This window comes from Bos taurus, chromosome 14 (assembly GCF_002263795.3).
Source record: "Bos taurus isolate L1 Dominette 01449 registration number 42190680 breed Hereford chromosome 14, ARS-UCD2.0, whole genome shotgun sequence".
NCBI classification, from domain to species: domain Eukaryota; kingdom Metazoa; phylum Chordata; class Mammalia; order Artiodactyla; family Bovidae; genus Bos; species Bos taurus.
In genome coordinates this window covers 23,415,112-23,703,469 of record NC_037341.1, presented here as the reverse complement: position 1 = coordinate 23,703,469, position 288,358 = coordinate 23,415,112, and the positions used below count along the sequence as shown (strand labels likewise).

At 42.5% G+C, this 288,358-nt stretch overlaps 3 protein-coding genes, 1 long non-coding RNA gene and 1 other non-coding gene across 6 annotated transcripts; 4 read left to right on the top strand and 1 right to left on the bottom strand.

The window, feature by feature from the left end:
• Positions 1-156,708: 156,708 nt before the first annotated feature.
• On the top strand, positions 156,709-161,115 carry PENK (proenkephalin). The gene is given in 3 exon segments (NM_174141.2): positions 156,709-156,877; positions 157,310-157,450; positions 160,140-161,115. Coding segments are annotated over 2 exon segments (792 nt in total). The 5' UTR covers positions 156,709-156,877; positions 157,310-157,312; the 3' UTR covers positions 160,794-161,115.
• Positions 161,116-166,899: 5,784 nt separating this feature from the next.
• LOC132342194 (uncharacterized) lies at positions 166,900-255,779 on the bottom strand. The gene is made up of 4 exons (XR_009490476.1): positions 255,508-255,779; positions 239,042-239,254; positions 238,774-238,889; positions 166,900-166,961 (listed from the first exon to the last, which is right to left on the bottom strand). It is a non-coding gene; the product is annotated as an uncharacterized lncRNA (long non-coding RNA).
• On the top strand, positions 201,465-227,530 carry SDR16C6 (short chain dehydrogenase/reductase family 16C, member 6). The gene is given in 7 exon segments (NM_001099707.1): positions 201,465-201,490; positions 205,279-205,625; positions 217,683-217,814; positions 219,774-219,873; positions 220,794-220,938; positions 225,364-225,489; positions 226,867-227,530. Coding segments are annotated over 6 exon segments (951 nt in total). The 5' UTR covers positions 201,465-201,490; positions 205,279-205,304; the 3' UTR covers positions 226,994-227,530.
• On the top strand, positions 234,044-234,115 carry TRNAC-ACA (transfer RNA cysteine (anticodon ACA)). Its single transcript has one exon. It is a non-coding gene; the product is annotated as a tRNA-Cys (tRNA).
• Positions 255,780-255,802: 23 nt separating the features above from the next.
• SDR16C5 (short chain dehydrogenase/reductase family 16C member 5) lies at positions 255,803-274,980 on the top strand. Of its 2 annotated transcripts, XM_025001600.2 has the most exons (8): positions 255,803-255,987; positions 257,325-258,021; positions 262,457-262,803; positions 266,572-266,703; positions 268,775-268,874; positions 271,983-272,127; positions 273,162-273,287; positions 274,681-274,980. In XM_025001600.2, the coding sequence occupies exons 3-8, from the start codon at positions 262,459-262,461 to the stop codon at positions 274,772-274,774; spliced, it is 942 nt and encodes a 313-aa protein (XP_024857368.1). In that variant the 5' UTR covers positions 255,803-255,987; positions 257,325-258,021; positions 262,457-262,458; the 3' UTR covers positions 274,775-274,980. The 2 variants fall into 2 exon arrangements, with proteins under 2 accessions (XP_024857368.1, NP_001192862.2); NM_001205933.2 differs by lacking the exons at positions 255,803-255,987; positions 257,325-258,021 and having other exon boundaries at positions 262,471-262,803.
• Positions 274,981-288,358: the final 13,378 nt, after the last annotated feature.

The window sequence follows — 288,358 nt, the reverse complement described above, 5'->3', positions numbered from 1 at the left end:
TAGAAATACAGGCAATGCAGTATTTCGCTCTCTCCTAAAATTTAGCTAAAAGGTATAAGCCTGTCCTTAAATATTAAGAAGGCTGTTGCATCATTATGCAAATACTAGATCACAAAAAATGATGGCCTTCTTGTCCCCAGTGATTCCTCTAAGAATTGAACTCAGAATATAATACAAGATAAAAGGACTGACTCCTTATTTAGCAGCACAGTCAGTCAGATTGAAATTTACTTTCTCAAAAGAAGATGTCCTCAGCTTCAGCATTCATGCTGGCAATTCAATGTTAATTCTTTTGTTCCAAGACTTTCTACCTGTCAGAAGATGCAATTTTAAATTTCCCTTTTTAATAAGAACAATCTGTTACACATATAAAAGTGGGATTTTTCCAAAGCTTAAGTCAAATAGGTAATGCTAGAAATAAAAATTGGATCCTGTGAAAATATTGCAAGTGAATCAAAGCATTGCTAAGCCAAAGCCTCCTAGCTAGTAAAAAGTATTAAGAGTAACGAGTATCTTTCATTAAGACTCAAGCCCAAGGTTGGTTCAGGTTTCTTTCTCCTGCACAATGATACAAGTCAAATCTGCTCTTATTTTTAGACATATTGCCTGACTCTATATTAAAAGAAGATGGAGGTTGGAATTTTTCCATTAAAACACTCCTTTCTCCTTTATGTTTCCCAGAAATAAAATAAGAGCCTTTTTCAAACTAGTTTTTTTTTCTAAATGAAGGAAATCAAACCCCCAATATATTAATTACCTTCTCCAAATTCCTAACCCAAAACAAACAAACAAGAAACAATTTTTTTAAATAACTTTAAATAACTTTTTTAAATAACTTAAAAAAAATAGCCAAGTATTTTCCCCTCTGTTAAATGATTAAATTTATGTCAATTCTGGCTTACAATGATCACACTTTAAGTTCAGATTGAAATGCTAAATATATAAAAATGAAATCAACCCAGCAGCTCAGATATTAGAATCTTCCTGCTTTGAAAGGGAATTTACCCAATCTATGCTTGGATCATGAAGAAATTATATCATTTAACCAAAGCATATATAAGAGTTGAAAGAGAATGTCTGCATTTTCCTCAAGGTTACTTCTAGACACACAAAATTAATTTTAGAAATTAACTATCTGGAGACTTCCCTGGCAGCCCAATAGTTAAGACTTCACCTTCCAATGCAGGGGGTGAGGGTTTGATCTCTGGTATGGACGTGAGTCTGGGTGAACTCTGGGAGTTGGTGATGGACAGGGAGGCCTGGCGTGCTGCGATTCATGGGGTCGCAAAGAATCGGACACGACTGAGCAACTGATCTCATCTGATCTGAGGGGAGCTAAATGGCAACCCACTCCAGTGTTCTTGCTGGAGAATCCCAGGGATGGGGGAGCCTGGTGGGCTGCCATCTATGGGGTCGCACAGAGTCAGATACCACTGAAGCGACTTAGCAGCAGCAGCAGCAGCAGGGGAGCTAAGATCCCACATGCCTTGTGGCCAAAAAACAAACAAACAAAAGAGAAGCAATATTGTGACAAATTCAATAAATACTTAAGAAAAAAAATGGTCTATGGTAAAAAAAATCTTTAAAGAAATTAATTACCTGAATCCAGAAAGTAATCATCTGGGTTAGTAAAACTAAAAGTAAGTGTTTGACCCATTTACCAGTGTCTGTCAGTGGAAATATTTGAATCATGCGTATGCTTGTGCCAACTTGCAATGTTGTCAGGATAGGTTGATATGAAAAACCAGCCAGAGCTAAAAAGTGACAATTGTGTTTTTTCATTCATTTCCACAAACACAGTCATTTGAAAATAAAGTGAGAGACCCTGCAGGAATCAAATGCTGAGAAATACAAAGTGGAACTACTCCTCATTTGATTATTATTATAGATACAAAGTAAGAGGCAAAAAGTACAGGCATTTAGGTTACAAAATAATTAAGTCCTGGGAATATAATATATATCATGGTGACTGTAGTTAATAAGACTGTATCGCGTATTTGAAAGTTGCTAAGGGAGGAGACCTTAAAAGCTCTTAACTCAAAAAAAAGATTTTAACTATGCCTGTATGGTGACAAGTGCCTAGTCTTATTGTGGTGATCATTTAGTAGTAAAAATATACACACACTGAAGCATTAAGTTGTATACATGAAATTAATATACTGTTATATGTCAGTTATACCCACATTTAAAAAATCTTTTTAGAAATTATAAATATATAAATATTTTTAGATTAAAAAAATACAGATAGCCCCCAAGATCTATGGAAGATAAAGACAAATTTATCCTAGACAGATTTCAGCAGACAATTACAAGACTCCAAGTATAAGACAAGCTCTGCTTAATAAAGAGATTGATATTTAAGCTTTGCTCTTTTTTGAAGCAGATTTTATATTTACTTTCATGTTGCTTACAGTTTATAGTATGACTCTTCATTACGAAACCTGAAGGACAACTTAGATCAAACCAGGAATTTAAATATGCTGGAGGTGTAGGAATAAAATTTGTGTCCATCTTGGAAATGTTGTCAACACTCTTTTCATTTATTTTCAGCGGTTTCTAAAGCTATTCAGAGTATTTTATCAAAACTCAAAGTATTCAGTTGAGCTTTACACTCACGTAAATGTAGGGATAAGTCCCAGCATCATCTATGTACTAACATATATAGAAAGCAAGCAATATGCACTTCTAGCCTAGCTGTGCACTGAATTTTACCTCCTAACTGTTTAGGAAAGTATTGAGAATGTTATTGTAGTTTTAACTCAAGGCTTTAGCATTAGGAATTGCAGACCTGATGAATTAGTCTTTTCAGTGAGATAACGGCTGTGCTTTATTCAGAGATGAAGAGTTTATCTTGGAGGAATTTTTCCTTTAATATCCTGCAGAGCGGGTCAGGAAGTCTTATGAGAATATGCTTTCTTGTGAGATGACAGTCTTCACAAGCAATCTGAAATGAATCACCCAAGATTTGCTTTTTTTGCTAACCATAATTCATCTTTCCTCTCCAACTCCCACCTATCCACCTCCATCCCCACCCCCTCTGAGGGCTGCTTTGGGAGCAAGAGAGAAAAGTCATCACACAACCATCTAACGGAGTCTCCCAATTATTGAGCTATTTCCAGGGATCACGTCAGTCACCTTTGGGTTACATCACTCGACTGATGTCCATGGACCAGAGCTGTAGTTTCCAAAGATGAATGGCACATTTATATTTCCCACTGGGAAGAGCAGGAAAGAAATATACTACTGTTTTGGAGGTCATTTCCTTCTCCAGATAATGAGAACAGGGACAATTAAATTAAAATTAGTAAAATTCTTTTTCCATAAACTTGACAATAAAAATCAAATGGCTTCACTGTAGAATAATGTTTCACACATAAGGTCACTCACCAAAAAAAAAAATTTCTTTGGATCTCTGTGACTTTAGGCAAGTTATTTGTCTTTTCTGTTTGCTTTTGATATAAAGTAAATAATCATTGCATGTACCAATAACCTCTAAGAATCAAATTAAATAATAAGTCTGAAGGCATGTAGGTAACTGCAAGCACCATCTAAACATGACAAAGTGTTAGGAAATCTCATTAAAATATATGAATCAGTGCAATGTGGATCTTGTCTGTAATGAAATGTTTTCAAGGACTTTATCTACACTGATCATTGGTACAGTGACCTCCTCAACTTGGGTTCCCCAAAGATCATACCCTCATCAAAGGACTTGGAGACAGGTAATTAGGAGGTGACCCTAGGGAGCACAAGGAAGGAAATAGAGAAGGCATGAAAGAGAAATTTCAATGAAGTGTGTGTGCACAAGCTGGTTACCACTGTGGACAACTCGTGTTCTATCTACTGGGGACCATCCAGAGACCTTATGGAAAATCCCTCAGATTCAGCCCCTTAAGGATGGAAGGGGTCTCCCAGTGGGTGTTACTCCCTCCCTTGATCATTATCACTACCATTCAGGTTGGTTGTTTGAGATGGTGCTGGAGTGAGGCTGTGTTCTAAGAAAACACCCTCCCGGCTTGACATGGAAAGTGGTCAACAGGCTAGAACCAGCCTTGAAGCTTCAGGGAGCCTCAGGGGGCACAGGTGTGCAGCAAGGTGTCAAGAATTTTCTTTCTTTCTGTTTTCCACACTCCTTTTTGAAAAAATCTAACTTTCTTATTCTGTAAACCAGTGGCCCAGTTTCTACCGAACAGGAAGGTAACATGCAAGCACCTGGTTGACAGCCCTACCCTTCCCTTTTATGCAATTATTCCATATTACTGCCTTCTGGAAAGAAAAGCATAGAAAGCACCCAATAGCTTTTATATGTGCTCCAAAATAAACAGCAAATTCGGGAAAGAAATAATTTTGAAATGAAGCTACCCTCTTATTTGCCTTCAGCACTGCTATTACTATGACATAATTATTTTGTTATAATTTGCCTTTTTGTCATGTTAATGGTGCCAACAGGTAATAAGTGAATTGAGTTCCTAATTATGTCTAACTACTAAAGACGAAGTGCCATGGAAAGAAAAGCAAGGTATGAGGAAGAATCTTGGGATGTCCCTAGAGGAGACTGCAGATCTAGCCATGATCACGAACACTATTACTAAGCAGACGTGTCAGTAGACTGCATGAATATTAAAAAGGATGGATGGGGACTCACCTAGTTGTCCAGTGGCTAAGACTCTGTGCTCCCAATGTAGGAGGCCCAGGGAACTAGATCTCACATGCCACAACTGAGACCCAGGGCAGCCAAATAAATAAATATTAAAATTAATCAACAAATAAATAAAAGCAAATCTTAAAAAGAATGGATTGACAAGGGGAAGCAAAATTATGTGAATTAGTCACATTTTAGATTATTTTTATGTTTTTGCTATTGGTCCTCTTAAAAACAAAAATCGCATAAACCGGAGCTGTGGAACATATTTTGCTAACGGGTGTCAGCAATGCCTTAATCGCTTATTGCTCACTAAGTGGAACAACCAGATGTTCAGATCTTAAGGACATTCCACCCACTTCTAAAACTCCCAGTACAGTTCTAATTACCCACTTACAGCTACTTGTTTCTTTCCTTGTGGCTGAAAACATTGTAAAACTGGCACCAAAGTGCTATGTGAATAAAGCATGTTAGCAAGTCTTGCACATAATCATTAGCTCTCCTGAAGAAGCAACGTGGAAATTCTGCAGCCCATACTGGACACAAAAACTTCCTCTATGATATCCAAAAAGATGCCTTCTTAAAAATGAGGTTCACAGGTGGACCTTATCATACTGAATGAAGGAAGTCAGAGAAGGAGAATTATATGACATCCCTTATATACAATCTAAAAAGAAATGATACAAACAAACTCGTTTACAAAACAGAAAGAGACTCCCAATCTTAGGGAATGAACTTATGGTTCCTGGGGGGAACGAGATAGTTAGGGAATTTGGATGGTCATGTTCACACGGCTATACTTAAAATGGATAACCAACAATGACCTACTGTATAGCACACGGAATAACACATGGAACTCTGCTTAATGTTATGTGGCAGCCTGGATGGGAGGGAAGTTTGGGGGAGAATGGATACATGTATATGTATGGCTGAGTCTGTTTGCTGTTCAACTGAAACTATCACAACATTGTTAATCGGTTCTACCCCATTACAAAACAAAAAGCTTTTTTTTTTTTTTTTTAATAGGAAAAGATGTATTCTAGGGACTTCCCTGGTGATCCAGTGGCTAAAGACTCCACATTCCCAATGCAGGGCCCCAGGTATGATCCCTGGTCAGGAAACTACATCTCACATGCCTCAACTAAGAGTTCATATGCCTCTACCAAAGATTCTTCATGCTGCAAAGGAGAAGACTGAAGGTCCCACATGCCACAATTAAGACCCAATGCAGCCAAAATAATATATTCTTTTAAAAAGATCTTTTTCTTTTAAAAGTGAGATGCAATTTAATAGGAAGACGACTGTTCTTGTAATTAGAACAGCTATTCAAGCCCCAGTTCAGCCACTTATTCATGAGAAACCCTGAGTCACCCACAGATTTCTCTGCAGAGAAGGAATGATGATATTTCCCCCAAAGCACTTAAGCTCTGACTCGGGAGGCAGAAATGAATCGATACATACAGCAATGCTCACTAAACTGTCAACACCCACAGTATCATATAAATTGTATGTAAGAGCTATGAAAGCATTGTATGTTTTTAATACAAAACAGAAGAATGTATTTGAATGATGCTTCAGATACAGATGATAAAGAAAATGACAGCGTGAGCTCAACAAACAACACATGAAAACAACCTGTGTCTGACTACACAATTTATAAGCCTGGAGCAAAATGAAAATGTGAGGCCCCTTATTCTAGAAGCAGGAAAGAAGGGAAAAGAGGCTTCTAGGGTGAGATGTCTTCACTTGTCATGATGTTTTCTGTTTGCTGTTTAAAGTCACGCTGATTGGGCAGGAGGTGCTCACAGGTGTGTGGAACAGAGGGTACGACTCTGTCCTCTGAGTGTCCAGTCCCCAGTCTGGTGGGAAGAGCAACAGTGTTCAGTAGGCAGTGACAGTGAGTACCCATCCCAAGGAGGCAAAGAGGTTCCAAGTCCCCAGAGAACGCTCTGTTATCCATCATTTTGCACTTACAAAACACAAACCCAAAGATAAAATGATTAAGAATTCTGAGATAGAGATTGTTGAGCCATAAATCTCAAACACAGGCTCCGTTCAAAGCATGTGGTCCTCAATGACTGTACTGATCGTATGACCATGAATGCCTCCCTGGCGTCTCCTGTGATTGTGTGCGTGCTCAGTCGTGTCTGGCTGTGACAACATGAACTATAGCCCACCAGGCGGCTCCTCTGTGCATGGGATTCTCCAAGCAAGAATACTGGAGTGAGTTGCTATTTCCTACTCTAGGGGCTCTTCCTGACCCAGGGATTGAACCCTATGTCTTTTTCGTCTCCTGCATTGGCAGGTGGGTTCTTTACCAGTAGCATCACCTGGGAAACCCATTCTACTTATATGTTACACTGAAAAGTTTAATTAAAAAAAAAAAAGTTGAGGCCGGATGAGTTGCTAGAACTTTGATCTCTTTAAAAGATAGTTACAAGCAAGCATGGCAAGTATTTTCAGTGTTTCTACGTTGTCTTTTAAATAGATATGAATTCTTAGTCTAAGAGTTATCTTTCTCTGTCATGTATTCCCACATCTCCTACCTGATCTGTTTTTCTCTACATATCCACGAGGCAGAGTCCTTATTCCATCAAGTTTGGTAGAAAGTTACCTCCTCCTATCACTTTTTTCTTGTTTTGCCTTTTTCCCTTTTTTTAATGCTGTTTTGTCCCTTCATTCAATCATAATCAACATTTCCTCCAAGGTTTCTCTTTTTCAAGAGAAACTTTTCTAATGTATTGGCTTACTCAGCTTTTGCTATCATATTTAAAATTTTTCATTTGTTGATAAATTGTAGATGATGAATTGCAGACCTGTTAATGTTTATGCAAAATGGCTTCAGTAATCCAAATAAAAGACAGAGATCTTTGGATGAATATTTTTAAAGCATAAGTATTTTGCTTTCAGGAAACACATTTAAAATGAAGTTTACAGATCAGGTAAAAATTTTAAAGATGAAAAATATATGCAGAGGAAAACACTAGCCAAAAGAAAGATTATGTAGCTATTTAAATATTAAACAAAAAGGAAATGGCAACCCACTCCAGTATTCCTGCCTGGAAAATCCCATGGACAGAGGAGGCTGGTGGGCTACAGTCCATGGGGTCACAAAGAGTTGGACACGACTGAGTGACTGAGCACTCATGCACACACACAGCCTTTACCTTTCTGAGAGTGAAAATAAGGGTACAGAATGGGTGCATGGGGAAATCATTTGCAATTTATATAATTAGCAAGGCTAATATCCAAAATATAACTATCAGAAATGACAAATTAATTAGAAAAAGACCAGAAACCTAATAAACAAAGTGAGCTAGACACTTGAACAGGCACTTTATAAAAACAGATATTCAAATGCCAATAAACATATGAAAAGATACTCAACCTCGTTAGTCATCGTGGAAATTCCCATGAAAACCGCAGTGAGACACTTCTACATACTCATCAGAAAACTTTAGATTAAAAGTCTGACAATTCCAAGGGTTAGCTAGGAGAAATATGGTACATGCTCTCATTCTCAGCTCGTGGAATTATAAGTTGGTACACTACCTTTGGAAATGCTTGGTACCATTTTCAAAATTTGAACACAAACATAACCTACAGTCCAGCAATTCTGGTCACCTGCTTATGCACCCAACAAAAATTTCCTCATGTGTACACCAAGACACCTATATATAAAAGTTCATGGCATTGTAATTCATAACAGCTAACAACCAAAATGCCTATCAGCAGCATGATGTATATGTAAATGTTTGAAAAAGACCGTGATGCTGGGAAGGATTGAAGGCAGGAGGAGAAGGGAATGACAGAAGATGAGGTGGTTGGATGGCATCATTGACTCAACGAACATGAATTTTGAGCAAACTCCAGGAGACAGTGAAGGACAGGGAAGCCTGGCATGCTGCAGGTCCATGGGATCCCAAAGACTTGGACACAACTTGGCAACGGGGCAACAGTGACAAAATGTTTGTATGAAATGGATGAATCTTATAAATGTAACACTGAGTGACAAAAACTAGACACAAATGACTGCATATAATATAATTTCAGCTATTTACAGTTCAAAACAGGCAAAACTGCTGTCATTTGCAGCTTGTGTTTGACTCTTTGCAACGCAATGGACTGCAGCACACCAGGTTTGCCTGTCCCTCAGTGTCTCCCAGAACTGGCTCAAATTCATATCCATTGAGCTGGTGATGCCATCCAACTGTCTCATCCTCTGTCGTCCCCTTCTCCTTCTGCTTTTCAATCCAAGATAGTGTTTTCTTTCTTTCTTTTTTTTTTTTTTTTGAAGAAAATAAACTGTATTAGGTATTGGGGAACCAACGATGTACAAGATCTGATCTCTTTCTCAAGAATCTCACAATCTAACGAGATCATGTAGGTAAAAAAGCATTATGAGCCAAAAACATAAACCATTATAATGTTATTATTTAGAATAGCAATATCTGGATAAACTTATACTTACATAACTACAGATAAATAAGCTAATATCTAAAGTACTTTTTTCCCTGATGTTTTATCAATCAGTTGACAAATAACATCTCATTAGCTGAAACTCACTAAGCAGGATAAGGGCTGTGTTTCTATGCAGAATCTTTGGCAGGTGAAATGAAATGAATCTTTATTGCATCTCATATCTCCTCAGCCCATATGAATGCTGCCTAAACAAGGCTCCCATCAGCAGGCGAGGATTATACAGTCACTCAGATGATGTACCCTAGATGTGCTAAGTTAATCATTGTTCATGCTCTTTGGGAAAGAATTCAAGCAGAATGCAGCCATCATTTTCTCCTTGGTTTTCTCCCAGGAAAACTCATGATTTCTCTTAAAAATAATAATAATAATAAAAACTGCAGCAGCAAGAGCTTCAACAATAATAATGCCCTTAACAACAAGCTTGCCAGCTCATGTCCCATTAGTAAAATAAATATTCATACAAAATTATACTGCCACTAATAAGAAATTATGCTTACCTACCACAAGTGAGAAAAGCAAAATTAGAAATTTGAAAATTGCAGCTTTAGCAAATACTCCATTTGTAGCACAAAAGTGATAAATTACTCATAAATGCAACACGATTTTACTTTGTTTTAATCTTTAAAGTTATCTGATTTTTTAAATATACATCACTACATCTCTTTGTTTTTAAGAGTGTGCTGTCTGATTATTTCTGCTACATTTATTCCAGGACCAGAAGGAGAAGGGGATGACAGAGGATGAGATGGTTGGATGCCACCACTGACTCAATGGACATGAGTCTGAGCAAGCTCCAGGAGTTGGTGATGAACAGGGAAACCTGGCATGCTGCACCCCATGGGATCGCAGAGTCGGACACGACTGAGTGACTGAACTGATACCAGGATCAGAAAAGAATGTATTCTCTTTCACATATAGTTGACCTAAAATTTTACTAAATTGGGTAACTGGGCTCAGGGGGTGAAGATGGGTGAAAAAATACTGTTTCATGTTTCTCTGTTCTTAAAGATAAATGTTGTTTGCCTAGAAACAAAAAGGGGAATCAATTAGTCTGGAATACAGAGTAATCAACATCAAGGAAGAAATCCATTTAGTTTTCAGTTGTTTGGTATCTTCTGTATTTCATACTCTTTAAAAAAAAATCAACTAGCTGATCAACAGTGCTGTGATACCTTCAGGTGAACAGTGAAGGGACTTAGCCATACATATACAGGTATCAGTTCTTCCCCAAACTCTCCTCTCATCCAAGCTGTCACATAATGTTGAGCAGAGTTCCCTGTGTGGTACAGTAGGTCTTCATTGGTTTTCCATTTTAAACACAGCTGTGTGCACATGCGCATTCCAAACTTCCAAACTATCCCTTCCCCATATCCTACACCTTGGCAACCATAAGCTTGTTCTAAGTCTGCAAGTTCCTTTCTGTTTCGTAAGTAAGTTTATTTGTGTACTTCATATTCTTTTTAATCTTCAAGCACTTGAACTTCCAACTCTTTTGTTTAAATGTTCTTTTCATGATTTCATTTTCTTCGTCATTGCAAAGACCTAAGGATTCATCAGTTCAGTTCAGTTGCTCAGTCATGTCTGACTCTTTGCCACACCATGGACTGCAGCATGCCAGGCTTGCCTGTCCATCATCAACTCCTGGAGATTGCTCAAACTCATGTCCATCAAGTCAGTGATACCATCCAACCATCACATCCTCTGTCGTCCCCTTCTCCTCCTGCCTTCAATCTTTCCCAGCATCAGGGTCTCTTCCAATGAAACACTTCTTTGCATCAGGTGGCCAAAGTATTAGTTTCAGCTTCAACATCAATTCTTTCAATGAATATTCAGGACTGATTTCCTTTAGGATGGACTGGTTGGATCTCCTTGCAGTCTAAGGGACTCTCAAGAGTCTTCTCCAACACCACAGTTCAAAAGCATCAGTTCTTTGGTCCTCAGCCTTTTTTGTAGTCCAACTCTCACATCCATACATGACTACTGGAAAAACCATAGCTTTGACCAGATGGACCTTTGTTGGCAAAGTAATATCTCTGCTTTTTAACATGCTGTCTAGTTTGGTCAGAACTTTTCTTCCAAGGAGCAAGAATCTTTTAATTTCATGGCCTCAATAATGATCTGCAGTGATTTTAGAGCCCCCCAAAATAAAGTCTCTCCCTGTTTCCATTGTTCCCCATCTATTTGCCATAAACTGATGGGACCAGATACCATGATCTTAGTTTCCTGAATGTTGAGTTTTAAGCCAACTTTTTCACTCTCCGGTTTCACTTTCATCAAGAAGCTCTTTAGTTCTTCTTCACTTTCTGCCATAAGGGTGGTGTCATCTGCATATCTGAGGTTATTGATATTTCTCTGGCAGTCTTCATTCCAGTTTGTTCTTCATCCAGCCTGGCATTTTGTATGACGTACTCTGCATATAAGTTAAATAAGCAGGGTGACAATATACAGCCTTGATGTACTCCTTTCCCAATTTGGAAACATTCTGTTGTTCCATGTCTGGTTCTAACTGTTGCTTCTTGACCTGCATACAGGTTTCTCAGGAGGCAGGTCCGGTGGTCTGGTATTCCCATCTCTTTAAGAATTTTTCACAGTTTGTTGTGAACCACAAAGTCAAAGACTTTGGCATAGTCAATAAAGCAAAAGTAGATGTTTTTCTGGAATCTCTTGATTTTTCTATGATGTTGACAATTTGATCTCTGGTTCCTCTGCCTTTTCTAAATCCACCTTGAACATCTGGAAGTTCATGGTTGATGCCTGGCTTGGAGAATTTTGAGCATTACTTGGCTAGGGTGTGAGATGAGTGCAATTGTGTGGTAGTTTGAACATTCTTTGGCATTGCCTTTCTTTGGTATTGGAATGAAAACTGACCTTTTCCAGTCCTGTGGCCACTGCTGAGTTTTCCAAACTTGCTGGCATATTGAGTGCAGCACTTTCACAGCATCATCTTTCAGGATTTGAAATAGCTCCACTGGAATTCCATCACCTTCACTAGCTTTGTTCATAGTGATGCTTCCTAAGGCCCACTTGACTTCTCATTCTAGGATGTCTGGCTCCAGGTGAGTGATCACATCGTCATCATTATCTGGGTCATGAAGATCTTTTTTGTATAGTTCTTCTCTGTATTCTTGCCACCTCTTCTTAATATCTTCTGCTTCTGTTAGGTCCATACCATTTCTGTCCTTTATTGTGTCCATCTTTGCATGAAATATTCCCTTGGTATCTCTAATTTTCTTGACGAGATCTCTAGTCTTTCCCATTCTATAGTTTTCCTCTATTTCTTTGCATTGACCACTGAGGAAGATTTTCTTATGTCTCCTTGCTACTCTTTGGAACTCTGCATTCCAATGGGTGTATCTTTCCTTTTCTCCTTTGCTTTTCACTTTTCTACTTTTCACAGCTATTTGTAAGGCCTCCTCAGACAACCATTTTGCCATTTTCCATTTCTTGTTCTTGGGGATGGTCTTGATCCCTGCCTCCTGTACAATGTCACAAATCTCTATCCGTAGTTCTTCAGGCACTCTGTCTATCAGATCTAATCCCTTGAATCTATTTGTCACTTCCACTGTATAATTGTAAGGGATTTGCTTTAGATCATACCTGAATGGTCTAGTGGTTTTCCCTACTTTCTTCAATTTAAGTCTGAATTTGGCAATAAGGAATTCATGATTTGAGCAACAGTCAGTTCTCAGTCTTGTTTTTGCTGATTGTATAGACTCCATCTTTGGCTGCAAAGAATATAATCAACCTGATTTCAGTATTGACCATCTGGCAGTGTCCATGTTTAGAGTCTTCTCTTGTGTTGTTGGAAGAGGGTGTTTGCTATGACCAGTGCATTCTCTTGGCAAAACTCTATTAGCCTTTGCCCTGCTTCATTCTGTACTCCAAGGCCAAATTTGCCTATTACTCCAGGCATCTCTTGACTTCCTAATTTGCATTCCAGTCCCCTATGATGAAAAGGACATCTTTTGGGGGTGTTAGTTCTAGAAGGTCTTGTAGATCTTCATAGAACCATTCAACTTTAGCTTCTTCAGCATTGCTGATTGGGGCACAGACTTGGATTACTATGATATTAAATGGCTTGCCTTGGAAATCAACAGAGATCATTCTGTCATTTTTGAGATTGCACCCAAGTACTGCATTTTGATCTCTTTTTTTGACTATGATGGCTACTCTATTTCTTCTAAAGGATTCTTACCCACAGTAGTAAATATAATGGTCATCTGAGTTAAACTCACCCATTTCAGTCCATTTTAGTTCACTGATTCCTAAAATGTCAGTGTTCACTCTTGCCTTCTCCTGTTTGACCACTTCTAATTTACCTTGATTCAAACACATAACATTCCAGGTTTCTATGCACTACTGTTCTTTACAGCATCAGATTTTACCTCCATCACCAGTCATATCCACAACTAGGTGTTATTTTTTTCTTTGGCTCCGTCTCTTCATTCTTTCTGGAGTTATTTCTCCACTCTTCTCCAGTAGCATATTGGGCCCCTACCGACCTGGAGAGTTCATCTTTAAATGTCATATCTTTTTGCCTTTTCATATTGTTCATGAGGTACTCAAGGCAAGAATACTGAAGTGGTTTGCCATTCCTTTTTCCAGTGGACCCTGGTATAACCAAGGGGGGGGGAAACACTTCTTTTGGAAGTTGCAAGTCTATTGTAAACAGTAATGCTAAGCATGTTCTTTTGTACATTTTAATGGGGTATTTGCATAAGAGTAGAATTCCAGGTTTAAATACTCGGATGTTTTGTGAACTGTTGAGCTCTTTCAAATCCTGAAAGATGATGCTGTGCAAGTGCTGCACTCAATATGCCAGCAAATTTGGAAAACTCAGCAGTGGCCCCAGGACTGGAAAAGGTCAGTTTTCATTCCAATCCCAAAGAAAGGCAAAGCCAAAGAATGCTCAAACTATCACACAATTGCACTCATCTCACACGCTAGTAAAGCAATGCTCAAAATTCTCCAAGTCAGGCTTCAGCAATATGTGAACCATGAACTTCCTGATGTTCAAGCTGGTTTTAGAAAAGGCAGAGGAACCAGAAATCAAATTGCCAACATCCGCTGGATCATGGAAAAAACAAGAAAAACATCTATTTCTGCTTTATTGATTATGCCAAAGCCTTTGACTGTGTGGATCACAATAAACTGTGGAAAATTCTGAAGGAGATGGGAATACCAGACCACCTGATCTGCCTCTTGAGAAATCTGTATGCAGGTCAGGAAGCAACAGTTAGAACTGGACATGGAACAACAGACTTGTTCCAAATAGGAAAAGGAGTACGTCAAGGCTGTATATTGTCACCCTGTTTATTTAACTTATAAGCAGAGTACATCATGAGAAACGCTGGACTGGAAGAAACACAAGCTGGGATCAAGATTGCTGAGAGAAATATCAATAACCTCAGATATGCAGATGACACCACCCTTATGGCAGAAATTGAAGAGGAACTAAAAAGCCACTAGATGAAAGTGAAAGTGGAGAGTGAAAAAGTTGGCTTAAAGCTCAACATTCAGAAAACGAAGATCATGGCATCTGGTCCCACCACTTCATGGGAAATAGATGGGGAAACAGTGGAAACAGTGGCAGACTTTATTTTTTGGGCTCCAAAATCACTGCAGATGGTGACTGCAGCCATGAAATTAAAAGACGCTTACTCCTTGGAAGGAAAGTTATGACCAACCTAGATAGCATATTCAAAAGCAGAGACATTACTTTGCCAACAAAGGTTCATGTAGTGAAGGCTATGGTTTTTCCTGTGGTCATGTATGGATGTGAGAGTTGGACTGTGAAGAAAGCTGAGCACCGAATAATTGATGCTTTTGAACTTTAGTGTTGGAGAAGACTCTTGAGAGTTCCTTGGACTGCAAGGAGGTCCAGCCAGTCCATTCTGAAGGAGATCAGCCCTGGGATTTCTTTGGAAGGAATGATGCTAAAGCTGAAACTCCAGTACTTTGGCCACCTCATGTGAAGAGTTGACTCATTGGAAAAGACTCTGATGCTGGGAGGGATTGGAGGCAAGAGGAGAAGGGGACGACAGAGGATGAGATGGCTGGATGGCATCACTGACTGGATGGAGGTGAGTCTGAGTGAACTCCGGGAGTTGGTGATGTACAGGGAGGCCTGGAGTGCTGCGATTCATGGGGTTGCAAAGAGTTGGACACGACTGAGCGACTGAACTGAACTGAACTGAGAATTCCAGGTTTAAATACTTGGATGTTTTGTGAACTAGCAGGCAGCACCAAACTAATTCAGAGTGCCCAAACCAATTTAGTCTCAACAGATCTATTTCAATTATTTTTATTTGGATATTTTTATAAATGGTATACATCAATAAGATTTTATTTTATGTGTTGCTAGTATACAGAAGAAGATATAACAATTATAAAAACATATGTACCCAACATAGGAGCACCTCAATATGTAAGGGAAATGCTAACAAGTGTGAAAGAGGAAATTAACAGTAACACAATAATAGTGGGAGACTTTAATATCCACTCACATCTATGGATAGATCAACCAAACACAAAATTAGCAAGGAAACTTTAAATGATACAATCAACCAGTTAGACCTAATTAATATCTATAGCACATTTCACCCCAAAACAATAAATTTCAGCTTTTTCTCAAGTGCACACAGAACATCCTCCAGCATAGATCACATCCTGGGCCATCTTGCCTTGGTAAATTCAAAAAAATTAAAATCATTTCAAGTGTCTTTTCTGATCACAGTGTGGTAAGATTAGATGTCAATCACAGGGAAAAAAAACTTAAAAATTCAAACATATGGAGGCTAAACAACACACTTCTGAATAACCAACAAACCATGGAAGAAATCAAAAAGGAAATCAAAATATGCATAGAATCAAATGAAAGTGAAAACACAACAACCCAAAACCTATGGGATTCAGTAAAAGCAGTGCTAAGAGGAAGGGTCATAGCAATACAAGCTTACCTCAAGAAACAAGAGAAAAATCTAATAAATAACCTAACTTTACTTCTAAAGCAACTAGAAAAACAAGAAATTAAGAACCCCAGGGTTAGTAGTGGGAAAGAAATAATAAAAATTACGGCAGAAATAAATGAAAAAGAAATGAAGAAGACTAAAGCAAAAATCAACAAAACTAAAAGCTAGCTTTTTGAGAAGATAAATAAGATAAAAAAACCATTAGCCAGACTCATCAAGAAAAAAAGGGAGAATAATCAAATCAACAAAATCAGAAATGAAAATGGAGAAATCACAACAGGCAACACAGAAATACAAATGGTCATAAGAGACTACTATCAGCAACTATATCCCAATGAAATGGACAACGTGGAAGAAATGGATGAATTCTTAGGAAACTATAACCTTCCAAAACTGAACCGGGAAGAAATAGAAAATTTTAACATACCCATCACAAGCACAGAAATTGAAACTGTAGTCCAAAATGTCAAAAATCGTCCAACAAACAAAAGCCCAGGACCAAATGGCTTCACAGGTGAATTCTTCCAGAAATTTAGAGAAGCACTAACACCTAACCTACTCAAACTCTTCCAGAAAATTGCAGAGGAAGGTAAACTGCCAAACTCATTCTATGAGGCCACCATCACCCTAATACCAAAACCAGACAAAGATGCCACAAAAGAAGAAAACTACAGGACAATATCACTGATGAACATAGATGCAAAAGTCCTCAACAAAATTGTAGCAAACAGAATCCAACAACATATTTAAAAGATCATACATCAGGAACAAGTGGGCTTTATCCCAGGGATGCAAGGATTCTTCAGTATTTGCAAATCAATCAATGTGTCACACCATATTAACAAATTGAAAGATAAAAACCATGTGATTATCTCAATAGATGCAGAGAAAGCCTTTGACAAAATTCAACACCCACTTATGACAAAAACTCTCCAGAAAACAGGCATAGAAAGAATATACCTCAATATAATAAAAGCCATATATAATAAACCCACAGCAAACATTATCCTCAATGGCAAAAAAATTGAAAGCATTTCCCCTAAAGTCAGGAACAAGGATGCCCACTCTCACCACTACTATTGAACATAGTTTTAGAAGTTTTAGCCACAGCAATCAGAGAAGAAAAATAAATAAAAAGAATCCAAACTGGAAAAGAAGTAAAACTCACTGTTTGCAGGTGACATGATCCTCTACACAGAAAACCCTAAAGACTCCACCAGAAAATTACTAGAGCTACCTGATGAATATAGTGAAGTGGCAGGATATAAAATTAACACACAGAAATCCCTTTCATTCCTATACACTAACAATGAGAAAGCAGAAAGAGAAATTAAGGAAACAATCCCATTCACCATTGTGACAAAAAGAATAAAATATTAGGAATAAACCTACCTAAAGAAACAAAAGACCTGTATATAATAGAAAACTATAAAACTCTGATGAAAGAAATCAAAGATGACACAAATAGATGAAGAAATATACCATGTTCATGGATCAGAAGAATCAATATAGTGAAAATGAGTATACTGCCCAAAGCAGTCTATAGATTCAGTGCAATCCCTATCAAGCTACCAATGGCATTTTTCACAGAACTAGAACAAATAATTTCACAATTTGTATGGAAATACAAAAAAACCTTGAATAGCCAAAGCTATCTTGAGGAAGAAGAATGAAACTGGAGGAATCAACCTGCCTGACTTCAGACTATGCTATAAGGCTGCAGTCATCAAGACAATATGGTCCTGGCATAAAGACAGAAATATAGATCAATGGAACAAAATAGAAAGCCCAGAGATAAATCCACACACCTATGGATTCATTACTTTGACAAAAGAGACAAAAATATACAATGGAGAAAAGACAATCTCTTTAACAAGTGGTGCTAGGAAAACTGATCAGCCACCTGTAAAAGAATGAAACTAGAACACTTTCTAAAACCATACACAAAAATAAAGTCCAAATGGATTAAAGAGCTAAATGTAAGATCAGAAACTATAAAACTCCTAGAGGAAAACACTCTCTGACATAAATCACAGCAAGATCCTCTATGACCCACCTCCCAGAGTAATGGAAATAAAAGCAAAAATAAACAAATGGGACCTAATTAAACTTAAAAGCTTTTGCACAAAGAAGGAAAAGTATAAGCAAGGTGAAAAGACAGCCTTCAGAATGGGAGAAAATAATAGCAAATGAAGAAACTGACAAAGAGTTAATCTCAAATATATACAAACAGCTCATGCAGCTCAATACCAGAAAAATAAATGACCCAATCAAAAAATGGGCCAAAGAAGTAAACTGACATTTCTCCAAAGAAGACATACAGATGGCTAACAAACACATGAAAAGATGCTCAACATCACTCATTATCAGAGAAATGCAAATCAAAACCACAATGAGGTACCATCTCATACCAGTCAGAATGGCTGCTATCAAAAAGTCTACAAACAATAAACGCTGGAGAGGGTGTGGAGAAAAGAAAACCCTCTTACACTGTTGGTGCGAATGCAAACTAGTACAACCACTATGGAGAACACTGTGGAGATTCCTTAAAACACTGGAAATAGAACTGCCATACAACCCAGCAATCCCATTACTGGGCATACACACTGAGGAAACCAGAACTGAAAGAGACACATGTACCCCAATGTTCATCGCAGCACTGTTTACAATAGCTAGGACATGGAAGCAACTTAGATGCCCATCAACAGATAAATGGATAAGAAAGCTGTTGTACATATACACAATGGAATATTCAGTTCAGTTCAGTCGCTCAGTCATGTCCGACGCTTTGTGACCCCATGAATTGCAGCACGCCAGGCCTCCCTGTCCATCACCAACTCCTGGAGTTCACTCAAACTCACGTCCAGAGTCCATGATGCCATTCAGCCATCTCATCCTCTGTTGTCCCCTTCTCCTCCTGCCCACAATCCCTCCCAACATCAGAGTCTTTTCCAATGAGTCAACTCTCTGCATGAGGTGGCCAAAGTGCTGGAGTTTCAGCTTTAGCATCATTCCTTCCAAAGAAATCCCAGGGCTGATCTCCTTCAGAATGGACTGGTTGGATCTCCTTGCAGTTCAAGGGACTCTCAAGAGTCTTCTCCAACACCACAGTTCAAAAACATCAATTCTTCGGCACTCAGCTTTTTTCACAGTCCAATTCTCACATTCATACATGACCACTGGAAAAACCATAGCCTTGACTACATGGACCTTTGTTGGCAAAGTAATGTCTCTGCTTTTGAATATGCTATCTAGATTGGTCATAACTTTTCTTCCAAGGAGTAAGCATCTTTTAATTTCATGGCTGCAATCACCATCTGCAGTGATTTTGGAGCCCCCAAAAATTACTCAGCTATTAAAAATAACTCATTTGAATCAGTTCTAATGAGGTGTATGAAACTGGAGCCTATTATACAGAGTGAAGTAAGTCAGAAAGAAAAACACCAATGCAGTATATTAACACATATATATGCAATTTAGAAAGATGATGATGGTGACCCTATACGTGAGACAGCAAAAGAGACACAGATATAAAAAAAAAACAGGCTTTTGGACTCTGAGGGAGGTGAGGGTGGGATGATTTGAGGGCATAGCATTGAAACATGTACATTACCATATGTGAAATAGATGACCAGTCCAAGTTTGATGCATGAAACAGGGCAATCAAAGCTGGTGCACTGGGACAATCCAGAGGAATGGGATGGGGAGAGAGGTGGGAGGGGTTTTGGGATTAGGGGCACATGTACACCCATGGCTGATTCATATCAATGTATGGCAAAAAACCACCACAATATTGTAAAGCAATCGCCTCCAATTAAAATAAATTAATTTAAAAAAATAAATACTGTTGATTTGTGTGTATTCACCTTATACTTCTTGCTAAATTTGCTGATTAAGTCTATTGTTATGTGTAAATTTTCAATGTATTTTCATATATATAATCATGTTGCTGTTACTCTTCAGTTGCAAAGTCATGTCCGACCCTTGGTGACCCCATGGACTGTAGCCTGTCAGGCTCCTCTGTCCTCCACTGTCTCCCAGAGTTTGCTCAAATTCATGTCCATTGAGTTGATGATACAATCCAACAACCTTATCCTCTGCCACCCTCTTCTCCTTTTGCCTTCAGTCTTCCCAGCATCACTGGCTTCCCTGGTGGCTCAGTGGTAAAGAATATGCCTGTAGTACAGGAGACATAGGAGATGTGAGTTAAGTCCTTGGGTTGGGAAGATTCCCCTGGAGAAGAAACAGCAATCCATTCCAGTATTCTTGCTGAGAAAATCCCATGGACAGAGGAGCCTGGTGGGCTACAGTCAATGAGGTCACAAAGAATCAGACACGACTGAACATGCATGCCTTTCCCAGTCTCAGGGTCTTTTCCAGTGAGCTGGTTCTTCACATCTGGTGGCCAAAGTATTGGAGCTTCAGCTTCAGCATCAGTCCTCCCAATGAATATTCAGGGCTGATTTCCTTTAGGATTGACAATACATGCTGCTTAGGAGTCAGTAATTTTCTCAAAAGGAAAAGTGAAGCAAAGTATCTTCTCAATGCACTTCTCTGACTTAGTCCAAAAGGTCTGACTTTCTTGGTTGACACAAATGCCTTCAGACAACTGTGAAGTTTTCTTAACTTATATTTTATGTAACATTTATGGTTGTTCTTGATGACACAGCTGGTAGGGTAGTTTGACAGGTTGATAGATAACAAGCTACTCTATTAAAGTTGGCAGTAGAAGTTCTGGTCATTCTCTTATAAAACATACTTCAAAAAGTGACCTTCAGAGGTGAATGATAGAGAAATGATAGCTAGCAGTCTGGTTATTTTTCTCTGTTAAGTAAAAACTTAACTAGAGTGATTCATAGCAGAAACCAAATGAAAAAGAAGAAAAACTCTGTATGTGTATCTGTGTTCTACAGGGGAGGAATGGATCTTGTAAACTGAATTCCTGATGTCTCCCGGAATTAGATTTAGTGGGGCCACTGAGGCTGAAATAAATATTTAGGCCACATCAATAAGGTTGCCTTGACATGGGGGATTTCTGTATAAAGTTATTTTACATTCATGCTTCTCTTTCACTCAGATACGTTGAGCTGTTATTTGCATTTAAACTGCATAGACCTCTGAAATGGAAGTTTTTCAATAGCACAAAATGGTTCCTTAAGCTATAGGGGGTTTTTTTTGCATTGAGAATGGGTGGAGGTAAATTAGTTGGATAAGGTTTATTCTTTTTACATTTTTAGGAAATGGAAGTCCAGGTTACACTGACAATTTTAGAGAAAGTAATCAGCAGAATGTGACATCTTTTCCTGAACATTGATATTCTCATTTGAAATGAAAATAATTTCTCAAGAATTAGCTTTTAGTACACAATATCTCAACTGCCCCTTGGGCCATCTGTGGTTAAAATCTTTCCCTCCATCCACTTTATGTCCTTCATTGATCCCAGAGCCAGGCAATTTTCTCAGTCAGTCACTGTGGATAACATCCACCCACAAGGTTCCTCTTGGATGTTCCCTCAGTTCTTTGACTCCTTTGGTCACCATCTAAAAGAGGTAATCAACAACATACACCCCAAATTCTCAGGGAAATGGAACAGACATGGGAGTATATAAGCCTTTCTTATAAAAGCCAAAGTCAAAACCCTCTGACATTTGAGTGAAAAAGAAGAAAGACAAATCAGAAAAAGTACTCCAGAGTGAATAAACAGGTTTGAAGTAATTGCAGTGCTATGTATTCATTAAACCCTTAAAGTAGAATGATACTAAAGATACTTTTGCAGCTAGTATACAAAGCAGAGTGCTAAGTAGAAATAAAGAAGCTTTCTTTAAGAGTCTACTGATTACAAATTCAAAGCACTGGAACACTGCCACTGTGATCTGTAGCAGCTTTGGAGAATGCTAAAAAAACAAGCACACAGTAAAGAGCCACTGGCCTGGCCAAAATTTGAAATCCCCTAAATTTTAGCTAATGTGTTGTGATTTAAGCAGCTGGATTTTTCTTGGACATAATTACTGAACCACATGATCAACTCAGTTCAGTTCAGTCACTCAGTTTTGTCCAACTCTTTGTGACCCCATGAACTTCAGCACGCCTGGCTTCCCTGTCCATCACCAACTCCTGGAACTTACTCAAACTCATGTCCATCAAGTCGGCGATGCCATCCAACCATCTCATCCTCTGTCGTCCCCTTCTCCTCCTGCCTTCAATCTTTCCCAGCATCAGGGTATTTTCCAATGAGTCAGTTCTTTGCATCAGGTGATCAAATTATTGGAGCTTCCGCTTCAGCATCAGTCCTTCCAAAGAATATTCAAGGGACTGTCCAAGGGACTCTCAAGAGTCTTCCCCAACACCAAGTTCAAAAGCATCAATTCTTTGATGCTCAGCTTTCTTTATGGTCCAACTCTCGCATCCATACATGACTACTGAAAAAAACATAGCTTTGATTAGGTGGACCTTTGTTGGCAAAGTAATGTCTCTGCTTTTTAACAAGCTGTCTAGGTTGGTCAAAGCTTTTCCTCCAAGAAGCAAATGTCTTTTAATTTCATGGCTGCAGTCACCATCTGTAGTGATTTTGGAGCCCCAAAATATAAAGTCTGTCACTGTTTCCATTGTGTCCCCATCTATTTGCCATGAAGGGATGGGACTGGATGCCATGATCTTAGTTTTCTGAATGTTGAAAACTTTCGGCAGAGGCATGGATTGACTGTGGCCTGGTGCAGGATCTGGGGCACTGAGTGTGGCAGTGAGTGCATGGGACCTTTTGAAGGAGGTCACCATTATCTTCATTACCTCCACCATACTTTGGCCTCAGATCAAACAACAGGGAGGGAACCCAGACCCGCCCATCAACAGAAAATTGGATTAAAGATTTACTGAGCATGGCTCTGCCCATCAGAACAAGACCCAGTTTCCCCCTCAGTCAGTCTCTCCCATTAGGAAGCTTCCATAAGCCTCTTATCCTTATGTCAGAAAGCAGACAAAATGAAAACCACAATCACAGGAGACTAATCAAACTGATCACATAGACCACAGCCTTGTCTAATTCAGTGAAACCATGAGCCAAGCCATGAAGGGCCACCCAAGACAGACAGGTCATGGTGGAGAGTTCTGACAAAATGTGGTCCACTGGAGAAGGGAATGGCAAACCACTTCAGTATTCTTGCCTTGAGAACCTCATGAACAGCATGAAAAGGCAAAAAGATAAGACATTGAAAGATGAACTCCCTAAGTCGGCAGGTGCCCAATATTATGCTACTGGAGAAGAGTGGAGAAATAACTCCAGGAAGAATGAAGAGACGGAGCCAAAGAAAAAACAATACCTAGCTGTGGATGTGACTGGTGGTGGAGGTAAAATCCAATGCTAGAAAGAACAATAGTGCAAAGGAACCTGAAATGTTAGGTCCATGAATCAAGGCAAATTGGAAGTGGCCAAACAGGAATGGCAAGAGTGAACATTGACATTTTAGGAATCAGTGAACTAAAATGGACTGGAATGGGTGAATTTAACTCAGATGACCATCATATCTACTACTGAAGGCAAGAATCCCTTAGAAGAAATGGAGTAGCCCTCATAGTCAAAAAAAGAGTCTGAAATGCAGTACTTGGGGGAAATTTCAAAAATAACAGAATGATCTCTGTTCATTTCCGAGGCAAACCATTCAATATCACAATAATCCAAGTTTGTGCCCCAACCAGCAATGCTGAAGAAGCTGAAGTTGAACAGTTCTATGAATATCTACAAGACCTTCTAGAACTAACACCCAAAAAAGATGTCCTTCTCACTATAGGGGACTAGAATGCAAAAGTAGGAACCACATAATAAGAAACATGAATTGAATATGATTCCCTCTTCTGTGAAAGAATGTGGAGGAAATTTAGCCTGAGTTTCTGATTTTGCAGTTCACTTAAGATCTTGTTGATAGAAACTCAAATATCTAACCCCTCACTTCATCCCCATCTACTGAATCAAGTCTTTGAGGGAGGAACACCAGCATTTGAGGTTCAACAAATACCACAGGTAATTTTTATTCATGATACCATTTGAGAAGCACTGATATAGAGTAACCCTTAATTAAACTTTTAGTCCAACTGCCTTGGGAAGTCCAATTTTTCTAAGAAAATCAACTTAGGAAACAGCTTTAAAAATACTACATGATATTCAGTTACATATTGACTTTTTGAGTGTGTTTTCACTCAGACTCTTGCTCTTTAGTCAGAGTGAGTATGGAGTAGTTTAAAACTGCTGTTGTTGTTCAATTGCTAAGTCATGTCTGACTCTTTGTGACCCCATAAACTGCAGCACGCCAGGCTTCCCTGTCCTTCACCATCTCCTGGAGTTTGCTCAAACTCATGTCCATTGAATAAGTGATGCCATCCAACCATCTCATCCTCTGTTCCCACTTCTCTTTCTTCTCTCAATCTTGCCCAGTATCAAGGTCTTTCCAATGAACTGGCTCTTCGAATTAGGTGGTCAAAGCATGGGAGCTTCAGCTTCAGCATCAATCATTTAAATGAATGTTCAGAGTTGATTTCTTTTATGATTGACTGGTTTGATCTCCTTGCTGTCCAAGGGACTCTGAAGAGTATTCTCCAGCACTACCAATTTCATTCCTAGCAGGATTAAATTTCTATTTCTGTTTGCTGACCAACTCAGGTGTTTGTGGAGAAGTTGTCATCAGATTGATGATGCTTTTTAAAAACTTCTTTAACATATAAAGAGAAATATATGGGAAGTTAAGCTTAGTCAAATTTAACAGCACACTACTGGAGACTGCTGTATTCCCTACTTTAACATACCAAGGACACAGGCAGGACATAGGGAGTAGGCAGCCATCTGTAAGCCAGAAAGAGTTCATCTCTGCTATTCAAGCCATCCAATCTAAGGTATTTTGTCATGGCAGCCTGGTCACCCTAAGTTCCCCAATTCTCTAAGCCTCAGCCAGAAAGATGATCCATAATTGTACAGAAACTCTTTTGACCAAAAACAGGAAGTGAGAAGGTTTCCATCATGATGAGGCAAAAACTTCCTGGGCAGAGCTGGCTGGAAGTTTAAGCACATCTGAGAGAGAATGTGTCTGGGAAGACACACCTAGCCAGATGGGACTAGGGAAGACTCATAAACCACAATGCATCATGAAGAACCAGCAGAAATGTTCCCTCACCCGTGTTTCATTTTGGGTTTTTTTTTTCCAGCCTACAAAAATATTTCCAACTCCCAGCTCTATTAGTCATTCTCTGATTCTGCTTTATCAATAGCTTTTCACATTTTTTTCTCTTTATCTCTATCAACTCTGTATTAGGAATAGCCAGTACTCTGATACGTCAGTTGCAAGCATTTTCTCTCCATTTTCTCTTAATATTGTATATGATATTTATGGCTCTGCACTTTTTTAAAGGATGCATTAGGAGGCTGACAGTTGTTCCTCTATAGCTTTGAACTTTCTCAATGAATAGGGTTATGTCTGTGCTAAAGCTCTACAAATATTTCCTTAAATTCAAGTCTAATGCTTTATAGTCTTGTCTTTTATGTTGAGATCCTACTGGGATTTATTTACCTGGTAAGAAGTAAGATTCTACCTTTATTTTCTTCCAAATGAAAAGCCAGTTTTCTGAACATGAGTTATTGAAGAATTTTCTTTCTCCATTGATTTGCGACATAACCTTTAGCAACTATTGTTTCCATATACATTTGGATCTGTCTCTGGAGTGACCTATTAATTCATTATTCTGTCGGTACCATACATTTTTTTGTGCCCTAGAGCCTTGCTCAGCAACAAGAGAAGCCACTGCATTGAGAAGCCTGAGTACAACTAAAAAGTGGCCCCCACTCACAGCAACTAGGAAAGCTTGAATGCAACAATAAAGACCCAGCATTGCCAAAAATACATAAATAAAATTATTTAAAAATTTTTTCTGTTTATCTATTTTACTTTCAATGATGCTGAAATTTTATTAAAGGCTATTCCGATAAAATGTTTTAATAATTTCATATTTTCCAATAGTTTGCTAATATGAGGATGATACTGATAAAACAGTAACAGTTGACTATTTGAAATATTAGCTTTATGGTCCATTTTTAATATTCTGTTTGAGTTTGTTTGCAAATATTTATTTAGAAATTTCCCACATTTGTAAGTAAAATAGGCCTACAATTTCCATTTTTTTAATATAATATTTTTGTTAGATTTTGCTATAGGAACTCTTTGTGCCTTGAGAAGTAAATAAAAAGGAAAAAGGAAAGTGAAGTTGCTCAGTCGTGTCCAACTCTTTGCAACCCCATGGACTGTAGCCTACCAGGCTCCTCTGTCCATGGGATTTTCCAGGCAATAGTACTGAAGTGGATTGCCATTTCCTTCTCCAGGTGATCTTCCCGACCCAGGGATTGAACCCAGGTCTCCCACATTGTAGACAGACACTTTACCGTCTGAGCCACTAGGGGAAAGCTGGCTTAAAACCATGTTTTAAAATCTTTTTTTTTTTTTAATTTATTTATTGGTCTGCTCCAAGATCAGATCTTAAGAGCCCATGGTGGCCATGTTCAAACTGTTTATAGTCTAGGATTAGCAGAGGAATTAGATACCTGGAGTTTCTTTTCTTCATCTCCTTTATACAGCACCATTCTAATGCAAGGCCTGCTTTGCCACTAATTCCTGATTCCACTACCAACTCTACAAACTACCAACTCATATTATTATTCTACTTTTTCCAGTACTACATTGCTAGATTGTACTACATTATTTTTCACATATGTGTATCATCTTCCCAAAGAGATTACTGTCAGTATAATTGTATTCGTGAGGCACGATTGCTTGCAAAATATTGTCACCATATGTTCTGTAAACGCTTTGCTGAATTGAAAAAAAAAGTAATTATACATAAAAATGTTGTGCTTGCTATTCTATTAATATCAAACCATCTTTCTGAGCAGTATTTCATTTTAGTTCTTCCAATATCATTTTTCAAATGTATCTAGTGACATTTATTACATTATTTTGTAATTGAAAGTACGTGTGTCTCTTTCTCAAATTCAAGTATGAAGCCCAAGATTTGTTTATCTTTCTGTTCTACACACTCAGCACAGCATCTGATACATAATGGGTGCACAATCAATGATAATTATGTGAATTAATAAATTATGTCTACATCTCGCTGTAATCAGTTCATTCATCAAGCTATAATCAATTCATTAATCAGTTGAAAGAGCCGGTGTGTTTGAATACAGTGGAAATCATTTACTTGAAATAATGACTCTGCAGCTAATGGTATGAGCCCTGCACTCAAGACTCATCTAGAAACTGTTCAAGTTTAGCACCAAATCCCTCTCTCAGTAAAGCAAACATTATCCAACTCAAAATAGCATTCATGGAAACATTCTAAATAAGATTAAGTTTGTTGGCTTCTCATAAAATGCATTTGAATATAAAAGAATTAGGAATGTTTGATGTTATCTTAGAATCTCCTTGAAGAGTATTACTGCGTTTATCAATAGATACGCCAACTACCCAGGGCTTCCCTGGTGGCTCTGACGGTAAGAATCTGCCTGCAATACAGGAGATCTAAGTTGGATCCATAGGTAAGGAAGAGCCCCTGGAAAAGAGAATGCTACCCACTCCAGTATTCTTGTCTGGGAAATCCCATGTACACAGAAGCCTGAAGAGCTACAGTCCATGGGGTCACAGAGAGTTGGACACGACTGAAGCGACTTAACATCCACGCACTTGTGCAGACTATCACTTGAAGTGAGCTTTATTGGCAAAATGAAACAAGTTTAAAAGACACATAGTAATGCAGACACACTGTTTACAACTGGAGAATTTATCAAATAATTAGTTTTCAAATATTAAGTGATAGAGTCTGCTATGATAGTTTTGTCATAACAAACGTTAATTCTAATGACAAATCTGGGGCCTCTTTTTTCAAAAGTGTAATTATTAAAAATAAAATTGTAGCTCATTTGTAAGGGAGATCCCAAATCTGAGGTTCCGTATAGAGTCCCTCACAAGATGTGAGTAAAGCATTAGCAGGAGCTAAAGAAAAAAATTTAAAAACACAGAAGCATAGTTTTTATCTTTCTTCTAAACTAGAGTTAAGCAAGCAGGGTAAAATTTGCAGATTTTTAAAAAATGACTGTTTTTCTGTCATTAACATACAAACAAGGACAAGTGACAAGCGGACACCCAATAAGGGGAATATTTTTTGAGAAAACACAAGGAGAGGGACTGAAACAAGTATGCAGGGGTTGCTTTGCCCACTGGATACCTGAACATCACAGAGGGGCCTGGAAGAGTTAACCTTTGAGCACATGGTCTGGAGCTTTTAGCAGCATCACTAAGAAAGCTGTGCTCTACCCCACCTACTACGTGACCAGGGACCAGGACACGCTGGAAATACAGAGTGGTAGAACCTTGGCTCCAGACCTGTCCTGCAGGCTCAGCATTTAAATCTGAAGGAGTGACCACCCCACTTCGGTCTTGGCATGAATAGGGGCTCAGTCCAAGTCTTTGGAGCATGGCTGTGTGACACACAAGAATCAGTGCAACAGTGCTCACAGTTTGGGGAACAACTGGAATGCTGTTGTTCCATTGCTGAGTCATGTCTGACTCTTTGTGACCCCATGAACTGCAGCACGCCAGCCTTCCCTGTCCTTCACTGTCTCCCAGAGTTTGCTCAAACTCATGTCCATTGGGAGAAGTCAATGGCACCCCACTCCAGTACTCTTGCCTGGAAAACCCCATGGATGGAGGAGCCTGGTAGGCTACAGTCCATGGGGTTGCTGAGGGTCGGACACGACTGAGCGACTTCACTTTCACTTTTCACTTTCATGCATTGGAGAAGGAAATAGCAACCCACTCCAGTGTTCTTGCCTGGAGAATCCCAGGGACGGGGGAGCCTGGTGGGCTGCCGTCTATGGGGTCACACAGAGTCGGACATGACTGAAGTGACTCAGCAGCAGCAGCATGTCCATCGAGTTGGTAATGCTCATCCTCTGTCACCCTCTTCTCCTTTTGCCTTCAGTCTTTCCCATCATCAGGGGTCTTTTCCAATGAGTCAGCACTTTGCATCAAGTGGCCAAAGTATTGGAGCTTCAACTTCACCTTGAGGACAGAGGTCCAAACTTGAGATTGTCCAGGATTGATCACCTAGGCACATAGCCAGCTTCAGTGATACTTGCAGAAAACCTCCTCTGAAATGTTAGACTATAGACAAGCAGACTCAGAGAATTCAACCCTGACTCTCAACTTTAAATGTGATATCTGTAGTTCAAAATTATTGCTTGCAATTTTTTTTTCTTCTCTTTGTAATTTACTTAGATTCCTTTGGGGCCTGTGTGTGTTTGCCTTGTTAAAATTAAATGGCATTTGAAAAAGAAATTAATCCTCCAGTTTCAGCATATAAACTGGATGGATGTATTGTGTGTGGTTATCCTTAATAATTATGCTATTATAATTCATAACCTTATTTATTTTTTGACTGCTTAATCTTTATAAGGTGAAAAATTAAATACTCTAACTACTACATTTTCTTGGGGAAGTCCTTTGTATACCTTCTACTTTTAAATGCTTTGTCATTTAATAAGAAGTGAACAGTAGCTCTTCATTTGGGTTTGTTTCCAAATATTATTTTAACCATTCTTGTTTCAAATTAGTAATTTGTATCTTTAAAAGCCATTCTAAGATTCTATTTTCAAGATGCTTTATTTACATTTTTAGTATAATAGTTTGACTTTAACTCTGTAAATTTATTTTAGGGTATAAATTCTTGATTGTATTACTTCTATGTTCCTTTTACAGTTGCAGTATCTTCACTGTGCTCTTTTGTTTTGTTTTGTTTTGTCTATTTCTGTGTGTGGTTTTTCATTATGATAATTGGAAAAGCTTATAATTACTTTTGCTCCTATTTGTATGTTTTTTAAATAGTGGCTGCTGCTGCTACTGCTAAGTCACTTCAGTCGTGTCCGACTCTGTGTGACCCCATAGACGGCAGCCCACCAGGCTCCCTCGTCCCTGGGATTCTCCAGGCAAGAACACTGGAGTGGGTTGCCATTTCCTTCTCCAATGCATGAAAGTGAAAAGTGAAAGTGAAGTCGCTCAGTCGTGTCCGACCCTCAGCAACCCCATGGACTGTAGCCTACCAGGCTCCTCCATCCATGGGGTTTTCCAGGCAAGAGTACTGGAGTAAATAGTGGCACTGCATGAATTTTTTCTTTTCAGTAACTAAAAAGTAACTTTAAATAATTTACTTAAATCTCTCTGTGATGATTTATTAAACTTAGAAAGCATTCATGTCCTCCCAACTACAAAAATGAGGGTGCGAAAACACTTCTGGGGGCTTCCTATGTGGCTCAGTGGTAAAGAATCCACCGGCCAAAGCAGGAGATGCAGGACATGTGGGTTTGAATGGCAACCCACTCCAATATTCTTGCCTGGAAAATCCCATGGACAGAGGAGCCTGGTGAACTACAGTCCCTGGGATCGAAAAGAGTTGGACGTGACTGAGTGACTGAGCACGCATGCAGGAGGGCAGTTTTATTCTCTATCCTAAGCAAAAATACTGATTCTCCTAGAAGTTTTCTTCATATAACGTGGGATATAATATCATATTATATCATGTAATCATAAGCTCCACACTTCCTTGGCCTTTTTCTATTAGTGCTCCATTCTCCTCTGGAAATCACCACTACCGTGGAAAAGCCAGTAATCTGCGAGGTTTAGTCCACTGAGATGGCTTTTTTCCAATCACAACATCCACAGCAACCTGTGTTATGTTGATGCTGAAGTTCACTAATGTTCCGAGAATATATTTTATTCGCTGCAGTTTTTCCAGGAATAGGTTTCAATGAATGGATTTAGTTCTATATTTTAGAAACTTCTTCCTCAATTATATTGCTCAGTGTTTTTTAGTTATATTCTCCTTTCTCATTTTCAGGAATACTATTCTTTTTATGGGAGCCTCTGTTTTCTGTGTTTCATCTTTTCTCTGAACACTTTTTTCTTTTGCTCTTTTCCATCTTCTTTTATGTATCATTCTAAGTCTCTCTTCTGTATTTCTCACTCTGCTTTCAGCAATGCCCTAGGTTTTCCTTTCCCTCTTTGATCATAGCTTTTGTTTCTGTGATAGTTTTACTGCTAAATTCCAATTCTTCCTTAAAGTCTGCCAGCTTACTTTTCAACTCTTGACATGGGCTTTTCTTACTTTACCTTTAGTTTATACCTTACCTTTAATGGAGTGTTTTTACTATTGCTCTTTCTTTTAAAAAATTTTGTAATATAGAGAAAGTATTTTTCCTGAATGTATTTCTGTGTCCTGGAGTAATTCTTCTAATGTACATTCTTTATCTATTTTTCATTCTTTTATACTCCTTCCTAATTATTTTTTCCAGATTATATCTATGCAGAGCTTTCATATGGCTGTTTTGTACTTCTCATTTAAAAAAAATTATTTTTAGATTTTTTTTTAATGTGGACCATTTTTAAGTCTTTATTGAATTTATTACAACATTGCTTCTGTTTTATGTTTTGAGTCTTGGCCCCAAAGACTATGAGATCCCCAACCAGGTATCGAACGTGCACTCCCTGCAGTGGAAGTCAAAGCCTTAACCACTGGACCGCCAGGGAAGTCATCTTACTTCTCATTTTTAAACTAAGACCACCCCTTCTGGCCTTGTTATTTATTCAAGCCTGGAGTAGGGGATTTGAATGGAAGGGAGATTTAAGCTAAAATCTCAGAGAAGAGAATCTGAAATTTTTAAACTTTTTTTGTGCCTGAAGACACCTCATATGCCACATCCTCTGGCTGCCTGCGTCTCTCTTCAAGGGCATCACATGTCCCATTCTGGGGTAAGCGTGTCACTCAGGGAAGTCTAAGCGGCCCCAGTGGTGTAGAGATCCATACCTGCAGCAAACATCAGCAGTTCTTTCTCCATCCCACGTCGTCTCCGTGCTGCTTGTTACAAGGAGGTTAGTCTGCAGAAAATTGAGAATATATGCCCTTTCTCCCATTCCTCCTTCAGAACAGTCCCCTCTGCTTCTCTGCCCTCTGGAACTTTGCCTCCTCCACCCCCACCCACCAAGGATGCACCTAGCTTTTCCTGCAGCCTGTCTGCCTTCTCCAAATGGTAGTTTAAAACCTGAACTGTATATACTGGCTCTCGGTGTTTCCTCTCCATTTGTCCAAGTTTCCCCACATTTGGCTCTATTCTTCTAAAGCTGTACTTTAGAGTTTCAGCCAATTCCTGATCTCATTGATTATGAGTTTTGCAGTTCTTGTTCTCTTGTTGATAACTCTGAATTTCAGAAAAAGAATAGAGGGGAAAACATGCTATTTCTTACCAGAAGCATTACAGTTTTGTTTTGCTTTTTAGGTAATACATCACTGTCATTATGATGGACTTCACTCCTAATCTCTGGGAGGGTATTTGAGAACTTGGTTGCTTAGCAACAAGAGCTTCTTTCTTCTTTCAACATCTTGCCCCAACCTGATCCCTATGTGCCTGGTTCACCCTGTGTGGTACTTGACTGAGTCACTTGGAAGTTACTCTAACTACCCAAGGCTTCCAAAGGGCACAGATAGTCAAGAAGAAACCTAAGGGGGACTTACTGAATAGAAGGAGGAAAATACATTGACATCAATGGTAGAAATAAAATGAATTATTAATAAGTTAAGGAAATGTATACAGGTCAACAAGACCTTAGGACAAAGAAAAAATAAGATGGAAACAGAAGAATATACATAATTTTTTCTGCCACAAAGATAAGGTGATCCACTTGAAAATATGTACTTATTTTCAAATATCTTTTGATATTGATTCCTAACATAATTCCACAGTGTTAAGAGAACAGGCTCTGTATGACTTCAATACCTTTAGGCCATGAAATTTTTGCACCTTGCTTTATGCCCTGGTGGCTCAGACAGTAAAGCATCTGCCTATAATGCGGGTAGACCCAGGTTCAATCCATGGGTTGGGAAGATCCTCTGGAGAAGGAAATGGCAACCCATTCCAGTACTCTTGCCTGGAAAATCCCATGGATGGAGGAGCCTGGCAGGCCACAGTCCATAGGGTCGTAAAGAGTCAGACACAACTGAATGACTTCACTTTCTTTATGCTTCTGGATATGTTCCAGTGTCTCCGAGTTTATAGTGTATGGGAACTTGAATACAATTCGTACCCGGCTATTGTGTGAAAATTGTATAAATCTTAATTATGTTTAATTGGTTCATGGTGGTTTTCAGGTCTACTATAGCATTCCACTTTTCTGTCTAATCATCCCATTAATTTTTGAGAGTTTGATATTGAAACTCCAACTAAAAATCTTAATTTATCTAATTTAAAATTGTAATATATAGTGGAACTATATGTAACTTTGTTCTGTATTTTCCAAGTCTCCCATAATTGTGTTATCATACTTTCATAATTTAAAAAGAAAGTAAGGTGACCCATGGAGAATACAATGGCACCCCACTCCAGTACTGTTACCTGGAAAATCCCATGGACGGAGGAGCCTGGTAGGCTGCAGTCCGTGGGATCACTAGGAGTCGGACACGACTGAGCGACTTCCCTTTCACTTTCCACTTTTCACTTTTCACTTTCATGCATTGGAGAAGGAAATGGCAACCCACTCCAGTGTTCTTGCCTGGAGAATCCCAGGGACGGGGGAGTCTGGTGGGCTGCCGTCTATGGGGTCACACAGAGTCGGACATGACTGAAGCAACTTAGCAAGGTGACCCAAGGACAAATCTGGAGGTCTCACCAGATAAAGCAACATGTCCAGGTAAGAATGAATTATGTGCTCCCAAACAGACTTGGTTGCCTTAACAGCATGACTTCTTAAATGCTAAATATTACAAAGAGAAATTTAACATGTACACTGGGTAGATAGTAAATGGAAGGTGAGACATCCACAGTCTAGCCAAGTCAAGGATGATGCCCTGGGAAGGATGAGCCGTGTTTAAATGGATGGAGTTGAGTCTGTACACACAGGCACGTCAGGACACAAAGACTGTGCAGCTGCCTTGGGTTAGAGCAAAGATGAAAGCTTGTGGTCCAGAGGGTTCTCTGTCTTTTCTGAAAATATCAGCCTGCTCCAGGGAGAAAGAAGGAGTAGAACAGGACATCACAGAAAATGTTTATCCCCCCTACGTGGCTAATACTAGCCCAGAATGGCAATGAGTGCATTTGGAAGAGAAAATTATACTTTAGAAATGCAAAATCATTTCATATTTTATTGAATACAGTACATGACATGTTTTACAAATAAAAATGCTTGATTATCAAATATCAGATAATTTCTACACAAGACATGCCAAAACTAAGAGATATCATTTTTTCCAAGTTAGTAAACTTTTTTGAGATCTAAAATCTGTAAAATAAAACTCAACTAATAAGGCATATGGGAGGTAAGAGAACAATAAATAGTGATATTCAAATGAAAATATTTACTGAAAATAGGCAAATAAATACATCCTTAACCCAATTATATGAAAAACTACTTTCCACGTGTGGGATTTTAATATTAGCAATTTTCTAAACAGCAATAATCCTGATGAATCATTAGGCATGAAGTATACATTAAATCCTCAATATCTGGTAGTGTAGGCATTATAAATCAAATTTCAATTGTTTATTGTTAATTTTTACAGAAATATAGGGTCTTCCTGGAGCTTCCCTGGTGGTTCAGTGATAATCTGCCTGCCAATGCAGGAGACACAGCAGGAGATACCAGAGGTGCAGGTTCAAAGGCTTGGTCAGGAAGATCCCCTGAATAAGGAAGTGGCAACCTACTCCAGTATTCTCGCCAGGGAAATCCCATGAACAGAGGAGGCTGGCAGGCTACAGTCCATGGGGATGTGAAGAATCAGACACAACTGAGCACACACACATACACAGGCTCCACTCATGAAAAGCTAGATTTTAGAACCAGAAAATTTAACATTTTGAAGGTTGTTTTCAAGATACACTTTTAAAAAAGTATTTGTTTTTATTTATTTGGATGTGCCAGGTCTTAGTTGCAGCATACAGGATCTAGTTCCCTGACCAGGGATCCAACCTTGGCCCTTCTGCATTGGGAGCTTGAAGTCTCAGCTACTGGACCACCAGAGAAGTCCCAAGATACACTTTTAAAACAAACTAGAACACCAAATGCAGAATAGTTAAGTGGGAAAATATGTTGTTGGTGTTCAATCCTTAAGTTGTGTCCAACTCTTTGGGACGCCATGGACTGTAGCACGCCAGGCTCTCCTGTCTTTCAATATCTCCCAGAGTTCGCTCAAATTCATGTCTATTGAATCAGTGATGCTATCTAACCATCTCATCCTCTGTCACCCACTTTCCTCCTGCCCTCAGCCTTTCCCAGTATCAGGGTCTTTTCCAATGAGTCGGCTCTTCACATCAGGTGGTCAAAGTATTGGAGCTTCAGCATCAATCCTTCCAGTGAATATTCAGGGTTGATTTCTTTTAGGATTGACTGGGAAGATATAGTGGTTCATAAACTGTGTCCATATGTGTATAAAACCACCACCACCAATGCAGACAAAGCCACAAGGGCTGAAAGATGAAGCAGAATAGACTACATTCTCCAACTAAGGCATCTGCAATGGCAGTTAAGCCCCACTCATATTCGAGAGAGATTTACATGCTATTTTTGCTCTGCCAAAAAAAATCTTAACAGGTCTTCTGTGCTAGATGGAAATGAACGTACTGGACCTCCGCCACATGCAAGGGTAAATTACTTTGAAGCTGTACTCAGAGATGTTATCTGAAAGCTAATGTCCTGATTAATGGAACTAGAAAATGATAACACCATCAAACATGTGTGTGCATGCTAAGTTGCTTCAGTCATGTCCTACTCTTTGTGACCCCATGGACTGTAGCCAGCCAGGCTTCTCTGTCCATGGGAGTCTTCAGGCAAGAATACTGGAGTGGGTTGCCATGCCCTCCTCCAGGGGATCTTCCAAACCTAGAGATCGAACTTGTGTCTCTTATGTCTCTTGCATTGGCCAGAGAGTTCTTTACCACTAGCGCCACCTGGGAAGCCCAAATAATTACACCGTCAAACACAGTTGCTCACATTTTATGACATAATTGCCCCTATATTGTCTCAGATTACTATACTTTACAATTTCTGTAGAAAAGGACGTTAAAAAAAACGTGGAAAAAATTTCAAATCACGTTGTATTCGATGCTAAGTTCTTTGAGATTTCTCTAGGAAACCTCTGAAACAATGATCTGTATTATCTTCAGAATCTGTACTGGGTCCAATACTAAGAGTCAAAACTGTAAACATGAAAAATAAATCCACAATTGTTCATGTCTTTAACAATTCTGAAATTATGCTGCTTTCTCTGGGAGTTCGGATATGGGATTTCTACATGATTATTTTGTGTAGAAATAATCAAAATAATGATACTAGGCCCTATGTTAGAAGGTGAATGAAGCATCTTCCTTATAAACTAAAACCATCCAAATGGTCTATTTCTGTTATTCTAAGCAATTTTCTTCATCTGGGGCACATTAGAGAAAAGTGAACTTATTTAGGGCATCATTGTCTCAGTTTTTTTTTTTTTTTTCCAGGAAAAATACCCAACTTACTGTAAAAATCTATTTCCACATATAAGTCTGGAATCCTATAATACTTACAGAAGTCTGATTCCCAAACACTTTGAAAAAATAAGACAGTAGGAAACAATCTCCTTTTTAAATTTTTTTTCAGGAATAATTCCATTCAAAAGGCACAGATGAATAATTGAATCTCAACTTTTTGGTCTTTGTAAAGAAAAAAGATTTCTTCCTCATCCACTTTTAAAGGTAATCAACTGGAGTTATACAGAATAAACAAATGGGAAGAAATACAGCCATTGTCCAATTTTAGAAAACAGCTGCAATTAATTTTATCTGTGACAAATGATAAAGTGGGAGTATTTCATTAAGGGAAAAAAAATGGAATTGAGCTCACAATCAGAGAAAATTTATCAGTCAGAGGCCTGCAAATATCTCCTAAGACAAAGAATGAAACGTCTTAGTGAAAGGTCAAGCATGAAGTCAAGGTTTCTTTAAGAGCTGTTTTAACTTCCATGTAGGCAGAGTTCTCAGATCCTGTGGACACGAGGCAAGAAGACACACATACCCTGTGACCCGACCCGAGACACTGGACGTGTTCTTCATACAACAAGTGGGGTTCTAGCTCCACCCGCTGTGCCTGGTGGAGTTTTCGACAGTGTATTTATGCCCTGGGTACCTTTAGCTCAGCCTACAAAGGGAGGATGAGGAGCACACAGAACCCCATACGTGTCGAGCACACTCCTGGGCTATCCCCAGCTTTCTAGACTGGACCAAAAGTTTTAAAAAGAACGGATGGAAATGTGTGTTTATTGAGTGGATATCCAACATGGAGCCAAGCACTCTTCTGGTCATAGCTGACTTAATCTCAAAAATCCAATGTCCTGGAATCATCCTCAATCTTCTACTTCTGAGGCATAAACATTTCCCAAAGATCATACAATTGTGGGTAAATAAAATCAAGCTCCAAAAGCTTGTTGTCTTTATCCAGAGGATGAAGTCAGAGAAAATGGCAAACAGACATGTGGAATCAATTTTATGTGTCCCAGCATCGAATGAAAAAATAACAAAGCTTTCTATAAATCTGAGATCTTAGGAAGGAAATCCTGGGACAGAGGGACCAATATTCCATCCATTTGTCGTTCATACAATTTTTTTAAAACTTTTATTTATTTGATTGCTGGGTCTTGGTTACAGCACACAGAATCTTTAGTTTTGACATGTGAGATCTAGTTCCCTGACCAGAGATTGAACCCAGGTCCCCTGCATTGGGGGCCCAGAGTCTTAGCCACTGGACTGCCAGGGAAGTCCTTGGACATTTTACAGAATTTAAAGCCTAGAAAAGCCATTTCTGTCTCTTCCCCTCCTTCACTCACCCTCACCATCTCTCTGTCTCTCTGTCTCTCTCTCTCTCACACACACACACAAACACATACACACACACACACACACACACACACACACACTCATGCCCATAGTTCTCCACTCTTGCACCTTATGACCATCATCCTGAGTAAGGGACTTTTATCTCAGTGGGGCTGGAAACATTTTCCATTTAACAGATGGGTGTAATGAAATGTCCCAAGTTCCATTTTTATAGAAAGACCGGGAAGCTTGCTCAATCAGGTATCTCTTCTGACTTCATTTTCTTTTCAATCAGTGTGTTATAGAAGCAGAATCAATTTAAACTTCAGGTAAAAGCTCATTTATCTGCCAGAGACCTATTGGGAGTGTTGGCACTAAATAATATAAAAATCACTTAAATCTTCAAGCGGCTGTTTGTGTAATCTGCTTACTAGGCTGCTAACCATTCAAACCACTGAAATTCGCTTTCTGGTAGGGAAAAGCAAAATCAGATCCCAGGACTTTCTTAAAAATCATTAATTTCTTTTCACCTTCTTTCCAGATTAGTTTCAGGCTGGAGTTTTCACGACTTAAACAATATTGCACCAGCCACTGTGCAATTTCTCTGAAAAAGAGAGTCTTACTGGGTTTGCAAGTGAAAGAAAGAATCCCACGTCTCTCACTTTAAATCAAAAATTAAAAATGATTAAACTTAGTGAAGAAGGCATATTCAAACTGAGACAGACTGAACCTGGACTCTTGTGCCAAACAGTTAGCTAAAATATGAAGGCAAAGATAAAGTTCCTGAAGGATATTTAAAGTACTCTGCCAATAAACACAGGAATGATAAGAAAGTGAACCTGCCTTATTGTTGATATAAAGAAAATTTTAGTGGTCTGGATAGAAAATCAAACCAGACACAACATTCCCTTAAGCCAAAGCCTGGTCCAGAGCAAGGCTCTGCTGCTGCTGCTGCTAAGTCGATTCAGTCGTATCCGACTCTGTGTGACCCCATGGACGACACCCCACCAGGCTCCCCCATCCCTGGGATTCTCCAGGCAAGAACACTGGAGTGGGTTGCCATTTCCTTCTCCAATGCATGAAAGTGAAAAGTGAAAGTGAAGTCGCTCAATTGTGTCCAACCCTCAGCGACCCCATGGACTGCAGCCTTCCAGGCTCCTCAATCCATGGGATTTTCCAGGCAAGAGTACTGGAGTGGGGAGCAAGGCTCTAGCTCTAATCAAGTCTATAAAGGCCAAGAGAGGAGAGGAAGTTGCAGAAAAAATTAAAAAATTGAAGATAGCAGAGGTTGCCTTATGATGTTTAAAGAAAGAAATCATCTCCATAGCATAAAAGTGCCATGTGAAGCAGCAAGTTCTGATGTAGAAACTTCAGCAAGTGATCCAGAAGATCTAGCTCAGATAACCACGAGCATGGTTACACTAAACAGCAGATTTTCTGTGTAGAAGAAACAGTCTTATATTGAAAGATGCCATCTTGGACTTTTCTAGCTGGAGGGGAAAAGTCACTGTCTGGCTTCAAGGTTGATTCTCTTGTTAGAGGCTAATGTGACTTTAAGTTGAAGCCAATAGTCATTTACTATTTTGAAAATCTTAAAGTCCTTATGAATTATGCTAAATCTCCTCTGCCTGTTCTCTACAAACAGAACAACAAAGCCTGGATGACGGCACATGTGTTGACAACATGGCCACTGAATATCTTAAGCCCACTGTTAAGACCTACTGCTCAGAAAAAAAAAAAAAAAAAAAGATCTCTTTCAAAGTATTACTGTTTATTGATCATGATCACAGTTTCTTATTTTAAGAAATTGCCATAGCCACCCCAGCCTCAGCAACCACCACCCTGTTCCATCAGCAGCCGTCTACATCAAAGTAAACCCTCCGCTAGCAAAATATGATTCACAAAAGGCTCAGATAATAGTTACCATTTTTCAGCATTATTTTTAATTAAGCTAAGTACATTGGTTTTTTAGACATAATTCTATGGCACACTTTATAGGCTACAGTATAGTGTAAACTTTTATATGTGTTATGAAACCAAACATTTGTATGACTTGATTTATCATGATATTTGCTTCAAATTGTGTTGGTCTGGATGGAACCCATGCTGTCTCCAAAATGTGCTTGCATCAACTTGTGATCTTGTTGGTTCTCACTGCTTAATGTTTAGTTCTTCCTTCTACTTTATTTGAGTTTATTAGATTGTTTTCTCTTCCTTCCTTTTCTTCTTATATAAAATTCAGGCCTAGGGAATTCTCTAGTGTCCACTGGTTGGGACTCAGCACTACAAGGGGCTCAGGTTTGATCCTTGGTTGGGGAACCAAGAACTGCAAGCTGCAAGACACAGACAAAAAATAAAATAAATTTCCCTTTAAATATAAATTCTCTTCATTTTGCACCTTTATGAAGCATCATCTTTATGGTTCAGTTTACAGTTTTTAACTTCATTTTTGGTTTCTTCTTTCAATTATAATTGTATAGATTTATGTCTTTGAATTTCAAAAGGACCTTTCGGTCCTTGATTAATAATTTAAATTTCTCCATAGTAAAACACCACAAGGTATGGCACTGATTTAAAACCAAATCCATTGTGATTTGCTTCACAAACTCATTATATTGTCACTTTTATTAAATGCTTTTGTGCTTCTGACAGGGTGCATAGTCTCATATTGTCAGGCTCATGGTACCATATGTGCAAAAAACTATGTATTGTATCCTTCCAACAATCCACACCTCTAGCACATCGATAGCCATCAGTGAGCATTCTGGCCTATTATTTCCTGGAATAGCTATCTCAAAAATGAAATTCATTCCCCTACACAGCGAAAAATGCAGTGAGGTGGGTAGAAAACACAAAATACTTAAACTTCAATCTTTTCCGTAGCACTAAAGACACAAGATCTGGGGAAAACGATGTCTATCACTATCATCATTATTAAATTATGTTTATAAATCCAAAGGCTAAAACAAACTGGAATAGAGCTAGAGGAGGAGGTGTGGGGGCAAAGAAAGGGTTCAGAACATTCAGGATGACTAGTGTTAATGATAAATGATGAGAAATGAAAAGAAAGGGTTCTCTGCTTCTTTGGGCCAAAGAATTCCTGAGATGTGAGCAGTAGCTGCTGGTATAGATACAAAACTATTAATTCAAGGTGTACTGTAACTTCTGTAAAAAGGAAACAATTTATTTTCCCTCTTCACCAGTAGGTAAACAATAGCTTACTTGTGCATGCTCAGTTGTGTCCTACTCTGCAACCCCATGGACTGTAGCTCACCAGCTTCCTCTGTCCATGGGATTTCCCAGGCAAGAATACTGGAGTGGGTTGCCCAAACAATAGCTGATACTGACATATAAATGTCCCAGAAAGGGACGTTATGCCATTTAGGGCAAGGTAATTTTATAGGCATGTCATTAAAAAAAAAAATCTGACCTAGAATCTTTGTCTTTCATTAAGTAAGTGAAATTTACTCAGTTGTGTCCAGCTCTTTGAGACCCCATGGACTACACAGTCCTTGGAATTCTCCAGACCAGAATACTGGAGTAGGTAGCTGTTCCCTTCTCCAGGATCATTAAATAAAGCTCTGAATAAAAGTAAATCTCAGAGTTCATAGGCTACTTGGCTAACTCTAGGTTATATGATTTCCCTTCTTTTGGATGTTTGTATATATTATCCCTTTTATGTGCTACAATCCACAGGGTCTCAAAGAGTCGGACATGAGTAAGAGATTGAGCACACACACATAAATAACTGTAATTTTACTTAGAGTCTTAGCATCTAACCATAACTCAGACATGGATTAAATTTCAAGTTATACATTTCAAGAAAAACATATTACCATCATAATTGTCTTCTAACACTTAAAATATTTTCCTTATTTGCTTTTTGTGTTTAAATAGATCAGTTGCAGGAGAAGTGTGCCTGAGAATTAAATTATTAGACTGGGAAACTTGGTCATTGTAATTAAAATGCCTAAAAGATAAACTGGGTGCTCTTACAAAGACTGTAGAAGAGAAATGGGAGCCTTTAAACTGAGTTTCTGTTTTCTGCCCTTATCACTCAGCCACAAGTTTCCTGAGATGCCCACAATTCATCACTAATGCAGGTAAGTAAAGAATGACATGTACAGAGCAGGAAGGTTAGTGTGAATGCAGCAGGTAATTAGAAATTTGGATCCAATTTAAGTAAGTGAACTACAGCTACGAAAATAAAAAAACAACACTAACAAAAGCAGCAGTGTTCTATTATGACACATCCAGTGCACGTCATCAAGTTCACCATATGACTGCCTGATAAATGTTCCATGTTGTATTGGAAACACATAGAAAACAATATGTTAGTTTGAACTTAGGGGGAAAAAAGAATGCTGATGAAACAAAACCACTTTCCACCAAGGTGGAGAGTGACACCTTGTTTATGTTTTAAGTTTTTTGTTGACCATCTATTCAGAAGCAAAAATCTCATCCAGCTTCTTCAAACTACAAAATGATAAGCTCATAGCATTTGTAAAAATTTTATAAAAATATGCTTAGGTTTCTTTCACTATGGTATGCCATGGAGAAAATTTTGTGTTTTTCCCTTTTCTCCCTTTTCTAGGAATAAAATTTCATTTTCTTTTAATAACCAAACCATCTCCACCCTCCAAACATGCAATCCTGTGAAAATTGACACCATATCCTAGGTCCACATATGGTTGAAGATTTAGGCTTGGCTAATAGGAATTGAATCAGATAATATATGCAGTAATTAGGCCTTCAGTAATTGAATCAGGGCTGGTCACATGACTTAAACTGGATTTATCAGAATCACCAGAATCTTGACTAGAGCCATCAGGAAACAGATGCAAACATTTATCTGGGGTTTCAGTTCAGTTCAGTTCAGTTGCTCAGTCATGTCTGACTCTTTGTGACCCCGTGAATCACAGCAGGACAGGCCTCCCTGTCCATCACCAAACTCTTGTCCATCAAGTCGGTGATGCCATCCAGCCATCTCATCCTCTGTCGTCCCCTTCTCCTCCTGCCCCCAATCCCTCCCAGCATCAGGGTCTTTTCCAATGAGTCAACTCTTCACATGAGGTGACCAAAGTATTGGAGTTTCAGCTTCAACATCAGTCCTTCCAAAGAAATCCCAGGGCTAATCTCCTTAAGAATGGACAGGTTGGATCTCCTTTCAGTCCAAGGGACTCTCAAGAGTCTTCTCCAACACCACAGTTCAAAAGCATCAATTCTTTGGCGCTCAGCTTTCTTCACAGTCCAACTCTCACATCCATACATGACCACTGGGAAAACCATAGCCTTAACTAGACAGACCTTTGTTGGCAAAGCAATGTCTCTGCTTTTGAATATGCTATCTAGGTTAGTTATAACTTTCCTTCCAAGGAGTAAGCGTCTTTTAATTTCATGGCTGCAATCACCATCTGCGGTGATTTTGGAGCCCCCCAAAATAAAGTCTGATACTGTTTCCACTGTTTCCCCATCTATTTCCCATGAAGGGTATCTGGGGTTTAACAAGCGACAAACACTAATACCTTAGCTCCTGAGGGTCCTCTCCCCCACTACATAGAAAGCTGACCTCATAGTACACCCAACACTATGGATGTAGGAACAAGGTCGAAAAATGGTCATCTTGACAAGACGCCATTTGAACCCTAATTCAAACCATGCTTGAAGACATCAGATCCACCTCTCTATTTCCAGTTATCTGAATCAGAAAAAAATTTTCAGGCAAAAATAGAGACACAGACACAAAGAACAGATATGTGGACAGAGTTGGGGGAAAGGAAGAGGGGAACAAATTGGGAGAGTAGCATTGTTGTGTTCTGAAATTATCCTGAAACCTGGTTTTATAACCATGCATAATTTAACACTTATTAAATTATAATAAAATGTCTTCTAATTATTATTCAGACATTCACATCAGGAAAATAATCTTTTTCTTGAAAGATTAATGAATATAATTTGATAAACACAGTGTTCCACAGACTTATTTAGAAAACATTTATAGTAATAGATTAAATCAAGGTTTCCTGAAGCAACTGATACACACCTACCTGACATTTATTAATTTAATAATGCACTGGGACAGTTTATATAAAGATTATGTACAAATGATAATCAAATGTTTAAAATTCACTCCATGTAGACATATAGTTTACACAGATTGTTCAAAACCTGAAGTTCACTTTTGAAATCAATCACAACTTTCATTCCATTTAATAATTGCACAGTATCCAGTGTTTTATTTTTAAATGTCTGTAATTCAGTTTGAATTAAATAAGATTCAATATTTAGGTACACGTGTTCTATTTAAAAACCATCAGGAAACTAAGTATAAAAACTAACATACTTAGATTATTGAGGTTTTCATAAATAAGTATGCTAAACATATATAGCATCATACATTATTATAGATATGAGAGCTATATCTGCTCAAGGCATTGAATGAACAGAGTATCCATCCATGATCTTTAGTCTACCTTGGACTTTCCGATCCTCAGGAGATAATGTCCTGTACTTGAAGCAACAAAATTTCAATTAGCTAGTAGGCTCAGGTTTTTCTAGTTAAGTGAATAGTCTGTTTTAACTCAGTTTAACAAGAAAACATTTATGTTTCAAATGTAGTCTCAAAATACTTTTACAATGTGTAAATTGATCTTGACTCTTGCACCTAATAGTAGCGCCTTGTTACCTTATGGAGTAACTAACATGGTGATACATAGCTACAGGTATACTTATATGTAGACAGAGAGGGAGGTGGAAGTGGGGATGGAGGTAGAGGTGGAGGTGGAGATGGAGACAGAACTGGAGAGTTCGCCTGAGTCCTAGTCTGATGATCGGCACATTGTCTTTGTCCTCCATCCCTTGCTACTGTTCATCTTTGCCTCCCATTTAATCTGACCTAGAAGAAAGAAAAGGACTCAGCCATACAAAGAGTCTAGGAAGGGATTCTATGGAAAGGAAAAAACATATGCAGAGCATCCAGGGTGAGAAAGGCCTTTTGTTTGAGAAGGTGATCGCAGGCCTGTGTAAACAAGGGATGAAGGATGTGAGAGACAATGGACAGGTAAGAGCCAAGCATTGTAGTCCAGGAAAATGTTTTTATTTTTTCCAAGAGCAATAGAAATCTATTAAAAGATTTTAGGAGGAGGAGCAACATGACCTAATTCATTTTGTTAAAGTGGTTCTGTGTGATGGTGGTTTGGGGGGAGCGAGAGGGAAGCAAAAAGAGTAAAGAGTAGCATCCAGGTGAATAGCCACCAACCTGAAGGAGGAGGCGGCCATGCCACCACAAGAAGTGGACAGCGTGACATATTTGCTGCTACTTGGCTGCGATGGAGGAACAGTAAGAAGGAAAGGCTGACTTGGAGATTTCTGGCTGGAAAAACCTGATAGATCGTGTTGTTTGCTGATATGCAGCAGCCAGCCTAAGAGGCACAGACAGGGTGATGGAGAACTAAAATTACATTTAGTTTAATCCTCCTGTGAGGCACTGAAGTATTATCATCTGTCTCTTGAGCACCTGGTCATGCATACATGCATATTCAGCTGTGTCTGACTCTTTGCAACCCTGTGGACTATAGCCTGCCCGTCTCCTCTGTTCATGGGATTTCCCAGGCAAGAATACTGGAGTGGACTGTTTCCTTCTCCAGGAGATCTTCCCAGCCCAGGGATCGAACTCAGGTCTCCTGCACTGCAGGTGGATTCTTTACCACTGAGCCACCTGGGAAGCCCTAAAGTATTATATTAAATGTCAAATAGTCAATTGGATGTGAGTATCTAAAACTGCTGTATTGGGAAAGATATTAATGAAATTTAAAAACCTGTTTTAGTCTTAGAATATATATATGTGTGTGTGTGTGTTCGTGTACTTTACTTACAGTTAAGTGATGTGTTAGCTTTCTTTTAAAGAAATTTGAGTCCTCTGATAAATTGTCATGTGTATTTTATATAAAAAATAAAGGGTTCAAAGTCACAAACCTTAATATAAGATTTCAAATTAATTTTTTGAAGTAAAATCCTTCATTTAATTTTAACCACATAGAGGAATCACTAACATAATCTAAGGTAATAGGAGCTTTTTAGATGGAGATTAAAAAGAAAGTATAGTTCATTGTAATTAACCAGCTAGAATAGGTTAGGATTTTAACTGTAGTCTTCATCATTTTGTCTGTTAAATATCATTCCTGATATCTTGGAATAACTCAGGGAAGAAATGAGACAACATTCTTTGGTACTGTTATAAATAATATTGTTTTGCAAGAAGCATTCATTCTTGACAGCTGCTAATTTTTCAGGAAGATTCTTGACTTCAAAAAAATCTACACAGTATGTACTTTTGTTTTTGGGAGAATTAAATATGACAATAAACATAAAAATTTTTGATGACTGGAATTTTGATTTGAACAATTAAATGAAAAATTCATTCTGAAAATTGATAAGTCAGGAACCAAAGACAGAATTAGACGCAATCATTTTTGTTCAGTGACAACTTGAAGATTGTCAATGTTCTTTGATTTCTTGACAGTTTAATTTTATGCTAACGTCAAATTATCAGAAAGTACAATGGTGAAAAAGTGTTCTACTGTGCTTGAAGAAGGTGGGGACAATGCATAAAAATTTTCAATCTCATTCAAATAAGCATAGAGGTAAACATTACAGAAAAACGGAAGTTAATTATTTTTCTCTTGAAAAATAATGCTATAAGAATAATTAGCTTTGATAATAAAACTCACACCTTTTCTAAAAGAAAAGCATGTATTGCATAAAAATAAAGCAGTTGCACAAAACAGCTACACAAAACAGATAGTAGAATACAAATTACATATTTATTATGTAATATGTGTATGTGTGTATGCTCAGTCATGTCTGACTCTTTGTAACCCTATGAACTGTAGCCCACCAGGCTCCTCTGTCCATGGGATTCTTCAGGCAAGAATACTGGAGTGAGTTGCCATTTCTTTCTCCAGGGGATCTTCTCAACCCAGGGTTCGACACACATCTCTTGCATTTCCTGCACTGGCAGGCCGATTCTTTACCACTGTGTCACCCAGGAAGCCGCAAATATATACATATGTGTGTATATATACATACGTATTTACACATAATTTGTTTTATATATGTCTATTCATTCAAGAAATGTATTCAAGAAAGGTATTGAGGGTTCCTATGTGCCAGGGCACATGTAGACAATGCATATAGTGATTTACTTATTTATCTTTCATATTTTAATTTAATAACTATTTTTTAAATGGTACAGATTGGTTCCAAATAGGAAAAGGAGTACCTCAGGGCTGTATATTTTCACCCTGCTTATTTAACTTCTATGCAGAGTATATCATGAGAAACGCTGGGCTGGAAGAAGCACAAGCTGGAATCAAGATTGCCGGGAGAAATATCAATAACCTCAGATATGCAAATGACACCATTCTTATGGTAGAAAGTGAAGAGGAACTAGAAAGCCTCTTGATGAAAGTAAAAGAGGAGAGTGAAAAAGTTGGCTTAAAGCTCAACATTCAGAAAACTAAGATCATGGCGTCTGGTCCCATCACTTCATGGCAAATAGATGGGGAAACAGTGAAAACAGTGTCAAACTTTATTTTTGGGGACTCCAAAATCACTGCAGATGGTGACTGCAGCCATGAAATTAAAAGACGCTTACTCCTTGGAAGGAAAGTTATGACCAACCTAGATAGCATATTCAAAAGCAGAGACATTACTTTGCCAACAAAGGTTCGTCTAGTCAAGGCTATGGTTTTTTCAGTAGTCATGTACGGATGCGAGAGTTGGACTGTGAAGAAAGCTGAGCGCCGAAGAATTGATGCTTTTGAACTGTGGTGTTGGAAAAGACTCTTGAGAGTCCCTTGGACTGCAAGGAGATTCAACCAGTCCATCCTAAAGGAGATCAGTCCTGGGTGTTCATTGGAAGGACTGATGTTGAAGCTGAAACTCCAATACTTTGGCCACCTCATGCGAAGAGTTGACTCATTGGAAAAGACCCTGATGCTGGAGGGATTGGGGGCAGGAGGAGAAGAGGACAACAGGGGATGAGATGGCTGGATGGCGTCACCGACTCAATGGACATGAGTTTGGATAAACTCCGGGAGTTAGTGATGGACAGGGAGGCCTGGCGTGCTGTGATTCATGGGACCTCAAAGAGTCGGACATGACTGAGCGACTGAACTGAACTGAACGGAGTTATCTATTTTATGCACTGCTGCTGCTGCTGCTAAGTCACTTCAGTCATGTCCAACTCTGTGCGACCCCATAGACGGCAGCCCACCAGGCTCCCTCGTCCCTGGGATTCTCCAGGCAAGGACACTGGACAGTAGTGTATAAATGTCAATCCCAACCTCCCAATTCATCCCACTCCTCTTTCCCCCTTGGTATTCATACATTTCTTCTCTACATCTGTGTCTCTATTCCTGTTTTGCAAATAAGTTCATCTGTACCATTTTTCTAGATTCTACATATATGCGTTAATACTCAATATTTATCTCTGACTTACTTCACTCTGTATGAATTTTTTTTAAAAAGAAAGAAAAACCCAATCCCTGCCCTCAAGGAGATTAAACTCAAGTGGGTGAAGGCAGCCACAGAACAAGCAAGCATCATTCAATGTGATAAGGGAGTGAGTAGAGAAGAGGGAAGGGACCAGGAATGGCAGAGCTTGCTTGTTTCAGTACCAAGACTGATCTGTAAACAGCTCTAGGATAGAAACCTAGAGAAAGTCTGATCTATGTCTTGGAATCACATCAGGTGGTCTCCTCTGGCCAGTCTTCCCCTGTAAGTCACCCCTCTGCAATGCCTTTCATCCAACTACACTGGCCTTGGGCGAGACCGGGGAGGAGGCTTGGTACCCACACTGATTGTTACAATCTCTTCGCCCTTTATCACTCTTCTCTTCTCTATCATTAGATAGAAGATGGAGTTTAGTCATTTCTGCTTCACTGCAAATGAGAGACTTGGGCACTTAACCAGTGCTTTATCTCTCTCTGTCTCTGACTGTATTTTTACAAATCGCCTCCCTCTCTCTGCAGAGAATGGGCAGATTTTCCCAGGCTATGCACACCCACTTGTTAGACCTTCTCTGCCACATGAAAACTATCCTCCCACATGCCTGCTGAAACTGACAATAAACACACACACACACACACACACACACACCAGATTCTGACCTTACCAGATGCACACATAAGAAATATGGAAGAAAAACAAATTCCACAGGATGAAAACCTTCAACTAAATGTGACAGTTTGGAGCCCGCTTCAGACTGAGATGAACAGAGAGACAATGCAGTATGCTCAGTACTTTATTTTTTCCTCTGGGGCACAGGAAAGCTATGTCTACAAGGTACCAAATTTCAGTTGCACATGGGGACTTCCCTGATGGTCCAGTGGTTAAGACTCTGCACTTCTGCAGAGGGGCACAGTTTCCATCCCTGGTCAGGGAACTAAGATTCCTCCATGCCATGGTACGGCCAGAAAAATAAAGCTTACCAGGTACACAATGAATCCAAAATGGTAACAAAGAGCAGAGTTCTTTTAGAAATCTATAGGATTTTAGTACACATGTGTGAATGGGTCCTTTTTTACTAATCCTTTTCTTAAAAAATCAACTTTGCATGCATGTGTGCTAAGTCACTTCAATTCAGTTCAGTTCAGTCACTCAGTGGTGTCTGACTCTTTGCAACCCCATGAAATGCAGCACGCCAGGCCTCCCTGTCCATCACCAACTCCCGGACTCCAACTCATGTCCATTGAGTTGGTGATGCCATCCAACCATCTCATCCTCTGTCGTCCCCTTCTACTCCTGCCCTTAATCTTTCCCAGCATCAGGATCTTTTCAAATGAGTCAGCTCTTCACATCAGGTAGCCAAAGTATTGGAGTTTCAGCTTCAACATCAGTCCTTCCAATGAACACCCAGGACTGATCTCTTTTACGATGGACTGGTTGGATCTTCTTGCAGTCCAAGGGACTCTCAAGAGTCTTCTCCAACACCACAGTTCAAAAGCATCAGTTCTTCCATGTTCAGCTTTCTTCATAGGCCAACTCTCACATCCATACATGACTACTGGAAAAACCATAGCCTTGATGAGATGGACCTTTGTTGACAAAGTAATGTCTCTGCTTTTTAATATGCTATCTAGGTTGGTCATAACTTTCCTTCCAAAGAGTAAGTGTCTTTTAATTTTATGGCTGCAATCACCATCTGCAGTGATTTTGGAGCCCAAAAAAATAAAGTCTGTCACTGTTTCCACTGTTTCCCCATCTATTTGCCATGAAGTGATGGGACCAGATGCCATGATCTTCGTTTTCTGAATGTTGAGCTTTAAGCCAACTTTTTCACACTCCTCTTTCACTTTCAGTCAAGTCCAACTCTTTGTTACCCCATGGACTGCAGCCCACCAGGCTCCTCTGTCCATGGATTCTCCAGGCAAGAACCCTGGAGTGGGTCACCATGCCCTCTTCCAGGGGATCTTCCCAACCTAGGGATTGAATCTACATCTCTTATGTCTCCTGCATTGGCAGGCATGTCCTTTACCACTAGCATCACCTGGGAAGCCCCAAATCAACTTTACTGAGGTATAACTTATATACAGTAAACACATGAATTTTGAAAATGAGTGGATCCTGAAACCAGTGACAAAATCAGACACAGAACATTCTCATCACCCCAAACCTTACATCTGTGTCTTTATTTCTGTTTTGAAAATGAGATCATCTAGATTCTACATATATCAGGCCAATGGACTTTGATATTGGATCATCTGAACTTGTCACTTGTTGATAAATGTCAATAGGTTAAGTAATATATTTAGCTGTAGAACTGCAAATCCTGAGACATGGACCCACTGTTATGCCTGATCTTCTATCCTTCATGCCTAAATGAATTTCATGTTCCTGATTCTAAGGAGCACACCACATACAGATGCAAATCTGCACAAAGGAGTGTGTCTGGCCATACCACCTTCTCTTGGGTGTATAGACACTTTGTGGACCCATTGCTAACCAGTTGCCTCCACCCCATATAACTCAGACCACAGTGAAGAAACATTAATGGAGCTTTTAGCACAACCAGTTAAAAACAAACTGGCATATTATTGATTGTGGACTTGGCAGGTCTTCTGCGGTGAGCAGCATGCTTCATGATGCTTGTACTTCTCACTAACCTTCTTCTGTGGTGATGGGAATAAAACACCAGCTGGAGTTAGAGGGAACAGGTCTGAACAAGTTTATTACCCAGATGCTGAGAAACAGGATGCAGAGTCATCAGATAGTGTCAAGTCTTTTTATTAAATCATCTTAGATATATTTCTTTTGTACCACAGGGATGGTTTCAATGGGCTATACTTTAAAAAACTGCATTAGGACTTCCCTAATGGTCTAGTGGTTAAGAATCCACCTGCCAAAGCTGGGGTCACAGGTTTGATCCCTGATCTGGGAAGATCCCACATGCCGTAAGGCAACTAAGCCTGTGCCACAACAGCTGAAGCCTGCATTCCCTAGAACCTGTGCTCCCCAATAAGAGAAGTCACAGCAATGAGAAACCTGTGCACCACAGCTGGAGAGCAGCCCCTGCTCGCCACAACTAGAGAAAGCCCTGCTCAGCATGAAGACCCAGCTCAGCCAAAACTAAATTTTCTAAAAGAGAACTGCATTGACTGATGCTGCTGTTATATAATGCATATTAAATAAACTATATAGACTGCTTCAAATTAGGGGGCATTAAGTTACCAAAAAAATAATCTTCATCTTCTTGTTCAGTCTCTCAGTCATATCTGGCCCTCTGACCCCTTGGACTGCAGCATTCCAGGCTTCCCTGTCCTTCAACATTTCTCAGAGCCTGCTCAAACTCCTGTTCATTGAGTCAGTGATGCCATGCAAGCATCTCGTCCTCTGTCATCCCCTTCTCCTCCTACCCTCAATCTTTATCGACATCAGGGAAAGATTTTTTCTAGAAAAGATTTTTTTCTTTTCTGATGAGTCAGCTCTTTGCATCAGGTGGCCAGAGTATAGAAGCTTCAGCTTCAGCATCAGTTCTTCCAGTGAAAAATAATCTCAGTGTTGTTATTTAATTGTATAATCATATTGCTGCTAGTTATCTCTTTAAAGGTCATGAGTATGGGGTGATGTATATACAAGTTGTTGGAAGAGGGTGTTTGTTATGACCAGTGCATTTTCTTGGCAAAACTCTATCAGTCTTTGCCCTGCTTCATTCCGTATTTCAAGGCCAAATTTGCCTGTTACTCCAGGTGTTTCTTGACTTCCTACTTTTGCATTCCAGTCCCCTATAATGAAAAGGACATCTTTTTTGGGTATTAGTTCTAAAAGGTCTTGTAGGTCTTCATAGAATTGTTCAACTTCAGCTTCTTCAGCGTTACTGGTTGGGGCATAGACTTGGATTACTGTGATATTGAATGGTTTGCCTTGGAAACGAACAGAGATCATTCTGTTGTTTTTGAGATTGCATCCAAGTACTGCATTTCGGACTCTTTTGTTGACCATGATGGCCACTCCATTTCTTCTGAGGGATTCCTGCCCGCAGTAGTAGATATAATGGGCATCTGAGTTAAATTCACCCATTCCAGTCCATTTCAGTTCGCTGATTCCTAGACTGTCGACATTCACTCTTGCCATCTCTTGTTTGACCACTTCCAATGTGCCTTGATTCATGGACCTGAAATTCCAGGTTCCTTTGCAATATTGCTCTTTACAGCATCGGACCTTGCTTCTATCACCAGTCACATCCACAGCTGGGTATTGTTTTTGCTTTGGCTCCATCCCTTCATTCTTTCTGGAGTTATTGCTCCACTGATCTCCAGTAGCATATTGGGCACCTACTGACCTGGGGAGTTTCTCTTTCAGTATCCTATCATTTTGCCTTTTCATACTGTTCATGGGGTTCTCAAGGCAAGAATACTGAAGTGGTTTGCCATTCCCTTCTCCAGTGGACCACATTCTGTCAGATCTCTCCACCATGACCCACCCATCTTGGGTTGCCCCACGGGCATGGCTTAGTTTCATTGAGTTAGACAAGGCTGTGGTCCAATTGTGATTAGATTGACTAGTTTTCTGTGAGTATGGTTTCAGTGTGTTTGCCCTCTGATGCCCTCTTGCAACACCTACCATCTTACTTGGGTTTCTCTTACCTTGGGCGTGGGGTATCTCTTCACGGCTGCTCCAGCAAATCACAGCCATTGCTCCTTACCTTGGACGAAGGGTATCTCCTCACTGCCGCCCTTCCTGACCTTCAATGTGAGATAGCTCCTCTAGGCCCTCCTGCGCCCGCACAGCCACGGCTCGGGGTAACTCCTCTCATCGCCGCCCCTGGCCTCAGGCATGGGTTGCTCCTCCCGGCAGCCACCCCTGGCTTCGGGCATGGGGGCGTGGGGTAGCTCCTCCCGGCCCCCGCCCCTGACCTCGGATGCAGGGTAGCTCCTCTCGGCCATTCCTGCCCCATCACAGTCTGGTACTCTCAGCCGCTGCCCCTGACCTCAGATGTGGGGTAACTCCTCTTGGCCGCCATTTTGCTTTTTTGCATTTCTTTTCTATGGGAATGGTCTTGATCCCTGTCTCCTGTACAATGTCACGAACCTCATTCCATAGTTCATCAGGCACTCTAGCTATCAGATCTAGGCCCTTAAATCTATTTCTCACTTCCACTGTATAATCATAAGGGATTTGATTTAGGTCATACCTGAATGGTCTAGTGGTTTTCCCTACTTTCTTCAATTTAAGTCTGAATTTGGCAATAAGGAGTTCATGGTCTGAGCCACAGTCAGCTCCTGGTCTTGTTTTTGCTGACTGTATAGAGCTTCTCCATCTTTGGCTGCAAAGAATATAATCAATCTGATTTCGGTGTTGACCATCTAGTGATGTCCATCATTCCCAGAGAAAAGAAATGCAAAAAAGCAAAATGGCTGTCTGGGGAGGCCTTACAAATAGCTGTGAAAAGAAGAGAAGTGAAAAGCAAAGGAGAAAAGGAAAGATACAAAACATCTGAATGCAGAGTTCCAAAGAATAGCAAGAAGAGATAAGAAAGCCTTCTTCAGCCATCAATGCAAAGAAATAGAGGAAAACAACAGAATGGGAAAGACTAGGGATCTCTTCAAGAAAATCAGAGACACCAAAGGAAGATTTCATGCAAAGATGAGCTTGATAAAGGACAGAAATGGTATGGACGTAACAGAAGCAGAAGATATTAAGAAGAGATGGCAAGAATACATAGAAGAACTGTACAAAAAAGATCTTCACGACCCAGATAATCACGATGGTGTGATCACTGACTTAGAGCCAGACATCCTGGAATGTGAAGTCAAGTGGGCCTTAGAAAGCATCACTACGAACAAAGTTAGTGGAGGTGATGGAATTCCAGCTGAGCTATTCCAAATCCTGAAAGATGATGCTGTGAAAGTGCTGCACTCAATATGCCAGCAAATTTGGAAAACTCAGCAGTGGCCACAGGACTGGAAAAGGTCAGTTTTCATTCCAATCCCAAAGAAAGGCAATTCCAAAAAATGCTCAAACTACCACACAATTGCACTCATCTCACACGCTAGTAAAATAATGCTCAAAATTCTCCAAGCCAGGCTTCAGCAATATGTGAACCATGAACTTCCTGATGTTCAAGCTGGTTTTAGAAAAGGCAGAGGAACCAGAGATCAAATTGTCAACATCTGCTGGATCATGGAAAAAGCAAGAGAGTTCCAGAAAAACTTCTATTTCTGCTTTATTGACTATGCCAAAGCCTTTGACTGTGTGGATCACAATAAACTGTGGGAAATTCTGAAAGAGATGGGAATACCACACCACCTGATCTGCCTCTTGAGAAATCTGTACGCAGGTCAGGAAGCAACAGTTAGAACTGGACATGGAACAACAGACTGGTTCAAAATAGGAAAAGGAGTTCATCAAGGCTGTATATTGTCACCCTGCTTATTTAACTTATAAGCAGAGTACATCATGAGAAACCCTGGACTGGAAGAAACACAAACTGGAATCAAGATTGCCGGGAGAAATATCAATAACCTCAGATATGCAGATGACACCACCCTTATGGCAGAAAGTGAAGAGGAACTCAAAAGCCTCTTGATGAAAGTGAAAGTGGAGAGTGAAAAAGTTGGCTTAAAGCTCAACATTCAGAAAACGAAGATCATGGCATCCGGTCCCACCATTTAATGGGAAATAGATGGGGAAACAGTGGAAACAGTGTCAGACTTTATTTTTCTGGGCTCCAAAATCACTGCAGATGGTGACTGCAGCCATGAAATTAAAAGACGCTTACTCCTTGGAAGGAAAGTTATGACCAACCTAGATAGCATATTCAAAAGCAGAGACATTACTTTGCCAACAAAGGTTCGTCTAGTCAAGGCTATGGTTTTTCCTGTGGTCATGTATGGATGTGAGAGTTGGACTGTGAAGAAGGCTGAGCCCTGAAGAATTGATGCTTTTGAACTGTGGTGTTGGAGAAGACTCTTGAGAGTCCCTTGGACTGAAAGGAGATCCAACCAGTCCATTCTGAAGGAGATCAGCCCTGGGATTTCTTTGGAAGGAATGATGCTAAAGCTGAAACTCCAGTACTTTGGCCACCTCATGGGAAGAGTTGACTCATTGGAAAAGACTCTGATGCTGGGAGGGATTGTGGGCAGGAGGAGAAGGGGACGACAGAGGATGAGATGGCTGGATGGCATCACTGACTTGATGGACGTGAGTCAGAGTGAACTCCAGGAGTTGGTGATGGACAGGGAGGCCTGGTGTGCTGCGATTCATGGGGTCGCAAAGAGTTGGACATGACTGAGCGACTGATCTGATCTGATATACAAGTTGTCAGTTTGAAAAAGTATAAGTTCTGAGCATCTAATGTACAGCATAGGGACTATGATTAATAATAGGGTACTGAATACTTGAAAGTTGATGAGAGGAAGACTTAAATATTTTCATCAACAACAAGAAAAAAAGAGTTGACTACATGAGGTGATGGATGTGTTAATTATTTTGATCTCGGTAATTATTCCACAGTGTATGTGTACATCAGATCATTATGTTACTGAATATATTCTCCAAAGGAAAAGTAACAATTGGAGATCACTATGTGAATAAAAAAAAGGACATGAGCATATGCAATATATTACCCTCATAAATTGCTCTATATGTCTTTATGCAGATGAGTCAAGTTCAAGTGGTCCTGATACACCTGCTATGGATGTGTCTTCAGAGCCAGGAGTGTCCTCAATTCTACCACCTCCATTCCATAGAAACTCCATCTGGCAAGGAGATTTTGAATCTCTCCATTCTTAGCTTTTTACTATCTATCACAGCTTACTTCTCAGAGTAATTAAACCTTGAACTCCATGATGCAGAGTTACATGATTCACTTTCCTCTCTCTGCAACTTCTTCATTTCATCTTGTGTTAAGTGCTCCCTGGCTCATCTCTCATTCCCCACCCAGGGGTCCAGGACTCACTTTGCTCAGACACTTCTTTTGAGAATAGACGCTATCTACCTCCATAGGTCAACTACCATTGGCTCTCAAATAACACACTTTGTCATTCTTCCCCTAAATGTTTTTTCCATGGACTCATTTAACATCAGTCAGTTCAGTCTCTCCGTCGTGCCCAGCTCTTTGCAACCCCATGGGCTACAGCACTCCAGGTTTCCCTGTCTTCATTATCTTCCGGAGCTTGCTCAAACTCATGTCTATTGAGTCGGTGATGCCATCCAACCATCTCATCCTCTGTCGTCCCCTTCTCCTCCTGCCCTCAGTCTTTCCCAGCAACAGGGTCTTCTCCAATGAGTCAGTTATTCGCATCAGGTGGCAAAAGTATTGGAGTATCAGCTTCAACATCAGTCCTTCCAATGAATATTCAGAATGGATTTCCTTTAGGATTGACTGGTTGAATCTCCTTGCAGTCCAAGGGACTCTCAAGAGTCTTCTCCAACACCACAGTTCAAAAGCATCAATTCTTCGGCGCTCAGCCTTCTTCACAGTCCAACTCTCACATCCATATGTGACTACTGGAAAGACCATAGCTTTGGCCAGACAGACCTTTGTTGGCAAAATAATGTCTCTGCTTTTTAATATTCTGTCTAGGTTTTTCACAGCTTTTCTTCCAAGGAGCAAGTGTCTTTTAACTTCATGGCTGCAGTCACCATCTGCAGTGATTTTGGAGCCCAAGGAAATAAAGTCTGTCACTGTTTCTATTGTTTCCCCATCTATTTGTCCAGGGACTGGGTGTGTGATGGGACCAGATGCCATGAGCTTCTAACATACTACTCTGTTATTCGAAGAAAATATCAGCACCATCCAGATGCTTTCCTAAAATTTATTATTACATTTTTATTTTATGTTTTATTTGGCCATGCCCAACCAGGGATTGAACCTGTGCTCTCTGCATTGGAAGCTCAGAGTTGTAACTACTGGACCACTTGGAAAGCCCTCAAATGCTGTTTGGATGACCTAGTATGAACAGTTTCTAGTTGCCTTCACATTTGAAATATGTACAGTGTATCAAAGGTTTATATATGTTCTCATGAAATAACATCCAAACTAACAAAAATCTAGTTTTAGATCTGTCCTCTAAAAAGAATCATCTTATCCTTTTTTTTTAATTTTTTATTTTATTTTATTTTATTTTTTAACTTTACAATATTGTATTGGTTTTGCCATATATCAAAACGAATCCTATCCTGCCATTATGTAGATCTCTTTTCTTCTTGGCCAACTCCTTCTATGCTTCTCACTTCATCCAAACCAAAACCAACTCATAATTCACAAATTATTTTTGCTCTTTAGAGGATTTTAGATCCTAAGTTCTCTGAGTACTTATTTTATATTTTTGTTTAACTTGCATTTATCCACCCCCTTCCCTGAGCAGAGGGTAAAGCATCTGCCTGCAATGCAGGATACCCAGGTTCAATCCCTGGGTCAGGAAGATCCTCTGGAGAAAGAAATGGCAACCCACTTCAGTATTCTTACCTGGAGAATCCCGTGGACAGAGTAGCCTGGTAGGCTACAGTCCATGGGGTCTCAAAGAGTCGGACTAAGTGACTTCACTTTCACTTTACCCACCCCCAAAATAATGCCAGCTACAATATAAAGTTATGGGGTTAGAAGTCAAGACAGTGTATATGTTGTGTGGGTTAGTGGCTAGAAAGGGGCTGAGGGGGGGGTTCTGGGACACGGTTATGTTCAGTTTCCAATACGGACACTAATTGGATGTGTATTTTCTATTTGGCTTCTCCTGGTGGCTCAGATGGTAAGGAATCCACTTGCAATTTGGGAAACCCAGGTTCAATCCCTGAGTCAGGAAGATCCCCTGGAGAAGGAAGTGGCAACCCACTCCAATATTCTTGCCTGGGAAATCCCATAAACAGAGGAGTCTGGCAGGCTACAGGCTGTGGGGTTGCAAAGAGTTGGACGTGACTGAGTGAGTAAAACTTTCACTTTTCATTTTCTATTTGTGAAATTTGTCAAGATGTTTGACTATATTGATTAATGTTAAAACAGTTAAAATAGAAAATCAGTCCATTTAAATTATCCCCAAATCTGGGTTTACTCTGCTTCTCCTCTCAGCCTGTTTCTCCATTCTACTCACAAATGTACCACCACAGTGAGTTTCCCTGTTATTCTACAAATAACAAGCATAGTGAGTTCATTATGAAACATCTAAGGCAATGATAACTTTTGACATCATTGATTTATTCTATCTCTACCATCACAGTTATGTTTCTATCCAGATAGACAATATTAATATTTTTTAGACAAAAGTAATTTATTCTCAAACTCTTCTCATTGATCAACTTGCTGACATACTACCCACGGCACAGGGTCTAATTAGGTGGCGGAAATCATCTGATGGGGCTACGCTTGAATTTGTGCTGTGGATGACAGAGAGCAGAGCCCCAGAGCACCGTGCTAAAGCATGGTAATGACTCTGTAATTAATACAATTCAAAGAACTCGCATGGGAAGACTCATGTCTCCCTGTCTATCATGATTAATAGACCTCAGCCTCTGGAACCTGTTCATCCTGGTATTTCTTCATATCAGATAGAAATGGAAACATAAGTAAAGATTTAATAAACCCTATATGTGTTTACAATGCCTCAATGTATCTACAAACACACACACCACGTGTACACACTTGCACAGTGTCTTCTTTGGGAAAAGACAGTATTTCAAGTACCTGGAGTAATCCATGTAAAAAGCAGAGGAAAATGGATAAAAGAATCAAAATGAGTTAAGTGTTATTAAGTCCTAAATAACTAATTTTGGTATGGCATATTTTCCTTCCACTTTAAGTATATTCAGATTAAGAGGAAATATCCGGGACTTCCTTGGTAGTCCAGTGGCTAAGACTCTGCACTCCTAATGCAGAGGGCCTGGGTTCGATCCTTGGTCAGAGAACTAGATCCCACATGCTGCAACTGAGAGTTCACATACCACAAGTAAAGAACCCACATACAACAAAGATCCAGTACAGCTAAATACATAAACATTAAAAAAAAAAAAGAGGGAATATCCAGGCCACATCTTGCATCACCCAAAGGTAGTTCCACTGGTAAAGAATCTGCCTGCAATGTGGGAGACCCCGTTTAGATCCCTGGGTCTGGAAGATCCCCTGGAGAAGGGATAGGCTACCCACTCCAGTATTCTTGGGCTTCCCTGTTGGCTCAGACTGTGAAGAATCTGTCTGCAACGCAGGAGACCTGGGTTCAGTCCCTGGGTTGGGAAGATCCCCTGGAGAAGGGAAAGGCCGCCCACTCCAGTATTCTGGCCTGGATAATTCCATGGACTGTGTAGTTCATGGGGTTGCAAAGAGCCATACACGACTGAACAATTTTTACTTTCAAAGAATCATTCAAAGTAGAATATATAAGCAATAAAAAAGGACCCATCATATTTTTCTCCCACAGTACAGATGGACTCGGTTCACCAAAAATTAGCATTCATTGAGTACTTACTGCAGGCCAGGCCCTGTGCTAGACCTACCCAAGTGAAACCAACAGGAGTAAGATGCATTTCATCTGCAGGAGATGTGATTAAGACAAGGGTGTTGAGAGGAGATTGTCCTGACTGTCCAGCTTGGCCCCAAATACATCATGTGTATTTTAGAAAACAGACAGATGGAAGAGAAGACAGACAGAGAAGGCAATCTCTCTCCCTTTTGAAGACAGAAGAGAGAGATGCAGCCATAAGCCGGGCACCCTGCCAGCCACCAGGAGCCGGAAGAGGCAAAAAAGGAACTATTCTCAGAGCCTTCAAGGCACATCCAGTCCTGCTGACACCTTCATTTCCGCTCAAGGAAACTGACTTCAGACTCAGGCTTCCAGAACTGTCAGAGGAGAGATTTCTGCTTTTTAAGTCCACCAGTTGTGTCACTTGTTACAGTGACAGGGAACAATACTCTGGATTAGGTTAAAATGGGAAAAGTAAATGTCTAGTTCCTTAGTTGAAATCCACTTCATTTAAAGTTCCTCCACGTGTGCAACAGCAAAAAATAAAGAAATATAACTTTACATTACTATTGTGAAATGTGAAGCAAAGTTGCAACTAAGGACCATCACTGGTAGAACTGATTTTTCTTTCCTCTTGGATAACTACATATTATTAACATAAAGTAATAATACAAATGTGTATTATTATATGCAACACATTCTAATGAATGAAAACCAGGTTTCTCTGAGGAAGGCTTTATATTGATGTCAATTCATATTTAATATCATTTTATCTGAAAATAATTAGGTATCACACTATTTTTTAAAATAATGCCACAGTATTTTGTTAACATGCATCACTCGAAGATGTTTTAAATGCTATAAATGATGGAGAATAAGCAATTAAGATATATCCTCCATTTCTTTAACTAGTAGCTTATTGTTGAAGAGGATTTTGTCAAGCAGTAAAACTCTGTCATTCACTAAATCATTCAATCCAATATATTAATTGAGCTTATACTATAGGACCCTAACCCCAGAACTTTGGAGAACTCTTAGAATATGGTCTTCTGTCTCTTCTTTTTAATCTAAAATGTCTGTCTCGGGAGACAGTTTATTTCTGCCAAGTTAATGTGGGTTCCATGACATATTCACTTTTTTCCCCCAGGTCAACTATTAATAATAGTCACAATCATGATAACAGCAGCAGTTTTGATCACAATTTACTCAGCATATATTAAGGACATAAATGCCACCAAGGCAACCAAGAATTTATCAGACATTCTGCTACTTGTAGAGGGTCTGTAACTCTTGGTACTGGCTCATTTTATCTCTGTCAGCTATGTAACTAAAATTAAGATAGCACGTCCACCCTGCTTGGGAGATGGGAGAATCTCTAAGTTGAAATTTCTACCTGACTGGGGTTTTTGATATAACCCTTCTCAATAAAACTTGTCTCTTCTTTCCTCCAAGGGCTACTCAAACAGACAGTATGATTCCATCTTGGGAAGTATGGCCTTCTATCAGGGCTGTGCCTCCTGGATTTTTAGAGGAACAGATCAGGGTTATTACAGACTCATCAGCTGTGTGACCTTTGAAATCCTCCTCTTCTCATCTTCACTTTCCTCATCTTTAAAATGCAAATTATAATGCTTCCTGATTTCCTCTGAGAACTATCAAAGATGAAATGTGATGATAATGTATGTAAAAGATGTTTGAATATAAAAAGCTCTCCAACATAATCTACTGCTGTTTTCTTCCCTTATTAAGCATTCCCACACAAGCATCATCTCTAAGTTTCAATGACTTTAGTTATTATATTCAATTCTCTGTGTTTATTACCTACACTTTGTATATTGGTCTGCATCCTTATGTGCTAAGTTGCTTCAGTTGTGTCCAGTTCTGTGTGACCCTATGGAATGTAGCCCGGCAGGCTTCCCTGTCCATGGGATTCTCCAGGCAAGAATACTGGAGTGAGTTGCCATGCCCTCCTCCAGGGGATCTTCCCGACCCAAGGATGGAACCCGCATCTCCTGCATTGCAGGCAGAGTCTTTACCACTAGCACCACCTGGGAAGCCTGTGTGTGTGTGTGTGTGTGTGTGTGTGTGTGTGTGTGTGTGCATGCGCGTGCGCACGCACGTGCATATGTGTGTGTATGATAGTCACTCAGTCCTAGTATATTGGTCTATAGATACAGTTCAATGAAGTCTGTTAACTGTCTTTCTTGTTATTTTCACTTTAAATTTACTAGAATGTCCTCTGCTATCATTATTTTGTCTGTATCATTTAATTCAAAGGATACAGATTTTCCAAGATAACAGCTATCTTGTACCAATACTAGTTCCTGCCAAACAATTCTGTTGAGATGCATAAGTCCAATATGCATATACTCTAAGTGTAAGGCATGGTCTGTCCCTTTAAGAAACATTAAGCCAAATAAAAAGACAATAATCACTCTTTGAAAAAGAATAATTTTTTAACACTTATTCCCAGCATTCTAACAGACATCCTATGCCTTGCCATTCCCAAAATGGTGGTCCAGCAATTCTACAATGGGTGTTAAGAGGAAGAACCCCAAGTGCTACACACCTGTTGACATTCTACAAAAATTCACATCAGGGTCAGGACCCAGGGCCTTTGTCTCATTTTTTAAAACTAGATTTTATTTTTAGAGATGTTTTAGGTTTACAGCAAAATTAAGTGGAATGTAGAGAGATTTCCCATTTAAACTCTGCCCCCACACATCCACAACTTACACTATTACCAACATGCCCACCAGGTAGTACATTCCTTACAGTTGAGGAACCTACATCGTTATCATCAAGAGTCCATGGTTTACATTAGAGTTCACTCTTTTTTGTTTTTTTGTATGCACCACACAGCATGTGGGATCCTAGTTCCCCGACCAAGGATCAAACCCATGCCGTCTGCAGTGAGGGTGCAGTTTCAACCACTGGACCACCCGGGAAGTCCCCTAGAGTTCACTCTTGATGTTGTGCATTCTATTGGTTTGGACAAAGATATTTTTAAAAAGAGCAGAGAAGGGAGAGATTCATGTATCAAGTCTCAACCTTTCTTCTTCCCTACTTTAGAGTGCTCAGTCGCTCAGTTATGTCTGATTCTTTTCGACTCTGGCCTGTAGCCCACAGGCTCCCGTGTTCATGGGATTTCCCTGTCAAGAAGACTGGAATGTGTTGCCATTTCCTTCAGGGGATCTTTCCTTCCCAGGGATCCAACTCACATCTCCTGCATTGCAGGCAAATCCTTTACCACTGAGCCACTGGAGAAGCCCTTCAAATTCTACCTTCTCATTCAGAGCATTAGAAAACTTTGAAAATGAAAACAAATGCACTGTTCCCATTTATTTCTCAGTTACATAAAACTGTTCGATTGATAGCACATAAAATTCTGAAAAAAAGTTATGTTCAATCTCGTATAAGTAGCTCATATAAAACTCTACAATTTCACTTTAAATTAAAGGAATGATTCTTGCACCAAAGGGAAGATTTCCATGACAGACTAAAATAAATATGATAGTCATTTCACTATGTGGAAGTGTAACTTTCATTTTGTTACTTTGCAAAAGTTTGAAGATAAGAATTAAATAATACAAATTGAAAGTCTGTCATTTATAATTTATTCAGATGCAATTCACCTATGAAGTTATTTATCTATGTTATAGTAACTTCTAACTTGAGAAAAATATAGCAATTTCAGTCAATTGATTTCAGGTAATTACTACTTCAAAAAATAGACTTTTCACTAATTTATATCAAATCATGTTTGCTGTTCAAATTTTACTGGTTTCTTGGGAGGATGTATCTCATGAAGTATATTACTAGAGTGTCATTAACATAATTGTCACTACTGATAATTATTGTTCTAGAATGAATTAATTTTGAAGATGAATGCATGAACGATGTGTATATGCCAAATTTCCAAATTTCCTATATTGGTAAATATATACTAAGCAATTTACCAAGTTATAATTTTAACCAGTAAAGAAACTATGCTTGTTTTTCTAATGGAATAAGAGAGCCTGGGCACTTGTGCTGAGAATTCAGATACTTCTGAAGAATGAATGATAACGAATTTCTATTTCTTTTGCAAACAAAGCAGCACATGTGTTCTCTTCATGTTGTCTTAGCACATTGCTTCTTGATAGAGAAAATACCCATAAACTAATTTAAAATTATTGAAATTCTTATGACCCTCAAAATCTTCTAATTGATGTTAGGTTAGACATGAGGAGAAATTATCCTAAGAATGAGGACAGTCAGTGGAGCTGAGATAATGTATTTAATTAATATTTATAGTCTCTCTACTCTCTTGTATCCTGTAAAATTATCTAATCTGTACCTGGGTTATTTCTGGATTCTGCATTAAACAAAATATTTATGGTTTATGCCATCGTGAGGTGTTCAAACTTGATTCACTGGAACAGTGGAAGGTTTATGCAGGTCAATGGTATAACCAGATACATATTTTGAAAGAATAGCTAGAAATACATTGGAGAATAAGTTTAAGTAGAAATACATAGGCAAGCCGCTTCATATTCCTTCCAAAAGAAAACTTTTAAAAGAATAACAGATTCATTCATTAACTCAAAAAAACATTTGCTAAGTAGCTATTCTAATATATCACCAAATAGTTTTCCTTGAAGAGAGTCCTGATATTTAATGATGGTCGTCTTTTTAGAAAGAAGAAAGATAAACTTGTTATTTTAGGTAACAAATCAGTACAAACTTTACTGTGCTCTTGGCATGGAGCCACATAATATAAAGGACTAAACTACAATAGATGATGAGAGTTTAAAGTGAGAGCGGAGGCAATGAAATGGAGAAAAAAGGAAGTGTGCATAAGTACTTCTCTTCCACATCCAGGGAGGACCCATGGCAGGAAGAGTAGGGGACTTCTGCTTCCTGAGATTTGAGTCTACTGGTCTACCTGGGGTATCCCCAGATGTGCCACCAACTTCAAATGTATGTTCTTCAAAAAGAGAGGACTGGGCCTCCCCGGTGGACTAATGATTAAGAATCCACCTGCCAACGCAGAGGACACGGGTTCAATCCCTGGTCTGGAAAGATCCCACATAACCGGGGGCAACTAAGCCTGTGGGCCACAACTACTGAGCCCATGTACCTAGGGCCTGTGCCCCTCAACAAGAGAAGTCACCGCAATGAGAAGCCTGAGCACCAGAGCAAAGAGTAGCCCCTGCTGCCCGCAACTAGAGAAAGCCCAAACGCAGCAACAGACTCGCTCAGCCTAAAATAAGTAAATAAGGAGAAGACAGGACTAGACTCTAATTTTCCTATTATCTCTAAAGACTCAACTTTATCTTAGTTAAGAAAACACTGTATCATATTTTTAAAAAGTCAAAGAATCAGAGAACTAATCTCAATTCACATGGGAGGAAAATCTGTCATTTTTATAGCCATCAGCTCCAGTGTTCAGATACCCTTGTGACCTTGTTTATAACAAGGAACTAAAGTAAGCTCGTGGTACTGCATGCAGAATTTATGCAAAACTTCACTCACATTTTAAATAAATCAGAGGTAATTTTCCAACATAATTTGAAGTCTTAATGAGAAGACTCAATTTTATTCATGAAATTTCCTTTAATTTTGGTTATAACCTACACAAACAACTAAGGATAGACGCATAGCATTTGTTATGGTACTTTTTTTAGATTGGCCTCTCACTGAAGGTCCTGTTCTTTTCTCAAATCCAGATGGACAGTTCCTAAGAGGAGTTATTGTTCTTTGATGATTACTCAGTGGCTCTCTGTATAGTATAGCTTCTGTGTCATGTGGTTTAGCAGTTTTTAAAAAGGAATTCTTTAAATAGGAATACCAAATAAGCCTAGGTGGGGAATTTCTATGTATAAAATCTGCCAATTTGTAACTCAGAAGTGCAATTTATACAACACATTAATATTTCCATTGAACACGGATAAAAAATTAACACTAGTGATCTAAAGCATTCTTTTTTTTTTTTTGGAAGGTTTTATTATTTTTTTTTTTATTGAAATGAATCCACCACAGGTATACATGTGTTCCCCATCCTGAACCCTCCTCCCTCCTCCCTCCCCATACCATCCCTCTGGGTCGTCACAGAGTGAAGTAAGCCAGAAAGAAAAACACCAATACAGTATACTAACGCATATATATGGAATTTAGAAAGATGGTAACAATAACCCTGTATACGAGACAGAAAAGGATACACTGATGTAAAGCATTATTTTTTGAAAGAAAACAGCAAATCATTCTTCTCCTTAAGAGCCAGGAGACCACCACCTCTCTGTAGCAACAATAAGTAATGCAGTAGTTAATGTTTCCCTATCTTGGGACTAGGTGACAAACCCAATAATTCAATACCCAAGAGGGAGGATTAAAAAGTGAAGAGAAAATTTCCTGGCAATCCAGTGGTTAGTACTCTGTGCTTCCGTTGAAAGGGGCATGGGTTCAGTTGTAGTCCAGAACTGAGATTCCCAGAAGCCACAAAGCCAAAACAAACAAATGATGAGAAGGAAGTCAGGCAGTGCAGTAGGGACAAGAGGGGCTGAAATCAGAGTGAAAAGAGGAAAAGTATCCCTTAATAATTTGTACGGGGCAGAAATCATGGTGTTAGTCTTTTACCCTATAAAACTAACTTATGTTCCTTTTATGATGATCTGTAAGCTCATTTGGGCTTCCCTTGTGACTCGGATAGTAAAGAATCTGCCTGCAATGCAGGAGATGTGGGTTCGATCCCAGGGTTAGGAAGATCCCCTGGAGAAGGAAATGGCAACCCACTCCAGTATTCTTGTTTGGAAAATCCCTCGGACAGAGGAGCCTGGCAGGTTACTGTCCAAGGAGTTGGGCATGACTGAGCGACTAACACTTTGATGTTCAAGCTCTTTTGCCCAGGAACTTTGTTTCAGATGGGAAGAATGAAGAATGGCCTTTGTTTTCAATCACTTATAAATTTACAGAATAGGATGAGCTGTGGGGGCGAGGGGATGTGGGTGGTGGAGAGGGCAGGGGGATTACCAGCACTTCCAATTTGGGCTCATAATCATTTAAACCCTGAGTAAATATGATGATGTGCAGTGAAGAAAACTCTACCCTCTAAGTGCTCTCTGCCTATGAAAGTAACCAGATTCACAATGACTACAGGCTAAATTGCAGTTTTTCATGTTCTCTTTTTCTGAGATATGATTTTGAAAGAGTTCAGGATGGAATGGTCAGCTCTGGATCTTTAAGTTCAAATCCTTTGTGAAAAAACAAAGATAACATGAAAGCACCAGTCATTGCTCAGGCTCTGTGTGGCTGCAGGAGCCGACCCCACAGAAATTCATAAACCATGGAAACAAGAGAGAAGCTTAGCAGTCAAACAAAATTAATGCCCAAGGAGACTCACTGAAGCACTACGAAAAGGTCAGAAGTCTCTATCAAATACCACAGAGGAGAGAACTGTATTTGGTTTTTTTCCATTTCACTCCACAAGAATAAAAGGATGGTCCTAATCATCGGTAGGTGCCAGTTAGTACTCACAGCCATGGAAAGACAAGCCCCCTGTCAGGACTGAAGCAAACGTGACCCCAGGCAAATTACCTGTGTGGAGCACAGATGTGGACCCAGACATCGCCGAGAGAATGGACGGGAGTCGGTATGTCCCATCGACTTATGCAGCTTTGTCTGAGAGTCAGGAGAGGTAGTGGGTCTTCCCATGGAGACTCTTAATCATGTAAAAAAGATCCAGCAAAGCTTCATAGAGCCTAGACTTGAAGTAAAGAGTTAGAAAGCAAACCACACACAGAGAGAAGCACAGGCAATCCGGGCGGTTCCGCTGCCCTTACTGGCTTCCAGCCTCCCCTCATTTTCACTTTCTGTGCTGGACTTTGGTGCCAAATGGATCTTGGTTTCAATCCAATATTTATGAGGCATGGAGTTCAAGATAAGTCAACCCCAGATCTTCATCTGTTATACTCGTGTCATCTAGAACTCTATTAGCTTTTTTATTTTTAATTATCAAAGAGTATAATTGTACACTATTGAGAAGTATAGAACAAATTACAATTATTGGAGGGCACCTGCTCTACAGTATCGTGTTGGCCTCTGCCACACATCAGCGTGAATCAGACACAGGTATATGTATGTCCCCTCCCCCCGACGCCCCTCCCCACTGCACCCCTCTAGGCTGTCACAGAACACTGGGTTGAGTTCCCTTTTTTACACAGCCAATTCTCACTTGCTATCTGTTTTACATATGGTAATGTGTATGTTTCAATGTTACTCTCTCAGTTCGTCCCATTCTGTCCTTCCCCTACTGTGTCCACAAGTTTGTTTTCTGTCTGTGTCTCTATTGCTGCCCGGCAAATAGATTCATCAGTACCTTCTTTCTAGATTCCATATGCATGTGTTAAATATACAGTTTTTGTCTCTCTCTTTCTGACTTACTTTAGTTGGTATAATAGGCTCTAGGTTCATTCACCTCATTAGGACTGACTCTATTCATTTAATTTATTAAATAACCTACCACAGAGCCCAGCCTACAGAAGCAGGAACCATGGTGTTTGGTACCTACTTCAGACTCTGAAATCCCTATCTTAACTATTTGTCACTGGTCTCAGGGTTTTGTTGTTTAGATATGCTTCTCCTGTATTTAAAACTCAGCTTTCTTGATGAAGTTTGATTTCATACAAATCTCTTCTGTACTTCACATTTGGTTTTTCCCCAGTGAACTTTAGGTCACCATGACTTGTTTGTTTTTGTTTATTTGGTAAGTAATCTTTGCTATCGTCTGAAGGAACCAAACCCTGACCTAACCACCTGGCTAATAAAAAGTAACTTTGATCAAAATTACAGAGCTCAAACAAGAATTAACATTTTAAGTAATGCAGAAATCCACCCAAGGTAGCTCAGCTTTCACTAAAATTTCAATTGCATTTACTTACTTTCTCCTGTGGCTTCATTTTCATTTTATGGGATTAACTTTACACTTCACAGCCCTCACAGGGTTCTTCCCTCTTAAACACTCACCCAGGTTCCATATCCTGCTCACAGCGGGAGATGAGTATCTTAGTTAAGGTTCCTGTGCAAGAGTTCTCTGAGACTCAGATGAGTTGGTGTTCATTAAAATAATTAAGTGCATTATAAACCCTACTATTAATATGATTCAGAAAAGATAATACCTAGTTTAAAACCTGGCATCCTTTTCACTAATACTTAATACTTGCTCTAATTTTTATTCCAATCCTGTATTTATGTAAAGAAGTTACTAGGCCTTTAAATAAATATATATATATATATATATATATATATATATATATATATATAATTACACGTGAGATGGAAAAGAGAAATAAAAACACAGAAAATAAAAATAAGAGCAGTAAGTGTGGTGTCTCTCATCAAGCTAGCTTGTCTGGTGCTTCCTAGTATATCAGTCTAGCAAGGAAGTAGCCAAAATCAGTCTAGCAAGGAAGTAGCCAAGGTGCAAGAGAAGAGGATCCATTTCTGCAAACATTGTATGATATCGCCTACATGTGGAATCTAAAACTATGGTGCAAGTGGACCTATTTACAAAACAGAAAATGAGTTACAGACGTAGAAAATAAGCTCAGGGCTGCCAAGGGGGAAAGAGGGGAGAGATAAATTGGGAGATTGGGATTGACGTACATAGCCCTGACCTACATACACTACTATATATAAAATAGATAACTAACAAGGACCCGCTGTAGGGCTCAGAAGGTAAAGAACTGGCCTGCAATGCAGGAGACCTGGGTTTAACCCCTGGGTTGGGAAGATCCCCAGGAGGAGAGAATGGCAAAGCCACTCCCTCCCTAGGCTGAGTTCCTGCAGCTTTGAGGAGAAGAGTGAGGAGATGCTGGGCACCCAGAGGTGCCCCGAACCCAGAGCATCTGCTTCAGCCAGGCCACATCTCAGTTGCCTGGATCCAGGTTCCTGCAGCAACGACACCCCTCAGCACCCTTCCCTGACGCCTGCTCACCCTCTCTCTCAGGCCCCTCCCTCTGCTATAGTATTCACCTCCTAGACACTGTGTTATGGGATTTTTTTTGTTGTTTGATGTCAGTTCTCCCAACTCAAAGGGTCCAGCTTCTCCAGCATGTTCCTGCCACCTCCCCGGGGAACTCCTGGCAGCGCCCAACCCACAGAAGGCGCTCTATCCGTGTCGGTCAAGGGATTCATCTCAAGGTATATCATGTAATCATAACACCCTTGATTTCTATTTCTGCTTCTAGGGGAAGATGTGATGCTTTCACAAGAAATATCAGAACCCTTTGAACTAAAAGGGTAAATGATTCTTCTCTTTTAAAAAAAACTATTATTATATTTCATGGATATATAAGTATTATATAGATATACAGATTATGTTATGCTGTTGTTTAGTCGCTCAGTCATGTCTGATTCTTTGTGACCCCATGAACTGTAGTCCACCAGGAAGTCCATGCCACTTCCCAGGCAAGAATATCTGAGTGGGTTGCTATTTCCTTCTCCAGATTACATTACATGGATCCATAAATCTGTCTCTTCAGCAAAGCATACTGTTAGTGGTTAAGGACTAGAGGACAGAGCGGGAGTGTGCATGCGTGCTCAGTCACTTCAGTCGTGTTTCTGCGATCCCATGGGCTATAGCTGGCCAGGCTCCTCTGTCCATGGGATTCTCTAGGAAAGAATACTGGAGTGGATTGCCATGCCTTCTCCAGGGGATCTTCTCAACTCACAGATTGAACCCGTGTCTCATTTGTCTCCTGCGTTGACAGACGAGTTCTTTACCACTGGTGCTACCTGAGAAGTCCAGAGTGCGAGACCCCAACAAGAAAAATGTCCCTGCAGGAGCTGTGCAACGGCTCACTGCTGTCCTACTACACAGCTTACTGGAGAAAAGGCAAGTTTTTCATGTTAATCGATTGATAAAGAACCAGCCTGTGGAAAAGCCTAAAACAAAAGGAGTTTTCTGGAACCCACAGCCCTGAAAGATCAGAGTTTAGGAGCTCATTCAATGGAGCAGAGGATGTGGGGACTCAAAGAAGAATCCAGACTGCCTGGAGCCAACAGAAATCCAATTGGAGCTCTTATATTTCTCTCAAGAGCAAAAATTAAAAAAATCTCATTTTAAACAACTGAAGCAGAAAAATCCATCAATCAATACCTGAAAAGTGACTGGGGAGACCAGACCGGAGCAGGTAAGTAAGAAAGGAATTAAGTCCCTAACACGACACCCTGTAATTACGGCTCATCTCCTCTTCTTACCTCTGAGCCCCTCTGCCCACTGTGGTATTCATCCCACGTACCACAAAAATAGGTTCCTTTCCTATTTTTGGCTTCCTATTTTCCAGAAAAAAAAAAAAAACTTTTAAAAAAATTTGGGGGAAATTTAGCAAGAGAAGTGAAGAGAAAACATTTTTAAATGTAAAATTAAATGAGAAGGAATCCAGGCATTAGGGAAAATATGCTAATTACCTGAGGTCCTGTAACTAATATTGCTCTGGATGACTACCCTGGTGGCTCAGATGGTAAAGAATCTGCCTGCAATGCAGAAGACATGAGTTCGATCCCTGGGTTGGGAAGATCCCCTGTAGAAGAAAATGGCAACCCACTCCAATATTCTTGCCTGGAGAATCCTATGGACAGAGGAACCTGAGGGGTTCCAGACCATGGGGTTGTAAAGAGTTGGATACAACTGACTGACTAACGCTTCACTTTTGGATGGCCTAACCCTTTGAGAAACTCCATATATTAGATATTGTCCCCTAAAGATGAGCTATTCTCAGTGTCTTCTGAACATGTTATTATTGAAAGCTGAAAGACTGCACACAACACCCCAGTTGTTATTACCCATTTGAGCTGCACATTTGAGTGGACAGAAAGTCATCTTACTCACCCACTGTGAAATAATTTCCTTGCTTATTGTCCTTACATGGCTTCATTTCCAGAAGATGTACCAACAACATTGCACCTCTGAGAATATTAATCATAAAATCCTCAGTAGAGATTTTTTAGAACAAAGCAATATCTTGTGTCTTAAAGAAAATGAGAAGTGGTAACCATCTTTTCCCCCACAGTGAGTGCTAAATAAATGGGGAGATAGAAGGACTAAATCTTCAAAGATTTAGAATATATTCATGCAGCCAGCATTTGTGAAACAGAGTTGGGAACTGAGGATTGGAAGATGAATAAAAATATAGTCTCTGTTCCTTAAGAAAAAAAGACTTTAAAAAAAATTTTCTACCTGTTTTCTCTCTGTCAGACTAAGAACATAAGTCTGTCCTACAGATAAATGAAAACCGACTGGTGGAAAGTGAAGACCCAGCCCTGACTCCCACTGTGCCTCATGGTAATTGGAGAAAGTACAGTATTTCAGAGATGTCTCAGTGTATCCAGGCATCAACTGACCACTGGAAAAACCCCTTTATTTGGTCATATCACTTTTGATATTTCTCAACATTTCCCCTGAAGAACAAGACTTGAATCCCAGATCTTTTGGAAGATAAGTAACATCACAGTGGCCCCTTCTATTCTGTGGGGAGAAACTATTACAATGGCCAGAGAAGAGTTCTGAGCTCCAAGTACCTCTATGTTATGACTAGTGACCATCATCAATGACTCCCTGAGGACTGGATACATATGGATAGCAAGGTCCCGGGTGCTGAGTCATAATGGGAGGAGTTAGACACAGATAGGTAGCACTTATAGAAACTTCTCTAAGATCCACGTGTCATCAACCCAGGGGGAAACAGCAGACAATTGAATGTGAATCCAGAAGGCTGAGGAGTCCTTTCTGGAACTGGAATATAAAGTGGAGACACCAGTCAGAGGTCAGGGGACCAGAAAAAATGTGAGAAGAGATTTCTTTGATACAATGGTAGCAGCTAAGAAAAATGATTGGTGTAAAGTGTGCCCACCCTCCCCAAAATGGTGCTGTAGATTCACGTCCTGACGTAATCCCAGGGCATCCTAGGTTGGAAGCAGGTGTGCTTTTTCAAGCCCATAGGGTTCATCCTTAAACCACATCAAAGGCATTCCCACACAAGAGGGTGTCATACCTCTTGTGACAGTGCTTAAATGTCTGTCTAGACCTGGTAATATTGAGGCATTAACTGAACATGATGACCAGATTCTCCTAAAGAGAGAAAAGGAGCTTCCCTGAGCAGAACTTCGAGCCCAAGAAGCAATCTTCAGTGGCTCATGCATGTTTTGGAAGCTGAAATCTCATAGATTTGAGCTTTAATCTCACTATGCTGGGTACTTGTTGAATGAACTCAAGTAAAGGAATTGAACTCTCTGAGCCTTGATCCTCTCACCTTTAGCGTGTCAGTAGTAGTAGTATTTGTCTCAAATAGTTTGGAGACAATTAAGACAGTGTCTGTGTAATAGGGAAGAATAAATCTAATGCCATATTGGATCTGTCTCTCTAACTTTAATTTTTGTGTTCTATTGCTTTTGCTACAAGTTAATTACAAAAAGGATGTTGCCTGTAAGCTTAAATTATCCATATTGGTAATCTTGTCTCCCATGTAATGAACGTTAAGTGAAAAATACCTTTGTTTAGCTCACAGGGAACATCCAGACCAGGCCCACCTGTGAAAGTAAAAGTGTAGTTGCTCAGTCCTGTCTGACTCTTTGCAACTCCATGGACGGCAGCTTGCCAGGTTTCTCTGTCCATGGATTTCTCTAGGCAAGAATACTGGAGTGGATTGCCATTTGCTTCTACAAGGGATCTTCCCAACCCAGGGATCGAACCTGGGTCTCCCACATTTCAGGCAGATTCTTTACTGTCTGAGCCACAAGGGAAGCCTGTGAAAGGCTGTAGGAAAGAAAAAAATGAACACATCCCCTCTGGACTCTGACTAGAACCAAGACTTTACTCCCTCCGTCTTTAGTATAAAAGAAGCTTAAATTCTAACTCAGAGAAGACAACTCTTTGGGACACCAGTCCACCATCTTCTCCATCTGTTAGCTTTCCAAATAAAGTTGCTACTTTTTGCCTCAACAACTCATTTCTCAATTTATTGGCCTATCTTGTGGCGAACAGTATAAGTTTGTACTCAGTAACACTTGTAAAGCTCTTATTTCAATGTCAGGCCAGAAGTACACTCATAAACATTTTATAACCAGAGTCTAGATTGATTTTTAAAAAACTCTGCTTATGGGAGTTTGGGATTAGCAGATGTAAACTTTGTCTGTGGGGAGACAAACTTTGTTTGTCCATTAGCAGAATGGACAAACAACACGGTCCTACTGTGGAACACAAGGAACTGTATTCAGTATCCTGTGATAAACCGTAACGGAAAAGAATATTTTAAAAGAATGTATGCATATGTATAACTGAATCACTTTGCTGTACAGCAGAAATTAACACAACATTGTAAAACAACTATGAAAGAGAAAGTGTTAGTCACTCAGTCATGTCCGACTCTTTGTGATCCCATAGACTGTAGCCCGCTATGCTCCTCTGTCCGTGGAATTTCCCAGACGAGAATACTGGAGTGGGTAGCCATTCCTTTCTCCAGGGGATCTTCCCAACTCAGAGATCAAACCTGGGTCTCCTGCATTGTGGGCAGATTCTTTATTGTCTGAGCCACCAGGGAAGCCCCACTATATTTCAGTTTAAAAAAAAAAAAAAAACCTGCTCAATATTTAACCAATTTTTTCATCCTGCAAAGATATTTTGTTCTCTTTTTTTCTTAACCCTTGATACTACAGAAGAAAACATACAAAATATTGGCTGGAGTAACCTGGTTTTGATTACAAATTGAATATAGAAGTTTAACTTTCAAAGGGACTTTTTTTCCAGTACAACAAAATATGTTCTTTTTTTAAGTGTATAGGCAACATCCTTTTTGTAATTAACTTGTAGCAAAAGCAGTAGAACACAAAAGTTAAAGTTAGAGAGACAGATCCAATATGGCATCTGATTTATTCTTCCCTATTACACAGACCCTGTCTTAATTGTCTCCAAACTATTTGAGACAAATACTATGACTGCTTTGTTCTGGTGTTCCATCAGTCACCTTTTTTATTACTTTCTTCTCTTTTCCACCCCACTCTGGAAAGTCAGGCTCTCACTAAATCATTTACTGTCCATGGGGCTCTCATTCTTACTGGAGCTATTTGTAATTGCCCTCCTCTCTTCCTCAGTAGCATATTGGACACCTTCCTAGCTGGGGTGTTCATATTTTGGCCACCTGATGTAAAGAGCTGACTGACAGGCTTCCCTGGTGGCTCAGACAGTAAAGAATCTGCCTGCAATATGGGAAACCCGGGTTCAAATCCTGGGTGGGGAAGATCCCCTGGAGAAGGGGAATGGCTACCCATTCCAGTATTCTTGCCTAGAGAATTTCATAGACAGAGAGCCGGGCGGGCTACAGTCCATGGGGTTGCAAAGAATTAGACACAACTGAGCAACTAACACACACATTGGAAAAGACTCAATGGAAAATGCTGGGAGAGTGAAGGCAAAAGAGTAGGGCAGCAGAAGGATGAAGTGGTTAGATATCATCACCCACTCAATGAACCTGAATTTGAGCAAACTCTGAGATAGTGGAGAACAGAGGAGCCTGGGGTGCTGCAGTCCATGGAGTCACTGAGTCGGATAAGACTTAGCAACTGAACAACAACAGCAAAGTCAAGTCCATCAGGGCACTGCTGCTGCTAAGTCGTGTCAGTCGTGTCCGACTCTGTGCGACCCCATAGACGGCAGCCCACCAGGCTCCCCCATCCCTGGGATTCTCCAGGCAAGAACATTGGAGTGGGTTGCCATTTCCTTCTCCAATGCATGAAAGTGAAAAGTGAAAGTGAAATCGTTCAGTGATGTCCGACTCCTAGCGACCCCATGGACTGCAGCCTACCAGGCTCCTCCGTCCATGGGATTTTCCAGGCAAGAGTACTAGAGTGGGTTCTCTAGTACCAATGCCTTCTCCAATCAGGGCACTAGGGCACAGAAAGAGATGTTAATGTGCACATTAGCCTCTCAATTCTAATACAAAATTTCATTATTTTATTTTAATACATTGTAATATAATTCTTGAATACAAGAATGAAATCTACACACTCTGTGACAATCCCCTTTGTTCTCTCAATTTTAGTTAGAGACACAAACAGCATTTTCTCCTTCATTCCTGCTACAGTAACCTCCTTTTAAGTATTCTCTCTTCAAAGTGCTTAGTTTGTTTACGTGCCTGGAGCAGCAGCTCTTGTGATTGTGTGGCATCTAAATTGCTTCCATGAGGAGAACATCAATTTTGTTGTTATTATTCAGTCGCTAATGCTATATAACCATTTCATCCTCTGCCGCCCCCTTCTTCTTTTGCCTTCAATCTCTCCCTAGCATCAGGGCCTTTTCCAATCAGTCAGCTCTTTGCATCAAATGGCCAAAGTATTGGAGCTTCAGCTTCAGCATCAGTCCTCCCAATGAATATTCAGGACTGATTTCCTTTAAGGTTGACCGGTTTGATCTCCTTGCAGTCCAAGGGACTCTCAAGAGTCTTCTCAAGCACCACAACTCTAAAGTATCAATTCTTCTTTTGATGTTCAGCCTTCTCTATTGTCCAATTCTCACATCCATACATGATTACTGGAAAAACTATAGCTTTAACTATACATAACTTTGTCAGCAAAATAATGTTTCTTTTTTTTAATATGCTGTCTAGGTTTGTCATCTCTTCTCCAGAGGATCTTCCCAACCCGGGGATTGAACCCTGGTCTCCTGCATTGCAGGCAGATAGTTTACCATCTGAGCCACCAAGGAAGTCCAAAAATACTATAGTGGGTAGCCTATCCCTTCTCCAGGGGATCTTCCAAACCTAGGGATCAAACTGGGGTCTCCTGCATTGCAAGCAGATTCTTTACCAGCTGAGCTTACCAAAGAAGCCCCAGGTTTGTCATAACTTTCCTTCCAAGGAGTCTTTTAATTTCACAGAACATCAATGAGGGGCTTAAATAGTTGAGAGATGCTTAGTTTGTAACCAATTCAGGACCAATCCTCTACTCAAATAAGGATCGGGAACAGCCAGAACGAGATTATTTTTCCCTAAGGAAAAGATAATCTACATTAAACAACTTAACGACACATTTGAAAATAAACTGGGAAACAAGCAAACAAGTAAATTTAAACATGTATAATGTGCAAACAAAAAGGTCTTTCTACGGCATAAAGAAGGCCGAGGGTCAAAAACATAATTGATGCTTTAGAGTTGTGCTGGAGAAGACTCTTAAGAGTCCCTTGGACTGCAAGGAGATCAAACCGGTCAATCCTAAAGGAAATTAACCCTGAATATTCATTGGAAGTACTGATGCTGAAGCTTCCCTGGTGGCTCAGATGGCAAAGAATCCTCCTGCATTGTGGGAGACCTGGGTTCAACCCCTGGATAGGGAAGATCCCCTGGGGAAGGGAACGGCTACCCACTCTAGTATTTTAGCCTGGAGAATTCCATGGACAGAGGAACCTGCTGGGCTACAGTCCATGTGATTGCAAAGAGTTGGACAGGACTGAGCGACTTTCACTTCACAGCATTAAAATTAAGAGTTGTACTTCTAAGAAGCTGTTTGCATACTAAGTGTGGGTTTGCATTATAAATTTTGGTGTAGGAAATACAGTACTGTAGACCTGACCCTCCAGGGAAGCTGCTGTCTCGGCCACAGTCAGACTCGGGGGATCAGGTGCTCTTGGTGCATCCCAGGAAGCTGCCCACGGGTAGGTAGCTGAAGAACTCCAGGACGGTACTGATAGAACAGAACAAGAAGAAACCGGAGGGTCCATATCAGTCTCACATCATCTATGGAGCTGTACCTGACCCTGGGGATGCCCGGTCACATGGAAGTTACCAATACCTCCAAGACCTACTTGGAGCAAATACACAGTCGGGCTTTATTCCAGCCTCCCAACATTGAACGAGGGCGTGTGATTATTGAATACCTGGAGCCTTAGCTGCAGGAGAATCTGAAAGAATTGGGTATAGTACAGGAAGACAGACAAAGACAGGCACAGTAGACTGATGCGGGCCAGTCCCCCGTATCCTCCACACTTAGCAATCTATCCCCTGTAGGGCTAAACAGTACCTCTCCTCTCATGTAAATAGTATCCAGATTGTTGGTGGAATAAACACAGGATGACTGAAGGAGGTCTTCCCAGGGTCCTTCCAAAGGAATCAAGACTGGAACTTGTTGGAACATAACACCATTTGAAATACTTTGATTATCCACTTTTTGTCCTTAAAATTACTGAGGATCAAGTTAGTTCTTTCACTGAACAGAACCAATACATAGGGAATTCTCTGGTGGTCCAGTGGTTAAGAATCCTCCTGCCAGTACAGGCGAGACAGGTTTGACCCCTGATCCGGGAAGATCCCACTGCCAGGGGCAACTAAGCCCATGTGCCACAACTCATGAGCCTGCAGTCTAGAGCCTGGGAGCTGCAGCGACTGAGCCCATGTGGGCCATTATTGAAGTCTATGTGTCCTAGAACCTGAGCTCTGCAGCAAGAGAAGCCACTGCAAAGAGAAACAAAGAGGAGCCTGGGCTTGCCACAACTAGAGAAAGCCCGTGTACAGCAATGAAGATGCAGTGCAGCCAAAAATAAAATAAATAAATATTTTTAAAAACCAATTACTAAATACAGTGCTTATTGCTCTGTTTATATAACAAGGGGACAGATGTCAGTGGCCCAGATAGAATCCATGGTGACCCCAAGATGACAGAGAAGGGGGTGCATGAAACAACCCGACCCAATGCAGGAAACAGCAGCGTTCTGATCAGCGTGATGCTCTCGGCTTGTACTCTGCTTCCCTTTGATTGGGGGCAGCCAGTACTAATAGCCTATAGGCCTTCCCCAGGGACAGACTGTGCAAGGATCCCACATCAGTCAGGGCTGCCCTCGGGTAAGAAACCAGATTGCTCTTTTGTTGGGAAGCTCAGCGGTGAAGGAGTCAATCAATCACCACGAGACACATGGCACCTCCTCTGGCTCATGGAGGTCTTCTGGGAAAGCAATTTCACACCCTCCACTGATAACCTGTTCTATTCTTAACCTCCTGCTGTGGGAGTGGGGCCCTGGTTACAGTGGGGCTGGTTACAGCCAGCTAAATAGATTTATCGTCCGGTGGTAAAATGGAAAATTTCCTGTTAATCCTAAACATGCTAAGTGCACTGGCTTTAAAAATCCTAAATTTGAGAAGAAAAGCTCACAAAATAATTTTTCTCTAGGTAAAGTACTTAGACTAGATTTGCATAATTAATGGCTTGATTCCTAAAAATTTGAGATAGAAACAGGCCAAAACAACCCACAAAGTTCCACTAGTAGCCTTTATTTATTTTTATGAGATAATTGACATACTTCTTAAAGTTATATTTCTTGTTGTATGTTTTTTTTTACTTTTTTATTTTGTATTGGAATATAGCCCATTAACAATGCTGTGATAGTTTCAGGTGGAAAGCAAAGGGACTCAGTCATACATATACATGTATCCATTCTCCCCTAAATTCCCCTCCCATCCAGGCTATATGGTTTTTAACAACCATTTTATTTTTTTCAACTTTTTTTGAAGTATAGGTGATTTACAATGTTGTAAATGTTGTGTTAGTTTCTGCTGTACAGCAGTGAATTAGCTATACATATACATACATCCAGTCTTTTTCAGATTCTTTTCCCATATAGGCTATTATAGAGTACTGAGTAGAGTTCCCTGTGCTCTACAGTGGGCCCTTATTAGTGATGTTTCATATATAGTAGTGTGTATGACAATCCCAGTCTCCCGGTTTATCCCTCCCCCACCTCTTATCCCTGGTAACCATAGTTTGTATTCTACATCTGTAACTCTATTTCTGTTAACAAACATTTTAAAGCCTGTTGTGAGGTTTAATGAAAAGGTGTTAAAAGCCAATGAACAAAAAATGTATCTAGCAGTGGTCTGGAATAGGAACCAACACAGAGACCCAATGCCTACCTTAACTTCAAGGTCCTGGATCCCCTTGTGCCAGTCATGACCCTCACTGGATCTGGGGAGATGGAGGTGGGTCCCAGGTAAGGGACAGGAGACCAGACAGTGAGGGGTCACTTGGGGGATTGAGACTGAGGTCGATTTCCAGCAGATAGACTAGTATCTGGGTATCTTAACAGCCTGCGTGTCTGTACCAGCTGAGTATCAGCACCAAGCAGCTCAGCATTCTTCCTATACTTGCAAAGAGAGGTATTAATTACAAAGACAGTCTCAAACAGGCCCAACTTAACCTTCCCTAAAGGGTTAACCCACCACAGAATTCAACCAGGTATTTCCCCATTGCCCTGTGGGTCAACTTGTTCTTTTTCTGCATAGGTACATCATTATAAGAATTTATTAGATCTAGAAAATGGACCTATAGACAGAGGGCTTCCCAGGCAGTGCTAATGGTAAAGAACCTGTCTACCAAAGCAGGACAGATTTGATCTGTCCTGCAGATCAAATAAGTGATGCAGATTTGATCCCTGGGTCAGGAAGATTCCCCTGGAGGAGGGCATGGCAACCCACTCCAGTGTTCTTGCCTGGAGAATCCCATGGACAGCAGAGCCTGGTGGGCTACAGTCCATATTGTCTCAAAGAGTCAGACACGATTGAAGCAACTTACACACACACACACACGCACACACACACACACACACACAGAAAATGGGCCAGGGCTCTACCTCAGGGGTTTCCTAATTCCGTATGCAAGCTTAAGGGAATATATTTAAAGACTCTTTGGTAGGAGATATTGCAGGGCCATGAGTTGTCCTAAATGGATACTGTCACTTTCCCTGAAGCCAGTGGCATCTCTCAGCCATCTGACACCTTGGAAAGGATGGCTATTTCCACAGAGGTGACCACATGAGGGGCAGTTGGTGGCTTACACACAGTTGACACTAATTCAGAGACTGGAGGGGAGAACTAAAAAGAATTTGTGCTGTGCCTGTATGGGATAGCTGAGGATTTCCAGAAAACGAGATGACCTGAGGACTTATAAATCAGAGGGACCAGCTAGCAAAATTTAGATGGTGAATACTATTGTGACTTTACTGGCACCTGTGGGCTGGTGGGGCCTAGGGAAGTTCTGATGTATACACAGGCTGTCCAACAGGCACACGTCCTGCTCTTTCCCTCAGTGCTGGAGGTGCCTTCTCTCGTTCTCTCCACCTAAATAAATACTGCACAGCTGCTCAGATCCAGTCCAGATTTCACCTCCTCAACAAAGCCTTCCCTGATGCCCTGAAACAGCGTAGAAGGCTCCTATGACTCATCTCCCATAGCAATGATCCTGTGGTCAACACAGTTTAGCCCTTGATTCTATACTGAGCTGTTGTTCATTGTCATATGTGGCGCCTGGCAGGAGCTGAGGGAGGGCAGAGACCATGCCACATGCCTTCACCATCCTGTCTGCCTGAGACTGAGCACACAGGAGATGTTTAAAAACATCTAGGGCTTCCCTTGGTGGCTCAGTGGTAAAGAATCCGCCTGCAAATGTAGGGGACACAGGCTCAATCCCTGGTCCTGGAAGATCCCACTTGCCTCAGAACAACTAAGCCCATGCACTACAACTATTGAGCCTGTGCTTTAGAGCTTGGGAACCACAACTACTGAGCCCACAAGCTGCAGCTACTGAATCCCGGGTGCCCTAGAGCCTGTGCTCTGTGACAAGAGAAGCTACCACAATGAGAAGGGCATGCGCACCACAGCTACAGCGCAGCCCCCCATCGCCGCAACCGGCAAAAAGCCCATGCAGTATAGAAGACCCAGCACAGCCAAAATTAATAAATAAAATTATTTTTTTAAATACCATATAGTCTGGAACGATATGTAACAGCCTCAAAGTGTCAGCATCATCACTGTCTTGAAAAATAACAGTATCATTATAGACCCAAAATGGAACTAATTTTCTGAAGAATGACTATCGAATACTATTACAAAAGCCCCTTGCGAGATATTCAGTTTCTTGCCTTCAGAGAGCAGCAAAGGCAAGTCACCAAATTATGGCAAATAACAGGCATATCATATCGATAGCTATAAAACACCCTCCATCATATGATCAGAAAATCTCTAAAAGATCTATATGGTGAAAGAAACTCTACGGAGAATTTTTACAAACTAATTCTTCTTGTTGTGTCTAGAATTTACCCAAGGAAATGACTTTAAATTCAACTGTTTAAAAATTCTTTGAGTATTGTGTAAACAAATTCACAGTAATGTTTTAATAATTTCTAATAATTAAATGCTAAATGCACTAAACAACAAGTCCTTTAGTTAGCATTCACATACATCCTTGTGTATGCTAAATTAAAAAAGCCATAGATAGTATACCTTAGAATAATCAATGAACATTAATAATGATACACAGTCATAGTCCAAACTCTGTTCGCCTCATGACAGGCTAATGAATCCAAGAGACAAAGTTTTGAGGCAAAGAAAACAACTATTCGTAAAGCCAGCTGTCCAAGATGATGGCAGGTTAGCAACTCAAAATAACCCCCTTATGGGGTCTGGTCTCCAGGCTCTTTCATATATCAGAGATGAGGGGCAGTGAGGAAGAAAAGCAAAAGGGCCATTTATCTTGCAAACACCTCCCAGAATGGCTAGCCTCAGGCAGGGGACGTGTTAATTTCCTCCTTCCTGCTATCCACAGGTGGACAGGGTTCTGAATAAAGGCACTTTAGCTTAAACAGTCAGGCAGAGGGGCAGGATTCTCTGAGGCAGGCCATTCTATATGATTATAAGAACAAAAGCAATGAAAAGCAAGTCAAAGAAACAGTCTCAACATGGAGTCAGAATTGGCTTATTCTCTGCAACAATAGCATACTCTCCAGCAGTCATCACAGACTACTTAATTTTATCCCTTGCTTCCAAGGTGACAGATTTTTCTTTGTGCTGTCTGATAAACCCATCTTCAATCTGGGGGTAGATTATTCCTAGGGATTGAAATAAATGCAAGTGATCAAGGTCAAATCAGGACACAGAGATCTGCCCTAGGGTTTTACACATCTGTGAACCAGGGTCCTTGATTCCAAATGAAATGAGAATTGCTACAATTTTTATTTCTATAAATTTTATTTACTGACTTCTTTCACAAAGCCATAACAACACCCTGGCCCTAACTAGCAGTTTGGGGATGATTCTGAGGTATCTATTTAGATGAACAGAGTCTTCCAACATTTTGAAATGAGTAAGATTCTCCCATGTAAAGAACATCAAGCATCTAGCATCTAATGGTTACAACCCACGAAGGAGCCTGAAATAGGCATTCTTTGTGAACATTAGGATGGCAGATTGTTTTCTCCACAGTATACATTTTATCACTGACTTCATGCTGGAAGATTTTTTGTTACTGAGAGTCTCAAATATATACAAAAGTAAACAGAAGAATATAATAACCCCCCTCTGTGTAACTATCACCAACTGCAACAATTATCAATTCGTAGCCAATCTTGATTCAACTTCATCCCCATCCACTTCCTCCCTCCCATATTATTTTGAAGCAAATTCCATCCATTCTATAATTCTATCTGTAATTTTTTCAGTATGCATTTTGTCTGTTAAATATTCAGCTATATTTTTCTTAAAATAAGACAACTCATTTAAAATGACCACAATATCACGAGCATAATGAAAAATCAAAGTGGCTATTATTCTTTAATATCATCAAATATCCATTGTTCAAATTTCTAATTGTCTCAAAAAATAACCTATTTGGGGGTTTATTTAGAGTTAGAATCTAAATAATATCTTCAATTTACAATTGGTTATGCTCCTCAAATCTCTTACCTAAAATTCCTCCCTTCATTTCTCTTTGTCCCTTGCTATTTGTCCGTTGGAGAAACCAGACTGTTGGTCTTTTGAATCGCCCACTGTCCAAATTTTGCTGATTGTACCTCAAAATATTATTTAACATGCTTCTTTCTCCACTCTACTTTCTATAAATTGGAAGCTGGACCGACAGCCTTTACTGAAATTAAATCATTGGTTTGTTGTTTCCTAAGAACGCACCTTAGGTAGTGGAGTTTTCTCACAACAGGAAGGACATAATGTCTGATTGTTTCTCTTTTTATGAACTTAGCAGCGGGGTTGATGGTCAGTGTCTAGATCTATTAGTACATTCAGTTCAGTTCAGTTCAGTCTCTCAGTCATGTCCGACTCTTTGTGACCCCATGAATCGCAGCACGCCAGGCCTCCCTGTCCATCACCAACACCCAGAGTTCACCCAAACTCATGTCCATCGAGTCGGTAATGCCATCCAGCCATCTCATCCTCTGTCATCCCCTTCTCCTCCTGCCCACAATTCCTCCCAGCATCAGGGTCTTTTCCAATGAGTCAACTCTTTGCATGAGGTGGCCAAAGTATTGGAGTTTCAACTTCAACATCAGTCCTTCCAATGAACACCCAGGACTGATCTCCTTTAGAATGGACTGTTTGGATCTCCTTGCAGTCCAAGGGATTCTCAAGAGTCTTCTCCAACACCACAGTTCAAAAGCATCAATTCTTCGGTGCTCAGCTTTCTTCACAGTCCAACTCTCACATCCATATGTGACCACTGGAAAAACCATAGCCTTGACTAGATGTACCTTTTGTTGACTAGATGTACCTTTGTTGGCAAAGTAATGTCTCTGCTTTTTAATAAGCTATCTAGATTGGTCATAACTTTCCTTCCAAGGAGTAAGCGTCTTTTAATTTCATGGCTGCAATTACCATCTGCAGTGATTTTGGAGCCCAAAAAAATAAAGTCAGCCACTGTTTCCACTATTTCCCCATCTATTTGCCATGAAGTGATGGGGCCGGATGCCATGATCTTCGTTTTCTGAATGTTGAGCTTTAAGCCAACTTTTTCACTCTCCTTTCACACTTTCAAAACAAGAGGCTTTTGAGTTCCTCTTCACTTTCTGCCATAAGGGTGGTGTCTGCATATCTGAGGTTATTGATATTTCTCCCAGCAATCTTGATTCCAGCTTGTACTTCTTCCAGCCCAGCGTTTCTCATGATGTGCTCTGCATATAAATTAAATAAGCAGGGTGACAATATACAGCCTTGACATACTCCTTTTCCTATTTGGAACCAGTCTGTTCCGTGTCTAGTTCTAACTGTTGCTTCCTGACCTGCATATAGGTTTCTCAAGAGGCAGGTAGGCATGTAAAACCATGCTATCCTGATCCTAGCATTTCTTAATTTCTCAGATGGAGTACTTTTATGACTCTTCATTATAACGCAGCTTTGGGAGTTCTGAAAAATGAAAATCTTTTCATTTACTTAAATGAACACTATTATCTCATGATGGAATTTTTAAAGTCTAATTTGAAATTAAAGAGCTGAAATTAAAATGCAGAACTCGTCACCTGCCCTTCCTTTCCCTTTAAACCCAAGGTCTAGCCTTACAGACAGGACAAGCTTCTAGTAGAAAACAGAATAACAGGTGACTGCAGGAGGGGAAAATATATTGCATGAAATTCTAAAACTTTATCCCACACATTTATATTCAGTTGAGGAGACTGGAACATTTCTTTGGGCCTTATAAGTGACTTAGCATCCTGGATAGGCAGCTTCCCTGGTGGCTCAGTGGTAAAGAATGTGCCTGCCAATGCAGAAGATGTGGGTTCGATCCCTGAGTCGGGAAGATCCCCTGGGCAAACCACACCAGTATTCTCACCTGGAAAATCCCATGGACAGAGAACCTGGTGGCTACAGTCCTCGGGGCTGCAGAGAGTTGGACACGACTTAGCGACTAAAGAGCAAACAATCCTGGATAAGAGATGCATGCTGTGGGTCTGGGAAGCTCAGTATCCACAGCAGAGCTGGCTCTGCTACAGGAGAAAGTCATGACTCATTTATCATTTATTAGGATGAGACACAGGTACTCGGTACAGCAAAGCGTCTTTTTATTTTCCAAAATAAAAAAAGGGCGTTTATTTTGTCCCCATCTCTCCCTCTAGCTGGGGTCTGACTGGAAACACATGATTTGGCGTCAGTTTCAAGGGGAAGCGTGTTTCAGTGGGCTGAGCTGTGAGCAGCCCTGATGTGGTGTGGGTGTCTGTTGAGCTCACCCGTCAGCCCTCCAGAACATCCACCCACCCTCCCTGGGCTGGGGTCTCACCTTCCAGTGCCCTGTATTCAGCATACTGAGTCAGCAGGAGGTTCCTAAGGGAGGGCTGGGAGTTAATTGCTGGCAGCTGGATGGCCCCACCAGCCCTGGGAAAAATGAGGAGCTTTTCAGAAAGGAAACGTAACATGTTTAGGAAGAAAGCTAAGGGCTACCCATGCACTTGGCTTAAATACCTTAGATTCAACTCCATCCCCTCAGGTCTTGGCCAGAGTCCCAGGGAACTGCACTGAGATGACCAAGAAGGGCTCATAGCCACCCTGCTCCCTGGGCAGATGACCACATGGCACTGAGGTCCCCTCATTTTATGTACTTTGGAATACAAGGTCTGATAAAGAGCATTTTTTCCAACATGTGAAAAAGAACACAAGTATTTTATCTACTCCTTTAAGCATCTTGATTGATAAAAGCAGAATTAATGAAGGCAGAACCATGACAGAAATGCTGGAGGCAGGCACACCTGAACAGCACTGAAGTCTCGCCAGGACCTCTGATATCACTGCTCCGTGAGCATCAGCTCTGGGTCAGGAAGACCCACCTGCCACCATCAGATCTCACCCCTCACTTATTCACAGACCCCCATGGAGAATAAGTCAAGCAGCAAGCAGCTTGCCCACAGGCATGGTCTTATCTGTAGTCGTTCTTTCTGCCACTCCCTCTGGTCGCCAACACCCTCCCTGGACTCTGCCAGTCCTGGAGCAGACAAGAGTGCTCCAGGACTGGCAGAGCCTCCCCTGAGCACCACCATCACAGTCCCTGGTGTCACCAGGTCACGGACCAGTCACTAGCGGCCAGCAGAGCTTTCGCATCCTTCATCTGCACTCATTTCAAAAGACTTAAGAATTCTGTCCTCTTCAAAGACTAGATTTGGAGAGCCAAAGACGTGCTGAGAGGTATAGAATGCCCTGCCCAGACGCACAAAAGCACGGGCAAGATTGTTACATTAACTGGAAGAGTAGAGCTCACCTGGTCGACATCCCTCATTTTAGGGGGAGGACTCTGTGGTGTGGTATAATTACCATTTACCTGGACAGTGAAAGCTACAGGCTTACAACTCTACACTTCAATAAATTTTAAGAAAACTAAAGTATGTGGCAGGCTTCCTTGGTGGCTCAGATGATAAAGAATCCGCCTGCCAATGCAGGACACATGGGATCAATTCCTGGGTTGGGAAGATCACCTGGAGAAGGAAATGGCAAGGACAGTCCCTTTCTCTCCCCCTCTTTCATTTTGCCTTCCACTCCCATTCCTCTGTGCCCCCCCAAAAGCAGTTATAGAAGCATATGCCTTCTATGAAAAAGAACACCCAGGAATCACATAATAAATACATACTATGGAGGGGCTTGGAGAAGGCGATGGCACCCCACTCCAGTACTCTTGCCTGGAAAATCCTATGGATGGAGGAGCCTGGTGGGCTGCAGTCCACGGGGTCGCGAAGAGTCGGACACGACTGAGCGACTTCCCTTTCACTTTTCACTTTTCACTTTCATGCCTTGGAGAAGGAAATGGCAACCCTCTCCAGTGTTCTTGCCTGGAGAATCCCAGAGACGGGGGAGCCTGATGGGCTGCCATCTATGGGGTCACACAGAGTCGGACACGACTGAAGCGACTTAGCAGCAGCAGCAGCAGCAGCATGGAGGGGCTTGCCAGGTAGCTCAGTGGTAAAGAATCTGCCTGCCAATGTAGGAGACTTGAGTTCAATCCCTGGGTCGAGAAGATCCCCTGAAGAAGGAAACGGAAACCCACTCCAGTATTCTTGCCTGGGAAATCCCATGGACAGAAGAGCCTATAGGGCTGGAGTCTATAGAGTCACAAAAAAAATTAGACGCAACTGAGTTACTGAGCACTCACACACTGTGGAGCTAAATTGTATGTAAACAATCAGAACTCACAATTGGCCATCATTTCTTATTACATCCTAAGTATGTGTGACCTATTCAGTTATTCAAAATGACCAGATTTTCACTATTTCAAAACCATGGAAAGAGTTTTGCAATTTGCTACATCCTGGATGGATTCCAAATGAAAACTGTACCTTCTTTGTAAAGGGTCCAAATGACATCAAGATATTTCTTTCTTTTCCTTTTTTATGCTCATCGTTATATCTGGGGCGCATATCTATAAAGCTACTGCCTTTCACAGTGGACTTATTTGAAAGAAAAAAAATGCCACTTGCTTTTAAGTGGAGCAAATAATGTAGTCATTTCATTCATCCTTAGACTTGGCGTTTGGGAGAACTACTTGATTTTGAGTAACAGACTAGGGCTAAATCCTGGAACATCTTGAATACTAAGCTAAGGAGCTCTTCAGGCTGAATTAACATACACAAATTTGTGGAGCTTATAAATCACTTAAGAAACACTTCTGAGTGTGCCAGGCACAGTCCTCTGTGTTAGGAATATAGCCACAAACACAAAGATAACAGCCCCTGCCTTTGTGGGGCTTCTGGTCTAGTGGTCATGCCTTTGAAAGCTGTAAATGTATGGGATGGACTGAAGGTTTAAAATGAGGAAACAAATAAGAGGGACTTCACAAACTACAGGCTGTATGGATGCACAATAATGAACAAAGATGTGGCCAGCATGACAGAGGTTGAGTCTGAAGAACCAGATAACTTGTACTATTATTAACAGAAAGATGGAGTCTGGGAATTTGACTCCATCTTTGAAAGATGACTCCATTTGAAAGATTACTGGGATTTTGGATCTGCTCAACTCAAAGAAATATGTAAAAATCCATTTGGAGATGTCCAACCAGCAATGAAATTCCTAGACCTGAAGACTGGGAAAGAATCATGGGAGAATCCACCGAACAAAGATGCAACAGGAACTGTAGAAGCATCTGGGGTGACCAGAAGGATGGACGAAAGGAGACTGTGGCATTAACCTTGTCTCTGTGTTCCAACAGGGAACAAAGCTATTCTGTATGACTTAGGCGTTCCTGTCACGTGTGTTTACACCCACAGCTGTGATGCCCGTGAAATGTCATGATGAGGGCAGAACGGAAATCTATAACTCAGTGTGCCCTGTCCTCCTCATATGAAAGAATATCAGATGCATGCACATCCTAGAAGGGAAAGCACTGTTGAGCATTTATTCTTGGGTCAGCTATTCTCCAGAGCTCTTGCTGGTCTGGAATCTTCCAGAATGGCAGGTCCCAAGCTCCCTGCGCCTTTCATTAACAAGAGAGAGCACAATGTTCCAGCCTAGGTAGTCTGTGAGAGAGATGAGATTAGACAGCCACTGAGTGTATCCCAGGGAAGGAATTCATGAGACCAGATGACCTATCCAGACATTCAATTACCACTGCAAATCTCATGGAAGGGGGAGCTTTGCTGAAGTGGAGAGCGGTATTTATCAGGACCATGGAAACAGTAAACGGCAGCTGTCCTCTAGAACACTGTCCAACACAGGAATGGATCAGAAACAACAGATCAACAAACATTTAGAATCCAAATTAGATCATCGGGGAGCCCCAGGAGAACATACTATGCAAAGATCAGCTTCTAACCAGGCGGAGTGCTGTGTTATGGTTAGGGTGAGGCAGGGAAGACTTCAATCACCTGCTTTAAGATTGTTGGATGAAGACTGCTGCTGCTGCTAAGTCACTTCAGTCGTGTCCGACTCTGTGCGACCCCATAGACGGCAGCCCACCAGGCTCCCCCGTCCCTGAGATTGTCCAGGCAAGAACACTGGAGAGGGTTGCCATTTCCTTCTCCAATGCATGAAAGTGAGAAGTGAAAGTGAAGTCACTCAGTCATGTCTGACACTTAGCGACCCCATGGACTGCAGCCCACCAGGCTCTGTAATGTGCTAATGTTTAGTTGTGCTCCTTGGCCATCACACATCATAGGCTTTTGATTGAAAAAAATATAGGAAGGAGGACATTTATTCGAACCAATATCATGAGTGGGGAAATGGAGAATTGAGTGAATTTGAATAAGTCACACACTCTGACAGTGTCAATTGCCGACAGATTTAGTAAACACTGGGAAATATGAAACTAAAGAGACAAAGACATTTGAATGCATCATGTGAATCAATATTAGGCAATGTTGTTACCAATTATTGATGGTGGGTTCAGTCTCCATGACAAACTGTGACAGTTCTATCCCAACCCTAACCTGGTCAGGCTGCCGGACCCCCAAGCAGTTTTGAGTGCCCCACTGGAACATTTTCAGAAGAAAACAAACACAATAACAAACAAATCAAAAGTTATGCAATGGCAGAACATATCAAGGAGGTTTAGATGTTTACCCTCGGGCAAAAAATAAGATTTAAGGGGAGAATGGCATTTTATTTCAATTTTTGTTTTTATTGAAGTATTATTGATTTATAGTGCTGTGCTTTCTTGCTTTCTGCTGTACAGTAAAGTGAACCAGCCATATGAATACATGCATCCCCCATTTTTTGGATTTCTTTCCGATTTAGGTCACCACAGAGCACTGAGTAGAGTTCGCTGTGCTATACAGTAGGTTCTCATTAGTTATCTAGAGAATGGTACCTTAAAGGGTTGCACTTATTCTATAGGGCTTCCAGGTGGCAGTGGTAAAGAATTCACCTGCAATGCAGGAGACATAAGAGACGCAAGTTCAATCCCTGAATTGGAAGGATCCCCTGGAGTAGGAAATGGCAACCCACTCCAGTATTCTTGCCTGGGAAATCCCGGGCTATGGTCCATGGGGTTGCAGTGTTGGATACGACTTAGGACACATGCACATGGTAATTGCAGCAGAGATTTTATGGCCTCTTAAGCCTAAGATATTTGCTATCTGGTAAAAACAGAAAACAATAAAACTATAGATTCTGAGATTGTATCAAAAGCACCCACTGGCCATAAATAAGTTGATATGAGAATTGTAAGGATAGTAATTACAATGAATTAAAATTTACTAAATATAATTTAAGTAAATCTATAGGTTCATACTTATACTTGAAAATGCACTGGTTGTCTTTGGAAGATTAAAAGGAACCACTCGTTATTTTGAAAACTGGTTAAGGAAAAGTTTCTCTTTATAGAAGATTTGTGGCTCATAAATGAGGAGTGAATTAAAAAATCAGAATTTTTTGTTGTTTTTGCTTGAAAACTTACAACTTTACCATTCTGCAATTCTAAGTAATAGATCAAGACAATACTCATCAACAGCTGGTAACCTGACAAGAAGACAGACAGCTCTGACTTCACATACCTCCTAGTGAGGGTAGACACGACCACCTGGGAGGAAATCTTGTTTAAAAAAAAAAAAAAATCAAATCTGAGTCTGATCAAGCACCTAGAAACAATTACCAATGTACAGAACATGCCAGAAGCTAAAGAATATATGTACCACCACCATAGGTACATAATCCACAAACATGCAGGCCTTGGAGAAACTCCACAACACAAATAACCTCAGTACTTCCAGTTTTAAAAGTTGCAAGTAAACAGATGAGGGGAGAACCTACAGATTATTGAAAAAAATTAAGAACTATCTCACCATATCAGTATATGATCTTATTTCAATCCTATCCAAACATATCTGTAAAAACTAAGTTAATTAGAGACATATGAATATTAAGTAGATGATTGACTATATTAATAAATTATTACTAAAGTTCTAGATGTAATAATGGTTCAGTTCAGTTCAGTCGCTCAGTCGTGTCCGACTCTTTGCGACCCCATGCATCACAGCATGCCAGGCCTCCCTGTCCATCACTATAAATAATGGTATCAAAGCTTTTTTTAGATGTAATAGTGGTATCAAAGCTTTTTTTAAAGGTCCTCATCTTTTAGGAATATATAATGAAATGTGTAGAAATGAAACATTATGATGTATGGGTTTTATTTCAAAGCAAACCTTGTCAAGGAGTTGTAGGCAGAGGTACAGATGAAAAAGAAGACATACGTGGACGACCATGGAAAGTGAACACTGGCCTACCCGATTCATTGTACCACTGTCTTTATTTTTGTATATGATGGAAATTTTTCAAAAAGTTATCTTTTTCCTTTTCATCTAGATCGTATAGAAGTGTAGTGATTAGAATTACAATTAGAAGTGAATTTCAGAATTTTACCAATGGAAATGCATTTGGAAGTCAGTTCTCTAGCTTGGGAAGAAGCAATGAAGCGTCTATTCTATAGAATACAAAGTGCATGATAAAAGCAAACCGAGGCTTTGTTCTTTGTGCAGGACCCAGAGGGGCTCATGCAACTCCATCTTGAGTTCTTTTCTCCACAATTATTTTACGTGGGGCTGAGGAGGTAGGAAGAGGAGGGCTGACATTATTAACATCAAAGAGGCTTGTTCCTCCTGGTTGTTGCTCAGGAGACTTCTGTGTATCCCCAGCCAGTTTAAAGAGAAAGGAACCAAAAGGGAAGGGAATAAATAGTGTTGCTGTTTTGTTTCTTTTAGAGAGAAAGTTGTTTCAATTTCTAGAAGTTCATAATTCTCATGCCACTGATATTTTAAAGAACAGGAGACTTTTTGTTTTGTTTTGTTTTACTCTATATCACTCAGTGAAGTGTCTGGTATTATAGGAACCTGGTACTTATTCATCCAGCCAGCATCTATCAATCACCCAATAAGTGTCAGAACCCATGCTGGGAGCAGGAAGCGTTTACTGAACGCAAACAAGGAATGGGTGTGTGTGAACCTGTCTCTCCGAATGCCAGCAGTTTCCAATTATTCATGCCCAGGCAGAGGAGTGAGTGGCCCAGGGACAGGCGTTCTAAGATTTTATTCACCAAGTGTCTGTTCCCATCATGCTCCTTGGAGGCAAATGGTGAAGACTTCCTTTCAACAGAATCCACGGGACCAGAGCACTACTCTTGTCATCCATGTGAAGGACAGGTTACCTGTCCTTCACTATCTCCCGGAGTTTGCTCAAATTCATGTCCATTGAGTCGGTGATGCTATTTAACCATCTCATTCTCTGCCACCCCCTTCTCCTCCTGCCTTCCATCTTTCCCAGAATCAGGGTCTTTTCCAATGAGTCGTCTCTTTGCATCAAGTGGTCGAAGTCTAATTGGAGCTTCAGCTTGAGCATCAGTCCTTTCAATGAATATTCAGGGCTGATTTCCTTTAAGATTGACTGATTTGATCTCCTTGCTGTCCAGGGGACTCAGAAGTCTTCTCTAGCACCACAGTTCAAAGCATCAAATGTCTCTGGGTGTGTTCCAGTCTCCCCTAGTTTATAGCTTATGGGAACTTGGATAGAACCTATATTCTGCTGTTGTGTGAAAATTGTATGCATCTGAGTTATGTTGAAATGGTTCATAGTGTTTTTCAGGTCTACTATATCCTTCTACTTTTCTGTTTATTCATCCTATTAATGTCTGAGAGTTTGATATGGAAACACCAACTAAAGATCTTAATTTATTTAGTAAAAAAATGACTGCAATATATAGTGGAACTATAGGTAACTTTGTGCTGTATTTTCCAAGTCTCCTATAAATGTGTTATCATACCTTCATAATTTAAAAATAATTTTTAAAAAGCAAAAGAAAGAAAACTGATTCCAAAAATCAATTATTTCTGTTATTTTTTTGAATAACAAAGTAAAAATAATTTTCAAAGAATTAAAATTCCTACAAAAAAAGAATTATGTACATTATTTCAAAATTTATCAAGATGGACATTATTTTTAAAGAATTTGGTTTGGAAAATTCTAGGTCTCAGCTTGCTTTCATTCTCAATGTTCAAAAGAAGCTAAATGCATGATTTCTATAACACAGGAACCAAATATGCTTTATTTAACCATCATCCCATGTGCCTTCCCCTTGTTAGAAATAGATCATTTTTATAGGGTCCTGTTTTAAGTCAACTTCATTCTATTCATCAAGTTGACAATCTTAAATAAAAGTCAGTATTCTATTTGATTTCCCGCCATCACAATATGCCTTCAGCCACAACCTTCAAATTGCTTTTTCCTAGGGAGATGGCAATATGATAAGCTCACAGCTGAAAAGCCATAATAAATCACTAGCATGGAGAATAAAAGTGAAAAATGCACTCAAAGAGAATGTTGGATCTCATTTATTTTTAATTCTACCCTATTCAGTCCACATATATCTTTTTAATGTTTTAGACATTATCTCCAAATCATCCATCTAAAAGGGGACTTTCAAATTAATTTAATTTCCATAGCACGTGCAAGCCAACACAGTACACAAATCATCAAAACAAGCTCTCAGTAGCGAAATGGTGTTTTTCTCTCTCAATGGAACCCCTGGCGGCTGCTTTAACTTCTGGCAGGAGCTGATACAGTTTTTCATAACTTGCAGATTTTTCATCTTGTATCAGAATAGCTGGAAGACCTTATTTAGGGACATCACGTCATCAGTTAGGATCCGCTGAACCAGAAGCGATGGTGAGAGCAGGCAACAGCAGCATTGTTGACTGCGTACCAGCTGGGAAGCAGGCAGCCACCAGGGGTGGCGGGGCTCTCCAATGATGCCATCAGGCACTCAGGGCTCCTCACCCTTGACCCTGTGATCCTCAGGATGTGAGCTTGTGTCCTTGAGTTTGTTGCCTTATAGACACCACATGTTCATACAACTGTGCCCAGTGGGAGGAAGTGAAGAAGCCAATGGGCTTATCTCCCTGCCCCTGTCCCTGCCCCTATTAAAGACAGAGATCTTTCCCAGATGTCCCAGCAAAATTCCCACGTGAGCTCACTGGCCAGAACTGGGTCTCATCCACCTTCCTGGATCAACTCTTGGCAAAAGAAATGCAGTTCCTCTAATTAGCCTGGACCAATTACAAGTCAATCCCTGAAGCCTCAGCTACCTAAACAAAAGGAGATTTTAGCATTTACTAAATAAATGAAGATGTGAAGAGCTGACTCACTGGAAAAGACCCTGATGCTGGGAAAGACTGAAGGCAAAAAGATAAAGGGGCAGCAGAGGATAAGATGGCTGGATGGCATCATCGACTCAATGGACATGAATCTGAGCAAATTCCAAGAGACAGCAGAGGACAGAGGAGCCTGGTGTGCTGCTGTCCATGGGGTAGCAAAAAGTCAGACACAACTTAGCAACTAAACAACAACAAAATAAATGAAGTACCACAACAAACAAAAAAGGATGTGTTTATCCCTCAAAGCCACCCATAATTTCATTTTTAGCAACTTATTTCATTAAACAGGGGTGAGAAGTGAAAGAAGATGAGAGCAAAGTAGAAAAGATACATAAAAGACTAGCCCTGAAGAGCTGAAGCTTTAACAAAAGGATGAGTTTCATTCTTACTTTTAAGATAATCCTAAGTGCCATAATTACAATAAAGCCTTCATAACCGAAGATGAGAGATTCAGCATTTTCCTTTCATGTAGTGAACTGTAACATTTACAAAGTGACATTTGTTAAATTAAGACAAGTCCTCCAGAAAGAAACGTGGAACTGAGAAGTGTCACGTGTTAATGTTGAAATCCTACCAATAATGTGCATGTCATCTCAGCAGAGCCATCCCATAATTAAATATGACCTGCTCATCACCGCTGAGCTGGGACATCCCATATCACATTCTTGCAATGCTGTCAGCAACCATTATTCAGCATTCCATATGAACGTTTCTCAGCCACCTTCTTACCAGTCTATCATCAGCATCATCTATACCTAGATTTATCATCTTGTCCGCAAAGATATCGAAAGGGACTTATCAAGTCTTCACCTAAACACAGGTAGAATATTTCCCTGGATTTGTTGCTGTTTTTGTTTAGTTGGCAAGTTGTGATTGACTCCATGGACCGTGACCTACCAGGTTCCTCTGACCACGGGATTTCACAAGCAAGAATACTAGAGTGGGTTGCCATTTCCTCCTCCAGGGGACCTTTCCAACCCAGGGATCAAACCCATGTCTCCTACATTGGCAGGCAAATTCTTTACCCCTGAGCTGCCTGGGAAGCCCACATTTCCCCAGAGTATTTCCCTGGAGCACCATTTCACAATTAGGACCCAAAGTTTGTTCTGGGAAGATTCTTACTGAGCAAACTTTGCTGACTCCTAGGAATCAACCATTCCTCTCTTAGGTTTCCGCTAACCATTTGGTTTGACAATTAACCCACAGTATTGTGATGGGGCTTGGGGAAGGCGGCCCCTAAATATGCCAAGGTGGCATATTGATATTTTGAATTAAAGTTACTTGAGAAACAGCCACTCTAAGAAGAACACTCTGACTTCCTTCATCGCCCTAAACGCAGGAACGCAAGCTCTCATGAAAGGTAGCCACCCTCTGCTGGGAAGACGGAGAGCACCCTTGTCCCCAGAGACTAGGAATTTGAGACCGAGAAAGATGTAAAAGCAAACTTTCATTACTTCTTCATTAATTTGCTACCCCGAACAAAAGCCCCTTTAATTTGTCAAATCTTCACAAAGAATTGATTCTTTTTCCAAAAAAAGGCATAACAACCATCTGCTTTAGTCACTTCTTAGGTCCTTATACCTAAGGGGCTTCCATACACATGAAATTAAGTTTGTTTTTGTCCTACTAATCTGCCTTGGGTCAATTTCATCACCCGACCAGCCAACAGAGCTTGGAGGGAAGAGGACAGTGTTTCCTCCACTACGATCACCTGAGCTCTCTCGTCATCAGTTCACGGGTGGTTCCCCCCAGAACCACGTCCATCTGCTTCTCTGGAGAGTCAGCCTCTCAGTGTTCCTCAAGTACCACAGGCACAGAGATATCCTGAGGGCATCCCAGTCTGTTCCTGTCCCCAGACAAAACCTCGTGTGATCTCCTGCACTCTCAGCAATGATGACCAGTCACAAATCCAACCAACTCCTGCTCTGCGGCTCCAGCTCTGACACTCTGCAACCCTCTGCTTCCTGCTCCAGCTCCAGACTCTTCCTCATTTTCCAGACTCAGAACTCTCTCATCTCCTCTGTGCTACAAACCAAACCAAAGAAGAAACATCCTTTCAAATGAGTCGTCTTCCCATCTTTCCTGTGATTGCTGTGGACAGTGACATCACAAGTGTTTCTTGAACATTTTTCCAGAATTCTTAAATTCTTCAATCTCCATCTGATTAAGCCTAGAACTCCCTTCTTTGGCAGTATCAGACTCCGAGATGATGCAATGAGGGCTGTTAAAAGCCCAGAGGCTAGAGCCAGATTCCTTGGCTGGGAATCCTGCTTTTTCCAATGACTAAATGTGGAATTTGGGGGCAGCCTCTGGCCTCTCTCTAACCAGGTTTCTGTTTCATATAAAATTGGATAAAATGTAGATTCCACTCATAGAGATGTTATCATGAGTTAGTACTTATTAAATACTCAGGGAAGTCTCTGACGCTTCGGAAGTACTCCTTAGTGCTTGTCAAATATGTTTCTAAAAGAAAAATAAGTTTAAATTATTACAGAACCTAAAGAATCTGAGTTAGTAATACCAGATTTGGGGGTTGTTAGGATGTTGTTGTTGTTTAGTCCCTAAATCATGTCCAACACTTTCACAACCCCATGGTCTGTAGCCCATCACTCTCCTCTGTCCATGGGATTCTCCAGCAAGAACACTGGTTCAGTTCAGTTCAGTCATTCAGTCGTGTCCAACTCTTTGCAACCCCATGGACTGCAGCACACCAGGCCTCCCTGTCTATTACCAGCTCCCAGAGCTTACTCAAACTCAAGTCCGTAGAGTCAGTGATGCCATCCAACCATCTCATCCTCTGTCATCCCCTTCTCCTCCCGCCTTCAATCTTTCCCAGCATCAGGGTCTTTTCCAATGAGTCAGTTCTTCACATCAAGTGGTCAAAGTATTGGAGTTTTAGCTTCAGCATCAGTCCTTCCAATGAATTGAATATTCAGGACTGATTTCCTTTAGGATTGACTGGTCTGATCTCCTGCAGTCCAAGAGACTCTCAAGAGTCTTCTCCAACACCACAGTTCAAAAGCATCAATTCTTCATCGCTCAGCTTTCTTTATAGTCCAACTCTCATATCCATTCATGACTACTGGAAAAATCATAGCTTTGACTGGACGGACCTTTGTTGGCAAAGTAATGTCTCTGCTTTTTAATATGCTAAACACTGGAAAACACTGGAGTGGGTTGCCATTTCCTTCTCCATGGGATTCCTCACCCAGGGATGGTCTCCTGGATTGGCAGGCGGATTCTTCACCACTGAGCCACCAGGGAAGCCTGGTTAGGATGTTCCTTTCTGTTATGTGTGGAAGGGAGAATTTGATGTATTTAAAATAAGGTCAGGCCCTGTGGAGAAGTGAAGGTAGTTACAGGTGGGCAAAGTGAAGACAAGATTCAGGAACAAAGCCCCAGATAGCTTCAAGGCAGCCACATAAGAAAGAACGGATACAGAGCAGCCAGAAATCAAAACAGAATAAAAGTAAGAAGGGACAGATGGGTTCCTCTGACGATAGTACAGTTAGGAAGCATATCTTCCCAAAGGGTTTATATAACCATTCTTGTGCAGTTTCAACTCTTGTAAGATCAAGCTCTACTTTTTATAGAGACTGGGTACACATGCAGCTTAATGAGAGGTCATGTTAGCACTTCAGTGGGCAGGGTGAATTCTTGATCTCATTAGACATGCCAACACACCAAGAGAGGTGCTGAGGTCTGTGTTCTGCAAGGAAGCAACAAGTCTGTGTTCCAACCAGCTCAGCTCTGGCTCTTGCTTTGCTGTAAGTCACTCGAATTGTATTTTAATCAGAGCAAGAAAATACAGAGACCAAGGGCTTCCCTGGTGGTCCAGAGGCTAAGACTCCACACTCCCAATGCGAGCGGCCCGAGGTTCCGTCCCTGGTCAGGGAACTAAGATCTCACATGCCACAACCAAGAGTTCGCATGCCATAATTAAAAATCCCAAAGGCTGTCATGAACATCAAAGATACTGAGTGCCACAACTAATAAATATATTACAAAGAATAAAGTCTATGGGGGTGATACCATAGTCTCCCAAGATTTAGGAGTATATGTATTTAAACATTTTTTTTAATTTAGACATTAAAAAAAAAGTAAAATACAAAGGCCAGGCCTGTCGTAATACATTTATACACACACACACACACACACACACACACACACACATATATGAAAACTCTGGTAAAAATGAGCAAAAGAATTTTAACTTATGGTTTTCATATTTTATTTACTATCTTGCCTTATCTTAACTTATTTTGGCTAAGTAAAAAATGAGTTTTACCTGGGGACCAGAGAATTTTCGTTTCAAGGGAATAAGGAATCCAAGCAATCGAACTAAGAGAGCACCTTATAGTGCAAAAATAAACTCCCATTTCCTGTGGACCCCACTGAGCATTGCTCAGAACCAATGAGAATGAAAATTGAACAAGAACATACACAAACAGTCCGGGGGGGTTGCCACCGGTACGGGGCGGGGCGTCCGCTAGGGGGCGACACAGGCCGCCTCCGCCCATCTTCGAGAGCTGCCAGGAGCGCTCGCTCCCGGCCGACAGCCCCCTCCAGGGACTGGAGAGGATGGACAGTCTGAAGCGTTTGGACCTTGAAAGAGGAGGACAGGGGAGGGCGAGTAATATTGGACACGGAATCTGTTCAGATAGAAGGAAAGAGCGCAAGCCCCGCTTCTCCCATCCGGCTTTGATAAGCCAGAAAGGTGAAATTTTGACCTCTCCTTTTCTGGCTCCTATGTCTTTTATTCGGGTCTGACTCCTGGCTGTTAGGGCTTCCCTAGTGGCTCAGATGGTAAACAGTCGGCCTGCAAAGCAGGAGACATGGTTCAATCCCTGGGTGGGGAAGATCCCCTGGAGGAGGAATGGCAACCCCCTCCAGTATTCTTGCCTGGAGAATTCCATGGACAGAGGAGCCCGGTGGGCTACAGTCCATGCGGTCGCAAAGAGTGGGACACGGCTGAGTGACTGACCCTTTGCTGGCTGTTAAGGATGGCAGCAGCAACCACTGACAAGTAATGTATGTTAAATCGTGCCCTTGGATTCGGCCTTTTAAAATATGCAAATGGATTTAGGCATATGTTAGCAAAATGCATCGTATTGCCCGTTAGAAGTACAAAAGGACCTATGAAATGTGTCACTTTCTGACTCTGAATAATTCTAAGGAACATTCTGGAACTGCACAAAACGTACCCTAACTCCCAAGTTTGTCCACAGTAACAGTCATCTCACCACTCAGTACTGATGAGGGTCTAGCTCTCCGTGCTGACTTCTATTTCTGTGAATTTTAGAAGTCACTGTGCCTTTTCTTTTCTCCAATAATGCTGTGGTAGTCTACTGTTATCTAATTATCTTTTCAGCCTTCTTGGAGAGGAGCAATGCTGCTTTAGCTTTTCTAACAGACCATTTGAATGATAATCTCTTTTAGAATCAATTGACTTTTTTTTAATTAATCTCTTCAGTACAAATACCTGAATATACATTCAGAAAGCATCACCTCAGACTTCGAGGGGTTTTGTGCCCTCTGGTCTTGATCATAAATGCCAGAGTAAGATCACCCAGTAACCTTAGCACCACTTTGGGAATGGTTGTGATCATGAAATATTCTGGGGGATTTCATTCTGCCTAAGTAGGAATTTATTTGACAGACACTGGTTCCAACCGCTGTCAGTCTCACCCATGAAACACAAACTCATTGAATAGGGAAACGTTATCCAGACTCAGGGAGTAAGGGGATGCAGTCATGAGTCACTGAAAGGCACCTAAAAATGATTTCTCTTTTTTTAATATTGGGCTGCATCATGTGTCTTGTGGGATTTTTAGTTCCTTTACCAGGGATGGAACTCGAGCCCCCTGAAGTGGAAGCATGGAATCTTAATCACTAGACCACCAAGAAGGTTCTAGAAAAAGATTTCTTGGCTTCTGTTGTGAGTTTGCTTCTTTTTTAAAAGGGAATTAATTTGCTTAATAACTAATAAAGTGAAAGTCGCTCAGTCGTGTCCAACTCTTTTCGACCCCATGGACTATACAGTCCATAGAATTCTCCAGACCAGAATACTGGAGTGGGTAGCCTTTCCCTTCTCCAGGGAATCTTCCCAACCCAGGGATTGAACAATTATCAATAATCAATAGAACAGGAAGCACAAATGTTGCTGGCAAATGAGACAAACCCTGCAACCCTAAATTATTTATGGCAGTAAAGGAGTAAGAAGCTACTGAAGCATACATTTTTGTTAATTGTTCTATGAGCTTCTTTGATAGGCATAACATTCTGCCGCACTGAACTCTATTGTTAGCATTCCCTGCTATCTATACCGCTCAGTGGTAAAGAATCTACCTGCCAATGCAGGAGACACGGGTTCAATCTCTGGGTCAGAACAAATCCCTGGAGAAGGGCATGGCAGCCCCCTCCAGAATTCTTGCCTGGAGAATTCCATTGACAGAGGAGCCTGGCAGGCTACAGTCTGTGGGGTCACAAAGAGACAGACATGACTGACTGAGCACACACGTGTATACATATGGCTGATTCCTTTAGCTGTACAGCAGAAACCAGTACAACAGTGCGAAGCAATCATCAGTTTAGTTCAGTTCAGTCTCGCAGTCGTGTCCAACTCTTTGCGACCCCATGAAAAGCAATTACACTCCAACAATAATTTTTTTAAAATACTAAAACCCAGTCTCACTGATACCCCATAAAGTGCACCAGAGTTAACCAAAGGCTAGTGCTCACCTGTTATTTTGTTGTTGTTGTTACTCTCACTTTTGGTTTTTTTAACACCAAGATAATTTAAGATTTTGGGATATTTCAATTACATATCTCAAATATCAGTTACAAATAACTATTAGATTCAGTAATGTAAAGAAAGTTTTAAAACTTAGGGATGTTTGGTTTTGGAGGTGAGGGGACACTTTTCCTCTGGCAGCACCAAGGTTGGTGTCAGGGTTTACTCCTCAGGAGCTGGTGTGGTTGTACGATGACCATCCCTGATGGCTGTGAGCCCGATGTGTGTCAGAAACCAAGGTATGGGTGTCATAGACATTGAGTGTGTGCTGTGCTTGGTAACTTTAGTCATGTCCGACTCTTTGCCACCCTATGGGCCATAGTCTGCCAGGCTCCTCTGTCCGTGGGATTCTCCAGGCAAGAATACTGGAATGGGTTTCCATGTCTTCCTCCAGGGAATCTTCCCGACCCAGGGATCAAACCCACGTCTCTTACATCTCTTGCCTTGGCAGGCAGGTTCTTTAACACTAGTGCCGCCTGGAAAGCCCATCACAAATATTAATACTTAATTTGATTCTCCAAAAATCTTCAGAAACATATTATTTGTTCCCAGTTCTTAGATGAGATAACTGAGTCTCTAAATAAGTAACTGCTCAAATTTATATAATTCACAAATAGCAGCGCCCACATTGAAAGCCAGGTTTTCTGAGACTCCAAAGCAGTTTTCTCTTCTCTTAAACCCACAGGACTGCAGCTGTGGTCCCCATTCCAATCCACTTCCTTTGTCTGCTTTCCTCATTGTATAAATTTCATCTGCTTCCCTGGATTTGTGTGCAAAATAATAGAAATCAAGTGTGAGATGATCTTGGATGACTCATCTCTTTTTTGTTGGGTAAGTGGTAACTTTTCTAATTAGAAGTTATTCTCCTTTACGTTTTTCTTTCTCAAATACACATCTCTATACCAGCGGATACCTCATTATTCATTCCAAGTTTATACTCCAAAAAAAGATTTGATAATCTATTCATACCTCCCTGTGATAATAGGTAATCTCCTTTGATTACTTATAAATAAAACAGCCCTATAAAAAATAAGAGGCGAGAAATAGAGCCTCCTGGGTTGCTGAAGCATTTCATGTGCTTTATCATCTCTTACCAGGAGATGAGTATTGAAATGGAAAATAGCTATGACTTGAATTTCACATAACAAATTCTATCTTGTTGAGTTTGAATCTTAGTTCTTGATCACTGTTAAACACTTACTAACTTACATAATAGCACTGTCACTTAAAACTCAATACAAAACACAAAATTACAACAAAATGCCAATTTAGAATGGAGAAAATGTTTAGGGTACCTATTATCTATGAACTTTCTCTCTCCTAACAAAGACAACAATCCCAAAAAAGAATGATTCAAAGACTATAAAAATCTTTACCCAAAGGGGAGAAAAGAAACAAACAAAAACCTGTTTACCAAGCCAACCTCATAAAAATAATCGAAGATGTTTAAAAGTATAAATCCATTCAAATAACATCTTCCCAAAGACTCAGGCAGCTGTGAGGAGGCAGAAACCTGCTGACTTAATCCGCCCTCCTCCACGGCACCCTGTCAATATCACAGAATCTTCATCATTTTGGACTTGGAAGTCACACTGTTCTTATGGGTGATGACTGCACTTTCTGACATGCAGGCTTCAAAATACCAGGCTAATGGCTTGGCCAACTGAACTGGTAACTGAAATTAAGCCCAACTTCCACTTGCAACTCAACCACTAACATGCAACCATCACTTCATGGGAAATAGATGGGGAAACAGTGGAAACAGTGTCAGACTTTATTTTTCTGGGCTCCAAAATCACTGCAGATGGTGATTGCAGCCAAGAAATTAAAAGACGCTTACTCCTTGGAAGGAAAGTTATGACCGACCTAGATAGCATATTCAAAAGCAGAGACATTACTTTGCCAACAAAGGTCAGTCTAGTCAAGGCTATGGTTTTTCCAGCGGTCACATAAGGATGTGAGAGTTGGACTGTGAAGGAAGCTGAGCACCGAAGAATTGATGCTTTTGAACTGTGGTGTTGGTGAAGACTCTTGAGAGTCCCTTGGACTGCAAGGAGATCCAACCAGTCCATTCTGAAGGAGATCAGTCCTGGGTGTTCATTGGAAGGACTAATGCTAAAGCTGAAATTCCATAACTTTGGCCACCTGATGCGAAGAGTTGACTCATTGGAAAAGACTCTGATGCTGGGAGGGATTGTGGGCAGGAGGAGAAGGGGATGACAGAGGATGAGATGGCTGGATGGCATCACCGACTACATGGACATGAGTGTGAGTGAACTCCGGGAGTTGGTGATGGACAGGGAGGCCTGGCATGCTGTGATTCATGGCGTTGTTAAGAGTCCGACACGACTGAGCGACTGAACTGAACTGAACTGAACCAGATGAAACCAAAATAAGGGCAAAAATAGTCCCTTTTTAACAAGTGATTTATCTCTTGCGCTCACCTGCTTCTTAATGACTGTGAGCCATGCCATCTGAACTGCAAACTTAGCAATGGCTTATTTTTAAGGCAGAAAATCCCTTATGCTCTTGAATAACAATGGTAATAATTAGTCATTTGGAATCAACCAAGTATTCTAATCATTTAGGGAGAATTTTATTTACAGTGACAGCTTACATAGAGTTAGAGACTCAACTACAATGATGAAGAAGTAGAAAATAGTTTAATTCAAGCCTCTTATTAGGCTTTTAAAACATCGTGTCCAAAATCTGTTCAGAGAATTGCAATCAGTTATCTGATCACTCAAAGTGCCTTACAGTTTTTGATTAAAAGTATCTGTCTCCACAAAATGGATTCTATGTTCTTGGTGACCTACATGAAAAAAAGGAAATGTTTTTACAGAGAATGTTAGGATGAAACCAATTTCCAAGGATAATTGAATGATATGTGAGAGCAGATTCCAATGTTTAGTACTTTAATCTGGTCCTTTGCTTCTCAGACTTTATTCTGAGAGCCTAGGGGTAGAGTCTGAAGTAATCTCAAAATTGTTAATTCTGCATGTTTTATATTTAACACTCATAAAAATGTTCATGTCACGACTTACAAACAACAAAGAAAAGCTAGACTTTGTGGAGTTCACTCCAGGGGAAGGTTAGCTCTTGGCTTCCTCTAACTGAGAAGGTCTAATGGAGGACTTTGAACAGCAGAGCAGATCTGTGGTCCTCACTCCATGGAGCTCTGAAGCAACAGAAGTCAGAGAAACAATATGAAACTTGCTCAGAAAACAACTGGCTGTGATTCAGTCCTTGGAGTTATCTCTAGGTGTCTGGGCTCAGAGAACAGGAGTCTGAGATGGGTAAGGGTTTGTGAATCTTTGCCTTGGCCTCAGTTGATAAGAAGATTTTTGATGGGAATTCAGACAATCCCGAAGAAGGCGATGGCACCCCAGTCCAGTACTCTTGCCTGGAAAATCCCATGGACGGAGGAGCCTGGTAGGCTGCAGTCCATGGGGTCGCGAAGTCGGACACGACTGAGCGACTTCACTTTCACTTTTCACTTTCATGCATTGGAGAAGGAAATGGCAACCCACTCCAGTGTTCTTGCCTGGAGAATCCCAGGGATGGAGGAGCCTAGTGGGCTGCCATCTATGGGGTAGCACAGAGCCGGACACGACTGAAAAAACTTAGCAGCAGCAGCAGCAGGCAATCCATCTGTTTTCACTACTGTTTATTTAAAAAAAAAAAAAAAAACTCCGGGGGTAGAGCCCTTTCATATGCAGAAACCAGACAGCTTATCTGCAGCCACCACTGGGAGATGCTACAGTGATTTCCATTCTTCTCATAAATATTTGATACAAAACTGCAATTTGAAGTCAGCCCACAGCCATCCCCACCACCCTCCTGCCTTTCAGAAAACATGGGCCATCTTTTCTGGCTTCTCTTTGACTGCCAGTGTGCCACACTAGGAAGATTACTTACCTTCTCTGATCCCAGCCACTTTGCTCATTTCAAAAGTATCTGTATTATGGTTGCCGGGAAGAAGGGATAGTTGGGAGTTTGGGATGGACATGTACACACCGCTGTATTTAGAATGGATAACCAACAAGGACCTACTGTAAGCTCAGGGAACTCTGCTCAGTGTTACGTGGCAGCCTGGATGAGAAGGGACTTTGGGGAGGATGGAGACACGTATAGGTATGGCTGAGTCCCTTCACTGTCCACCTGAAACTGTCACAACATTTTCTCTTCATTGGATATACAATAATTTAATTTACCCCAGTACAAAATAAAATTAAAAAAAAAAAATCCACACAACTGCCTTGATGAGTATCACTTTGAATCCCTGATCATAAACCTCACTCTCCTGATGCTCTCTCGCCACCATGCTACGCTTCAGTAGCCTTCTGTTTTCCACTCTTCTAAAAAGTTCATTTTACTTTTTTTCATTTCTCCTCAAACTTCCATCTTGTCCTCTTGCATCCTCACTCTTGATTATGATTTTGCTTCCAACTGCAACAATGAAAACTGAAGCAATCAGAGGACAACATAAAAAAAGTGTCCTTCTTCTGCAGGAGTCGGGAGAAAGCTGACGGAACTAGCCCATAGGAAGCCCTGGCAGCCATGCCTGGTGTGACTGAAGCTCCCAGCAAGGAGCTGTGTTAGTTCCTCCATCCTCAGCTTTCTTTCTGGGTCAGGAACTCTAGACTATTCTAAAGCACAGGTTTTTACCATTATTCAGGTATAGCAAATCAAATAGATACGACTGCCATCAAGAAGACAGTGCGTTCCTTTGTAAAATAGGAGGTGATGTTTGTTTCCTAATTTATCTGTGAGGTAATATGAGGTATGGACTCTAAGAGACATTAGATCAAGAAAACACTGCAAGTTATTATCTTGTTTTAAAAACTAATTTTCTTTTTTAACCTCACAATCACCAAGTCTGTGTTTCCAGACTTGACTAAGTTTCTTGACTAGGGATATGTGAGAGTGCATTCTATCAGTCTTAAAAGAGACATGATATGGGGCAGGGGAGAGTAATCTGTAGAAAAATATGAAGGAAAGTAGTAAGAAATTCATCTGTCATGTTTACCATTTTACAATGGTGATTAGATAATTTTTGTCTCCCTTTCTTCACCATTAAGCAAACTACCTTTAATAAATGCAAAAAAAGAGAAGATAGTGTGTTATACTCACATATCCCAAGAGGGGTCACCATGCTCTTGGCGGGGGGCACCCAGAGAGGTAGGAGGCAGAGGGACAGAGAGGGAAATTGGACCAAAGCCTTTATCATGGTTTGCACAGGGAGAAACAGATGAGGCAGAAGAAGCAGGCTCTGGATTGGCTATTTTAAATCATTTCAGTAGGCTCTAGGACCTAGAGGTCTCCCTGATTTTCTGAGACCTGGTCCTGGGGTGATTAGAGCAGGAGATAGTAGGTATACAAAATGCTCTCCCAGAATCTCAGAAAGACCACTTTACAAAACAGCCAACACTGAGCCCCTTCCATATGCTGAACTGGTCCAGGAGCATCTAAGAAAGTGTACAGCACAGTACTTACATCCTACACAGAAAGATGTAAGACGAGATAAATGTGATTTCTGATAACCCCAATAAAGGCAAATTTGTGGTAAACGTGCACAGAACGAGCAGGCCATCAGAAGGAGGAAGTTATCCTAGACCGGCATGGTTCACAAAGCCTTCCTGGGGAATCTGGTCTCTGCCTGGACGTAGGGAATGTGTCTAGACAGAGGAGAAGGAATTGTGCAGAGGAGAGGAGCACTCCTTGGAGACACAGCTGGTACAGGAGATGCGAGGCTCATAGGGTAGGGGGAGGCCAAGGATGGGGCGGATGTGTCCTCAGAGCAGAGGGGCCACAGCTCTGTCACTGCTCCACAGCTGACAGCGATCCACCTGCTGGGCAAGGTAGGAAGTCCCTTCCAAGTGACCAGCTCTTTCTCTTAACCCACAGGACAGGCAGGGCTTCAGCAGGTAAAGAATCCGCCTGCAATGCAGGAGACGCAGCAGATGTGAGTTTGATCCCTGGGTGGGGAAGCTCGCCTGAAGGATGAAAATGGTAACCCACTCCAGTATTCTTGCCTGGGAAATCCTATGGACAGAGGAGCCTGGTGGGCTACAGTCCATGGGGTTGAAAAGAGTCAGACACAACTGAGCGACTGATCACACACACACACACACACACACACACACATATAGAGGATGGGCAGCCTGGGAGCAACACTTAGCCTATCTGAGGCCAAAGTGGGGAAATGGGCAGAATAATCCTTACATGAACCAATCAAGCAAACCCTTGGTCAGTTGGTCGCCTTGCTCCCACCAGCTGCCACGGTCACCGAGCCCCGCAGGGCATAGTGGCAGCCCCACTGCAGGCCCCTGCCTATCTTTGAGGACTAGAAGGGAAACAACCCAGGTCATGCCAGCACTCTCGAAGCAACTTTCTACAGGAATCCCTGCACTGCCACTTCCCCAGAAACCCAGAGACTTAATGGGTCACCTTTCCTGAGCTCCTCACGGTCACCTAGTCACCCTCACCACATCTGGGCCACACCTGAGTTCTTTCTTTGCAGAGATGCTCCTCTGCCTTCTGTGTATTCTCATCTCTCAGCTGAAATTTTATCCTAAAGGTTGAACATATGTGTGTGCTTAGTTGCTTCAGTCATACCCAACTCTTTGCCATCCCATGGACGGTAGCCCGCCAGGCTCCTCTGTCCATGGGATTCTCCAGGTAAGAATACTGGAGTGGGTAGCCTTGCCCTCCTCCAGGGGATCTTCCCAACCCAGGGATCAAACTTGCATCTGCCTTCATCTCCTGCATTGCAAGCAGATTCTTTACCCACTGGGAAGGCCTAAAGGTTGAACAGTCTAAGGTTAACCCCATGAGTAATAAACCACCCGACGAAGACCTCACGGTACGCAGATTCATTTCTGTGACAGGTGTAAGGTTAATTTCCTTGCACTTGGAGGTGCTGCGCACCCAGTGTCAAAGGCTTGGCACCTCCGTCTGCATGTCCCAGTGCCTCTCAGTGTGACAGCCTTGCTCAGGAAAAGAACAAACCTCGGAGATGAGTCATCGCAACACCGGAAACCTGTGCTCCATTCAGAGCGCATGACTATTCACATTCCATTAAAAAAGTTTTCTCCAGAATTAACACATTCTGTCACATGATATGACCTCTAATTAAGTTTCCTGGGCCATTTCTTTTCTTTTGAGTTGAGGTTTTGCCTGGCGATCTAGAAACAGCATTTCCTGGCCCTGGTGGCAGTAGTATTTGAGGCACACGTCACTGCTGGGATGTGAAGGGGGAAGGCATGGATTCAGCACCCTGGTCCTCAGAAAACACTCCTGGACTTTGTGAAGCCCATGGACCTCGAGCCCAGGGATTCCATATTTCCCTTCTCCTGGGTCACAAGTGAAACTGCCCCAGCAGACAGAGACGGCAGTGTCTGAAATCCTCATGCTGCCCCTGTGGGTCCCAGCGAAACTTCAGTGAGCACCCTGCGTGCCTGGCAACACGCCGAGCCTGCGATGTGTTCTATGAGCCTCACTGCAGTCCTGCGATGCCCAGACAGGGAAACCGAGTACCTAAGAGGTTAAGTACTTAGCTGTTTGAGTCATCGTGTGACTCCAGCAGTGTTCTCAGCCCAGGGGGACATTTGGCAACATTGGGGGAGGGACTGGTTGAAGGCAAACACCGTATCTAGTGGGTAGAGATCTGTTGTTGTTTTGTTGTTGTTCAGTCTCTCAGTCATGTCCGATTCTCTGCGACCCCATGGACCGCAGCACACCAGGCTTCCCTGTCCTGCACTATCTCCTGGAGCTTGCTCAAACTCATGTCCATTGAGTCAGTGATGCCATCCAACCATCTCATCCTCCGTCATCCCCTTCTCCTCAATCTTTCCCAGCATCAGGGTCTTTTCCAATAAGTCAGCTCTTCATATCAGGTAGCCAAAGTATTGGAGCTTCAGCTTCAGCATCAGTCCTTCCAATGAATATTCAGGGTTGATTCCCTTTAGGATTGACGGGGCTGATCTCCTTGCAGTCCAAGGGACTCTTGAGAATCTACTCCAGCACCACAGTCTGAAAATGTCAATTCTTTGGTGCTCAGCCTTCTTTATGGTCCAACTGTCATATCCATACGTGACTACAGGAAAAACCATAGCTTTGGCTATATGGACCTTTGTCAGCAAAGTGATGTCTCTCCTTTTTGTTAATAATTCACTGTCCAGGTTTGTCATAGCTTTTCTTCCAAGGAGCAAGTGTCTTTTAATTTCATTACTGCAGTCACCGTCCACAGTAGAGGCCTGGGGAACTTCTAAACATCGTGTGTTGCACAGGGCAGTCAACAACGAAGAAGCATCCAAGCCCAAATGTCAGTAGTGTGGAGGTGCAGGAATCTGACTCCAGTGGTTATGTGGGTGACCTGCCTATGGGGAGACAGTGGCATTTTCTGCACAAGGTCTCCTGTCATGATTCTGGTTTCTGTGGAAAAGGGAAGAAGGAACATATCCTCGTTGTTTACAATTTGGTGCAGATTCACCTTCTTGGACGTGTTAGATGCCCTGGGAGCCACATGACCACACTCCCTGTGTACCTTCCACTCCTCTTAGACCATTCCAGACTGTAGTAAGGGTGGTCCTCAGAGATGGGGTCTCCTCTAGTCCAAACCACCCTGACTGCAAATCACAGGGACTGCACAGACCTGTCCCCTGTCCCCAAGCCCAGGACCCACACCCTGGGGCTATGGCTGCTCTCCTGAGAATCCTCCAATTGAACCAAAATATCCTCGACATCTAATCTGTCAAACCAGCTCTTCAACTTCTCAGTATGGATTCCTTTTTCTTTAATTGCAGGATAATTGCTTTACAATGTTATGATATTTTTCTGCCATCCAACAACTCGAATCAGCCATAAGTATAGACATATATCCCCTCCTTCTTGAGCCGCCCTTCGCCTCTCATTTCCCGCCCCTCTAGGTCATCACAGAGCACTGAGCTGAGCTCCCTGTGCTACACAGCAGCTTCCCACTAGTGATCTGTTTCACACATGGTGGTGTATAGATGTCAATGCTCCTTAGCATGGATTCCTAATGCAGAGAAGTCTTCAACACTCGGGTGTAGGGAGCGGAAGATTCAAGGAGGTGACTGCTGGGAGGAGAGATGACAGAATTAAGATACCTTCATGCACTTCATGCCTGGGGCGATCCTGCTCAACCTCTGATCCGTCAAAGGAGAAGGATGGATTCCCCAGGATGAGCTAGACTCAGCTGCACACTTGTGTCCTTCTGACTTTTCCTTTCTTCTCTGAGAACCTACTCCAAATGTTGTGTCCCCATGTCCAGTTCTATTGCATAGGGTCAGGTGGGGAGGGAGGAGGATGAGTCAGCATCTCTCTCCCTCCATCTCCCTCTCCACCCCTCTCCCAGGCACTCCAAGGCCAGCCAACCACCTGCCTCAGGGTGCACTGTCCCCATCTCGCAGGATGTCTGGCCTGGGAAGAGATTGCTGCTGAGCTGTTTGGCTGTAGAAGTGGCTGCTGGGCTCAGGAGTAAGCATCTCGTCACCGAGACGGCATCTGTTTTGCCTCATGGGAAAAAGAGGAGGACAGTTATTCTTTTTATTGTGAGAACACTAGGCTGCGCCAAGGACATATTCCAGCACTGGGGAATTTCAAAAGCTGCTTTCTTTCCCCTCCTTGTGTCTCTCCCCCAACTCCTTGTAGAAGGTCTTTTCCCTACGTGAGATCTCCAAGGCCAGTCCCTGGCATAGTAGCTGTGAAAAGGATCAAAGTGACCCTTTCTGTTTCATTAATTATGTTTTGGAATTTTTTTATACTAAAGATTCCTACTGATTATGGATCTGTCACCCTTTTCCATTTCCATGCAGGGAAATCTATATGAACGTTAGTATCCAACCATCTGCTGCATATCCCAAACAGAAAACAGTAAGCCTAAGAGCAGTCTTTTTCTCTTATTTTGTGCAACTTTACAGAAAACAACTTCCCAAATGGGGGCCTTACTGGACATATGACGGGGGTACGGAAGCCTGTTTTCACACACCACCCCGACCCGCTCTCTGCACTGCTGGCCCCAGAAGCACGGTGACTTATGCCCTTCCTGGCTTGGACAGGGCTGGGCCAGAAGAAGACACTGTCCAGACTCTGAGTGGGACAGGTAAGGGTGGGCCGGCTGCCCTTTGGTGCCTTTCCATGCTCGGACTGAACTGAGCTCCCTTCCATTGAGGTGAGCAACCAGCATCTGTGTGTTCATTTTCTGTTGTTGATCTTTCTTACTCTCCATCCACCCCATTAACCCACTCGATGGCGAGCAGGGGAAAGGCCTGGTAAACCTGCCGTTTCACACAATAGCGGTGCCTTAAGACATCCCAGGTGGCTCAGCAGTAGAGAATCCGCCTGCCAATGCAGAAGACCCAGGTTCAACCCCTGGGTCCAGAAGATCCCCTGGAGAAGGGCATGGCAACCCACTCCAGTATTCTTGCCTGGAGAATCCCATGGACAGAGAAGCCTGGCAAACTGCAGAATAGGGTTGCAAGCCGTCAGACACAATTGAGTGACTAAACCATAACAAAAGAAAGGTTTCCCAGGACCTCCTTCCCCAGCTTGTCCTGCCCCAAGGGCACCTGGCTGGGGAGAAGTATGCGCTCCTGGGCAATGGTGGCCATGGCCTTAGGTCTGGGGATCAGCAGGCCCGGCTGTGCTGTCTGGGCCCTTGCTGACTTCCATAGGAGTGGAGAGAGGATACAGATTCTGATATGCTCACACTCCTCACATCTGCTCCTGCACCCCCTCCCCCAGCCCCCATCCCTGGGCATCTCAAGGTTGGGCTCTCTTTGTCAGTCTGACATCCTTCTGGTGCTGACACTGTCCTGCATTGGTTCTCATGGGCACTGGGCATCCCATTCCGTGTGCCCTGCAGCCCTTGATAGTGGGGTCATGACACTTTCTATGCGAGCCTCTTGGGTTCTCACCTAGTGTTTCAACATCAGCCACCCTGGTGGTCCTCTGGGTACATGAGAACTCCGAGACCCTTCCAGGCCACCCAAGGTCAAAACACTAAATTAGACGCCTTTGTCTACATATGCCGAGCTGCCACTTTCTTTACTCTGATGTGGCTGCGGGATGCTCCCAGGACACCCCCAGTTCCCAGCGGATAAATGGGCTAAGAGCCTGGCTTTCAGCTTCACTTTCATCCACCCAGCACCCCCTTGTTTCTACAGTGTGGGCTCAGCATGGGATTAATGCAGCACTCAGGGGCTTCCAGCTGCCCGCCTCCCTTCCCACAAGCACAAGCCAGAAGGAGGTTATTGAGTAGATTCTTTGTCACAATGTCCCCCGTGCTCCAAAACGAGCATCTGCCTGTCGCCTTTCCTGGAATCTCAATGACTAATGATGTAGAGTGAGAAAACCAGCTTTCGAGTAAGAGAAAACCCCGAATATTATCCCCATGGTACTTCCTTCAGGCTTTCAAAAAGTATCACAGAGTTGTTGTTGTTGTTGTTGCTGTTGTTGTTGTTGCTGGTCAGTGACTCAGTCGTATCCAACTCTTTCCAACCCCATGGACTGTAGCCTGCCAAGCTTCTCTGTCCATGGGATTCTCCAGGCAAGTATGCTGAAGCTAGTTGCCATTTCCTTCTCCAGGAGATCTTCCCAACCCAGGGACTGAACCTGTGTCTCCTGCATTGGCAAGTGGGTTCTTTACCACTGAACCACCTAGGAAGTCCTAAAGAGTCATTAGTCATTGTTAAAGCAAAAAAGAAACATGGTCTTTCATTTCCATGTCATTGAACTTAAGTAATCAAACACTGTGATGGAACGGGAATGATTTAGGGGAATTTCTCACAGTGGCAAGATGTAAGAGCTAGAAGTTCTGAGTGCAAAGACCATTTAGCACATTTCCATTTTTAAGATGAGAAAGTTGCCTTGCTGCAAGTTAAATGATTTATCCTTGGTCCCAGATCCAGTGAGAGAGTTAAGGACAGAAACCACTGTGCTTGACCACCCATAAAATCAAATAAAAGCCTTCCCATAATTTCCAGTAGTAACCTGTAGATAAAAGGAAAGACAACACAAAAAAGCATGTCTGGCCAAGGCAAGGTACAGGCTCAGAAAACCCCCTGTCCTAGAACAGGTGCAAACTGGGGGGATCCGGAGGGGCCTGGGGTCCCCAGATGATCAGACACATCACAGAAAACATCGTGCCATATCGGTCCACTTGTTGAACAGATCCTTACTAACACTGCGCTGGGTACCAGGCACCACGGCAAGTCCAGGCAGGGTCGTAGGGAAGAATGAAATAGCCGTTTGTAGCATCCAGGTACCCAGACCCTCAGCCTCCCAGAGGGAGTTCACTTCCATCTAAAGATGCTCATTCCACATTTATGACTTTGTCCATCAGAGACCTCTTGTCCACATTTCACCCTGCAACAAAGCACTGTCCACTGTATATCTATATGAATTATAAGACTGATATTATGAGTTGTGTAAAAATACACATATTTGATCCCAACCTGTACCGTTTTTAAAAACAGTCGCATGCCACCCATGCTGAAGTGTTATTCACTGAAACAGACATCACTGTGGTATTTAAGGACAAAAGAAATGAGGCTTAAACAATGCCAACCGATACCCAAAATCCCTCAACAGATAAGCAACGGGGCTGAAACTAGAACTCACATCTTCTGTTTCCTAGTAGCTCTACTCAGTAACATCTCACTGTCAACCAATAGGCCTCCGACTCCTTCCTAAGACCATCTAGACGTCAAATGATGAGACATCACACAACTAGTGTGCTTCATTCCCCATCAATTTGACTGGAAATGTTGACTGCAAGCAAAGCCTAGATTTCAGCATCTTGTCTCTGGGAAAAATCAAATTTAAAAATTCAACAGTCATTTTGATAAAACAATAAAATATCCTCAGCCTGATTCAAAATTAATATGTTGCCAGATTTTTTTTTCTCCAAGGAAAATTACAGAAATGTCATAGAATTGATACCTGCATTGGAGGGGAATGAGGGAAAAGGAGAAGTCTTGCCAACTCTTAGAATTTCTGATCTCATCAGTACATTTTTACCTGAATGGTTGTCATGGAGATATAAGCTACCCTGGTCCTCCAAATGAAGCTAGTGAAATAGGTGTTGTTACCTTAAGTATTGCAATCTTCCCAGCTGGCACTAGTGGTAAAGAATCTGCCTGCCAATGCAGAAGACATAAGAGACATGGGTTCAGTCCCTGGGTCATGAAGATCCCCTGGGGAAGGAAACAGCAATGCACTCCAGTATTCTTGCTTGGGAAATCCCATGGACAGAGGAGCCTGGCAGGCTACAATCCATAGATTGCAAAGAGTCAGATACAACTAAAATGACTTAGCACATAGTTCTTACACTTTAATGGGGCATCCCTGGTAGCTCAGATGGTAAAGAATCCACCTGCAGTGCAGGACACCTGGATTTGATCCCTGGGTTGGGAAGATCCCCTGGAGAAGGGAATGGCTACCCACTCCAGTATTCTTGCCTGGAGAATGCCATGGACAGAGGACCTTTGTGGGCTACAGCCTATGGGGTCGCAAAGAATCAGACACAACTGAGTGACTAACACACACACATACACACCCACACACACACACACATACACTTTAATTTATATATTTACCAGCATCATCATGAATTAGCTTCTTTGAGTTGCGAACCTCCTTCCAAAAAACACTGTGAACAGAAATTTAACAATTGTGAGTTGTACTTAGTTTTGCCCACAATGGTTCCAGAAATTTTCTTCCTAGGCACTTGCTTTCATTTACCACTGATTATCAAATTATTTTAAATTGAAAGTATTTTTAAAGACACTATGTATTCTGTGTCTCATATATCAGCAGGTGCTTATATTACTCAGAGTTTTTGAGTCATGAGAAAGTTAATTACAACAGCCTTCATTATTTCTCTACAACAATAAAAATGGACCCTTAAAAATACCATTGGGGGGGATTAATATTTGATGCATGGATAACAATAAGCAGTGATATTTTTTAAATCTGCTGTACTAAATCATATAATTGGACACAAAAGATTCAGGTGCAATTTGTTTTTGTAATTGGTTTCTAAGAGGTATAATTTTTAATTATACACAGAGAGTTCAATGTTCATTTGCTGAATTTTTAAGCTGCAATTTTTTGTTTCTACCTGCAGCTCCTTTGTTCAGGTTTACCTCTCTTTGACATGAAAAGTGAAAGTCACACAGTCATGTCGACTCTTTGCAACATCATGGACTATACAGTCCATGGAATTTTCTAGGCCAGAGTACTGGAGTGGGTAGCCTTTCCCTTCTCCAGGGAATCTTCCCAACCCAGGGATTGAACCAGGGTCTCCTGCATTGCAGGTGGATTCTTTACCAACTGAACTGTCAGGAAAGTCCATTATTTGTATTCCTAACTCAATAATAGATCCACAGCTTACTCATTTTTTCTTGTGCAATGGTAGGATGAAAATATGTGGCTTCGAAAATACAGCATCCCCCTGGAGATGTAAGTAGGAATAGTTTTCTCTAATGAGAACATTATCTCTAGAACAGTTTATGATGGTCCCTTTCTTTCTTCAGGCCAGGAGCAGCTGCCTTCGGCGCCTGATGGAATTATCTGCGTGCGTCATGTGATGGTCACCAGTGATGTTCTTTCTCAAAGGGCATTCACACTGCGTTGCCTTCTCCAGCTCTAACTCAGTAGGAAGCCCACAGCCCAGCTGGGGGTGGCTGACTTGACAGCATCATCTCTCCTGTCCCCAGTGTTGGTTTCCCAGATTGAGTCACCTAGAAATATGTCAGCTCGTTTACAGAACCCAACTCAACTTGCAACTGACTAATTTGAGTGAAAAACCAACTTACAGTGGGAAATAATACTTCCTAGTATAAATTTTTCTGGGACATGAACATTATGATCTGAAGATGTCTTGAGGAAAAGAGAGATTATTGATAATAATAACATGTGTGGGTGTTCAGGCATTAATTTGTGTCCAGCTTTTGTGACCCCATGGACTACCACACACTAGGCTCCTCTGTCCTCCATTATCACCCAGAGTTTGCTCAAACTCGTGTCCATTGAGTTGGTGAGGCCATCCAACCATCTCATCCTCTGTTGTCCCCTTCTCCTCCTGCCCTTAATCTTTCCCAGCATCAGGGTCTTTTCCAGTGAGTCAGCTCTTTGCATCAGGTGGCCAAAGTATTGGAGCTTCAGTATCAGTCCTTCCAATGAATATTCAGAGTTGATTTCCTTTAGGATTGAATGGTTTGATCTCCTTGCTGTCCAAGGGACTCAATAACAGCATAGCGATAGCTGATAACTGACATGAGAGAAAGGAGGAATGGTATCTGACACGTGTTAGAACTGTGAACCTAAGAAAGCACTGACCACCAGTTTCCTCCACATCCTCCATTTTCAGACCTTGAGTGTCCTCTCCCTTTCCTCTGATTGTAATAATTATGTTGTTTCCAAAAGACCTGCCAAAACTGCCCTTAGAAAAGAAAAAGGCATGTTATAAAAACAGTTAATGCAAATGTATATGTCACTTTGCTAGTTATAGCCATGAAACCTAGAACAGCCTGGTACAATGGGAAGATGACAAGCTTAAGTACCAGACCACTTCTGCTCAGGACGAGACCCTGTTCAGCCCTGGCACTGCCAAGCATAAACTGTGCAACCTCAAGACCCTTTCTAAACTGGAGAGTGTAGCAAAAACGTCCAAGATTGTTGAAAGAGTTGTGAAAAAGTCCATAAAACACCTAGAGCCTGATACTCAAATGGTACTCAGGTTATGATAGTTATTATTATTGTTACAGATAAACTATGCTTCAGTTTACTCAGTGGAACAACATGTGGCCATGGAAATAAGGCTCATAAAGAGTATAATAAAATAGGAAGTTTAATGTTCCATTGATCCATGAAAAATCATAAAACAAAATTATTTTATGTGTTAGAAAATTATTGCATAGAAACAAAGACCAGAATAATATGCCTAATCATTAAACTTGTATATTGTGGAAGGTAGGACTTTAGCTTTTCTTTTCCTAATCAGTTTTTTTTTAATTACCAGCTTTTCTCTGTTGATTAAAGGTATGTATTTTCATAGGAGAAGATGTAGGTTTATTGCATTTTAAGAGCCTCCTCACCAGGTTAGCATCATATGCTCACTGGTGGCTCTTTATGGCAAGGATTACCTTGCTGAGTCCTTTCTGTGGCACTATGATGGGTGTATTATTATTATTCCCATTTTACGGAAAGGTTAAGAAGATCATGAAGCTTGGAAGCAGCAAAACCAAGATTGAAGCCGGAGAGTGTGACCTGGTGTCCACATGCTCTGCCCCACCTGGCTGCCACAGGTCAGCTCTGAAAGGGCCGAGGGCACCCATAATCATCCATAATCTAAGCAGAAGGAATTCCTGAATAATCATGGATTATCATGATGAGTTACTAAGAGAAAGAGACTTGAGGAACTGGAGACAGTCATGAAGAAGTTTGTGGTACCCCGGGTCTGCAGGATATGCTGCAAAAGGATGCTGATCCTCACTATCTACCGTCCTGAGCTGCTTCCTCTCTGCTCCTAAATTTCCTGTCTTCTGCTTCCTCCCACAAGTAAAGGCTTTGAAGCAGAATCACAAAAGAAATTATTCCAGTTCCCAGTACAGATTGCAAAGGAAAGTCACATCTCCTAGAGAGAAGAATGAGAAGAGGAACTCCATCAGCTCTCTGCATCAGCTGTTTCCTGCACCAGATTCTACTTTTCAGAGGCTCCGATATCTGTCACCCTGAGCCAAAACCACTTAAAACAGATTTATTCCAGGCACATTTCTTTCTGTGCATTTCCTTTCGTTTATGCATGGAGTATATAGCTTAGATCCTTGGAGCCCAAGAAAGATAAGCCACTTCTGACAGAGGAGCGTTTTGAAGACAGATTACCTGACCCACCATCCACATTTTACAACCACATATCTGTGTCCTCTGCCTCTTTGCTATTTAGTATAACAGCCAAAAACAACAGTGTTGTGAAAAGTGGATTCCACCATATCTCCAAAATCACAATAGCCATTTATCTTAAAAAGGATTCTGCAATAAGATTAGCACAGAATCATTGTTCTAATTTAAATACAAATTTCCCTTTAACATATTTGGTAATATTTTCTAAAATTTTAATACTTTTAACTGTGTTATTGTCAAAGTAACTCTGTGTTTGAAATATAACTGTTTAGGAAAAAGAAAAAGAAATTTTTTCCAGAAAAGAATGAAATCATGTGAGTAATAATACTGTCACACTTTGAAACTCAAAGCTCTGCATTTGCTGTCTTTTTAACAAAGAAGAAAATGCCACCTTATTTTGAAATGTTCTGAACTTATCAAAAAACAGGCAAAGAAATGGCTTCTCTGATATAAAATGAATTCGATTGACAGGCTTTTTCTAGGGAAGGATTATAGCCCTTCAAAATCGCGTGATTTCCAGTGACATATGCACTTCTATTTCACACCTACTTTTAAAATAAGCTTATGCTCATACTCTCGGGTAGAACAAAGGGGAAAGAAGGAAAAATATGTACGTGTATTTTATTATTAGTTAGATGTTAACATTAAAGCCATATTTGGTTCCTGGCTGAAAAACAGCTCCCTGAGAAAAAAATCAACCAACCACAATGAAACAGAAACAGAGCCCTTTTTATCCAGTCCAGGGTATAAGTTTTGATGGTCAGCTCCCCTACTTGTGAAAGTGTTAGTCACTCAGTCATATCCGACTCTTTGCAACCCCATAGACTGTAGCCTCCCAGGCTTCTCTGTCCATGGAATTCTCCAGGCAGGAATATTGAAGTGGGTTGCCATTTCCTTCTCCAGGGGATCTTTCCAACCCATGGTTCATACCCGGTCTCCCAAATTGCAGACACATTCTTTATGGTCTGAGCCACCAGGGAAGCCCCAGCTTCCCTACTTACCCACCTAATGTCAGAATCGAGAGCAGATGTGCCCAATTACTTCACACAAGAAAGAGCCTCTTAGAACAGTAGTCCCCAGCCAGGGGACTAGGGACCAGGGACCAGTTTTGTGGAAGACAGTTTTTCAGCCACCAGGATGGGGAGGGTGGTGGTTTCAGGATGATTCAAGCTCGTTACATGTATTGGGCACTTTTTTTCTGTTATTATTACATCAGTTCCACCTCAGATCATCAGGCATTAGATCTTGGAGGCTGAGAACCCCTATCTTAGAGAAAGGTAAATAGCTGAAAGATAAAGCACTCTCTTCCACTGTCACTGAAATCAGTTCATTTCCAGGTGGAAACACCTTCGCACCTTTGTCGCTGCTGCTCCCTCTGCCGGAAGTGCTTGTCCTCTGGTTCTCCCCACTTTATAGTCCTTCTCAGGCTTCACAGAGGAGTCCACCTCCTCGGAGAGGCCCTTCCCCATGACTTCACCTAAAATAAGCCTGAAATAAGGTTCTCTCAACAGAACCCCATGCCTTGTCTCCACTGCTCTCATCACGTCCGTAATTACTTTGTTATCCCATTAATCCCTTGCATGTTATTACCACCCTCAAGAAATTGTAGTCATCCAGAACCCGAAGGGCCTGTCACACTTGGGCAAGTACTCAGCAACCTTCTGCACTCCACCGAAAGGCTATAGTCTTTTCCCAAGAAGGGAGGTCTCAGATGCTCCATTTAAGACTCCATATGTTCCTGTGCCCACACTTGGGCCCTTTGCTATAGGCAGAACACACAAGGCAGCAAATGTTTCTCCAGGAGCTGAAAAAATAAAAACTAAAATGTGACAAAGGCTTCTCATAGAGCGATCAGTCAGGGACCAAGAAGGGGGCAATCCCAAGAAGAGGGCAATCCCAAGAAGAGGAGGAGAAGGCTTCCCTAGTGGCTCAGTGGTAAAGAATCTGCCTGCCAATACAAGAGATGCGAGTTTGATCCCTGGTCTGGGAAGATCCCACATGCGGGAGCAACAAAGCCTGTGCCCCACAACTACGGAGCCTGTGCTCAATAGAACTGGGAGCCACCACTACTGAAGCCTGTGCATCTGAGCCTGTGCTCCACAAGAGAAGCCACCGCAGTGGAAGACCACACACCACAACTAGAGAGAAGCCCACCCTCTCTGAAACTAGAGAAAAGCCTGCACAGCGACAAAAGACCCAGCACAGCCAAAAACAAGTAAATTTTAAAAAGTGTTTTTAAGAGAAGGGGACACTTAACTCAGGTCTGCTGTGCATTCCCACTGCTCCACTGGGAGCCAAAGAGAGCTCCCTGAAGAAGGGGTTCCCTTGGGACCCTGTTTCTCCCTCACAGCCTTGAAGGTTTTAGATTCTCATGAACTGCAAGTCCAAGGAGTAAACACAAGAGAGTAAATACTACTTTTAGCTTCTGCAAGTGGGCTTATCATCCCCTCCCCAGCCTATTTGGACATCAATACATAATACATCTGGAGAAGGAAATGGCAACCCACCCCAGTATCCTTGCCTGGAGAATCCCATGGATAGAGGAGCCTGTGGGACTACAGTCCATGGGGTAGCAGAGTCAGACGTGACTGAGTGGCTGAGCATGCATGCACATGATATATTAATACGAGGCCCCCTCACCGGAGCCCTCCTGGGCTCAGACCTCGGGAATTGGGACTTGCTCTTAGCGGACTGATCCCATCACCAGCACCCACTGACGATTTTCCCCAGGGAAGTTTCTTACTATTTCAGATGTTTTGCACTTTGAGTGAAAAAGTCCTTAAAGGAAAAGAGACAAAATTACACCATAAATTCAGTAGGAATGTCATCCTTTCCCTCCAGAAAAAGGAAAAATTATCCAAGGAAGGGCGTGAAAGAGGAGCCCTTCTAAACACCCTGCCTTCTCATGGAAAAAAACAGAAATACAAAAACTGATAACAGCAGAGCCTGCAACTTGACAAGGGTGTGTAGGAGAGGTGGTGAGCAATGCTGAAATTCCTTCAGGTATTTGCAGAACTTCTGAGCTAAAGTCAAAAGCTAAAATTATCAAGAAAAATACAAAGTATTTTTAACTCCACATAAATTAACAATGTGCCTATTTCGATTCTATTGCTTTTGGGAAGACTAGGTCCCTTGGAAATTTTTTTAAGTAACTTGAGATTTCCAACATGAATTTACTATTTCAGGAATTGTGGGGTTTGGGTTTTTCTTTTTTCCACTGCAAGATATCTTTTTATGTCACCAGGGGTATTGTTACCAGCCACTGCAAAGCTTAATGGAAGTTTCCTATTTTATATTCTAAACAGTTGGATTATTTGTTGGTAATTGTATGTATTATCTGCCATTTGTATGGGCAAGATTGCAAAATACCTCGATAAATAATGCAGTTGCCCCAACCATGAGGAACTCCCATTAGCATGGTTCATAGAAGTTGGCTTTAAAGTTCTGTAAAATATTGCTGGATGGGGTGGGGAGGGTGGTGGGGGGGGGTGGTCAGGATGTGGGGGGACATATGTATACCTACTGCTGATTCATGTTGATGTATGCAAAAGCCATCACAGTGTCATAAAGTAATTATCCTCCAATTACAATAAATAAATAAATTAAAAAAAAATATTGGTGGCTTTTTACTACAACTCCTTGAAAAGAGTCTTTTTCCATAGATAAATTTTTAAAAAGTAAGACATAAAAACGCAAGCCAATTCAAGAAATTTCCCATTGCTTTAAGTGAAGAGGAATTGAAAAGAAAAGGAGGAGGAGGTTTCAGGCTGAAAGAACATAAGTGGGGGTATGTTGTGGACTAAACTGCATGCCCCCCCACCAAAATTCATATATTGAAGACCTAACTCTTTGGGAAGTAACTGGATTTAGATGAGGCCATGAGGATCTGAGGAATGATAAGATCAGTGTCCTTATAAGAAGAACAAGAGTTAGGACTTCGCTGGTGGTCCAGTAGTTAAGAGTTCAACTTCCAGTGCAGGGGATGCGGTTTGATCCCTGGGCGGGGAACTGGGGAACCAGGGCTTCCCTATATGGCAATGCCTGCCAGTGCAGGAAACTCAGGAGATTTGGGTTCAATCCCTGGGTCAGGAAGATCCCCTGGAGGAGGAAATGGTAACCCACTCCAGGATTCTTGTCTGGAAAAGCCCATGAACAGAGGGGCCTGTCAGGCTACAGTCCCTGGGATCACAAAGAGTCGGACACGACTTAGCACACACTCTTAGGGAACTAAGACCTCATGTGCTAAGGGCAACTAAGCCCACATGCCGCAGCTACTGAGACTGAACTCTCTAGAGCCTACAAACCACAATTAGAGAAACCCGGGACCCACGATAGGAGAAAGCTCCTGTGCACCACAACGAAGACCCAGCACAGCCGGAAAAAAAAGATACCAGAGATCTTTCCCCAGGGCACAAAGAGGTCACAGCACGTGACAAGGTTGTAGCTTTCCATAAACCAGAAAAGGACCTCAGCAAGAACACAATGTACTGGCACCTTGGTCCAGGGCTTCCCGCCTCCAGAACGGTGAGAATTAAGCATCTATCGTTTCAGCCCCTGGTATTCTGTTAACAGCAGCTGGAGCTATAAGACAGGATGTCTGCTGGGAGAGCAGTAACAGCATTTGAAGGAAATTTTAAACACCCCTCAGAAAGCAACAAATAGCTTCAGCTTCAGCTTCAGCTTCAGAAACAGAATCATCACAGTGAAGATTGTCCAGGATCATGCCTCCTGGACCCCTCGTATCTCTTCAGGTTAAGCCAGGAGAGGCTGTGGTGTAAAGTGCTGCCTCACCCCAGGGCTACAGAGGAGCCTGGAGAAAACGGAACTCTCTCACAGCTAGAGAGGAGGCTGGAGAAAGCCGAACTCTCTCACAGCTGACTTCAGAGAGGACTTTGGTTCTAGCTGTGGTTGTTGTTTAGTTGATTAGTCTTACCCGACTCTGTGACTCTGGGGACTACTCATGGACTATAGCCCTCTGTCCATAGGAGTACCCAGGCAACAATACTGGAGTGGGTTGCCATTTCCTTCTCCAGGGAATCCTCTGGGCCAGGGATCGAACCCTCATTTCCTGCATTGGCAGGTGGATTCTTTACCACTGAGCCACCAGGTTCCACATAGTAAGTTAAAACACCTAGAGTTAAATATAACTTAACTGTGGCAGAGGGCATGGCAACCCACTCCAGTCTTCTTGCCTGGAGAATCCCATGGACAGAGGAACCTAGCAGGCTATAGTTCATGGGTCACAAAGAGTCATATATGACAAAAGTGACTTAGCATGCACGTAGTTTAGACATACAACATACAGACACTCTGATAGTTCTAGATCTTAAGTAACCAATGAAAAACCTAAGTAAAATATTTTATTAATGTACCGTAAAGGGAAATAAACTGATACAAACCTCTGCCTAGATTATATCTTAATCTATTGATGATGCCTTATATATGACCCCATGGTCCACTGTCTAGACTTAACAGACCATATATTTGCAGAAAAAGAAAATGAGTAACAGTTATCACAGTCAGGAAAGGTAGAACGATTGAGCAGATAGTTACTAGTATCTGTATGTAAAAATTTGTTATATTTAGTTGCATCAACTTTAGTTCAAGTTTGGTCTTCTGGTCTCAGTAGCCTCCTTCTATAATTGTTGTTGGTATTGTTTAGTCACTCAGTCATGTCTGACTCTTTGAGACCCCATGGAGTGTAGCCCACCTGGCTCTTCTGTCCATGGGATTTCCCTGGCAAGAATACTGGAATTGGTTGCCATTTCTTTCTCCAGGGTCTTCTATAGTAAAATTGTCACAAATGCTGTGGAGATGCTGACAAAACCTCAGAAATATGCTGTGGCATATTCTAATTAAATAAATCTCTTAAACTAAAAAAAATAAATATTAAAAAATGAAATCAAGCTGTCTATTTTATTAAAGCCATATTGAGCTGTTAACATCTTACCACTTTGTTAAGAGGGTTATGACTATACCAGAAAGAGGCTGTATCTAAATACCAAGGCTAATGTCATCAGCTTAGCATTATCAAATCTCCCAGACAACTGAGCTTAATCTTCTGTTATTTTGTGTCATGTACAATTTCAAATTATCCAAGATTTTTCTAATGCTCTCCTCTTCTCCTAGGTGCAATAAGCTTTCCTCTCTTTCATCAAATCTTGAGAAATAGTAGCACTAGGAATGCAAACTTGCCGGACTTCCCTGGAGGTCCAGTGATTAAGACTGTGTTTCCACTGCATGGGGCTCAGGTTCAATCCCTGGTCAGGGAATTAAGATCCTATATGCCCTGCGTGAGGCCAAAAAAAAAAGAATGCAAAGTTGCTCAAAGAGCACTGAGGCAAAATGCTTATTCCTCTTCCATTTATTCCACAAACACCTGCTCTGTGTCCTTACCTGTCTGAAGTTTCTAGCATATCTATCAAACAAGAACAGTTTGTGTCTGTCCCTTGTGCTTGAGGTATAACCCAATAATGAGCATGTTGGCAAAAGCAGGCCCCTAAAAAATCATCCAATCTGGTCTTGATGACTATTTCCTCTTTTATTTATAGTGGAATCCAGTGCCAGTTAATACTTCCAAGAGCACAGTATCACTTCCGTTCCAGAGAATGTACAGTTGCTTCCTACTAACCACTAGCTCCAGCCGCTGGACTAAGATTCCTGACTCTCCAGAATTCACGGCCCTCCAGTCTCTGCTTCTGCTCTGCCCACATGCATCTCCCTGTACTTCTCCAAATGAATTCTGAACTCCAGCCAGGCCAAGCTTCTTACTGTTTTCCCTGCTTGTACTTTTTCTCATTGACAATGACCTTACCTCAAATGCTCTTTGGTCCTCCCCACACCCACACACAGCCCAGCCTGGAGGCCATGGACACCTTGAACTTGAACTCAAGACCTTGAACTTCAGCTCCCCATTTGGTGCCATGGGAACAAAACCGACTCTGATTTCATTGACCTCATTAAAGGAAACAGGATGCAAGGAGTGCCTGGCCCAAAGGAGACCCCACCCCCAGGAAACATCACCCCCACCTTTCCTCCATTTGCCAAAGCCCTGACCATCCTTGGGACTTCCTAGGTAGCTCAGTGGTAGAGAGCCCAGATGCCAGTGCAGGAGACACAGGAGACATGGGTTCAATCCCTGGGTTAGGAAGATCCCCTGGATGGGGAAATGGAAACCCACCCCAGGATTCTTGCCTGAAAAAACCCCATTGACAAAGGAGCCTGGCAGGCTAGTCTGTGGCACTGCAAAGAGTTGGACACAACTGAGCAACTGCACACACACAGCCATCCTCACCCTGGCAAGTAACATGCCTTCAGTAATCATGCTGTGACTTGAGATATAGTGAGACTTCTTCTTATGGAATTGTCTTCACGACTCTGTTAGAAATCCATTCCTCCTGCCAGTCACAGAAAACCAGATGAACATATGCTTAGCAAGCCACAAGCATATGTTGTTCATGTAACAGGACATCCAGAGGCACCCAGTCCAAGGCTGCAATGGTCATTCTGTGATGCTGGCAGGATCCCGCCTCCTCTTACTGTTCTGCCCAAATATCCTTAGGATGTGGTTTTTTACCTCAAGCTACCCCCTTGCTTGTAAACTGTTTGATCCTGCCTCCAGAATTCTGGGACTGCGGGTCAGAAGGGGGATACACAGGCATGGAAGAAGGTAAAAGGGCCAAAAACTTTCTCTACCCAAGGCTTTGCCTTTAGAACAGAGTAGAGAACCCTTCCCGAGGATGTCCTCCTACACAGCATCAGAGGACGGTATTGCCTGATTACCCAAGCTGCATGTGAAAGCCAGGAGATTGACTATTTCAGCTTCCTGACCTCTGTAATAAAGGAAGGCAGGGTCCCAGGGTGAATGGATATTGAATGTCAACCTCCTGCAACATCTGTCACATCTTCAAAATGAGTTTATAAACCAAAGTTTACCAAAGAATTAGCCCTAACTCTACCCTCAAAACAAATGTGTTGACTGTGGATATTCAAAGGGATGTGTCTTGGATTCTGCAGCAATTCCTAAAGCAGAAAATGAACACACACTTTGGACAATAGCAGCAGCATTGGAATAATTAGACCTTTTCCCAAAGTCACTGGGCTTCCCTGGTAGCTCAGACAGTAAAGAATCCACCTGCAATGTGGGAGACCTGGGTTCAATCCCTGGGTTGGGAAGATCCCCTGGAGGAGGGCATGGCAACCCACTCCACTATTCTTGGCTGAAGAATCCCCATGGACAGAGGAGCCTAGTGGGCTGCAGTCCATGGGATCACAAAGAGTCAGACACGGCTGAGCGACTAAGCACGCACGCCCAAAGTCATTAGTTTAGAGTGGACAGTGTTCATTTAGGTAGATGGTTTCTCATATGTTTGGGTTTAACGAAAGTCACCATGTCACTGTTGAGGGGTATGCTTGTCCCTTAATTCCCAAAGGATGTCACATGTACACATGTTCTCCCAGAAAAATAGGTGGCTCTTGGAGGTGGTCTCTGTTTTGTGCTTTCTCTCTACTTCAGTTGAACCCAGCCAAGAGGAGAGTGCACAGCCAAGGGGGCAGCAGAGGATTCAACCACCAAATGGTTGGATGGCACCAGGTGGTTGGATGGCATCACCAAGTCAGCGGACATGAACTTAGGCAAACTCCGGGAGATAGTGAGGGACAAGGGGAAGCCTGGTGTGCTGCAGTCCATGGGCTCACAAAGAGTCAGACATGATTTAGCAACTGAACAACAAAGCGCACAATAAAACACACAAAGCTGGGAATTCCCTGGTGGTCCAGTGGTTAGGACTCTGCACTTTCCCTGCAGAGGGTAAAGGCTCAGTCCCAAGTCAGGGATCTAAGATCCTGAAAGCCATGTGGTATGTCCAGATACAAAATAAATACAAAAATAAAATAACACTGAAGTGAATGATGCAGCGAACAGAAGGTGAACAGTGTTACTTCATAAAAGAGACTTTTAAGGCATGGTGACTGGCAGCTGCAAATTTGTGCTGGGCACATTGGAGCACTATAACGTTATCATTGCACTTCACTGACTCCTTCTATGTGATAAGCACTCAATACATCTTTGCTAAGTTGGATACAGGCCGTTTATCTGCCATGGAATAGACAGGTTGACCACTTTTCAATGAATCTGAGTTGGAAACTACTGTATTCGACCTTCTGACACCTTTTTTAAGATTTCTTTTTATGTGGACCATTTTTTTAAGTCTTTATTGAATTTGTCACAATATTGCTTCTGTTTTATGATTTGGCATTTTGGTCACGAGGCATGTAAGATCTCAACTTCCCGACCAGGGACCAAACTCGCACCCTCTGCGTTGGAAGGTAAAGTCCCCCTGATCTTTCTTATTCTGTAGCTATTTGGTCATCAATTTCTTCCATGAACACAGTAGAGAAGGTATGTAAGTAGAAAGCGCAGAAGGATCATACCACTCCAGGGGGTATCGTTCACATGGTAACCAATGGAGCTGAGCAGTGTGACAGCCTGGTGGGGAACCCTCCAAAGTCACAGCTTCTGCAGACACTGTCCTTGTAGAAGAAATGGTTGTGAGAGTAGACCATAATTCCAAGGACTCTGTTGGGATCACTAATTAAATCTGTCTCACATGCCATATGGTGCTTCCCTGGTGGCTCAGTGTCAAGAATCTGCCTGCCAATGCAGGAGACTCGGGTTCAATCTCTGGGTCGGGAGGACCCCCTGGAGAAGGAAACAGCAACCCACTCTAGTATTCTTGCCTGGAGAATCCCAAGGAGCCTGATAGGCTACAGTCCATGGATACAAAGAGTCGGACACAACTTAGCAACTAAAACAACACATACCATATGAAAAGCAAGTGTTCTTCTGATGACATGATTAGTATGTAAAGCAGGTAAAATTTGACCTTCTCTCTGTGATATCCAGGATCCTGGAGAGGCCAGACAAGAGCCCAGGGTGATGCCCTGTGATTCAGAGGATGGACTTCAAGTGTGGTTTTGGATTTCACTCAGGATCTCAGGAAAATTCAATGACACAGGAAATCCCAGCCCATCCCTAGGGAATTCTGACACACCACTAAAGACCTAGTTTCAGAGAAGCTGAACCTAGGGTCAAGAAGCTTTGGGGAGTCAACTGCAAAATTCTCAGGGCCCTTGCAAACAAATCCATGTCACAACAGAAGTTTGAAACTGGCCACGTTGAAACTACTCAGACTGCAGAAACCCACAAATGCTTCAGATCAGGCCTGTGTTTTAGAGCTGGTTGATCACCACTGTTGAACATACCACTGATCACATATGAAATAGGAAACAGGCTACAGCTTCCAAGGTAGGTAACCAGACCCCACACAGGTCACCATCAGGAAGTCAAGGGTCTCCCGGATGGCCGTAGAGAAAGTCACCAAGCTCTAGGAAAGAGGTTCAGGTAACAAGTAAGTATTGAGTGTTGACAGCTGTTCTACCCAATGGTACATCCAGAAGGTTAAAGACAACCCTCTGACATTGGAAGAGTTCCCGAGACTGACCCTTGAATCCTAATAATATCAATAACAGTAGAAACTCAATCAGCACGGTGTGTCAGCAGTCCACACCTCACCTATGGCATTGGTCTTATTCACCTCATTTTGTAGATGAAGAGACAGAGGCTCAAAGTGTTGGAGCATCCCTCTGCAGCCCAAAGTGGGAAAAGCCAAGACCAGCCCCCAGCATGCAGACCCTGGTGACAACACCCACAAAACAAGAGCATAATGGAGTGAGGGCCAGCAGTGGACAGAGACATCCACACCAGGACCACCAGCCTGGCAGATCCCTGAGGACAGACAAGCTAGGACTCCGGGGAAGGGTGAGAGACATGGGTGGAAGAGGGGGCAGCAATGGCAGCAGAAGAAAGTCCAGAGCTAGTGTGTGCCTAGGGTGTCCCAGGCCTGTGATCCGGGGTTGGCCAGAGCAAAAAGTGTCTGTAACTCAATGACATCACAAAGGTGATGCCTTCTGAGGCATGCATTGAACCTATCTCCCCAAGATAAGCTGCCAGGAGATGGCCTGAGAAACTAGCTCACCAGCACTGGATGAAGGCGTGTGCACATCCCTTCATTGTTCAGTCACTAAATCATGTCTGACTCTTTGAGACCCCATGGACTGCAGAATGCCAGGCTTCCCTATCTGCCACTCTCCTGGAGCTTGCTCAAACGCATGTCCATTGGGTCAATGATGCCATCCAACCTTCTCATCCTGTCATCCTCTTCTCCTTTTGCCTTCAATCTTGCCCAGAATCAGGGTCTTTTTCAATGAGTTGGCTCTTCCCATTAGCTGGCAAAGTATTGGAGCTTCAGCTTCAGCATGAGTCCTTCCAAAGAACATTCAGGGCTGACTTCCTTTAGGATTGACTGGTTTGATCTCCTTACAGTTCCTTACAGCTTACAGCTCCTTACAGCTTTCCTCCTTACAGCTCCTCTCAAGGAACTCTCAAGTCTTCTCCAGCACCACAGTTCTAAAGCCCATCATATCACTGAAGAATTTATTCTTTCTCAGAAACTCTAAGCCATTCCTCCAAGTCCTCATTCCCCACCGTGAACATTGAACTAGACTTCTGTTTTCTCACTGTGCCAAACACATTTTATTGGGCTAATTACTCCATCTCTGATGGTGGCAATTACACTTTGGATTCATGTCATGGTTTAACAGAGGCTGACGGTGCTGGGACTGTAAACTTGAGGCTGCAGTACTGAACAACAGATTAAGTACTAATAAATGGTTTTGTCTCTTCAGTGACTCTGCTGACATCTCATTCATCACTGATGATCCTACCTGACATGATCCCACCTGCTGAGGTCCTAAGGGTTGTTTCCTTAGCACTATGGGGTGTTTGCTACCTGGGCTCCATCACAGCAAAGTCTACTACATGGAACTATCTGTGAGCCAAGTCATGTCCTTTGAGATCATCACGAGAGTACACAGAGAAGCTGTATCGATGTAGTCACTAAGGTGGCTATCATGCTGCCCCACCCAATGCCCAGTGCTAACAAGGGTGCCCCCCGAGTCTGTAGGGCTCAATGGACCAGACAGAAGTTAGCTGTGAGCCTGTGAGGGGTTGGGGGAGGCGGACAGGAGGGGTTTTCTCAGGCTACCTTCCTTCCTCTGAGAACAGGGGATTTGGAGAATTATTCAATGAGCTCATTTTTGGAAGTGTTTCTGGGCTCAGCTCCACTGAGATGCTGAATTAGGACACAGTATTCCCAGGTTTTGACTTATTAAAGGAGCCACGGGTTAATATGATTGAAGATACTGACCAAAATGGAAGTTCAAGAGTTCTCATTTGAGCATTTTTTAATAATAATGAACATTTAGAAACAATATTCATGGCCAAAAATAAAATGATAATTTATTTTGATCACAGTAAGTCTTGGAAGATGTTATGATGTGTTAGATGTGAAAAGCAAAATGAAAACTTTATTTTTCTGAATTTTAAAAATAATTTAAATGTGCATCTTTCTATGTCTATCTGTTCACATGTGTGTATATACAATATTATATATTAATAAAATATATGAATAGTGTAACATACTGTAAAGACACATTTTTATATTATGTTTCACATTAGAAGAGTATATGCAAAATGTTGCTGAAGTTATTTCTGAGTTGTGGGTTTACAAAGGATTTTTCTTTTATTCTTCATATTTTTCATATTTTTAAGTCTCTATAATAAGCATGTATAATTTTATAGTGAAACAGTTAAGAAGCCTCCAGTTACTATGATAACCAGAAACACACTGTATAAAGACATGAATATCTCTTAACTCTTCACTCGTTGCTCCTCTAACCAGCTGACTATGCTTCTTGCACACGTTAGTGATCATGGAAGCAGGTCTACCAGTTCAGACTAATATGCGGTCATCCCAGGGCACAAAATCCAAGGCTCCCACATGCACAGGTGCCCATGTGCTGTGCCCCCTACCACCCAGGGCTGTGGTCGAGACAGAGGTATATGACCGGCTGGGAAGAAGCTGAAATGTCTTTGAACATAAGAACAAAAATGTCTTTGCCCTTTGCTAGGGAACAGGAACTCTTTCATCTCCAAAGCACAGAGCAAAGATAGAAAATGCCTGCAGAGAAACACCAGCAACAGAGCCAAGAGTTCCTACAAAACATGCAAATAGGCACGGACATCACTGGATCTCTCCATGTGACTCTTCCTTCAGCTAAGAAGGAAAATTATGTTCTAGGTTTCCCTGGGGGCTTCCCTGGTGGCTCAGAGGTAAAGAATCTGCCTGCAATGCAGGAGGATGTGGGTTCAATCCCTGGGTCGGGAAGATCCCCTGGAGGAGGGCATGGCAACTCACTCCAGTATTCTTGCCTGGGAAATCCTATGGACAGAGGAGCCAGGCAGGCTACAGTCTATGGGGGTCACAAACTTAGCAGCTAAACAAACAAAAAAATGCCATCAGAAGTTTTTGAATATTAAGTAATAGGTATCATCAAAAATAGTCTATAGTCAAAATAATCTTTAAATGGTAAAATGCATCTTCCATATTTAAATTTCTGTGGCAAGGACATTTCATCCACCAGAGGAGGGCAGGCCACTGCAGCATCTAACCAAGACACCAGCGTTGCCCAATTTTCTCCCATCAGTCCCCTCCAGTGCGGCTGCTGATCCCTGGGGATGGCTCACTGCCAAAATGCTCTGAGTGCCGGCACTGCCTCTTCTAGAAGTGTGTAAAGCTTTGTTTACAAGCATCTGTATCTGAATCACCAGTGGGCCTTTAAAAAACCTAAGTTTCTGGGCCATAGCCGGTCCTACTGAACCAGTCCTTGGTCCCTCCTGGGTCCCCACCCTGAGGTCTACCTCTCACCTGCTTCTCAGGTGAACTGCATGCATGTTCCAGGTTGAGAAACTGCCTGGCTGCCTTAAATGTTGTCAAATTTTGCCTTAGGAGAAATTCTTTCTCAACTTACTGACTCTCCTTTTCTTTCTCCTGTCCCTTCTCACAGAAAACAAGTTTTTGCACATTAGGAACCTTGTCTCTTCATGTAGTTTAAACCTCGGGTGACATATTTTATAGGGTCAGAGCAGTTTTCTCACCCTGTCAATTAAAGTGGAGCCTTTGAAAATGTGCTTAAACTGAAAGCATCAAAATGAAGCCTGTCACAGAGTTACCTTGAGTCCCTCTGGGGACGTGAAAGGTGGGTCGGCTGGGAACAGAGGACGCAATGAGGGAGAGAGCTGAATACCAAAGCCCAGAGGAGACCAGGAGGGCACACGGCAGGCTGCCCCAGGAAATCACAGACTTAACAAGCAGACGCATATTAAGCTCCTGCTCACCAGAGGCATGGTGACCTTTCAAAGATGAGCCACAGCCCGGAAGAGGAGAGGGAGCAAGGAAGGACTCGTGGAGCCAAGACTGAGAGAGATGGCTGCAGCATCACAGGCTCCTACCCCCAGAGGCTCACTGCCAGCCCTGCGCTCTGTGCAGACACCACGTCAGCCACACCGCAGTGGGGACCAGGGGACCTCTGATGAGGAGAAGGTCCACGGAGAAGCCCTGCTCACTGTCAGTCCCCTTGGCTTTTCCAGAATTCTGATCTCTTAAATGGCTCATGTTTCAAATCCTCAAAAGAATTCTAAACTACCCATATCCGCGTCATTTACTAAATCCCTAGAGTTAGATTCTTAGCAATGAGATGCCTAGAAACAATGAGACCTTGTGGGTACATCCCATATAAGACTGATATTAAACAATCTTGTGGAGAAGGCAATGGCACCCCACTCCAGTACTCTTGCCTGGAAAATCCCATGGACGGAGGAACCTGGTAGGCTGCAGTCCATGGGGTCACACAGAGTCAGACACACTGAGCAACTTCACTTTCACTTTTCACTTTCATGCACTGGAGAAGGAAATGGCAACCCACTCCAGTGTTCTTGCCTGGAGAATCCCAGGGACGGGGGAGCCTGGTGGGCTGCCGTCTATGGGGTCGCACAGAGTCAGACATGACTGAAGCGACTTAGCAGCAGCAGCAAACAATCTTGAATAGATACATAAAAAATCATAGATTTATAATGTGAGGATTTTTTTTTAATTACCTTACAGTTTGCACGGCTAGTTTCACAAATAAGTTCGGATACTCTGTCAAAGTTGCTGGAAAGGCTGACTGATAACAGAGCATCCAATTGTAGGGCTGATTGGTTCCATCTCAGATATTAACTCCACTTGGGGAAGACAGTGAATAACCAAAATTAGGTTAAGAGGGAAACTAAATACAGCCATAAACCAAGCACTTTCACATGAGCAATAAATACATCATGTGATTATGAAGTTGCTAAAAACAATAAGGAAGCGACAGAGCTTACAGTCCAAACTGCTGCAGTTTTGATAGTGAGAAAGGGTCCTATTAATAGCTATGTCAAAACACCCTAAACTGAGCTGTCCTTACAAATCTAACAATAAAGTGGGTAGAACGTGGAGGACGCCACATCAAAATAAGTGTGTATAACTGAGAAGAAGCTATGGAAGAGGAAAGAGATCCCATGACAGGAAAGAGCATGAGAAGAGTTGTGGCCAAAAGTCCACACAGAGAAAAGTGAGTTCATTCAGCTGCCTCTAGACAGAGGTGAATTTGAGTGGAAGCTAGTGATGCTGAAACTTCAAGACCCCTTCTCAGATCCTGGAAATGTGTTCATATGTTCCTATCTTTTGTAAAATAAGAAAAAGTAAAAATTGTTCCTGCTGTTTTACTGAAAGAAGTACTATCAAGTTGTATAAGCAACAAGAGTTCAGGGTTTCTGAGCACAAGCCACTTGTTCTCCTTGAATGGCCTTGCAATAAACCTTTCTTCAAAAAATCAAACAAACAAAAAAACCCAATTGTATGAGCATCAGAGCCACAGCACCTAGAACTGCAAAGCAGATTCTCCTGCACAGCCAGCTCCAGGCTCCCAGGCATCAATGTCAGGCTGAGCCCCTGAAGAAACAAAAGGCTTTTCCAAAATGTCAGTGTTTCTCCTCTGAATTCCTAATTTTTCTCGGCCACAATTATCAGGAGAAATGGGAGCAGCCTGCACACCCCCTTCCCAAAGTGGTGGAGCCCAAAGTAGACGGTACATGAGAGAGTCCACCAGCTGGGTTGTACTAAACTAGCCATTTGAACATCACTAAACTGCCCATGGAGAAAGTTATATGCTGAGCTGCAAAGTGAAGGCCGCCAGAGCTTTAGACACATGTGGATCTTGGCCCAGCACGGAAGTGAGTTTGCAGGTCTGCTCTGTGGATAAAGCCAGATCATATCTGTTTTGCAAACTCTGACAAAGTATGCATGAGAAGAGACGCCCCTGAGTAGCTAAGAGTCATTTCATGGACTCTGTCCCCTTGGGATGTAGCAATCACCCTGTCCCCACCATCCTCGCCATGTGTACACACACACAGAAGCTACAAAGGCTGAAGAGCAAGTGAGCTGACTTTCTAACATTCCAGAACCCAATGCCAGCCTATGCTGAAGCACGTATAAAAGATGCATAATCTGCCTCACTTTCTTGAACTGAACCCTTGGAGGGGAGAGGGGAGGTGACAGTTTCTTCCTCAGAACAATGGAAGTCTGAGAGCTGAGTGGGAGAAATTAGTGATGATAACAAGGTGTCTGTCAACTTTTGAAAAATTAGAGTCAGGAAACCCAAAAGGAAAGTTGAAAGAAGACAATTTAGGTTATATCAAGATTTGACACATCACTGAATACCTGCTAATGAAAAAGATTTTATTTTAGCTTTCTTATTGTCTTTATGAATAATACTTGTTAAAATCACATAACATTTTCATAAAAGCATCAAGAGCATTAAAAAATAACCTTGTTTTCAAGACAGAAGACAGTGTGACAGGCAGGTTCATTCTCTAAAGGAGGCAGAAGCTCATGCTTGCATCTATTTTTTTTTAATTTTCTAAAGTTTTACTGTACATAATTCAGGTGGAAGCAGAGAGAGAAGCTTTAAAATGTGCCAATTGTTGCTATTCTGCCAGAAGTTTTAAGAAGCGGGTTGCAGTAGAGCCAGAGAGATACCTTGGGGGCAAAAGTGAGGATGATTTTCTGATTTGAGTATCTTCCTTGAGGGACTGAAATGCAATTTGTCAGGATAATAGACCACATCATTTTCTGTGGTCAGCAGATGTGACAAAGCTACATGGCCAAATGGCTTTTTAAACTTGATTGGATATTTAATAATGCTAAGTTGGTGATCATTTGGAGATAATTGGTGATTATTTTATGGATAGCCATAAAACCTCCCTAGAGGAGGTATGGCAACCCACTCCAGTATTTTTACCTGGAGAATCCAGTGGACTGAGGTGCCTGAAAGGTTACAGTCCATAGGGTCACAGAGTCAGACACAACTCAAGTAACTAAGCACACACATGAAACCTCCACATCCTGGAAGACGCTCAAAAATCTTCATTGTTGGTGCATGTTTATATCCAAACCAGGGGCCATAGCTTGGAGTGCTGGCCACCAGCCTAGGGTCCAGAGGCCCTGGGTTTCAATTCCATCTCCACCTCTTGTGAGTTGTATTACTTGGAGCAATTACATAGCAATTACACGACTTCTCCAGACCTCAGTCTAGTGTGTGATGCTTAATAAAGAACAAAACACTTAGTGTTGTTGGACTTAGCATCTTATAAATCAACTGAGGCAGAATTTCCATATTTACAGCTTTAAGTTTTCCTGTCAAGGCATACAGCTAGTCTTGCCATTGTTCAGTTAAACTGAAACCCTCAAATGTTAAGAGAACTTCTGGGTAATGGCTTCTGGCTTCGGCAGAAAATGTGAGAAGAAGGCTTTCTTATCCAAGTTAAGTCCTTTACTCATCCTTTGTGCTATGCTGGCAAAATAAATCACTCAAGTTAAATATCTCCATAAACATGTGAGTTCTTGATGCTTAATGGGCCAATTATCTCAGCAACTCCCAAATAAGTGAAGCATTGAAATGCTGGCAATTAAATGATATGTTTCATGGGAACCATAGATACTCCCAGGTCTGAGTGCCTGATTGCAAATTATCCAGCTTCCTAGTTTTCCTTTGTCTCCCTCCTGTTCAATGCTGGGAAATCTGCTATCTCCACACCTCTACTAGGAGGAGAGCAAACTGAACCTGGAAGAAAGGGTCACCCAACTGACTTCATTCTCTGTGAAATGCTTTTTAAATAGCAACAGAGCTACTACTCTTGAATTCTGTGTTGCTGATTTGGGCCAAAGTAATAAAATATAAGAAAACAAATTGTGGCATAAGAATTAAAAAGTAAGACAGACATGTATGTGATAACATTATATGCATGTGATAGAGTTATACGTCTGTAATACTCTCCCCCCAAAATAAACCAATGGAAAACTCCTGCTAACAATAAGACAGTTGAGTGCAATAGTTTTAGATTGATATTTTTTAAATAGCCTTCACATATAAAACAAAACTCAGCCAAGATATATAACAGAAAAGAAGATCTAATTTACACTTAGAAAAAAAATTGAGCATAAACTTAAGATTAAGAAACATAAAATCTATGTAAGGAAAATCATAAAATATTTCTAAACACTACAAAGTTAACTGAAAAATGGAAAGACCAGCAGTATGCCTCAAAAGGAAAACTCAGTGCTGTAAACATTTCATTTCGCCCTCTGCTGATTCATCACTTAATGCCATCTCCGTAAAATATCAACAGACATTTTTCCTGGAACTAGACAAGGTGGGCATAAAGTTCATATAGAAGGAAAAACAAGCAAGAATAACTACAAACACCCTGGGAAAGGAGCCCAGTAGGTCAGGTAGAGTGGAGAAACTATTCTTGCCATATATCAGATGACATTATAAATGATAAAGTCTAATTAAAAACAGCATGATGTGGGATCATGAATGTACAGACAAGACTAACTGAACAAAACAGAAAATCCCCAAATAGACACGGTTGCATGTGGAAATGTAGAAGATACATAGGAAGTACAGAATCTCAGATTGGTGGGAAAAGAATATATTTCTTAATAAAGTGATATTGGACTAGCTGAATAGTGATATGGAAAATGATAAAATAGTATCTATTTCTTTTACACTGGACACTGGGAAAATTCCAAACAGTTTAGATATTTAAATGTAGGCAGTAAAACCACACAAGAAAAGACGAAAAAAGGTGAATTTCTTCTTTGCCTGAAAATGCACAAAGCTTTCCTAATTATGATTCAAAACACAGAAGCAACAAGGGGAAATATTGATAAATTTAGCTACCTAAAAATAACATATTTGCAGAACCAAAGTATAAGACAAATGACAAAGTAGGGAAATAGATTTACAACACCTATCATAGACACAGACAGAGCTAATAGTCCTAATGCATAAAGAGATTCTAAAAGTAGAGAAGATGAAGAACCTGATAGACAAATGGGCAAGAGGTAACAACAAAGAAAACTTAGAAAAAGAAATGCAGATGGTCCTTAAACATAGAACAAGATGCTCAATCTTGCATATAGAAAATAAATGTAAATTAAAGTCTACTATTCCGGTGGGGAAAAAAAAAGTGATAGTGAAAGTTGCTCAGTCATATCCGACTCTTTGAAAAAGTCCAAATATTGGACAGTATACCCACCACTACCTTGCCAATGTTACATCAGTAGTTATGGCAGGTACAAGGAGAAACAAACAAGTACAAAGACCTAAGGAAATGTTTTAAATGGTTTTTTTTACATGCCAGATGAATGCTTAATTCACATGAATTCAGAACTGGCCAATTTCAAGCCTACATTGATTTCATGAAGTCCGATCCATGGACTGCTCAGTCAATCTTCCCAAACATGGTTTGAAAGCTTAAAGAATCCCTGATTAAAATTCTTTGGTGGTTGTTTCTTTTTCTTGGCCTTTTCGTAACTGAGATTGTTACTGTACATGTCTTGTTTATTCTGGACCTACAACTAGATTTTTCTAGGCTCCCTGTGATGGTGTCTCTACCAGTAACCACAAAGTTTAGGGCTCCATAAACCCTGCCCCCTAAATGGCTCTCTGTTTGGAGCAGAAACACTTTTGACCTAGGTCTTGTCTACATTCCAGTGGCACTATAAAATCACACAGCTAGCAACAGATGTTATGTCCATGTGTCTTTCATCAGACAGGTCAGGTAAGGCTGTGGGGGGGATATTGCTGACTCTGGTTGAAGGCCCTCCCAGGACGCCTCCCACTCCATCGCCAAAGGTAAGAGGCATTGTCAACTAAGCACTCAGAAATGGGATAGTACAAAAAGGCAAGAGGAAATGTTTTCACTGTAAACACCCTACCTCAACTGGACAAATCGGGAATGCAAGGGCCATTTCCTGAAATACCCACTTCTGTCATTTCATCTGGCACACCTAATTGGAGATTTTCAGGATAAATTGGCTCTTTGGGATATTTAAAAGCAAAAACAGCCAGTTCTGTTAATGGAAGACCAGGTGTTGGGCCTTTCAAAACTATTATTCACAGTCATTAAGACAGTTCCAGGAAAAGCACCACGGGACAGTGTGGGGTCCATTAGCCCCAGCTGCAAGATGGAACTGACAGCCGTGGACCACAGCGTCCCCTAGCTGCTGCCACCGGAACTGAGGCTCCCAGAGTCTCTACAGGGCTCTGCACAGAATCCCTGTCCAGGGTTCAGTCTTGGGATCAAGAAAGAGAAAGTGTTAGTCATTCAGTCGTGACTCTTTGTGACCCCATGGACTGTAGCACACCAGGTTCCTCTGTTCAGGGATTTTCCTGGCAAGTATATTGGAATGGGGTTGCCATTTCCATCTCCAGGGGATCTTCCCAACCCAGGGATCGAACTGGGGTCTCCTGCATTGCAGGCAGATTCTTTACCATCTGAGCCACCACGGAAGCCCCAGAAAGACAAAGAGGATGTAAGATTTTATGTGAACTAAGGGATAGTCTGATGGTCCCCAGCTGATGAGGGCACGAGGAGCAAGGGGGCAACAGAAGATGAGATGACTGAATGGCATCACTGACTCAATAGACATGAGTCTGAGCAAACTCTGGAAGATAGTGCAGGACACGGAAGCCTGGCATGTTGCAGTCTCTGTGGTCGCAGAGAGTCAGATACAACTGAGCAACTGGACAACAACCCCAGCTAGATGTGTTTGTCACTTGAGAATTTCTTCTCTTACCAAATAGAGGAGTCTTTCAACTGTGTTATCCCCTGGGGGTGGAATGAGGTAGACTTAAATCCACCTGAACAAAGAGATGTAAGAACAGATTGACGGATGGCCTCCTGCTTGGCAGCCGAGAACAAAGACTTTATTGTATTCTCCACTGATCGTTATCCACATTTGCTCTTGATCAATCCCAGAGTTTGCCATATTGACTTATTGCCAGGATATTTATTCTCTTCCAAACACTTCAGCCCCATGGCAGTAAGTGAGCAATTGTGACTGGGATCCAGGCATCTTGCAGACTTGGAGGCTGATGGCCGCAGAAGTAACAGAGAGACAGCAGCCTCGCTCTTCCTCTGGGGAGCAAACACCAGACAGACCCGCGGTGAGAAAAGCCCAAAAAAACCTTTCTTCTGAAAAACATTTTATTTATTTAAAATAGTTTCAGAACTGTTTATAACATATTTTGACAATTGTTCCTGATTTTCCTTATAGGGCTTGTTCCAAACCTTCAGAAATTCCTTTCCAGGGCTTTTGTACAGCAAGAGGCAAAACATTTCACATGAAGAATGTTGTCACTCTGGGGGTGGAGGGGGAGGAATGCAGGAAAGTCACTCACAGGGCTACAGACCACAGGTAGTACAGGTAGTAAAGAATCCTCCTGCCAAGCAGGAGAGGTAGGTTCAATCCCTGGGTCAAAATGGCAACCCACTCCAGTATTCTTGCTTGCGAAATCCCATGGACAGAAGAACCTGGAAGGCTACAGTCCATGGGTTGCAAAGAGTCAGACATGACTGAGCACGCGGCGTGCACGCGCGCACGCACGCGCACACACACACACACACGGAAATTCTCAAGTCTTGTCACTTTCGCTGACACCACATCCCTCCTGCCCCACCAAACAGTGTGAAGGGAGGCACACTTCCTTCTGAGCCATAATTATACTGTCAGGAATCCAAAGCAATCACTTTGCCTCTAAGGAGCTAGATTCGTTTTCTTAAAAGTGTAATGGAGCTCTTCTTTCCGTTCATGTACGGATATTTTTCAGCAATGTCTGTGATTTTAATTCCTATTCTTACCTACTTACCATCCCTGGTTTAACTGGGGTGTCCATTGGGGCACCGCTATACAGAAGTTAATTAGGTCTGAACAGAGACTGCAATGTGTGTAATATAACAGTTCTATAAAGATGTGCCTGGATTCGCGTTTGTAACTGATATGAGGAGCAGGAGGCACCATGTGGGTGGAAATTCCACCACATTTAATAATGTGAGAAGCAGATTTAGATAAAAGATAATTCAAGTGGCATTGGGAATATTTCTAGCTGTTATCTCCAATTTGTTTTCTAGCAATCTTCATATAATCTTATTTGGAGATGCAATATCTATTCCTCTGTCTAGATGCCTTAGTAAGTTTCCCTTTAGAGACATGTTCTTAGTTAAAAAGTCAGTGTTTTATCTTTTTATTGAAAGATACACAGTACAAAGAAAAACTGGCACTAACTCCAGATGTATTCATCAGAAACACAATCAGGCTATTATTTCAAAGACAAAGCTGAAATCCAAATGGATGTTCTACAGACTGACGCTTGCCAAGATGTGTTGAAACTCCTCAGAACATTACTCTGGACTGAAGTAGCGATGCCTGTGCTTGTCAAAAAGATAGAAAGTATGTAAAGGTGCATTTTTATTGGATTATTTCTTAAACACAGGTAGTAAAATGATTGTGCTGTGTGCTTAGTCATGTCAGTTGTGTCCAACTCTATGCAACCTCTGGACTGTAGCCTGCTAGGCTCCTCAGCCCATGGGATTCTCCAGGCAAGAATACTGGAGTGGGTTGCCATGCCCTCCTCCAGGGTATCTTCCCAACCCAGGAAATGAACCTGCATCTCTTGTGTCTCCTGCACTGAGCAGGCAGATTCTTTACCAACTGTGCCACCTGGGAAGCCCATTACTTACACGAGGCAGTGGACATGAGTGTATGAGAGAGATTTTAAATCCACCACCACTCCATGAGCCAGTGCTTCAATCTCATTTTCAGAACTTCTGAGTCATTCATTTCAAGGGAAACAAGCTATGCCATTTAAAAATTCAATTCGCTTTCCTACCATTGCTTTCCTCTGCTGCTTACACAATTTAAATGTTTTATTTGTACCAAACACAAACTCTGAAAAACAGAGTTTACTCTATGCATCACTTAAGAGAGAGAACCTCAATCAAAAAACTACATTTTCTCACTCATTTTGGCAGCTTGATTTCTGGGAAGTGATCTCATCTAGGCTGGCTAATTACATGTCCTTAAGTATCTGGCATAAGATAATTGCTTTTTTCTGGTGTGTGGAATCCTTAGGACAGCAGCCTCTCACACTTGCTGTAAGTCTGAATGCCAAGTTTGCTACCAATTCATCTACTCACTCAACACATGCTTACTGAGAGCCTACTGGCTCCCAGGCACAAAAATGGAATTGAGTACCAAGTACTATGACCGAAATACTATGAAGGAAGCTTGACATGGAGGATACAGTGGCGTTAATCTAAGGCTTCTCCTATCCTGGCTGGCTCTGAACCCCTCCAGCATGTGAGTGCTTCAAAGATAAAGTGAGGGACTTCTCTGGCGGTCCAGTGGTTAAGACTCCATGCTTTCTGTGCCCGGGAAACGGGTTCTATCTCTGGTCTAGGAAGATCCTACATGCTGCTCAGAGCAACTGAGCCCGTGCTCCACAACTACTGAGCCTACATACTAGAGCCTGTGCTCCTCAACAGAGAAACACTGCAATGAGAAGCCTGAGCACCACCACTCGACAGAATCCCCCACTTGCCACAACTAGAGAAAGCCCACGCGGCACCAAAGACCCAGCATAAACAACAAAAAAAGACAGAGTGGGATCCTAGGCAAAGCAGCAAAGTCAAAGTGTTAGTTGCTCAGTCAGGCCCGATCCCTGACTGCAACCCCATGGACTGTAGCATGCCAGGTTCCTCTGTTCATGGAACTCTCCAGGCAAGAATACTGGAGTGGCTTCTCTGGGGCATCTTCCTGACCCAGGGGTCAAATCTAGGTCTCCCACATTGCAGGCAGATTCTTTACAGTCTGAGCACTTGTATCTATTCTTTTTCAAATTCTTTGATTGAGGTTAGTTAGTACAGAATATTGAGTAGAGTTCTCCATGATACACAGTAGGACCTTGTTGGTTACCTATTTTATATGTAGTAACATATACATGTCAGTCTGTGGGGCTTTTAAAAAAAAAAAAAAAAACATTTTAAAGGAAGATTCGGAATCTGCCTCCTCTCTTCATTATAATAACAGGGTCTGCCCTTCAGTGACAATATTGTCTGTGAAGGGTGGGAGACGGGCCCCTCCAAATGACCTACACTTTCTTTTTCAGGATTTTAAGAAACTTGGGAAACTACCTTTGTTCTCTAACACTTGATAGTGTTGTCCTTGGGCTTTAAATGAAAAAGCAAAATGCATACGTATATGGTGTGTGGGGTGTGTGTGTGTCTGTGTTTGACTTTCTAGGTGTCACTCAGAGCAAACCCCACAACAACACACTCTAAGATCCCAAGGTGAGGTGATTAGCCAGGCTACATCCATGTGCGTGATATTCCTGCAGACACCGATTCTCTATAATGTGCTGCACCAGCTGGGGACCTTGTAACTGCACACTCAAACCGTATACCATCAGACTGTCTGGACAGGGGCTTCGGGAGCTGTGCATTTATTTAACAGGTGCCCCATTGAGGTTAACACCCTCCTGTGAGAGAGTCACTGCTCTAAGCTATGGTTATACATATGCATATTCAGTTCAGGTATTTCAATTTTAGATACTGAGGATAAGAAAGGATATAGGCACAGCCAAATTTTCTCCTATGTTTCTTGCATTAACTAAGTAACTGGGGCAAAAAGTCTTATCTTGCACTCCCACTACACACACACACACACACACACACACACACAAGTCATCTTTATGCTCTCAGCTTCTACATTTGTTTCCAAGTTGACAAGCACGTGAAGCCTTACCTGAGGGAGGCTCTGATTCCTTAGTTGAGGCTTGCAATCACATAGCATCCAACAGCTAAGGTTTACTTCTCCTAAATCAAAAACAAACTTTCTTTTCAAATACTGGGAAATAGTTAAAACATTTCTTTGTAGGCTACTGTGGCTCAGAAACTCTGCAGATAATTATCACCAGTGTTGCAAATGAAGACTGTCTGAATGTGTGCTTTTGACCAACCAGTTCCTTCAATGGGTAGTAGTTAGAGGTCTCCAACTGACTCCCAACTCTTGAATACATTTATTTGAAAATTATACTGTCATTTATTTGAAAGTTATTGATTTGAAAATTTATACTATCTTACATTTATGGTAAAATGCATGCACACTTATGGGAATAAACTAGTGAAAGAGAATCAAGATTAAAATCCAGAAAAAGAATAAAAATGAAGTGTACATCTCACTTAGGATCTTCATTTTCTTTTCCTTCCACTAATGATCCACTTCCTATGTCCACATGTAACAATGATGCTCAGGAAAGTGCCCTATATCACTCCAAAAATATTGCTACTGTCCTTTGGACAGAAGGGGGTTTTCCTGGGTGGCTCAGATGGTAAAGAATTCACCTGCAATGCGGGAGACCCAGGTTCAATCCCTGGGTCAAGATCCCCTGGAGAAGAGCATGGCTATTCACTCCAGTATTCTTGCCTGGAGAATTCCATAGACAGAGGAGCCTGGCGGGTTACAGTCCATGGGGTCACAAAGATTCAGACACAACTGAACAACTAACACTTTGGACAGAAAACCTCTTCCTCCTCACCTCTCCTACCCTCCACTGCTTCTCTCTTCCCATAAATGTTACCCCCACATGGAATGCAGTGAATCCATCGCAGTAATCCATCTGAGAAATAGCGAGGAACTGAATAAAGGCAGCGAAGATGGGGAAAGAAGGAAGTGACAAAGTCAGGAAACATCAGAAAGGCGGAACCCCTAGGGTGTAGTGATGAATGGGAATAAGAGATTCAGGAAGATGGAGGGGGTCACAGATAACACATAAGTTTCTGATTTGAATTCCAAGACAACAGAGTTGCAAAATCATGGCTCCAGGGATCAAGGAGGTAAAACATATTAGTAAAACGGGTGGGGATGGGATGGACTTCCCTGGTGGTCCTGTGGTTAAGACTCCTGGAGGTTTGATCTTTGGTCAGGGAACTAGATCCTGCGTGCTGCAACTAAGATCCAGGACAGCTGAAAAAATAAAAAGGTGAGAGGTCAGAATGGTGAAAATGATGGGAGAGAAGAGGGTACATAAAGGGAGCAGCCCCACCTTGTTCCAACCAGTTGCTGCCATTGTAGAACAAAGACCAGCACCTTCTGTACCTTCCAGTTTTCAAGACAACCCCAAAAATCTCAGTTTTCCTACAAAAACTCTGAATTTAAAATCAGGAAAGTTAATTTTTAATAAGTTGTTCATTTTTATTGTAAAATGTGGATTTTTAAAAAATTTTAGAAATACCATACCAATAAAATAAAATCTAGGTGAGGAGGTGTCTAGATATACCCAAGTTTCCAGTTTTGAGTCTCCAAAATAGATGGTGCTGCAACCCACCAAGACAAGAAAGCTTTCTCTCTCTAAATGATGGATTCTAGATGCCTCTGATTCTTCTCTTCTGCCTCTAAGACTCCTTGCAAGCTTGAGATCTTACTACTCTGTGATTGTTGTCATGGCCCCGAGCAGCACCAGCTCCCTACACTCTACATCTGTGTGCAATTCTGTTGCTTTAGGATGAGCCATTCCCTTTCTTTTTTCTCTTCTTATTAGACTTCTCTCCTGAGATAACATAATCTAGGATGTGATTTGACATTTATCTTGTTAAGATGAACAATGAATAATTTGGATGCCAATCAAGTGTAGAAAAAGTCCACATTTTTCAAATCAGTCAAGTAACTGTCAAATCACTTCATTCTACTTTTCAGATATAGTTCAAGCTATGAGAATCCCCAGAGTTTTAAATTCTGAGTGCTTTTTAATGGTCTTTTGAAAACTAAACCAAAATGAACTTGATCTTGAAAGTGATACTCTTACTCAAAAAACTTATATTGAGGCCTATTAAATATAAGTCCCTGCGCCTACACATAGGAATTGAACAGTGTGAAGTCACCTACAAGCTAGGAGCTGAGAAATGCACTATCAATTATAATCTAAGGCAGAATAACATCAGGTTAGAACCTATAAGGGGCTTTCCAGGTGGCTCAGTGGTAAAGAATCTGCCTGCCAGTGCAGAAGACACAGGTTCGATCCCCTGGAGTAGGAAGTGGCAACCACTCCAGTATTCTTGCCTGAAAAATTCCATGGACAGAGGAGCCTGGGGGGCTACAGTCCATGGTGTTGCAAAGAGTCAGACACTACTGAGCAACTAAGAAGCACAGAGCCCGATAAGGTTTGTTCCTCTACGGGAAAAGGATCTTAAAAAGAGTGGATATAGAACTGATTCACTATGCTGTACACTTAAAATTAGCACAACATTTTAAATCAACTATACTCCGATAAAAGTAGAAAATAAAAAGTTTGTTCCTTTTTAAGAAAAATCAAACAACTGGAAAATAAACTATAAAATAACACCATTTGAAAGAGATCAAAATGTATGAAATAAATGGAAAGATATGCCAAGCTCATGGACTGGGAGACAGAGTTGTTAAGATGTCACTTCTCCCAAAACTAATCTACAGATTTAATCAGTCCAATCAAAATCCCAACATGCTTTTCTGTAGAAATTGATGAACTGATTCTAAAATGTACGTGGAAATGAGAAGAACTGTAATGGATAACACAATTAGGAAAAAGCTAAAGAAAAGTTGGAGAATTTGTTTTATTTCAAGATTTAATATAAAGCTACAGTAGTCAAGGCAGTGTGGAATGTTAGCACCATACTGATCGGTGGAACAAAGAATAGAACACAGAATTCAGAAATAGAGCCACAATTTTATGTCAATTGATTTTTAACTAAGTTTCCAGAATAATTCAATGGGAAAAGAATAGTCTTTTCAATAAATAGTGCTGGAACATTATATATATAGTTTGAAAAACATTTTACTTTAAACCTTATCATCAGTTCAGTTCAGTTCAGTTGCTCAGTCGTGTCCGACTCTTTTTTTTTTTTTAATTTTTTATTCCTTTATTTCTCATGTGTTCCCCATCCTGAACCCTCCTCCCTCCTCCCTCCCCATACCATCCCTCTGGGTCGTCCCAGTGCACCAGCCCCAAGCATCCAGCATCGTGCATTGAACCTGGACTGGCATCTCGTTTCATACATGACATTTCACATGTTTCAATGCCATTCTCCCAAATCTTCCCACCCTCTCCGTCTCCCACAGAGTCCATAAGCCTGTTCTATACATCAGTGTCTCTTTTGCTGTCTCGTATACAGGGTTATCGTTACCATCTTTCTAAATTCCATATATATGCGTTAGTATACTGTATTGGTGTTTTTCCTTCTGGCTTACTTCACTCTGTATAATAGGCTCCAGTTTCATCCACCTCATTAGAACTGATTCAAATGTATTCTTTTTAATGGCTGAGTAATACTCCATTGTGTATATGTACCACAGCTTTCTTGTCCATTCATCTGCTGATGGACATCTAGGTTGCTTCCATGTCCTGGCTATTATAAACAGTGCTGCGATGAACATTGGGGTACACATGTCTCTTTCCCTTCTGGTTTCCTCAGTGTGTATGCCCAGCAGTGGGATTGCTGGATCATAAGGCAGTTCTATTTCCAGTTTTTTAAGGAATCTCCACACTGTTCTCCATAGTGGCTGTACTAGTTTGCATTCCCACCAACAGTGTAAGAGGGTTCCCTTTTCTCCACACCCTCTCCAGCATTTATTATTTGTAGACTTTTGGATCGCAGCCATTCTGACTGGTGTGAAATGGTATCTCAAGTGGTTTTGATTTGCATTTCTCTGATAATGAGTGACGTTGAGCATCTTTTCATGTGTTTGTTAGCCATCTGTATGTCTTCTTTGGAGAAATGTCTATTTAGATCTTTGGCCCATTTTGTGATTGGGTCATTTATTTTTCTGGAGTTGAGCTGTAGGAGTTGCTTGTATATTTTTGAGATTAGTTGTTTGTCGGTTGCTTCATTTGCTATTATTTTCTCCCATTCTGAAGGCTGTCTTTTCACCTTGCTAATAGTTTCCTTTGTTGTGCAGAAGCTTTTAAGGTTAATTAGGTCCCATTTGTTTATTTTTGCTTTTATTTCCAATATTCTATCTAAGAGTGTCCGACTCTTTTCGAACCCATGAATCGCAGCACGCCAGGCCTCCCTGTCCATCACCAACTCTTGGAGTTCACTCAAACTCATGTCCATCGAGTCAGTGATGCCATCCAGCCATCTCATCCTCTGGCGTCCCCTTCTCTTCCTGCCCCCAATCCCTCCCAGCATCAGAGTCTTTTCCAATAAGTCAACTCTTCACATGAGGTGGCCAAAGTACTGGAGTTTCAGCTCTAGCATCATTCCTTCCAAAGAAATCCCAGGGCTGATCTCCTTCACAATGGACTGGTTGGATCTCCTTGCAGTCCAAGGGACTCTCAAGAGTCTTCTCCAACACCACAGTTCAAAAGCATCAATTCTTTGGCGCTCAGCCTTCTTCACAGTCCAACTCTCACATCCATACATGACCACAGGAAAAACCATAGCCTTGACTAGACGAACCTTTGTTGGCAAAGTAATGTCTCTGCTTTTGAATATGCTATCTAGGTTGGTCATAACTTTCCTTCCAAGGAGTAAGCGTCTTTTAATTTCATGGCTGCAGTCACCATCTGCAGTGATTTTGGAGCCCAAAAAATAAAGTCTGACACTGTTTCCACTGTTTCCCCATCTATTTCCCATAAAGTGATGGGACCAGATGCCATGATCTTCATTTTCTGAATGTTGAGCTTTAAGCCAACTTTTTCACTCTCCTCTTTCACTTTCATCAAGAGGCTTTTTAGCTCCTCTTCACTTTCTGCCATAAGGGTGGTGTCATCTGCATATCTGAGGTTATTGATATTTCTCCCAGCAATCTTGATTCCGGCTTGTGTTTCTTCCAGTCCAGCGTTTCTCATGATGTACTCTGCATATAAGTTAAATAAGCAGGGTGAAAATATACAGCCTTGACGGAACTCCTTTTCCTTTTTGCAACCAGTCTGTTGTTCCATGTCCAGTTCTAACTGTTGCTTCCTGGCCTGCATACAGATTTCTCAAGAGGCAGATCAGGTGGTCTGGTATTCCCATCTCTTTCATAATTTTCCACAGTTTATTGTGATCCACACAGTCAAAGGCTTTGGCATAGTCAATAAAGCAGAAATAGATGTTTTTCTGGAACTCTCTTGATTTTTCCATGATCCAGCGGATGTTGGCAATTTGATCTCTGGTTCCTCTGCCTTTTCTAAAACCAGCTTGAACATCAGGAAGTTCACGGTTCACGTATTGCTGAAGCCTGGCTTGGAGAATTTTGAGCATTACTTTACTAGCATGTGAGATGAGTGCAATTGTGCAGTAGTTTGAGCATTCTTTGGCATTGCCTTTCTTTGGGATTGGAATGAAAACTGACCTTTTCCAGTCCTGTGGCCACTGCTGAGTTTTCCAAATTTGCTGGCATATTGAGTGCAGCACTTTCACAGCATCATCTTTCAGGATTTGAAATAGCTCAACTGGAATTCCATCACCTCCACTAGCTTTGTTCGTAGTGATGCTTTCTAGGGCCCACTTGACTTCACATTCCAGGACATCTGGCTCTAGGTCAGTGATCACACCATCGTGATTATCTGGGTCGTGAAGATCTTTTTTGTACAGTTCTTCTGTATATTCGTGCCATCTCTTCTTAATATCTTCTGCTTCTGTTAGGTCCATACCATTTCTGTCCTTTATCGAGCTCATCTTTGCATGAAATGTTCCCTTGGTATCATAGAGATTAGGAAGGGCCATAAAGGAGTCGGACCATTCTTCAACAGTCTTCACTGCCAAGATAGTTAGATAGAAATTGAGCATGGAGGAAAATGATTACAGATTTAAGAAAGTGCTCTTTTTAGCACTTCTTTAATATGGTAAAAGTCACATAATATAAAACATACTATTTTAACAATATTCAACTATAACAGTTTAGTGGCACTAAGTACATTCTCAGGACTGTGCAACTCTCACCATATCTATCTCCCAAATTTTTCACCTTCCTAAACTGAAACTCTGTCACTGTTAAACACTAACTTCTCATTCACCCTCCCCACCTACTCCCCCCGCCAGTCCTTGGCATCTACCAATGTACTAAGAAAATGCTTATTTAAAAAAACAAGAAAAATAAGCAAGTTTTTATGCTTTATGAGAGTATATGAGGACTAAGAAGTAACAACTAAAACTAACAATACAAGAGAGAAAGCAGTAGTCGAAGACACAGGCTTCCTGAGGGTTAGGGGGATGCCCCATGCAAAATCAGAGACAATCTACATAAAAGAGGCAAGTACATTTGGAAGACACATGGCAAGAATCTAAAGGAGAACTTACCTTGGAGAATGTCTATTAATGAAGCCCGTGTGGTCTTCTAGGGGGATGATGGACTAGACTAATGATAAGAGATGATCCCAGAGGCTCCCATTCTGTCTTATTTCCACATCTTCTCTAGGGAGTATGAAGTTAAAAACACAAACATATTCTACATGAGGGACGAAATAATTTCTTCTCACCCCATCTCTAAGCAGATCTCCTGGGATGATCTAACTCCTTAGGGAGCTCACTGTGGGAGTGGGCATGGCAGTGAATGTGGTGGGCTCACGGGAGCCAATGCTCGAGCCTTCAGGCACATCTGGATGACCAGCTGCTTCCCCCAGTTCCCTCCAAGAGTGCTTAGGCAACCCCCTTCCTTCCTGCTTCACTCCCACTATCCCTCAGCCTACTTCATCAAGGCTTCCAAAGCAAGTCAATTCCTCATTCACACTGCCTGGCACTCTGACAGCTGTCTCCATCCACAGGCTCCTTCCTCCCTCTCTGCCTTGTCCTCTGGCTCTCCAACCTTTTCCACTTGTTCGAGGAACCCTGCCCTCCTGGGTAGCCTGTGAGTGTCCCAATCCAAACACGTCTACATCTTACCTCCTCTAATTGGCTCTGCCACACACAGAAGTGTTGAAGATTAATCTACAAAATCTATCCCAGATAAAACAACAATTGATGACTGTGCACGTCATGCCCAAGTCCTCTTTTCTAGCAATATCTTATAATGTTATGAAGCAGCTTGCTATCTGCAGGTATTATAAATTCCCCTATCTCTGTGATTTTTAATTTGGAGCACTAGATCCAGGTAGATAAACAGCCCATTTCCTTCAACCGTTATCAAAATGTTCACTTCTTTTCTTTATCTGAACACTCCACTAAGGCAACCAAATTATAGCTTCAAAATTAAGAAGCCAAGAACATGACAATCCAGAAACTGAGAAGAATAAAAATAAATTCTACCTCAGAAATGCAATTTAACACAGCACAACAACAACAACAAAAAAAGGTCGTTAATAAAAATTGAATCCCTACACAGTATGTGTGTACACACATATTAGTTTTTCATTTAATCCATGCAACAAGCTAGTGTGGTTCGTTTTGTTTTCCCCATTGTGCAGATGAGAAAAATAAGGTTTAGAGACTGACTTTCCCAAGTTTACACACTCAATAACAAAATGGAAATTAAAATTAGTATTTTGTGATCCTAAACTCTTAACAGCATAATAATTGTTCTCCTGCATGAAATTGTGTTTCTTGTTAGGTTCTAAGATTTCCACTGAGGTATTTCTTGGCATTGCTCTTTCACTAAATGTATAATCGGATAACGATCCTACAGTAGAAAAAAGACATATAATTTGACCTTACTGTTCTCCTTCAATTCCATTTTGTGCCACACAAGATCACTTCTCCTAGACTGATTTTCATGAGGTTCACATACATAAAAATAACATTTTTGTCTAAGCTCTAACATCTGAGAAATGGAGTATTTCCTGCCATATCTGTAAATAAGGATGTCATAGTCACCAGCAATTCCAGCCCCTCAGGGCACTCAGGAAGGAGAAAAATACCTGGAATCTAACAGCCATGATATTACAGCGACTTTCTATGGTGAGCCCAAGGGAGCTCAGGATGTGAAAAAACACAGGATACTGGCCCCAGAGAGTTGAGATGCTTATGAAAGGAATGATTTCAGTGAGCCCCGGACTCTTGCGTCTTCCTATACATAGAAAATTGTTCGATTCCTTAACTTGGGTTATCTGGTTTCCTTTAATTCACAATAATCTCTTGATGTTCAGGCTACCTGCCCTTTGTTGTAAAACATCTCTGTAATCTGACTCTTCCCATTGCCTCCTCGGAGCAGTTCTCTCAGGGTCACATGAGATGCTGTCTCTCAGACCTAAAGTCCTAAAAATTCCCAGTGAATAAAACATAACTCTCAACTTTCAGCTTGTGACTATTTTTTAAGTGCCATATTTTTTATGTCTATATACAACAAAGTAGATACCAAGAGAGTAATGTGTGAGAAGTGAGCATCTGCAGGGTTTAGCTCTTTCTCTATAAAATTTTATGACAGCAGTTTGACTTCTGATGTCCACCCCGCGAGCACACGAGCTATGGGTGATATAGCCACAAGAGGAACATGTTTTACAAAAACGACTTTCCTGAGGACCTATCATGTGTAAAGCTTGTGCTGTGGGTCGTATGCAGTGGGTCCCCTCCAGAGGTGGGGTACCTGGAGCCATAGATTTCATGTCAGTGATTTCTTGTTACCCAAAACCTGTTTTGATTTTCTCTTCTAGCATTGCCTCAATGGTGGAAACCGCCTCCTTGGTGGATGTCTTCATTCATTCATTCAATTAATACTTTTGATCGCCTTTTCTTCAGGTCCTGCAGGTGGGATCTAGAATTTGATTTTGGCAACCGCCCAAAACAAATAAAAATCAAGTGATTAAATGCAGTTTAGATTCAAAGGGGCAATACAACTTTTTAATATGGCTAGTTCTCTGGAGTGGCTGTTAAATTCCTCCAATGCCAATTTCATTCCAAAGTCATTTCAAAAGTCAAACAGCCAAAGGATCTGTAGCTCTATCTTCTTTCAGTCTGAGTCATAATGTGACTTGTTTTATTCATGGTCTAATTACCTGTGCTTAACACTAAAATGTGGCTTCCCCAATGCCTCAGTAGGTAAAGAATCCGCCTGCAATCCAAGAAACTCAGAAGACCCTGGTTCGATCTCTGGGTTGGAGAGATCCCTTGGAGGAGGAAACAGCAACCCATTCCAGTATTCTTGCCTGGGAATTCCCAATACTAAAATGTATATTTCCCTTCCTGGCCCTTTTAATATTTCCTCGTTGTCTTTCTCTCTCTCTTGCTCACTTTCTCTCTCTCTCTGTGATACATTTTCTATTATTTAAACTCAGTTTCAGGCAACTCTGTACCAGGTTCCTTTTTCTTCCAAGGGGTTTATTTTGCTTCCTGACTGTTTGAGGATGAGAATGTGCCAGCATTCATGCTCCTTAGAATGTGGATTTATTACATCACAAATCATCTTCCCAGGAACTTTGCTTACACCTCTCTGCAGGATGCTTTTTCTGCTCCAGACTGAAGAAAATGCTTTAGTAGTGGTCCTTCACAGCAACATGCCCAGCTCACAGAATCCTATCTCACAAAGCCCGCGCTTCACACTGTAACTGAAGAGGGGCAGGTCTGCCGTGCTCTGCCATGACTCCAAACATCAGAAGTGTGAGAATATGGTGCTTTTACTCTGAAACATTACACAATCCCCAGACCGAGGAACTGCCTTCTACCCCCTGCTGCTATTTTATTGCTACAGAAGAGAAGAGCAGAGAAACCAGTTTCCATAATAAAGTATGTGTGTTTGGGTGGTGGGAAGGGGAAGCAAGAAAAAGAACGGGCACCTGAATGATACGGTTCAACTTAAGCATCTTCCATCCTGGAAATGACAGGACACTGAGAGGACATTTTAAAATCCCTCCTTTGGGCTCCCAGAATACATAAGAACTGAGTAAAATACTACTTATCCTCAGGGTTTTACAAACCACATTTGTTGGTCTCTAGAATGACTCTCTTCTGTCTGATGTCAAGGACCTTAGGATTAGAAGGCAAGGTCTTGATCCTAACCTGGGAATCAGAATTCTCTGGGTTAGCTGCTTTAAGAGAAGGTTCTCTTCTCTTTTATTTTAGTCTGATTACAAGGGCAGCTTTTCTTCAGAAGATAACTGCAAAAATCTACTAGTTCCTGAAATATTTAAAGGATCATGAAAAGATGAATCCTTTGCAACCCTCTAGCAACTGTTCAAATACAAAAATGAACACAAAAATGTATGACCTGTAGCCCCAGGGTAGACAAGGAGAAGGCTGATTGGGGCACAAAAATAGACCCACCTGTCCCTACCTCATTCCTTCAGTTAATTGGTCAACACACATTTCATTCAGCACCATCTACACCCCAAGTACCCAGGCAGGTGCTGGGCATTCAATACCCTGCCCTACTCTTAGGGAATGGCCCTCGGTTTCCTTTCCTCTCTCTCCTGACATTTAAAAAGCCTCAGAGAGGACTTCCCTGGTTGCACAGTGGTTAAGAATCCACCTGCCAGTTCGGGAGGTTCAATCCCTGGTCCCAGAAGATCCCACATGCCTCGCAACAACTACTGAGCCACAATACTATAGCAACTATAGCCCTTGCTCTGCAACAAAAGAAGCCCCGGCTTGCTGCAACTAGAGAAAGCCAGTGCAACCAAAAATACATTAAACTATACATAAATATGCAGATGCAACAAGAGAAACTAACTCAGAGCAAACAGTAATTGTTCCAACTGAAACAAACCGAGTCTGATAGGGTGACGGGATTCTCCCTAGGGACGTGTGAGATGATCTGGTTCTGCCTGGTTATGTCTGGATGGTCATTTGGACGCTCTGAGCCTCGGTTTCCCATCTGTAGAATAAAGATTGAAATAACTTATCCCCAAGTCCCCTTTCAGTCTTCAGCTACTAATTTTCCAAGATTCCAAGGGGCCTTTGGGGGAATGCACCACATGGTGCAGTCTTTCACACCAGGGTCTCAGCCTCCAGTCTCCCGTTACGAGTTTCAAGTCTGTTCCTGAGTGATCCCAGGTATGCCTGTGCTAAGATACAGCAAGTATTCTCTCCCCTTAAGCCCGGATTGTCCGTGCAATCATTTCGCGCTGAGCACTGCTGTGTAGTTGCTGCCTTTCCAAACCCCAGGCAGCAGGGGGAACCCTCGTTCCTATTGGGTGAGTGGCTGGAGACATCACCAGCTCTCCACCAGCGTCCCTGTGAAAAGCCTAAAACGTCAAAGGGGAAGCGTCTTGCTTTTCTGGCTAGATGACAATCTGGCTCCTTAGGGCTGCCTAGGGCGTTCTGTTGTCTCAGCCCCGCGCCCCGCTTCCCCGCCGGGTGCGGGGCTGCCCCTGCCCTGGAGGCAGGCGGAGCGCGATGCTGCTCCGCGGGCACTCGTGTGCGTGTCCGCTGCTGGCGCGCTACTCTTCCCCGGTGCCCAGACCTACGCAGGAAAGCGCTGCCCTCTAGTGACCAGAGTGGAAGACGCAAAGCCGCCCGAGCTCGGAAGAGCGCTGTGGCGGCTGGCCACGCAAAGGTCTAAGGGCAGACGGCGCTTTGGCTGGGAAAGCACTGGGATACTTTCTCCTGCCAGCTTTGGGACTCTGTGATTTCCCTCTAGGACCAGGATTGATAGGTACATGGATGGATGAAAGGATGGATGGATGGAAAATGGGTGGGTGGAAGGATGGATGGTTGATGGATGGATGGATAAGTAAACAATAAACAAAAGATACGTTGATAGACAACCTAAAGACATATGGATGTCAGGATTAGAAGCACGTTCTTAAGGCTTGCTAAGGCTAAGTGCTTTGGTCCATTATTTCATTTGTGTCTCTCCGGAACACTATGGATAGCCTTCGGCCCTATTTTGTCCCATTACCTCTGTACCAATTTTCCAAATGGGGACACTGACAAGGTAAATGGTTGCATCTTGGTAATCTTCCGCAGAGCCAAGGTGGCGAGCGGGCCTCAGTTGAGAGACAGCCTGCGCCTCCGCCATCGGCGCTGCCCACCGCGCCCCCCTCCCAGTCAAGCCGAGGTACGCGCCCCAAGCGCGGGACGCCCTGGGCACCGAGTCCTCCCACCTCGCTCTCTCGCCATCACAGTCCCAGATTTTCCTCAGAAGATAACTGCAAAAATCTACTAGTTCCTGAAATGGATGGTCCTGGGACCATCCCAACCCCGTACCCCCTCTCACTGGCCTAAATCCCCCAGGACACTCTGGTCGGACAGAAAGTCGTTCCCGAAGCATGGGAACTTGGCAACCGCGTGCGCGCTTGGCAAGGGGGTCTCACTAATGCAAAAAGGAAAAGCGCCCTCCGGAGATGTTAAGATTCCCAGAAAGTTTCAGTCATTCCCTTAACCATTAACTGAGCGCCTACTACGCGCCTTACTGTCAGCAAGAAGTCTAGTGCGTTGGGGACAGATGGGTGGACAAGTGACGACATTCCGGACGGCTGTACCGGATGCCCACCCGGACGGCGGGGGCGCTCCAGGAGGAGGCGGGGCGGGGTAATCCCAGCACTTACTCCTAGGGTCTCCAGCACATTCCAGAATCTAAATCAATCTATCTACCCGCTAAACCCCCACCTGGGCTCTGATGCTAAGCGCGCTCCCCGGGGAAGGCAATTGCGGTGACTTTACGCGGGGGGACTTGATCTCATCGCACCCTCTCCCCAACTTTCCTAACTGCCTCGGTGTGTCACCCGGCCGAGGGGTGCGCAGCCACGCGGGTCCCCCCGCCCAGGCCGGGACCCCTCTTCCGGCGGGGGCGGTGCTCAACTGGCGTAGGGCCTGCGTCAACAGCAGCCCGCCGGCGATTGGGGCGCGCTCGCCTCCTGCGCTCCGGGACGAATTATAAAGTGGCTCCTGCCGCCGCAGCCTGGACGGCGAGGGAGGCTGGCGAGGCCGGAGACCCGTCTCTGCGCTGCAGCCGCGGCGACGCCGAGGACCGCGAGAGTGAGGCCCGCCCGCTTTCCTGGCTCTCCCCTCGCCGAGAGTCGCCCCGGACCCGGTTTCCACGACCGACCTGCGTGCCCCGAACAGCGGCAACGTGAGTGAACTCGGCCGAAGCCCACCTTGCTGCGTGGGTTTGGGGCTCTCGCCAGCTGCGTTTTATTCCTCGTTGCATTGCATGGGGTCTCCCAACTTTCTTCCGCTCCTTGTATGTGACCCGGGTCAATGTCGCCACTCCCCGGGCTCCCGGGTTCTCGAATTTGGTCTCCGTAGTCCCCTCCAGAATCCTGCCCTGCAGAGAGCCAGTGCCTGGGGCCGCCCCAGGCTCCGGGCCACAGGGACCACTCGGGAACCGAGAGGCGATCGGAGCGGTCCCCCGGGTGGGCGGGGGAGGGCAGGAAAGAGGGTCCCGTGAGCTCTGGTTCGATGAAGCACCCTCACCCCAGTTGCGGCTGCCCGGCTCGGAGTCCTTCCCAGGGCCCCGCTGAGCGCGCGGACAGACTCGAAGCTCTGTGCGCTCTCCCCGCAGCCCATGGCGCGGTTCCTGGGACTCTGCACTTGGCTGCTGGCGCTCGGCCCCGGGCTCCTGGCGACCGTCAGGGCAGAATGCAGCCAGGACTGCGCCACGTGCAGCTACCGCCTGGCGCGCCCGACTGACCTCAACCCGCTGGTGAGTGTTCCGCGCGGTGCGGGAGCAGCTAACCCGGACCCTGCGCGCACAGCCCGGGCCCGCCGTGCTCACAGTCGGCGCCGACCCCAGGTGACCCAGGTGTCCCGACTGCTTCCCGAACGCTGACCAAGGTCCCGATTTGGCTCTGAGTTTCGGGTCCCCGCGACTAGCTAGGGACCGAAAGGGCGGCGATGTCGTCGCGCAAACCTTGTTCGTTTTCACCCCGGGGAGGTGGGCGCCCCGCTGGTGCGCGCTCTCTCTCTCTCTCTTCAGGACCTCGGAGAGCACCGGCTGTCCCCATCACCTGCCCCAGGGAAGATGCTCAGTCACCCACCTGCTCACAAAGCCCACCTAGGGCCCCTTCCGCACACAAGCATCAACCCATCCTTCCCGCAAATAACAGTTTTTTAAGTGATAATCTCGCCGTCTTTCTTTGAATTTCATTTCTCTAGCCCTTTTAACCTTAGGTCTCTCAGACCATGACCCTCACTTGTAGGGAGGGGTGGGGCGGGGGGCGCGGGGACGGGACGGTGTGGATAAAGAGGAGGCAGGGAGAATGCAGTGGACAGGAGAGATGGATCGGGGACTGTTCTACAGGTGAGTCCCCCTGAAATTCAACTTCTGTTCTGCCTAGAAGGTACTATCGTTAATAGTACATTTTATTAATTAAACTAGTAAGACAACAGTTTAATTTGGCTGTGAAAGGGGCACAGAGAGTCCAAAGAGGTGGCCTATGATGCAAAGATAAATTATACAGGGGCTTGGTGTTGTTGGGAGAAATGAATCTAAGTTCAAAAGAACTGTCATTCTAATGGTAATCCGATGCTCCTAAATCACTCTTGCTGCCCCCAGGGACTCAGAATCGCTGAAGTGGGGGCCCAAGAAGCTTCATTTTAACTAGCTCCCCCAAGGGTTCATTTGCCCTGTCTCAATTTGTTGAGATTCTGTGATGACTTAAAAAGTTAGGCAGAGCATATGTATTAATCCAAAGAGTCAAGTGCCTTTCCAGACCTTCTGAAGCAATTCTCTTACCTAGATGCACAAAACAGGGAAAATCACTAAGGGAAGGATTCTACAGAACCCAAGACAGTATGTTTCAGGTTAAATGTTTGTTTGTTCCATTTGGATTGCGCCATCCTCTCCATTTGACAAATAGGTCTTATATTTAAACTCTGAGAAAAAATGTTGCGTCTTTAGTAGAGGTGACAATCCCCAGCATCCATATTTTTCTTTCTTATTTGTGTTTTACTGATTGGTTTTCTCTTGGGATTTGCATATAGGATAGTTATTTTGTCTGTGACAAATGGCTTGTTAACCACTATATTGTTAGAATTACAGCAGCTCTGAAATTTTAGCTTGGATGAAAAAGACAAATTAAAAAAAAAAAACAGGAAGAAAAAGAAAAGATACATGAGAAATAAGCTTGCCTAGCTAGAATTATGTAGTAAAATCAAGTAACAAATAATTGTGGAATTTGCACCATGTGAAAGACGCTTGCACTTCATTCTATGATGGATTAAAAAATAATGAGCAGCCATGCCATGACTGATGTCCAAACTGAATTTACTCTCCAACACAAAGTATGATAAATAATACAAAAAATGTATAGATGGCTGTAGGAATATCAGTTTCCCAGGTGGATATTACCTTCCCAGTGGCAGGTAAATCGCCTGCCAATGCAGGAGATGCAATTTCAATCCCTGGGTCAGAAGATGCCCTGGAGGAGGAAATGGCAGCCTACTCCAGTATTCTTGCCTGGGAAACCTCATGGACAGAGGAGCCTGGCGGGTTACAGTTCATGGGGTTACAAAGAGTCCAACATAACTGAGCATGAGAGAGAGAGGCTGTAAGATATAAATTAATATCACTTCTGTACTAATGACTGTTATTCTAGTTATTTGCCATTATTTGTTTTAAGGAATGCCAATATTAAAATAACCTTTTGGTAATAGTATACAAAATATTCAACATAAATTTTTGGCAAATGGAGTGTTTGAATTTCACTTTAGGATGGAAATAGTCTTGAAATCTGAACATCTTAAATTTTTAATAATGGTTAGTTTTCTTAATCAGAGGTCAAAAATAAAATAGCACCATTATTTTTATTAGATCTGTAGATTTTTATTTGTGCATGTGTTTAATTTTCTTAGACACAAAACTTAAATAATTAGTAAGAGCTGATTAACTATATACCAGAATTTTGTTGCACTAATAAAATGCTTTTCTTTGTGAAAAATGATATGTATATATTTCATATTAAGTAATATACCAATATATTTTAAATCTCAAGAAAAGGCCTAGTTTTTATGTCTAAATCAAGAGTTAGTAACTGAGTTCTATAAGTAGAACCATAAAAAAACTGAAATGCTAAGAAAAATATAGGTTAAAATTGGGTGGGAAAATATCTTTACAATATAGCAATAGTACAGCATAGTACAATCTGTTAAAATTCGAAGACAAATTCTAATTTGATTCAGTTAGTTCTCCACAATCTCCCCTTCTGATTTTCCTTCGATCTGCCTGTTCAGTACAACAAAAAGTTGTAAGAAAAATGAGATTATTAAGTGGGAGTTTCTTCATCAAAGCAAGCATAGAGTGGTCCGGTGGGGCGGGCGGTGGGGGCTGAAAATGTGTTCACTGAGTGAAATCAGAAAAGCCTCTTCTGTCATTAAATTGATTATTTCCCCAGGCTTGCACTCTGGAATGTGAGGGGAAACTACCTTCTCTCAAGACCTGGGAAACCTGCAAGGAGCTTCTGCAGCTGACCAAACTAGAACTTCCTCCAGATGCCACCAGTGCCCTCAGCAAACAGGAGGAGAGCCACCTGCTTGCTAAGAAGTACGGGGGCTTCATGAAGCGGTATGGGGGCTTCATGAAGAAAATGGATGAGCTGTACCCCCTGGAAGTGGAAGAAGAGGCAAATGGAGGTGAGGTCCTTGGCAAGAGATATGGGGGCTTCATGAAGAAGGATGCAGAGGAAGATGACGGCCTGGGCAACTCCTCCAACCTGCTCAAGGAGCTGCTGGGAGCCGGGGACCAGCGAGAGGGGAGCCTCCACCAGGAGGGCAGTGATGCTGAAGACGTGAGCAAGAGATACGGGGGCTTCATGAGAGGCTTAAAGAGAAGCCCCCACCTAGAAGATGAAACCAAAGAGCTGCAGAAGCGATACGGGGGTTTCATGAGAAGAGTGGGTCGTCCAGAGTGGTGGATGGACTACCAGAAAAGGTACGGTGGCTTCCTCAAGCGCTTCGCCGAGCCCCTACCCTCCGAGGAAGAAGGCGAAAGTTACTCCAAGGAAGTTCCTGAAATGGAGAAAAGATATGGAGGATTTATGAGATTTTAATCCCCTTTCCCATCAGTGACCTGAAGCCCCAGCAAGCCTTCCTCTGCCCCCAGTGAAAGACTGCTGCGCTGGTGTGTTGTATTGTCCCGTGTCGCTTGCATTATATAGTTGACTTGAGAGTCCAGATAATTAACTATACAACCTGAAAGCTGTGATCCCAGGTTCTGTGTTCTGAGAATCTTTAAGCTTTTAAATATTGGTCTGTTGCAGCTGTCTTGTTTCCATGCTCAGTTTTTGTTATCACTTTGTCCTTTATTTTTGACACAATGCCAATAAATGCCTACTTGTGTGTAGATATAATAAACCCATTACCCCAACTGCATAACATTCTTAAGTTTCTTCTCCTTCAGAGGTCTCATTTGCCCTTCAGTTTCCCCAGCAAATCGCAAACTCAGAGACAGTGAAACCATTTGATTTTGACAGAAGCATTACTGGTCCCCTCCTCTTCCTACAGCCAAACCTGTAAAAACATTTTTCATTTGATTCCTTATATTCGAAATGTTGGGCTTACCTGGTGGTTCAGCAGTAAAGAATCCACCTTCCAGTGCAGGAGATGTGGGTTCAATCCCTGGGTCGGGAAGATCCCCTGCAAGAGGAAATGGCAACCCACTCAGTATTCTTGCCTGGGAAATCCAATAAATAGAGGAGCCTGGTGGGCTACAGTCCATGGGGTCACAGAGTCAGACACGACTTGGCAACTGAAACAACAACAACAATATGAAATCAAAGATGAGTGAAGAAGACACTGAAGGAAAACACAATGCATTGTGACTCTCATTTCTGGAATTCACATCCATAAAGAACACCAAAGCCTAACCAACTATGCCCTTATGTATAAGAAAATCTACATTTTACATTCAGATGTGTGTGTCTCTTTTCTTCAGCAAAGTATTTTAGAAGTTAATAAAAAAAAAAAAAAAGATAATTTAGCCCTATTTTACAAATAAGAAAAATGGAGCCCAGAAAGATCTAGTCATTGGCCCAATGTTACCCAGGAGTTGAAGGACAGAAATGGAATTAAGACCCCAAATTTCTTGCTCCCAAGCAATGTCCTCTCTCCACTCCAGTTCCATATCTCTCATCCAGATCACCACAAGACTCGGAAGAACTGGAGATGCTATCTTGCTCACTATTGTCCACTCCTACGTCACAACCATTGTGGGTCTTCCGATATCTGATGAATGGATAGATGAGTGAATCGAGGGATTTGGTGACCAGATCCCCGGGCAAGGTACGATGAATGTTTTGGAAGGCAAATTCTCATCACATAAGGGATTTATGACTATTTCATTAATTAAGCCATTTGGGACAACATTCAGGTACCAAAAAATGTAACACGTCTTTGTGTTTCTAATTGAAGCCACCTGCAGCTAAATTCCTGTCTGCTGAGTCATTTTCCCAGGACCCTCACTCATCCATTCCTTTAAGTTCTTCCCCTCAAGATCAGAGCTTAGCCACAGAGGAGCAGCCTCTGCTCTGCAGCGCAGTGCTGTGCAAGACCGCAGGCTCCAATCCAGTGGGGCCGTCGCGCTCTGCATCCAGCCCCACCGGCTTCCTGGGACATTCCCACAGCCATGCACTATCCTCCCAGCCAGTGCAAAGGGTCACAGGTCCCTGCCACTCACCGATCCCCCCACCCCTGCCCACTATCTATCTCCCTCATCCTTGACAAACTAACTTCTTCCAGGCCAGCACCCACCTCCTTCTGAGCTAGAGATGCAGATAATATAAGTGTGTGAAGCAGACTGGGAAGGAGCTGATAAACAGCAGCAGGCCCCTGGAAATCCATGCCTGGACCAGTCAGACATGACGGGGCCGAAGCACATCAGAGATCCTGGGTCTCTATTCAGCCTGAGTCAATTTCTTCCCTGGGAACTGCCAGCCAGTATTGCCAGACTTTTCCAAAGAAATCTGAAACCTCCATCTTCACGACAACATCTCAAGTTTTTCATTTCAGCCATTGATTCCATTTAAACCCGTGTGGCCCAAATAAAACCCACCTGTAGGTCAGATTTGAGAGACATGGGGCTAGTCCTTTGAGGAATAAAGAAGTCATTCAATTCTCTCCCCAGGAAGTAAGGATTGCCAAATCTGAGAAACAGAAATCCGGCCTACACCCAAGGATAAGAGTAGCATGCCTCTTCCCTTCCTGATAATAACCTAATTATTATGTTACAGTAAAGCAATATGTGTACATAGGTATCTCACCCAAGATGTTTGAGAAAATGTAATCAAATGGATAGACTTTTTTCAAACCAGCCACCATTCTTTATGAGGAGCCCTTTTATTTCTGCTTGGGGTAGCTGTGTAGTCAGAGCTCAAACACTCAGAGTGGTTAACAAACCAATGCCTGGCCTCTGCTTCACCATTTGGTGTCTCTGCCAAGGGCCCAGTAATAGTGTAGCCAGCTCTCGTATTTGCTCACCCCTCACACCTGCTGGTGAATTAAGGACCCAGAGGGCACGCCACAAACATTTAGCGGGGAAGGAACTGAGGCAAGAGAAGAGAAGGGAAAGATCATGGGATGAGATGACTCCTTCCCTTTAGGTGAACATGGGGCCACCAGCTCCTCTCAGAACATCACAGAAAGCAAGAAACCCACCCAGGCTGACCTTAACCAGTGAACAAGGGCGACTGTACACAAAATGGGACCCATGTGCCCCAGGGGCTCCTATGTCCCCAGATACCCCTGTTCTGTCCTACCTTCAGGCTGAGCTTCTATCATCAGAATCTTGCAGCTTTATCTCTTAAAAGTTTGAATTTTCAAGACTCCTATTTAAATGTGCTGGGGTGCTTGCCTGAGACCCCTGGGATGCTCTTTTAAAACAAATCACTGTGTCTTGGCCATGGTGCTCAGCTTGAGCTCAGCACGGGTGCTCTAGGTCCCGTAACCTCAACCTAGGGTGAGGACAAGCCCAGACAAGGACTTAGGGTTGATGGGCTAGAGTCCAGGGTAAGATGAGCTCAAACTCGCAGCTCACTGAGAGTCTCCGGGAAAACTCTGTGCCTCTGAGAATGACCCCCACGTACTGCAGAGGGTGCTGCTGCTCCACCCCATCCCTGTCCTGGCCCTGTTTTCCCCCTTCACCTCCCTTCCCTTCCCCAGTTCCACCTCCAAGCCTGAGTCCTGATCTGGGTTCCTCCTGGGTTTCCCAAGTGGCCCAGATGGTAAAGAATCCACCTGCCAACGCAGGAGACACAAGAGAGGCAGGTTCGATCCCTGGGTCGGGAAGATCCCCTGGAGAAGGGAATGGAAACCCACTCCAGTATTCTTGCCTGGAGAATTCCATGGACAGAGGAGCCTGGTGGGCTACATACAGTCCGTGGGGTCACAGAGAGTCGGACACAACTGAGTGACTAAGCATGCACACCACTGGGTTCCTCCTAGGAGGTGATAAACTGTGACTTCTGCGACCAGGCTGCCTGCGTAGAAATCCCAGCTAGTGGCGTGATGGGAAGCTCTCCTGCCACACTCTCCTCGTCTGAGCCTCATTAGGTGGTAGGAACAGGTTAACATAAGATGCTTCAGCCTCGCCAGCACAGAGGCAGCCCAGACAGGATCAGCTACTGCCTTCTAAACCCCCTCAGCTCTTACTAGTGGGTCTTGGGCTTTTCTCTACCTCTCTCTGCCTCACTTAGTCCTCTCAGGGACAAGGTATGCCTCACCTCATCCTCTCAGGAACCAGGTATCCCTCACCTGGGCCTCTCAGGGACTTAGACTGCAAACATCACATCAGCAAAGGGAGCGATGCAATAGCTTAGACATACCATGCCATGTGGGCTTCCCAGGTGGCACTAGTGGTAAAGAAACTGCCTGCCAATGCAGGAGACTAAGACGTAGGTTCAGTCCCTGGATGGGGAAGATCCCCTGGAGGAGGGCACGACAACTCATTCCCGCATTCTTGCCTGGAGAATCCCATGGACTGAGGAGCCTGGCGGGCTACAGTCTATGGGGTGGAAGAATCAGACATGACTGAACAAGCATGCACACCTCTGCTCCCCAAGGGTAGACACTCTCCTGACCTGTATAACCACAGATTAATCTGCATATTTTTAAACTTTCATTTATGTGGCTAGAGTTATATTTATGGAATTCAGTCATCCTGTTGCATAGAGCCATCGTTGGTACATTATTTTTATTGCCATATGGTATTCCATTGCCTGAAAATACCACCAGATCCATTGTATTATTAATGGGGGCTCATTTTGGTTCCAGTTTGGGGTTATTGCAAATACTGCTGTGACCGTGTTGCTCATCACAGTGAGATAGTTCTCTTGGGAATATAATCAAGAGTAGATTTGCCAGATATTAGGATGTGCATATGTTCAAAGGTAGCTTGTCACACCAGTTTTTAAACAGTTTGTATAATTTGGAATCCTAACTCCAGTACTCTTGCCTGGAAAATCCCATGGATGGAGGAGCCTGGTGGGCTGCAGTCCATGGGGTCGCTAAGAGTCAAGAAAAGACTGAGCGACTTCACTTTCACTTTTCGCTTTCATGCATTGGAGAAGGAAATGGCAACCCACTCCAGTGTTCTTGCCTGCAGAGTCCCAGGGGCAGGGGAGCCTGGTGGGCTGCCGTCTATGGGGTCGCACGGAGTCAGACACGACTGAAGCGACTTAGCAGCAACAGCAGTGTAAGTGAAAGTGAAGTCACTCAGTCGTGTCCGACTCTTTGTGATCCCATGGATTGTAGTCTACAGGCTTCTCTGTCCATGGGATTTTCCAGGCAAGAGTACTGGAGTGGGTTGCCATTTCCTTCTCCAACTGCAGTGTATGTCCCACCAATTCTTCATATTATCTTTTTGTAAATTTTGTTTTAATTTACATTTTCCTAATTACTAATGAGATCGAACATCATTTTATGTGCCCATTGACCACTCGGGTATTCTAAGTTACACTTTTGCTTTTCAAATGTATTTATTTTTCAAGTGAAGCATCCTAACTATTTTCTGCTCTGTGGTGAATGGCCTTACACCACGAAATAAATGCAGGAATTTTTTTAAAACTATAAAATGCCTTCAGGAGACTTCCCTGGTGGTCCAGTGGCTTCCAATGCAGGGGGCCTGAGTTCGATCTCTGGTCTGGGAACTGGATCCCACATGTCACAATTAAGACCAGGAACAGCCAAATAAATAAATAGATTTTTTTTAACATAAAGGACTCCTCAGGGGACAGTTTTTATCTCCCTGTTTCAATCTCCACTGTATGCCCATAACCCTGCCTGTAGACAGACTCCAGGGCATCACTGGCAGTTCACCTGGTGTCTCAAGCTGTACCCGATGTGTTCTTCCCCGTTTGGAACACAAGGTGGAGTGTCTGCTACAGCAGTGCCCTCCCCACCGGGTGCCTGTCGGTCTCTGCTGTTTCCCCACAGGCTCCCTGCCATTAGTAGAAGGTCCTCAGCCAGATGAGGAGGACAGACCACTTTGTAGGGGACTCAGCGGTTTTGATGGGAGAGCTGTTTCAAGGAGCCCCTTCACTGAAGGGACAGGCACACCCTCTTCCAACAACACAAGAGAGGGCTCTATACACGGACATCACCCAATAGTCTGTCAGTACCAAAATAAGATTGGTTTTATTCTCTGCAGCTGAACATGGAGAAACTCTATATAGTCAGCAAAAACTAGACCGGGGGCTGACTGTGGAGCAGCTTATGAACCTCCTTATTGCAAGATTCAGACTTAAATGGAAGAAAGTAGAGAAAACCACTAGGCAATTCAGGTATGGCCTAAATCAAATCTCTTATGATTATACAGTGGAGGTGACCGATTACAGAGACATCCTCTCCCATCATCACTGGTGCTTGCCTCGCACCCAGGCTGGGTGACAGGAGACTCCACTGCTGTCTTCCCTGGAGAACCCCAGACAATTCAAGGGTCTCTGTCTCCCCATGTCGAGGGACTGATCTACAAAAGAAATCAGAACGGGGGGTTGAGGACAGGAACCAAAAGAGCCAACCTTCTGCAAATCCCCTTTCAATTTCTCATTCTTGTAAAAGGCTAGATCTTCTATGGACAGAAAAAGTGCTAAGACTAGGGAAGAGGCCATGAAGAGATACACACTTTGAAATCAGCATTAAAGGACTTACCCGGTGGTCCCCTAGTTAGGACTGCATGCAGGGGACACAGGTTCGATACTTGGTTGAGGATATAGGATCCCACATGTCTGTGTGGACACAGCCAAAAAAAAAAAGGAAAAAGAAAAAAATCAGCATCAAGATGATAGAGATTCAACTCTGGCTAAAGAATTGCCGGATGGCAGGAGCTTAGGTGAATTTGGGTGGGAAATAGAGAATTTACCCAGCAAGACATTTTTTTTTTTCCTTTTCATTTCTCAAGTTATTCATTCATCAAGCATTTATGGAGCATATTCTACAGCGTATACAGTATTCTAGGCCCAGGAGCTATAGAAAGTAAGAAGTCATCTACTTCTCTGCTTTCTCAAAACTTATATTCTAATGTGTAGAGTGAGACAATCAACCACAAAAAAAGAAGAGGGGAAATTTCAGGTAGTTCTAAGTGTGACTAGTCCTTTGTAAGAAAATTCAAGCAAATGCAGAACTGTACAATATTAAAAGTGAAATTTTTCTTTCACCTCCTATAACTTGCATAACTTTTAACTATTATTAAAAGTCCTATGTTTACCCTAAGTTAACATTTTTTTCATTAATGAGTATATACACACACATGCATGGACATACACAGTTGTGTTTTTTTTAACTGTTAGTATTAACAAAATAATTCTTTATGTATTCCACCACCTTTTCTTCACTTACTATATTTGGCAGTATTTCTACATCAACATGTAAATCTTTCTTCACTATATAATATTACATAACATGTACATTTTGCTCTCTTTTAACAGTTCTACTAGAAATTTAATTTTTCACATTGGAACAAATGCTGCAGTTAACTCTTATATTCATGCACTGTCTGTCCTATACTATACAAAAAAACATGTATACACGTGTGCATGTAGTAGTAACTGTCTAATATAGCACTCTACTGCTCCAGGGCAAGGTTTGAAACTTCTGCCTGCTCTGTCTTGAATCCACCTGCAGTGCAGGAGACATGGGTTCGACCCCTATGTTGTTTCATTTTATAACTATTTGTTAATTTGTGTGGTTGATTTTTGTCTCAACAAGTAGACAGTTATCCAGGCAAGAATACTGGAGTGGGTTGCTGTGCTCTCCTGTAGGAGATCTTCCCGACCTAGGGATCAAACCCATGTCTCTTAAGTCTCCTGTGTTGGCAGGTGAGTTTTTTACCAGTAGCGCCACCCAGGAAGCCCAAACTCATTGCAAAGATATGTAAATCATTTTAATTTAAATACATAATTATGCTCAGAAAATTATGAGCCTGTATGTAACTTAGAACCGTATTAGAGACACTGCATGAAGTGGGAGCTGCAAACTGAGCTCCCAGGCTCTGAGTCTGGAGTCTGGTGGAGGCAGCCTCCTCTTTATCTCATGATAACTGGAGCTAGGAGGGGAGTGTGAGATCCGGGTCCATTGCAAGGACCTCAGTAGGGGCAGGTCTCGCCCATCTATTGAAGATGGCCAAAAGAAAAAAAAAGCCAAGACTGCTGACCAGGACTGCTGGATAGTTGAGGTGGGAAGGGCAAGTAGATGCAGTGGAAGAACCAGTATCTGGGCAAAGCCACCTATTTATTGAAATAAGATTGACTTTATGGTGGAGAAGTGGTTCAAACCTCCAATGTAAATTCTCTTTCTGAACCAAAACTGGTAAACAAGTAAGAATAAGGAAAGTGAGTGAAACAAATACTTTGGTTTGACATGAGTAGCACTACAAAATTCTACAATATATAAAGAAAATAACATGAAGAAAGCCAAGATGCAATACCAAGAGCTGATTCATGTTGGTATATAGCAGAAACCAACACAATATTGTAAGCAATTATCCTCCAATTAAAAATAAATATTTTTAAAAAAGAAAAAGAAAGCCAACAAATGCAACTACTATCACTTCACTCTCAAGCAAATATTAAGCAAATATTAAGACCACCTAAAAAGGAATTTTACAAGCATTTCAAGATTTTCAAAGAGATAAAGACAGGAAGGTCTTCCATAAAAAAAGAGGAAGAAATTTTGAAATTAAAATATGTTAGCAATAAATGAGGCATATTGTTATTAGGAAAAAACTAATTAAACAGGATAGATACTAGACCAGATACAATTAAAAATTGCTTTATGTAACAGAAAGTTAACAATAAGGAATTCATTCACAACAAAACACAGAAATTTTTTATTAAAAATTGAAAATGAAATTAACTGACAAGAATCAAATAAATGCATATAGCTGATTCACTTTACTATGCAGTAGAAACCAACACAACATTGTAAAGTAACTATACTCCAATAAAAATCAATTTAAAAATAAAGATGATACTGCAAAAAATGACAGAGAAGAAATAGTAGTCTTTTATTCTTACTGGAATGGCTATAATAATTTTTTTTAAAAAAAAGATGGTCAATAACAAGTGTTCTTAAGGATAACGAAAAGTTGGAACCCTCACACATTGATGGAAAGCAGTTGGGAAATTCCTCAAAAAGTAAAACTTTTTACCATCAATTCAGTTCAGTTCAGTCACTCAGTCATGTCTGACTCTTTGTGACCCCATGAACTGCAGCATGCCAGGCCTCGCTGTCCATCACCAACTCCCAGAGTCCACCCAAACCCATGTCCACTGAGTCAGTGATGCCATCCAACCATCTCATCCTATGTCATCCCCTCCTCCTCCTGCCCTCAATCTTTCCCAGCATCAGGGACTTTTTCACATCAGGAGGCCAAAGTATTGGAGTTTCAGCTTCAACATCAGTCCTACCAATGAACACCCAGGACTGATATCCTTTAGGATGGACTGGTTGGATCTCCTTGCAGTCCAAAGGACTCTCAAGAGTCTTCTCCAACATCACAGGCCAAAAGCATCAATTCTTCCGTGCTCAGCTTTCTTTATAGTCCAACTCTCACATCCATACATGACCACTGGAAAAACCATAGCCTTGACTAGACGGACCTTTGTTGACAAAGTAATGTCTCTGCTTTTCAATATGATGTCTAGCATAACTTTCCTTCCAAGGTCATAACTTTCCTTCCAAGGAGTAAGTGTCTTTTAATTTCATGGCTGCAGTCACCATCTGCAGTGATTTTGAAGCCCCAAAAATAAAGTCAGCCACTGTTTCCACTGTTTCCCCATCTATTTGCCATGAAGTAATGGGATTGTTGTAGCCACATGTTCTGGAAAACAAACTCACTCAGAAGGACAATGCAGATGGTGGAGTGCAGTTTTTTACACTGGTGGGCCCAAGGCAGAGTCTCCTCTTAGCCAAGGACCCCGACCAGTTTTTGTGAAAACCTTATATACCCTAAGTGTACGTGCCCAAACCCACCTCTCCAAATTCCCTGAAACTAGTCTGAACAAAGGAAAAGAAAGATACAGTCAAAGATAACTCATGATTCATATGTCTTAGGCCTAGGACAATTATCAATAGGCCTGTGGTCATACCCCAATAAGCATAATAGAATTTATGATTCTATTCGGTTACACAGATAATTAGGGTATTCTTTTGGGAGTCTAGGTATGAGCCTTGGGGCTCTTCCATCCGGGGTCTGGTTTTCCAGTTGGTATGTCATTTCCATAGATACTGGGCATATAGATTAAAGTCCATAGTCCAGCCCAAGATGGAGTCCTGCTTTCAAGACAGAGCCTGTTCTGTCTGTTTCCTCCTTCAGGACCGGATGCCATGACCTTAGTTTTCTGAATGCTGAGCTTTAAGCCTACTTTTTCACTCTCCTCTTTCACTTTCATCAAGAGGCTCTTTAGTTATTCTTCACTTTCTGCCATAAGGGTGGTGTCATCTGCATATCTGAGGTTATTGATATTTCTCCCAGCAATCTTGATTCCAGCTTGTGCTTCATCCAGCCCAGCATTTCTCATGATGTACTCTGCGTATAAATTAAATAAGCAAGGTGATAATATACAGCCTGGACGTACTCCTTTTCCTATTTGGAACCAGTCTGTTGTTCCATGTCCAGTTCTAACTGTTACTTCCTGACCTGCATACAGGTTTTTCTCAAGAGGCAGGTCAAGTGGTCTGGTATTCCCATCTCTTGAAGAATTTTCCACAGTTTATTGTGATCCACACAGTCAAAGGCTTTGGCATAGTCAATAAAGCAGAAACAGATGTTTTTCCTGGAACTCTTTTGCTTTTTTGATGATCCAGAGGATGTTGGCAATTTGATCTCTGGTTCCTCTGCCTTTTCTAAAACCAGCTCAAACATCTGGAAGTTCATGGTTCATGTACTGTTGAAGCCTGACTTGGAGAATTTTAAGCATTACTTTACTAACATGTGAGATGAGTGCAATTGTGCGGTAGTTTGAGCATTCTTTGGCATTGCCTTTCTTTGGGATTAAAATGAAAATTAACCTTTTCCAGTCCTGTGGCCACTGCTGAGTATTCCAAATTTGCTGGCATATTGATGATCCAACATTTCATTTCATAGGTACATGCACAAGAGAACTGAAAACATATGACTGCACAAAAAACAGGAACACAAATGTTTATACCAACATTATCCATAATATCAAAAAAAATGAAAACAACCCAAATACCATCAGCTGATGAATAGATTAAATAAAATGTGGTCTCTATACAATGGAATATTATTCAGCCTTAAAAATGAATGACACACAGATGCATGCTACAACATGATGAAGCTTGAAAACATTAGGTGATGTGACAGAAGCAGAACACAAAAGGTCCCATACCGGGGTCCAGCCCCTGCAGGATCCAGGGAATCCCTCAGGATGACGGCGTCGGCGATAAGTAAAGTAAAAGGGGAGAGAAAGAGGCTTGATCTTCCTTGGTTTACACAGAAAGCCAATAAAGCTCCTGACACAGAACTTGCTCTGTTCACGGAGGCCGCAGGTGCCTTCTCGGTGGGGTGAGGACGCAGGACGCCCTCTCCCCTGTGAAGATGCAGGGCGCCTTCCAGATCGGGTCTTAGAAGCCCAGGCAAAAAAGTGAACTCAGAGAGCCCCTGTTTCCCAAGGAGTCATCCTGAAAGAAGAAGAGAGAGAGAAAGAAAGAATAGGAAAGAAAGAAAGAATGACATGGGGAGACCAAGCTCTGATGAAGCCGGGTCTGCAGCTTTATTTTCAAAAGGAGCTTTTATACCCTGAATTACACATTTCCAGAAGTGAAAGATACAGAGTCATGCAGAGTCAGCTCAACATTACATCAGTTTGACCTTCATCGGGACCAGGATGTTTTTTTGCATACCTTTCCATTTACAAGGGTCTTTGTGTTATGCACATTATCTTCTTCTGGCCCTGAGGCCTATTGACATTTTATGACCTTTTTCTGATAAAGGTTGGTCAGCCAGAAAACTTGTTTTCCCTTAAAGTGTTTCTTCTTTATTTTTTCAATCTGTGTCTCCCTCAGAAAGTGTTAAATAAAGTTACATTCTTATGGAGCAAAGGTGCAGTGGCTTACAACAAAGAAAGAACTTATTAACTCAAGGGTTTTATGTTGCTAATGTCAAGGCTACTGCTTGTTTTTCTTGCACACCAACTATACTAGCTAATGCACCCCCAGGGGCACACTGGGTAAGGGATAAGGAAACTTGGTAGCAAACATTGGCTCAACAATGCAATATTATTCTAATAAAGCTTTTTTATTGCTCAGAGGTTATACTTGGGATGTTGTGAACAATCATGTGTGTTAGTTCCAAGAGGATGGATAAACCTGCCAAGCAAGCTAAAATGCTAACAGAGGGGTTAGAACTGAAATACTCCTTTCAAGCCCAGGAGACTTATTAATTAGAGCCCTAAGTTGATTTTCTTCAGAGGAAGGTGGTCGGGGATAGCCCCCTGTTAATGTCAGAAGAGTTGGTGAAAGGCAAAATATAGTAAACAGTAGACAGACAGACTTTGGTTTCGGGGTCGATGCTCGAGCAGGTCCAGGGAGTCCCTCGAGTCCTGATCCGCCTTGCCTGTCAGGTCTTTTCCGCATGACCTTGTCATGGGTGGGATCTCCTGTGCTGGCTCCCGGCAGTCCCATATTGTATAATTCCATTTGTATTAAATATCCAGAATAGATGAGTTTGCTAAGGTCTGAGGTTCATTTTCCAGTTGATGAAAGTGTCCCAGAATTGAATAGTAAGGTGGTTGCACAACTTAGTGACATACAGAAAATGACTGAACTATACACGTAAAAAATGAATTTTAGGGCTTGTCAATTATATCTCAATAAAGATGTTATTTAAAAATACAGTGGCTGCAGATTTCATGGGATTGAAGAAAGATTTTAATCCAAAAATAGAAAGCATGAAGGTGGTGCCAACAAGGTTACATAAAAGTAAATCCATATCTAACTACACCATGGTGAAACGTACAACACCATCAGTAAAAAGAAATCTTAAAAAACTACCACAGGAAAAGGAAAATTATCTACAAAGGAATAACAGGCAGATTGAAGGTTCTATATAGGACATAATGTATGCTAGGAGACATCAGAAAATAACTTTTAAAAACTACCAGCAGTGTTGGGGAAGGATTGAAGAAATTCAAACCAACAGCCTATATTTAATTAAATTAATATTAAGAGTATGAAGCTGAGACATTTTGACTAACAGAAATATTAATAAAAATAGTGAAAGCTTTTTTGGCATATAATTGATAACAATAAACTGAACATATTTAAGGAGTTTTAAAGATATCACTTCACAGTGCTCAGGACACATGTTATTACAAGAAAGATGCTGTTGCTGCTGCTCAGTCATGTCTGATCTGGGATGAGGACTGAGAGTGGTACCAGGGAAGGTTTGGAGTCTGTATATGATGCTGTTAGTATTGAAAATGAAAGTGTTAGTTGCTCAGTCGTGGCCAACTCTGTGACCCCATGGACTGTAGCCTACCAGGCTCCTCTGTCCATGGATTTCTCCAGGCAAGAATACTGGAGTGAGTTGCCATTCCCTTCCCTGAAATATCTTTCCCACCCATGGAACCAACCCAGGATTCAAACCCTGTTCTCCTGCATTGTAGGTGGATTCTTTACCATCTGAGCCACCAGAGAAGCCAAGACACCATGAATGTTTCAGGAAGAATAGGACAGAGGCTTGGAAAGCATGCTTATGCATTATGGTCACACTTCCCTTCCAAGGTATGTTGGAAGAGAAACATATCCAAGGCAAAGAAGAGAAGTAGGGAGCAGCTGATTTCCACATCTATACTAGATGTGGTCTGTGTTCTATTTTGCTATGAATAAAAGAAATCACAAGCCTTGGAAGTGGACCACCTAGGTTAGAGTGATCATATTCCAATGACTAAATCTGCGTCATCTTGACAAGTTACCTACCATTAAGTGCTATAAAAGGGGTGATAATATTGCCTAACTTGAATGCCTGTTATGAGAGAAAGCAAGATAATATAGGTTCAGTGCCTAACAGAGATAAAATCCCGAAAAAACCCCAGTGAACTGTGGGACAACTTCAAGGAGACAGATGTATGTTTGTTTGGAGTTTCCAAAGGAAGATGGGTGGCAGGGATGGGGGGCAGTCATAATAAAATATTTGAAGATACATTGGCCAAAAATGGTCCTGCTCAGGTGAAAACTATAAACCCATAGTGTCACTGAATGCAACAAATGCCAATCACAATAAAAATGAAGAAAAACACCAAAATACATGGAGGTCAAATGAAAGGCAGGCAGAGGAAAAAAGACATATTCAGAAGAAAGATAAGAGTGCCAGCATACTTACTGTATGGAGGAAGAAATGGCAACCCACTGCAGTATCCTTGCCTGGAGTATCCTGTGGACAGAGGAGCCTGGTGGGCTACCAGGAAGAGCTGAAAGAAGAGCAGAAGTGTGGCTCAGCCCATGACCTCCCCACCACCAAGTCAACTCTAGACTTTTCCTCAATTCCTTACCATGAACAAACTAAATCCTGTATCAGAAAATGTGAGGATTCCATGTTAAAATCCATATCTGCCTCCTTCTTTCTTAAGACATATTTCGATATTTGTCCCACTTTAAAAGTTCAGAAAGGAGATTCTGTCTGGAACAAGAAAGTATGTATGAAAAAAAGGCCTCAAGATGTATAGGAAAAAGTTCAATATCAGCCGCAGCAGCATCTTCCATACAAAGATACTAACATAATTGCTACACTGAAAATGGGCTTCCAAAAGTGGGAATCTGGGGAAGTAGGCAAAAAATCTTAAAAGAATAGAAAAAAAGGGGGAGGGAGAAAAGCCAATGTTTCTAGGACTTTGGTCTTGTCAAGTGCATCCTGCCCAGAGTGATCGCTTGCCACCCAATCAAGATAGGGACAGAATAAAAACATAGAACCCAAAGAAAGCAGCAAGGACCATCAGCAACGAAGGAAGAAACTGAGTTACAAGAACCAAGAGTGCTGATCATAGTTACAGGCTGAGCAGAGAATTAGTCAAGACAAGACTAAGCTGATTATGCCCACTCATTTCTCTAACAAATGCTTATTAGGTACTCTTCTAAGTTGTGCCTACTTGGAGGGGAATTCAAAGCAATAGCACAAGGGTGCAAAATTAAAACTATGCTTGCTCAACAGATATGGGGATGGTAGGGCAAAGGCAGATTCAGAAGCTGGAACCAAGGCAGAGCACAGTGTGTCAGAGTTCAGAAGCCATTCTGTTGAAACATCAAGCTTTGCCCAATCTGATGGCCACAACTTGCATCTCTTCAAACTGCCAGGTTTTGCTGCGGGTATGTGCCTGACTGTGTTACTAAGTCACTGAACGAGAGATGAGGCATTGAGGCAAAGAATACGACTGTATTCAGGGAGCCTGCACATCAAGAAGATGGAAGACTAACATCTCAAAACAGCCATCTTCTGGGGTCTGGTTGCCTGATTCTTTTATTGATCAGAGACGCGGTGCAGGGTGGAGGGGGGCGGTTGGTGAGGAAACAAAGTAAAAAGGCCATTTAATCTTGCAAGTCTCTCCTAGAATGGCAAGCCTCAGGCAGGGGGATGTGTTAATTTCTTCTTTCCTGCCATATACAGGTGGACAGGGTTCTGAACAATGGCACTTTAGTTCAACAGTCAGGCAGAGTTCTCTGAAGCAGGCCACTATATGTAATTATAATAACAAAACCAACGGAAAGCAAGTCAAAGGAACAGTTCCAGCAGAGTCAGAATTGACTTCTCCCTGCAACAACTGTCTGATAAACATCCTCCATGCTAGCTATTTCCCCTTCCCCTCCACCTTCTCCACTCTGGAGGCCAGCTGAATGGATTCCTTCCTTCCCTGGGAGGCATTGCTCCCTGGCTTCCTGCTGGGCTTCACCAGCAGAAGCACCTGGTGTTGAGAGTAAGAGGTGGATGATTCACACCTCCAGCTTCCTCCTTTCCTCAGGCTAAAGGTCTCAGATGGCAAAACTCAGCCCTCTCCCAGGGTCTCTGCCTCCTACCCTGGTAACCTCCCTCCCTTGCTCCTTCAGATCTCAGGGTACAAAGTGCTGCCTGCTGCTTGCAACCACTGAACTCTGCACTCTGCCACATGGTTTTCTCAAACCCTGCCCATATCTCTGTAAACAGGCTTTTTATTCAACTCCCCTTGAAGTATCCTAATTTTGAGCATTTCCTGCTGGGACTTTAACCATGCAGTTGCTGGTACCCAGGCTGCAAAGGTGTGAAAATAGAAAGCCCTGATATACAAAAATAAATGTGACCAAAAAAAATGAAGTAATATGTTTAAAAAAAAAAGAAGAAGAAGGAAGAAGCGGGGAAAGGAAAGACTGGAGGAGGTCGGGGGCGGGTGGGAAGGGGAGGAAGGAAGAAATCCAGAGACTGCAGAAAAGACAACACAGAAGCAGCTCTCATGACAGGGCTGGCACTGCAGTAAGAACAAAGCAATCTGTATGACTCTATGGTTCGCCATCTCCATAACTGTGCTAATCAGGAACCTGGGAAAAACGTGACTGTGAGATGACTGTGGGGTTAGAGGAGATTTGAAATTCGTCCAACACTCAGAATCTTCTGGTGGCTCAGCAGTAAAGAATCCACCTGCCAAGGTAGGAGACAAGGGTTCAATCCTTGGATGGAAAAGATTCCTGAAAGAAGGAAATGGCAACCCACTCCAGTATTCTTGCCTGGGAAATTCCATGGGCAGAGAAGCCTGGTAGGCTTTAGTCCATGGGGCTGCAAAGAGTCAGACATGACTGAGTGACTCAGAAACCCACTCTGAGTCAATTCTCAGGTTCTTAGAAGGCATCAAAATAAACAAGGGGGAGGAATACTCAACTCCAGGAAAAAGATCCTATTTTCTGAATAAAAACACATATGTGGTCATTTTAGTAGATTATTTTAATGAAACAGCTCTCGAATGCCCTAAAGCTCCAGGTTTCTTATGGCCCATTAGGGATGGATGGCAGCAGTCAGACTCATTTTGAACATTCTTACACTAACGTCTTCATTTTAGTTCCACTCGCTCCTCCTCGTATTCTGCATAAAATAGGATTCTGTGTAAATGCAAAACCTAGTATTCTGGTAAGGGAGGATTCCTTTGTAAATTGTTTAAAGTGGGTCAGATGTATATTTCTATTGTCAGCTAAAAAATGCTTCTTGAAAATGAGTTGTTGAAACTGCTGTCACTATCAGTTTAACTTGAGCAAAATACATTTGTTATAACTAACTTTGGACCTATTAGTTGTAAGAATTTCAGAAATGACTTGTGCAGTCATGAAAATACACAGCTTCCTCAAATGCTGAGTGTTCTGCCAAGACTTCTATTTTCTTCTTCGTGTGACTATTGAACTTTATCTGACTTATCTTTTCTTATCTGACTATTGAACTTTAACCTGATTTTTCAAATTTGTGGCAAAAAATCAGATTATCTTCAAAAGGCCAATCTCTGTCCTATAATTCCAGTTAGAATCACAGGACATATTTCAGTAAATTCCTGAAGGCAAAAAGCAAATCACACACCCACATATACTAAACTTTCAAGTATAAGAAATTCTCAAAGTGTTTATCTTCAAATCTATCATCTTTTTTTCTCTATTTATCAACCAGAATTAGGTTTTCCATGCTTTGTGGATGATACAAACTCTGATTCACTCATTAATCAATTTATAAACAGCTATTAATACTATCATGTGAAAGATGCTACAGAATAGCAAAGTATATAAATATTACCAGGGAAGATCTGTTTTAGAGTTTCTGAATATCATGCTTCTTTCCTCTGTTGCATTTAATTATTTTTGCTCAATTCATGTTGTTTTCTATTTGACTTCCACTCAACTGCCAAGAAAATACAATGCTTGGTGCTTTGATATAATTGTGTCTGAGAGCCTACACACAGGTCTCAAACAAACAGGTGTTTGAAAATACTTGTTGAATAAATGAATGACTTACAAATTAGTTGGGAGGATGTTGACCACTTATATTTAGAGTTAATTATCAATACAAAGGGGGAAATGATGGGCTCAGACAACAATTCAGAAAAAGAGGCATCACCCATGGGCTGAATGAGGGAGATGGAACCTGAGTTGTGATTGAACAGAGGACCTATCCATCCTGGGATGTGGATTGGGGGGCTGGCAGGGTGGGTGCTGGTGAGAGAATCTGGCCTGGGTCTCATGTAACTAAGTCTTAAGTATTTTCAGTCATAGAGGTCCATCCTAACTTCTGGAAGTAGATTATGCTTATTACAGGAAACATCACCCAAACAGCACCAAGAATTGGTATTTTTTAAATAAGTTCAGTATTTGTGTCATTATCAAAACTGTACTTCAGTGTGTCTTCTGGGTTATAAAGATGACCCTTTAAGTGCAATTTTGAAGCCACAGCTTGCGTGTAAGTGTGGGATGGCACATAGATGTCAGCCCAGGCGTCAAGTGTGATTAATATCTAATGAGGGTTGGGACCTCACCTTCCAGTGCAGGGGCTGTGGATTTGATCCTTGGTCAAGGAACTATAATATGATCCCACAAAAGCCTCTCATCAAAAAACCAAAGCATATGGTAACAAACTCAATAAAGACTTTAAAAAAAAAAAATGGTCCACATTAAAAAAAAAAAAAAAAACTAGTAAGCATTGAAAAGATCTAGGCCATACCAGGGTTCAGTAGCTACTGGATAGTGATACATGTCACGCGTGTGGGTTGGGGGAATGGCTACCAGGCACCCCTTACTTATTTATTTCAAATCTCAGATTTATTTTATTTATTTTTTAGTTGTGACATGTGGGATCTAGTTCCTGAACAGAGATTGAACCTGAGCCCCCTGCGTTGGGAGTATGGAATCTTAGGCAATGGACCCCCAGGAGGTCGTAGGACCCCTAATTTAGATCAGAGACAAGCTTGCACAGGTGAGGGATGTTGGCAAATTACCCAGTGGAATAGGAAGGCACAGACAGCAAGAACAAGACAAGAATGCCCACTAGTGCCACCACCATTTACCATTGTCCTGGCGGCAGCAGTCAGTGCATTTGACAAGAGAAATCTCAAGTGTGAGGACTGATAAGAAAGAGATGAAACTATGCCTATCTACAGATGATAGAAATGCAAGGGACTTTCCTGGTGGTCCAGTGGTTGGGAATTCACCTTGCAATGCAAGGGACACGGGTCTGATCCCTGGTCGGGGAACTAATATCCCACATTCATTGGGTTAACTAAGAGAGAAGCTCATGTGCCTCCATGAAGATCCTGTGTGTCAAAATCAAGACCTCACATAGCCAAATAAATATTAAAAAAAAGAAAAAGAAACACACGGATGTCAACCGAAAAGTGACAGGAAAGTCATTAAGAAAAAAGGATATAAAGTTAATGTAGAGAAATTTATACTATAATATAAAATCTGTTAGAAGATATCACTAAGAGAATACAGGCCTCACACAGGAAAACGAGACATCCCAGCTGTTCCACAGCGGGGCAAGGCCAGGGGACTAATTCTAGTGCAAGGTCAACTGTGCATGACTTTATTGATGGTGATACCATTGCAAAGAATCAGCCTGGCCTGCTGAGTTGCCTGACCCACCTAGGTCTTTGCAAGAGTGATAGACAGGTCTTGACTCTATTTTTGTGACTAAGCTGTAGGGCTTACTTTTTTTCATAGTACAGCCTAACATTTTATATTTGCGGTAAGTTCCGTTCAGTCACTCAGTCATGTCCGACTCTTTGAGACCCTGTGGACCAAATACAGCACACAAGGCTTCCCTGTCCATCACCAACTCCTAGAGCTTGCTCAAACTCATGTCCGTTGAGTTGGTGATGCCATCCAACCATCTCATCCTCTGTTGCTCCCTTCTCCTCCCGCCCTCAATCTTCCCTAGCATCAGGGTCTTTTCAAATGAGTTGTTCTTCACATCAGGTGGCCAAAATATTGGAGCTTCAGGTTCAGCATCAGTCTTTCCAGTGAATATTTAGGGTTTCAATCAATATTCAGGATTTCAACTGAATATTCAGGAATATTCAATCATTCATTCAGGATTTCCTTTAGGATTGACTGGTTTGATCTCCTTGAAGTCCAAGGGACTTTCAAGAGTCTTCTCTAACACCATAGTTTAAAAGCATCAATTCTTCAGCGCTCAGCTATCTTTATGATTCAACTCTCACATCCATACAGGACTACTGGGGAAACCATAGCTTTGACTAGATGGACCTTTGTTGGCAAAGTAATATCTCTGCTTTTTCATATGCTGTCTGGGTTGGTCATAACTTTTTTTCCAAGGAGCAAGCGTCTTTTAATTTCATGGCTGCAATCACCATCTGCAGTGATTTGGGAGCCCCCCAAAATAAAATCTGTCACTGTTTCCATTGTTTTCCCATCTATTTGCCATGAGGTGATGGGACCAGATGCCATAATCTTCATTCTTTGTTGAGTTTTAAGCCAGCTTTTTCACTCTCCTCTTTCACTTTCATCAAGAGGCTCTTTGGTTCTTCTTCACTTTCTGCCATAAGGGTGGTGTCATCTGCATATCTGAGGTTATTGATATTTCTCCCACTAATCTTGATTACAACTTGTGTTTCATCCAGCCCCGCATTTCACATGATGTATTTTGCATAGAATTTAAATAAGCAGGGTGACAATATACAGCCTTGCAATACACTTTCCCAATTTGGAACTAGTCTGTTGTTTCATGTCTGGTTCTAACTATTGCTTCTTGACCTTCATACAGATTTCTCAGGAGGCAGGTAAGGTGGTCTGGTATTCCCATCTCATGAAGAATTTTCCAGTTTGTTGTGATCCACACAGTCAAAGGCTTTGGTATAGTCAATAAAGCGGTATATGTTTTTCTGGAATTCTCTTGCTTTTTCTATGATCCAACAGATTTTGGCAATTTGATCTCTGGTTCCTCTGCCTTTTCTAAATCCAGCTTGAACATCTGGAAGTCCTCGACTCACACAATGTTGAAGCTTTATTTGGAGAATTTTGAGCATTACTTTGCTAGCGTGTGAAATGAGCTCAATTGTGTGGTAGTTTGAACATTCTTAGGCATTGCCTTTCTTTAGAATTGGGATGAAAACAGACCTTTTCCAGTCCTGTGGCCACTGCTTAGTTTTCCAAATTTGCTAGCATATTGAGTGCAACACTTTAACAGCATCATATTTTAGGATTTGAAATGGCTTGACTGGAATTCCATCACTTCCACTATCTGTTTGTAGTGATGCTTCTTAAGGCCCTCTTGACTTTACATTCCAGGATGTCTGGCTCTAGGTGAGTGATCACAGCATCATGGTTATCTGGATCATTAAGATCTTTTTTGTATAGTTCTTCTGTGTATTCTAGGCACCTCTTCTTAATATCTTCTGCTTCTGTTAGGTCCATAGCATTTCTGTCCTTTATTGTGCTCATCTTTGCATGAAATGTTCCCTTGGGAATCTCTAATTTTCTTGAAGAGATCGCTAGTCTTTCCCACTCTATTGTTTTCCTATATTTGTTTGCACTAATCACGGACGAAGGTTTTCTTATCTTTCCTTGCTATTCTTTGAACTCTGCATTCAAATGGGTATATCTTTCCTTTTCTCCTTTGCCTTTTGCTTCTCTTCTTTTCTCAGCTATTTGTAAGGCCTCCTCAGACAACCATTTTGTTTTTCTTTTCATTGGAGATGGTTTTGATCATGGCCTTCTGTACAATGTCACGAACCTCCATCCATAATTCTTCAGGCACTCTGTCGATCAGATCTAATCCCTTGAATCTATTTGTCACTTCCACTGTAAAATCATAAGGGATTTGATTTAAGTCATACTTGAATGGTCTAGTGATTTTTCCCTACTTTCTTCAATTTAAGCCTGAATTTTGCAATAAGGAGTTCATGATCTGAGCCACAGTCAGCTTCTGGTCTTGCTTTTGCTGACTGCATAGAGCTTCTCCATCTTTGGAGACATCCTTCAGAAGGACTTATACCAGCACTGTTGTCTTCTTGGAGGGCACAAACAAATCCTTGTGCACACCAGGACCCAGGAGAAAGGAACAGTGACCCCACAGGAAGAGACTGAGCCAGACTTGCCTGTGAGTGTCTAGGAGTTGTTGGTGGAGGTGTGGGGCGACAGTGGCCTGCAGCGGGGTCAGGGGCACTGAATAAAACAGTGCTGGCATAAAGCAAGTATACTCTTATGAAAAAAAAAAAGGAAAAAATAGTGACTGAGAGAGGTGTGCCCACCATGTAAGGTATAGTTCTGGCCGAGGCAGAAAAAGGAAAGACGACCTCAACAGATGGAGGTTACCTTTATTCAGGCAAGGAGGGGCGACAGTCGGCCTAACGACCAGGCTGAGCTCGGAGAGGGATCAGGGAGGCTCCATACTTATAGGGAGGTTTGTGGAAGCGATAAGGGAAATGTTAATCAGGTGGGATGTTTTGTGTATTCTTTAGTTGAGATGGCATTTGTAGTTGGGCAGGGGGTGATAAGTCTTCTGGACAGGTGTAGGGGGTAGAAGGTTTCTGGACAGGGGGTGATAAGTCTCAGATAGATGCAACCGGCCTGGAGCATCAAGGTGGAACCTAAAGTTCTGTTTTGTTTTCTCCGAAGTTAGATGATTCAGCAAGGGCCTTTGAGACTGTTGTTTTCTTTCCTAGGCCCAAAAGACTCCTTCACTCCAGACACTGAAATCATAAAAAATGGGGAAAAGAGTGCCATATCTCTCTGGCTATTTCCTGCTGGATGGGGCGACGGTTTTGGGTTTGGAATGGAGGATAATCCTAGGGCCCAGGGTCTCCTTTTTCTGAGCTTGGGATGAGGCTCTCGAGAAGAAGAATGGTCTTGACATAATCTCGAGAGATGGCCTGAATCCGTTCTTGGAGAAACCTTTGAAAGAGATTGAAGAGACAGTGTCCAAATAAGAGGAACAGAATGATAAGTACCAATGGTCCCAGGAAAGGGAGCAACCAAGGGAGGGCCTGTTGGAACAGGTTTTGGGGACTGTAAAGGTTTTGTAACTCTTTTCTGCGGCATTCAATTCTGTCTCTAAGTTCTTTGACTCTGCCCTGGACTGTGCCCATTTCATTAACAAAATAGCAGCAGTCCTCTCCTAGGAAAAGGCAGGTCCCTCCCTTTTCTGCGGTGAGAAGGTCCAGGGCTCGCGTATTTTGTAGGGCCACAGAAGCTAATGAGTTAATTTGTCTTTGGATTGAAACGAAGGACTCCACTACTTGCTCCATGTCTTCATTAGGTTCTTGGGACAGCTTGTAGTAGAAATGGACAGAGGTCGAGATGCCTCCAATCCCGGTGCCTAGGGCTACTGCTAAGCCAGTCCCAATCAGCAGGGGGGCTATGACAGCGCTTCTTTTCCTGTGGGAAAGTTCCCCTTGGGGGTAGACTATTTGTTCTACCTCTTCTTTGAGGAATGTTAGGCCTGGGGTCAGGAAGACCAAGATGCAAGTTCCAGGGGGGTCCAAGGGGAGACATGAATATGCATAGGTCCCGCAGAGAATGAAGATTTCCAGATTGGTGCAATTATTTGTGCTGTGGACACAAGTGGAAAAGAAGGAGGGAGCAGAGTTTGTAAGACCAGTGTAGTTGGGACTAGAGTAGTTGATACAGGTTAGGTTTGAAGAGGCTGAGAGTAGGACATTGTCAGAGACTGGCCCAATGAGTTGTGCAGTTTTTTGTTGGGAAGGGGAGGTATAGTTGCCCTGTGACAGCCAGATTGAAGGTAAAGGAATTGCTATGTGCGGTGAGGGAGACAGTGACATGCATATCCAACATTGGGATGTGTGTTGTGTGCACTGGAAGAATTGGAAGGAAGAGTTGAGAAGGCGGGTAAGGTGTTGGTTGCCAGAGGGAGATTTTAGGAGAGGCCATAATTGGGAAAGGAGGTCTAGGCGTTTATAAGGCTCAGGGGTCGCCTGTAACTGGGAAATTATGTTCTTTATGACTTGTTCTTGTTTCTTTTCCCGATTTTGATCTAGTACCCTGCCCCCATCTGAGTACCCCCAGTAGGTAATGGGATAGAAACATATGTTTCTTCCATTTGGCTTATGGCAGGTACTCATGAAACTCCCTCTCTTTTGTACTCTAACAGTGAGTAGGGATTTGGACTTCCCGCCCCTGAGGTTCATGGTGCATGGTTTTGGAGCTGTATTATAACATGAGGAATGTACACAGGAATAAATGTCTGAGCAGGGGCAGGGAGTAGCCAGAAGGCTGGGGAGTGCAGCAAGGATGAGGAACAGAGGAGTCATGGGGCTGTTATTTAGGCAGTGCAGAGGAAATAGCACCCTAGGAGTAGAACACATCCAGCAACGCAGGCGATACCCATGGAAAGACGAAGGATAGGTGGCCAGTCCTGAGGGGAGACAGTTACTAGGCCTATAGCAAGGATTACGATTAAGAGTGCTGTTATAGTTAGAGAGACAGGGAGAGGCCAGTCAGAGTGAGGGGCAAAAGGCCCCAAGTTGGTGGTGGTTTGAATCTGAGGAGGAACAGTGTTCATTAGGATGTAGAATGATGTAGAGAATGAGAGTAAAGAAATCAATTTCGTCTGCAGTCAGGTTGTAGAAGGTTCCCTGGAGCCACAGTTGAGATACCAGTGTAGTCAGGTTTTGAAGGAGGTTCCTGTCGGGGTGCTGGTCCAGAGGTCTGGTAGTAGTTCGGTCGGGAACAGTTGTAGGTTAAGGAGTGTCCAGATAATTCAGTGTCCTCCTGGATGGCTGACAGAGGTTCTCACCAGGTGAATTTTAAGGAGGTATGTCCAGTAAGGGAGACCTGTCATTTAAGGAGGGCAGTGCAGGATCAGAGGTGACCCGTTTTAGATGAGAGAGGTGTACCCAGGAGGTGACCTTCTCGAGTTTAGCTGCAGTTGGGGTAAGGAGGATGATTTTGAATGGTCCCTGCCACTTTGGGGTTAGGTCACCCTGGGGATTATCAGACAGATAGACCGTGTCCCCAATTTGTAAAGGGGGCAGGGAGGCTTGGGAGTCAGGGGCAGCCAAGTTGTGGTTGATGTATTTCCAGAGGACATTGCGGAGTTCCACCAGCAGAGGGGAGTATAGGAAGCTTGGTATGGGAGGAAGTTCTGGGGAGAGTCCAGGAGGGAGCATGGGCCTTCCATACATCACCTCAAAGGGGCTCAGCCCCAGGGGCTTTCTGGGCAAAGCCCGTATTCTGAGGAGAACAACTGGCAAAAGTTTAGTCCAATCCAGATGTACTTCGAGGGTTAGTTTGGTAAGGGTTTCTTTGATTATTCTGTTCATCCTTTCTACCCTTCCTGAGGACTGGGGATGGTATGGAATGTGAAATTTCCAGGGCATCTGTAAGAATTGGACAAGTTGTTGGGTGACCTTGGATGTAAATTCCGGGCCATTATCAGACTGTAGGGATGAAGGCAGGCCAAACCCGGGGATAATTTCTGTGAGGAGGATTTGGGCCACGGTGTGGGCTTTTTTGTTTGTAGTGAGAAACGCTTCTACCCATCCCGAAAAGGTGTCCCCAAGGACCAGGAGGTATCTGGCTCTCCCGACCCGGCGCATATGAGTAAAGTCTATTGGCCAATCCTGTGCTGGGAGGCTGCCTCGCATTTGATGGCTTGGAAGGATGTAGGTTTAAGGTTGGAATTGAGATTAGTACGTTGACATGTTTGACAGGGGTGAATAAGATTATCTAAATATTGTTGGTCAACATTGGATATGGGGAAGTGGTTACGGAGGAACTGTTGGAGTGTCTTGGATGAGGGATGAAAAAGTGAGTGTAGAAAGGAGAAGATTTCTCTGGTGGTGGGAGGGTCGGGTGGAGTCAGAGCGAAGATAACAGGGGACTGGAGGGAAGGATGGGACAGTGCTATCTCCTTTGTGGATCAGGTCTGAATTAATAATGGGGGATCCTTTTTGGGTTAGGAAACCTCTTTCTCTCCATATTAGGATGTTTGAGTGAAGTATGTTATAGGCATATTTGGAGTCTGTGTGGATGTTAACCCTTAGATTGTTAGCCAGAGTTAAAGCTCTGGTGAGAGCTATTAGTTCTGCCTGTTGGGAGGTGGTGTGAGGTGGCAGAGGTGAACCTTCAATTGTCTGGGTTCTGTGATTGTGATGAAGGTCTCCCTGGATAATGGCATATCCTGCTGCAAAGGGTGGGGATTTTTGAGAGCTGCCATCAATGAACCAAGTGTGGGGTGTCTTAGTCTAGGACGGGCTGATCTGTTAAATGTTGGAAGGGGTTTTGGGTAAGATCTACTGTTAGGCTACAGCTATGTAGGAGGGAGTCTGTTGTAGAGGACATGGGTAATAAGCTGGCAGGGTTAAGGGGAGAGCAGGGGGAGAATGAGAGCTGAGGGTCAAGGAGAAATGCATGTAGGACCTGTACCCTGGAAGGGGGAAGGGAGAGGAAAGCCTGATGTGATAGTAAGTCTTGGGAGGTGTGTGGAGAACAGACTGTTCAAGGGGCATACCTAGAGAGTTTATTTGCTTCGGGTATGAGGGCTGCGATAGCAGCCATAGCCTGTATGTAGGGAGGCCACCCCTTGGTCACCATGTCAAGCTGTTTTGACAGATAGGCTATGGGAGCCCAGGTGTCTCCAGCCCACTGACACAGAAGTCCCAGGGCCTGTCCTTGGTTGGAATGTGCAAAGAGAAAGAATGGTCTGGTGTAATCTGGCAGGTGGAGAGTTGGCAGTCGGAGGAGGCTCTGGGTGAGCTGGCGAACAGGATTGGCCAGATAGGAGGGATTAAAGAGGGGCTCATCCAGACATTCTTTAGTTACCTCATAGAGCGGCTTTGCAATGAGGGAGAAATTAGGGATCCAGATACAGAAAAATTTTGGGAGGCCGAAGATAGACAGGAGTTCCCTTTTCGTTTTTGGAAGTGGACAGTTAATCAAGGCCTGGATTCTATCTGGGGGAATAGTTATTTGTTGGTGGGATATGGAGAGCCCTAGGTAGGTGACGTTTGTCTGGGCTATTTGGGCCTTAGATTGGGACACCCGATAACCCCAGGATCCCAGGGTCCCAAGGAGTTTGGCAGTATGTTGGAGGCAGAGTTTTCGGGTTGGGCTACAAAGAAGAAGGTCATCTACGTTTTGGAGATGACTCAGGGCTAGGTCGAGTGTCCGTAGGTCCTTTTGTAAACCCTGTCCAAAAAAGTGGGGACTGTCTCTGAACCCCTGGGGGAGAACTGTCCATGTTAGTTGTTGGGAAACATGAGTCTCGGGGTCTTGCCAGGTGAAGGCAAAAAGGGGTTGGGAGAGGGGGTGGAGGGGGATGGTGAAAAAGGCGTCTTTGATATCTAATACCATGAAGTGGGTTGCAGTCGGTGGTATGGTAGACAGAGGGGTGTAAGGGTTAGGGACTACTGGGAATGTCGATGTGACGGACTCATTGACTTTTCGCAGATCCTGGACCAGTCTCCAAGAGTTTGGTCCCTTCCTTACTGCCAGAATAGGGGTGTTGTGTGGTGAATGGTTAGGAATTAGGATAGAGGCTTGAAGAAGACGATCTATGATAGGCTTAAGTCCCTTGTGGGTCTTCGGGGTGGCGAGTACTGTTGGGAGATTATAGTCGAGGGGTCTTTTAGGGTAATGTGGACTGGGGGATGATGTTTGGCTATGGATGGGTGATCAGTGTCCCAGACTTGGGGGTCTAAGGTGGGTAGATCCAAGGGAAGGTCAGGGATGAGGGATAGGGACCATCCAGGTGCCATCTGCATGCAGAATATAGAGACTGTATCAAGGAGGGGGATATGGTAATAAAGACCCCCAATTTGGATAACAAGTCTCTCCCTAGGTGTGCCATCGGGCACTGAGACATTATGAGGAATGAGTGTATAGGGGTCGATGTTACAAATTGACAGAGTAATGGAGGGCTGATTTTTGGCCTTAGGGGAACTCCAGAGATCCCCTTGATTGTGAATACTCTACCTTCACGTCTGATGTCAGCGGTGGACTGGCTGATGAATTGAACGTGAAGGTAGAGTAACCCAGCAGGGGTGGTGATATACTTCTGGACTGCCTCTGTAAGGCGTGCTAAGAATAAGGCCGGATTTTCATCTGCCCCTTGGATGAATTCTCTGACTTTATCATAATTGACATGGATATGAGTATTTTTCTGCATTCCTTCTAGAATGCAGGTAATCATATGATTGAGTCTCCTGATACCTGGGTCCGGGGCTGGTAAGTCCAGTGGGGATCTAACTGAAGCACAGCCTCATCAGCAACTGGGCTATCCTGGTTTGGTTATGTAAGTGATCGACATGGGCTTTTGCCGCTTGCCAGATATAGTCTTTTTCATCTGGGGTGAGAGTGGCATTTAGGATATAATATACGTCTTCCCATGTGATGTTATAGGCCTGGGAGAGTCTCAGGAATTCTTTTCTGTATCTGGTAGGATTTTCAGAAAATGACCCTAACTTTTCTTCTATCTGGCTCATATCTGACAATGAAAATGGCACATGGATGCGGGTGGGGCCCTCTGGTCCTGCCACCTCTCTCAGGGGAAACATGTGTTGGGTATGTGACCGTGCTGGGGAGGGGGGTGGAGGGGGGAGGGGGGTCGGGGAGATGGGGTAGCGGGGTCTAGGGGGATTCAGGAGAGGTTTCTGGGCCAATAGGTGAGTTGGATGAAGGGGAAGGAGAGGGTTGGTGGGGTGGTGAGTAGGGAGGGGGCTCGTCCGCGGGGTCGAACTCTGGGGGTGCAGAAGGTCGCAGTCTGTGATTAGTTGAGGAAGAAGAGCCCTTTTGCTTGGGAGGTGTCACGCAAGTGTATGTTCCTCAGTTCTTTGTCTCGTCACAACAAAGATTTGGAGCGACAAACATTAAAGCCCTCGGTGCGTCACAGCTCTTGGGTCTTGGACAAACCATGTTACAGCTCTTAGGCAAATCAGTGTTACAGCTCCATTTTATTTATAAGATAGCAGGAGAATCCAAGACTCAAAGAGAAGAGAGTGGAAGAGTGCGTGGGGAGGGAGAAAGGGAGGGAGGGAGGGGGAGAGAGAGAGAGAGAGTGCGCAGGAGGGAGAGAGAGTCCGTGAGAAAGCGCTTTGGCTCCTCCTTTTATGTTTTTTCCTCCACCTGGGCCTGCCCTATGCAAATTGGGCTTAGCCAGGAGTGCTGTTTGTTCTGCCTGAAGTTTTCACTCTGGTCCTCGGACCTTCCTTTGACCTTCCTTGTCTTTTAGCCACTGCCATTTTGGACTCCTTTTCCCTATTCTACCTACCTGACAGAGGCAAGGCGCATAGAAGGACCTCGTGGGTGGAGCAGGCCTTGCATAGGGAGGGCCTGCTCCGAAGGACCCAAAAGGCTTGGGCATATGGGACCTCCAACCACTTGCCATTCCATTTAAGGAAATCGGTGAGATTTTGACGAATGTTAAAGTCACATGTGCCGACTTCAGGCCAGTGGTCTTGATTGTCTAATTGGTATTGAGGCCAAAGCTGTGTACAGAGTTGTTTTAAATGGTTAGCTTTGAGTTCAGTGAGTGAGAGTGCTTTGAGATTTTTGAGAACACAGGTCAGAGGGGAATCTTTTGGGACAGATTGTCCAGAACCCATAATTGAAAGGCAAGCAGAGGCTCCTATTGGGAGTTTGAATTGTCACCCGTAGTCACAATAGGAGTTATGAGAAGAGAGCTCTGTGTCGAGGCGGAGCATCCCCCAACTTCGCCTACAGAGTGGCCCTGGGCCAGGGGTCCCCGGGACCCGGAGAGGACTGAGTTCTAGGGCACCTATAGAACACCGTCTGGATCTTACCTTAATCTAGGGGCCGGCTTGAGTGAAGTATTGCATGTACAGCAGTCGAATGGCAAGAGTTCCCTGTTCCAGAGATCGTCAGAGAGAGAGACGGAAAGAGGGTAGAGCCGAGGCCTGGGGGTACGCAAAGCACCAATAAAGCCTTAACCCAAGGCTTGCACCGCTCACGAAGTCACTAGGCATCCCCGAGGGGAACTTGAGCCCTGGCAGAAAAGTGAGCTCGGTGGATGTTCCCCCTCCCAGACTCTAGGAAAAGGGAAAACAACGAGAGAGAGGGAGAGTAAAAGAGAGTAAGGGAGAGTGAGATGAGTGCCTGGCCCCTTCCCGGGTTTCGGCACCAAGAATGTAAGGTATAGTTCAGGCTGAGGCAGAAAGAGGAAGATGACCTCAACAGAAGTAGGTTACCTTTATTCAGGCAAGCAGGGGCGACAGTTGGGCTAATGACAAGGCTGAGCACAGAGAGGGATCAGAGAGGCTCCATATTTATAGGGAGGTTTGTGGAAGCGTAAGGGAAATGTTAATCAGGCAGGATGTTTTAGGTATTATTTAGTTGAGATGGCATTTGTAGCTGGGCAGGGGGTGATAAGTCTTCTGGGCAGGTGTAGGGGGTGGAAGGTTTCTGGACAGGGGGTGATAAGTCCCAGATAGATGCAACTGGCCTGGAGCATCAGGGCGGGACCTAAAATTCTGTTTTGTTTTCTCCAAAGTTAGATGATTCAGCAAGGGCCTTTGAGACTGTTTTCTTTTCTAGGCCCAAAAGACTCCTTCACACCAGACATGGAGTGGGGTGGGTGCTGGGTAAGTGGAGTCTGTACTATGGCCGGCAGAGGCTAGGGCAGGCCACACACACACACACACACACACACCCCAGTACTGGTTGCAGCACCAATATGAGGGCAGATGTTGGGAGGCCTCGGAGAACCCCGCCTGACCTAGCCCTGCTCCCTAGCTCCCTCCCCACAGCCTACAGGGTCACAGCTAAGCTTCCTGGCTCAGAGCCCTGTCCTCCCGAGTAAAAAAGACAGAGAAAGAGAACTAGGTACAGCATTGGAGCTTTCTGTCTATGCCTCAGCTGTGGCAAGATTTTAACCTGCTTCCTGAAAGAATCCCTGAAAAACACCCTTGTGAGAATCAAGGAAGGGATGAATACTGGTTTATACAACCACCGTTGCATATATCCTGAAAATAATACTTTTCATTAAGAAAAAGAAAAAACAAGAAGAGCTTGAACATTTTCTCTGCTCCAGGAGCTCAAATTTACCTGCCAAAAATAAAAAGTAAACTCTCGGTTGCGGGGGTGGGGAAAGGAAAGAAAAGAAAACAGTGGAAAAGGAGAGTGAATACTGAAGAGTGGCCTTTACATTGTTGTTCCGTTGCCAAGTCGTGTTCAACTCTGTGCAACCCCATGGCCTTACCAGATAGTAAATCAGAGATAAAAAGTATCAAGGCCCATAAGCAAACAAGCAAACCAAGAAACAAAGTAAAAAGAAACACACAAATATACTTGAGAATTTAGAATATGATAAGGCAAAATTTCAACTGAGTCCATTAAAACGGATTTCAGAAAGAAATGTTATGGGTATGACAAGTGTGTGCGTTAGTTGCTCAGTCATGTCCGACTCTTTGTGACCACATGGACTGTAGCCCGCCAGTCTCCTCTGTCCCTGGAATTCTCCAGGCAAGAATACTGGAGTGGGTTGTCATTTCCTTCTCCGGTGGGTTTGACTGGTAATCATTTGAAAAGGTAAAACTGAACCCACACTGCGCACCATGAATATAAACTGGAGATTGTGGAGCCAAAGCGACTTTTTGAGTGGCTCTAGTGGTAAAGAACCTGTCTGCCTGGTAAAGAACCTGCAGGAAATGTAAGAGATATGGGTTCAATCCCTGGGTGGGGAAGATCTCCTGGAGGAGGGCACAGCAACCCACTCCAGTATTCTTGCCTGGAGAATCCCATAGACAGAGAAGCCTGGCGGGCTACAGTCCATGGAGTCACATAGAGTCAGACACGACTGAAGCAACAAGCACGCTTCATGCACGCATGCTAAGCGTGGTTAGAAACTGCTGAGTTCTAAGCTGGAGGGGTCCTATCACTTGATCCAAATAATCAAAGATCTAAAAGTAAACAATAAAACTATACATCATCAGAAGAAAACACGTGTGAATTCCTTCACTTTTAAAGTTGGACTATGACAGGCTTTTCTAACTATGACACAAATTCAGAAACCATGAAAGGAAACATGGATAAATTCAACTATTTTTTAAAAAGTATGTATGACCAAAAAATATCACAATCATAAAGCAAAAAGAGAACTGAGAGAAAATATTGAGTACACTTGTCACATTTAAAGGGTGAATCTGACTAGTCTCTATATGCATACATATATATGTATATATACTAGTAGAAATCAGGAAGAAAAAACAATATCCTAGAAAAATAGGCAAAAAGCATAAATTACAATTCACAAAAAAGAATTATAAATGATGCTTGAACAAATGATAAAATTCCCGACTGATTATTAGAAAAAGGAAAATTAAAACTACTCCCGAAACCTGGTGTTCATTCATCATATTTTTTAAAATCCCTAAAGTTAACAACAGAGAGTGTTGGCCACCCCAAGAGCTGCACCTTTATACACAGAACAGAAAGAGAGTAAATGTAATGGCAGGAGCTTGGCATTAGCTCAAGTTATGCAATTTCTTCTTTGACCCAATAAACCCATATCTAGTCATCTCTCCTCCAGGTAGCCTACAAGGGTATACACTGAAATTCATTGCATTCATTTCATCACTGTTTGGAATAACAAAAGGCTGCAAACCATCCACACCACTGAACACTATGAAGCATGAAAAACAAAGAAGAGCAAGGTCTCTATGTGCTAATATAAAAGTATCATCAGGATATATTTCTAAAGGAAAAAAAAAATCAAAGCATCAAACATTATATACAGTGCTATTCTGTGTGTGGAACAAGTGAGAATTCAGAATATGGATATATAGAAACAGGCACATACAAATATTAGTATTTATAAAAATGAACATCAGTTCAGTTCAGTCACTCAGTCGTGTCCGACTCTTTGAGACCCCATGAACCACAGCACGCCAGGCCTCCCTGTCCATCACCAACTCCCGGAGTTCACCCAAACCCATGTCCGTTGAGTCGGTGATACCATCCAACCATCTCATCCTCTGTTGTCCCCTTCTCCTCCTGCCCTCAATCTTTCCCAGCATCAGGGTCTTTTCAAATGAGTCAGCTCTTCGCATCAGGTGGCCAAAGTATTGGAATTTCAGCTTCAACATCTTTCCTTCCAATGAACACCCAGGACTGATCTCCTTGAGGATGGACTGGTTGGATCTCCAAGGGACTCTCAAGAGCATCAGATCAAGATAAAAGAAAATGCTAAAAAAATTATATTTATAGGTATATGTGTGTGTGTGTGTGTGTACAACATATGTATATGTGTGTGTGTAAAGAGAAAGCAGAAAAAATGGGGGAGAAGTAGGCAGAGCTTCAGTGGACAGGGGACACAAAGAGGATTTTGGAGGACTGGTAATTTCTTTTTCCTGACCTTAACTTTGAATCCTTTGGAAGACCCATTGAATTATGATGTGCACTTTTTGATAATAACAGCTTGTGTATGTGTGTGTGCTCAGTCGTTCAGTCATGCCCAACTCTTTGCAACTCTATGGGCTGTAGACTGCCAGATTCCTCTGTCCATGGGATTTCCCAGGCAAGAATACTGGAGTGGGTTGCCATTTCCTCCTCCAGGGGATCTTCCCAACCCAGGGATAGAACTCATGTCTCCTGCATTGAAGGTAGATTTTTTACCACTGAGCTATCAGGGAAGCCCCAATAACAACATACTTTAATAAATAAATTTATTGTTTTAAAATGATGGGGCCATAGGAAAAGTTTTTAGGCATCAGTTGGAAGGTGACCCCACACATCAAAGTTGTGACAGTGTCAGCCTAAAAAATTTTAATGGATTTAATTGATTCGAGTGCATTTAATCAATGAAAATTTAAGACTTAATAATAATAATTCCCCCAAAATAAGAGAATGTGAACTATTTATGCATGTTACAAGTTGGATGAATTATGCTAAGTGAAAAAAAAAACAGTCCCCAAATGTTACCTACTGTATGACTTTCTTGATAAGATGTGTTTGAAATGCTAGCATTCTAGAAATGGAGACCAGAGGAGTGGTTGTCACGGGTGGATGAGCAGGAGGAGGGGATGAGGTGTGGGACTGTGGAGAGTGTGGTTACAAAAAGGCAATCTCAAGGGATCCTGGACTGTGGTGTAAATATATGTGAGGAAACTGTATAAAACAAAACAACACAGCAACTTCCCTGGTGGTCCAGTGGCCAAAACTCTGTGCTCCCAAAGCAGGATGCCTGGGTTCAGTCCCTGGTCAGAGTACTGGATCCCACATGCTACAACTAAAATCCAACTCAGCCGAAATTAATTAATTAATTCTAAAAAATAGATAAACACACACTCACAACTGAATACAAGCAAAATTCATGGAATCTGATAGGAGGTTGACTGTATTAATGTCAATATTTCAACTACAATATTGTACTGTAGTTTTTATGGTTGTAAACTCAGTAAAGGATACTCAGGATTCTCTCTGTATTATTTATTATAACTGAATATGAACCTACCATTGTCTCAATCAAAAATCAATTCCAAAAAATTGTTAACTAAAGAGAAATAATTCTCTTTAATGCTTCATTTTTTAAGCATTTCCAGCAGGCTCTGTATTTCAGGGAAAACAAATGAAGACTGATCTTTGCAGAAAAAGCTAACTAACAATTTAGAAGGAATGACTGAATTAGAAAATCATCATTTGGTAACACCTAACAAGAATACTGACTCATACCAAAATGATGCCAATATTAAACATATTAGGTGTGTTTTAACTACTCGTAAGTTTGAAAATGTAACCATCTAAAGAAGTAACCAGAGGTTTATTTCACCAAGGAGCAGACCGTCACAGATATTTACATTTCCTGATGTGATACAATACAAATTGCACACTTCCTATCATTTGTCTAGATAAAAACATTTTTGCATATGTCCTGTGAGATAATAGAAAACATATATTGGTCGCTGCCCCCAGTGCTTGGCACAGAGCCCCTGAAACTCTTGTAATTTCCCAAACGATAAGAGCAGGAAGTGCACCTTTGGTTCTGTGGTGGTGGTTCTGGGTAAGCTCCTGGATGAGCGTTGATCGCCAGAAAGACAGAGCCAGGATTAGAAGGGTGGGATTTTCAGCCCCACCCCCATTCTCCAGAGAGGGGAGAGGGGCTGGAAATGGGGTTATTAATAATCATTGTTTATACCTATGTCAGGAAGCCTCCATAAAACCCCAAAATATCAAGTTCAGGGAAGTTCCAGGTGGATTAACACATCCCAGGTGGGTAGAGTCATGTCCCAGGTAGGTACTTTCTAAGTCCCAGTCTCAGTCATGTTAGGACTTTGCCACCCCAAGAACTGTAGCCTGCCAGGCTCCTCTGTCCATGGGATTCTCCGGGCAAGAATACTGGAGTGGGTTGCCATTCCCTTTTCCAGGGAGAGTGATACACCACAGTACCTGCCCTCAGGACCCTCCCAGACCTCACTCTATCTCTTCATCTTCTGCATCCTTTATCATATCCTTTCTCTTAAGAACATCATAGTCTAGTGGAAGACAGAAACGTGTTAATCAGCAATTATGGCATGATAAATAGTCTGAAAGATATGACAAATGCTGAGCTTCTATAGTTATCAGATCTCAAAATATATCTCTTTTGCCATAATACCTTTCTTTCATGTCATTTTCTATTTTCCAAGACCTTGACAATACACTGAGAGCTTATTGACTACAGTCATAATAACATTTGAAGCACACTATTCAATTCAATTCAACAAATAATTACTGAGTACTTGTTCTATGCCAGGCATTGGTCTAGGTTTTACGGGGAAAGGGAAAAAATGAAGGGATAACAATTAATCTTCATGCAGCTTTCTGAGTCCCAAAAGGGCACAAAGCATGCTAAAGTTAGATGAGCAAGAGAGTCATTCTTTTCTTTAGATTCCCCACTGTGAAAGAGAGACTTCGTTTTTTTTTAATAGCAAAACTTTTCCTGTTACAGAAAAAGACTATTTAATAAATGTGGTAAGGATGCTAAATTAGGAATTTACCATTTTTCAAGCTCCAGAATAATCACTGATTCAGGCAAGGGTTATGGGTGGATGTTAAAATTACTGAATGCACCCACACCTACTTGAGTGGCTAAGATGCAGACACTGACAACACTCAGTCTGACAAAGACAAGGAGCAACAGGAATTCGCATTCATTGCTGATGGGGATGCAAAATGGTATAGTCCTGCAGTTTCTCACAAAACTGAACATACTTTTACCATACAATCCAGCCATCACGCTGCTTGGCATTTACCCACAGGAGCTGAAAGTTTTTGTCCACAGAAAAACTTTCACACAGATGTTTTTAGCAGCATCACTCGTATTTGCCAGCTAAGGTACAACTCAGGTGTCCTTCAATGGGTAAATGGATAAATAAACTGTAGTATACCCAGACAATGGAATATTAGTCTGCAATAAAAAAGAAATGGGAAAAGAATTTGAAAAAGAAAGATACATGTCTGTGTATAACTGAGTCACTTTGCTGTACACCTGAAACTGACATGATATCATTAATCAACTATGCTCCAATATAAAATTTAAAACTTTAAATAAAGTAATCATAAAAAAGAAGTGAGCTCTCAAGCCACACACACACACAAAGAGAAAACTCAAATGCAAACTACTAAGTAAAAGAAATTAATCTGAAAAGACTACAGACTGTATGATTCCAACTATATGACATTTAGGAAAAGGCAAAACTATGAATACAATGAAAAGAACAGGGGTTGGAGAAGGGAGTGATGAATACAGACGATTTTTAGGACAGTAAAACTACTCCAAATGGTACTGTAATAGTGGATACATGTCATTATACATCCATCAAAACCTAAGAACAGAATGAACCCTAAGGTAAATTATGGACTGGGGGTGATGACGTGTCAATGTAGGCTCATCAATTGTAACCAACACCCTACCTAGTGCAGGTGTTGATAGTAAAAGGGAAAGGAGTATATGGAAACTTCCTGTGTTTTCTGCTCAATTTTTCTGTTATCCAAAAACTGCTCTAAAAATATAAAATCTACATATTTTTAAAATCATGAAGTGAAAGATTGTTGGGAGCAATATAGTCCTGGGGTGACCAGGTGCCCCACCTACACCACTAGGAATTGTAAAGGGGAAAGGTGCCTTTTCCGTGGAGAAAGCTTGTGGGTCCACCCTCTCTAAAGGACCAAATTTAGCATCTCTGGTGGTGAAACAGTCTGCCACTAGACATTATGCCAGTTGTGGTAGGACGTGCTCAACAGTAGGTATGATATTTCCTTACCAAAAATACTTAAACTGTATATAACCAAGGCTCTAAATCTAGCTGGATGGCATCACATACATGAGATTAAGTAAGCTCCGGGAGTTGATGATGGACAGGGAAGCCTGGTGTGCTGCAGTCCATGGGGTCACAAAGAGTCAGACACGACTGAGTGACTGAACTGAACTGAAATCTAACTTAAAATCTGCAAAGGGACATCCCTGGCAGTCTAGTGGTTAAGACTTCAGCTTTCAACACAGGGGATGTGGGTTCAATCCCCAGTCAGGGAGCTCAGATCCCACATGACTCACAGCCAAATAAACCAAAACATAAAGCAGAAGCAATATTGTAATGAATTCAATAAAGACTTTGAAATGGTCCACATCAAAAATCTTTTTTAAAAAATAAAATAAAATTTTCAAAAAAAAAAAAAAACAGGGAATGGAAGTCAAGTTAAATGACACCAAGAGAGAAGACAGACAAATAAGGAATTATAGGACATTCTAGAAAACATGACAATGCATGACATTTAATTGGATCTCTGGGAGGAGGAAACGTCAACCCACTCCAGCATTCTTGCCTGGAGAATTCCATGGACAGAGGAGCTTGGTGGGCTACGGGGTTGTGAAGATTCAGACATGACTGAGCAACTAAGCATTGGGACAAGTGGGGAAACTTAAATATAGATCAGTGCTAGATAATGTTTGGAATTAACATTAATCTCATGCGGTGTGATCATTTTACTGTGGTTTTGTATGATAACTTCCTCTTCAAGAGATGAGTGTAAGATACTTGTAGTGAAGGCTCACGCCTACAATGTACCTTGAAAGAGCTCACCTACAGAGTGAAAGAAATAAAAAGTAAATATGGTAAAATGTTTAAATTGTTTACATATATTTTTTTAATATAAATTTATTTATTTTAATTGGAGGCTAATTACTTTAAAATATTGTATTGGTTTTGCCATACATCAACATGAACCCGCCACAGGTATACATGTGTTCCCCATCCCTAAACCCCCTCCCTCCTCCCTCCCTGTACCTCTCAAAAATATACAAGCAACTCCTGAAGCTCAATTCCAGAAAAATAAATGACCCAATCACAAAATGGGCCAAAGAACTAAATAGACATTTCTCCAAAGAAGACATAACAGATGGCTAACAAACACATGAAAAGATGCTCAACATCACTCATTATCAGAGAAATGCAAATCAAAACCACAATGAGGTACCATTTCACGCCAGTCAGAATGGCTACGATCCAAAAGTCTACAAGCAATAAATGCTGGAGAGGGTGTGGAGAAAAGGGAACCCTCTTACACTGTTGGTGGGAATGCAAACTAGTACAGCCACTATGGAGAACAGTGTGGAGATTCCTTAAAAAACTGGAAATAGAACTGCCTTATGACCCAGCAATCCCTCTGCTGGGCATACACACTGAGGAAACCAGAATTGAAAGAGACATGTGTACCCCAATGTTCATCGCAGCACTGTTTATAATAGCCAGGACATGGAAGCAACCTAGATGTCCATCAGCAGATGAATAGATAAGAAAGCTGTGGTACATATACACAATGGAGTATTACTCAGCCATTAAAAAGAATGAATACATTTGAATCAGTTCTAATGAGGTGGATGAAACTGAAGCCTATTATACAGAATGAAGTAAGCCAGAAAGAAAAACACCAATACAGTATACTAACGCATATATATGGAATTTAGAAAGATAGTAACGATAACCCTATATGCGAGACAGCAAAAGAGATACATATAAGTTCTTGGAACACTTATGTACTATTCAAGTTTTATGTGTGTTGAAAAACTGTTCATTATAAAAATTGAGGGAAGACTTCCTTGGTGGTCCAGAGATTGGGAATCCGCCTGCCAGTGCAGGCAGCATGGGTTCAGTTCCTGATCCGAGAAGGCCCCGTGTGCTGCAGGTCAACTAAGCCTCTTCGCCACAACTACTGAGCCCTTGAGCCCTAAAGCCTGTGTTCCACAAGAGAAGCCACTACAATGAGAAACCCAGACACCACAACGAACAGTAGTCCCTGCTCACCGCAACTAGAGAAAGCCTAAGCATAGCAACAAAGATCCAGAGAAACCAAAAATGAATTTGCATCTGTGACTGATTTGTGTAGATGTATGGGAAAAACCACCACAATATGGTAAAGCAATTAGCCTCCAATTAAACAAATTAATTTTTTTAAAAAAAGAAACAAACAAAATTGGGGGAAATGATGTATCCTGATCATCAACATGCTGAGATGAGTCAACCACTGTTTCCTAGTTTTTCCTAACTGACCTAGAAGTAAAATTTCAGGACACTCTCATAAGGGCTTGTGCCTGCAAGTCAGCTTAAATGTGTGCCTTCACAGGACTTACACCTTGACTCCAGCCCACTGTGGGATTTGAAAGTTTAGGATGTAGGTTGCCCACTGTTGGTAATGTACACACAGATCAAGCACAGGCTCCATTATCTGACACTCATAGGGGCCACAGAAGGTGTGGGAAGACTTGAAAACACAAAGAACAGCTTGTAGCTGTTGATCTGAGCTCTGTTGCTTCATCCTGTGTAAGGAGGACTCCACTGGAAGGCAGTATTTCTGCAGAAATGACCTGGGAGCAAATGTTCATACCTGTTGCTCAGAGCCAGCTTCTCTGGGTGTAATTTATTCTGCCCCCCACCTATGGGCTGGAGGTTATGTCATCTCTAGGGTCTGTTTGATCTTTTCTGGTTTTGCTTACTTTGGGCGGCGTAAGGGAAGAGGTGGTGAAAGGACATGGGAGAAAGCCAAGAAGGAGCCTAAGAAAGATGCTTGGGGCACTGCTGTGCACACCTGTGAGTGCACGGATTTGACCTTGTGACAGGGCGCCTCATTTAGCAACAGCTGACACCAAGATTGCAACTTAGCTTAATCCCTGCGCAAACCTGGCTCCCACACCCCCCTCAACAGTGTCACAGTGGAGGCACAGTCTCAACAGCACAGAAAATCTTTCCATTCTGCCTCAGTGGGCCTCCTTATGGAGGCCCAGCTGCAGACTTACTGTCATCACCCAAGAGTTGCGGGTGCAAGTGATAAAAATCAATACTTGCATGACACTTTTACAGTTTACAGAATGCTTTGTTATATGCGCTTCTTCAATATTTTTAACATTTTGAGAGTCAGCTATTTCTACAAATACATCTTCCATGCTCTCAGCCAACACTAATGCGAAGGGCTCAGGAGGGTCTGAAAAATGAAAGAAGATCCTTGTGATTCCAAGTCCAGTTTACTGAACGAAAAACTATATGCATGTAGTCAAAGGAGCACACATCCTGCACTCAAATCCCACTTCAACTCATACACTGTGTGCCCCCGACTGCTGTCACTACCTGAGTCGCTTACTCACTCCACAGGACCATTTTGGGACTTACAAAAAACAAGGTAATCGAAAGATGTGATGTGGTTTAAACTTGATAAGTGTTTGCTCATTATAACGCTTCATGAGTTTTTTCTAACTACCTGGTTGCCATGACTCCCCAAGCACCACCTGGGAGTAGTCATTTTTCTCACCAGTACTTCCTACATCCAGAAGGAAGAATATACTTTACTTGTACTTATTCCCTTTGTTGCATATCTGAATGCTTTCTGCAGCCGGAGAGTGCAGTCTGTTAGTCAGTTCAAGGAACGTTTAAACAATGAATGCTTGGAGAAATGTCAAAACTCCTGTCCTCAGAATGGTCCTCAAGCGTAGCAATCTGTGGCAGTTTTTAATAATTTTCAGAGAAAGCTACTTGAACTTCAAGATAAATCATCTACTTTGAGGATAAACTTCCTTCCAAAGAAAAAGGATGAGAAAAGTTGAAATTTTGTTCTCCATGCAAGAATTATGTGATGCAGAACCCCAACTCTGCTCCATTTGTGTTTATTCATAATAGATTATAAGATAAGATTGCCGCTCATGATTGTAACATACTACATGTTGCCAGGATTGCACCTGAGCCAAAAAAAAGTCTATATAAGTTTGGCCAGGCAAGAATTTTCCATAGCTTAAACTCTTTCCTGAATGAACACTTGAAATCTGCATGAACTCTTGGTGAACGTTAAGGTAAGTAGAAGTCTCTAAATTTTTCCAAGGATGATACCTTTTGGGATATAATTAGTATTCTTAATAAATCCAAATTGTTAACAGGAAAGACCTAGAATGCCCTTTCTCTTCCTCTGTCTGAAAGGCAGACTTCAAATTTGCACTTGAGCAATGGCACCCCACTCCAGTACTCTTGCATGGAAAATCCCATGGACAGAGGAGCCTGGTGGGCTGCAGTCCATGGGATCCCGAAGAGTCGGACACGACTGAGCGACTTCACTTTCACTTTTCACTCTCATGCATTGGAGAAGGAAATGGCAACCCACTCCAACGTTCTTGCCTGAAGAATCCCAGGGACAGAACAGCCTGGTAGGCTGCTATCTCTGGGGTCGCACAGAGTCGGACACGACTGAAGCGACTTAGCAGCAGCAGAACTCAAATGCCAAAGCTTCTGCCCATTTTCTTATCTTCTACTGAAAACCACATTCCCTGTCCCCAACCCTGGGACCAAGCTTTATCTGCAGCAATTTCACTCTGCAACCCTGTGTTTCTTTGTTATCTCCCAGAACTGGACTCCCTGCTTCTCAGGTCCAGGGATCATAACTTAGCATCTTTAAAACTCAATGCCTAGAGCCTGTGATATAGAGTGAAGTGAGTCAGAAAGAGGAAAACAGATATCATAGAATAACGCATGTGTATGGAATCTAGAAAAATGATGAACCTATTTACAGGGTAGGAATAGAGATGCAAACAAGAACAGACTTGGGGACACAGCAGGGGAAGGAGAGTGTGAGAGAAACTGAGAGAGGAGCATTGAAACATATATGTCACCATATGTAAAGTAGATAGCCAGTGGGAATTTGCTGTTTGGTTCAGGGAGCTCAACCCAATGCTTTGTGACAACCTAGAGGGATGGGATGGGGTAGAGGGTGGGAGGGAGGTTCAAGAGGGAGGGGACATATGCATACTTACGGTTGATTCACCTGTGTATGACAGAAACCAACACAACATCATAAAGCAATTACCCTTCAATTCAACATACTCACTGAATTCAACAAAGGCCCTGACGCTTTCCTGGGGATTTTTTTGGTCCCGTTGGAAAACACACACAAATATTTATAACAGTGTTCTGGCAGTAATGCTCTTTTCTATCTTTTCTCAGGAGAAGGCAATGGCACCCCACTCCAGTACTCTTGCCTGGAAAATCCCATGGACAGAGGAGCCTGGTAGGCTGCAGTCCATGGGGTCGCTAGGAGTCAGACACAACTGAGCGACTTCACTTTCACTTTTCCCTTTCATGCATTGGAGAAGGAAATGGCAACCCACTCCAGTGTTCTTGCCTGGAGAATCCCAGGGATGGGGGAGCCTGGTGGGCTGCTGTCTATGGGGTCGCACAGAGTCGGACACGACTGAAGTGACTTAGCAGTAGCAGTATTCCATTGTATATACGTACCACATTTTCTTCATCCATTCATCTGTCAACACACATTTAGGTTGTTTCTATTTACTTCAGTTCAGTTCAGTTCAGTCACTCAGTTGTGTCCGACTCTTTGCAACCCCTTGAATCACAGCACGCACCAGGCCTCCCTGTCCATCACCAACTCCCAGAGTTCACTCAAACTTATGTCCATCGAGTCGGTGATGCCATCCAGCCATCTCATCCTCTGTCGTCCCCTTCTCCTCCTGCCCCCAATCCCTCCCAGCATCAGAGTCTTTTCCAATGAGTCAACTCTTCACATGAGGTGGTCAAAGTATTGGAGTTTCAGCTTTAGCATCAGTCCTTCCAAAGAACACCCAGGGCTGATCTCCTTTAGAATGGACTGGTTGGATCTCCTTGTAGTCCAAGGGACTCTCAAGAGTCTTCTCCAACACCACAGTTCAAAAATATCAATTCTTCGGTGCTCAGCTTTCTTCACAGTCCAACTCTCACATCCATACATGACCACAGGAAAAACCATAGCCTTGACTAGACGGACCTTAGTTGGCAAAGTAATGTCTCTGCTTTTGAATATGCTATCTAGGTTGGTCATAACTTTCCTTCCAAGGAGTAAGCATCTTTTAATTTCATGGCTGCAATCAGCATCTGCAGTGATTTTGGAGCCCAAAAAATAAAATCTGACACTGTTTCCACTGTTTCTCCATCTATTTCCCATGAAGTGATGGGGCCAGATACCATGATCTTGGTTTTCTGAATGTTGAGCTTTAAGCCAACTTTTTCACTCTCCTCTTTCACTTTCATCAAGAGGTTTTTAGTTCCTCTTCACTTTCTGCCATAAGGGTGATGTCATCTGCTTATCTGAGGTTATTGATGTTTCTATTTATTAGCTATTGTGAATACTGCTGCTATGAATATAGGGTTGCATGTATCTTTATGAATTACAGTTTTGTCTGGGAATATGCTGAGGAGTGGGATTGCTGGATCACATGATAATTCTGTTTAGCTTTCTGAGGAACTTCCAGTCTGTTTTCCATAGTGACTGAACCAACTTATATTTCCACCAACAGTGTAGGAGCTGTGGTCTGTTTTAATGTGGGTTTTAAGGATGACCACGTTAAACTTCTACATGAAATAATTGTGTAAGAATGTTCAAATATAACAGAAAATGATTATCAAAAATCAAGGACACATCATCAAAAAGAAAAAAAACGCTCCATTATTTTATTTTTTAAAAGACAGGTCTGGGAAAAGGGCACATTAGCTCCAGAAAAAGCCCATTCGAGTGTTAAAAGTCTAGACTTCATTCAAGAGACCTCTGTCCTCAATCTTGACATTTCCTATTTTATTAGCTGGCTATATGGCATTCAATAAGTCTGGGTGCATGTGTGCTAAGTAGCTTCAGTCATGTCTGACTCTTTGCAACCTCATGAACTGTAGTTTGCCAAGCTCCTCTGTCTGTGGGGATTCTCCAGGAAAGAATACTGGAGTGGATTGCCATGCCCTCCTCCAGGGGATCTTCCTGACCCAGGAATTGAACCTGTGTCTCTTAGGTCTCCTGCACTGGCAGGCAGGTTCTTCACCTTTAGCTCCACCTGGGAAGCCCTTGAACAAAACTACTCAATCTTTTTTGTCTCAGACCCCCTCACTATAAACCAGCAGTAACTGTACCTGGTTTGACTCTGTCAGAGGGATATTATAAGGATTATGTGAAAATATAGAGCTTCCCAAGTGGTGCCAGTGGTAAAGAACCCGACTGCCAATAAAGAAGACTGAAACATGGGTTCAATCCCTGGGTCAGGAAGATCCCTTCGAGGGGGCATGGCAGCCCACTCCAGTATTCTTACTTGGAGAATCCCATGGACAGGGGAGCCTGGCGGGCTACAGTCCATAGGCCAAAGAGTTGGACATGACTGAACAGACTTGGCACCCACACGTGCATGTGAAAATATAAAAAGATTTATACTGCAAGAAATATTACTTCTATATTAATTTCTATTAGATATAAGATCATGAATTGAGTTCATATAACAGAAAAACGACCATGTGAGAGTCCAGAATCTTGGTTTAGGAGTCATGCAATGTATGTCTTTCACTATGAAGCTCTCCTAGTAAATTGAGATCTACCTGTAAATCAAATTAGATTACCTGTAAGGAAGTACCCTGCAAGTTGGAAAGATTCTTGTCAACATAAAATGTTTTCATGCTCATTACTTATATAATTCAAACATTCAACGATGGTAGCAGTTGTTGCCAAAATATGTATTTTGAAGAACTGATGTCTCAAAGGTAAATTCCCTTGGACTAAGTGTTTTATATGTGTTGCAATTGTGATAATGTCATGAATTTATCAGTTACCTTTTTTCCTAATTAGGACGTTACTTTCTTCAGTGAATCAATATGAATGTACTTCTCGACACCTCCATATTTTTGGGGAAATTTCTATATTATTTTTTAGAATCTTTATATTACAAGATAATTCCCAAGAAGAAAAAGGATGTTACGGGAGAGATTGTCCTTATAACAGGAGCTGCAAGTGGACTTGGGAGGTTATTGGCTATCAAATTTGCCAGTCTTGGAGCCATTTTAGTTCTATGGGACATTAATGAAGAAGGCAACATGGAAACATGTAGAATGATCAAAGAAGAGAGGGATGCAAAAGTATTTGCCTATACATGTGACTGTAGTAATAGACAAGATGTCTACAGAGTTGCTGATCAGGTAAGCTGACTGGTGTTCTTAGTTCTTTGCCCAAGAAAAGTACTGCATCTAATATGTGCTTTTGCAAAAAGAAGAGGAGAAATTTTGTCATATACTTCTTTTCCTATGCCTCTTGCTTGAGTCTGCATGTCAGAAATCTGACTTTGTGGAGACTTCCCTGGCAGTCCAGTGGTTAGGACTCCACTTCTAGTGCAGGGGTCGTGGGTTCAACCCCTAGTCGGGGACTGAAGCCAAAAAAAAAAAAAAGAACCTGAATTTGTGGCCTCCAGAAAAGGAAACAAGAAAACAATGCAACTGTAAATTTGATGAGCCTTTTGAGTTGTTGCCAGCTGCTTTTCTGGTGACTCATTGCCACCAGAAGTCTGTAGAAACTAGAACTAGCCCTGCCTAGCTACCTGTCCTCTCCAGGTCCTTGTTCCTTTATCAGTAAAATGAAAAGACTGGACCAGATGATCTTCAAGGGGACACAGTATTAGGTCTCTGTATTGTATGATTCCAGTGTACACCCACTGTCACCTAGTTCTGAGGGTAGAAAGTCGGGAGGATGGGGAAGAAGCATATTTCTAGACTACATTTCCTCTTAGATTGAACTTATGGATATTCGTTCTAACTTCACACTTCGTTGTTCAGTCTCTAAGTCATGTCTGACTCTTTGCTACCCCATGGACTGCAGCATGCCAGTCACTAAGTACTGATAAATGCTTTAGTTATAATAGGTATTTATTGTGTAATTATATATAGATCCCAGGGATATTGTAGAACAGAACAAGCGGGCTCAAAATCAGGTCTTATTTTGCCAAAGCAATGTGGCAAGAAAGGTTCATAGATGGAGGTCTTTGGGGCTAGCTCAGGGAAGGAGCCTGTGGGGGAGTGGCAGTCCCAGGACCACCACTAAATCACAGATCAGGACTCTGAAATTTGCAGCATCATCATATATAATCTTTTGTTTTTCAATTAATTTATTTTGATTGGATAATTACTTTACAATATTGTGATGATTTTTGCCATACATCAGCATGAATCAGCCACAGGTATACACGTGTCCCCTCCATCCTAAACCTCATTCCCCACTCCCTCCCGACCCCATCCCTCTTGGGTTGTCCCAGAGCACCAGCTTTGGGTGCCCTGCTTCATCCATCGAACTCACACTGGTCATCTACTTTCTATATGGTAATGTATATGTTTCAGTGCTATTATCTCAAATAATCCCACCCTCATCTTCTCCTGCTGAGTCCAAAAGTCTGTTCTTTACATCTGTGTCTCCTTTGCTGCCCTGAGTATAGGATTGCCAGTACCATCTTTTTAAATTCCATATATATGCATTAATATACAGTATTTGTCTTTCTGACTTACTTCACTCTGTATAACAGGCTCTGGATTCATATATAATCTTTATAGTAAAGTGGGCACAATTACATTGTCTCCTCTACTGATGACAGGAAGCCAAGGCATAGAGCAAATTAGTGACAGAGTAGAACCAGGTTCCATCTGCCTGGAATCAAGACCCCTGCCACATCCCCAGCAGTGACCCACCAATGTGTCAGCAATAAAGACTCCCTCACAGTCCTCTTCCTTCTATCAAAAGCACTGTAATTTCCATCACCCCCAATGAATCTTTCCCTCTTGTTTAAAATTTCCTTGCTGTATAGTAGAAAACGAGGCCAAAAACTTTAATCAAATATTGTCTTTTCACCATTTGAATGTATCTTGGACTTTTCTTTTCTCACAGGCCTGTAAACAGAATTCTTCTAAGTCAACCATTTTATTAATATTGACTGTTCTGTATAATTTTAATTACTTATCAACTCCCAAGAAACCCAAATATTAATACTAATGTTAGACTTTATCTACCAGAATGTCAACAAGCCATGGACATTATCCAGACCCCTGAAATTCATAGGAAACTTCAATAACAGCATTCTAAAGGGCTCAGTAATGGGACTTTCCTAGAGGTCAGAGGTTGAGATTCCAGGCTTCTACTGTAGGGGCCTTGGGTTTGATCCCTGGTCAGGGAGCCAAGATCCCATATGCCATGGGGCATAGCCAAAAAAAAACAATGATAATATTTAAAAATTTTTTTAAATAAAGGGCTCAGTAATTTCCCAAAATTTGACTAAGGTAACTTTCTCATCTCCACCACAGAGACTCAGTACACAAATGAATTTTTTGTTAGAATAACCAGCGTCATGCTTTATTCCCAAATGTCCAGGTCCAATTACTTATTTATATTTGTTAGTGTGTCTGTGTGCATGTTCACATACGTGAGATTTGTTAGTTACAGAAGTAATCATTTTGACCACAGAGAAGTAAATCTAAGTAAAAGAGAGCTTTTACTTTCTTGTATGTGTGTCGAAAACTGAGTGAGAACCACTGTGATTCTTCTCAAAAGCCAAAAGCTGTCCTTTGGCAAAATATTAACTTCTGAGAACCTCTGTTTCCTGATCTATAAACTGAGATTGGAATGCTTTCCTAAACTCGCAGTGAAAATTAAATCCTATTACCTAGATGAAGTTCCTCTTAGCTCTGGGTCCCTAAGACTGAGGGATCTTCTTGGACAGGATGATGGGGACCATTCAGTTCAGTTCAGTTCAGTCACTCAGTCGTGTCTGACTCTTTGCGACCCCATGAATCACAGCACGCCAGGCCTCCCTGTCCATCACCAACTCCCAGAGTTCACCCAGACTCACGTCCATCGAGTCAGTGATGCCATCCAGCCATCTCATCCTCTGTTGTCCCCTTCTCCTCCTGCCCCCAATCCCTCCCAGCATCAAGGTCTTTTCCAATGAGTCAACTCTTTGCATGAGGTGGCCAAAGTACTGGAGTTTCAGCTCTAGCATCATTCCTTCCAAAGAACACCCAGGGCTGATCTCCTTCAGAATGGACTGGTTGGATCTCCTTGCAGTCCAAGGGACTCTCAAGAGTCTTCTCCAACACCACAGTTCAAAAGCATCAATTCTTTGGCGCTCAGCCTTCTTCACAGTCCAACTCTCACATCCATACATGAGAACTGGAAAAACCATAGCCTTGACTAGATGGACCTTTGTTGGCAAAGTAATGTCTCTGCTTTTGAATATGCTATCTAGGTTGGTCATAACCTTCCTTCCAAGGAGTAAGTGTCTTTTAATTTCATGGCTGCAGTCACCATCTGTAGTGATTTTGGAGCCCCGAAAAATAAAGTCTGACACTGTTTCCACTGTTTCCCCATCTATTTCCCATGAAGTGATGGGACCGGATGCCATGATCTTTGTTTTCTGAATGTTGAGCTTTAAGCCAACTTTTTCACTCTCCACTTTCACTTTCATCAAGAGGCTTTTGAGTTCCTCTTCACTTTCTGCCATAAGGGTGGTGTCATCTGCATATCTGAGGTTATTGATATTTCTCCTGGAAATCTTGATTCCAGCTTGTGCTTCTTCCAGCCCAGCGTTTCTCATGATGTACTCTGTATAGAAGTTAAATAAGCAGGGTGACAATATACAGCCTTGATGTGCTCCTTTTCCTATTTGGAATCAGTCTGTTGTTCCATGTCCACTTCTTTTTGTGTGTGTGTGTGTGTGTGTAATAAAGTTTTATTAAAGTATAAAGGAGATAGAGAAAGCTTCTGACATAGGCATCAGAAGGGGGTAGAAAGAGTACCCGCTTGCTAGTGTTAACAATGAAGTTATATACTCTCCAGTGAATCCAAAGAATGTCTGGAGGTTGTAAAGACCTCCTCCGACCTACTCCCATAATTTACATTTTAAGATAACACTGTCCTCAGGCAAGATACATCCTTGTAAAGACCAGGTCTACTCCCATAATTAACATTTTAAGATAACAGAAGGTTGAATCCAAAGACTGTCCTTAGGCAGGATACATTATTGGTATATAATCCTAAGGAATGTGGAGAAAGAAAAAAAGTTTGTCCTTTCTTCCTCCTTGAGAATTCCAGACCCCTCTCTCCTTGGGGACCCCTAGATTTCCTATCAACCTGCCTAGGAACTGACTCTCTCATTCCCCCCTTTTCTTTTAGGAGAATTATGTTGCCTAGGGAAAAGGGGTGTCGTTCTCGTTCCATAACTACTTCCTAGCTGACAAGGGGCGTTGTCCCTAAATTGGTGAGGCAACATATTCTCCTAATCCTCATATTGAGGATATCTGATCCAGGGGCCCCAAATAGTAGCTGGAGGAAGCTACAGCAGTAGCAGGAGTTTGAGCAACCATTTGTAACTTAAAAGCTTTCATGCGGCTAGAAACAAATCCAGTTATACAATTACAGATGCAGGGAGCAAACAGCAAAAACAAAACAACCAGAATTATTGTAATTAAGATAGTTGTCCACCATGGGGAACTAGTTAATGTCTCCCAAAGTAAGGCAATTGAGGAATCAAAATTGTAAGTCACATTATGTCCATAGTTAGAGTACAAAGTTGCACCAGTCCATTTTAGGGTTGGTAGATGTCATCAGATGAAGAAGAGGCATCGCATGTGATTGTTGTCGAAGGTATTCACAGACTTGGAGAAAGTCTTTTTCTTGAAGTGGGGATGTCCACCACAGGAAGCCTTCCACTGACAAAGAGGGGAGCTCTCTGCAGACCCAGCAGTTAGACCGATTGTGGAATGCAGCATAGGAGTGAGCCCAGGACAGGAGGACATTGTCTTGAGGATCCAACGGCAGACTCAGGATATTTGGAGTCAGCAGAAGTAGACTCACATAGATTATCAGGCCCATCTGCTGCCCTTTGCTTAATTCTAGAGCTCGGGTCAGGGGCACAAGCTCCGCTAACTGAGCACTGGTTCCCTCGGGGGAGAGATTTTGCTTCCAAAACCTGTTCAGCAGTCACCACGGCGTAACCTGCTTTACGGTTTCCATCCTGAACAAAAGAACTGCCATCTGTAAATATTTCCATGTCAGGATTGTCTAATGGGGTATCCTTTACATCCTCCCGAGCTGCATAGTTTAAAGTTAGGAATTGAGAACAATCGTGATCAGGTGTTTCATTTTCCTTCTCAGGAAGGAAAGTGGCAGGATTTAAATTTCCACAAACTTTAAGCTTAGCTTCTGGTCCTTCTAACAACAATGACTGATACTTAAGAAGCCTACTGTCTGTCATCCAAATATTAACCTTAGAATTTAAGATTCCACTCACATCATGAGAAGTCAGTACAGTAAGGTTTCATCCATTAATTATTTTTAAAGCTTCAGGTGCTAATAAAGCCGCTGCCCCAATTACTCTTAGGCAGTGGGGCCACCCACTTGAAACTACATCTAATTCTCTGCTTAGATAAGCAATAGGTTGCTGGTGAGGCCCTCGGGGTTGTGTCAAAACTCCCAATGCCACACCTTTTCTTTCAGTGACAAACAAATTAAATTCTGACCCTGTGGGCAAGCTCAGAGCTGGAGCTTGCAGGAGAGAAGTCTGAAGAACCTTAAAAGCCTTTTGAGTTTCTGGAGACCAAACCAGTTTGTCGGTTTGGGCCTGCTGAGTTTCAGCTATAAGTTTATATAAAGGCTGGGCAAGTTCCCCATAACCTGGAATCCAAATGCGACAGTAACCTGTGATTCCCAAAAATCCTCTCAATTGTCTTAAAGTCATAGGTAGGGGGTGATTTAGTATAGGTTTAATTCTCTCAGGGCCTATGGCCCTAGTCCCTTCTGATATGATTAGGCCCAGATATCTAACTGATTGTTGACAAAGCTGAGCCTTTTCTCTTGATGCCTTGTAACCACAGCCTGCCAGAAAGTTTAAGAAATCTTCTGAGGCTCGCGAACAAGCTTCCTCTGTCTCAGCACAGAGCAAAATATCATCTACATATTGTAACACCACTGCTTCAGAGCTATTAAAATTTTGTAGATCCCGTGACAAACTTTGTCCGAATAAGTGAGGACTGTCACGAAATCCCTGGGGCAAAACTGTCCAGGTTAACTGAGAAGCTGGCTGCATAGGGTCTTCAAAGGCAAATAGGAATTGACTTTCTTCTGCCAAAGGCACTGAATAGAAGGCATCCTTTAAATCAATTACTGAGAAATATTTGGCCCGTTCAGGAATTTCAGACAATAGAGTATAAGGATTAGGCACCACGGGGTGTAAAGGAACTACAGCCTCATTTATTATTCATAAATCTTGAACTAGTCTCCATTTACCATTCGATTTCTTTATACCCAAAATAGGAGTGTTGCAAGGACTGTTACAGGGAATTAATAGTCCCTGCTCCTTTAAATTTTCGATGATGGGTTTTAACCCTTCCTTAACTTCAGGTTTCAGTGGATACTGCTTCTTATGTGAAAATATGTGTGGGTCTTTGAGCTTAACAACTACAGGAATAGCATTTTGTGCTCGACCCACAGATTTTCCATCAGCCCATACTCTAGGATTTACATTTTGTTCAACTAAAGGGAGAGAAAGGGAAGGCTCCATATTCATGAAAACAGAGGCATGGACCTTGCTCAGTATATCCCTTCCCAAAAGGGGTGAGGGAGATTCTGGCACGATCAGAAACTCGTGTTAAAACAGCACAGAATCCCAGTTGCAAGATAAAGAATAACTGAAATAATACCTTTTGGCTCGTCCAGACAGTCCCACTACGGAAGCAGATTGGGAAGAAAGTGGGCCAGGGGCTTCAGTAAGCACAGAATAAGTTGCCCCAGTATCTAAAAGGAAATCGACGGATTGGCCCCCCACAATTATTAATACCTGGGGTTCCTCAGGTGTAATTAGGACGGGAGCTTGTGTGGGGACCCCCGGGCACCTTCAGTCCTGATTGTCTTGAGAGTCCGACCCCAGAGACCTACGCCTCTGGGGGTAGTCTCTCTTCCAGTGTGGTCCTTTGCAGACTGGACATGGAGCCAGGGGCGGCTTAGATGCCTGAGGGCAATCCCGCTTGAGGTGCCCCTCCTTTCCACAGTAGTAGCAAGCCCATCACTTTTCACCTGGGCCTCTCTGGGCATTTTTCTCAGGCTGTTTAAGAACGTTTTTCATAGCCATGGCGAAGGCTTCCGCCTTTTCCTTTGTCTTTTTTTGCCTTTCTTTCTTTTCCTCATATTCCCTACCATAATAGACTGTCTGAGCCAGTTGTAACAGAGTATCTAAAGACTGATTTGGTCCATACGCCTGTTTTAATAGCTTACGGCGGATATCTGGAGCCGACTGAGTGAGAAATCTATACTTTAAGATCACTTTTCCCTCTTCACTTTCAGGATCAATCTCAGTGAATCTGCGAAGGCCTTCTCTCAGTCTATCTAGGAATTTACCAGGAGCTTCTTTCTCCTCCTGTTCTATGTCTGCCAATTTGCCATAGTTTAAAGGCTTAGAACGCGCCTGCCTAAGTCCCTCAAGAATACATCTAACAAAATGACTCTGATCCCATCTTCCTTTAGCTGTGTTGTAGTCCCAGTCTGGTTCTATAGTTGGGAACTCCTGATTCCCAGTGGGGAGGGCCGCTATCTTGTTCTCCCTCTTCTCTACTGATTCATTACCAAGCCATTCATCTCCACAAGCAACCGCTTTTCCCAAAACTCGAGTCTTTGACTCAGGAGTCAGCGTTTGTCCCAAGATATACATCACATCCTTCCAAGTGAGGTCATAAAGCAGAGTAACACCTTTAAAGGCTCTAATATATTTTTCTGGATCCTCTAAATAGTCTCCCAGATCCTCCTTGATTCTTTGTATTTCTTAATAAGAGAAAGGCTTATTAACTCTCACAGACTGATTATTTCTCCTGGTGGGTGTTTTATAAAGAAGCAACAGCTTATGTGGCTGTTCCTCAGTCTCTCTGGCTGCTCTGTGCATATGATCCCAGGGATAGATTGGAGAAACCTGTTTTTTCTCTTCTCTTTGTCTCCTGTCCTCCATCTCATCTCTTACTTCGATGGTCTGAGTTTCTACTGAAACCAGAGTAGTCTGAGGTCGTACTGAGATAGGAGTTGTTTGGACCTCCATGTGGGCAGTTTGAATCCCAGTTTGGAGTCCCCGGTACGGGGGCAAAGTAAGAGGACAGGAGGGAGCTGAAGATTTCATGCCCAAATCTATACTCTTAGGACATAAGTCTGGCATATTTCGTAGAGAGAAAAAGGGCAACACATATGCTACTTCTACCCATTTCCCTTGTTCCTTACAGAACCGGTCTAGTTGTAGAACAGTATTATACTTAAGAGACCCTCCAACTGGCCACCGTTCGCCGTCCTCCAATGGATACCGTGGCCATGCAGTATCACATAGGAAGACCAAGTGTGTCTTCTTTAAGCCCTGGGGATCAAATCTATCCCAGCTTTTCAGGATACAGTTCAAAGGAGTGAGGCTGGAATTGTTAGCTCCCATCTGTAAGAGAGAAAAAAAACGACCAAGGCCATTTTTCTACCGGAGGTGTCCCTCCCTGCTCTAGATGGGGGTGTAGACAGACGTTACACCAAAAGCTTTTCCTTCCTGGTCAGACTTAGTCTGTCCCTTACCGACGCAGGCGCCGTACTCGTCCCTCCCGGTTCTACCACCGAGATGGGGTGGGGATGTACCAGGGGTAGACTTGATAGCATCCCTACTTGACGTCCAGCTCTTCACCCTTAACCTTGCTTGCCTCTGATGTCACCCGGGGTGAATCAGAGTAACCTTCCGAAATGCCTCCCAAGCTAAGACTACTAGGGGAAACATTCATCACCTGAGTGCCTGTGCACGACCCTGAGTATTTCCCGACCACAATAAGACCGACACGAACATAAAACTGAGATGTTCTTTCCAAGCATCACCACACCAGTATAACAGCCTCTTCTGATCCACTAAGAGCCAGCGTTACCAAAGAAAAAAAAAAAAAAAAACCCATCGCAGTCCCAATCTGAGTAACCTTTAACCTCAGAGATGTTCTGGGAGCTAGAGCTCCATCTAGCTTATGAACTTTCGATTCCTAGCGAGGCTAGACACTTTCTTTACTACCAATCCAAGTTTGGGACCTAAGCCACAGTACACAATAACAGTATAGATCACAAGTCCCTTGAAAGTCTATGATCCGATAGATTAGGTTAGTACTTCTAATTCCCAAGGGGTTATGAAATGGTCAAAGAGACCGAAAAGTTTGACCGAGAAAGGAGAGTTCGGTCCACACGCTTCGCCCATTTCTGGTCGGTTTCCGAAGGAGACATTGGGTGCCTCTTGGCATTGGCAGGTCAGTATAACGCCCCAACAGGTTTCTGCCATAAGCTGTATGAGATCACCATGGAACCGCAGAGCAGGGCCCCTTACTTGCTTCACGCAGGGCATGCCATTCATTCACACAAGCACACGGTAGAGTTAGTAAAGCACGGCAGAAAATGTGTTCACTAAGAGAACAAAGAACTAAAGCTCCAAGCTTCCTTACCTTGTCCTGAAGGATCCCGGACGAGCCCCCAAGATGAAAGGTTGTTGTTGAATCACACGAATACACCGGGATTCTTGGCCCCCGGAGGAGAAGAATTCAATCCGGGGCCAGAGACGAGGCTTGATCGCTCGGAGCTTTTGTGTAATAAAGTTTTATTAAAGTATAAAGGAGATAGAGAAAGCTTCTGACATAGGCATCAGAAGGGGGTAGAAAGAGTACCCCTTCATGTCCACTTCTAACTGTTGCTTCCTGACCTGCATACAAATTTCTCAAGAGGCAGATCAGGTGGTCTGGTATTCCCATCTCTTTCAGAATTTTCCACAGTTTATTGTGATCCACACAGTCAAAGGCTTTGGCATAGTCAATAAAGCAGAAATAGATGTTTTTCTGGAACTCTGTTGCTTTTTCCATGATCCAGCAGATGTTGACAATTTGATCTCTGGTTCCTCTGCCTTTTCTAAAACCAGCTTGAACATCAGGAAGTTCACAGTTCACATATTGCTGAAGCTTGGCTTGGAGAATTTTGAGCATTTCTTTACCAGCCTGTGAGATGAGTGCAATTGTGCACTAGTTTGAGCATTCTTTGGCATTGCCTTTCTTTGAGATTGGAATGAAAACTGACCTTTTCCAGTCCTGTGGCCACTGCTGAGTTTTCCAAATTTGCTGGCATATTCAGTACAGCACTTTCACGGCATCATCTTTCAGGATTTGAAATAGCTCAACTGGAATTCCATCACGTCCACTAGCTTTGTTCGTAGTGATGCTTTCTAAGGCCCACTTGACTTCACATTCCAGGATGTCTGGCTCTAGGTCAGTGAGCACACCATTGTGATTATCTGGGTCGTGAAGATATTTTTTGTACAGTTCTTCTGTGTATTCTTGCCATCTCTTCTTAATACCTTCTGCTTCTGTTAGGTCCATACCACTTCTCTCCTTTATCGAGCTCATCTTTGCATGAAATGTTCCCTTGGTATCTCTAATTTTCTTGAAGAGATCTCTAGTTTTCCCATTCTGTTGTTTTCCTCTATTTCTTTGCATTGATCGCTGAGGAAAGCTCTCTTATCTCTTCTTGCTATTCTTTGGAACTCTGCATTCAGATGTTTATATCTTTCCTTTTCTCCTTTGCTTTTCACTTCTCTTCTTTTCACAGCTATTTGTAAGGCTTCCCCAGACAGCCATTTTGCTTTTTTGCATTTCTTTTCTATGGGAATGGTCTTGATCCCTGTCTCCTGTACAATGTCACGAACCTCATTCCATAGTTCATCAGGCACTCTATCTATCAGATCTAGTCCCTTAAATCTATTCCTCAGTTCCACTGTATAATCATAAGGGATTTGATTTAGGTCATACCTGAATGGTCTAGTGGTTTTCCCTACTTTCTTCAGTTTAAGTCTGAAATTGGCAATAAGGAGTTCATGATCTGAGCCACGGTCAGCTCCTGGTCTTGTTTTTGCTGACTATATAGAGCTTCTCCATCTTTGGCTGCAAAGAATTTTTCTTAAATATTTAAGAATGCCTTACACCAAAGATTTCCCATCCTCCAGAGACCCAAGTTCCTCCCTAAGTTGGTCTAAGATCAAGCACTTGCTCACACTGGCTCCCTCATCAAGCCAAAAGCTCACATCTCTTGGGTGTTTGTCCCTGTACTGCCCCTCTCCAAAGCAGAAGGGCCTAATCCCTCTGCACAACATCGGTGCAGCAACAGTAATTCTTCCTTTCAGAGCCTGTTCAACTTGATGACATCAGGAGCAGTTTTTCCCTAATATCTCCCACCATGTGATCTGGAAGCCTCCACACAGAGCAGTAGGTGGGACCAGGACAACCAAGTCAAGTTTTTTCCGAACTTCCTGTTTGGAAAAAAGAACAGATTGTCATGACAGCACCAAAGATACAGTTCAGGGCAAAAACATCTTCAAATCGTCGTTTGAACATACATCATGCTTTACATCATATTTTACCCCAAACCAGCTTTATCAAGGTCACTGCAGTGTTTCCTGGAGCCTAGCTTCCTCCGAGCAGGGCTGGTGGTAGTAGGTTCTGTACGCAGATGAGGTAAGCAATTCAGAAGGAAGGGTGAAGGAAGACCCTCAGGATGCAGCAGTGGTAGCACAGCTGGAAACTCAGGGAAGTAATTGGGCATAGACAATTATCAGACCTGGGGAGGTCTTTTTGACAGAGGTCACAGGCCCACAGACACCTGTGATCCCACAGGTGGGATCCAACATACCTGTGTTTGGGATGTCTTTGTGCTCAGGACTGGCCATGCCCTACAGGGATGGGATGAGCTCCTGCACCCTGTCACAGAGGAGTCAGGAAGAGGGCACCTACAGAAGTAACTGCCACACACACCTGGTTGAAGAAAGACACAAGCACCATCCAAAGGGAGACACTGAGAGCCACACAGGGAAATAGAGACAGCACTCTGCAGTACCCCTGGCATTCACCTCTGGCAAAAAGGGACGGTAACATGACAAAAATAGAGGCAGAGAAAACACACTGCAACACCCAGTCCTCTCTGCACACACACAAAGATAAGCAAAACTGGCAAATCAATGTGTTTTTTTACACAATCAATCATAAAGCTACTTTAAACTTGCTGAATTTCTATGAGAGAGAGAAAATAGCTATGTTTAAAGAAACTACCTGAATAAAGTAAAAAATAATAATAATAATAATAATGGCATGGAAAAATAAGTAACCTAACGTAAATGAATTATTTGCCTCACTTCTGCACAGGTTAAGAAGGAAGTGGGCAATGTGACCATCCTCATTAACAATGCAGGGGTCGTGACAGGAAGAGAGTTCCTCAAAACTCCAGACCACATGGTGGAAAGATCATTTCTTGTCAACGTCATGTCTCACTTCTGGGTAAGTCTTCTTTCTTTTTCATTTTGTTTTGTTGGTGAATATGAGAATTTCATGTAGCTCTATAAGTGAGAGTCACTCAGTCGTGTCCAACTCTTTGTGACCCCATGGACTATAGTCCATGTGAATTCTGGCCTCTCCAGGCCAGAATACTGGAGTTGGTAGCCTTTCCCTTCTCCACTGGATCTTCCCAACCCAAGGATCAAACCCAGATCTCCCGCATTGCAGGCAGCTTGTTTACCAGCTGAGCCACAAGGGAAGCCCGAATTCTATAAACAATTAGTCAACCATTTATCTGTTGATAGACCATTTGTGAGTTCCCATTGATAGACTAAGCAGAATTCTTGGCCTATCCAGAGTTGGAGGCAGAGGTGGTTATGGGCTTGATGGCCAAAACATCCTTTGTTTACTGGTATTATTGTTCAATTGCTGAGTCATGTCTGACTCTCTGCGATCCCATGGACTGCAGCATGCCAGGCTTTCCTATACCTCACCATCTCCCGCAGCTTGCTCAAACTCATGTCCACTGAGTTGGTGACGCCATCCAACCATCTCATCCTCTGTCGCCTCCTCCTCCTCCTCTGTCACCTCCTCCTCCTCCTCCTGCCTTCAATCTTTCCCAGCAATGAAGTCTTTTCCAATGAGTCCATTCTTTGCATCAGGTGGTCAAAGTGTTGGAGCTTCAGCTGCAACATCAATCCTTCCAATGAATATTTAGGTTTGATTTCCTTTCAGATTGACTGGCTTGATCTCCTTGATGTCCAAGGGTGGCAGGCAGCATTCCTTGTCCACACCACAGTCTGCTAGGTGCCTCCATGCTTTTGCTTATGACTTTGAACTTCTTTTAAAATTTTATGGGGAGCCAAATATTTCTTGTAAATTGACCCAACTGAATATTCTTCTAAAGTATTGAAGTCTTTTAAGTTGACACTACAGAGTAACACAGTTACTGTTGATATTAAAAGATTGTCCAAAAGGTAATTTTTTAAAATTGCAAAAGGCAATGCAGGTAGAGAAACAAAGTCCAAGTAATTGGAAACCTGTCCAAAGTTCAAAAATACTAGTTCTTTTTTTTTTTTTAACAATAAAGTCATCATTTGTTGCAATTCAACTGAACACATATTTGCCATCTTCATAAACTGAGCTATTTTATGGAAATAGTGATAACTGATTTAATCTATAACCAGGGGGAAAACATTTAGGAAATTCAGTCATTGAACTTTTGCATAAGAAAAATGGAATCTTACAACAAATACAATAAAACAAAGACAAGCAAATCTGACACTTGCTTGTATTACACCCCACATGTGATCAAATCAGGGAAAATAGATATACCTATTTATCAAACACATGTCATTATTTCAGAGTTACCTTGATTGTACATATATGTAAACCTGGATTCGTATGTATGTCTCTGGTTTAAATTATATTCCCAAAGTTTCATTGATATGTTTTTGATGACTAAATGCTTCCTCAACACATACTTGCATTCCTTTCTCTTCCCTTTAATGCTGGGAATCTGTACATCCAGAACAAATAATGTCTTTATAATATAAATTTATCTTCTAGAATGTCTTTAAAAAGCCCTCCACTGACACATAGGGCTAGAAATACAAACAGACCCTTGAAATATCCAGTCACCTTTTCCCTGTGAGGAAAACATTATTTTCAACTGGAAACAGAAAAATGTTAGCAACATAAGAGATGCCAGTTGGATCCCTGGGTCAGGAAGATTCCCTGGAGAAAGGAAATGGCAACCCATTCCACTATTTTTGCCTGCGAAATCCCATGGACAGAGGAGCCTGGCAGGCTGCAGTCCATGGTGCCGCAAAGAGTCCAACATGCAAACATCAGGTGTTAAATAAATATTTATTAAGTAAGCTTATAAGTTAATCACATACTTGAGCAGAAAGAGTAATAAATGAGTAATGAATATTGACACAGTGTGTTTATATCTTCCAGACTTATAAAGCCTTCCTTCCTGCCATGCTTGAAGCTAACCATGGTCACTTAGTCTGCATTTCAAGTTTTGCAGGAATCGTTGGGATCAATGAACTGTCAGGTGAGTGCTCCACCCGTGACTTTGTATCTCCAGCTCACAGCACCCAGAAGTCAGGACTCTTCTAAGGCATGGAAAACTCTTCTGCACCAAGGGGAAGTCTCTAGTACATTTGGCTCTGTTTGTAACGCCAGGATTCCTTCCCATTTCCCAAATTTGAATTCCACACATAAGTGATATCGTATGGTATTAGTCTTTGTCTGGCTTACTTCACTTAGTATGCCCATCTCTAGGTCCATTCATATTGCTGCTCCCCTCCTCTATATAAAATAACAGTGGTGGGACTTCCCTGGTGGTGCAGTGGTTAAGAATCTGCCTTGCAATTCAGGCGATGTGGGTTGGATCCCTGGTCAGGGAACTAACATCCCACATGCCATGGAGCAACTAAGCCCATGCACCACAATTAGAGAGTCCACAAGGAAAGATCCTGCATGATGTAACTGCAACCTGAGGCAGCCAAATACATATATTTTAAAATAATAAAATCACTCTCTTCTTAATAAAAAATAACACAAAGAGAAAAAAAGAACCAGTTGGCTTTGTAGTCTTCTTGGGTTAAGAGAAATTGAAATCATTTTCATTTTGTTGTTGGTATGCTGTATAGAGCTATAGAAGTGGAGTGGCCACAGAAAATGACTTTAAGTGATGCTTTCCCTGGTAGCTTAGATGGTAAAGAATCCGCCTGCAAATGCAGGAGACTCAGGTTTGATACCTGGGTCAGAAAGATCCCCTGGAGGAGGGCATGGCAGCCCACTCCAGTATTCTTGCATGGAGAATCACGCACTTAGGACATGACTGTGACTGACACTTTCACTTTGCCCCCAGAATAAGCCAAAGAAAGGGAAGGGAGTTTCCATTTTCAAAACAATTCCATGAATTAACTTGTCAAAGTCTGTTGCTAACAGCTCCTCACTCTGTTTCAGATTACTGTGCCAGCAAGTTTGCAGCTTATGGCTTTGCGGAGTCTCTCCACTTTGAATTAAAGCTACTACAAAAAAGCAAAATTAACACCACCATTGTTTGCCCATATTTTATCAAAACTGGAATGTTTGAGGGCTGTTCAACCAAGTAAGTGAAATCTTACAGTAATCTTCGCTCTTATGATAATCTTCCATATAGGTAATTATCATCTTTCATTTTGAAGTTTTGAAATATGAAAAGTAAAACGAAAGACATCGGTAGAATGCCTGAGTTAGTCAAAGAAAACTTTCAACCTGCATTAAATTAATGAGTTTACACCATTTAAGGATAATAATATGGTTATGAGCATATGGTATAGTGAAAACATAAACTTAAATTGCTAATCAGAATATTACAATATAACAGAAAACTTGGTAGTGAGAAGTTATTAAAATCTTTAGCATTGTTGTGTTGAGAAGATAATTTCCTTTCTAAAAAGAATAGTGAAGTAAAAATCATCCAAAAGATAAAATATTTTGAAAGACTGACTAATATATGTGGGGAAGTATTGGAGGATGATATACGTTTATATTTGGTAGAATAGACCAAGGAAGAAACAAGTGAAATACGAAGACTTTTATACAAAGGAGCCAATCAGTAGAGTATACTGAGAAATGGTCTAGGGCCAGTGTAGTCATTACAATTGCTAAAAAGGGGATTGACAGGAACCAAATGCTATGATCGGCTATATCTGTAGGAAAGAGAGACAGCCAACGAAAAGCCTGTCTAAAAAGCAATGAGGCTATTTAGAGTCTAGGGAAATTGTAAGATTAAATTTAAAGTGTCAAAACAGGTGATGGAGTTGACAGTACTGCAGGGGAAAAACTCTCACAAAGAAACATCTACCATGCAAGTCAACATTAGCAAAGACAATCATTTAAAATATTTGGAGATTGACCAAAGAGCATGCAATCCATTGAGAAGTATTTATTTAACAAAACCTACAGAAATTCGGTAAGAACTCTGAGAGGCCTTGGCATTGGAACCAGGAACTACACTCATCCTCCACACAACAGCTCTGCCTTGCAGAACAGCTGTTTCAGGGGCTTGGCAAACCAGTGGTAATTCCCATGTCCCCCAGTCTCTGGAGGGGCTTACCAGGTGGCTCGGTGGTAGAGAACCCGCCTGCCAATGCAAGAGCCACAAGAAACTCGAGTTCGATCGCTGGGTAGGGAAGATCCTCTGGAGGAGGAAGTGCAACCCACTCCAGTATTCTTGCCTGGAGAATCCCATGGACAAAGGAACCTGGTGGGCTAAAGTCTGTAGGGTCACAAAAAGCAACCGAGCATGCAGCGTGCACACACACACCAGTCCCCAGAGAAGGAGAACTCCGCTGGGCAGTTTGGCAACAGGTGAATACTCAAAGATCCCGATTTCTGTAGAAGGCCTATAATGAATGGATAGACTCAGTCAGACAGTGCTTGCTCCTCCACCTCCAAGGTAGGAAAGACCTGGGGAGAGGCTATTGTTGAAGAAAGCCAGTTCCTCTTTCCACAGCTCTTTGTTGTTGGAGCAGCAGTCATGTGTCAAAAAAACCTATGTGTGGTAGACTTACCCAACAGTAAAAATGAGCAGACCCCAAGCCCCAGGTTCTGGGTGCTGGAAGATCCATACAGGCTAGTAACAGCAGCTGGGTGGCAGCATTACTTCCTACCATTCCCCCAGACTCTGTTTGATAAGTAGGGTGAGAAACCCAGTAAAGAGTCATTTTATCATCACCAACTCCTGCTTCATAACAGAGGTTCTGACAGACAAGGTCACAGTCAGCAGCAAAGACTGGCATCTTTCTCCCTCTGCCATTGGATAAAGCCATAAATCAGAGCATCTTCAAAAAAAAAATAGCACCACCAGCTAGCAAACTACAGCATAAGAGGTAGATACGATACAAATAGAGGCAGACCAGCTAGAGGCTTAAGAGAAAGAGGCAGTCAAAGATTGCCGGGTTAAAAACACAGTTTCCCTGGATGGAGTCCTTCAAGGAATGACATCAGAAGCCATACCTTGGAGGAGAGCTAGACCTCATGGAACTAGTTTCAGCCAAGTGACTGAGGAAATAAACAAGCAAACAATTGCAGAGGACAGTTATCCAGAGTTGCTACCATATATCATCTAAAATGTTCAGTTTTTAATTAAAAAGTAAGATAGGCAAATACACAGAAAAGTGTGACCCATACATGAGAAAAACCCATAGGCAATGGAAATTGCTTTGAAAAGGACCCAGGTGTTGGACTTAGCAGACAAACTTCAAAGCAAGCTATTTTAAATCCATTCAAAGAGCTAAAGAAATCCATATTTTTAGAATGGAGATGTTTCATCAAATATTAATAAATAAATACAGATTTTTTTAAGCAAATGTAACTTTGGGATTGGAAAAGAAGAGTAAATGAAAAGGAAGATACACTAGAGCAGCTCAACAGTAGATTTTGGCTGGTAGAAAAAAAAAAAAGTGAACCTCAAGACAAATGAACAGAGAATATGCAACCAGAAGGAAGAGAAAACATAAATGGAAAAAAAGGAACAGATCCTCAGAGAATGCTGGGACACCTTTAATCACATCAACATATACACAAGGAGAGTAACAAAGAAATAAGAGAAATGGTCAAAAAAACCATTTAAATATTATACAGAGTGAAGTAAGCCAGAAGGAAAAACACCAATACAGTATACTAATGCATATATATGGAATTTAGAAAGATGGTAACAATAACCCTGTGTACGAGACAGCAAAAGAAACACTGATGTATAGAACAGTCTTATGGACTCTGTGGGAGAGGGAGAGGGTGGGAAGATTTGGGAGAATGGCATTGAAACATGTAAAATATCATGTATGAAACAAGATGCCAGTCCAGGATCGATGCATGATACTGGATGCTTGGGGCTAGAGCACTGGGACGACGCAGAGGGATGGTATGGGGAGGGAGGAGGGAGGAGGGAGGAGGGTTCAGGATGGGGAACACATGTATACCTGTGGCGGATTCATTTTGATATTTGGCAAAACTAATACAATTATATAAAGTTTAAAAATAAAATAAAATAAAAAAAAACATTTAAAGTAATGATGCTGAAAACCTCCCAAATTTAATGAAAAACATTATTTACATATAAATGACTACCCACTCCAGTATTCTTGCCTGGAAAATCCCATGGACAGAGGAGCCTGCCAGGCTACAGCCAATGGAGTTGCAAAGAGCTAGACACAACTAAGTGATTGAGCCCACACACAAAAATAGAATTTTTGAAGAGGTGTGGTTCAAGAAACACAGAAGCATAATATAAAAGTATAAAATGTCAAAATAATGTCTAATGGGAGCTTCATTACATGCTCATCCCATTTCAACTCCAATTGATTTTGCAAACATCTGAGTTTGCTTACTGTAGTAACAATAATGTGCCTAAAATAAAGCCACATTATACATGCTCAGGAGCGCTTTCCTATGGGTAAAATAATTTTGCAGTTTCACTTCTTAATAGTATACAGCTATCTGATGTTTGGGCTGAAAGACAGAAAAGAAAAATATGGAAAAAAATCTCAAAGCACTTCCTTCCATAGATCTAGACCATCAAAGAGGAGAAAATCAATAAAGGCCAGGAGTTCACTCCAGGAAATGAAATACGTTAGCTTTTGTTTACTCGCTAAGTCATGTCTGACTCTTGTGACTCCACAGACTGTAGCCCACCAGGCTGCTCCATCCATTACATCTCCCAGGGAAGAATACTAGAATGAGTACCCATTTCCTTATCCAGGTGATCTTTGCGACCCAGGGATTGAACATGCATCTCCTGGGGCTCCTGCATTGCCAGCGGATTCTTTGCCACTGAGCCACTGGGGAAGCTGGAAACGTGTTAGCACTGGTCCCAATATGATCACGAGAGAAAACACAAGGCTTTTTCTAATATTTACACATGATTTGCATATTTATAGACATATGTTGATGACTTGATATCTAAAATTTAATAATTAGTGCTCACCATATTGAAAAGCAGAGACGTTACTTTGCCAACAAAGGTCCGTCTAGTCAAGGCTATGGTTTTTACTGTGGTCATGTATGGATGTGAGAGTTGGACTGTGAAGAAAGCTGAGTGCCGAAGAATTGATGCTTTTGAACTGTGGTGTTGGAGAAGACTCTGGAGAGTCCCTTGGACTGAAAGGAGATCCAATCAGTCCATTCTAAAGGAGATCAGTCCTGGGTGTTCATTGGAAGGACTGATGCTGAAGCTGAAACTCCAATACTTTGGCCACCTCATTCGAAGAGTTGACTCATTGGAAAAGACCCTGATGCTAGGAGGGATTGGGGGCAGGAGGACAAGGGGACAACAGAAGATGAGATGGCTGGATGGTATCACTGACTTGATGGACATGAGTCTGAGTGAACTCCAGGAGATGGTGATGGACGGGGAGGCCTGGCGTGCTGCTAATCATGGGGTTGCAAAGAGTCGGACATGACTGAGCAACTGAACTGAACTGAACTGACTGATGGCAGCAAAAAAATACCACTTTAACAATATAACTTTATGTGATTTTTTTTATTCCAGGTATCCACTTTTGTTGCCCATGCTGACTCAGGAGTATGCTGCCCAAAGTATTTTAAATGCTATTTTAGAGGAGCAGTTGTACTTGATAATGCCCAGATTCTCGCATGTTGCATTGTTCCTGAAACAGTAAGTGAATAATGACTTCTCTATCATTTTGGTTGTTTGTGAACAAATTGCTCTCATCATTGCTACCTCTTTTACCAGAAAGCAACCTTGTATCTTTCTTAAGGTTGAAGGAAGAATAATATCTAAACAATGCCAGGGCAACTTATTGGACTAATTCTAGCTGTGCTTGGTTATTCCAGACCCTGAGAAAATTCAGAAACTGTTGGTTCTTACAGAGTGCTAAGTTGCTCCAGTCGTGTCTGACTGTTTATAACCACATAGTTATAGCCTGCCAGTCTCCTCTGTCCATGGGATTTTCCAGGTAAGAACTCTGGGGTGAGTTGCCATTCCCTTCTCCAGGGGAATCTTCCTGACCCAGGGACCAAACACACGTCTCTTATGTCGGCAGGTGGATTCTTTACCACTAGTGCCACCTGGGAAGCCCTCTTAGAGAATAAAAGTTATTAATTTCAAGAAAAACAAATAGAACCCCAATGACGGGAGGTGAATTCTATCAGTTCAGCTGACACAAAATTCTATTTTGAAAACAAAGGGCCAATAAACCCGAGTGCATTGCCAGAAAAATATTAAGGATTTTTGACAAGTTTCTCACTTCCTCTGGTGAAAGAGGACCTGTAACTTCACGCTTAAAGTTCCAGAGTTTTTGTGAGTGCATTTAGGCCAGGCCCACTATCTTCTCTGAAGAGAAGAGAGAACAACGTGTAAGATTCATCAAGTGTCTACCTGGGCCAGACTCTGCATGACAGCCTTGCGTGGTTTATCACACTTCAAGTAACTGAGGCTTAAAGACCATTAGTCATTTTTGCAGGATTAAACCGCTAATGGGGTTTCCATGGTGGCTTAGATGGTAAAGAATCTGCCTGCAAGGCAGGAGACCCGGATTTGATCCCTAGGTCAGGAAGATTCCCTGAAGAAGGGTATGCAACCCACTCCCAGTATTCTTGCTGGAGAATCCTATGGATACAGGAGCCCTCAGGCCCCAGTCCAAGAGGTCGAAAAGAGTTGGACACAACCGAACAACCAACACACACTTTGTGGCCTGAGCACTGGGACTGTTCAAAGCTCTGTAGACAGCATTCAGTGCCCGTGATGCAACATTTCCACATTTGTCCCTCTCAGCAGTGACAAGCACACAGTGTGAGCCACGAGAATTCACAAGTAATCTTTACAAAGATATTTCTCTTTTGTTCATTTATTTATTTGTTTGGCCGCACTACGTGTTATGCGGGATCTTAGTTCCCCCTCCAGGGATGGAACCCATGCCTCCTGCAGTGGAAACCCAGAGCCCTAACCATTGTGCCGCCAGGGAATTCCCTGAAGATGTCTCTTTGACTCCTTCTAAAGCATTCTGAATTTTTTCCCTCTGCTTTTCTCTAGAATAATATCTACAAACATGATGATGACCATGGCTGAGTACCTTGGAATGGACATTTCCCTGGCTTCATTTATAGAACGAGAGAAATCAGGGGAAGTTCAGACCAAAACCGAGGGGAAACAACAGTAGCTAAAGCTCCAGACGTGGTAATAAGTGTCATGAGGAGCAGCCACCGGAAGTCTTGTTCATGCTCAGAGCACTCCAGACTTCCAGCAATGACCGAGGCTTCCAGAAGTGCTCACTGGGACATAGCTGACACTCTCACAACCTCCCTAGGCATTCACATTACATACTCAAGTTTCCTGTCACTTTTTAGTTTGATTTAAAAAAAAAAAAAAAAAAACACTGCAGCCGTTCCAGTGTCAGAGAACTCAGAGAATACAGTGTATTAATAAAAACATATTAATGCAAATTAACCTTAATTTAATTTTTAAATAGAGTAGATGATACTTTTAGAAAAAGAGTAACTACAAATAGACTTTTTAAATTGCAGTTTTAGGCTGATAATTTTTAAATATTATATGTAAAGAAAATTTTTAGTACAGCTGTTAAGAAAAATAACACTTTTCTGTGTGCTTATTAATTCCTACTGGAGCTGGATGACCATATCAAGATCCTTAGGGAGGCACTGAATCTGTTTATTCAATAAAATAAGTCCACAACTAATCATGTTTGTTTGTATCTGAATATGCCTGTAATTCTTAGCTTTTTTGTGTGTTATGATGTTTCCTAGTGGCACCAGCAGTAAAGAACCCGTCTGCCAATGCAGGAGACATAAGAGACTCAGGTTCAATCCCTGGGTCAGGAAGATCCCCTGGAGAAGGTCATGGCAAACCATTCCATGTAGCCCTGGCAGGCTACAGTCCACGGGGTCACAAAGAGTCAGACACGACTGAAGTGATTTAGCATACAGCACGCACATGTGCTCAGTCATGTCTGACTCTTGTGACCCAGTGGACTGTAGCCTGCCAGGCTCCTCTGCCCATGGGATTCTCCAGGCCAGAATACTGGAGTGGGTTGCATTTCCTTCTCCAGGGAATCTTCCCAATCCAGGGAACAAACCCACATCTCCTGCACTGGCAGGCGGATTCTTTATCACTAGTGCCAGCTAGGAAGCCCTCTTCTTCCTTACTCCATAAGGGAAAAAAAAGTACATATTAGACTCTGTATTGCTGGTTTGAAGAAGAGACTTATTTTTATAATTCAGTCAATAAATTAACCTTAACTATGATGGGTTTGCATACATGACATGAGCCACCCCTGTTAAAAATGTATGTACTAATTCAAATGTGCACCTCACCTGACAGCCCCGGCAAACACTCCCAAGTGACTCTGTGAGTTCAGAAATGTACTTGATTGAGCTGAATCACAGGATAGTAACCTAGCTTTATCTCTGATGGGTCAAGAGCTAGTGATAACAGCAAAACCAAAAAAAGAAAAAAAAAAAGAAATATCAAGTATATATTTCCCTCATAGCTCAGTTGGTAAAGAATCTGCCTGCAATGCAGAAGACCCCGGTTTGATTCCTAGGTCGGGAAGATCCACTAGTGAAGGGATAGGCTACTCATCCCAGTATTCTTGGGCTTCTCTTGTGGCTCAGCTGGTAAAGAATCTACCCACAACGGGAGACCTGGGTTAAGGAGATCCCTTGGAGAAGAGAAAGGCTATCCACTCCAGTATTCTGGCCTGGAGAATCCCATGGACTGTATAGTCCGTGGGGTCAGAAGGAGTCAGACATGACTGAGTGACTTTCACCTTTATTTGTTAACCAACAAGGGAGCATTCAATATATAAAATCTATCCTATTATTTGGGGCTTCCCAGGTGGCATTAGTGGTAAAGAATCCACCTGCCAATGCAGGAAACATAAGAGTTGTGGGTTTGATCCCTGAGTGGGGAAGCCTCCCTGGAGGAGGGAATGTCAACCCACTCCAGTATTCTCACATGGAGACTCCCATGGGCAGAGGAGCCTAGCGAGTGAAAGTCCATAGGGTTAAAAAGTATCAGACATGACTGAAGAGACTTAGCATGCATGCACATCCTATTATTTGGAACATAAAAGGCAAAATGATAGGATACTGAAAGAGGAACTCCCCAGGTCAGTAGGTGCCCAATATGCTACTGGAGATCAGTGGAGAAATAACTCCAGAAAGAATGAAGGGATGGAGCCAAAGCAAAAACAATACCCAGCTGTGGATGTGACTGGTGATAGAAGCAAGGTCCGATGCTGTAAAGAGCAATATTGCATAGGAATCTGGAATGTCAGGTCCATGAATCAAGGCAAATTGCAAGTGGTCAAACAAGAGATGGCAAGAGTGAATGTCGACATTCTAGGAATCAGCGAACTGAAATGGACTGGAATGGGTGAATTTAACTCAGATGACCATTATATCTACTACTGTGGGCAGGAATCCCTCAGAAGGAATGGAGTGGCCATCATGGTCAACAAAAGAGTCTGAAATGCAGTACTTGGATGCAATCTCAAAAACGACAGAATGATCTCTGTTCGTTTCCAAGGCAAACCATTCAATATCACAGTAATCCAAGTCTATGCCCCAACCAGTAATGCTGAAGAAGCTGAAGTTGAATGGTTCTGTGAAGACCTACAAGACCTTTTAGAACTAACACCCAAAAAAGATGTCCTTTTCATTATAGGGGACTGGAATGCAAAAGTAGGAAGTCAAGAAACACCTGGAGTAACAGGCAAATTTGGCCTTGGAATACGGAATGAAGCAGGGCAAAGACTAATAGCGTTTTGCCAAGAAAATGCACTGGTCATAACAAACACCCTCTTCCAACAACACAAGAGAAGACTTTATACATGGACATCACCAGATGGTCAACACCAAAATCAGATTGATTATATTCTTTGCAGCCAAAGATGGAGAAGCTCTATACAGTCAGCAAAAGCAAGACCAGGAGCTGACCGTGGCTCAGATCATGAACTCCTTATTGCCAATTTCAGACTTAAACTGAAGAAAGTAGGGTAAACCACTAGACCATTCAGGTATGACCTAAATCAAATCCCTTATGATTATACAGTGGAACTGAGGAATAGATTTAAGGGACTAGATCTGATAGATAGAGTGCCTGATGAACTATGGAATGAGGTTCGTGACATTGTACAGGAGACAGGGATCAAGACCATTCCCATAGAAAAGAAATGCAAAAAAGCAAAATGGCTGTCTGGGGAAGCCTTACAAATAGTTGTGAAAAGAAGAGAAGCGAAAAGCAAAGGAGAAAAGGAAAGATATAAGCATCTGAATGCAGAGTTCCAAAGATACCAAGAAGAAATAAGAAAGCCTTCTTCAGCCATCAATGCAAAGAAATAGAGGAAAACAACAGAATGGGAAAGACTAGGGATCTCTTCAAGAAAATCAGAGATACCCAAGGAACATTTCATGCAAAGATGAGCTCGATAAAGGACAGAAATGGTATGGACCTAACAGAAGCAGAAGATATTAAGAAGAGATGGCAAGAATACACAGAAGAACTGTACAAAAAATATCTTCACGACCCAGATAATCACGATGGTGTGCTCACTGACCTAGAGCCAGACATCCTGGAATGTGAAGTCAAGTGGGCCTTAGAAAGCATCACTACGAACAAAGCTAGTGGACGTGATGGAATTCCAGTTGAGCTATTTCAAATCCTGAAAGATGATGCTGTGAAAGTGCTGTACTGAATATGCCAGCAAATTTGGAAAACTCAGCAGTGGCCACAGGACTGGAAAAGGTCAGTTTTCATTCCAATCCCAAAGAAAGGCAATGCCAAAGAATGCTCAAACTACTGCATAATTGCACTCATCTCACACGCTAGTAAAGTAATGCTCAAAATTCTCCAAGCCAGGCTTCAGCAATATGTGAACTGTGAACTTCCTGATGTTCAAGCTGGTTTTAGAAAAGGCAGAGGAACCAGAGATCAAATTGCAGATCCGCTGGATCATGGAAAAATCAAGAGAGTTCCAGAAAAACATCTATTTCTGCTTTATTGACTATGCCAAAGCCTTTGACTGTGTGGATCACAATAAACTGTGGAAAATTATGAAAGAGATGGGAATACCAGACCACCTTATCTATCTCTTGAGAAACCTATATGCAGGTCAGGGAGCAACAGTTAGAACTGGACATGGAACAACAGACTGGTTCCAAATAGGAAAAGGAGTTCGTCAAGGCTGTATATTGTCACCCTGCTTATTTAACTTCTATACAGAGTACATCATGAGAAACACTGGACTGGAAGAAACACAAACTGGAATCAAGATTGCCGGGAGAAATATCAATAACCTCAGATATGCAGATGACACCACCCTTATGGCAGAAAGTGAAGAGGAACTCAAAGCCTCTTGATGAAAGTGAAAGAGGAGAGTTAAAAAGTTGGCTTAAAGCTCAACATTCAGAAAATGAAGATCATGGCATCTGGCCCCATCACTTCATGGGAAATAGATGGGGAAACAGTGGAAACAGTGTCAGACTTTATTTTTCTGGGGTCCAAAATCACTACAGACGGTGACTGCAGCCATGAAGTTAAAAGATGCTTACTCCTTGGAAGGTAAGTTATGACCAACCTAGATAGCATATTCAAAAGCAGAGACATTACTTTGCCAACAAAGGTCCATCTAGTCAAGGCTATGGTTTTTCCTGTGGTCATGTATGGATGTGAGAGTTGGACTGTGAAGAAGGCTGAGCGCCAAAGAATTGATGAACTGTGGTGTTGAAGAAGACTCTTGAGAGTCCCTTGGACTGCAAAGAGATCCAACCAGTCCATTCTGAAGGAGATCAGCCCTGGGATTTCTTTGGAAGGAATGATGCTAGAGCTGAAACTCCAGTACTTTGGCCACCTCATGCAAAGAGTTGACTCATTGGAAAAGACTCTGATGCCGGGAGGGATTTGGGGCAGGAGGAGAAGGGGACGACAGAGGATGAGATGGCTGGATGGCATCACTGACTCGATGGACGTGAGTCTGAGTGAATTCCAGGAGTTGGTGATGGACAGGGAGGCCTGGCGTGCTGCGATTCCTGGGGTCGCAAAGAATCGGACACAACTGAGTGACTGATCTGATCTGATTTCTACATTTATACAAAGAAAGTTTAATTTGCAATAAACTAGAGGAAATTTTTGAACTAAAAGAATAAAAATTCCAAAATGCAATAATTTTCAGGAAATGAGTTATATTTTAACAGTTCTGTAGGTAAAAATCTTCACAAATTTTTGACATCTCTGCCTTCTTAAACCAAGTATTCAAACAACTATATACATTTTCCTTGTCATAAATTTCCATTAATTTTCCTTAATGCCTAAGGAGAATTAACATATTTCTGTCTATCTGGGTTGACCCCGGGAGTGGCTTTTGAATGGCACTTATCTCTAAGTAAACTAGTCCCCACACCCCTACTGGGCATCACCTTCCACTTCACTCATCGAGGAAAGGTCCTGCTACTTCTAATCGGGCCCCTCTTATTTTCAGTTGTCAAGCTTCAGGAGGGTCTTTTATGAGTTCACTTGTTCATTTATTCTGCCTCGTTCACTGAGTACCTACTCTGTGCGGCAGGCTTCCCCAGTGGCACGGTGATAAAGAACCCACCTGCCAGTGCAGGAGACACAAATTCAATCCCTGGGGAAGAAAATGGCAAGTCACTCCAGTATTCTTGCCTGGAAAATTCCATGGACAGAGAAGCCTGGTGGGCTACAGTCCATGGGGTCACAAAGAGTTGGACGTGACTGAGCACACACACACACCCCACACACATTCTGTGTGGCACTAGAAACACAGCAGCAAATAAGGCAGTCACTTAGTCAGGGATGAGATCTTTGTGACAACTTTCAGCCACACAGGGGCTTCGGTTTTGCTTGGTCTTGCCTGTTTCCTAGTTGTCGGAAATCTAGCTTCTCATCTTGTAGGTTGACAAGGTTTAGAAACTGCAGAGTCTGTTTCTCTGTGCTCTTGCATTTAGGTTGTGGGTAAATGCTAACCTATGTTTTGTTTTTCTTCAGGAAACTATTCCCTGAGGTTGACATCCTAGCTCTGTTCCCCTGGCAACCTGGTTAAGAGTCAAATGTCATATATGTTTCTAAGCAATGTTGCTTATGAGGAAAAGGATCACCAATTGGTAACTTGCAGCAGACTGAGAGGAGCTGTGAATGCATCCTAAGGGCGTGATGGGGAGGGATGACTCCCTGAGGCTGAGTAGGGGAATCTGGTATGTGGGATGCTGTAGGCAGTGCCCATGTCGGCTCTGTGGGGCAAAGACCTTGTTAAGTCCTATACTCACCCTGTCTGCATCTCCCCACCCCAGAGCTGGCCCCACAAGATTATTGATGTCTGTGCTCAAGGCTGTCTGGACTGGGGGACTGCCACCCCTTTCCCACTCCTCCTCTCAGCCTCAGAGTGGACCCCTGTCCCCTGAGTCTGAAGGTGGAGTTGAAACTAAAGGATTCTCTGGGGGCATGGGGGGTGGGGTCAGGCACTGAACTTTCTCTTCCTATTTCATTGCTTTCTGAAACGTGAGAATATATAACAATTGTTCATGTAACTATGTTCCACATTTTCAAATAGAGCAATGAAATCTGTCCAGTAGAAGCAACAAAACTGAATAGATTACTGAGTCTGAAATTTGGTCACATCTATTATTTCCTTCCACCAAGTTCTCAAAAACCGCAGTTACCCTAGCCCTTTTCACATGATGGCTCCCCTTACCCTTTCCCTGTACTTAAAACACTTCATCGGGATGTTTTGGGAAGTGAAGATTCATGTAAGCATGTCATCCCCTTCTGATGTCTGTGTCAGAAGCCTTCTCTATCTCTTTTATAATTTAATAAAACTTTATTACACAAAAGGTCTGAGCGATCAAGCCTCATCACTGACCTCAGATTGAACTCTTCTTCTCCAGAGGCCAAGAATCCTGGCGTCTTTTGTGGTTCAGCAGCAACCTTTCATGTTAGGGGCTCATCCGGGATTCTTCAGGACAAGGTAAGGATGCTAGGAGCTCTAGTTCTTTGTTCTCCTAGCAAACATGCTTTCTGCTGTACTTTACTAACTCTACAGTGTGCCTGTGTGAATGAATGACACGCCCTGCAAATGAGGGAAGCAAGTGAGGAACCCTGCATTGCGGTTCCACGGTGACCTCATACAGCTTATGGCAGAAATCCTGACAGGTTTATACCAACCTGCCAATGGACTTCCCTGGTGGCTCAGTTGGTAAAGCATCTGCCTACAATGCAGGAGACCCAGGTTCAATCCCTGGGTTGAGAAGATCTCCTGTAGAAGGAAATGGCAACCCACTCCAGTATTCTTGCCTGGAAAATCCCATGGACAGAGGAACCTGGTAGGCTACAATCCAGGGGGTCGCAAAGAGTCAGCCACGATTGAGCTGGCAAGCTACAGTCCATGGGGTTGCAAAGAGTTGGACACGACTGAGCACTTACTTTCTTTGAGAAGTGAAGATTCATTTTTGCAACAGGAAAATATTATAATTGATAGTTACTCTCTCCTTGCAAAGCGAAAGTCACTCAGTCATCTGAGACTCCATTAACTGTAGCCTGCCAGGCTCCTCTGCCCATGGGACTCTCCAGACAGAATACTGGAATGGGTTGCCTGCCCTTCTCCAGGGATCTTCTCAACCCAGGGATTGAACCCAAGTCTCCAGCATCACAGGTAGATTCTTTTTTTTTTTTTTTTTTTGGAGGCTAATTACTTTACTGGAGAAGGCAATGGCACCCCACTTCAGTACTCTTGCCTGGAAAATCCCATGGATGGAGGAGCCTGGAAGGCTGCAGTCCATGGGGTCGCTGAGGCTCGGACACGACTGAGTGACTTCACTTTTACTTTTCACTTTCATGCATTGGAGAAGGAAATGGCAACCCACTCCAGTGTTCTTGCCTGGAGAATCCCAGGGACGAGGGAGCTTGGTGGGCTGCCGTCTATGGGGTTGCACAGAGTCGGACAAGACTGAAGTGACTTAGCAGTAATTACTTTACAATATTGTGGTGGTTTTTGCCATACACTGACATGAATTAGCCATGGGTGCACATGTGTCACCCCGTCCTGAACCTCCCTCCCACCTCCTTCCCCATCCCATTCCTCTGGGTTGTCCGAGTGCACTGGCTTTGAGTACCCTGTCTCATGCATTGAACCTGGACTGGTGATCTGCTTCACATATGATAATATACACATTTCAACGCTACCCTTTCAAATCATCCCACCCTCACCTTCTCCCACAGAGTCCAAAACTGTTCTTTACATCTGTGTCTCTTTTGCTGTCTCGAATATAGGATCATCATTGCAATCTTTCTAAATTCCATATATATACGTTCAGTTCAGTTCAGTCGCTCAGTTGTGTCCAACTCTTGGCAACCCCATGAATTGCAGCACGCCAGGCCTCCCTGTCCATCACCAACTCCTGGAGTTCACTCAGACTCATGTCCATCAAGTCAGTGATACCATCCAGCCATCTCATCTTCTGTTGTCCCCTTGTCCTCCTGCCCCCAATCCCTCCTAGCATCAGGGTCTTTTCCAATGAGTCAACTCTTCGAATGAGGCGGCCAAAGTATTGGAGTTTCAGCTTCAGCATCAGTCCTTCCAATGAACACCCAGGACTGATCTCCTTTAGAATGGACTGGTTGGATCTCCTTGCAGTCCAAGGGACTCTCAAGAGTCTTCTCCAATACCATAGTTCAAAAGCATCAATTTTTCAGTGCTCAGCTTTCTTCACAGTCCAACTCTCACATCCATACATGACCACAGGAAAAACCATAGCCTTTGTTGCCTTTTCAATATACTATCTAGGTTGGTCATAACTTTCCTTCCAAGGAGTAAGCGTCTTTTAATTTCATGGCTGCAGTCACCATCTGCAGTGATTTTGGAGCCCCAAAAAATAAAGTCTGACACTGTTTCCACTGTTTCCCCATCTATTTCCCATGAAGTGATGGGGCCAGATGCCATGATCTTCGTTTTCTGAATGTTGAGCTTTAAGCCAACTTTTTAACTCTCCTCTTTCACTTTCATCAAGAGGCTTTTGAGTTCCTCTTCACTTTCTGCCATAAGGGTGGTGTCATCTGCATATCTGAGGTTATTGATATTTCTCCCGGCAATCTTGATTCCAGCTTGTGCTTCTTCCAGCTCAGCGTTTCTCATGATGTACTCTGTATAGAAGTTAAATAAGCAGGGTGACAATATACAGCCTTGACATACTCCTTTTCCTATTTGGAACCAGTCTGTTGTTCCACGTCCAGTTCTAACTGTTGCTTCCTGACCTGCATATAGGTTTCTCAAGAGGAAGTTCAGGTGGTCTGGTATTTCCCATCTCTTTCATAATTTTCCACAGTTTATTGTGATCCACACAGTCAAAGGCTTTGGCATAGTCAATAAAGCAGAAATAGATGTTTTTCTGGAACTCTTTTGCTTTTTCCATGATCCAGTGGATGTTGGCAATTTGATCTCTGGTTCCTCTGCCTTTTCTAAAACCAGCTTGAACATCTGTAAGTTCACGGTTCACATACTGCTGAAGCCTGGCTTGGAGAAGTTTAAGCATTACTTTACTAGCGAGATGAGTGCAATTGTGAGGTGGTTTGAGCATTCTTTGGCATTGCCTTTCTTTGGGTTAGTATATATATACTGTTATATATACAGTAGTATTGGTGTTTTTCTTTCTGACTTACTTCACTCTGTATAATAGACTCCAGTTTCATCCACCTCATTAGAACTGATTCAAATGTGTTCTTTTTAATGGCTGAGTAATATTTCATTTTGTATACATACCACAGCTTTCTAATCCACTCGTCTGTCGATGGACATCTAGGTTGTTTATTGTAAACAGTGCTGTGATGAACATTGGGGTACATGAGTCTCTTTAAATTCTGATTTCCTTGGTGTGTATGCCCAGCAGTGGGATTGCTGGGTCGTATGGCAGTTCTATTTCCAGTTTGTTAAGAAATCTCCACACTCTTCTCCATAGCGGCTCTACTAGTTTGCATTCCCACCAATAGTGTAAGAGTGTTCTCTTTTCTGCACACCATCTCCAGGATTTATTGTTTGTAGACTTTTTGATAGTGGCCATTCTGACTGGCTTGAGATGATACCTCATTGTGGTTTTTGATTTGCATTTCTGTGATAATGAGCAATGTTGAGCATCTTTTCATGTGTTTGTTGGTCATCTGTATGTCTTCTTTGGAGAAATGTCTGTTTAGTTCTTTGGCTAATTTTTTGATTGGGTCATTTATTTTTCTAGTATTGAACTGCTTGAGCTGCTTATATATTTTTGATATTAATTATTTGTCAGTTGCTTCATTTGCTATTATTTTCTCCCATTCTGAAGGCTGTCTTTTCACCTTACTTATAGTTTCCTTTGTTGTGCAAAAGTTTTTAAGTTTAATTAGGTCCCATTTGTTTATTTTTGCTTTTATATCCATTACTCTGGGAGATGGGTCATAAAGGATCTTGCTGTGATTTATGTCAGAGTGCATTCTGCCTATTTTTCCCTCTGGGAGTTTTATAGTTTCTGGTCTTACATTTACATCTTTAATCCATTTTGAGTTTATTTTTGTGTATGGTGTTAGAAAGTGTTCTAGTTTCATTCTTTTACAGGTGGTTGATCAGTTTACCCAGCACCACTTGTTAAAGAGATTGTCTTTTCTCCATTGTATATTTTTGCCTCCTTTGTCAAAGATAAGGTGTCCATAGGTGCATGGATTCATCTCTGGGTTATCTATTTTGTTCCATTGATCTATATTTCTGTCTTTGTGCCATGCAAGTGGATTTATTACCATCTGAGCCATCAAGGAAGAAAAGTTTTCCTAATCCAAGGCAATAAAAATAGTCATGTTAAAATGTTAAATATATATATATATATATGAAAACAGTGTTAATTATGAATTAGCCATTTTAAAATTAAATGCTTGGGGCTTCCCTGGTGGCACCAGTGGTAAAGAATCCACCTGTCAATGCAGGAGAAATAGGAGACACGAGTTTCATCCCTGGGTGTGGAAGTTCCCCTGGAGGAGGACGTGGCAACCCACTCCAGTATTCTTGCCTGGAGAATCCCATGGACAGAGGAGCTTGGCGGGCTACAGACCATGGGGTCACAAAGAGTCAGGCATGACTGAAGTGATTTGGCACAGCACAGATTAAATGGTTGAGAAAATTTACAGGCTGAAGAGATGGAAGTTTTGATATTCTAAAATAGATAGCTAGAATCCTCCATGGGTTTGGAAAATGAAAGCATTTTCTTTTTCATAAGTTTATTTTTTAAAGTAGCCATTTATTCTCCTTGATATTGGAAAGGAGGTAGATTTTGACTTAACATAACAAAGAACTATCTAATAATAACAGTGGATTGAGATAAAAAACGACTTCAGTGTGACTCCTGAAAGATGAAGTTTCCCATTTCTGAAAACCAGAGAAAGATAATGACTAAATTATCTGGATCCCTTCCAATCCTAAAAAAAATAAATCTCTAGTTAGGACTCATAATTAATCTTTATTGAGATCCTATGTGCAAAGCACAAATATTTGTCAAATTACTGAGCATACTTTTGACTCACAATTAAGACTTGATGAGAAAAAGAAAATAAGAGACTCTGAGGGTAAAGAACCCACCTGCAATGCAGGTAACTCGGGTTTGATCCCTGAGTCAGAAAATTCCTCTGAAGGAGAGCCTGGTGACCTGCTCCAGTATTGTTGCCTGGGAAATCCTATGGACAGAGGAGCCTGGCAGGCTACAGTCCATGTGGTCACAAAGAGTTGGACATGACTGAGAGACTAAACAACAACAACAAAGACGAGATGTAACACAGCACATCTCCACACACTGCTGGAAGAACTACATTGCAATAACGCATGGAGAGTTCTTAGCACAGCACCTAGAACACAGTTAAAGCTCAGTTAATTCCAGCTCTCCATAGTTTATTACTCACGACGAGAGGCAGACACTGTTGTCAAGATGGTGGCCCTGTGTGGAGTCTGGCCCTGGTGCCACCGATTGCAACTGTAACTCTTGGCAAGTCCTCCTCTTAGGCTGCAGGTGTCCTGTCTGTAACACAAGTCCTCAATTAATACACGAAAAGATCTTAGACAAACACGCAGCAAGTTGCAAGCATTGCATGAGTGTTAGCTTTGAATATCTCTCATTACCATTATTTACTTCTTACAACAACCAGGACAGGTACGTGTTATGATGCTCACCTTACAGAGAAGAAAACTGAAGCTCCAGTAGGTTCAGCAGCAGCTCACCCAATATCACACTGCCACAGAGGGGTGGACAGGGGTCTCAGCCTGGCTGTGGCCCTTCTGATTTCAAGGCCCAAACTCAAAAACACTTACTGTTCCTGAATGAATACAGTGCATATCTGACCTTGCTGAGTGGATGGTGAGGGGCCCACAGCCCCTAAGTCATATCTGCAAAACCAGAAGTCAAAAACTTTTGGATTTAACTGATTTCCAACATCCTTCCCAGCTAGTGTGTTAGTCACTCAGTCACGTCCAACTCTTTGTGACCCCATGGACTGTATCCCGCCAGACTCCTCTGTCATGGGATTTCTCAGACAAGAATACTGGAGTGGGTAGCCATTCTCTTCTCCAACGGATCTTCCCCAGCCAGGGATCGAACTCAGATCTCCACATTACAGGCAGATTCTTTACAGTGTGAGCCACCAGGGAAGTCCAACATCTTATAAACCCAGGTCAAAACTGGATAACATCACCTGTGGACTTTTGTGCTATCTAATTTCACTGCAGTTTCCACCATATAGGCTGACATCCCTGAACTGGTCCAGACCAAGGAAACAGATCAACAAACATGTGGTGATCTGTGCTGTTGTCACACAATGTCAGTCTCTGTATGCAAACCAGAGGAAGAAGTCCATTTCCTCCTCTGTTTCTATGGAGCCGGGGTCCAGGGTCACTTGTACCCACTGCTCTGCTCCCTCTCCTTCCCTGGAAACCCCCTCCTCGGAAACAGCCATATTGCGGCAGAGGCCAGGCTGGGCTCCTAGTGTACCTAGAAGCGGCCAGTGGCTGGGAACAGAGATAGGATAAAGGAAGGCCCCTTTGGGTGGGAGAGAAGTCAGGTTCACATCAACAGCTGGTCCTCACAGGAGCTAGGATGTCCCCACTCTGGGAGAGAGGGCTCTCCACCTAGTAAACCTCAAAGGGTGCTTCTCCACATTTTATTGTCATTTTTCACACTGTAGAGACAAAATTGTAGCAGCCAATGTGTAAAACCCACAAGTATGAATTGGATAACATGGAAGCTGCCTGTGAATGACTTTCTTGAAGAACATGTGAATCTACTGATAAACTTTCAAGGAGTCAGTTAAGCCTAAAGCCGAAATGACTGCCTGTCTTGGAACTTGAGGTTCTGTCTATGTGTGAGGGGTATACCTGGGAGATGGTGGGAATGGGTGTGGAGGATGGAATTACATGGGATGGGGGTGGTGAAAGCCTGGGTGTGGGTGCAATTAGAGACATCACATAATCAGCTGGGGCTCCCTAGTGCCCCTGCATGGGGGCGCCGTCTGTGCACCTCTGGAAGCCAGTGGGCGGGCCCACAGGGAAGGTTCACAGGGTCCCTGTCAAGCACCGGGTTTTGCAATTTGATGAAAAAATCCTCCTGTGCACCTGGCATTTCATACCCTGCCTCAGTCCTGCCAAAAATAAGAAATACTGCAAGAAACCGAGCACAAGTGAAAGCTTGCGACATATGATGAGATTCAGAATTCTCCTGCTTCTCAGCGATTTCATCAGCCAAAAAAACTGCAGATTATGAATCCTTAACAAGATAGAACCCGGTAAAGAATAACACCAAGCTGTGTCTTCTCCACAGGCTAAAGTCTAAAAGCTACTCAGTGGTCCCCAACCTTTTTGGCACCAGGGACCGGTTTTGTGGAAGACAATTTTTCCACAGACCAGAGACAGGGAGTGGTTTCAGGCTGATTCAGGCACATTACATTTACTTTATCTCTATTATCATCAGATCAACTCCACCTCAGATCATCAGGCATTAGATCCCGGAGGTTGGGCACCCCTGATAAGTGACAAAATATTCCCCTGAACATTGTCACTGTTATCAGCAACAATAAAAAGAGAATGAATATATAACATAAAAGAGTTGCCATGGTTTTAGTTGGGTGAAAGAATCACAATATTTTTTTAAGTAAACTTTTTCTTGAAATAGAACATATATTCAGCAAGGTACAGCCAGTGCATATAGCTTGACATATATTTTCATAGTGAATGCGCCTGTGTGACCTCCATCCAGATCATGATGTTGTAGACAATAGAGTGCACTCTAGAATCGCCTTCAAGCCATTTCTGTTTTTACTCCAGTTAGGTAACCACCATTATGACCTTTAACACCAAAGATAAGTATTGCTGGTTTTGACAATACTAAAACATTAAGAAAGAAAGATTGGTATAAGTCAATGGTCTTCAAACTTGTTTGAACAACCCCTAAAACTTTTAAAGGCTTCCCATTTGGCTCAGTGGTAAAGAATCTGCCTTCCAAGGCAGGACACAGGAGACTCAGGTTCGATCCCTGGGTCAGGAAGATTCCCTGGGTCAGGAAGATTCCCTGGAGGACAGCACAGCAACCCACTCCAGTATTCTTGCCTGGAGAATCCCATGGACAGAGAAGCCTGCTGGGCGACAATCCACGGGGTCCCAAAGAGTCAGACATGACTAAGCAACTCAATAACAACAAAAACTTTTTAAATTATTTATCCTGAGAAGTGGTCAAGATGGCACAGTGGTAAGACCCTCCTTACACAGGAGGAGGATCTCACTTCCTCCCATGGGTACACCAAAATTACAACTATTTATAGAGCAACCATCAGGAGCCCAACCTGAAGACTAGCAGAAAAGATTTACAACTAAAGACATAAAGAAGGAACCACAAGGAGATGGGTAGGAGTGGTGGACATGCAGTATAATTATAATAATAGTTGTGGAGGTTCTCCCTATAGACCAAGAGGTCGGAGTCCTGTCTGCATCAGACTCCCCAGATCTAGGGTCCTGTACCAAGATGAGCCCCTGGAATATTTGGATTTGAAGACCGGCAGGGCTTACTTCTGGGAGAGCCAAAGGGTTTGGGAAATAGAAACTCCACTCTTAAAGGGCAAATGTAAAATTTCAGATGCTCCAGGACCCAGGGCAGAAGCAGTCAGTTGAAAGGAGCCTGAGTCAGACTCTCCTGTTGATCCTGGAGGGCTTCCTGGACAGGCAGGGGGCAACTGCAACTCCCACTGGGGACACAAGTTCTGGCAGCAGAGCTCATTCTATCACAAGGACATGGAAGCAAGCAAGCACAATGTTGGAACCCTTCCTCTAATTCATTACTGCCAGGACAGGTCCCACAGGTCCCTACTGCCAGCAGCTTGACAGTAGCTCAGGGACCTCTTGGGCCCCATAGCCAGAGGCCCCAGGATCCAGACTCACCTATCAGTGGGTGAGCATCAGTCCAGGACTATAGCAGCCCAGCAGCCAGCTATGTCTGGACCCTGCCCACCCATTAGCAGGCCAACACTAGCTTCAGGACCCCTTTCCCCACAGTCAGTCACTCTGGGACCTGGCTTCACCAGCCAATAGACCAGCACTAGCCCTAGGATGACGCAGGCTTCATAGCAAGTGATCCAGTCCCACCCACCGGTGGACCAGTGGCCTCTGCACTAGTCAGGACCTGACAACTAACCAGACCAACACCAACACCTACCAGCATGTTCACAGTAGTCAGCCTGTCACAACAGAAGGGTCCACACAGCCCATACAGAGGACACCCCTAGAGCATATAGCTCTGATGACCAGAGAGAAATGCACCACTGGGCCCCAAAGGACATCTACATTCAGCCACTTCTCCAAGATCAAGATAACCAACTTACCAAATACAGAGAATTAGGCAAAAGGAGGCAACAGAGGAATATGTTCCAAGAGAAGGGACAAGATAAAACCACAGAAGAACTAAATGGAGTAAACAATCTACCTGACAAACAGTTCAAGGCAATGATAGTAAAGGTGCTCAAAGAACTCCTGAGAACAAGGGATGAGCAGAGTGAGAAGTTATGTTTCTAACAAAGAGTTATAAAATAGAGGAACCAAAGATGAAGAATACAATAACCAAAATGAAAAATGCACCAGAAGGAATCAGTAGTGATTGGATGATAGAGAGGAATGGATCGATGAACTGGAAGATGGAGTAGTGGAAATCACTCACGTTGAACTGAAAATACAGAAAAGAATAAAAAGAAATGGCAACAATTTAAAAGCCCTCTGGGACAACATCATGCATACGAACATGCACATTGCAGAGATTCCAGAAGGAGAGGAGAGAGAGAAAGGGGCAGAGAACATATTTGAAGACATAATAGGTGAAAACTTATCTAACCTGGGAAAGAAAAGAAAACAGACATCCAGGTCCAAGAAGCACAAAGAGTGCCAAAGAAGACCAGAAGAAGACACACTGTAATCAAAATGGCAAAAATTAAAAATAAAGACAGGATGTTAAAATCAGCAAGGGAAAAATGAGTTTCATATAAGGGAACTTCCATAAGACTCTCAGCTGACTTTTCAGCAAAAATCTGCAGGCCAGAAGGGAGTGACACGTAATATTTAAAGTGATGAAAGAAAAAAAATAATAATAAAGTGAAGAAAGGGAAAAACCTACAACCAAGAATACTCTCCTTGGCAAGGTTATCATTCAGGTAAATGGGCAGTAGACCTAAATAGATATTTCCCCAAGGAAGACATACAGATGGCCAAGAGGCACATGAAAAGATGTTCAACACTGCTAATCATTAGAAAATGCAATTCAAAACTACAATGAGATATCACCTCACTTCAATCAGAATGGGCATAAAAAAAATCTATAAACAATAAATGCTAGAGAGGGTGTGGAGAAAAGGGACCCCTCCTACACTATTCGCGGGAACATAAATCAGTGTGGCCACTATGGAGAACAGTATGGAGGTTCCTCAAAAAACTAAAAATAGAGTTACGATCCTTCAGACTGACTCCTGGGTGTATATCTGGAGAAAAACATTGTCCAAAATGATACACACACCCCAATGTTCAATGCAGCACTGTTTACCAGAGCTAAGACATGGAAGCAACTTAAATGTCCATCAGCAGAGGAATGGATAAAGAAGATGTGGTACATATATATAGTGGAATAGTATTAAACCATTTTAAAGAATAAAAGAATGCCATTTGCAGCAACACAGATGGACCTGGAGATTGTTGTTCAGTCACTAAGTTGTGTCTGACTCTTTGCAACCCCATGGACTGCAGCACCCAGGCTTTTCTGTCCTTCACCATCTCCCAGAGTTTGCTCAAACTCACATCCACTAGTAATGCAATCCAACTACCTTATCCTCTGTGACTCCCTTCTCCTCATGCCCTCAATCTTTCCCAACATCAGGGTCTTTTCCAGTGAGTCAGCTCTTCATATCAGGGGACCAAAGTATTAGAGCTTCAGCATCAGTCCTTCCAATAAATATTCAGGATTGATTTCCTTTAGGATTAACTGGCTTGATCTCCCTGCTGACTTTCAAGTGTCAGAAGACTCTCAAGAGTCTTCTCCAGCACCACAATTTAAAACCAAGCCTTCTTTAAGGTCCAACTCTCACATCTGTACATGACTATTGGAAAAGCCATAGCTTTGACTAGATGGAACTTTGTCAGCAAAGTGATGTCTCTGCTTTTTACTGTGCTGTCTAGGTTTGTCATAACTTTCCTTCCAAGGAGCAAGTGTCTTTTAATTTCATGGCTGCAGTCACCATCTGCAGTGATTTTAGACCCCAAGAAAACAAAGTCTGTCACTGTTTTCATTGTTTTCTCATCTATTTGCCATGAAATGATGGGACCAGATACCATGATCTTCGTTTTTTGAATGTTGAGTTTTAAGCCAACTTTTCATTCTCCTCTTTCACTCTCATCAAGAGACTCTTTAGTTCCTCTTCACTTTCTCCCATAAGAGTGGTATCATCTGAATATCTGAGGTTGTTGATATTTCTCTCGGCAATCTTGATTCCACCTGTGATTCATCCAGCCCGACATTTCACATGATGTACTCTGCATATGAGTCACATAAATGAGTGACAATATACAGCCTTGAAGGGACTTACTTCACTTAGGATGATAATGGAGATTATGATGATAGATGATAATGGCAATTATCATCCTAAGTGAAGTCAGATAAAGAAAGACAAATATCATGTGATATTACTTATATGCAGAATCTAAATATATATATACACACACACACACACACACACACACACACAAATCAACTTATTTTAAAAAACAGAAACTGACTCATAGACTCAGAGACTGAACTTATGCTTACCAGAGGGAAAAAGATAGGGGGAGGGATAGATTGGGAGTTTGGGGTTGACATGTACACATCATTATTTAAACAGATAACCAACAAGGGCCTGATATACAGCACAAGGAGCTCTGCTCCATATTCTGTAATAACTTAAATGGGAAAGGATTTGAATAAGAATAGATACTTGTATATGTGTAACTGAATCACTTTGCTGTACACCTGAAACTAACACAACATTGTTAACCAACTATACTCCAATACGAAACTAAAATTAAAAAACAAAACCTCACTTCTAAATTCTAGCACTAAGGTAGAGAAGGCAGGAACCATTATCAGGAGTCAGGCACCTGGATAAAGAGGCACTGCCCCCTTCCGCACTGTGCTAGCATTCCTATGCCCTTGAGCGTCTCCTCCTCTGGGGCTATCCATTCTAGAATTATCCAACTGTCAGCCCAGAAGGGCCAGCATCCCAGGGCAAAACATGAGTAAAATTCAGAGAGGGTGAGAAGCACCCCCACTTTTCATGCAGTAGGGCCAGCTTGATTTGAGAGAGCCAACAGAGCACAGGCTAGTCTGGGGCAGATTGATTTAGGAAAGAGTTGCGTGCAACTTCAGTTGTTCAGTCATGCCAACTCTTTGTGACCCCATGGACTGTAGCCTGCCAGGCTCCTCTGTCCATGGAATTCTCCAGGCAAGAATACTGGAGGGGGTAACCGTTCCCTTCTCCTGGAGATCTTCCTAACCCAGATAGCGAACCCGGGTCTCCCGCATTGAAGGGCGATTCTTCACCACTAAGCCACTTGGGGAGCCATCTATAGCCAATACAGGCAGCTAATGCCCTTCACTAGCAGTTTCCTGACCACAGATAGAATCAAAAGGGGAAAGAAATCCAAGAAGAGAACGGCAAAATGAAGAGGAGAAGACGTATCAGTGTCATGAGACATTGACTGTGTCTGAACTGCCTTCCAACATGACACAAGCAGCCTTATTATTGCAAACCAGGTCAAACCCACATAAACTCATCACAATGCCACCCATACCATGTTTACTCAGAGGAAAAGAAGGGGCAGGATGGAGGTGATTATGATCTTGGGATAAATAGAAGGGCAAAAACAAACTGGTATCAACTCACCTCTTTGTTTTTTTCTGTGAGAGGGGTCTGAGGAGTGTTTGGCTGTGTGATCAGCCCTTCTGAGAAACGTGGCACCAGGGGATTCCAGTCCTGTGTCTGTTCTATCACCGTCTTTTTTTACCAGTCCTGGCTCTCTGGAACTTCTGACTTTCTGTGGTGTACAGTTCCTCTGCCCAGCCAGAAGCCAGCACAACTGTCCCCCACCTCCTTCCATCTTGGGATGCTTATCCACATGTATTGTTCTTCCTACTCATTCACTGAGTCAAACGTACTTGTTGCCTACTTCGGTCTTGGCTGACACTGCTTTTCTCTCTTCATGGAACAAGCAAATGTATTTAGAAGCTAATTTTGTTCTCTGAGAATTTTATAATTTCCTTCGACCAACTCCAGGCAGTATCCCAAAATAGTACATTTTGGCAATACTAATATATTTTGAATGTGTCACCTAATCTCCAAAGGCAATCTCTTATCTCTCTTTTTGGAGATTTGGAATTAAAACTTTTTTTCAAATTTTAGTTGATTTGGGGCTTCTCTGGTGGCTCAGATGGTAAAGAATCTGTCTACAATGCAGGAGACCCAGGTTTGATCCCTGAGTCAGGAAGATCTTCTGGAGGAGGAAATGGCTACCCATTCCAGTATTCTCGCCTGGGAAATCCCATGGACAGAGGAGCCTGGTAGGTTATAGTCTACGAGGTTGCAAAGAGTCAGACACAATTGAATGACCAACACTATCACTCTCTCTCTCTCATAGTTGATTTACAATGTTCGGTTGACAATCTGTTCTTAAAATGAGTCTTTTCTAAACAGAAAGTATGTCCATTTCAGTCACTATTTTGGTTTTTAAGATTACAAAATAATGCATGGCATTTGTAGAAGGTCTAATGATAAGAAACATACAGATGTAGAAAACAAACTTGTGGTTATCAAGGGAGAAGTGCAGGAGGATAAATTGGGAGATTGGGATTGACATATACACACTACTACATAGACATAGATATATAATGAGATATATACATATATAGCTATCTATATAACATAGATAACTAATGAGAACATAGTGTATAGCACCGGGAACTCTACTCAGTACTCTGTAATGACTTTTATGGGAAGAGAATCTAAAGAAGCGTGGATATAGAAGGATATATAACTGAGTCACTTTGCTGAATAGCAGAAACTAATGCAACATTGTAAATCAACTATACGCCACTAAGAAGTAATTTAAAAAAAGAAAGAAACATATACCCTGACTCAGGAAACCTCCCTTAATGGCCCTCACTTGATTTGGTCCCCTCCTAGGGGTAACCACTGTGAACAGTTTGGTGCTTCTTCTCAGACGCATTCCTGTATGTGTTTCCATCTGTATTTATATACACACACGTGCACACAAACAGTGCCATCTTAAATTTGAATTTCATGGAATAAGACTGTATTTTTTTTTTCATGTAACATACCCTGGAGATCTCTCCCTGCCAGTATATAGAGTTCTGCTGCTGCTGCTAAGTCGCTTCAGTCGTGTCTGACTCCGTGTGACCCCATAGACGGCAGCCCACCAGGCTCCCCCGCCCCTGGGATTCTCCAGGCAAGAACACTGGAGTGGGTTGCCATTTCCTTCTCCAATGCATGAAAGTGAAAAGTGAAAGTGAAGTCGCTCAGTCGTGTCTGACTCTTCACGACCCCATGGACTGTAGCCCACCAGGCTCCTCCGTCCATGGGATTTTCCAGGCAAAAGTACTGGAGTGGGGTGCCATCACCTTCTCCTATATAGAGTTCTAACTTCATTCTTTTTTTTTTATCTTTACATCACTTTTTTATTCAACAATATATCATGGAAATATTTATACATCATTATGTGTAGGTTTTCCTGCATTCTTTCAAATTACATTTTTCTTTCTATTGGATATTTTAGTTTGTTTCCAGTTTTCTCCTGTTAACCTAGGCTGAAATAAATATCTTTGTGTGTGGAGAGGAGAATTATCCTAGCAGAAATTTTTGAGATATGAAATTGGTGCATGCTTTTTTTCCCAATTTTTTTCTTTTTTTTAACTTATTTTTTAATTGAAGGATAATTGCTTTACAGAATTTTGTTGTTTTCTGTCTAACCTCAACATGAATCAGCCATAGATATACATATATCCCCTCCTTTTTGAACCTCCCTCCCATCTTCTTCCCCATCCCACCTCTCTAGGTTGATACAGAGCCCCTGTTTGAGTTTCCTAAGACATACAGCAAATTCCCATTGGCTATCTATTTTACATATGGTGATGTAAGTTTCCATTTTACTCTCTCCATATATCTTACCCTCTCCTCTCCCCATGTCCATAAGTCTATCCACTATGTCTGTTTCTCCAATGCTGTCCTACAAATAAATTCTTCAGTACCATTTTTCTAGATTCCATATATATGCATGAGAATATGACATTTATCTTTCTCTTTCTGACTCACTTCACTCTGTATAATAGGTTCTAGGTTCATCCAACTCATCAGAACTAACTCAAATGCATTCCCTTTTATGGCTGAGTAATATCCCATTGTGTATATGTACTACAACTTCTTTATCCATTCATCTGTCAATGGACATCTAGGTTGCTTCCATATTCTAGCTATTGTGAATAGTGCTGCAATGAATGATGGGATACATGTGACTTTTTCAATTTTGATTTCCTCAGGGTATATGCCTAGGAGTGGGATTGCTGGGTCATATGGTGGTTTTATTCCTAGTTTTTTAAGGAGTCTCCATACTGTCTTCCATAGTGGCTGTATCAATTTACATTCCCACCAACAGTTCAAGAGCATTCCCTTTTCTCCACACAATAAATAAACAGCATTTATTGTTTGTAGACTTTTTGATGATGGCCACTCTGACTGGTGTGAGGTGATCTAATTGTTGTTTTGATTTGCATTTCTCTAATAATGAGCTATGTTGAGCATCTTTTCATGTGTTTGTAAGCCATCTGTATGTCTTCTTTGGAGAAATGTCTGTTTAGGCCTTTTCCCACTTTTTGATTGGGTTGTTTTTCTGTCATTGAGTTGTATGGGCTGCTTATATATTTTGGAAATTAATCCTTTGTCAGTTGTTTCATTTGCTATTATTTTCTCCCACTCTGAAGGCCGTCTTTTCACCTTGCTTATAGTTTCCTTTGCTGTGCAAAAGATTTTAAGCTTAATCAGGTCCCACATTTTACTTTTGTTTTTATTTCCATTACTCTAGGAGGTGGGTCATAGACAATCTTGCTTTGATTTATGTCATCGAGTGTTCTCCCTATGTTACATTTAGGTCTTTAATCCATTTGGAGTTTATCTTTGTGTATGGTGTTAGGAAGTGTTCTAATTTCATTCTTTTACATGTAGCTGTCCAGTTTTCCCAGCACCATTTATTGAAGAGGCTGTCTTTGCCCCATTGTATAATCTTGCCTCCTTTGTCAAAAATAAGGTACCCATAGTTGCATGGGTTTATTTCTGGGCTTTCTATCTTGTTCCATTGGTCTATATTTCTGTTTTTATGACAATAGCATACTGTCTTGATGACTGTAGCTTTGTAGTATAATCTGCAGTCAGGAAGATTGATTCCTTCCTCCATTTCCATTCTTCTTTCTCAAGACTGCTTTGGCTATTCGGGGTCTTTTGTGTTTCCATATGAATTGTGAAATTTTTTGTTCTAGTTCTGTGAAAAATGCCATTGGTAATTTGATAGGGATCATATTGAATCTGTAGATTGTGTTTGATAGTTTAGTCATTTTCACAATATTGATTCTTCCTACCAAGGAACATGGAGTATCTCTCTGTTTATGTCATCTTCGATTTCTTTCATCAGTGTCTTATAATTTTCTATGTACAATTCTTTTGTCTCCTTAGGTAAGTTTATTCCTAGATATTTAATTCTTTTTGTTGCAGTGGTGAATGGGATTGATTCCTTCATTTCTCTTTCTGATTTTTCATTGTTAGTATATAGAAATACAAATGATTTCTGTGTATTGATTTTGTATCCTGCAACTTTGCTAAATTTTAGCTCTAGAAATTTTCTGATACTATCTTTAGGGTTTCCTATGTAGAGTGTCATATCATCTGCAAACAGTGAAAGCTTTACTTCTTCTTTTCTGATCTGGATTCCTTTTATTTCTTTTTCTTCTCTGATTGCTGTAGCTAGGACTTCTAGAACTATGTTGAATAATAGTGGTCAAAGTGGACACCCTTGTCTTATTCCTCGTCTTAGAGGTAATGCTCTCAGTTTCTCACCATTGAGAATAAGGTTTGCTGTAGGCCTGTCATATATGGCCTTTACTGTGTTGAGGTAGGTTCCTTCTATGCCCATTTTCTAAAGAGTTTTGATCATAAATGGGTGCTGAATTTTGTCAAAGGCTTTTTCTGCATCTATTGAGATCATCATATGGTTTTTATCTTTCAATTTGTTAATATGGTATATCACATTGATTGATTTATGTATACTGAAGAATCCTTGCATCCCTGGAATAAACCCAACTTGATCACAGTATATACGCTTTTTGATGTGTTGCTGAAGTCTGTTTGCTAAAATTTTGCTGAGGATCTTTGCATCTATGTTCATCAGTGATATTGGCCTGTAGTTTTCTTTTTTTGTGTGTTGTCTTTGGTTTTGGTGTCAGGGTGATGGTTGCCTCACAGATGAGTTTGGAAGTATTCCTTTCTGTGCAATTTTTTGAAAGAGTTTTAGAAGGATAGGCATTAGCTCTTCTCTAAATGTTTGACAGAATTTTCCTGTGAAGCTATCTGGTCCTGGGCTTTTGTTTTGGGGAGATTTTTTTTAATCACAGCTTCAATTTCAGTGCTTGTAATTGGGTTGTTCATAATTTCTATTTCTTCCTAGTTCAGTCTTGGAAGACTGAACTTTTCTAAGAATCTATCCATTTTCTTCCAGGTTATCCATTTTATTGCCATATAGTTTTCATAATGGTCTCTTATAATCCTTTGTATTTCTTCCTTGTCTGTTGTAACCTCTCCTTTTTCATTTCTAATTTTGTTGATCCTTTTCCCTTTTTTTCTTGATGAGTCTGGCTAGAGGTTTGTCAATTTTGTTTATCTTTTCAAAGATAACTTCATTCTTTTTGTCTGCCTCAAAGAATTCTATTATATGACTGCTGCTGCTGCTGCTAAGTCGCTTCAGTCATGTCCGACTCTGTGCGACCCCATAGACAGCAGCCCACCAGGCTCCCCCGTCCCTGGGATTCTCCAGGCAACAATACTGGAGTGGGTTGCCATTTCCTCCTCCAGTGCATGAAAGTGAAAAGTGAAAGTGAAGTCGCTCAGTCGAGTCCGACTCTAGCGACCCCATGGACTGCAGCCTACCAGGCTCCTCTGTCCATGGGATTTTCCAGGCAAAAGTACTGGAGTGGGGTGCCATTGCCTTCTCCAATTATATGACTACGCTATAATTATTGGAAAAGATGTGTATTTAAGGAGTTTCTGTTTTTTGCCACTGCAAACAAGCTTCACTGAGAATTCCTTCTGAGCAAGTGTCAATACTCCTATGTGATTGATCCATAGATGTGAAAGAACAGGGTCAGAGGCATGAAAGCTGCTGCCCAGTTGCCTTCTGGAAAGGATACATCAGCATCTGCCCTCAAACCAAATCCATAAGCATACCTGTGTTCCCATACCAGCATCATTTCTGGGTTTCCACCTAACTTTGTAATGTCTCCATATCAATGGATGAATCAAAAGGATATTCTTTTTCAACGTGCATTTTCCTGAATACTAGTGAAATGTAGCATCTTTTCAGAAGTTTTCAGTCACTTGTATTCATTGCCTATGAGTTTTCTGTGCATATCTTTACCCATTTTTTTCTACTGCCTTACTCAGAGTGGTTTATACAAAGTCTATAAATTATGGCTAATTGTCAATTCTTTATGTGAAAATATTTTTCCATAGTCTGTTGCTTGCTATTTTACTTTGCTTATGATATTTTTTTACTGTATGATAGTTCATACTCTTTATGGAGTCAGATAAAAAATTGTTGGTTTCCAGTGGCAGAAGTAACAAAACAATGTTTGTATATTTTATTTCAGTACTTTTAGTGCTTTGTTTTTCTTGTTATATCAAGACTCATACTCCATCTGGATGATCTATATCCTATTTCCACTCTTTGTGTTTATTTACTGGATTGCAGTTACTCAGGGATTTTGTTGGGAAGAATGACTCATTTCTCCAGTGTCTTCCCTGAGTGTGTTTAAGGTATCTTTCGCTCTGGTTTCTGGAAATAGGATCCATCTGCTTACTGACCTCTAGTCAGTTCCCACTGAGACAGCCTTTCTTTTTTTCTAACACTATTATGTTCAAATTCACTTTAACATCTTCCCCTTCATTTCACAGGAATTTTGGAAGAAAATAGGGATAAATGCCTATACTTATCCTGCCATCTTGAATGGAAACATCTGTGTGTGTCTGTTCTAAGAAAAATTTTTACTGTGAAATAAAAGCACATAATAGAAAATTTGGAAAATACAAAAAGACACAAAGAAAAAATAAAATCAACCAAAATTCCACTATTCAATAATAATAATAAAAATAATGTGAAGACATTGGTGAATTCACTACCAGCATTTCTAATGCATGTAGATAAAGTTTTCATAGAAAAATAGGATCATATCATATATTGAGTCTTATACTATGATATTTAAACTTATATCACATGAAGAGTATTTTTCTATATCCTTGAGAGTAGGATTTTATTTTTTTAAATGACTATAAGTACTCCATCTGCACATATTTCTTAGAAATTAAAGATCGATTTATTTTTAATAATATATGTGTTTCCAGAAAAAGTAATATATTTCCATGAGTCAAAGCAGTCAAAATGTTCTTCCCAGTGGCCAGTTTTCCTTCCTGGAATCAACAAATTACATCCAATTATTCTGTAAAGATTAATGTCATGGATGGAATGGGATGAGAGGTTCATATATTTCTAGCTCCTGATACATACTTGCTCTCCAGAAATGTTTTATTTACATTACTGCCATATGAAGACATTCTCTCTTTTTTTCAAATATTTGTCAATTTGGCAGGCAAGAAATAACTTAATATGCATTTTTTGAAGAATAAAGTTAGAGCATTTTCTTTCATGTGTTCATCAGCCATTCTACATCCACCATCAGAAACTGTCTGTTCCTAGACTTTGGCATGAAGGACCCTTTAAAGGTAATTATAGTTTTCAGGCTTCCAGTCACCTATGAGTGCTCCCCATACCAAGTCAAAAGGAGGCCGTTTCCAAAGGCAGCGCCTCTAGTTCCCTGGAAGGCATCATCAGGGGAGCCCACTGCTTCACATTCATATTGTTTTAATGAGCTTTCTAATAATGCTGCAGACTTTTTCTTGAGGTCTACTGTGAACTACTGACCAGAAAGAAGAGGGACAGTGCAGAGAAACCATGAAGATGATAGAAGGCTGGCGTTTCCCAATGTCCCCCTGATAGGGACAGAGTAAAGGGGCAAAGTAAGTGATCCCACTTATGGACTTCCCTGTAGCTCAAATGGTAAAGAATCTGCCTGTGATACAGGAGACCAGGATTTGATCCCTGGGTTGGGCAGTTCCTCTGGAGAAGGGAATGGCAATCCCCTCCAGTCTTCTTGACTGGAGAATTCCATGGACAGAGAAGCCTGGCAGTCTACAGTCCGTGGGGTCGCAAAAAGTTGGACACGACTGAGCAACTAACACACACAAGTGATCCCACTAGGGGATTGGCAGTAGAAAAGATACGGGAGACACCTTTAAGTTAATGATTACTCAACAAAAGCAGGTTAGTTTAACAACAAAACCAAGCAGGCTTGCTTAGCAACAAAACCATGACACAGAAGCACAGGCTGTACCTCCAAACAATAAAACGATGATGACATGAGCCCCACATCCTGCCCAGTGAGCTCAGTAAGCTAGGACATGCTCCCTACACACATTAAAAAACAATCATTTGCAGCCCTAGCCTGACCATGTAGGTGCAAGAAATCTTCCCTGCCCAACCCGGAGGAGAAGCTGATGATGGAGGCATGACATCTATTCAAGAAAGTCAAAAAAGTCTCCCCCCCTCCCTTTTCCTTTGATTATAGAACTACAGCCCAGTAAGTTCTCAGCCTGATACCTTTTCTTCCACCTACTTGTAGGCCTCTCAAGCGTCCTATTCTAATAAATTGCTTCTTATCTATCACTTTGCCTCTTGCCAAATTTTTTCTGTGCTGAGACATAGAGGACCAAGGGCTCTTCAGAGTCTTCTGAAATGTCATCCAATGGTTTCACCCCACCTCTGAACTTTTGCAGGCCGGCTATGTGACCTGGAGTCCATCACCCAACTTTTCTGTGCCCTGGTCTGTAAGCCGGAAGGGTTAATTTTGAATTTATGTTGGATCTGTTTCTATGACCTTTACCCTCATCTTGCCACTTTTGTCACTGCAAGCATACATAATGGCAGGGAGATAACCTAAGCCACTCACCTGTGAAGGACTGTTAGGAAGTGAAACTAACACATTCCCCTGCCTGAAGCTTGCCATTCTAGGGGATATTGGCAAGGACTGAATAGTCTTTTTACTTTGTTTCCTCACCCCTCCATCTCTGATCCATAAAAATCCTGGCAACCAAGCCCCAACAAGATGGTTATTTTGAGGCACTAGCCTACCATCTTCTCAGTCAACTGGCTCCCATATAAAGTCTCTTCCTAGTCCCAATGCATCGTCTCAGAATCACTGACTTCCCATGCAGTAAGCAGAGCAAGCTTGGACTTGGTAACAGCCCGCTCTCACTCCCCACTGAGTCAGCTCCTCATTTGATGGGTTCTGTCTCTGAGTTAGGAAGGCTCTTCTGGCCAACTCCGTCTCCTCATCCAGGCTGAGGGGACCCCCCCCTTCCATGCACTTGGGACACCTCCCTGCCTGTCTCTATCACCTGCACATGTGTACTTCCTAACTGTGTCTCACTGCCTCCCCAAAAGCTCTGTGGTTCCCCCAGCCACAGAGAGCCCCCTACAGCACATGTCCTTGGGTGACGCCTGCCAACATGAAACCAACACACACACCTGCCCTATTCACCCTCACATAGAACAGCTCCTCACCGCCTCCAGAACACACCATTCCCCGCTAAGCGCTGAAAAGGCATTCAAGGCTCTCCCCTACATCTACTCCTCCAGGTTTCAACCACCCGCCTGACTCTTCTCACAGCCAAATAAAGAACAAATGTGCAGTTCCTCACCACATTGTAACCCAGCAGGACCCTATGAAGCCTGCCTGGAACAGGCCTTCCCCCATATCCTCTGCTGTAGCTCCGTCTGACCTAACCACCATGAGCACACAAGCCTCAGGCCTCCTGGAACCCAAGGACTGATCTCGCTAACCTCTGTGACACGACCCTGTGACCTCACCATTAGCCCATCAGAGAACTGTGCTCAAGCTGATCATCCTGGGACCCCTCTCCCCACCAGCCCTTATAGATAGCCAATGGAAACTCAAATTGGGGCTCCACAGTAACCTAGAGGGGTGGGAAAGGCTGGGAGGTGGGAGGGAGATTCAAGAGGGAGAGGACATATGTACACCTATGGTTAACTCATGTTGATGTGTTAGGTAGTAGAATAGGAAAAAGGAGTCCAGAAGGGCGGTGGCTAAAAGACAAAGAAGGGGAAAGTCCAGGAAAACAGAACAAAGGAAGGTCCAAGGACCGGAGTGAGAACCTCAGGTAAAACAAACAGCCCTCCTGGCTAGCCCAGTTTACACAGGGTAGGCTCAGGGGGAGGAGAAAAAACATAAAAAGAGGAGCCAAAATTGGTCTGGCTTCTTTTCACATCTTTAGGGTTGGCCCGCCCTCATGACTCAAGGATATAGTTCCCTTTGCTTTCCAAATAAAACTGAGCTGTAACACACAGCCATAATGAAGGAAGAAATAGACAGAACAGGCTCTGTCTTGAAAGCAGGACTCCATCTTGGGCCAGAATGTGGACTTTGAGCTATATGCCCAGTATCTATGGAAACGACATACCAGCTGGAAAACCAGGCCCCCAGAAGGAAGAGCCCCAGGGCTCCTACCTAGACTCTCCACTGCCTAAAAGAATACCCTAGTTATCTGTGTAACAGAATAGAATGATACATTCTATTATGCTTATTGGAGTATGACCACAGGCCTATTGATAATTGTCCACTGTTAACTACCTAGGCTTAAGGCATATGAATCACGGGTTAACTTTGATTATATCTTTCTTTTCAATTGTTCAGACTTGTTTCAGGGAATTTGGGGAGGTGGGTTTGGGCACGTACACTTAGGGTATATAAGGTTTTCACAAAAACTGGTCGGGGTCCTTGGCTAAGAGGAGATTCTGCCTTGGGCTCTCTGGTGTAAATGGTGTTATAAACAGCACTCCACTATCTTCATCTTCCTTCTGAGTGAGTTTGTTTCCCAGAACGCGTGGGTACAACAGTGACCCTGGTCCCTCCGAGGGCAATAACACCAGTCCGTCTGTCATGTCAGTGAGACAGAACCAAAGAAATTACAAACTCCCTCAACAGATGCATGACAGAAATCAAGCCAATATTGTAAAGCAACCATCAACCAATTAAATATTAAGAAATATAATTATATATATTAAAAGAAAATTTTTGCCAAAACCCTTCCAGCTGCTGGAACATTTCAGGGCATGAGCCTCCTTATCTCCTCGCAGGGCCCTGCAGTAAACACTTCTCTGCTCCAGACTCCAACATGCCAGTGTGTCTGGCCTCACCGTGCACCCAGCACACGGACTTGAGTTAATCACACTGCCAGGTTTGTCCCAGATACATGTTGGCTAAGCAGCTCTCCTGTGCACCTTGGGCACTCCTGGGTGTCCCACTTAACCCTCATTAAACTCCAAACGCAATCTTGTCCTGACTCCCAGTTCTTCCTTTAGCACCCTATAATCTGATATTCCTTCTCATGCCATTCATGAAACTCCACACCCCCACTCATTTCACTGGTGACCTAGTAAATGATGACCAAAGGTTATTCGCTGATTATTATCTCTTATTTCTTCCCAACATATGTAGCATTGCTATGTCTCTGGATCTTTGTACACAGAGAAGATGTTCAATAAACAGGGGTCAGCGTTTGTTAACTTCTCGAACTTCTCCAGGCCCCCTGCCAGCTCTGCAACCACCAGCTTCCCGAGCTGTGCCACGCCCACATGCCAAGGCCCAGGCCGGAATCTGAGCAGCCAAACACAGCCCAGTTCTCGCCTCTCTGCTCCACACTGCAGGCCACAGGACAGTACCTGGTTCCTTCTCCGCACGGACCCGGCATCTGCCTCCCCCGTGTTCTCTCCAAGGGTCCCAGCCTCGATCTGCGTTTATGAAACGCTTGGGGAATTTTTTAATTGTTGGTGCCAGGGCCCCCTGTCAACCCAGCCATTCTGACTTGATAATCCAAGCTGCAGTCATGGGCATCGCAAATGTTAAACGTCCCCGGGGGATGCACTTGCCCGGAATCTAGGTATACGTCGGGTCCACCAGACAGAATTGTCAGCTTCCAAATATAGCAGCCTGGGAAGAAAAAAATAGGAAGGCACGCGCCCCCCGGGCTCGCAGAGGCCCGCGGGCGCCCCACCCCCGCGCGGGCGCGGCCGTCCCGCCCTTGGCCTTGGTCTCCAGGTGGCGCCAGGGATAAACCCCGAACCTCACCGAGCTGAAGCCAGAGACGAGGTGCCCGCGGCGGAACAGGCTGGCTTCTCTTCGGCAGCTGTCCCGGGTGAGTACCGAGGTCTCCGGGAGGCCAGGGTCATGCGAGGCCAGCCTGCGGCGTTAAGGTTAATGGGGGTGGCGGCGATGAGCGTGCGCGTTTGGGGATACCCGGCGGCTGGGTGCAGGGCCCCCGAGGCCCGCACTGCGTCGGCGATCCGCGCTCCCCGGTCCCCGAGAACCGAGCTGCCAGCCTCCCACCCCACCCGGGTGTCCTCGTTTTCTTCTGGACATTGTGCCCAGGTGCCCCACTCTCCCCTGCTCTGTGCACCCACCTTAGTCTGTCGCTGCCCCTCTCCAGACTCCCCCCCCCACACACACACACAATTCACCCCGTGCCCCCTTAGCAGGGCAGCAGAGCCCTGGCCTGGGAGGCAGGCCTCATCTGTTTATGCTGCACCAAGTTAGCAATGGCACCCTACTCCAGTACTTTTGCCTGGAAAAAAAATCTCATGGATGGAGGAGCCTGGTAGCCTGCAGTCCATGGGGTGGCTAAAAGTCGGATATGACTGAGCGTCTTCACTTTCGCTTTTCACTTTCATGCATTGGAGAAGGAAATTGCAACCCACTCCAGTGTTCTTGCCTGGAGAATCCCAGGGACCGGGGAGCCTGGTGGGCTTCCATCTATGGGGTTGCACAGAGTTGGACACGACTGAAGTGACTTAGCAGCAGGACTAAGTGGGTAAGCCATGGAATGAAGACACCAAAGAAGTCTTAGCCTGATGAAATTTAACACATATTTGTTCCCTGACTTCCTAAGGAGCAGTCTTTACACTAAAAGAGAGCCAGACATTTACCTGTGTTCCTCAGTAAAGTTACTATTAGCCTCTTTCTCTGGCATAGCCGATTATCACAATTCATATGCTAGCTGGAACACCAATCACAACCTTAGCTGGTATTTATTTTGCTGTCACTATGCGCCTGGCACTCTTCTGGCACATTGTAGGTGGGTGTGGATGGGAGATAAACCTGGCAGCACTCAGATCTAGCCCAACTCCTCTCCTTCCACCCTCACCCTCACTCTCTGCCTCCTGGAGAGGGCTGTGCTCTGTGGCACAATAGGGACCTTTTTTTTCCCTCCAGTCTGCTCAGAAGTTTCACATGGGTTTGTTGTTGTTTAGTCGACAATTTTTATGACTCAAGTTGTGTGCCACCCTGTGGACTGCAGCACACCAAGATCCTCTGTCCATGAGATTTCCCAGGCAAGAATACTGGAGTGTCAATCAAAAAAAAATACTTTATTGCTAAAAAATGTAACCATCATCCTAGGCTTCAGCAAGCTATAGTCCTTTTGCTGGTAAAGAATATTGCATTGATGTTGATCGCTGCTGACTGATCAGGGTGATAGCTGCTGAAGGTTGGGGTGGCTGTGGCAATTTCTTAAAATAAGACAACAATGAAGTTTGGGGGGAAAAAAAGAATACTGGAGTGGGTTGTTATTTCCTTCTCTAGAGGATCTTCCCAACCCAGGGGTCGAACCTGTGTCTCCTGCATTGTAACAGATTATTTTCTGGGAAGCCCTTTATAAGGAGCCGTAGAGATCATATTACACACCTCAATACCAGTGGTGCTAGTGGTAAAGAACCTGCCTGCCAATGCAAGAAACATAAGAATCGAGGATTCGATCCCTGGGTCAGGAAGATCCCCTGGAGGAGGGCATGGCAACCCGCACCAGAATTCTTGCCTGGAGAATCCCATGGACAAGAGGAGCCTGGCGGGCTGCAGTCCAAGGGGCCACACAGAGTGAGACACGACTGAAGCGACTTAGAATGCAGCATGCATTAACCTCATAAAGCTTCCACACCTTCCAAATTTCATATATGTTGACTTGTACTAATAGAATCCCCCTGTTCAGAGAAGGAAACTGAAACACAAGAGATGCAACAGTTCTTACCAAGGATGCAGAGAGGTCGGTGGCAGATCGAGATTTCCAACCCACAGTCTCTAGACCTCACTACCTGTGCCGGTACCCCACAGACACCCTAAACCCCAAATGAGGGGGCCTCAGGAAGCCCAACTCTAGAGAACCTGGGAAGCATCTGCTGGATCCGGTTAAGAAGTGGCTTGTCCTAGGGCTTGTGTCACGCCAGCATGGAGACAAGGGAAAACTGAAGTCTAGAACCCCTGAAACGAATAACTTTCACGTCAACCAGGAGAGTGGTGAGGCTTCCAGCTATCTTCAGGGTGCTGGAGACGCTGAGGAGAGAGGTGGAGCATTGTCCTCCTGGCGAGGACATACATCATGGTGTCCCTGAAAGGAGTTGTCCACAGCCGGCCAGTGTGGGTTTTCTCACAGAAGGAGTGTTTCATGCACAGCCAGCTGTTGTGGGTTTTCTCATGGAAGTAGTGCGGGTGATGCCAAGGCTGCCTCCTGGGGAGGGTGCCCAAGGTTTTGGCATCCCTGTGCAAAGTCTGATCCTCTTCCTTCAGGTCTGAAGGAATCCATCCCCTGACTGTGTGTTTAAAATGAGAATCTGAAGACCACTGTTCACCCATTAAGGTACCTTCTCTCCAAGTCCTTTGGGCCTGGGAGATTCTATCAATCATCCAGAAGCAAAGACGACAGAGAGTCTGAGAGCCATTTCATCCAAAGTGTGGTAAAGCTGCGTGCTCCACAGCAGGAAGCACTCATTGGACTGGAACATCCAGCTCCCACACCCCCACCCCCACTAGCATGCCTGTTTCCTGGACACATAGAGCAAACCTACCTCAAGGCTCACACTCTTCCATCCCTGTGCTGGATGGAAGCTGCTCCCAAGCCCTCCCTTGCGTTCATCATTTGCACGTCCAATCAAAGGTCACTTTCCACAGATCTCGCCTGTTGCCTCCTCTGTTGACTCCCATCTAAAGCAGGTCTCCTGGCTACTCTCTAGAGTGCCCCCCACCACACACACACACTTTTCTTTATAACACTGCAGCTCTTACTGGTATATTCATTCTTTCATTAGACTCTTATCTCCCCAGGGCAGAGATTATGGGAGATTACCCACTCACTCAGCCCCATGGCCCAGCATTGTACCTGCACAGTATCCATGCCAAGGAAATGTGACAATGAGCTCACCTGGCCTACACAAACTAGACAGGGATCCTGGCTAAGCCACACACACATTCTTTCTGGTCCTTGGTCCCATCTACACATGCTTGCACGCTCACTCAGTCGTGTCTGACTCTTTGCAACCTCATGGACTATAACCTGCCAGGCTCCATCTGTAGAGAAAGCCAAGAAGCAGCAATTTAGTTTGCCACTTCCTAAGGGTCTGACCACGCTTCAAGCCATCCTTTAATGAATCTATGAGAACTAGTGTGTCCTCAGCCAAGCTTCAAAGTCAGTGTGGAACTGCTTCACTTCACTAATGAAGTCCATCTTCTGTCCTCACGTCCAACTCTGAGCTGGCCACCCCATTCAGGGAAACCCCAGCCCACAGCACAGTATGCCCCTTCTCTCCTCGTCTGGAGGGAATAAGACCTTCCCTTCTTTCTCAGGTGCTTGTTAGGAAAGCATCTTATAAGCTCATTCTCACTAAAATGTGAGTGACTGATAGGGTGGAGGCATTGAGCCCTGTTTAAGTTTGCCTTTTATTCATTCGATAAACTTGTCGGGTACCTTCCTGTGGGCAGTGCTGTGAGTCTGAGAAACAAGGTAACATCATAAAGCGCTAGCTGCAAGGCAGCATTGTGGTCACACATGCGCAAACATTCTCATTATACTTGCAAAACCACCCTAGAGCACAGGACCAGGAAGTAAGGAGACCGAGGCCCGGCGTGGCCTGCCGCAGGCTCCACAGCCAGACAGGGGCAGGGCCTAGCTATCTCACCCCTTCCCCAGATGTCATACAATTGCAGGGCCAAGTAGTAAGGGATGTGGCGTGGGGGCCTCAGAGCCTGGAAAATGGGTACCCTGTGCTGACGGCAAGTTGTAGGGGCCAAGGTTTAGAATGTCTAATTACTCCTCTTCAGGTACATTAATACAAGCAGGATTTCACATTTTTCTCTTGAATCTCAGATTTTAAATAACAACAGTGCAATGAGAAAACAGAAACCTCAAAGGAGGCAAAAAATAAAACCAGAAGGGAACAGTTGTGTCAACACGATAGGGTCAAGACCTTAAAGGTGAAATCAACCTACAGGACATATTATGGAGCAAAACCAGCTATAAGAAAGAGTGAGCTTCTGCTTTGGGTTAAATGTAGCCGTGGTTACAGTTTCTGGGTAACGAGCATTTCTGTCACCTAGAACACATAACAGGCATTCAGGGATGTGATGAGCTTGGCACGGTGATGCAAGTTGGTCAAGATGGTCCCTGTGGACCCCCTCCCCCCTTTCTCAGCTCAGAGTCTGCCACCAACAGGGATGTTTACATCACGATTCTTAGTTTCTTTCACTTCTGCAAGGGAGTATGGGCCCCATGGAATAAGGTCCTTACATGAGTCCCTCTTGCTTTATAGGTATGAGCCAGAACATGGCGCTCAAGCTGAAGGCAGCCAAGAAATTGCTCATTTTCTTAGGAAAATCAGTGTTGGCTCTTGTGGAGGCTGTAGTTTTTGTTATAATCCCCAAACCACGGAAGAATGTTGCTGGTGAAATCGTACTTATAACAGGCGCTGGAAGTGGACTCGGAAGGCTCCTAGCCCTCAAATTTGCCCAGCTTGGGTCGGTGCTTGTGCTCTGGGATATCAGTCAGGAGAGTAATGAGGAGACCTGCAAGATGGCTGTGGAAGCTGGAGCCACGAGGGTCTATGCCTATACCTGTGACTGCAGCCGGAAGGAGGAGATATACAGAGTGGCCAATCAGGTAAACCTGTGTGTTTGCTCTTCCTATGGGCAGTAAGGACTTGATGTAGTCTCTGATGTCCATCCATATTTGCCTTCCTCGGTGCTAATTTGCCTCTCTTTAAAAAATATCAGGGTGTGGGAATTAGCATTTTTGAGTTCTTGCTATGTGCCACACACCATGCTTGGCACCCTCTGAATTATACTCCTGGAAAGTCAGGCCTCTTATTATCTCCACTTCACAAATAAGAAAATGGAGACTTAGTGCAGGTGAGTTTCTCAGGTGACTTAACTGAGAAGTTTAGGTAATAAGTAGCAGAGCTGCAGGTGGGATGCGAGTCTCTTGACTCTGAAGAACGCCCTCTGGCCAGCTCATGTGCTGGTTGTCCAGGCCCCCTGTTGCCATGTAAGAGAAAGGCCATAGCACCCTTCATGGAGGCATAACAAAAACTGAGAAGCAGGGCTATTAAATAACCTGCTGGGAGTCACAGAGCTAGGGGAGGACCATGCCAGGAGGTGAAGCCGTATCTAGCCTGATCGCAAGTCCAGCTGTTTCCCCCACCCCCAACAGTGATTTCTATTCAACCTGCATTTCTCTCACGTGGTCATATGAAAAGCGAGTATGTTATTCATCCTAAAGACTCTTAACTGCAGCTGCCCCTTTGGTGATGGTAGAGAAGTATGTATAAAGAACACTTTCAGGAGCCCAGAGCTCCAGTGGATTTTGCAGGGCCTGAGGAGACACACGCCTCTGCGGTGGCCACTTGGTCTTCCCTCAGAAGGATTTCTCTAACCGCTCGTTGCACAAGCACTGTACACATCACTCTCCTGGACCACTTTTTTGTGGCTCTCGGAGTTCCCTGGTTTCAGGAGAAGGAAGAAAGTAGATGTGCCTGCTGGAAGGTTCCTGCCCAGCTTGTAGGCTCTAACTGGGTTCTGCTTGCAGCTTCTCATCTGACTTCCCAGTGGAGGGGTGTGCCAGTCTCTGGCCAGTGAGTTTCTTTTAAGTTGTGACTTTTGTCTTTACATCTTATACATGCGTTACCACCACCATCACCAATCGCAGGCTGCCCGGCAAGTCTGGGGATCCAGACCAGACAAGCTGGCATGGGCTTGTGTGGGGACCACCTTTCAAAGTGTGTGTGTGTGGGTGGGGGCGGGCGGGTCTGCTGCAGCTACTTTTGCAAACTAAGCCCTTTGCACTTGGAACACAATCTCCTGCCAGGTTGACTTCCCCTGGCTATGAGCCACTTCTCTGGCTATGAGCCACTCTTAAGCAGTGACTGGTTCACATTTAAAGAGAAAAGACCTTAAGATGTTCCTACTATAAACCAGCCATTTCCACCTCTTGTTCTTGATAAAAGAAAGGTAACCAGGAAATTTTTATCCCATAGAGGAATAATCAAGGCGTGGATTTTTAGAGCTGATATGACAGTGTTTTATTTCCACAGAACCCAGTAACTGAAATCTTGTGTCCCTAGATCATAGCTTGGGACTAATTTCAGAAAGTCCATCCTTGCCAACTGGCATCCGGTTGAGTCGTTTGTTGTTCAAATCACACAGTCCCATTCAGCGTGTGATTTTGCCCCAGGAAGAGTACCTTGACTGCTGTTCAGCTTTGATTTGACTTAATATTTTAGCCACTCTCCATATCAGACTTTAAGTTAGATTGTTTCCAGCACTTCTATCCGAAAACTTCAACATGAAACATGAGGTTTCCTTGGTGTCTATTGCAATCCTAAACTTCGCCGAGGCTACGGATCTCATTGGTTAGTGGACACCAAGCACGTCACCTTCCTTGCTGGGACTCATGCCTTCTGAGAGAGCAAGAGTGGCGGTGTCTGCTGTCAGTAATCCAGCCCCTCTCCCCCGCTGCACCACCCACACAGGCAGGCTCACACCCACATCTGCACACCCACACGAGTGCGCACAACACACAGAGCCAGAGACGGATGCACGTGGTGCTGCGGCCAGCAGTTCCCTCTGATTCGGGGGACACAGGGCCCCTGCTATGTGATACAAATTACAGGAATGAAAGTGCAAACGAAGGCAAGCCAAGGGACAGCCCCACCTGCCATCAAGCCTGGAAAACCCGGTGCTCAAAAACAAAAAAGAAATCTGACCAAGCCTGGGTCACTTGCTGACGGTTTGCTCTAAAGGGAAGGCTCCAGTGGTACTCCCAGGATTTTTATTTCTTAAATTAAAGTTATTAAGTATCTAGTCTGGCTGGTGCTGGTGCGACAGCAACAGGCGGGAGCCCCTCTGATCCTCCCTTCACAGACCTTACACCTAAACGTTGGTGCTGGGGAGAAGAGAACCAGTCAAGGGATGAAAACAGGACAGACAGGTTCTGAGCTCCTGTATGTTTGAAACATTCATATGACTATTATACTCCCTCGTTCCCTCCCTGTCCCACCCCCGTTGCTACAAGTGCCAGGGCTTGATTTACATGGCATGGTATCATGCCTGACATATCACCACATTCATTAAAAGGCTGTGCTGCTCATGCTTCATTTTCAGTTCAGTTCAGTCGCTCAGTCGTGTCTGACTCTTTGCGACCCCATGAATCGCAGCACACCAGGCCTCCCTGTCCATCACCAACTCCCGAAGTTCACTCAAACTCATGTCCATCGAGTCGGTGATGCCATCCAGCCATCTCATCCTCTGTTGTCCCCTTCTCCTCCTGCCCCCAATCCCTCCCAACATCAGAGTCTTTTCCAATGGGTCAACTCTTCACATGAGGTGGCCAAAGTATTGGAGTTTCAGCTTTAGCATAAGTCTTTCCAATGAACATCCAGGACTGATCTCCTTTAGAATGGACTGGTTGGATCTCCTTGCAGTCCAAGGGACTCTCAAGAGTCCCCCAACACCGCAGTTCAAAAGCATCAATTCTTCGGCGCTCAGCTTTCTTCACAGTCCAACTCTCACATCCATACCTGACCACTGGAAAAACCATAGCCTTGACTAGACGGACCTTTGTTGGCATGCTTCATTTTAGCATAAGACAAAGTCACTAACCATGTCACTACTGAGTATCAGAATAACTCTCCCTGTAGGAAAGTAGTGTTACAGGTGTTGCAACCATCATAAGAAGAGGGGAAGATGAGTAGAAAGGCATTAGACTTAGATCTCTGATGTGCCATGAACTCTGCAAAGGAAATAGACATGCTTTGTTCTTAGAGTGCCTTGCAGCAAGCAGCAGCTCAGTCTGAGTTAACAAGGACAGAAGCATCTAAAACCACAGGAAAATAAATCCAGTTCACATAAAGAATTATGGGCACACCTCATTTTATGGCACTTCACAGACATTGCATTTTTTCTACCATCTGAAGATTTTTTTTTTGCAAATTGAATGTTTGTGGCAATCCTGCCTTGAGCAACTCTTAATGGCACCCTTCTTTCGACAGCATTTGCTCACTTCGTGTCTCAGCATCACATTGTTTCTCATGATACTTCACACTTCCATTATTATATTTGTTCTGGTGAGCTGTCATCAGTGATCTTTGTTACTACAGATCAGTCAAGGCTTAAATGATGGTTGGCATTTTTAGCAAAAAAAAACATTTTTCATTAAGGCAACTTGTTTTTTAAACCTAAAGCTCTTGCACGCTTAATAGATGACAGTATAGTGTAAACATACCTTTTATATGCACCAGGAAACCAAAACATTTGTATGACTCAATATGTTGTAGTGTCAGCTTTACTGCGAGGGGGGTCTGGCACTGAACCTGTGTATCTCCAGGGTCTGCCTGCGCTGCCCTGGTGGTGCTGATTTCCTTATTCAATTCAGGTGAAGAAAGAAGTTGGTGATGCTTCCATCCTGATCAACAATGCCGGAATCGTAACAGGCAGAAAGTTCATGGACTGCCCGGATGAGCTTATAGAAAAGTCTCTTGACGTGAATTTCAAATCACATATATGGGTAAGTACTTTTTCTTCTCGTTATAAATGTCATTCCCAGGTGGCGCCAGTGGTGAAGAACTCACCTGCCAGTGCAGGAGACATAAGAGATGTGGGTTAGATCCCTGGGTCAGGAAGATCCCTAGAAAAGGAATAGCAACCCACTCCAGTACTCTTGCCTGGAGAATCCCATGGACAGAGGAGCCTGGCAGGCTACAGTCCATGGGGCCACAAAGAGCTGGGCACGACTGAAGCGACTTAGGCTTCCTCTTGTTCTCTTACAGTAATGGAAGTGTTGGTCACTCAGTCATGTCTGACTCTTTGCCAGGCTCCTCTGCCTGTGGGATTCTCTAGGCAAGAATACTGGAGTGAGTTGCCATTCTCTTCTCCAAGGGATCTTCCTGACCCAGGGGTTGAACCCAGGTCTCCTGCATTGCAGGCAGATTCTTATAGAATCCACTGCAGAGTGGACTCTTACAGCAGTACTGGTCTTAAACCACAGACTTCTCAGTTGTAGCTCAAGCTGTCCTCTCCTGATCCAACTTAAGCTCTACCTCCCCACACCTCTGCTCAGGGAATCCTGCAAAGACACAGCTGCTCTTGTGTCCTAATCATGTACTGACAGCCAGCGTCCTGTCTGGTACCATCCCAGGCACCTTGTGAATAAGCCTTCAAACAGCCCAGTGAGATAAGGGCTCACAGAAGTTAAAAGTGACCATGCTTAGACATGACCAGGTGACCTCATCATTTGCCTAAGGCAGGAACTCCCTTGAAGTGAAAGGAGGCATAATTAACAAGCAAACATCCAGCAGGTCTGTTTGGGGGCACACGAAGATGCACAGTCAACTTTGTTGTTGCTGTTCATTTGCTAAGTCATGTCTGACTCTGCAACCCCATGAACTGTAACACTCCAGGCTTTTCTGTCCTTCATTATCTCCCAGAGTTTGCTTGAACTCATGTCCATTGATTGAGTGATTCCATGCAACCATCTCATCTTCTCTTGCCCCCTTCTCCTCCTGCCTTCAATCTTTCCCAGCATCAGGGTCTTTTCCAGTGAGTCAGATCTTCACAACAGGTCCCCAAAGTATTGGAATTTCAGCTTCAGCATCAGTCCTTCCAATTCATATTCAGGGTTTTTGTCCTTTAGGATTGATTGGATGGATCAAGGACAGCACAGAGATCCTTTAGGACTCTCAAGAGTCTTCTCCAGCACCAGAGTTCAAAAGCATCAATTCTTCAGCCCTCAGCCTTCTTTGTGATCCAGCTCTTACATCTATACATGCCTACTGGAAAATCCATAGCTTTGGCTATGTGGACCTTTGTTAGCAAAGTGATGTCTCTGCCTTTCAATATACTGTCTAGGTTTGTCATAGCTTTTCTTCCAGGGACAGCGTGCCCACCAGCAGCCTGATAACTACGTGCCTTGAACATTAAAAGGCATGGTCCTGACTCTCAAGGAGAGGTGCCCACACTCAAGTTGCATTGTCCTGGCCTTTGCACAGACCAGTCACATTAGCCTCTCCAGCCACGCACACACCCTCGTTCTGCCCCTCCTGGCTCTTGCTCATGACCACGTCTCCCTGACAGGCCAGATGAGTTTCAAAACAAACTGATATTTTAAAACTGAAACCAACAGCCACATGTCCTGTGAACAAAGTTCAGGAAAAATTTGAAATTCAAATATAAGCCAAGGGAGGAAAAAAGTCACCATAAATCTAAATAACCATATCTTTGAGTGGTCTTACTGGTTTGTGGACTGTGGATACCACAATTAAGATTTTCCTGTACTGTTTCAATTATTGTTTTTGTTGTGTTTTTAAAAGTCAAATATGAGCAAATGTAAGTTTGAGTAAATTATTTTTAATAATTTAAATTCCCATTAAAATACTGGAATAACCACCAGCAAAATATTGATCCACAGTTTAAACAAGTTAAGATGGTTACTTGCCAGATATTTAAGTTTGAATGTCCCATTTCCTTCAGGTATTTTTTTGAACTTGAACAACTGTTTTCAATCATGATGATTATATAAACATCTGAAAAAAAATATAATGTGCTATAAAATGTTAAATATTTTACCTTGATCTTCTTAGACTTATAAAGCCTTTCTACCTGCTATGATTGCTAATAACCGTGGACATTTGGTGTGCATTTCAAGTTCAGCTGGATTAATTGGAATGAATGGACTGGCAGGTAAGAGAAATATGGTATTTCACAACCGCAGCTTGAGCAACAGCTCTGAATAATCAGCACTGACTTGGTGTATTAACAATAAATGGTAATAGATGAGGACATATATTCAGTAAGGTAAGTTGTTGAGAACTTGATCATCCAGCGAAACTGCCCAGCTGCTATACTTACACGAAGTTGAACTGGGCACTTTAGAATCATTAGGTCTTATGCAATCACTTGGAATTAATAAAAGACCTAGATGGGTGGGATAAGGAGGTGGGAGAGAAGCTCAGGAGGGAGGGAGTATATATATACATATAGCTGATTCATGTTGTACAGCAGAAACTAACACAACATTGTAAAGCAATTATCCTCCAATTTAAAAAAAAAAAAGAAAGAGACCCTACTTATAAATTCCTTACATAAGTGATTAGCATAGTCACCTTCCCCCAGACTCACCTGACACTGTAATCAGGGTGTTAAGGAGGATCCTTCTGGGACTTCCTTGTGGTCCAATGAATGAGAATCTGCCTTCCAATGCAGGGGCTGCAGGTTCATCCCTGGTCAGGGAACTAAGATCTCATATGCTGTTTAGTTGCTCAGTCGTGTCTGACTCTTTGTGACCCCATGGACCACAGCACACCAGGCTTCCCTGTCCTCCACAATTTCCCAGAGTTTACTCAAACTCATGGCCACTGATTCAGTGATGCCATCCAACCATCTCATCCTCTGTCACCCCCTCCGTCTTTCCCAGCATCAGGGTCTTTTCCAGTGAGTCAGCTCTTCGCATCATGTGCCCAAAGTATTAGAGTTTCAGCTTCAGCATCAGTCCTTCCAATGCATATTCGGGGTTGATTTCCTTTAGTATTGACTGGTTTTATCTCCTTGCTGCCCAAGGGACTATCAAGAGTCTTTTCAGGGCAACTAAGCCCATGCACCACAACTACGGAGCCCACGCTCTAGAGCCTGTGCTGCACAACTAGAGAAGCCCTGGCACACTGCAAGTAGAGAAAGCCTGCACACTACAATGAGATCCAGCGTACCCAAAAAAGAGAGAGGACCCTTCTGCCCTATGAATTTTCCATAAGTGGTCTCCCCTGGCTGGCAGCTTGGAGAAAATATCTTCACCCCAGGAAACCTAAAATTAACTTTCTTTTGCTGTTCCATTGGTTGGAGACTGGCAGGAATTTGTTGTCACTTCCATATCCCTTGCAACCGACTTGACATTAGCAGTGGGGAGAGGATAAGACATACAAGATCTTCAGTGAAGAGGGCCCACTGGGGAGCTGGCTCTAGGAAGTCCTGCCCTTCCCCTTGGGGTGCCCCCCAGAGGCTCATCCATCAGAACCCTAATTGCAACACTCAGGTAGCAGACCAGCCAGCTTGGCTGACTCATAGCTGGTTCCAGTTTCATAACACTGGTCTCAGCAAGTACCTCTCAGCTGCCGGATAGGATTCCAGAACCACTTGTCACCCCAATATTAGCAGTCTGTACATGTCTCCCTATAGCCTGGGTCTCCCTGCCTCTGTCCTCCTTAGAATCCATCAGGTATTATTATTACCCCTCTCTCTCATACATCTGAGAAGTCACAGGTCCTTGACATACCACAGGTGTATTTACAGGGCCTGTGAATCCTTTGGTTAGACACAGCATCTCTGTCTTCAAATGCAGGTCTCTCCTCCCTGGCTCCCTTAGAAACAAGTATTCCCAGCATGGGCAGCAACTCCCCAGAATCAGAACCACTGGAGCTGCTACTTGGAATGCAGGTTCCCTGGCCAGTCTCGGGGGTAGAGGAGCTCAGTGAGCTATAGTTCTACCAGACGACTCATATGATCCCAGAGGCAGCTCAGGACCCCTCCTCTCACCTCCCTGCACCCCTTGCCACTTCTTCTGTGTCTTTCCCAGCGTCTGGGGCAGCAACTGCCTGATATCCTATGCCTGGCACGTGCAGCCTGGTTCTTGCTGGTTGGAGTAGCTGCTTCCCAGCAGAGCACCAAGGTGTATGTCTTCTGCTGTGTGAGGCAGAGGGAAGGATAAGTCACCTAAATGCCTTTTCTTCTCCTGACATTTCCATTCAGCAAACCGAATGCCCAGGTTTTGACTTGAAGTGAGTGTAACGGAGGACAGAAAGCTCAAAACTGACCCAGATACCACTTCCCCTGCATTTGAAGATAGTCAAGCAGTCGAGGTTGAAGGGGCAGTGTGTTCTTTGCAACCCCATGGAATATAGCCCACCAGGCTCCTCTGTCCATGGGTTTCTCCAGGCAAGAATACTGGAGTGGGTTGCCATGCCCTGATCTTCCCAACCCAGGGATCAAACCCCAGTCTCCTGCATTGCAGGTGAATTCTTTACTGTCTAAGCCACCAGGGAAGCCCAAATAAGAAAAACTTTATTTTCCTTCTGGAAGTGGAAGAATTTGAGTTGGAAGAAAACTTGCTCTGACAGGTATCATGACCAACACTGATCTCTACCGCCTAGACTCCCACTTGACTTATTATTAGTGTATTTTTTTTTTTTTTGCCTGCCCTGGGTCTTCATGGTGGTACTTGAGCTTTTCTCTAGTTTTGGCATGGAAGGGCTTCTCTTGTCACAGAGTAAGGGCTCTAGAGTGCATGGGCTCCATAGTTGTGGCTGGTGGGCTTAGTACCTCCAAGACATGTAGGATCTTAGTTCCCTGACCAGGGATCCAACCTGCATCCCCTGCATTGGAAAGCAGATTCTTGACCACTGGACCACCAGGGAAGTCCCTTGACTTATTATTTTATTTCTTCTTCTATGTGTCCTTCTGCCCATTTGGGCCAGAGTTCTTTGGGACAGAACCCACATCTGGTGCCCCATGTCAGGGCACAAGTGCCTTACCATCACTGCCATGGGAGTAAAGTTCGACTGTGTGACTCCCGGCAGCCCTGCTCTTCCTCAAGCCCACATGGCCATTGTCATCTGACCTTGACGTGATCACTGACCTTCCCACTCACACATCACCTCTTCCAGGCAGAGAAGACCAAGATCATGCAAAACAAGAACTCTGAAATGGCTTGTCTCTGCCGGTATTCGTGTTATGAGGAAATCTTCCTATAAAGCCATTTTAAAACTTTGCACTATATAATAGTATCGTTTGTCTTTTCAGATTACTGTGCAAGTAAATTTGCAGCCTATGGATTTGCTGAATCGATATTTTTAGAATCATTTACCAAGGGACAGAACGGGATCAAAACCACTATCGTGTGTCCATTTTTTATAAAAACCGGAATGTTTGATGGATGTACTACTGGGTAAGCATGTCGTTTGATTAAAAAGGAACTGTATTTTGAAAAATGATTGACCATTGATTTTATTTTGTTCTGGCTGAAGTTATTTAAAAAGACTTTTCCAGCATTCAGCCTGCTTTATAAACAGTTTTAGAATTTATTTCCTTAGATGTGTTAGTGATTAAGACACTGGGTTTAATAGTGATGGTTTATCAAGGCTTGGAGAAGGAAATGGCAACCCACTCCAGTATTCTTGCCTGGGAAATGTCATGGACAGAGCAGCCTGGTGGGCTGCAGTCCATGGGGTTGAAAAGAGTCAGACTCAAACAAGCATGAGCACCACACACAAACATCAAGGCTATACCCACGTCTTCAAGGCCACCCTGTGGCCTCAACCTGCTCCCCCATCTCCTTGGCGCTGCTGTCACACACCCCCTTTCTGCCACCAACTCCATCCTGCTCTCATCCCGATTCCACAGAAGAACGAGAAGTTGTTGAAGAGGCATAAATATCCAGTCTGCACTCATCAGATGACAGGCAGTTACTTTTCAAAGATGCGCTTTGCAACATTTAGGCCATTTGTTTAATTTGGTTTCACCACATGTGCCTAGTATAACATCATTGTATTAATTAGAATCCCTGTTTTCCACTTCAAATTCTAGTTATTACTCACCATATTGATAATAAGACAGCAAGTACAGAAAAATATCAAATCTGGAAGGAAAAGAAGCCAATAAACGATAATGTCTTGTGTGTGCATGCTTGCTAAGTCATTTCAGTCGTGTCCGACTCTTTGTGACCCTATGGACCATAGCCTGCCAGGCTCCTCTGTCCGGGGATTCTCCAGGCAAGAATACTAGAGTGGGTTGCCATTTCCTCCTCCAGGGGATCTTCCTGACCCAGGGATGGAACCTGTGTCTCTTATGTCTCCTGCATTGGCAGGCAGGTTCAATACCACTAGCTCCATCTGGGAAGCTCACAACTGTTTTATTGTCCTTTTTAAGAATTGCTTTCTCTAATTTCTTTTTTTTTTTTTAACCCTCCTCCCCCTCCCCAAGCTGTCCTTCTCTCTTACCGATTCTGGAGCCAGAATATGCAGTCAGGAAGATAGTAGATGCTATCCTGCAAGAAAACATGTACCTGTATATGCCCAAGTTTATATACTTCATCGTGTTTTTAAAAAGGTAATGTTTCTGCTCCTATTAATTCTCAACGTGCCAGTCCAGTCAACAGCTTACTCCACAGCCAACAGAGAGGAGCCATTTTTTTTTTTTTAATAAAATCTGGTTGGGAGCACTTACTTTATATATAATAATGCACAGAGGTTGGTTTCAAATTAAACAGTGTCTTCATATTTGAAAAAACAGGTGTGCGTTCCTCAACATGAGCAAGTTTTCTGATTGGAACTCCCAGGGCCAATAATGATAGCTGTTTCTTTATTAGGGAAATATGTTCAATAAATAGTCTGTTGAAACCTCTAGTGGGGCAAACATTTCCTATGGAAGACCATGCAGTAGGGCTTCCTTCTTCGGTTAGAAGGCAGCACTCTCTGGGGTCCACATAGAATGGGGAACTCTGCCCAGCCTTGGGGTGGGGATTTCAGGACAAAGACAGGAAGGAAGGAACCGTGTGGAATGAGAGGAGCCATTTAGAAGATAACTGGCAGTGTTGGGGGCAGGGTGGGGAAGATAACCATTTTTTGTATGTTTGTTTATTTATTTACTTTGTTTTTGTCAGTGCTGGGTCTTCATGCTGCGTGGGCGCTTCTCTAGTTGCAGCGAGTGGGGACTACTCTGTAGTTGGGGTGAGCAGGCTTCCCACTGCTGTGGCTCTTCCTGTTGTGGAGCAAGGGCTCTAGTATGCATCCTGATTTAAGCGTCAGGATGGCCACATGGAGAAGATAATGTTTGACCAGAGACCTGAACCTGTGAAGGGCAGGAACCCCCTGGATATCTCAGGCTGCCTCCAGAGGGACCGTGAGCCCAGGGCCCTTCTCTTGTCCCCACTCCTAGGACAAGTCTCCGGTTGGCTGACTGTACCCTTCCTCGTCCTGCAGTGTGAACGTCATGATGGACAGGATCAAAGTGTCAGGAGGGGCGAGCAGGATGGAGAAGATGGACAGTCTTAGTTGGGTCTTGCCAAAGCTCTGAGGGGCTATTGCATGGACTTCTCTCTGTTGTCCAGGAAAGAAAGGTCAATGACCTCTTTGGACAGTGGGAGGAACGGAGTGTTGAGAGCCCAGTAGCACTGTGAGCAACAGGGCGAGGTTGCAAGGCAGGATCAAGACTCCTCAAGGCTGCATGCTTCCTGTCCATCATTACAGAATGCAGTCAGGCCTTGAGACTGACACGGAAGTGAGTGAATAATGTAAATAAAGCAAAGAGAAACACAGAGATCCTGGGCTGGTGTCCTCACACATGATGGACGAGCCCCAAGTGACCACAGGACAGGGACGTTCAGGTGGGCTTTGAGTGACTGACGCCTTCTGCAGCAAGTCAACGGCCCTGCTTTTCAGTGGAGCTCGTAAAGATGTTCCATGAATGATAACCAAGATGTTCCCTCTTGTGTTCTCTTTAGCTTCTTGCCCCTCAAGCTGGGGCTGCTTTTGGGTGAGTACCTGGGGGCCTTTAATTTAATGGATGGCTTCACTGGCGCCAAGAAGAAAAACTGAAGACCGATTCTGTGGCTGACATCCCCAGGTACCCACAGTTACACAACATCTATTTCAATGAAGAAGTGTCTTTGTTGACAGAATGTACCTGGAGACCACAAGCACCAGTCTGCTGTCTAGACTAGTATTTGCAACCAGTGCCTCTGAAAATAATGTTGCGCTCTGTTTTTCTGTTGAGTTTTTTTTAATTAAAAAAAAAAAGTCCATGTTTGGTGTTTGCTTGCAACTGCTGTGGAAGTGATTGTTGCTGTTGTTTTAGTTACTAAATCACATCCGACCTTTTGTGACCCCATGTATGGAAGTAAGATCATCTCTCTCTCTTGTGAATTGCCCATCATTTTGGTTGGGGGTCTGTGGCTGAACATACACTGGACAGGGGAAGTGAGGGCTGAGAAGAAGCACCCAGCATGTGGAGGTGGGGTGTCCTGAGGACACAGAGCTTGTTCCCCATCACCTTGTTCTCAGACTTGGACTTGTTGAAACTGTGCCATCTGGCATGGAAAGGTCAGCCTCCCGCATCCTTCTCCCCACACAGATGCTCGTCCTCCTCCCCACAAAGATGCTTGTTTCTACAGCCGTGGGTATTCAGAGAGCAAGTGCCAGACCTGCTGAAGGTTCCCCAGGGGCACAGTGTCAGGGAGCTTTCCTGCACATTCCTGCATAACCAAGGGCCAGTGATACTGGAGTGCGTGCTAAGTTACTTCAGTTGTGTCTGACTCTTTTGCGACCCCATGGACTGTAGCCCACCAGGCTCCTCTGTCTATGGGATTCTCTAGGCAAGGATACTGGAGCAGGATTGCCATGCCCTCCTCCAGGGGATCTTCCTGACCCAGGGATCTAACCTGCATCTCCTACATCTCCTGCATCGGCAGGTGAGTTCTTTACCACTAGCACCATCTGGGAAGGCTTAGTGATCCTGGACCAAACTTTAAATAGGATCACATTGCTTTCCTAGAAGATACCAAAGAGCGGTTGCTTATGACCCTGAAGAAATGACCTTCTCCAGAGTTAGATGAACTGTTCCCTATTAAACCAGAAACCATTCCTGTGGGTAATTTCAAGTGTTTCATTTAGTAGTTCAAACTGGGTTTCTCATAAGGTACTTTTTTTTTACAGAAGGAACAAATTTATCCATTTATATTCATCAAGGCTGCCTTCATTTCATTTGTATTGCATGCTTAGGGTTTAATCGACTGGCCAACTCTTTTCACGCTTTGGAGATTAACTACAAAAGCAAGATTAAAAGAAATATGTTAATTACCATAACCCCAGAGGTCCTTCCCCGGGTGGGAGGAAGCACCTGCCTTGCCAGAGAAACAGCAGCCTTTGTCTTCTGTCTCTGTCACTGGAGAGTGGGGAATGGGGAGGAGCACCTTGGGGGTCCCTGTGAGAGTCATTTTGTGGGTAAAATGCTCTTAGAGGGACGGCCATCTCAGGAAATGTGGCATCTAGAATCTATTAGGGACTGATTTCTCCTGAGCTGCCTGTAGGATTCTGACAATTTTGCCCCTGTATTTCCTTTCCCTTCAGAAAGCCTTTTTTTAAAAAACTCGTTTTTCATAAAATTAGCCCACAAAGACATTTGAAAATATGTTTTCTTTTTGCAAAAATGGGTGATTATTTTCAATATTCCAAAGCAACTGTATCTTCCTTATTTAAAATACTTTGTTTGGGCTTCCCAGGAGGCACTAGTGGTAAAGAATCCACCTGCCAATGCAGGAGATGTAAGAGACGTGGATTCAATCCTTGGGTCAGGAAGATCCCCTGGAGAAAGAAATGGCAACCCACTCCAGTATTCTTGCCTGGGAAATCCCATGGACAGAGGAGCCTGGCAGGCTAGAGTCCATGGGATTGCAAAGAGTTGGACCCGACTGAGCACACACACACATATGTCAGTGATTATGTAAACTGTGAAAGTGCTGGGCTAAAATATTTTGTTTTTTACTGTTTTTTTTTTTTTTTTTTTTTGGAGAAGAAGAAAATTCTTCAACAAAGTAAGGATTTTGAAGAAATATAGGCCTGAACAATATAGGTATTATGTATTTTTTAAAAACTTATTTTATGATCATAAAAACAATAGCTTATATTTGTTGTGCCTGGCACAAAGCTTGCCACTTACACACACGATTTCATTAAATGAGAATCATAAAGGTATCTGATGGATGCTGAAGAAGAAACGGCATTTATTTCACAAGGGTGACATCCTCCTCAACCAGGGACCTGCATTCAGAGGATCAAAGACCCACTTACATCGACCAACTCCTGTGCCAAATCCTTGGCTAACAAGGTTAATTAAGAGTGAGGCACAATATTGCTCCCATATTACGATTCCAAACACGTAGATTCTAGGGGCCTGTCTTTTAACTGAAGAATAAAGAAGAGACTCTAAGGGGATTTTGTAGAACAAGGGTCTGGGGCATAGCGGACACCCACCACCTCATAACAGCATTAACAGCAATTATTTCTAATTGGAGTGCATCTTGGCTGGATGACTACAGAGGCCCGAAATTCAATTGTGGTTTTACAGTACCTGTACAATTGTCTAAATGAATTTGGATCTACTCGAAGCACTCAGAGGGGAAGAGACCACGTGTAAATTAGAGAATTCCAGAGGGTGATAAATACCAAGGTGAATTAACGCCATGGGGGAACAAACATCTTCAGAGAGTGTTTCCTGGAAGCTTCCACCTGAAATTTAATCCTAATGAAGCCATGATCAAGAGCCCAACACCCAAAGAGGCCTCAAGACTCAAAAGGCCAGAGACAAGAGTTGTCCCCAGGAATGGGCACCCTGCCCTCCAGATTACGTCACCTCACATCCTGTAGTCAGCATACCGCTCAAGAATGCGGAAGAACTCTTGATCTTGGGAGGAGTTTGGCTGGGGAAGATACGTACCACCATGGTTTGGGGGCAGCTTTTTGGCTTGTTTTTTTTATTATTATTATTTTAATATTTACTTTTATTTTTTATTTGTTTGGCTGTGGTGGATCTTTAGTTGGGACATGTGAGATCTAGTTCCCTGACCAAGAATCAAACTCCAGCCCCCTGCACTGGGAGCATGGAGTCTTAGCCAATGGACCACCAGGGAAGTCCCTGGCTTGGTGTTTATATTGTGAAGCTGTATTCGTCAGCTCAGACTGGCCCACCATGGCAAAATAGCAGAGACTGAAGGGCTTAAATATCAGACGTGTATTTTCTCACAGTTCTGGAGGCTGAAAGTCCAAGACCAAGGTGCCAGTGGGTTCAGTTTCTGGTGAAGGCTCTTCCTGGCATGCAGTCAGCCCTCTTCTCCCCATCCTCACATGGCCTTCCCCTGTGTGTGACCACTGAGAGGGAGAGGCCATGCTCTTCCTATAAGGGCACTAATGCTATCACGAGGGCCCCATCCTCACAACCTAATTGACCCTACTTACCTCCCCAAGGCTCCATCTCCACATATCATCACACTAGGAATTAGGGTTTCCAACACCACATGCTATCAGCCAGAATTAGTCACATGACTGAACTAGCCTGCAATGGAGGCTGAGTGTGGTCCCTGACTTGCACTGCATGAGCCAGCTAAACATCAGGGGTTATAGCACTATGGAAAAAGATAAAGACACCTGTTGATGTCAACTTACAGCTCTGTCACAGTCTGCTTCCCCAAATGGCTATGTATCCTCTTCTCAGATGGAAACCACAGACCCACTCTGCCTTCAAGACCTTCCCACTCTGCATCTCAGGCAAAGTCCAGGACATCTGGACCAGGGCAGCACTCTGCATCAGGTCCAGAAATGGCTCTTCTCAGTCTGATGACCAAAAAGGTAAAAGGTAATATTTGCTGCCATGCTGGATTCTATGGTCTAGAAAACAAGCTTTAATGGAAGCTGCTGGGGAAAGGCTTAGGACCACAGTCTTATTTCTGCTAAGGCCACTGTCTTGAATCCACACTTCCCAGGACTTCTCATCAGACACAGAGAGTGCTGGTTGCTTCAACCATTCCAGGCTCTGCTCTGCATGTAGAGAGGGCCTCCTGGAACAGATTTTCATCCTCTTAAACCTCCACTTGCATATGGGTGTTCTCCAGTCTTCAATTCCAGAAGATTGCTGAAAGCAGCAGAAACATCCAAGTTGTAGCAAAGTTATGAATTTGTCTTAGTAGCTTTCCTCCTCACACTGCAGTCTCCCTTAGTGGGTGACAGAACTTTCAAGGTAGAGTAAGGTCAATGTGAACCCAATGTTCCCATATGCCAAACAAGGATCACCAGATTTCTAGTCCCTATGATTATGAGCCCTTGCCACCTCCCCCATGAGAACTTGAACTTACATATTTTCATCTCTGCCATACAAAGCATTGCTCAACATGGTATTGAGTTATTGTTATTGTTTGTTGTTCAGTTGCTAAGTCATGTCCAACTCTTTGTGACCCCATGGACTGCAGCACACCAGGCTTCCCTGTCCTTCACTCTCTCCCAGAGTTTGCTCAAATTTATGTCCATCGAGTTGGTGATGCTATCCAACCATCTCATTCTCTGTGGTCCTCTTCTCTTCTTGCCTTCAATCTTTCCCAGCATCAGGGTCTTTTTCAATGAGTTGGGTCTTTTCCAATGAGTCGGCTGTTTGCATCGTGGACAAAGTATTAGAGCTTCAGTTTCAGCATCAGTCCTTCCAATGATATTCAGGGTTTACTTCCTTTAGGATTGACTGGTTTGATCTCCCTACTGTCCAGGAGACTCTCAAGAGTCTTCTCCAGCACTAAAATTCAAAAGCATCAGTTCTTTGGCCCTCAGTCTTCTTTATGGTCCAACTCTCACATCTGTACATGACTACCAGAAAAACCACAGCTTTGACTAGATGGACATTTGTCAGCAAAATGATGTCTCTGCTTTTTGATATGCTGTCTAGGTTTGTCATAGATTTTCCTCCAAGGAGCAAGGTATTGAGTTACAAATTAGTTTAAAAACAAGGTTCAGTGACCCAGTGATTCAACCCACATCTCCTATGTCTCCTGCATTGGCAGGTGGGTTCTTTACCACTAGCACCCCATGGGAAGCCTACTGGAGTGGGTAGACATTCCTTTCTCCAGGGGATCTTCCCAAACCAGGGATCAAACTTGGGTCTCCTACATTGCAGGCATATTCTTTATCATCTGAGCCACCAGGGAAGCCTATCAGTGGGTTTAGATAATTCTAAAGTTTGAAAACAAAACTTCTTTGTAAGTCAATTGTTAAATTTTTAGGACTTCAGCTTTCACATTTATTTCCTAGATGCTTCATGAGAAAAAAAAAGCGGGGGGGTGATATTAAGACAATGAATATAACTCAAACAAGATTATGTATAACAAATTACAAAAAAATTAAAATAAGGTTCAGCTGTAACAGTGACTGTAAATAACAGAGAGTTAGGAACTATAAGTGTATTCTGTCACGGGAAAGTCCGAAGGTAAGTGGAGCATGCCTTCCTTCCATGTGGGCTCTGCTCCATGAAGTTCCAGTGATCTGGGCCACAGACAGCTCCTCACTTGGTCATGCCCATAGTGTGGCAATAGCATCTCCAGCAAGATGGCAGCTGTCATAGAGCCCTCCAGGCAGCAGATGTAGGAAGGAATAAGGATGAAAAAGACACAGGCACAGTTTGCCTTTTAAGAATATTTCTAGAAACAGCCACACAACACACTCCTCAAACATTATTAGTCAGATGCAAGTGAGACTGAGGGTTGTTGCTTTTACTATAGCAGCAATGATTCCATTTCATAACTGCAGAGATTTCTAAACATGGGAAACTGGGCCTCAGTGATCTTGGCCACAGGCTATCTCAGATCATAGATGGGAATTCAAATCAGTTGAGTTATGCAACTTAGGTCAAGTGATGTGGGCTTTCTGAAACCCTTTTGCAATGCTGCAAATGACTGTAATTACTCAGGTGTAATTCCTCATAAACAGCCTCTTGATAAAAGTGAAAGAGGAGAGTGAAAAAGTTGGCTTAAAACTCAACATTCAGAAAACTAAGATCACAGCATCCTATCCCATCACTTCATGGCAAATAGATGGGGAAACCGTGGAAACAGTGAGAGACTTTATTTTGGTGGGGCTCCAAAATCACTGCAGATGGTGACTGCAGCCATGAAATTAAAAGACGCTTGCTCCTTGGAAGAAAAGCTACGACCAACCTAGAGAGCCTAGTAAGAAGCAGAGATGTTACTTTACCAAAGAAGGTCCGTCTAGTCAAAGCTATGGTTTTTCCAGTAGTCATGTATGGATGTGAGAGTTGGACAATAAAGAAAGCTGAGCACTGAAGAATTGATGCTTTTGAACTGTGGTGTTGGAGAAGACTCTTGAAGAGTCCCTTGGACTACAAGGAGATCCAACCAGTCCATCCTAAAGGAAATCAGTCCTGAATATTCATGGGAAGGACTGATGCTGAAGCTGAAACTTCAATACTTTGGCCACCTGATGCAAAGAACTGACTCATTGGAAAGACCCGGATGCTGGGAAAGATTGAAGGTGGGAGGAGAAGGGGACAACAGAGGATGAGATGGTTGGATGGCATCACCAACTCAATGGACATGAGTTTGAGTAAATTCTGGGAGATAGTGAAAGACAGGAAAGCCTGGTGTGCCCTGGTCCATGGGGGTCACAAGGAGTCGGACATGACTGAGCGACTGAACTGAACTGAATTCCTCATAAGGAGTAAATGAGCTGACAGTTATTAAATGCCCAACATATGGTTTGGTACCTACTAATGCTTAATACTCCAGAATCCCATGGACAGAGGAGCCTGGCAGGCTACAGTCCACGGGATCGCAGAGTCGGACACAACTGCACAATGAAAACACCCACACACAATGCCCAATACACACCAGATTTTTACTGTGTCCCCTATGTTAATCCCAAACACCTAATTTATTGTCTTCAGTTTTCTGATGGGTCAAAGAAAAGTAATTTGTTTTCGGTTTATCTAGATTTTGTTGTTTAAGATTGGAATGATGACTTTATGTCAGAGATGAAACCTGATGTTTAGAAGATGAAATCTGAAACCAGAAGTTAGCATCTATCAGCTAGTTCTGCATGCTTAAGTTTAACATGGTTTTTCAGAATATAAAGATCCTTATCATCCTCAGCGTCGTGGCTTCTGCCAGAAGTTCAAGGTATCAAGAAAATGTTCCACTTGAGAGCCTGTAACTGGGGCTTCTCTGGCAGTTCATTGGTAAAGAATCTATCTGCCAGTGCAGGAAACACTGGTTTGATCCCTGATCCAGGAAGATCCCACATGTTGTAGGGCAACTAAGCCCATATGCCACAACTGTTGAGCCTGTTACTGAGCCCACGTGCCACAACTACTGAAGTCCATGGGCCCTACAGCCTGTGCTCCACAACACGAGAAACCACTGCAATGAGAAGCCCACAGAACACAATTAGAGAGTAGCCCTGCCTGCCGCTACTGAAGAAAGGTCTGTGCCACAAAGAAGACTCAGCACAGCCAAAAATAAATAAATCAATAATTTTTTTAAAGAGCCTATAGCATACATTTGCACACCTAATACATTTTGTACACACAGTACTTTGCAAAGTGAAACAAAATGGACATTCAGGACATATTTTTGAAAGGAAGACAGGAAGAGATAGAGACAGAAGTTAGAAAGGAGAAAGGAGGAAAGAGAGAACAAATAGGAACCATAAGATAGTCAAGATCCAAAGTTTATCCAAAATTATATCAATATAAGTGGCCTACATAGAGTATAGTGAATAGTAACATGAGTAAAAACATCAAAGTAGAACATTATGTTTTCTTTGTGTGTGTGTGTGTAGTCCAAAAGATAGCAAATTCTTTTAGATTACAAAGAATTAAAAGAACATTCTATACCTAAATGTCCACTGAGAAGAGGAATGGATTAAAAAAATGTGGTATGTATATACCATAGAATATTACTAAGCCATAAAAATGAATGAAATAATGCCATTTGCAGCATCATGGATGGACCTAGAGAGTTTTATACTGAGGGAAGTAAGTCAGACAGAGAAGGAGAAATATCACACTATATCCTTTATATGTGGAATCTAAACAGAAATGGTACAAACAAACTTACAAAACAGAAAGAGTCTCATATATTTAGAAAACAAGCTAATGGTTGCTGGGGGGAAGGGAGAGTTAGGGAGTTTGGGGAAGGTTGGGTACATGCTGCTATATTCAAAATAGATAACCAACAAGGACCTACTGTACAGCACAGGGAACTCTACTCAATATTATGTGGCAGCCTGGATGAGATGGGGGTTGGGGGGAGAGTGGATAAAGGTGTAGGTATGGCTGAGTCCCCTTGCTGTTCACCTGAAACTATCACAAAATTGTTAATCAGCTATACTCCAATACAAAGTAAAAACTTAAAAGTTTGAAAAAGAATATTCTGTAGAAATCCATATCTGTAAATAACTCTACTTTCTGCAGTGAAATACTAAGAAACCCTTTACATATAAGTTTTAAAATGTCATTGCAGCCATTCTGACTGGCATGAGATGGTACCTCATTGTTGTTTTGATTTGCATTTCTCTGGTAATGAGTGATGTTGAGCATCTTTTCATGTGTTTGTTAGCCATCTGTATGCCTTCTTTGGAGAAATGTCTGTTTAGTTCTTTGGTCCATTTTTTGATTGGGTTGTTTATTTTTCTGGAATTGAGCTGCAGGAGTTGCTTGTATATTTTTGAGATTAATTCTTTGGCTGCTATCCAAAAGTCTACAAGCAATAAATGCTGGAGAGGGTGTGGAGAAAAGGGAACCCTCTTACACTGTTGGTGGGAATGCAAACTAGTACAGCCACTATGGAGAACAGTGTGGAGATTCCTTAAAAAACTGGAAATAGAATTGCCATATGACCCAGCAATCCCACTGCTGGGCATACACACCAAGGAAACCAGAATTGAAAGAGACACGTGTACCCCAGTGTTCATCACAGCACTGTTTATAATAGCCAGGACATGGAAGCAACCTAGATGTCCATCGGCAGATGAATGGATAAGAAAGCTGTGGTACATATACACAATGGAGTATTACCGAGCCATTAAAAAGAATACATTTGATTCAGTTCTAATGAGGTGGATGCAACTGGAGCCTATTATACAGAATGAAGTAAGCCAGAAAGAAAAACACCAATACAGTATACTAACACATATATATGGAATTTAGAAAGATGGTAATGATAACCCTGTATGCGAAACAGCAAAAGAGACACAGATGTATAGAACAGTCTTTTAGACTCTGCGGGTGAGGGCGAAGGTGGGATGATTTGGGAGAATGGCATTGAAACATGTGTAATATCATATGTGAAATGAATCACCAGTCCAGGTTCGATGCATGATACAGGATGCTCGGGGCTGGTGCACTGGGATGACCCAGAGGGATGGGATGGGGATGGAGGTGGGAGGGGGGTTCAGGATGGCGAACACGTGTACACCCGTGGCGGATTCATGTTGATGTATGGCAAAACCAATACAATATTGTAAAGTAATTAGCCTCCAATTAAAATAAATAAATGTATATTTTAAAAATGTCATTGCAAATGGGTTATAAAGAATTTCAAGGGTACCAGACACATTGCTACAACCTAGAAGTTTAACATATACACACAACTATATATAAAATAAATGGAGAAGGCAATGGCAACCCACTCCAGAATTCTTGCCTGGAGAATCCCAGGGATGGGGGATGCTGGTGGGCTGCTGTCTATGGGGTCGCCCAGAGTCGGACATGACTGAAGCGACTTAGCAGCATATATAAAATAAATAGCCAACAAGGACCTAGTGTACAGCACAGGGCACTACACTGAATATTTTGTAATACCTATAAAGGAAAAGAATCTTAAAAAAAGAACGATATAGGTAGTTATAGATATGCCTCCCTGATGGCTCAGATAATAAAGAATCAGCCTGCAATGCAGGAGGTGTGGGTTCGGTGCCTGGTTCAGGAAGGTCTCCTGGAGGAGAAAATGGCAATCCACTCCAGTATTCTTGCCTGGGAATCCCATGGACAGAGGACCCTGGTGGGCTATAGTCCATGGAGTTGCAAAGAGAAAGACACGACCAAGCAACTAAACCACGATGATGAACTAGCATGACAACAAGAAACTTTTGAAAACTAAAATCTTTAAAGACCCCCACACTTCAGTGGGCTTTTTCTCCAAGAATCCCAGTAGGTTCTCACAGTAAAGGTCTGAGAAAGATCCCTTCCTGGCTCTGGGAAGAGGGATCATTGGGAAAGACCCTCACACCCAAAGCCTATTTATTCCCATTCCCAGAACCCAATAAAACATGTTTGGCTTTCAACCAAAAATTGCAAAGCATGCTTTTTGAAAAAACACAGTCTGAAGAGACATAGTAATCATTGAAACCAGACTCACATATGACATAGATATTCACATTAGCAGGCAAGAAATTTACAATAAATACATTAATATATTAAGGGCTCTCATGGAAATAGTAGATAACATGCACAAATAGACAGGTAATTGTGATACTGTGATTTGTATTAAGACATACACATTCCTCTTCCCCAGTGCTGGCACTGAGTTCCCAAAACTCTCGCAACTCCTAAGTGATGAGCGATAAGATAAAATGGATGTCCTAGTACTCACCTGACAAGTCCCTTTCACTCACACCTGAGTTTAGATTAATGGGGGGGGGTTTTGGAAAGTCCCCGAGGGTCCAGGCTGGTTGCCAGGGGAGCCAATCATGATTACAGGGTTGGAACTTTCAACCTCTGGGAAGGGAAGAGTGGCTGGAGGCTGAATCAGTCACCAATGGCCAATGATGCAATCAATCATGCCCATGTAATGAAGTTTCTGTAAAACCTGAAGGACAGGCTCCAGAAAGTGTCCCTGTTGGTGAATGCTTCCCATGGCTGGAGGATGGGCACCCCCAGTCCCAAGGGCACAGAAGCTCCTGCACTCAGAACCTTTCCCACCTCTACCCAATTCATCTCTTATTCTGGCTTTTCATCTGTAACCTTTATAACATCCTTTATAATAAACTTAAATGTGTAAGTGTTTCTCTGACTTCTGTAGGGCTTCCCTGGTGGCTCAGATGGTAAAGAATCTGCCTGCAATGTAGTAGAACCAGCTTCAGTCCCTGGGTTGGGAAGATCCTCTGGAGAAGAAAATGGCAACCCACTCCAATATTCTTGCCTGGAGAATCCCATGGACAGAGGAGTCTGGCAGGCTACAGTCCATGGGGTCTGAAAAGAGTCAAACACAGCTGAACAACTAACACTTTCACTTCACTTTCACTTTATAATAAACTCATAAATGTAAGTCAATGTTTCTCTGACTTCTGTGAGCCATTCTAGCAAATAACTTCTTATTTCAAGCCAGTAGGTCAGAAACACTGGTGACAACCTGTGCTTACAACTGGCATCTGAAGCGGGGTCAGTCTTATGGGACTGAGCCCTAACCTGTAGAATCAGATGCTAGCTCCAGGTAGATAGTGTCAGAACTGTGTCTATTTATAAGACACTCGGTCAGTGTCCACTGAGAACTGGAAAACTGCTTTATGTGGGGATAAAACACACACACACACACACACATCTGATGTTGGAAGCGTTATGAGTGTGGAAGTCTTCCCAACGCAGTTGGTGGTGTTGGAAAACACTCATCAGAGTGATGCAGACAGAAAGATGGAAACTCTAAGAAAGAATCGATCAAAAAAAAAAAAGATAGAACTTCAAAGTACCATAACAGAAATGAATGTCTTTGATGGGCTCATTAATAGACTAGATATAGCCAAGGAAAGAATCAATGAAATTAAAGATGGATCAGTACAACCTAGAGAAGTAAGATGGGGTGGGAGGTGGGAGGGAGGGGACATATGTACACCTATGGATGATTCATGTTGATGTATGGCAGAAACCAACACAATATGTGAAGCAATTATCCTCCAATTAAAAATAAATTGATTTTTAAAAGACAATTCAATGGAAAGTTCCCAAATTGAAATGCAAAGAGGAAAAGATGAGGGGAGAAAACAGAACAGAACATTAAAGAACTGTGGGGCAATTTCAAATGTGTATCATATGCATAACTGGAATACCAGAAGGTAAAGAAAGAGCTTCTTATTCCTAATTTTCCAAAACTTTCTTTTAGTAGGATTAAACACACACGGACTCTCTCTTCTGGATTCTTGCTGAAGCAGTAAGAAGGTGTTGCATGATAATATGCTTTGGCAATTCCCCTTTTGGGCATGGACCCATTCCCTTCACCTGATATTTATCTGTTTGTGTTACCTGCCTTCCCATATAAACATGCAAATTTGGATTCTGATGGCATACGTGTATGTCAGTCGCTCAGTCATTTCCGACTCTTAGTGACTCCTTGGACTGTTGCCCACAAGGCTCCTCTGTCCATGGGATTTTCCCAGGCAAGAATACTGGAGTGGGTTGCCATTCCCTTCTCCAGGGGATCTTCCCAACCCAAGGGTTGAACCCCGGCTTCCTGCATTGCAGGCAAATTCTTTACCATCTGAGTCATATTGCCTGTGAATATAGTCACTTTGATGTCTTGATGGATGCATCACCAAAGAATGTAAGGTTCTCTGCACAAACCCTCCATGTCCCACAGATCTGGACCTACCAACCCAGCACCACTGCTCTCTGCTCACCCCTGACCAGTGACAGCTGTCAACCTGGATACTCATTCAAGCCCTATCCAGACTTTTATTTTTTTAAATAGCACATGAAATCAGATATGTACTACTTACTCTTAAATTTTTCATCATGATGAGAAGTGTTATGTTTGTATTACATTAAAAATTATGTTTCTAAAAACTCTTATGATGATTGAGAAGTGCTTCTCACAATTGATCCAGGGCTTTAAAAAGCATGGAAACAAATTGTTCAGAATCATAACTACATAAAGGGAAACTTAAAACAATTTAAAATCATATGGAGAAAAGCTTATGTCCATAAGCCTTCACAGGTAATGTGACTGCAGTGATGCTTTTTTACTTCTCTCTCCTGTGTCTCTCAAATGGTAATGAGGATATCATACATGCTAATGGAGTCCACTCAGATCCCTTTTGCCCTGATATACCCACCCTAGCTGTTGCAAGGGATTCCTAGCAGCTGATACTTGGAATCTTCAGCCCAGGCTCCTTCCTGCCTGACTGAGCCAATCCATATCTTCAGGGCCTGGGTTTGTTTGATTCAGGGTAGAAAGAGTGATGTGTGTGTGCGTGTTCAGTCATATCCAACTGTTTATGACCCCCATGGACTGTAGCCCACCAGGCTCCTCTGTCCATGGGATTTTTCAGGCAAGAGTACTGGAGTGGGCTATAAAAAGGAACACATTTGAATCAGTTCTAATGAGATGGATGAACCTAGAGCCTATTATACATACTGAAGTTAGAAAGAGAAAGACAAATATCATATATTAACGTATATATATGGAATCTAGAAAGATGGTACTGACAATCCTATGTGCAAGGCAGCAAAGGAGACACAGACAATAAAGAACAAACTTTTGGACGCAGTAGGGGAAGGAGAGGGTAGGATGATTTGAGAGAAGAGCATTGAAACATACACATTACCATATACAAAATAGATAGGCAGTGGAAGTTTCATGTATG

Bases quoted from the DNA above. Each gene is read 5' to 3' on its own strand.
- SDR16C5 (XM_025001600.2), top strand. From the start codon at position 262,459: ATGAGCCAGAACATGGCGCTCAAGCTGAAGGCAGCCAAGAAATTGCTC. The intron at 262,804-266,571 runs GTAAACCTGTGT...TATTCAATTCAG, and splicing joins TATACAGAGTGGCCAATCAG to GTGAAGAAAGAAGTTGGTGA. The intron at 266,704-268,774 runs GTAAGTACTTTT...TGATCTTCTTAG, and splicing joins ATTTCAAATCACATATATGG to ACTTATAAAGCCTTTCTACC.